Source organism: Sapajus apella, unplaced genomic scaffold, assembly GCF_009761245.1.
Source record: "Sapajus apella isolate SASKATOON/1434 unplaced genomic scaffold, GSC_monkey_1.0 scaffold81, whole genome shotgun sequence".
NCBI lineage: Eukaryota > Metazoa > Chordata > Mammalia > Primates > Cebidae > Sapajus > Sapajus apella.
In genome coordinates, this window is record NW_022437021.1 from 3,699,524 (window position 1) to 3,987,881 (window position 288,358).

At 36.4% G+C, this 288,358-nt stretch overlaps 3 protein-coding genes, 2 long non-coding RNA genes and 1 pseudogene across 17 annotated transcripts in view; 4 read left to right on the forward strand and 2 right to left on the reverse strand.

The window, feature by feature from the left end:
- Positions 1 to 11,888: 11,888 nt before the first annotated feature.
- LOC116533281 lies at positions 11,889 to 12,724 on the forward strand (annotated as a pseudogene).
- A 46,061-nt stretch (positions 12,725 to 58,785) lies between these two features.
- On the forward strand, positions 58,786 to 79,745 carry LOC116533283. The gene is made up of 3 exons (XR_004261186.1): positions 58,786 to 58,872; positions 77,823 to 77,827; positions 79,736 to 79,745. It is a non-coding gene; the product is annotated as an uncharacterized LOC116533283 (long non-coding RNA).
- On the reverse strand, positions 62,632 to 190,428 carry VPS50 (VPS50 subunit of EARP/GARPII complex). Of its 2 annotated transcripts, XM_032252955.1 has the most exons (28): positions 190,270 to 190,426; positions 183,135 to 183,203; positions 171,207 to 171,329; positions 170,039 to 170,110; positions 167,427 to 167,480; positions 166,511 to 166,581; positions 165,695 to 165,812; positions 165,577 to 165,612; positions 164,358 to 164,440; positions 149,645 to 149,687; positions 148,149 to 148,247; positions 144,763 to 144,903; positions 129,367 to 129,499; positions 126,565 to 126,656; positions 112,962 to 113,056; positions 112,523 to 112,621; positions 106,289 to 106,379; positions 105,314 to 105,490; positions 102,429 to 102,547; positions 100,128 to 100,234; positions 88,705 to 88,826; positions 80,199 to 80,279; positions 72,864 to 73,012; positions 71,712 to 71,808; positions 70,505 to 70,663; positions 68,071 to 68,192; positions 65,757 to 65,946; positions 62,632 to 63,496 (listed from the first exon to the last, which is right to left on the reverse strand). In XM_032252955.1, the coding sequence occupies exons 1-28, from the start codon at positions 190,300 to 190,302 to the stop codon at positions 63,377 to 63,379; spliced, it is 2,895 nt and encodes a 964-aa protein (XP_032108846.1). In that variant the 5' UTR covers positions 190,303 to 190,426; the 3' UTR covers positions 62,632 to 63,376. The 2 variants fall into 2 exon arrangements, with proteins under 2 accessions (XP_032108846.1, XP_032108847.1); XM_032252956.1 differs by lacking the exons at positions 62,632 to 63,496; positions 65,757 to 65,946; positions 68,071 to 68,192; ... (11 more) ...; positions 126,565 to 126,656; positions 129,367 to 129,499 and adding exons at positions 128,062 to 128,072; positions 132,403 to 132,416 and having other exon boundaries at positions 190,270 to 190,428.
- Positions 190,429 to 196,411: 5,983 nt separating this feature from the next.
- HEPACAM2 (HEPACAM family member 2) lies at positions 196,412 to 232,663 on the forward strand. 4 transcript variants are annotated; one of them, XM_032252958.1, is made up of 10 exons: positions 196,412 to 196,592; positions 201,895 to 202,245; positions 205,648 to 205,932; positions 212,148 to 212,444; positions 223,374 to 223,499; positions 223,592 to 223,616; positions 223,711 to 223,748; positions 225,401 to 225,474; positions 228,907 to 229,016; positions 231,982 to 232,663. In XM_032252958.1, exons 1-10 carry the CDS (start codon positions 196,514 to 196,516, stop codon positions 231,983 to 231,985), a joined length of 1,389 nt encoding a protein of 462 aa, XP_032108849.1. In that variant the 5' UTR covers positions 196,412 to 196,513; the 3' UTR covers positions 231,986 to 232,663. The 4 variants fall into 4 exon arrangements, with proteins under 4 accessions (XP_032108849.1, XP_032108848.1, XP_032108850.1 ...); XM_032252957.1 differs by lacking the exon at positions 231,982 to 232,663 and adding an exon at positions 229,707 to 230,051; XM_032252959.1 differs by lacking the exon at positions 231,982 to 232,663 and having other exon boundaries at positions 225,401 to 225,513; positions 228,907 to 228,996.
- A 28,352-nt stretch (positions 232,664 to 261,015) lies between these two features.
- Positions 261,016 to 288,358, forward strand: part of SAMD9L (sterile alpha motif domain containing 9 like) — a 131,128-nt gene continuing 103,785 nt past the window's right edge. Inside the window, exons 1-4 of one of the 9 annotated variants that reach the window (XM_032252964.1) lie at positions 261,359 to 261,577; positions 262,623 to 262,722; positions 264,923 to 265,026; positions 270,832 to 275,910. In XM_032252964.1, coding sequence (XP_032108855.1) covers positions 270,852 to 275,597 — 4,746 coding nt within the window. In that variant the 5' untranslated portion in view covers positions 261,359 to 261,577; positions 262,623 to 262,722; positions 264,923 to 265,026; positions 270,832 to 270,851 and the 3' untranslated portion in view covers positions 275,598 to 275,910. Of the gene's footprint in view, positions 261,578 to 262,622; positions 262,767 to 264,922; positions 265,027 to 268,438; positions 268,509 to 270,831; positions 275,911 to 280,733; positions 281,303 to 288,358 lie in introns of those variants that run through there. The other 8 variants (XM_032252965.1, XR_004261188.1, XM_032252966.1 and 5 more) reach the window with 8 other exon arrangements.
- LOC116533286 lies at positions 276,093 to 286,203 on the reverse strand. Its single transcript, XR_004261189.1, has 3 exons — positions 285,540 to 286,203; positions 280,158 to 280,161; positions 276,093 to 276,103 (listed from the first exon to the last, which is right to left on the reverse strand). It is a non-coding gene; the product is annotated as an uncharacterized LOC116533286 (long non-coding RNA).

Below are 288,358 nucleotides of genomic sequence, written 5' to 3' on the forward strand. Positions count from 1 at the left end.
TATTCTTTTTTATATATATACGTACTCTAAGTTCTGGGATACATGTGCAGAACATGCAGTTTGTTACATAGGTATACACATGCCATGGTGGTTTGCTGCACTCATCAACCTGTCATCTACATTAGATATTTCTCCTAATGCTGTCTTAAGAGACCTGGCTGTATTTCTCACAACAGAATTCTATAACGTTGCCCTACATTCTCACAATTAATCGTTTTTTGTCCTAAAATACTTTGAGTGGGTTTCTATCCTAACACCACAACTTGGCCTGGCTAGAATATTTACCTTCTTAGACCATATATCTAAGCCCTGAACAAAATCTTACAAAGGTTCATTACATACAACAGATATACTCTTCTTATTCCCATGAGAACATATAGCAATGTCAAAAATACATTTCCTTTCACAGACGTTATAGGTAAGAAGCTGAGAATCATGAAAGCACAAATAGTTTTCATCTCTACTTCCAAATGAAGATAGTAGCTTTGCCAGTAAAGAAAGATAAAATAAAAAGAATTCAATCTGAGAATATTCCTGAAAAATGGAATTTGATTTTCTGATTCTTATTGCAACAGTATGTTGAGTAACAGCTGAGGGCCTGTTTGCCCACCCTAAATGCTGAGAGGATTCCACTGGGCAGAAAACTTACTGGTAAAATAAAGATGTTTTCCAACTGAAACATGAGGCAGAAAGGGATAATGGTTTTCACATTTGCTCTACAATCTTTTCTGGAGGATCCCATCAGACAAATAAAATAGAACTACAGGAGAAGAATAGGATACATTTCATGGGAAATTATCTAGAAAAAAAGTCAGAAATAATTTATATGTCCTATAATCATTACATAACAGGGCAGCTTGGGAACACCACAGTGAATCAGAAATTCGAAAACAAATAGAAAAGTAATGTCACATGGATATTACAGAGTTACAGAGACAGCAGCAACAAAATATGTGATAGCTTTCATTTTTTTTAAAGACTCACCTATTGAAGGGGTGGAAGGCCAGAATAGTATTTTATGAATGTATCGAAAAATCACTGTTTTGCTTGTACAACCAAAAGTGGGCTTGAGGAGAGGGAGAAAGAGCATCTAAAGTAATCAATATGTTATTCAAAAAATTATCTAAGCAGCATGCAGCACTTTATTAAGAAAAATGCACAACTGAAACTCTTACTTCTACTAGTGGTTCATCAGGTAATTCAGATAATTTTGTCTTAGAAAACAACTAAAATTTTTGATTAAATATTAAAATCATTTTATTAAAAGCATAAAAGTGAAAAGAAGAAAGAAAAGCCTAAGATTAAAAAGCAAAGAGAAAAGAAGAAGAAGCCACTTGTACACTGAGGGTATTTGCCAATGTGAATCTTAATTTTGACCAAAAAGTAGAACAGGCAAATAACAGACAAAAAAACTTTCTCCCATGTTAAGCTGGCATCCTCAGAAGGCTATACCTCTAAGATAGGGATGAATTAAAAAGAAACAATTCTTACGGAGTTATAGTTCACCTCACTCCCTAGTGTAAGCTCTTGAATTTAAGTTCTCCAGAAATACTTATGAGGACAACTGAGGAAAAAAAGGTATAATAATATATCAACTATTGAAATTGCTATATACTGACTATAAAACAACTTTGCTGACTATGTTTAAACATATTAAAATGTTGAAGATACGTGCAAATGATAAAACAATTATACAGAGTACAATAAAATGGTAAAAGGATTGAATATAGTTTCTACAATACAAAAATATGATATTTGAGAGACAGTTGATGGGATAGTTTTATTGGAGATAAGGCAGAGATACAGAGGATTCATGAACTGAAAGAAGAGTGACAAGAAATTACCCAGAGTTTACATATTAATAGAAGGAACAGGAAAATATGGTCCAATCAAAAAATATAATAAGTAAACTGATTTCAAAGATACAGAGATATATGAATTACCTGATAAAAAAATCAAAACTGTCACAAAGATGGTCAATGAGCTCAGGAAAATAAGGCATGAACAAAATAAAAATATCAACAAAGATAAAATATTTTTAAAAAACAAACAGAAATGTTGGTGCTTAAAAATACAATAACTGAATTGACAATTTTACTAAAGGGATTCAACAGGAGAACTGATTAAGCAGAAAAAAGGAATTGGTTAATTCAGATACAGATTATTTGAAATTATCCAGTCAGGGAAACAAACAAACAAACAAAACAGAAAAGAAGGAAGAAAGCCTAAGGGACTTATGAGATACTACCAAGCAAACCAATATATGCATTGTGAGAGTTCCAAAAGAAGAAGAGAAAGAGAAAGAAAAGCACAGAAAGTTTAAAGAAAAAAGACTTATACAGTTTTTCAGGTAGTGCTGAGGTTCTTATACTGAGGGGATAAAATATAATTACTCTCCCAAATGGCATCAAAGATGAAATAAATAGATATATACTTTTTTACTGTGAGAATTAGCATTTATCAAGCGTCATTGTATATACATTACTTCATTTAACATTTATAACAACCTATTAGTAGTTGTACAGGTATGGAAAAGTGAAGTCACACAGGTTGTGAGTGGTGTAGCCAAAATTCAAAGCCTGACTCTATAACCCATGCTCTTTATATACCAGTGCTTCTCAGTGAGCACAGAGGACCATGAGCAACCCAGTAGCTGTTGTGCTTCTTAAACATGCAGATTCTCGGACCCCATTCCAAGTCTCTGGAATTAGAATATCTAGGAATGGCAATAAAAACATGGATTTTTGAGAACTAGTTTGAGAAGCCATGTGACCAATATATGCCATCATGATCTACTCTTTCTCTGAACTTGAGCATTTGACATTTTTTAGATGAAACGATTCATTGTGAGGATATATTATTTATGAAAGCAATGTGATCTTCCTGCCAGGAGATGATTTAGTTATTGGGAATATGGGGCTTGTTTTTTATTGGAAAACCCTCATTTGAAAAAAGACATAACACCTATTAACAAAATATCTCATCACAGGACTTTCTTTTACCATGTCAGCACTACAGACTGCTTTACCAGGTTGCCTTAATATGTGGCTGCAAAGTCTGTTTTGCAGAAATTTCTTAAGCAAGTATGAGCCTATATATGGTACACTAAAAGCTTTTAAAGAGATATTTTGGCTTGGCCATCCATCAGCAATCCTCATATGTGACCTTATAATTGACAGAGACTATTTCTGACTTTGGGTCTATAAATAAGAAAACAAAGGTTAAAGGGAGTTTTAATTTCTGCATGTGATAGCAGTTACTAGCCTTATTATATCCAGGTATTCTCTCTGTCATGAGCACATGGGAAGATTTCCTAGCTTTCTTGCATGTAATGGGACTATGTGCTTATTCTGACCAATGGCCTGAGTGTAGAAAATGATGTGTGTCACTTCTAGTTCCAGAGAGTGAAAAAAAAAATGTGCTTTATTCATTGCTCTCTCCACTGCAGCAACTATAGAAGTCACAGCAACATAAGATGGAAAAAGAGCCTCTGACAACCTGGCTTCCTATAGCAGAGCCCTCACCTAGCCAGCATCAGCCACGTGGGACATGCAAGAAAATAAGAGCTTTGTTTGTGTTAAATCCAAATTTTGTGGCTAATTTGTTACAACATTATAATCTAGCCTACTCATACTCGTAACTGGGTTTTTTGAAGTAGCTTACACTAGAATGGAGACCTAATAGGGGACCATGGCCTGAAAGAGAACATAATTGAGACTTCAATTATGTTCCTAACTTGTTATCCAACCTTAGTCAAGCCACTTCGCCTTTCTGAACATGACTTTCTTAATCTGTAAAACGAAGATTTTGGACTACATTCAATTCAACAAGTGTTGATGGAATGTTTGATATTGTAAGATGTGGGGCAGTGTGCTGGGCACTAGATATTGAATGATCATAAGGAATTCTTCCAAATCCACACCAAGAAACCTCAATCACCTGACCTCTAACATCACCTACAACCTATTGTGTGTGAATGAGGACCAGTGGCAAGTCCACACTTTGGATGATAATCATAAAGCTGATGTGTGAATGATCTCGCCTCTTGAGGGAGAAATCACAAGCACTTTCAGTCATTCTCATCATTTCATTTAAATTCATTTTGTAAACTGGTTCTTCCATACTGCGTGATAATGTCTGGGGAAGGCACCTTTGCGTTCACAAGAACAATCTCATATCTGGAATTAAAATGTTTAAGAGAGTGTAATAAGCACATAACTCCAAAATTCTTTCAGCCTAAAACCTTTTCCATCCTTAGGCTCCAGCAGAGAAAACTACAGTGGAGGTACGGGAGATAATGCCGATCAGCAGTACCCCCTGTCCCCTGCTATTCTAGCTGATGTTTCTGACTCCTCCAGATTTAGGCATAGGGATGGCAGGACTAGGAGGGAAAAAAAAGTAGTCTTATGTTGTAGTTATTTCTGTGATCTGTCTTTATGCATTCTGGATGTATAGGACCTATAGTTTCTGGCTGCTTCTAGTGCAGGGTCCTCAGACATGCTTGCCCAGAGGTTGCTACCCTCTGACCCTCTGACGGAGGCTTTATTTATGGGGTCAAAGGGTAAGGCAAGACACTACTCTCTTACTAGCTGACTTTGTCTCAGCCTGGGACTCTACCATATACCCCCTCTGGTAAGGTCACCTCTTCATTCCAGACTGGCTCCCCTTCACTAAGTTCACATTTGATCCCTGGAGAGCATTCATCTTTGCCCCACTGAATGCAGGCCCAGAAACCCTCTCTACCTGCCATTAAGCCAGGGCAGCTTCAACCTGTCTCAAAATTACAGGCTCTGTGGTGGACATCTGACTTCTGACTTCCCTCACACTTCTTTCAGCATATCAACTTCTCTCCTCTCAATGAGCCTCTTTTCAACTCTTCTACTCTAGTTTATGTTGGAGAGGAAGCCATCACCTGCCTTATGCCAATGGTGGAGAAAAGGAAGTTGGAGATCGCTGAATAATTACAACTCTCCAAAGAAATCCTTTCTCTTTAGGCCTCTTCATTCCTTTAAGTGCCTCAAAGTACATGATACAACAATATTGGAAAAACATATTTACAATCCCTTGGAACCTCCAGTGTGGGCTATACCTACATTCTGTAGGTATATAATACACCTAACATATTGTTCTTGGCCATTGTTGTCTTAGTTAAAAATGGGACACATTTTGATATTCTATTTATAATACTAACATCTATATATATAGCATAATACATACATAACATTTTGGCATTTTATTTATAATACATATATGTATATGAATTTCACAAACTTCCTATTTGTAAGCAGGTTGGTATAATGAAATGAACACAACTTCTATTATTGAATAGAATTTGGTTCAAATTTGCCTCTGCCATTAGTAACTGCATATCATATTCCCCATCTATTAAATGAAGCTAATGTCTAATTTTGCAGCATTTTGAGAATTAAATTAGTAATATGTAAATATAATAACATTACTGACTCATGATAAGAAATCAACAAATCAACTTTCTTTTTCCTTTCCAAGCTTCCAGCAGATATTCATTACCAATTTCCTAATGACATTAAGTCAGGAACTAAATGACAGAGGCTAGCCTCAAATACAGGCTTTCATACTCTAAATCTCCCTTCTTTTGCCAAATAGCTTGTCTTTATGTGCCAAAGCTTAGGGTATACATAGATGCTTCAGAAAAACATTTCTCTCTTTATTGGCTGTTTCTAGTTTGTAAAATTTAATAGAAGGGGTGGAAGACATTATTACTAAGCCCACTCAGACACTTCCCTGGTGGCTTAGATATGCATCATGTATCCCGAATAAGCCCATTTGTGTTCAGAATTTTATTAGTTAGCAAATTCACAATAAGTTGAAAATCAGTTAGGAATTAATTCACAGCTCTGAGGATGACTGTTGATGACTACATTTATAGAGATTGCTGTGCAGAGAGCATAATTGATTGTTTGCCAAGTTCCAAGCACCATCATTAAAATTTATAAATTATTTTTGCACCCAGGATATTCAAAGTTTTTGCAATGGCAGTGGTTTTCATCCAACAAAGTAAGTGAGACATTGGTCTCCTTGCTTTAGTTGTTTATACCGAGCATGTTTCCATAGGTTTACATATTTGAAGGAACACAGATTGGGGTTTTGACAGACATAGAGAGTGTCATTTGGTTAGCCCTTTCAGAAAGTACTGGCTATCCAGGTGTGTGATTAGCTGAAAACTGAGGGTGATTAACTCCTTCAGATCTCCTTCATTTTTTAAGCTGAGTGTACGCTCTTTTCAGGGTGGCACCAGACAATGAGTAAATGTTATTAAATTTCTTCAATGTAAAGTCTATAAGCAAAACATGCAAGAGAAGAACTTAAAGAGTAAAATCCGCATATATTTTTAGCATTTTCCAATCTTTACAGTTGTCTCATCCATCCTTAATTCAACAACAATTTTTGTAACTCACTCATCATTGTTGTTCCAAAGAATTTAATTTTCTCAGAAAAAAAAACTGTCTTTTCACACTCTTATTAGCTTCATGTGATATTTAGTTAAATTATGTAATTACAAAAGCAAAAGTAATTAGTATCAAATGATTTTGGAAGAAGTACTTGTTATGCAGGTATACTTATAATAGTGAGTCTTAAACTTTAGTGATTATGAATCATCTGGAGATTCTTAAAATGCAGACTCCTATTTAGCAGGTCTGAGGTTGGGGTGCTAACACCAGGTGATCATGGAGGTGATGCCAATGCTGTTGGTCTTTGACCACACCATCTTGAGCAGCTTCTAGTCATAAGCATTCAGCATGTCCTGGGCACCTACTAGTATGTTTTAAAAAGGGAAGAAACAACATGGCTTCATCTGACAAATCAGGAGAGTTTGTTCAATAAGGATAAATGAGGTTTTACTTTGGTTATAAGCCATGCTAAGCACTTTACTTACATCATATCATTTAATTTCCTGAAACATCGTATCCACAAAGGTAATATTCTCATTTTATGGATCACAAAACTAAGGCTTGGCCAGCTAAACTGCTCAATGCCACACAACCATTAAGTGACAAGAGACACTCTCATTAGGAGAGAACAGCTATACATTTTTCGAGTTAAGATTTTCAAAATCAACAAAATAGAGGAAATCTTAAGTACTGTAGTCTAAAAAGACCAGCCCACATCTCACTTTTTAAAAATTATAGTTCAGGGAATGTTTCCCAAAAAGAATGTGAAGAAAATGAAAGACTAAACAAAGTATTCAAATTCTTAGACTTCTGAACAGAACCTGGGTGAGGTAAGTTTATACCATACCTCATTTGCCGAAGGAAAATTTTTTATTCTTATCAATGAAAACACCTTTTATGATTGAAATTTTGATTGATTAATTCATAATGTTTATAGATTTTTGGGTGCTCATGAATCAAACCTTTATATCTTATTAGTCTTATAAGGGATACAGAATATTCTGGAGTGATGTCAACAAGATGGCCTACTAAAGGTGCCTAACATTCATCCCCCTACACGAAAAGGATCAAAACAATTAATAAACAACCACATTGACTACAGTATCTAAAGGAGAGGGTTGGAGTGCAACGGGAGTGGCAGACACTCTAGGGAGCAGAGACTCAGGATGCCCACACTAAAAGGGGAAAAAACCCACTCTGCCTTTGCCACTCTGTCTTCCTAGTTGGGATCAGCTTGGAACCAGGAGAGATCTCCCTGTGGGAAAGGGGTAAGCAGGAGACTTACAACTGTCCCCATTAAAGCTGCAGACACCTAACAACCTTTGCTGCTCAAAAACCCTGCAGTCCTTGTAGGCCCTGAGACCAGCCTAGTAAGCCATCTGGAGTTCACATGGATGCATTACTCTAAAAATTGTTCATGTTGTTCCCCTTCTCCTCTCTCCCATGATCCAAGCCACACTGTGAAACCAAAGCCATTTCTAAAGCAGCTTCTGCTCTAGGGGCCAGTAGCTATTAACACCTTTCCATCTCTGAGGCTCTTTTGCCACTACATGGCACACATACATGGTAACACTATTCCCCAGCTGAGTAGCTACAGCTTCATACACACTGGTAATAATCTACCTAGGAGGTACTCCATCTTCCCCATCCTAATGCTTGCAATACCCCAAACCCAGCTCCTCAGAGCCTAAGTCCAGCTGAACAGCTATAATTCTGGCACCCAAGCTCATGTAATGTCCTGCTCCCCAGAAAACTAATAGTTCTGCCCAGTATGGAGACTTTTGCCCAATCCAGCAAAGCAGCTCCCATGTACCCCTGACATGTGGAATCGCCTGGCACTCCTGTCCCCAGTGGGGAGCCCACTCCTGACCCAGCAGAGCATCCACTGCATACTCTCAGCACAAAGAATAGCCAGCATCCCTAATGCCAATGGAGAAGTCAGGCTTGACTCAGAAAAGCAGCTGCACAAACTCCTCCAGCCTAGGTCACTGAGGCACTCACAGGCATCATTGACATTTAATACTGCAAAAGAAACTGCACAGAGCCTACACTACTTGTACATTGGGAACCAAAGGCAATGCACCCTACCCAACCAACACCCTAGGACAAGGCTACAAGCAAAACATTTTCTCTATGAAAGCTACCGTATAAAATTGGAGAGGTGATTGTTCCACCAGATACACAGGTATTATCATGCAGGGATATAAGAAACATGAAGAAACAATGATACATGATTTCATCAAAGTAATATAGTAACTCTCCAGTAACTGAACCCGAATTGCCTTTAAAGGAATTCAAAATAGTGAACTTAAAAAAACTCAGCAAGATACAAAAGGATATAGACAATTCAACATATCAGAAAAACAATTTATTATCTGAATGAGACATTTAACAGAGATAAATATCACTTTAAAAAACAGAAATCTTGGGACTTAGGACCTCAACAAAAAAATTAAAAATACAGTTGGAAGCTTAAGCAGACTAGATCAAGCAGAACAAAGAATTTTTAACTTAAAACCAGCTTTTTGAAATAAGTCAGTGGAATAAAAAGAAAAGAGAATGAAATATGACAAAGACAGCCTACAAGACCTATGAGAAACTATTAAGCAAACAAAAATTTACATTATGAAATTTTCACAAAGCAAAGAGATAGAGAAAGGCACAGGAAGCTTATTTAAAAAATAATAGCTGGAAATGTCCCATGTCTTTAGAGAAATACGGATATCCAGATCTATGAACTAAAAAGATCCCAATTATATTCAACCCAAATAGGTTCCCTCTGAAGCATATTATAATCAGCTGTCAGAATCAAACACAACGAGAGTTTTCGAAGCATCAAAAGAAAGTGTCAACTCACAGGCAAGGGAATTCCCATTGGATTATTAGCAGGTTTCTCAGCAGAAACCTTGCAGGCCAAGAAAGAATGAATGAAATAATACATTAAAAGTGCTGAAGGAAAACAACTTCCATCCTAGAATACTATTCCCAGAAAAGCTATCATTTTGAAATGAAAGAGGAAAAAAGTTTTTCCCAGACAAGCCAAAGCTGAGAGAATTCATCACCACTATGATAGCCCTACAAGGAGTGCTTCACTTAGAAACAAAAAGATGTTAATTTCTTATATGAAACCACACAAAAATGTAAAACTCACTGGTAGAGGTAAACTCAGAATCAAATTCAGAATATGCTATTACTATAATGGTGGAATATAATCTTTCACATATCTAGTATGAAGGTAAAAGTCAAAATGGTCTACAATAACCATAGTTAAAATTAATTGTTAAGGATTACACAATATAAAAAGATGTAAATTAAAGCAAAAAAAATTACCAGTGTGTCCAGGAGAGTAAAAGTCTAGAATATTTACATGCAACCAAAATTAAGTTGTTATTAGCTTAAAATAGTCATCTATTACTATAATATTTATCAGTGTAAGCCTCAGAGAAATCATGAAAAAAATTGCAGCAGATACACAAATGAGAAAGGAATCACAGTTTATGACTACAAAAATCCACAAAATCACAAAAGTAAACAAGAGAGGGTGAAAAAGGAAAAGGAGAAAAAATGTCTACCAAATAACCAGAAAACAACTAACAAAATGGCAGAAGCTAATATCCTTGAATGAAAATGGATTAAACTATTCAATTAGAATATATAGAGTGGGTGAATTTAAAATTAAAAAACACCCAACTATATGCTGTCTATAAGAGATTTGGCTAACCTGCAAAAACACACATAGACTTAAAGAAAGAGAAAATGATATAACATGCAAATGGAAACCAAAACAGAACAGGACTAGCTATATGTATATCAGATAAAATAGACTTTAAATCAAAAACAGTAAAAAGAGACAAAGATAGTTATTATATAATGATAAAGAGGTCAATTTAGCAAGAGGATATAATTGTAAATATAAACGCACCCAAAACCAGAGCATCCAAATATATAAAGTGAATATTACTAGATATAAAGAGAGATACAGTAATAGTAGAGAATTTCAACACCCCACTTTTAGCAATTAACAGATCATCCTGACAGAAAACCAACAAAGAAACATCAGATTTAAACTACATTCTAAATCAAATGAAACTAACAGACATTTAGAGAACATTCCACCCAACAGCTACAATTCTTCTCATCAGCACATGGAACTTTCTCCAGGATAGATCATATATTAGGCCACAAAATAAGTCTCAACATGCTTTTTTAATGTAAATAATATTGGGCATTCTTTCTGACCACAATAGGATAAAACTAAAAATCAGTAACAAGAGGAACTTCTGAAACTGCATAAATACAAATAAATTAAAAAACATATTCCTGAGTGACCAATAGGTCAATAAAGAAATTAAGGAGGATATCAAAAATTTCTGGAAATACATGAAAATGCAAACACAACATACCAAAATCTATGGGATTCCGCAAAAGTACACGAAAGAGAATTTCATAGCAATAAATGCCTATATCAAAAAAGTAAAAAGATTCAGATAAACAGCCTAATGAAGCACCTCAGGATCTAGAAAAGCAAAATACAACCGACCCCTAAATTAGTAGAAGGAAAGAAATAATAAAGAATTAATTAGTTTGTAGAAGTAAAGAATTAATAATAAAGAACAGAGCAGAAATAAATGAAACAGACTAAAAATGCAGAAAATTAACAAAATGAAAAGTTGCTTTTTTTTTTTTTTTTTTTTTTTGAGACGGAGTCTTTCTCTGTCGCCAGGCGAAACGTTGCTTTTTAAAAACGATATACAAAATCAACAAACTTTTAGTTAAACTAAATTAACAAATGAAAAGTTGTTTTTTAAAAAAGATACACAAAATCAACAAACTTTTAAACTAACTTTAAAAAGAAAATATTCAAATAAATAAAATAAGAAACTTAAAAGCAGACATTACAACTGTTATCACTGAAATACAAAGGATCGTAAAAGACTTATAAACAACTAGACAGCAACATATTGGAAAACATAGAAATGAATAAACTTCTGGACATACACAACCTGCCACAATTAAATCATAAAGAATAGGAAAATCTGAACAGACCATTAACTAGTAACAAGATTGGATGGCTAATAAAGTCTCCCGTCAGAGAAAAGCTCAAGTCCTGATGGCTTCACTACTGAATTCTACCAAGCATTTAAAGAACTAGTACCAATCCTGTGCAAACTAATAGAAAAAATTAAGAGAGAATTCTTCCAAACCCATTCTATATGCTAGCATTATCATGATACCAAAACCCGATAAGAACCCAACAACAGCAAAAAACTATAGGTCGGAGGCTAAGGTGAGCCCGGGCGGCGGGCGGACAGGCAGGGGCTGGCGCGGGGCCAGGGGGCTCCGGGCGCGCCCACTCGGCCGCCCATGGACTAACGCAGCTAGCGCAGGTGTGGGACGCAGCCTCCCTCAAGCCGCTGCCTCCTCTGGCGGTGCTTCCTCAGGCGGCGGCCCCGGGCCATGGGCTCGCAGGGCAGCCTGGTGAAGAGCTACGACTTACCTTCTCAAGTTCCTGCTGGTGGGCAAGGGCGAGATCCTGGAGAGCTTGCAGGACTGCGCGGCCGAGTCCCCGTATGCCTACAGCAACAGGATCGACTACAAGACCACCACCATCCTGCTGGACGGCCAGCGCGTGAAGCTGGAGCTCTGGGACACGTCCGGCCAGGGCTGGTTTTGCACCATCTTGAGGTCCTACTCCAGGGGCGCTCAGGGGATCCTTCTGATGTATGACGTCACCAACCGCTGGACTTTTGACAGCATCGACTGCTGGATCAAGGAGATCAACGAGCATGCGCCCGGAGTCCCCGGATCTTGGTTGGAAACCGGCTGCACCTGCCCTTCAAGCGGCGGAGTCCTAACGGAGCAGGCCGGCGCATACGCAGAGAAGAACTGCATGACCTTTTTCCGAGGTCAGCACCCTGTGCAACTTCAACGTCATCGAGTCCTTCACGGAGCTGTCCCTCATCGCACTCAGGCGGCACGACATGGAGAAGATCTGGAGGCCCAACTGAGTGTTCAGCCTGCAGGGCCTCTGCTGCCGGGCCATCGTCTCCTGCACCCCGGCGCACCTCATCAACAAGCTTCCACTGCCCGTCACCATCAAGCCACCTCAAGTCCTTCTCTATGGCCAACGGCATGAACGCGGTCATGATGCTCGGCCGCTCCTACTCCCTGGCCAGCGGGGACGGGGCGGTGGCAGCAAGGGCAATAGCCTTAAGAGGTCCAAGTCCATCCGCCAGCCCCAGAGTCCCTCCCCTCCCCTCAACTGCTCACGGAGCAACTGTAGTATCTCCTAGCAAAGACGGGTGGGGCCGCGGTGCAGATGCTGGAGGGGCTTGAGGTGGACGCTCCCGGCCAGAGGAAGGGCCAGCGCCGTCTGCATGGAAGACTGGCCACACAGCTGCCTCGGAAGCGCTGGGCTTTCCTCACACCTGAGCCGGATGCGGGGAGGAGCATACACGGAGCACGCGCGGCAGGCGGAAGGAGGGTGCGCGCCTGCGCTGCTGGTGCTTCCGAGAATCTTGGTTTGCAGCAAGCCGGGCTTCCCCAGCTGCCTGGGCACCGCTGGCAGGTAGGCTGGCTCGCCTTTCTTATTTATATAGAGAACACTTCACCCTTTTTCTCAATTTTTAAGAGGCCTTCAGGGAAGCCTGGGTGTGGCCCCGTGGTAGACTGGTGACTTTATGGCCACACCAGCCAGGTGGACGCACTTGAGACGCCTCGGGAGGGGATTTGTGGCAGCGATGGGAAGGAGTTGTCCCGTGAATCCACGCGCGCGAATGGCGGGGCTGCTCAGAGGCCAGGGGAGCAGACGGGGCCGGTGCTTCCTCTGGAAGCTCAGGTGACCTCTGCCCTGGTTCCCATGGGCCGCTCTGACCTCAGTGGTCACCGTGCTGGCAATGGTTGGAGGGTGTGGCCCTGTGGACAGAGCCCAAGCAACACTCAGGAGAGGGGAGAAGTGAGGTGCGCCTGCGAGCCCACACTTGTTGCTCCCCAAATTCCTCCCGACATGGGGCTGAGAACCTGCTGTGATGTGACACCTTCAGGGACGTTTATCACTCAGAACTAAGAACAGCATCTCTCCCACCCTGAAGAGGGCAGAGCTATCTGTAGTCTTACGAATACTTGACGGGCCGCAGCTCACCTGCCTCCGGCGGCATCTGAACCCCCACACCTGCGTGCAGACTCCTGTTCTCAGCAGCTTCTGTCGCTGGTCCTGGTGTCCCCACAGCTGCTGCCCTCCTGTGAGGTCGCACAGCATCGGGACCATCCTGACCTGCTCCTGCTTCTTAGGGAGGCAACTGCCTTGTCCATGTCCACGTTAGGGCCTCGGGAGGCTAGGCCCCTCCTCAAAGCCCCAGCAGCTCGGCACTCGTGCTGAGCCCCAGGTACGCAAGGCAGGCCACCTCTCTCCTTCTGAAGCTATTGGCCGCTCCTCTGTCCAGTGCTTCTACTCACATCTGCACCCAGCAGCCGCAGCCCGCAGCACTTGTGCTCACCTCTACCTCCTAGCCTCAGGCCGCACGGCACAGCATGGCCAGCAGGCAGAAGGAGCCCTCCCAGGGCCAAGACCCCCCCCCACAGCAGGGACTCCATGGCACATGCTTCCCAAGGTGGCCCCACGGAGGGTGCCACCAGGCACCAGTGGACTTGAAGCCCCATGGCCGGTTCCCAGAGATAAGGGGCGGGGCCTCTGTGAGCTGCTAGGTAAGTAAGGGAACTTCGGCCAGGCAGCCCTGCCACGTCCCCCAAAGACCCTGGCTTCCTGATCCAGCTTCCCTGTCCTGGCCCTACCTGTCCTCTTGCTGCCAACAGGGCCCTTGTTTGGGATTATGAACAAACCACACAGGCTTTGAGGATCTAGACGGTCCTGTGTTCACTACCCTCACTGCTGTTAGACACTCATGCCATTTCTGGTTCTTTCCGAACGTTCTTTCTTCTTTGTACAGTAAAAGTAATTCTGCTGTGGGGGAACTGTAGGTCAACATTTCTGATGAATATAGATGAAAAATTTATCAACAAAATACCAACATACAAATTCAGTAGCTCATTAAAAAGCTCATTCACAATGATCAAGTGGGATTCATCCCAGGGATACAAGGATGTTTCAATAGTTTCAACATAAGCAAATCAATAAATATTATTTATCCCATTAACAGAATCAAAGACAAAACCCATATGATCATTTCAGTAAGCACAGAAAAATCATTTGAGAAAACATTCCTTCATTATTAAAAACTCAACAAATGGGGCATAAAAGAAACACACTTTTTCAACACAATAAAGGCTATATATAACAAACTCACAGCTAACAGAATGAAATGGGAAAGGTTCCAGATCTTTTCCTCTAAGATCTGGAAGAAGATAAGGATGCCCACTTTCAACATTTTTATTTAACGTAATTTTGAAAGTCCTAGGCAAAGCAGCTAGTTTAAATAAAAGAAAGAAATAAAGGGAATCTAAATTGGAAAGGAGGAAGTCAAATTTCTCCTCCTGCTGATTACATGATCTTATGTATAGAAAACCCTAAAGACTACACACACACACACACACACACACACACACACACCCCTGTTAGAACTAAAAAATTCAGTAAAGTTGCAGGATACAAAATCAGCTCACAAAATTCAATAGTGTTTCTATATGCTAATAGCAAACTATCCGGGAAAAAATTCAGACAAGCAATTCTGTTTACAATGCATATGAAAATAATAAAACACCTATGAATAAATTTAACCAAGGAGATGAAAGATCACTACAATTAAAATTATAAAACATTGGTGAACAAAGTTGAGGACACAAAGAAATGGAAAGATATTCTACTTTCATGGATTAGAAGAATGAATACTGTTAAAATTTCCACACTACCCAAGGCAATCTACAGATTTGATAGAAACCCTTTCAAAATACCGATGGCATTCTTCACAGAAACAGAATCCTAAAATTCTTTATAGAACCACAGAAGACCCCGAATAGCTAAAGTAATCTTGGGCAAAAAGAACAAACCTGAAGGCATCACTATCTGACTTCAAAATATACAACAAAGCTATGTAACCTAAACAGCATGGTAGTGGCATAAAAACAGACATACAGACCAATGGAACACAATAGAGAATACAGAAATAAAGCCACACACAGCCAACTGATTTTCAACAAAGACACCAAGAACATACACTGGGGAAATGGTGTATTCAATAAGTTGTGCTGGGAAAACTGAGTATACATATGCAGGAGAATGAAACTAGAACACCCTCACCTTATAAAAAAAAATCAACTCAAAATGGATTAAGACTTAAATATATGACCTAAAACTATAAAACTACTGGAAGACAACATAGAATAAATGCTTCATGATACTGGTCTGGGTCAGAGATATTGTCAAGGTAGGTGGAGCTCCGTAATGGAGTAGTGATCGTGATGGCATGGATTGATAAATTGATGATTTTTGTAAATGAAGAGTGATGCTCAGAGAAGGTCTGGTGGAAAAACATTTATGTGTTTGTAATTTAGTTGTACTTTTGGTCAGTGAGGAAAGTGTAATCCACGTGTAATTTTGCCTGTATTTTATTGCTGTGTGGATTACATTGGCTGCTTTTTGAAATATTTAAGTAGTGCATCCCTGGGATAAATGTCACTTAACCATTGTTTAGAATTCATTTTATGTATTACTAAATTATATTTTTAATATTTTAAATGATTTTGTATCTAAATTCATGAGGAATATTGGTCTGTAGTTTTCTTTTTTGAATGGTCTTTGTAGGGTTTTGGTATTAGAGTAATAATAGCTTTATAAAAGGAATTGGGATATGTTCCCTCTTTTGCTGTTTTATGGAAAAGATTGTTTAGAATTGGTGTTAATTCTTCCTTAACCATTTGATAAAATTCTTCAGTGAAACAATCTGGGCCAGGAGATTTCTTCTTTGGAAATTTTATATTACAATTATAGTTTCTTTAGTAGATACAGGGCTATTCAAATGTTTGTAATAATTTCTTATTATCCTTTTGGTGTCTGCAGTGTCTATAGTGACATCCCTGTTTCATTCCTGATATTGGTAATCTGTGTCTTTTCTTTTTTAGCATTTGTAAATCTTGCTAGAGGCTTGACAATCCTACTGTCCTTTGCAAAGAACCACCTTTTTTTGTTTGTTTCTTTTTAGTCAATACCAGCAGAGTGGGACAAGAACCACCTTTTGTTTCACTGACTTTTCTCTGTTGCTTTTCTGTTTCCAATTTTATTGACTTCTGTTCTTTTTAAAAAATTTTCTTTCTTTGGGTTCCTTTGTGTAATAAATTTTAATTTTATATTGCTTCAGCATTCATTTTGAATACAAGTTTAACTTTCTCAAGCCAGAAGCAGGGCTCAGTCACTCTTGACTTTGAGAATTTTACTTTCATAAACTTGAAAGTCACCTGTGACATAGTTTCCAGATCTGTACCACATCCAGATGGCTCAAGCTGGTGGCCAGAGATAAGAATTTAGAGGGATCTCTCCCCACTTTCTTTCCACTTCTTTTGGACAAACCATTCAAGCTCTTGCCTGGGAACTTAAAGTGACCCACACCCTAATCCATTACATGTACTGCCAGTTGCTCTGTGCTCTTCCCTCCCTACCTGACTCTGAATTCCTGCTTCACATGACCCAGGACAGAGGACTGCCCTCGCAACTCATTAAAGCCTCCTTACCCAAAAGGTGTAAATAGAAAATCTTTGAACTTGTTCACTATTGTGGTAGTACAATACATTGGCACCTTCCATCTGAAGAACTAAGTAAGGGCTGCCACAAGTTGAGTTTTCCCCAAATGCCAGGGAGAGCACAAGATGGGCTCACAGTGCCAGAGCAAAGATCAGGCAGATATAAAGAAGAGAACCATGAAGGCATCTACAACTATAAACAAGGATCCTGTGTAAGAGATACCCTGGTCAAACAAGTAGGTTTTATGCCATTTGCCTGGTTTAAAAAAAAAAAAAGAAAAGGAAAAAAAAAGAAGTATTCATGAAAGGCACACTCTAAACACTCAAACGCAGCTCCCCTTCAATTTCCATTAGGGCAAGGTTGCCAGCCACTCTGGTACTAAAACCCCAATTTACTTGGAGGCTCTCAAAACACTTTGATCTTCTTTTTGGTGAATACTTAGATTTTGATTTGAGATTTTTTTCTAATGTAAGCATTTGGAACCATGAGTTTCACTCTCAGTAGTGATTTAGCTTCTTCCCACAAGTTTTAATATGTTGTATTTACTTTCATTCAGTTCAGTTTACGTTTTGACTTCCTTGAGGCTTTCTCTTTGACCTATAGATTATTTAGAAGTGTGTTGCTTAGTTTCCAAGTGTTTGGAGATTTTTCTATTAGCTTTTTGCTATTGATTCCACTTTGGTTCCATTGGAGTAAATTCAATGGTGAAAGAATAGCACAGAAAAAGCAATTTAAAGAAAAATCAGCATCCATTCATAACAAAAACTCTCAGGGAAAGGCGTAAAGGGGAACCTACTCATCTTACTAAAGAGTACCTACAAAAACACTACAGCTAACATTGTAGTTAACAGTGACAAACTGAATTATTTCCCTTCAAGATTGGGAACAAAGCAAGGATGTCTGCTCTCAACACTCTTACTTGCTTTTACTCCAAGATTTATTATAAAGGTGTAGTAATCAAGATGGTTTGGTAGTACTGTCATGATGGACATATAGACAAATGGAACATAGTTGAAAGTCCAGAAATAGAGCCACACATGTGTCAATTGACTTTCAACAAAATACAAAGATAATTTACTCAAGAAAGAATGTCTTTTCCAAATGGTGCCAGAGCAACTGGATATCTGTATGAAAAAAGAAAAAGAAAAAAGCACTCTCAAAAACCCCCCAAAACAAAAGAATAGATTCATAGCTTGTATCAGATACAAAAATTAGCTCAAAATGAATCACAAACCTAAATATAAAACCTAAAATTATAAAACTTCTTGAAAGAAACAAATAATTCTTTCTGACTTGGATTAAAGATTTCTTAAACTCAACATCCAAAGCATGATCCATAAAAGCAACATTTATAAATGGAACTGCAAAAAAACTAAGAGCTTCTGTACTTTAACACAGGCATGCACTGCACTTTGAAAGGCATTATTGGCCGGGCGCGGTGGCTCACGCCTGTAATCCCAGCACTTTGGGAGGCCGAGGCGGGTGGATCATGAGGTCAAGAGATCGAGACCATCCTGGTCAACATGGTGAAACCCCGTCTCTACTAAAACTACAAAAAATTAGCTGGGCATGGTGGTGCGTGCCTGTAATCCCAGCTACTCAGGAGGCTGAGGCAGGAGAATTGCCTGAACCCAGGAGGCGGAGGTTGCGGTGAGCCGAGATCGCGCCACTGCACTCCAGCCTGGGTAACAAGAGCGAAACTCTGTCTCAAAAAAAAAAAAAAAAGAAAAAAAGAAAGACATTATTAAAAGAAAAAAGACAAGTAATAAACTGAGAGAAAATATTTGAAAATCACATATCTGATGAAGCAATTGCATATAAACAATTGCATCTAGACTACCTAAAAAACCTTTAAAACTCAAACATTAGAGAACAAAAACCCAATTAAAAATGAGGAAAATAGTGTAATAAAATATTAAATATATATATAAATACTATTAATTATGTGTCTGTTGGCACATCCATAAATAAACTACACTATTCTTTTTTTAAAAAGAATGAGCAAAATATACAATAGATAGTTCAGCATAAGAGATATATTGACTACAGTAAGACCATGGAAGGATAGTCAACATTGTTAGCTATTATTAAGGAATCTTAAATGCAGTTTATAGTACATCAGTTTTGCCTCAATAAAGCTGCTGACAAAATACACACGTATTATTTTACACTTGCTAAAATGTTAAGAAGTTCAATTTCAATCATGTGTTTAGGGGCCCTCCCCTCCACTAAGGCCATATAAGAATTACAAAGACTCCCAATGTTTCTGGAAAATGGGTGCAAGACCTGGTCTTCTCAATTCCCATTGACTTTTGCTGCTACTGATCTTGCTGCAGGGTCTGGTCCTACCTCTGCTCTTGGGTCATAATTCTTGGGTTTACTTCAGAGACAACCTACTCCCTGTTACCTACAAATCAAAGGCCCAGACCCAGAGGCCCCCATAGCATCTTAGGGCTCTGTAGCTATCCTTCACAACATTCCTTGCTTTCCTAGCCCTATTTGTAGTCCTGCACAGAAGTGAGTTATAAAGGGAAGCAGTACCCAGCAAACTCTATGTCGGTAATGAAGCACAAAATCTTGAAGAGTCTCCTTGGGAAAGGGGGCCCACACTAAGAACACATTTATGTTATTCCGGCAGTGAGAACAAAACACAAAGCCCCTACTGAAATGTGTTCTACTCCCATACATCATCACACTCAGTATCATTGAGGCCTGCCTGACTCAAAAACTCAAGCAGAATCTTCAAACCCTGTTGGGCCTAATATTTACTGATAGAATGTTTCTAAAATATCTCAGTCTGGTAAAGGCAACTATTGGTAAATAGCTGAGGGTTAATAGAGAAGTTTTTTGTTTTCTTTTTGTTTTGACAGTGATTAAAAACCTTATAGTAACTGAGAGTCATCAATCTCAGAATTATTTCTCAATATTCAAACATTTCAATATACATGAAAGAGATCAACTGTATCTGTCCTTTTTGGGGGGTTAGTATTTTCACTAAATCTTGTAATTTGTGCTTCTTTAACTGTTTTCTGTTTTTCACAGAAGGTACGCTATTGAATCAAAACTGCTATTGAATCAAAGCTTGTGGTGATTTGAGATTTTATCTTTATTCTGAAGCTGGCCAGTGGATATCTAGACAATTTGATCCTTCATGAAGGAAGTTCATGAGTTGTTTAATGGCAGGGACAATATAAAGAGAATCTGTAGCTTTAAATAACTTCAGTAAATCTTAATTGCAAAAAGTTTCATGAGGTGTAATTCAGATTGCACACAAAAAATATAGCATAAAAAGTCTAGTATTTCTCATTGACACCCTCAACCTGAAAATATTCTGAGTGGAGCATTAATTTTTGGATGAGAAAAGGCAAGTCTTTGGCTCTATAACCTTGATCAAAAAAAAAAAATTGTAATGTTTGGCTTAGGGTATACTTTTATTTGGAAGCGTAATGGTTAATTTTATGTGTCAACTTGACTGGGCCATAGAGTGCCCAGGTATTTGGTCAAACATTATTCTAGGTGTGTCTGTGAGGTTATTTTTGGATGAAACTATCATTGAAATCAGTAGACTGAGGAAGTAGATTGCCTTCCCTAATGTGAGTGGGTCTCATCCAATCAGTTAAAGGTCTAAATCACACACACACACACACACACACACACACACACACACACACACACCCTCCTTTGTTTTGTTTTTCTGGAGAATCGTAATACAATAAGTTTCCCTGGTTTGAATGCACCCTCCTGGGTCCTACAGAAATATGAGTATTGGCTAGTTTCTCTGGTCTCATTTCTCTTACTGAGTTCAACAGCTTTAATATGTATGAAATATACCATTTCAGAAAAGATGGGTGATTTCAGAAAATTCTTGCTTCGACCAGAGCCTCTCCTTCAGTGTCAGCTACAGAAAAATATTCCCATTGGGAGTAAAACCAAAAACTTCATGTGAGTGAACCTGTGTATGTCTGTTTAAACTGATAGCATCATCCATTTCTGCTTTTGGCAGTGAGCAGTCTTTTGTCTAATGAGTTTGTAAGTGAAAAATACAATCTTTAGCATTGTTTGGAGTTTCTGAATTGCCAAACCAAACAGGTGTAGTTATGCTGCACCAGATGTGGGACATATTTTAAAACAGGTTTGCAGGTTTTGGGAGAATGCTCTATGTTGCTTTCCTAACCATTCTAGGAGGATTCCTTTGTAGATTTGTGGTTAGTGGATGTCTTGAATGGGTGAGAAGAAAAGAAACTAAAGAGGGAAAGTAAAGGAAAAGAGAGAAAGCACAGCAGTGCCTGAAAGTAGGTTGTTTGTAAAGTCATCATTTGAGCATGAGAAGTTCATTGAAAGCTTAGAGTTAATGTATCATGTCCTTTTTCAGAGACGCTATTTAGGATTTCCTTTGTGTCTCTCAGATTGTGAAACCTTAAGTGTTCAGAAGAGTGCATATAAAGAAGTTCCATTATGGTAAATTCTAGGGCAGGGCTGTGATGAGGCTTTCTTCCCCCAACTTTAGTTTCTGTTTCAGTTAGTGCTCAGTTTACCCACATTATATAAGGCATGCATCTGAATTAAAGACCATACACTGCTAAGTAAGAGGTGCCTATTTCCCCTGTAGATCTCTCCTGGCAGACTTTTTTTTTTTTTTTCATAACTCAGGGCTCAGTACAAATCTAACTTGCTCAAAGATGACTGTTGTGATGGTTAATTTCATATGTCAACTTGACTGGGCCATGGGGTGTCCAGACATTTGGTCAGACATTATTCTGGGTGTTTCTATGAGGGTGTTTTTGGATGAGATTACCATTTAAATCAACAGACCGAGTAAAGCAGATTGTTCTCCCTAGTATGGGTGGGCCTCATTCAATCAGTTGAAGGCTTGAATAGGACAAATGGCTGAAAGTGAGAAAATTCTCCTATATGACAACATTTGAACTGGGACATCAGCTGTGCAGAATTTGGACTTTCCAGTTTCCATTACACCATGAGTCAAATCCTTATTTTATACACACACACACGCGCACACACACACACACACACACACACACACACACACACACAGACTCTTCTCTGGAAAACTTTGAGTTATTCAACTGCTAACTCTATCTAAAGTATCAGTCTCCCTGCAGTCACCTAGTTTCTCTATATTACATCACCTTGACTCATTTTATTTTTTCATTTTTTCATAGTATTTATCATTGCTGGTGAAATTTCATTTATTTTTATTCTTGTTTACTTTTTGGTTTACTGCACTTGAATAAAAGTTTCCTGAGACCAGGGATTCTGTTCTTCTCAGTCATTGCTGCATCCCCAGTACTTAGTATTCAATAAATATATTTTGGATTAATTACAGTGGACATTTAAAAATAAATGTTTAATGAATTGATGACTCCCAAGCACTGTGCTAGGAAATTAGAATACATAGACATGAGGAAGGTGTAAATTTGGCTCTCTATGAACACACACACACACACACACACACACACACATACATACACACTTTTCTAACTAGAAAAAAAGTTTTTCGTAGTGCTTCTTAACTAATAGCCACAGGTTAGGTTCTTCCAATTATCTTTTCCCCAGCAATGGATAAGGCTTTACATTTATTTAAGTACAAGTTCTCACCCACTTCTTTTTTGGGACAAATTTGCCATATTGCTAAGTGAGTCAATTATAGAAAGATCCACAGATGCTGGTTATACAGCATCATGGAAAGAGTTTTACTGTGTTTCCAACCATAGTGTGTTGCCATCACTGACCAACTAACTGAGCATGCCAGCCACTGAGGTTCTCATTAACAGCTAGGAAGTGAGGGAGTCTATCTGATACACTGATATGCTGAAGGTCATCCTGATGAACATTTCAAATGGTGTGCCTCTCAGCACATTGAGTCTCAGGATGTTAACTGATATCAAGTGAATAAAGTAATGTGTGGGTCCACACACTTTGGAAATGCTAGGTTAAAAGAAAACCAAACAAATTCATTTACTTCAAAACCAATACACATTTACAAAGAGAACTGTATAGTGTGCAATATTTCTTAACCTTATGTGACCAGTATATGTGTTGAATTGTATCCCCCCCCACCAAAAAAATATGTATCGAAGCCTAACTCCAAGTGCCTCAGAATGTAATCTTATTTGGAAATGGCATCACCATAGATGTAGTTTTGTTAAGATAAGGTCATATGGAGTAGGACAGGTTCTTAATTCAACCTGACTGGTGTCTTTGTAAGAAGAGACCTACACAGAGAGGACAGCCATGGGAAGAAGGAGGCAGAGATTGGAATGATATATCTCAAAGCAAAGGAGTATCAAAGATTGCTGGCTATCACTGGTAGATAGAAGAGGACAGGCATGAAACATATTGTCACTTAGAGCCCTCAGAAAGAACCACCACTGCCAATAACTTGATTTCAGACTTCTGGCCCCCAGAGCTGCGAGAGAATACATTTCTGTTGTTTTGTCACCCAGTTTGTGGTAATTTGTTACACAGCTGCCCTAGGAAACTAATAAAACCATGGGTATACTTTGCTCTGGGAATATCTTGAGAGAACAGTCTTGGAAAACACTTTTCTAGGTGAGTTTCTATATTGAAATGTGATTCTCCAATCCCCACTATACTTGAATAAATGGTAGAGAGAGGTTGAGGTGAAATAACCCTTTCTTGTGGCCTTTGTCAGAACCAACACTTTGAAAATTTTACTGTTGCAATAAATACTTGTGTTTACTTGGCAGAGGACTTTTAGCTTTAGAAAGAGTCATGATTCATGAGAATCTCTTCATTAAGATAACAACAAATCTCAGACAAAGAGCACAGTCTTCCCAGAGCACTGGGGCTGCCCCTCAGAATCTGTTGGAGGAATGCTGAGTGTGGTGATGGAAGGTCTGTCTCTGGAGTCAGACAGAGCATGGGTCCAAGACCAGGGTTTCTGGCCTAGATGAATCACTGGGCCTTACTACACCTTGGTTTTTGCAGGTGACAACAAGGGATAAAAATGGCAACAGCCCTGACATTAACAGCCTCACCAAGTTACTTTGCAAACTGTAAAGTTTAACTGTAAATTTAAGGCTCTCATTAGGTAAGAAATCACTTTTCCATTCTTCCTACCTTTTGTTGAACAGAGTTTGGTTGTACAGTTTTGTATATCAAAATTTGACACATATGTATTCTCGAGGTAAAATGGCTTATATTGAGCCATGGATCTATTTATTAAGCATCTTCGATTAATGATAATTAAGAATCCTTGGCATTTCTAGCTTTTCTTTCCCCTAGCTCCAATTAAAATTAAGAGTAGGTCTCATTAGCCATATCTGGATGATATGTCCATGCTTGCTGTCAGAAGAGGGTATTGAGAAGGGTCTGTGTGATCCAGTCTACCGGAATGAGGAGGGGTGGTTCACAAAAAGAAAATCAAAGTGCTGTCACTAAAAACAGAAGAAAAGGATGCTTGGCTAGCAAAACTTGCAAATACCTGTGGAAAGTAGTCAGGACCCTTTGACTACATGCAACACCACCACCAACTGTAACTTATACAATGAAAGGAAAATTTTGGTTCACAAAATCAAACCACTGGGAAGGCACAAGAGTGGCTGGGCTTCAGGAACTGAGACAGTGCCAAGACTGTCTCTCTGTCCAATTCTGTGCTAGTCCTATATGCCAGGCTCATTCTTTCAGCCAGGACTCTATCATTCTGGAAACATGAGTATCTACAGCTCCTCATATCTCTAGATTCGGCTTCACCCATGAAACGGCACTGAGCTTGTACTCTCTGGATTCAGTTCTTAAAGTCCTAGTAAGGGGTTATGATTGGCTCAGCTTGAAGTAGGTGCCATCCTTGAACTAATTTTTGTGGCCAGGGAGACGACGACTTTGGATAAAACCATGAGAGCTCTGTTATGGCTGCACTGGTGGAAAGAATGTTTCCCAGAAGATGAGAGATGCAATTCCCAAAAGAAGGCAAGGCAAACTGAACAGTATATGCCAAGAATAACTTGATTTGCATCACAGTACACTATATGGGTTTTTTCTATTTTAGTCCCTGTACATATACCAACTGTACCTCTGAAAGCAGATATAGGGTATGAGATGATAGATAGATAGATAGAATAAGCAGATAGGATGGATGGATGGATAGATAGATAGGATAAGCAGAGAGGATAGACAGATAATAGAAGATAGATGGATAGGTAGATAGGATAAACCGATAGATGATTGATTGATAGATAGATAGAAAGATAATAGATGATAGAACAGATAGATTAGATACATAGAAAGGCAGACAGGGTAAATAGATTAGACAGACAGACAGGCAGACAGAGAGACAGACAGATAGATGTCAATGTGACAACTATATTTTAATAAAGAATTCTTACAAGTTTTTCCAAGGCCTCTTGATTGTGTCCTGTCTACAAGGGGCATTATCCGCCAACACAAAGCTGTCTTGTAAAAAAAAAAAAGTTTCTTAAGAAGGTACAAACTTCAGTTCAATTCTGATCCCCATAAAGTACCTGGAATTGCCTTAAAGTAGACTTGATTTCTACATAACATGCCTTATTTTCTTTTTATCTCTAGCTGCCAGAAAGGTTAGACAAATGCTTTTGTAGTATATCAGTAATTGTCTGGTAAATGAAACCTGGTAGAGTTTTTCTTCCCTCCTCATGTATGTCTGATTTATTTTTTAAATATGTATGTATATTGTACTAAATATTGCTTCAAGTTACTTTTGGGAGTACAATATTAAGGTATTTTGTATATTTACAATATCAGTCCAGAAAATCTTCATTTTCTGGATCCTACATCTGATTTCTCATAGTCCCAGTCCTTTTACAACATAGGTTAGATCTTTCAGGATCAAGTAACATCCCTGGTTAATAACAATGTCTGAAGTCAGACTTACATTAAGTATTAGTTTACTGGGGAGGGACATTCCAAAGCATCTTTCCTCCATGTATAAATTTAGGAATTTTCTAATTCTGACTGAGTATGAAGTCAAGATGAGTCACTAAAAGGTGGAAAACCCCGTTTACATACACTGCAGTTAGCAACATGGAATATTTTTGTTTGATGTTTTCCCAGTAATACTTTCAAATGAGTGCCAACAATAACCACTCAAAGTCACATTTTCCTTTATACCATACATGGGGAGAATAAACTAATTGTCATATGTGTCTTTTGTGTGAAAGGCATAAGAATCTGTTACTTTCTACTCAAGTCTTTCCTAGGAGGATGCTTGGTGTTTATTTTTATTATACCTGATCTACCATTTAGTAATAAACATAGAATATTCTGAAAACTTTAAAGTGAAAAATAAGTCAATGTTTCAGTTACGTGAAATGAATCAGTGTTGCTCTTTGGCAGGGCTGGACCTATGATTTATCTTTTTAAAAAAAGGAAAACCTTTCCTGTCAGATACAACTAGACAACATTTGTTTAGTGTATTCTCTCTTTTATGGATATTTTTTGTCCTAATTCAAGGTTGGTAAATATCATGTTCAATATCCTAAAATGCACACTTTACAAATGTTTTAAGACCCTGCAATGTTTCATTGTTACATCACAGCTTCTTATTTGTTAACGGTTCCAAAGGATTATTTCCTTAAATTGATATCATGCAATATAATGCAAAAGGGAGACAATCACACAAAATTCATTTTAAAACAGACGAAGGATCCAGAACTATCCCATGGAGAACATACAACCAGGGGCAGCATTAGTGAGTCTGGGACAGATAGAATCTGCTCCAGACACACACACACACACACACACACACACACACACACACCCCACACACACACACACACGTAACATGGCATAATCCTCACCATGTTGTCCAAGCTGCTCTTTAACTCCTGAGCTCAAGCCATCCACCCTCCTTTGACAAAGTGCTAGGATTACAGACACACATGGCCATGACAGCTTCTTGTTTATTGTAGTTCTTTTTGTGGTTACAAGATTATTTTTTAATGAATGGTTCTTTACATTTGGTAAAACATTTGATCTTCAGTGAACTGACCTTACCTGCCTTCCTGCCTTCCTCAGCTGCCTGGATAGACAGGAAGAGTTTTGTTTTGATTGGGTTTTTTTGTTGTTGTTCTTTGACAAAACCAGTGAATTTTGTTTTGGTATTTACTACTCCACATAGAGTGATGTCTTATTTAAAAAATCGCTATTAATATATACATTTGAATTAATAATATTTGAAGATTATTTGTGTTGCTTACTTTACATTTCCTAAAGATTCTAAAATTATATGTACTTCTATAATTCAAATCATCAGGAATAATCATTCTTATGTAAGACATGCTTTGCTTGAGAACATTTTTTTCCCCTGACAAACTAGAAAGCTACGTAATTTGCAAAGTACTTTGTTATTTTGATGCTGTGTTAAAGAAAGCAAAAGGTTAATTATAATGCCTCTTAATCCTCCTTTTAAAAAGCAATTTGTAGGAATTTGCTATGCAAATAGATTAAGTTTGGCACTCTCTAAACAAGATTTCTAATGGGGTATCCTGAAAGAGTTTGCCTTTTAAAAAGTACTTTTAAATTTTCATTTATGCAACATTTTGGTCAGAAAGTAAAAATCAAAATGAGAATATTGATGCCGGGCATGGTGGCTCACACCTGTAATCCTAGCACTTTGGGAGGCCCAGGCAAGCGCAACGCTTGAGCTCAGGAGTTCAAGACCAGCCTGGGCAACGTGGCAAAACCCCATTTCTACTAAAAATACAAAAATTAGCCAGGTGTGATGGCAGGCACCTGTATTCCCAGCTACTTGGGAAACTGAGGTGGGTGAATGGCTTGAGCCTAAGAGACGGCGGCTGCAGTGAGTCAAGATCCAGTATGAGTGACAGAGTGAGACTCTGCCAAAAAAAATAATAAAAATAATAAAAAATTAAATGATTAAAATTAATTTTAATTAAATTTAAATTAATTTGATTAAAATTAAATAATATGATACTTTCTAAAAACCAAAGCTAATCCATTTGGTGAAATAACTTTTGAACTAGAAAGATAGATCCAGGGAGAAGAAATACAAGTGAAGTTGTTAGTAGACAGAAAATTATATTCAAATCTCAAATGGGAAATTAATTTCTTTAAATTACTAAAAAGCATACCCCAAGGAATTCCATCATAATCGTGGGGGGTTGTGGTTCCTTCTGTTATACTCTGGTGACCAGCTCACTACCTGAGAAGTGTAGGCAAAACGAAAGGAGTTCAGAGATAAGTGGCAGACATGACCAATGGCCTTGAAAATCTAACCCACAGGGAAAGATACAGAAAAGGCCAATAGTCTTCTTAGAAAGACTGGCCAAGCTGAGCATACAGTGAGGGGATCACATGAAGAAGTAGCACCACATGAAGAAGTAGCACCATAGTACGTGCAGTAGAACCATGGTAAGTGTGGCAGAACTATTTCGGAAGGGATGTGTGGTGGAAAGGACCAAAATGGGCATGTAAAAATGGATAGAGAAACTAACAAGGACATGTTCAGGATGCTGGTATGTGATGCTGGGTGAGCAACTTTATACCTGGACCAGAAGAATCTTTAAGGGTTTACCCTTTGTGACTTTCTTCACAAGAAGTAATGAAAGATTTGCTGCATCCTACCACTCACTCAGCCCTCGAAAATGGAAGATCTTCCTTTCCTCCAGAACCAACCCCTGCAAGTTGCGTTCAGCTCCAAGAGGCCATGCAGAGGAAGGGGCCTCTGTGTGTAATTTTTCCATCAGGATAGGCCATCTGTTCCTAGTTTGCATGAGTCTTGTATGTGTTGATGCACTCCTGGCAATTTGGACCAAATAAACTATGTTCCAAAAACCATGCTGTGCTTCAGATTTTTGTGTTCAATACCTTCAACCAAAAGCAAAGGTGAACAAAGCCATCATGATATTTTAGGGTGTATTTATTTCATATTGTGTTTAATTTACAAAAGTATTTAAAGTGAGTCCATTCTAAGCTCAAACTTTTTAAAGGCCTGAAGTGTTAAGATATGTAAATATATAAGAAAATATAAACAACTCTGTGATTTTATAGTACAGAGAAAAGCATTCTAATAATAAACACTATAGAAATTTTTGGAGATAAAATATTAGCCCTTTTATTTGATAATGCTGTTCAATTAGACTAGCCTCTCTGGCTTAGATATGGATCTTTAAAATGTCTAATGAGTTAAAAGAGAAGCATCAAGACCTATTGCTTGGAATTTGGGGATGAACAGGAGAGAGAGGAACATTAGCAGAGAATAAGAGAAATCTATAAATTGAATCATCATACCCAGGTGACCCATGTGACAAAAAAATTGTGGCATGCAAGATTACACCTAAAATATTTGTAGAAGAGAAAGTAAAATGGAGTTATTCCACAGATGGCCTGAGAGAACTTCAGATCGTTTTGAAAACAGCCAGTCATCTTCCAGCAGAGTTATTAAGTTACTTTTTCTACTAGTATTAGAGATAGCATGGAAGTATAGGATGTCTTGTCTGATGGTTATAACTATCTTTTCCCACCAGGTGAGTATGGTTTGTCTCCTAGTTTTTAAAACTTTACTTGCTTGAATGCAGACACACACACGCACACGCCTCCTTAAAATAAATCTCTCTCTATGTACACATCCTGTTGGCTTTATTTCTCTGAAAAACCCTGACTAATACAATGAGCATATGGCAAATGGCAATTGACCATAACCCAACCACCTTACCGTTCAAGTCAGGCTCAACTGTTAGTTCTACCAAGTCATAAAAAGGAAATCTTGTCTTGCTTCCTAGTTTCTTTTTGTTTCTAATTCCTTAGCCAGGATTGAGTGGGCTCTTGCTTTCTTATTTTCTGGGCCCCCACATAATTTCTCTAGTCCCCTTAAGCAGAGAAACAGCACACTTTTGTTTCAGTTTTTTAATTAAATGTTCTATTTTTAGATAATTGTGTATTAGTATGGAGTTGTAGGAAATAATACAGAGAGATCATCTTTAGCCTTTATCTAGTTTTCTGCAATGGCAACATCTTGCCAAACTATAGTACCACAGCCATGAGATTGATGTTGACGGTAAAGATACAGGACTTTTTCATCAGCACAAGGATTCCTCCTTGGTTGCTCTTTTACAGCCATACTCACTTCCACCTCCACCCTACCTCCTGGCAATCACGAATTTGTTCTCATGTCTATAATTTTGTCCTGTCAAAAATGTTATATAAATGGAATTATACAGATTATAACCTTGAAATTGGCTTTTTCACTTACCATAATTATCTAGAGATTTATTTAAGTTGTTGCATGTATCTTAATAGTTTTCCTTGGTATGAATATACCACAGTTTTTTAACCATTTATTTGTTGAAGGGTATCTGAATTGCTTCCAGTTTTGGCTGTCATGAATACAGCTGTTAGGAATGTTCATGTGTGGGTTTTCATATGAACATATATTTTTTATTTCTCTGGAATAAATGCTTAGGTGTGAAATTACTGGATCATATGGAAATCACATTTTTAGTTTTTTAAAAACTACAAAACTGTTTTCTAGAGTGATTGTACCACTTTACATTCCTGCCAGCAATTATTCAGTTTCTCTGTCTTTTCCAGAATTTTGTGTTGCCACTATTTTTTATTTTAGCCATTCTGATAGTTATGTTGCAAATTTAATTCTCTTAATGGCTAATGGTTTTGACCTCTTTTCATGTGCTTATTTGTATCTGTATATCCTTCCTGGTCAAATCGCTTATGTTTTTTGCCCAATTTTTAATGGATTTTTTTTTTACTATTGAGATTTGAGAAATCTTTACCTATTCTAGATATTAGTATTTTGCTAGATATATGGTTTGCAATTTTTCTTTTTTTTTTTTTTTTTTGAGACGGAGTTTCGCTCTTGTTACCCAGGCTGGAGTGCAATGGCGCGATCTCGGCTCACCGCCACCTCCGCCTCCTGGGTTCAGGCAATTCTCCTGCCTCAGCCTCCTGAGTAGCTGGGATTACAGGCACGCAGCACCGTGCCCAGCTGATTTTTTGTATTTTTAGTAGAGACGGGGTTTCACCATGTTGACCAGGATGGTCTCGATCTCTTGACCTCGTGATCCACCCGCCTCGGCCTCCCAAAGTGCTGGGATTACAGGCGTGAGCCACCGCGCCCGGCCTGCAATTTTTCTTTCAGCTTGAAGCTTGTTTTTTCATCATCTTAACTGAGTCTTTTGCAGAATAAAGTTTTTTCTTTTGATGAAGTACAGTTTATCATTTTTTTTATGGACCCTGCTTTTGGCGTTAAATCTAAACACTCTTTGCCTAGCCCTAGATCTCAAAGTTTTTCTCATATGTGTTTTCCTAGCATTTTTATAGTTTTACATTTAAGTCTGTGATTCATTGTGGGGTCTTTTGTATAAAGTCTGATTTTTATATTCCTGTCTTGTATCCTTGGACCATGCTGAACTCACTTTATTAGTTCTAAAAGTATTTTGTATATAGTCCTTAGAATTTTCATCCAGATATTCATGTTACCTGCAAATAGGGGCAGTTGGACTTCCTCCTTTCCTACATGTATGACTTTTGTTTCCACTTCGTTTATTTGTTCTTTCTTTTCTTGCTAGAAATTCCAGTGCTATACTGAGTAAAAAGAGAGTGGACATCTTTGCCTTGTTCCTGATTTTAGAATGAAAGCATTCATTATAATGTTAGCTGTAGGTTGTTTGAAGATACTCTTTATCAAGTTGAGAAAGTTCTCCTTTATTACAGTTTTTCTGGGTTTTTGTCAGGAATGTGTGCTGAATTTTGTTGAATGATTTTTCTGTATTTCTTGACACAAACGTGATTTCCTTCTTTAATCTGTGAAGATGGTGATTATTTTGATTTTCAACTAGTGAGCCAACCTTGCATTCCTGGAATAAACACCCTGGTCATGGTATATAATTTTCATTGTATATGGCTGAAATCTATTTGGTAATATTTTTCTAAGAATTTTTGCATCAATATTTATGAGGAATATTGGACTGTAGTTTTCTCTCTTCTTTAATGTTTTCATCTGATTTTGGTATAAGGGTAATACTAGCTTCATAAAATGAAATAGGAAGCATTCTCTTTGCTTCCCTTTTCTGGGAGAGATTACCTAGATTTGGTTTTATTTTTCCTTTTGACATTTTTTTTTTTTTGAGATGAAGTCTCACTCTGTTGCCCAGGCTAGAATGGCATAATCTCGGCTCACTGCAACATCTGCCTCTTGGGTTCAAGGAATTCTACTGCCTCAGTCTCCCGAGTAGCTGGGATTACAGGCACGTACCACCACACCCAGCTAATTTTTGTATTGTTAGTAGAGATGGGGTTTCACCATGATCGCCAGGCTAGTTGTAAGCTTCTGGCCTCAAATGATCTACCTGCCTTGGCCTCCCAAAAACCTGGGATTACTGGTGTGAGCCACCGCTCTTGGCCCCTCTGGAAAATTTTAACGTACAAATTTAAATTATTTAATAACCATAGGACTACTCAAATTATCTATATCTTGCTGGGTGAGATGTGATAGTTTCTGTTTTTTGAGGAATTATTCATTTTATCTAAGCTTTCAAGTGTATCTATAATCTTTCAAATGTATGTTTGTATGTATGTATGTATGAGTCATCTGTAGTATGCTCTTCTAACCCTTTTGTTGTCTTTAGGGTCTGTAGTGACATCCTCTGTTTCATTCATGATATTGGCAATTTGTGTCTGCTCTCTTTTTTCTTTGTAATGCTACTGAGAAGAGGTAGAAATTTAGGTTTCCCTGCTGGATACTGCTCCTCATCAGGAGGAAAGTAGAGAGAGTAGGGTGAGGTGGAGAGTGAGCAGGTATGATGATGAAGAATGAGCCATGGCACTGCCCTGTGGGGATAAAAGTTCTGCCTCCCTATCCAGCTCTCTCTGATAACACCTTGATAAAAGTCAGGGTAGGTTAGGATGCCTCCTTATAGCTTGATAGTGATAGAAGTCTAGGATCCTCATTTAGCCTTTGCTGGCCTGGATAAGGGTGGGTCCACCATTTTATTTGGGATGTTTTGTCCATGGGGTAATTTTTTCTAAAAGATTTTCTTTTTGCTAGGCTTCTGTATCAGTCAGGGTTCTCTTAGAAGAGCAGAACTAATAGGAGCTAGATAGATAGATAGATAGATAGATAGATAGATATAAAGAGAGAGAGAGAGATAATAACCCCCCATTTACACACACACACACACACATATAAGTATTAACTTACACAATCACAAGGTCCCACAATAGGCATCTGCAAGCTGAGGAGCAGGGAGAGCTCCTCAACACTACCACCACTTTGTGATAGGCAAGGCTACCTACTGCTTACTTTTCAGCGTATATGGGCTGAGTAGATGCCAGTTTTCTATCCTCTCAGCCAGCTTGGAGTCAACTCTGTACATTTCATTTGTGTTTGCAGTTAAACATGATTCTGACCTTCACATTCCTTTTGACAGTTCAGTAGCTATTTTTGATGCCTTTTCAATTATAAACAAAAACTGAAACCCAAGCTTTGCCTTTTGGCTTTTGCTCACTGGATTGGCTTCCTTCTAATTTAAGGAGATCTAAACTATCAAGTGTTTTCTGTTCCCTCCCTGGGAAATGGAAGACTTAACATGAGGAGAAATTATGAGTTGGTCCACTTCTCCCCCTTCTCTTGGGGGCTGTTCTATTCATCATCCACCTGTAGACACAACCCTGCCAAGAATCTAGCGTCTGTTGAGCCCCTATAGCTGTATTCCCATGGGAATCTGCCCTTCTATGGGATTTTGGTTCTTCTTGCTCCCCGCTGCCAAATATCTCTATTTAGAATCCCATTTCTTCATCTAGCCCATTACTGAGAAATAGATTAAGTAAATGTGTAAATATATGGATGGATGGTGGTTTATTCTTGTGTCAACTTTAATAGATAAAAAAATTTTCACCTGACAATGGTCTTCCTCAGGCAGAGTCTTAATATAAAATGACTTACAAAGTGGCATGTTACTAGGAATTATGTTTATAAGCAAGTACCTTTAGGGCCCTCTTAATCATAGCATTTGGTACCTTTATATTTTATTCAAGCATAGTTGTTAAAGAGATAGGTACTTAATTTATCCTTCAAGACTCACCTGAGGCTTAGCCTTTTTGAAGGGCTTCTCTGACCTTCTCCATTCTGGTATAAATTGTCCTCCATCCTCTTTGTTTCCACATCACCTGGTAAGTTATTCCATTATTGCTGTTATCATTCAGTATTTGCAATTGTTAGTTGACATGTCTACATCCCTTACTGAACTTTAAGAGAGGGCCTTTGTTAGTCAACTTTGTAACTGCAAAGTCTATCACAGTAATTGCACATGGAGATACTCAATAGATACTTGCTACATGAATAAATAAATGAATGATGGATTGATCTAGGTTGTGAAAAAAAACCGTCTCTCTTTTGGCTTTGAGTGCATAGCAATTTTTGCTTTTAAGCTTACAAGAAATTATTACCACTTGGACGAAGCAGAAAAACTAAAACTCAGAGAGCAGAAATCTTGCATAAAAGGTTAAATGAGTGTAACTTGTCATATAATTGAAATTTAAACATACCACACTAGTTTTATAGAGAAGGATCTTCCATAAACCTTTCATGAGAATTAAATGTGAAGCTTACTAAGAGGAGCACTTAAACTGTCAGTTTAGTTTATTAGAAAAATACTTGCTCACTTTATCCAAAAGCAAAATAATCATTATTGCTGCAAAAGTCTGAAACCGACTATGGCTTCATGTCACCAAAATATGCTGGATTATACTTTTAACATGTATATGATCTTGTAATGTTATATATTTTGAGTATAGCAAATAAGATTGTAAAGGAAATTTAAATATGAACATGATATAAGGAATATTCTCCAAGTGTATCTGCCCTAATCTTTTGGACATTTTGTTGTAATGAAAATGGTGAACATACTTATTCTAATGGTTTATCATTACAAGTTTATTTAATAACATGAAAAAATACACATATTTATTTGCTTAGAATTAGAGGCTATTAGAGAAATGTGAGTCTATAGCCTGCTTCAAAGAAGCAGTGATTTCTTTATGAACTATTCATAGTTACGAGCTATTTGATTACAGGTATCTTGATTCATGGTCATGATTTGTTGGTTGTTATTTCCTTCAGAGGGAAACAGAGTTTTAGAGAAAGTTTAATATATATTTAGTCATTAAACTCCCAATAAGAGCTGGGTTTTTCTAAGACTATAAATTTAAATTTATAAGCAAGAATAAGATTAAAGAATAAGATTAAAATTCAATCTTTAAGTTTCTTGACAAACTTGGACCATATTGTTCATTTGTTTATGCTTTTATTTATATTTGAAATATAAATCCAATCCAACATTTTCTCTACCTACAACATTCTTTCTTTACATCTTTTCCTTTCCTCCAATCTCCTCTCTTAGTTAATGGCATAAACATCCTTCTAGTCTCCTGGCTGGAAATCTTGAGGCCATTTCCAACTCCTCATTTTCCTTAACCTTCCCCAACCCATGAAATACTAATTCTAGTTGGTTCGGCCCACAAAGTTCCTCTCATACTTGCTATTTCCTTTTAATCAACACTACCATTGGCTGATTCCAAGTACTTAGTATCTCTTGCTTGAATTAATAAAATACTCTCTAACTCGAGTACATGTTTCTGATATTTACCACTTTTCATCCATTATGCCATTATCCTTCTTTAATGTTGTAAAAGTCTTTGCATTGCATTTGAGTCTCTTATATTGATCCTTCAGTATAACCACAGCAGCCCGTGGTTTCCCCAGTGTGCTATTTGTAGACGTGCTGTTTGGTGTATGCTAGAAATGGCAAAATGGATCTCAATGCTTAGGCCCAAATCAGAAGCAGCTTTTGACAGTTTCCATGCAATTCCTACCCTTCTGAACTATGTGGCAGGAAAGAGTATATGGTAAAAGAGAAGGAAGAATGTACTAGATACATGTTATACTCCTTTTCCCTTCATCAGCCTCCCCATACATCGAATACCGTTATTCTTTTTTCCAATACCCTCTAAATGTCCTTGCATGCCCTGTGTCCTGACCTGGGTCAGCATTGACTGGGAGGGTCTAGTTGAGAGCTGAAGAAAAGGAGAAAAGCTAAACTTCAGTATACATGCTACTTTTGAATGAACGCAGAGTCTGAAGCATTCCTTGAGGAACAGTAGAATCATGGGCTTGGTGTTGACCCAGCCCAATCATTCATTTGTTCAATCCAACTTTATACTCACCAGTTTCCCAAACTTAGGGACAATGTGTATAAAGCTATTTGCACCTTGGTTCTCTACTTTGTGAAAAGATGATGATAGATTTAAAACCACCCACTATTTTTCTGCTGATAGTACATTCCTTATCATATCAAAAAATAGAGCAGAAGAAGCACAAATGTGGAGAGAAGCTGTGCAAGTGTGATGTGGATATGCTTTTGAAGTACATTCCTGTTGCTCTCTTCTGCCCAAACTTTCTTTCTGGCTGTGAGAAGTAGAAGTAAGGGAAAGGTGGGAAGGTGGGTCAGGGATTTTCTCACTGCTATAATGCAGTTACTACTCACATGCTCTGCAATGGCAAATGTAAGGAGGAGACAGACACCTCTCGGTTGCTCCACATGCTTCTGTTTCATGCATTCTACACAGCATCGTTCAGACTGGAGCCCTGATAGGTGACAGCAGACAGAAACAGAACTCATTGAGAAGAGGTTGTGCACTGGACTCTAGACAGAAATGGAAGCATTTGGATCATAGAATTGGAGAGGTGAATAAGTTTCTCAGTTATTCAGAATTAGCACTGGAGTCTTATGCTGTAAAACATATGCTGAACCCAGAAAAAAAGCCAACTGGCAATGGTAAAGCCTATGGGTCATGGAGAGGCCCTATCCTACCAGGGCAGGTGATTGCTCACACCAGTAAAGTTGTTACTTGTTCAAAGGGAATTGTTAAAGAGGGAATATATTTTTCTAAAATGAGAAGCCATAGGCCATCAATATTAAGTGGCAAGTTGTGAGCCACTGAAAAGTCAATCTAGATTCATGTTAATTAGAGTAAGAGCCAGAGAAGTGGCTAAATAGATAACTGGGAAAGGAAATTTAGTATTGGCAGTACTTGATTGATCATAGTATGGATAAAGAGCTGTAAATCATGTGGTGGAATCTAGAACCATGTGACAATGGAAATGGGCCTATAAATTATGACAATTTAATTTTTCTTTTCATAAATGAGCAATAATGCAAACACAGGTCAGGAGTGTTTTCATCCTTTACATCCTAGCATCTTCTTTGGAAGGATAATGTTAGTCTACCTAAACATTCCTCTTCAGCTCTACTAAAATAATTCTATTTAATTTTAGTCTCTATGTGTTTATTTCTACAGTGTTTATCACTGGCAAACCTTCAAAATAATAACCATATTTAGATTAAATACAAAGTTGGTTTAAACTATGATAAAATTATTTCGAAATTACTCCAGATGCTTGCTAGAGTATAACTGTGTACATCTGAATAGGATGTTGGAAGGAGATAATCTCAAGCCATTGTCCTTGTCTACACCATCAATGATAATGGATTTAGCAACATGTTCTGAATTATTTTCTTCATCTTCAGTTATTTTGCACTTTTTCAGTTTCTCCAAAAATAGAATTGTGGGATTTTAGAATGCGCTATCTGGGACATGCATACTTTCAGAGAAGTGTTTTCACATTCATAGAAGATTATCATTAGAATGCTATAGTCAAGAGCAAGTAGAGCATAGACATAGGATTCCCTTTATGGGGAGCTAGAGTTGGGCTAGTCTGTGAGGGACTTTTAGGTGCCTGAAATGAGGGACTCAATTAGCTTGGAATGAAAATTCGTTAGCTCCTTAAGGATGAATTTTTTTCTCTGTAGCTATAGAGAATATAATGCCACTGTTGACTAAAACTTGTAGAATGTGAGAAACAGTGCTGTGAAGTTATTTCCTTAAAGAATAACAACATCTCTAACTGTGGTGTTCTATAAAGTTAGAGTGTAACTACAAATTGAAGTTACGAATCCAAATGACAGTAGGTAAAAGGGAGTATATTTGAGTTGAGACAATATTTGAATTAAAAATGAAAAATCACTGGCAATCCCAGTCATTTTATAATATGTATTTTATTTTCTAATTTTTGAGGGAAAAGTGTAGCCCATTATCAATCCAAAAAATACAAAACAGTGTTTCAGTTTTGGAAAGTGCTGACTGCTAATGTATGAGCAGTTCACAGTTCTTCCTTGCTCTTGACATAGAACATTCTGTAACATGAAATCTTCTACTGTTTGCTAGGCCCTGGAAATGTCAACAGTAGTAAAATGAGGATGATATTTGGTAAGCTTGAGAGTGGCTTGGCTAGAAAACTGGAGAAAGTATTCAGGGACACCATCATAGCTGACAGAGTGGTGTGTTTCCTGAATGGATGGGGTGGACATAGCTTGCTTTCTCTGGTGGTTGTCTAATGAGAGATTTGGGTTTTTTCTTACTGAGATGGCTCAGATGGCATCCTCTTTGGGTCAAGGATATAGTCCTTCTGTCTCTGAGGTTTGATGAATTTCCTTGCAGACCCCACGTACACATTCTTTCATCTGGAGTAATTTTAATACAGGATTGCATTTAAGTTACTTGTTCTTGGGTCTGCATTACTTACTTTACAATAGTGTCACCCTCACGTTCTCCCAGAGCCACATTCCCACTTTTCTGAATGCTGGAGGAAGTTTTGCACACCCAACAGGGAGAGTGAAGTCAATAGGTCAAGTAGAAATAAAGAAGATGGGATAGTCATTCTGGAAAGAGGTAGGATTAAGTTCCCTTCAAGAAGTTAAGGGAGGGTTCATCTGAGCACTTTCTTTTCTTGGTCATGGCAGAGGTCTGCCCTTAATCCACTATCAAAAACAGTTTCTCTTTCTCCTTCCCCAGACTACATATCAGCCATATCTGTTAGTGGAGAAAGAGTTGGTCCCTCAGTTCTGCTGAGCTTTTGAAGTTTTGCCAAAACATTTAATCATCTCCTATGGACAGCTGAAAACCAATTAGAACCAACTATACAATCACCTATTTATTTTGATTAATTAATTAAAATTACTAAAATTTAACTTGTCAATCTTTCCTCTGAAATTAGTGGGAAATATAAAGACACCTTGCTGAAAAATAAGATATGATTCTAAAGATAAATTTTAAAAACTGGTAGTGTCTCACAAACTCAGAGTTTCCATTATAATGGTCCAGCTGCTTGGCAGTAGACTACATTAGTGCAGGAGAGACACATTTTTAGATTTCATCTAAAAATGCCATCAAAATGCACACAGCAAAACCCAGCAAAAAAGCCCAATTGGAGTAAATGCACAATTCATCAAGATACAAAGTGCCAGAGATCTAAAATGTTTCTTTAGAGGTCTTTCTTCCTATATTTGTTTTTTTCTTTTAGTAAAGGTAGAATAGAAACTGTGGTTAACTGGAAGTTTCTATTCAAATATGCTTGCTTGTGATATAGAAAAATTTTTATTTTTAGTTTCAGACACATCCAGAACTGAAATGTGATGGTAAATAGGGTAATGATGTGGACAGAAAATCTAAGATGTTTGATTTTAGTCATTGCAAAAGATGATTGTTTTTATCTGGAATCTTAGTTTGGTGGCATCAGAAAACCACAAAGATAAGAAGACTGAATTAAAAACATTTTAACTAGATATCTCAAGAACAATGGTCTTGATGAAACAATGAAAACTATGACTTTTAGACTGAAAAATATTTTGCAAGTCAAATATTTGATAACTTCACTTTAGACATATGTGAGGTTTAACATATGATAGTAATATAAAGTTAAATATATAAATAAAGTGTAATCTGAAAATGTCCACTTTCAATCAGCCTGTGGGTATATATTTGGTAGCCTTCATGTGTCTAACTGGAAAGCACCAGCTCCCAGCACACTTGTCCCCCAGGAGTGACTCACACCCTAAGCAGGTGGTGTTCCTCTCCCAGCATGGGTCGTGTTGCCTTGTCCTCTGGTCATTTGCCAAGCTATGTGAACATCCCCTGTGTTTGGCCACATCCCCATGGTGGATCCTTCTGGATATTGTCTTCAGAAGCAACCCAAAGTATAATCACCTTCAATTGCTAAAATGGCAAAACCCTAAAGTTTTGCCAGAAAACAATGCTTTATCCCTTCAGTCCTCACTGTACCTGAGCTACACTGTGGTTTATGTCAAGGTGATTGTCTTCTCCCAAATCTGAGCATAATTTTGTACCTGGACATGAGCATTACCTCTTGTGCTCTAAGTCTCACCAAGTTTCTTGTGAAATTTTTTTTTTTCATTTTCTGCTTGAAAACTACCTCCTCTTAAAGACTTAAAACTTAGCTGGTTCAGGATCAGATTCCACCACAGTTTACTTTCACAGCCCTCCTTTAGTTTCCAGGTAGTAAATTTACTCCTGCAATTAGAATCCGATGTGTTGCCCCAGCAATAGCACCTCATCCTACACAGCCTGAAAGGACTGCATTTCCTTTAGGGCCAGCCAGGACCACTCATAGTGTGTCGAGAGAACTGTCTCTATTATAAAGACAGAAGAAGCATTAAGCTCTGCAGAATTTACACATCTAAAATTGTTTCCGACAGACTTCAAAGCTTTCAGACCATCCCCTTCTCCCTTGACTCCAAACAACTCCTCCCAGGAACCTCAAACAGTAGGAGAGAAAAGTAAGAAAAGGGACAAATCAATCCATCATACATTGATTGTATGACAAGGTAATCCTGAAACTTCTGTATGACAGAGAAGCTCAACACGTGAAACCGCTGGAGTGCGTGTAGTCAATATGGAAGTTAGAAAAACTCATTTTTGTTTCATCCAGGTACTCCTTCTGATTTAAAGTGATCAAAGTGGAAAAAGACACTGAAATTTTATGTTCTCTAAAATTGATCCGGAGAAGCATGAAACCCAGAGGACAATCGAGATCCAGTTATCCTCCTTCTACACACCTTAGAATTTAGGAAATTTCACAAAATAACTTCATCCATCAAAAGTCTATATTGACTAACATAGGTTGATGGGATTTCTTTTACTTGTTGATTATAGAATCTGTCAGGAAATGCTAGAACTATATTGCATTCTTTTTCTTACCTAGAGATATTATATATGTCATGTATATATCACATCAGTGACAATGTCTTGTCACAACTAAAAGTTGAATGTATGGACAAAAAGACTTAGTACTTTGAGCATTGCCTTGGAGGGAGTTCCTACTGACTGAAAACATTTTAAGGGATTCTCTAGGAAATTTTAAAGTAGAGGTCTTTTTTAAAGTAACAATTTGTATTACTATAGTTTATTTGCTTCCCCACCTCCAACCAAAAGCAAAAAAAAATGGAATGAAGGTATGAGGATTCAAAAGTGAGTGGTTTGCAGGAAAGATTAAAGTTTTATTGGGAGGAATCAGTTATTTGATTAACTGGAAATTTACCTGCTTAGGAAGTGGAACTTCCTGGGGTTAAATTGCCTTTACAGAGAATAAAGGAAGTTTCAGACTTTGATGCACTCTTTGCAGATGTGCAGATGTAGTCAGGTTTATTGACTGATCTCTTATTAACAGTTTTAAGAAATACGATAGATCTATGACATGGTAGACTTTAAAATGCACCATTTGGACAACTCATAAGCCAAAGGATCAAAAAAAGTGGTTTGCTGAGGCACAAATTTGATACAAAATCACTGCAAGGATAAATGAGGAAAGGAGTTCCTTAGCTATATGGTTAGACTAGTACGCATTCACACTGGGTAAAAGAAGGGCACAATTAAATTGTTAGAACCCAGGGGATCAAAGGAGAAACCCCTCCTCCATTTCCAGAGCTGATGCTTGGACTCCTGAGGTGAGGGTCTATCCCCATGGTGCTTTACTTTTTGAGGGAGAACATAGAGCAGGAGATTTGCAGTGTGGCTGATGCTGATACCTCTGGGGCCTACACTGTGGAGTGCTTGGATCAGTTGATGCAGAACATCTAGCTGCTCTTCTAACTTAGTGCAGCTAGGACTGAAAGTGCTGAGTGAAACTGGAAACTGAAGCTGGAGCTGGAGTTGTCATCTGCAACTAGGCAGATGCTGAGAGAATCTAGAACGCTGCCAATCACCAGCCAATAGTTCCCATTAATAAAAACATACTGGAATCCAGCTGGCAAGGAAACCTAGGATATGAAGTTTCCAGAGCTCCAGACTCACCACCCCAGAGTGGAATACAGAAGAGAGCATTGCCACTCTGTTCAAGAAACAGTTTGCCGGTAGTCTCATACATTAGCCCTACTCATCTCAGAAATGTTGGCCAGCTTGCCCAAAGTCACAGCTGGGAAGCAGAAGGGTTGGGACTCTCAGCTAGATATACAGGGATGGAATAATCCATTCTCTTCCTGTTATATCAAGATGCTTCAAAATGAAAAATAAGTTCCATTTTAAAATTATTCTTATTAAAAGAAACACCCATTCAACCACATTAAAAATGCAACATATCTCTGTGATGGCCCCAATGATGATTACTAGTATATGTACTTTATTGTTGGGTGTGAATGAGGAGGAAAATTTTCGTGGACACCATCTAACCTATGCTATTGAAAGAACTATGAATCACTTATTTTTTTTTCAACTGGAAAAAGAAATGCATTTTATGAATGTAAGAGTAATCTGTGCTTATTATGAAAATTCAGGACAAAACCAAGGATTTAAAGAAGAAAATTAAAATCCCCAAATAGTCTAGTCCGTCAATCAGGGTAATCTACCTCTGTTAACTTTTGTTAACTATAATTTCAGTTATAAAATGCTGTAAAATGAAAACAATCGTTTATATTTTTGGAAGTTTAATCATTACTGAGGAAATTTTTCTGTGGTCATAATTATAAAGCCAGAGAAAGCCTCATTTTAGATGTGGAAATCAACACATAGAATGTGACAGTATTAGGATGAGAACAGTGGTGTTTGGTCTTCGTATCCATGGTCCTTTCATCATACTGCAGCCCACTACACATTTACCTGTCATTGTTTCTTACAAAAAGAAAGCTTTGTTTTCAAGAAAATGGAAATGTTCTTTGTATGTTGTATTTTTAAAATAATACCTATTAAATTTTATTTTCCTTCTTTCACCAAGTGATTCTGTTTTTTAAAGACAGAAAACAAGAGAGTTGGTTGGTTATTGTAGACTCTAAATCAAATACACAGGACCCTTTAATTTCCCCAGCTTTAGAACAGATGAGGCTTTAGAGTGCAGTACCACTTTTGACCATTAGTAGGCACTCAAATATTTGCCAAGCTAAATAACATGTGTCATAAATATCTAACAGACTGAAATTACTGTTTGCAAAATGTTTTTCTGTTTGAGTGTATTATTAAGTTAAATGCATTCTTTAAAATCCTGTAAACTAGTAATTAATATAACTGAAGTCAAAAATTTTTGTGAAATCAAAAATTGCCTTTAGTTGTACCATTGTTCTGGAAGAACAATTTTCAAACATCTGAATTCTGTTTTCCTAGTTCATAGTCCTAGTTTATTATGTTGTTTTTTTCTCCTGCAGGTAAATAGCAATTCAAAGAATAAGATAAAATATAAATGTGACTTCCCTTCTTAGATTCTTACTAGTAAAGAAGGGAAACTATTCCAGATTTTTAAAAGGCTGAATCATTTGGCAACTTTGTAAATATTTAGGATTCAGTAAAACTCAATTTGAGTTTATATACTTACATTTGTAAGTTTTGACATTTGCACCCCCCTTTTTATTCTATTTTTGTAAGTTTATTTTCTTTTTAATTGACATACAATTGTTGTACATATTTGTGAGGTACAATGTGTTGTTGCCATGCATATATACACTGTATAATGACCAAATAAGGTTGTTTAGTACATCCATCACCTCATTTATCATCTCTTTGCTGTGAGAACTTTGAGAACCTCTCTTACAGTTATTTGTTCTAGTTATAACCATATTGTTAGCCCTACTGTGTGTGTTACAGAAGAGCAGAATTTATTTCTCCTATCTAACTCTAATTTTGTACCTATTACATAATCTCCTCCCATCCCCTTCCCACTACCCTCCCAAGCCTTTGGTAACTACTGTTCTATTTCTGTAATACTATCCTTTTAAGATTCCACAAAGGAATGACATCATGTGATATGGTTTGGCTCTGTGTCCCCACCCAAATCTCGTCTTCAATTGTACTCCCATAATTCCCACATATTGTCTAAGGTACCCAGTGGAAGAAAATTGAATCATGGGGGCCATTTCCCCCATACTGTTCTCATGGTAATAAATAAGTTTCACTAGATCTGATGGTTTCATCAGGGGTTTCCACTTTTGTGTCTTCCTTATTTTCTTTTTGCCTGCTGCCATTCATGTAAGACATGACTAACTCCTCCTTCCCTTCCACCATGATTGTGAGGCTTCCCCAGCCATGTGGAACTGTAAATCCATTATAAACCTCTTTCTTTTGTAAATTGCTCAGTCTCAGATATGTCTTTATCCACAGTGTGAAAATGGACTAATACAGTAAATTGGTACCAGTAGAGTGGAGTGTTGCTGAAAAGATACCTGAAAATGTGGAAGTGACTTTGTAACTGGGTAACAGGCAGAGATTGGAATAGTTTGGAGGGCTCAGAAGAATATAGGAAAATGTGGGAAAGTGTGGAACTCCCTAGAGGCTTGTCAAATGGCTTTGCCCAAAATGCTGATAATGATATGGACAATGAAATCCAGGCTGAGGTTGTCTCAGATGGAGATGGGGAACTTGTTGGGAACTGGAGCAAAGGTGAATCTTGTTATGTTTTAGCAAAGAGACTGGTGGCATTTTGCCCATGCCCTAGAGATTTGTGGAACTTTGAATCTGAGAGAGATGATTTAGGACATCTGGTGGAATAAATTTCTAAGCAGGAAAGCATTCAAGAGATGACTCGAGTGCTGTTAAAGGCATTCAGTTTTAAATGGGAAACAGCATTAAAGTTGAAAAAATTTGCAACCTGAAAATGCCATAGAAAAGAAAATCCCATTTTCTGAGGAGAAATTCAAGCCAGCTGCAGAAATTTGGATAAGTAATGAAGGGTCCAATGTTAATCCCCAAGACAGTGGGGAAAATGTTTCCAGGGCATGGTCAGAGGTCTTCATGGCAGCCCCTCCCATCATAGGCCTGGAGGCATAAAAGGAAGAAGTGGTTTCATGGGCCAGGCACAGGGTCCTCAAGCTGTGAGCAGCCTAAAGACTTGGTGCCCTGTGTCCCAGCTGCTCTAGCTGTGGCTAAAAAGGGCAAACATAGAGCTCAGACTATGGCTTCAGATGGTGCAAGCCCCAACCTTTGGCAGGTTCCACATGGTGTTGAGACTGTGGGTACACAGAAGTTAAGAATTGAGATTTGGGAACCTCTGCCTAGATTTCAGATGTATGGCAATGCCTGGATGCCCAGGCAGAAGTTTGCTGCAGGCATGGGGCTCTCATGGAGAGCCTCTGCTAGAGTAGTACATTGGGGAAATGTGGGCTCAGAGCCCCTACACAGGGTCCCTACCTAGTAGAGCTGTGAGAAGAGGGCCACAATCCCCCAGGTGCCAGAATGGTAGATCCACCAACAGCTCACATCATGCACCTGGAAAAGCTGCAGACACTCAACATCAGTTCATGAAAGCAGCTGGGAGGGAGGCTGTACTCTGTAGAACCACAGGGGTGGAGCTGCCCAAGATCATGGGAACCTATCTTGCATCAGCATGACCTGGAGTCAAAGAAGATCATCTTGGAGCTTTAAGATTTGACCATCCCACTGGATTTCAGACTTGCATGGGCCCTGTGACTCCTTTGTTTTGTCCAATGTCTCCCATTTGGAATGGTTGTATTTACCCAATGTCTGTATTCCCATTGTATCTAGGGAATAATTAGCTTGCTTTTGATTTCACAGGCTCATAGGTGAGAGGGACTTGCCTTGTCTCAGATGAGACTTCGGACTGTGGGCTTTTGAGTTAATGCTGAAATGAGTTATGACTTTTGGGGGACTGTTGGGAAGTCATGATTGGTTTTGAAATATGAGGACATGAGATTTGGCAGAGGCCAGGGGTGTAATGATATGGTTTGGCTCTGTGCCCCCACCCAAATCTCATCTTGAATTATACTCCCATAATTCCCACATGTTGTGGGAGGGACCTGATGGCAGATATCTGAATCATGGAGGCGGTTTCCTGCATACTTTTCTAGTGGTAGTGAGTAAGCCTCACAAGATCTGATTTTTTTTTTTTTAGGAGTTTCCACTTTTGTGTCTTCCTCATTCTCTTTTTGCCTGCTGCCATCCATAGAAGGCGTGCTTGCTCCTCTTTGCCTTCCGCCATGATTGTGAGACTTCCACAGCCATGTAGAACTGTAAGTCCATTATAAATCTTTCTTTTGTAAATTGCCCAGTCTCAGGTATGTCTTTATCAGCATCATGAAAATGGAAAAATGCATCATATAATATTTGTTTTTCTGTACCTGGCTTATTCAACCTAACATAATGTTCTCTAGGTTCATCTATGTTGCTGCAAATTATAGGATTTTATTCTTCTTAAATGGCTTAATAGTATTCCATTGTGTATATAAACCACATTTTATTTACTCATTCATCTGTTGATGGACACTTAGTTTGATTCTCTATGTTAGCTATTGTGAATAGTGCTGCAATCATAATGGGAGTGGAAATATCTTGTTGTCTTTGGATAAATATAGGCATAACTTGGAGATATTGTGGGTGTAATTCCAGACCACCAAAACAAGGCAAATATTGCAATAAAGTTAATCCCCCCAAAAAAGTTTTGGTTTCACAGTGCATATGAAAGTTATGTTTACACTGTACTTTATTAAATGTGTAATAGCATTATGTCTTTAAAAATGTACATACCTTAATTTAAAATACTTTATTACTGGAAAATACTAATGATCATCCAGGCCTTCAGCAAGTCATAATCTTTTTGCTGGTGAAGTGTCTTGCCTTGATGTTGATGGCTGCTGACTAATCAGAATAGTGATTGCTGAAGGTTGGGGTGGCTTTTATAGCATGTCCATTTTTATGCATGATTTCTTAAAATAAGACAATGAAAGTGTGCTACATCAAATGACTCTTTTCACTGAAGATTTTTCTGTAGAAATATGATGCTGTTTGATAGCATTTTATTACAGTAGAACTTCTTCCAAAATTGGTGTCAATCTTCTCAAATGCTGCTGATGCTTTATCAACTTAGTTGATGTAAGTCTCTTGCTGCCATTTTAACAATGTTCAAAGCATCTTCCCCAGCATTAGATTCCATCTCAAGAAACCACTTTCTTTGCTCATTCATAAGAAGCAACTTCTCATCTCTTCAAGTTTTATTGTGAGATTGCAGCAACTCAGTCACATTTTTAGTGACTTCATTTCTTCATGTCTAATTCTAGTTTTCTTGCTATTTTCACCATCTCTGCAGTGACTTCCTCCACTGAAGTCTTGAATACCTCAAAATCATCCTCATGTTTGAAATCAACTTCTTCTACACTTCTGTCAATGACATTTTAACCTTCTCTCATGATTCATGAGTGTTTTAATGCCACCTAGAAATGGTAGAAAAACCTTTAAAAGTTTTGAAAATAAAAAATAAACCTTTAAAAGGTTTACAATTTACTTTGCCTAGCCATGAGAGAAATCGTTATCTGTGGCAGCCATAGCCTTATGAATCTTTTTTTCATTTATAAGGAAAAAAGGTATATTTTGGCTAAAAGTTCTAAAAAACGTAAAAAAAAAAAAAAAAGGCATAGTACCAGCATCTGTTTCTGGTGAGAGCATCAATAAGCTTCCAGTCATAGCAGAAGGCAAAAAAAGGGAGCAGGTGTATCACATGGTGAGAAAGGGGCAAGAGAGAAAGGTGGGAGTGCCAGCCTTTTTTTAAAAAAAATAATTATATATGTATATATATATATATAATGTGAACTCATTACCACAGGAAGGGCACCAAGCCATTCATAGGAGATCTGCCGTCATTACCCAAAACTTCTCACCGTGCCCCATGTCCATCCAACATTGAGGATTAGATTTCAACATGAGATTTGGAGGGCACAAACATCCAAACTATATTATTCCACTGCTGGCTCCCCAAAACTCATGCTCTTCTCACGTTGCAAAATATTATTGGACCTTCCCAATAACCACCAGTCTTAAGTTGTTCCAGCATTAATTAAGAAGTCCAAAGTCTCATTTGAGACTCAAAGTAAGTTCCTTCCACCTATGAGCCTATAAAATCAAAAACGTTTTATTTACTTCTGAAATAAAATGGTGGTATAGGCATTGGGTAAGCGTTCTTATTCCAAAAAGGAGAAATCAGCCAAAAGAAAGTGGCAACAGGCCCCATGCAAGTCTGAAACCCAGCAGGGTAGGCATTAAATTTTAAAGCTCCAGAATAATCTCCTTTGACTCCATGTCCTGAGCCCAGGGCATACTGGTGCAAGAAGTAGGCTCCCAAGGCCTTGGGCACCTTTGCTCCTGTTTCTCTCACAGGTTGGAGTTGAGTGCTTGCAGCTTTTCCAGGTGCAGGGTGCTGGCAGTTTTACTATTCTGAAGTCTGTAGGGCAGTGGTCCAATTCATGCATCTCCACTAGGCAGTGCCTGGTGGGGACTCTGTGTAAGGTCTCCAACCCCACATTTCCCCTTGGTACTACTCGTAGAGTCTCTCTACAGGGCATCTTCCCCTGTGGCAGGCTTTTGTCTGGGTACCCAGGCTTTCCTATACATCCTCTGGGAATCTAGGTGGAAGCTATCAAACCTTCTTGACTCTTGCGTTCTGTGTGCCTGCATGCTTAACATCACAAGGAAATCATCAAAGCTTATGGTTTGAGCTCACTGAAATGGTGGCCTGAGCAGTATTTGGGGCCCTTTGAACTGAGGCTGGAGCTAGAGCTGCTGGGATGCAGGAAAGCAGCCTCCTAAGGTAGTGTACAGCAGTGGCACCCCAGGCCTGGTATCCAGAACTATTCTTTCCTATAGGTGCCTGAGCCTATGATGGGAAGGATGGCATGAAAGACTTCTGAAATGCCTTTGTGGCCTTCATCAACCTTGTATTGGATATGAGCACTTGGCTCCCTTTTTGTCATGCAAATCTCTATAGCAAGTAATTGCTCCACAGCACTCTTAGGTTCCTCTCCTGAAAATGCTCTTTCCTTCTCTACCACATGGATGGGCTGCAAATTGTCCAAACTTTTACACTTTTCTTCTCTTTTAAATACAAGTTTCAACTGTAATTTATTTCTTTCCTCTTGTATCTCATCATAGGTTGTTAGAAGCAGCTATACCATATCTTGCCCACTTTACTGAAATTTCTCAATTTCTTCTGCCAGATACCCTAGTTCATCACTCTCAGGTTTGATCTTCCACAAAGCCCCAGGGAATGGACACAATGCAGTCTAGTTCTTTGCTAAAGTATAACAGGGGACCTTTTCTCCAGTTTCCCCCAAATTTCTAATTATCATCTGAGACCTCATCAGCCTGGCCTTCACTGTCCATATCTCTATCTGCATTTTGGTCACAGCAATTTAACCAGTCTGTAACAAATTCCAAACTTTCCCTCATCTTCCTGTCTTCTTCTGAGCCCTCCAAACTCTTCCAGCCTCTGCATATTACCCAGTTCCAAAACTGCTTCCACATCTTTGGTATCTTTATAGCAATGTCCCATTCCTTAGTACAAGATTTCATTGTTAGTCTGTTAGCATTGCTGTAAAGGAATACCTGAGGCTGGGTAGCTTATAAAGAAAACAACTTTTAGTTGGCTCATGGTTCTTCAGACTGTACAAGAAATGTGGTGCCAGCATCCACTTTTGGTGATGGCATCAGGAAGCTTACTCTTCTGGCAGAAGGCAAAGGGGGTACAGGCGTGTCACATGGCAAGAGAGGGAGTAAGAGGATGAAATGTATTTCTTAAAGAGTAAGTCTTCAAAGTCAAAATTACTCCTTGATTCAATGGGCTGCAGGCATGAAAATGACATTGTTTTTCTTGTACGTCTCCATCAGAGCTCTTGGTTAACTAGGTGCATTGTCAACGTGCAGTAATGTTTTGGAAGGAATCGTTTTTTCTGAGTAGTAAGCCTCAACAATGGGCTTAAAATATTTAGTAAGCCAGGCTGTAAACAAATGTGCTATCACCCAGGCTTTGTCTTTCCATAAATAGAACACAGGCAGAGTAGAATTAGCATTACTCTTAAGGGCTCTAGTTTTTTGAAATGGTAAATGATCATTGGCTTTAACTCAAAGTCACCTAATATCAGCCCCTAAAAAGAGAGTCAGCTTGTCCTTTGATGCTTTGAAGCCAAGCATTGACTTCTCTTTAGCTATGAAAGTAAGGGATGGCTTCTTCTTCCATTATAAAGCTGTTTTGTCTACATTGAAAATCTGTTTAGTGTAGCCACCATCATCAATTACCTTAGCCAGACCTTCCAGTTCACTTGCTGTAGCTTCTACATCATCACTTGCTACTTCACCATGCACTTTTATATAATGGAGACAGCTTCTTTACTTGAACCTCAATTAATGAACCTTTGCTAGCTCCAGATTTTTCTTCTGTAGCTTTTCATCTCTCTCAGCCTTCATAAAATTGAAGAGAATTAGGGCCTTGCTCTGGATTAGGATTTGGCTTAACGGAATGTTGTGGCTGATTTGATAATCTATCCAAATCACAAACTTTCTCCATATCAGCAATAAAGTTATTTTAATTTCTTATCATTTGTGTGTTTATTAGATTAACATTTTTAATTTCCTTATAGAAATTTTCCTTTGCATTCATAACTTGGCTGCTTAGTACAAAAGGCCTAGCTTTTGGCCTACCTCTGCTGTCAGCATGCCTTCATCACTGTAGCTTTTGATTTAAAGTGACAGACATAGGACTCTTCCTTTCAGCTGAATACTTATAGGATTATTAATCGGCCTAATGTCAACATTTTTGTATCTCAGGGAATAGAAAGGCCCAAAGAGATGAAGAGAGGTTGGGGAACAGCCAGTTTGTGAAGCAGTCAGAACACGCAACATTTATCCATTAAATTTGTCTTTTTTGGGTGTAGTTTCTGGCACCCCAGAACAACTGCAATAGTAACATCACAGATCACAGATCACCATAATAAATATAATAATAATGAAAATGTTTGATATGAGAATTACCAAAATGTGACAGAGACATTAAGTAAGCACATGCTGTTGGAGAAATGGATAGACTTGCCTGATGCAGGGTTAACACAAACTTTCAATTTGTAAAAAAATGCAAATCTGTGAAGCACAATAAAGCAAAATGTAAAAAAGGAGGTATTTTTATATTGTATATGCCAGGCACTTTACTATGTATTTTTAAAATATATTTTGGCTAATTTAATCCTATGACATGTTATTCTATTATTCCAATTTTACAGATGAGAAAACAGAGGCACAAGGAGGTTAAATAACTTGCCCAAGTTCACTTAGCATGTTAGAATCTGGAACTGAGTTGCTTAAGCACTGTGCTTTATACAGTCTCCTCCAAGATGAAGCAGATTTTTTTTTTTAATGATCAGGAAAAGATATCACAGTACTGTGTCCAGAAACTAGAAGGGAATTTAGCTCTATGAGAAGAACACTTAAAAAACAAAAAGGACTAAAAACAAATAAATTCTAACTATGGAGTTCTAAGCAATCATTCTGAAGAAGAAGAAAGTCATCTAAATAAGCCAGGGTGCCTGAGTAAAGTATTTTCTGCTCACCCCACTGTAAATAGTTCAAAAGATAAGAAGAGAGGTGCATAACCAGAATCACATACAAAAAAGTAGCAGTGACCTTCCAGGAGGATAACGTGTAGCATGACCTGCAATATAAGGTGGCTTAGGACAACTCTAAGGATTTTTACATATGTGTTCTAAGAAGGAAAAAGGATGAAAATATGTTACTGCTTGAAGCACATAGAATAATATTAATTAGGTTTAAAGGGGAAAAAAAAGAATGTTATTTACAATTAGAAAGAAAAGAACAAATGCAGTTAAAATAAATGAAAGTCAGATATCAATGATACCTCACTGGGTAAAGAAACAACTAGAAATTTTACATGAATTCAAGCCTTTTTTGTGGTTATAAAGGAACTAGAAGTGAGAACTAGCAAAAATTTCTGCACGGTTATATGAATGGAGAAGTGTCTGAAGTTTGGAATTAGGAGAATAACATTCTCATTGAGAGGAATTAGCTCTCACAACTATCTGGTGAGCTTATCATGGAATACTTGGCAGACTTCAAAAATGGAATATTAAAAAGCAGGTTGTAAGTACTTAAAAAAAATCAGCACTAAAAGCCATTATGGTTTCAAGTGAGGACAAGAATATCAAAATATTTCCACTTTTCATTTTGAGGGTGTTGTTAGTATTTTGTTTTCAGCAAAGAATTTCACAAAATTTCATATTACCTTTCTGGTCAAACTGGAAAAGCATGGGGAAAATGATAAAAGGTGTATTATTCAAGGCATCATGGCTTGAATACATCTGTTCAAAGAGGTCTGATCACGGGAGTTGCTTTTTGCTGGGCCCAAGAGCTCTGCCATTGGTTCTATCCCACTTGCAAATATATCCACTTGGATGATTACCTGTAAGAAATACTTTATTACTTGAGCAGCAAAATGGGACATGCTGCAGATTCTGACAACAGAATATGGAACCAAAACATTTCAGACAGGCCACAACAAAGCCAAAAATAATAATATTTAGAAGAAAATTTATTAAAATCTTTAGTTTACATTTAAAACAACCCATCATACACATGTTGATGGGGAAGGATTTTAATAGCACTGAATGAACAAGAGTTTTAGCTGACTATGTGCCCAAAATGAATTAACATTCTATATATGATTTGGCTGTTGTCAGTAAATGCAGCTGCAGGCAGCATTAATGGAAGGGAGACAGACAGGTTTCTGTATTCTCCCTGGTCAGAGGGCAGAACCTGAGACAATGACTGTAGGCTCTATGAAGTGCAGTTTCAGATCTAGGAAGATCTCTGATGATCAAAGCTATCTTCATAAGGAAACAAATTTCCTATCACTGGAAATTCTTAGGAAGTAGCTAAGAATGCTGTAGGTATCCTACCCTCTGGATATATAGACCTGTGGATAATGGATATCCATAACCTTTCTAGTGGAAGCTGGTACTAGGTGAACTCTAAGCTTCCTACTAGCTTCAAAACTATTATATTTTACTCTGGAAGCTTCTCAGCCATGTTATCCCCTGCAGCTACATATTTTGAGACTCCTGCTGACAGGCCCCTGTGCTATGTCCCACACAGATTCTCTGGATCCTGGGTGAGCATTATGTTCCTAGACTTCAGGTTTACAAAAGACTGCTGACACCACCTGTCTATCCACCACTCCCCACCTCCCTGCTGCTCCACTATGGACCTCCTAAATCATGGCAGAGATAATTTCTTGTCTTTCTTCTGCATGATCAGTGTATCTGTTTTTACTATAATTATTTTTTTGCCTTCCTACACTATCTTACCAGGTGGACAGTTCTAGTGTGATACTGTCATTGCTAAATCTTCCTGTTTCAAATGCCACAATTATATCATTTATACATTGTTCCTGAAGCTCAAAGAAAAATAGCTCATAGCACTACCTGGTCAATCCCTGCCCACCCCATTCCTGCACAAAGTCTTCTATGCCATGATTAGTTTAATCAAATCATAATCTCTTCCCAAAGTTTCTCTTCAGATTCTCCTAAAGATGAAATCTGAGAGCTGAAAGAGGAAAAAAATAGCAAAATGAAAAAAAGATGTTTGACCTTTTGCCAAAAAAGACAAAGTTGATTTTAGCTAAAAACAAAGAAACCATCAGAATGGTTTAATTATCTTCACAAAAGCCAAGTTCCTATCGTCATGGTTAAATTCCAGCCAAACAAGATTTCAAATTGCCAATATATTGAAAACTCCTCTAATATGCTGAAAGTGATCAAGTGGCTTTTCTCTCCACAATGGCTTAAAAAGTATTTAAACCAGCTTCCAACAAGTGAGCTTTAAAAGCTAAAGTACTTACCAAGTATATCAAGCACTGCTAAATCTCAGTACCTGGATGTGCATTAATTATAATTTCACTTAGAATTTTATTATTGACACACACTTAACTCTCAGGGACAAAGCTGCAGTTAGTTTGCTTGCAACAAGCCTTGTCTCAAAGATTAATGACTCAGAAGAGGTAACTGATGGACCTCAGCTCAAATAGATTTTAAAATAACCATCCCATTATCTAAAGAAACAGACACCAGATAGTACATTTGTTTAGTCAGTGATGATGGAGCAGGAGAAAATATGTGTGTGTGTGTGTGTGTGTGTGTGTGTGTGTGTGTGTGTGTGTGTGTACATATGAGCTTGGAGAGAAAAATGTTAGGTTTTTGAATTTCTAAATTTACAAACTACAAATAATTCTTCTAAAAGAAATGAGAGTACTCTCCCAACAATCTTATTAATGAGATACTTATCAAGGCAGGGTTATTTCCCTATTAATGCCTCTGCTGGTTTTCTGTGTATTTCTGTTTTCTTTGCATCTCACTAGCATCCAAATGTCATTTTTGTTCTTTCAACCCTCAAACAAGCTGAAAAGGAGTCTAAGAAACTGCTGAGCTAAGTGTGAACTAAAACATGCCCACTTGCAGATCACTTCTTCTGTTACTCAAAATATAAGGTTGGAGCTCAAGAAAGGGGCTGCAGTGAGGGCGGCTGCAATAAGAGAAAGGAATTGAGGGTGCAAAGCAGAAAAGGATATTCCATTGTATGGGTAAAGGAGCGGAATAGAAGGGACTCAGTGCTGGGCTGCCCTAAGTATGGATGTTTCTAATGCCTTTGGACTCCCTACCTTTCAGCAACTCCAAACTTAAGCCCCATGAACACAGGATGGGAGATCTTTATACCTTGCATGGGGAGAAGGATAAAGGGAAAACTTTCCCCAGAACTGAAGTAGAAGTGAACATAGAATTTCCTTAGGAGCTTGTGTGGCAGCACAAACAGTACTATTATCACGTAAAATTCTTAGCAGAGGAGTGTGACTTAGGTGGTTTACCAAAAGAATGCATGAAGGAAGAGGCTTTTAAGCATTCACCTGTACATGGAGTAGCCATTGATTCTTACTTCTCCAAAGCAGATCACATTACTTACTACTAGCAACAGGCTCTGCTATGAAATCTGCAGGCACTAAAAATTGAAGGAGTCCCACTTAGGACCAGCATACATTCTGCAGTATGCTAATTAACCCTTTGGGAAGGAGTGAAATACACAGCCACGGAATTGATACTGGGATGTAATTCTGGAAGACTAGTAACCTGAAGAAATGTGATGAGGTCCATCAGTGGCCATACCTGCATCACATGGCTGCTGGAAGCAGTGATGGGAAGAGCCCTGGGCTCAAGATCTGGTTCTACCCCTTGCACTGCGATTTTGAGAAAATTGCCTAATGCTCTTGAGACCCAGTCACTTCCTCCACAAAATAAGGTTAATAATAATGACTACCATTTACCGAATTATATACAAAACACCGTTTTGAGAATGTTTTCATTCTTCTATTCTTACAGTAGCCCTAGGAAGTAGATACTATGATTATTCCCATCTTGGAGAAAGGAAATGCCCTTTAAGATGATGGCACAGAAGGGTAACTGGAGACTAGGCAAGGAAACGAACTCAGTAGAGCCCCAGCCATCAACTCATGTCAGGCTGACACGAAAACAAACAGGAGAGGAATGCTACATTAACTCTGTCTAGAAAAAGTCATATTTTCCTAAATCAGATAAAAATATTTGCTTCAGGTGACTTCTAGGGTAATAGATAGGCTATGGAATCATGGTTGATTGCTGGATGAGTCAAATCCACTTCCTGCACTTACTAACACTGAATTACACAGAAATTAAATGGATTCTATAATTTTCTTATTTGTAGGTGGTAGGGATAATAATGCTAGCTACCATACAGATTTGTTGGAATTAAATGTATAGAGGTAAATCATTTAAGGCATGCTTGGTGAATGTTATACACTAAGGTTATTGTGACTAATTGTTCAGTGCTGGCTTGAGTGTTGCTGGAGACACACAGATGCAATGGATAGCCCCTTGCTCAGGAGACAAGCCAAGGTAGTATATCCAAGATAACATAGCATGAAGAACTTGCAATGTGGTTTAAGTGGTAGACTGGGGAATTGATGCCGCTGGCCGGAAGCCATCACTGAGAAGATTCCTGGGTAAATGTGGATAGGGAAACGGGAGGCCATTAAAGAGGTGGTGACAGCTGAGGGCTGCTGAGAGGAGCCAGCAGATGGTGTCCATACAGAGGGGACAGGTTAGGGGAGCGGGTTTGCTTTGTAGGTTGTCTGCAAAACAAAAGTAAGTTGCACATATTCTTCTGAGAAAGGATAGATCTTTGACAGTTCTCAGAAAGTGTAGTTCTTAAAATTGCTTCATAAGAAACAAAAACAAACATGCTGTGACCTGTGCCTGTTTCAAAGTCACTTTTCCAACTGTCCCCTTCCCCAGTAATTCTGACTGATGAATTCAGTCATCCTGATGTATTCTATTAGGAAAAAAATTATAATAGCCTTTTTAGTGTGTGTTGAGCTTTGCGGAAATCCCAGAATAACTTCAGCTTAATAACTCAATTTTTTCATTTTAAAAGCTAAATGAGATGTTCCTGAATACCACCTGTACAGAGTTCAGCTGTGGCTTTGTAATAGAAACAGGTGCCTCAACAAATGCTTCTGTATTTGCAAAGGCAAAGTTGCACATTAACCAATTCTGTCAGATGTTTTAGCACTTCCTAGATTTGGGGGACTCTCAGCAAAGTAAAATTTTACAAGCTGATTCACATACACTAACCATCTGGATGGCTAGCTTCCCTTACTAAATCGTGAACTGGCTTCTCTCTCCACCTGATTCAATTAACTGCTGAGAAAATCAAAGACCAAATCGCTGTTAAGATACGATACATTACATTATTCTTGCAGTTCCACTTGTCTCACTGCTCATGACTCATGCATCAATTAAAAATCTCCTGGGAGAATCTTTATTAATCAACCCAAGTCAGTGTGAAGGAGGTACAACATGCTTGCTGGCCTGTTCAAACACCAGTCACTCAGAGGTTCGTACAGGAAAGGTAATATTGCTCTGCGTCTAAGATTTATCTTGAAGAATAGTAACAATTATTGAAGAGAACAAAAGGTAAATAATTTTCTAAAAACTGAAACAAGGCCTTCTCATCAGTCTATTTGGAATAGCTATACTGTAGTTTTTTTTAATTAGGGGAAAGTTATAGGTGAACTTCTCTGGATCACTTTCATTCTGTGTATATGTGAACAGGTAAGTGCAAGGCAATGGTTCCCAATCTTTAGTGTGCATCAGCACTTGTTGAAATCCCCATCACTGAGATCCATCCCAAGTTTCTGATTCTGCATGTCTGGGGGCAAGGTAGGGGGACCCAAGAATCTGCCTGACAAGTTCCCAGGTAATGAATGCTGAGGCTACTGAGAATCACATTTTGAGAACCAGGGGTCTAGGGCATTCTAATACAAGGCAAGTTTCAACTTATGCAGCTTGCAATTGTTATAAATAAATAAATAAATAAATAAAACAAAACACTTAAGGAATTGAGGTAAGTTGTGCTTCTTTTTAAACCACTAATATTTTAGCTTCAGATACCAATGTGTATCTCTCTTCAACAATCACTGAGAAATTCATCTTCTTTCAACAATACTGAAAAGTCAGTATTAAGTGTTTGATCCAGGAGAGAAAACTTTGGAGTGTAAGGAGTATACTTGTGACAGTGCTGCCCCAAAGGAATTCACCAACTGTTAAGGACAGTTTAGGCAAAACTCCTAGTTCAAAGGGCCTGAGTACTTGCATTTCATCCATCTTAGCTAACCAAGATTCTGTGCCAGGTGCTGTCAAGGATGCACAACAGAACACACAAATGAAGTTCAGGGTCTCTCTTCTCTGTAGACACCCTTCTTCCCCTCAACTAATGGGCCAGCAGAAGTGATTAGTTCATTTGGGTGCAGTTTAAAATTATAATTCGAGGGCCTGTATAGGTACAGCCCGGCCCACACTGTCCATTTCTCAAAATGCCTGTCACTCATTATCGAATAACATCTGCTGATTTACTTGCATGTTTCCTACTCATCCTGTCTCCACTTGAATGTCTTTCTCACAAGTCATTCCTAACCCCTACCCCAGCATTTTCCTTCGGAATAGTCACCAATATGTCATGAAATGTTTGTCTTACATGTATTTATCCTGCTAGATTTCAGCTCCCTGAGGGCACACAGATTCTGTCCTATCCAATAGAGCATTTTTACCGCCCAGCCAGTGTCCGATGCAGAAAGACACTCTGAGACAACATGACCCTGGAACTCACTAAGTCACCCGAATGACAAGCTGCACCAGAGTGTATCTTCCTGCAAGAGCGATGGCTTCTCCTCCCAGTCACAGGAGTTACAATGTCCAAAGGTCTCAGTAGATCCCTAGGTGGCAAGCTGTTCTCATGTTTGCTCTAGAAAACTGTCCCTACAGCACAATACCCTGGTCCTGTCTCACCTCTCATGGTAACAATGGCAAGGGGATGGAGAGAAGTGCCTTTAAAAAAAATTTTTACTGTCCCATGTTTGTAAGTTTTCTGCCTCCTAAAGAAATCTTGGTTTTACATTATATTCTGATGACTCCCACATTTACGTCTACAGCTCTGACCTCTTCTCTGAACTCCAGACTTGTGTGCAGCCATCTCTCCTACACCTCTACTTACTTTCCTGTCCAAAACTGTTTTCTTGATTTTGTTCACAAATCCAATCTTCCCAAAGACTTCTACTTCCTCCATAAAGTCTTTAAGCACACTCTTTTCTCAAATATCAATCATATTGATTCTACCTTCAAAATATGCCCAGCATCTGGCCACCTCTCACCATAGCCTACAGTGCTACTGCAATCCTAGCCACCATCATGCCTCGCACAGTTTACCAAATTTAGCTTCTACCTTGTTTCCTTGCTTTGCTTGTTGTCCCTCTATAGCCCTTTCTCAAACACACAGAGTGGTTTTGGTAAAACCTAAGTCACAAATCAGGTCATCACTTGATTCGCAGCCCTTCAAATGCTTCCATCTGAAAGTGAAATCCAAAGTCCTTCCCTGTATGTGTCCTCTCCTGCCACATCCTTTCTGTTACCCACTCCTGCTTACTATGCCATCCACACTGCCCTCCTTGCTGTTCTCTGAACGGCAGCCTCCACCCTGGGGCCTTTGCACTTACCATTCCCTCAGCCTGCAACACTCACTCAGATATCTGCATGGCAAGCCTCTTCCCTTCCTCCCAAGGGAAGCCTTCTGCCACCATCCTTGTTAAAGTTGTACTACCATCGTGACCACCACCATTCCCTATTGATTTTTCTCCACAGCATCTCTCCTTGAGAAGGTTAAGTTTCACAGAAAGGATATTATTTTGGTTGGGTGCTTAAAGGTGGGATTGTGATTAGGAAAGCAGGGATGACAGAAGTAAGGGAAGGCAGATAGCAGGTAGCCAGCAAAAATGGTCTCCCAGTGGTTACCTGATGGTGTCACTAAGCTTTAGTGTGGGTTCTTCCTAGTATTGAGCAGTGTCAAAATGGAAACCTTGACTATAACGTCCTTTCTTTTTGGGTAAAGATTAGCATGCTTGCTATTTGGTGTAGCTGACTTAAAATGCCCACATTATGGAAATGCCTTTTCTTTAAAGCAGAAATCCTTTTGGTACTGATAGCAGAATGAAGAGACCAAGCAAGGATTGGGAAGGAATGGAGTAAAACAAAAACTGCTGATCAAGAAAATCCCTTTCCTGGATGGAAAGACTCAGCTCAGTGTGAAAAAATACCTACAGGGCAAACCTGGAAATCCTGAGCAGGGCCAAGTCTTCTCAGTCTTGGAATCAAACAGTGATGTCTAAATTAACTTATAAAAATGTTTTTTTACTCAAAAACAGACCAAAAAGAGTTCTATATTAATCATATCAATAAATTACCAAAATTCCAAAGGGATCCTTCTAAGTAAAGGAAAATATTTAGTGGTGGTTTTGTTTACAAGTTGAAGAAAATGATCCAGGTATACTTAGCAATATTCAAAAAGGATGTGCCAATCAAGAAAAGCATATCAAAGAGAATGAATTATTTTTCTCCATTCATTCTGAAACAGCTAATAGTTCTCTTTTATATAAATCTGACACAGTTTTGTCCTTGTGAGAGCTGTGCAACTTAAACTTTTTCATGGCCTTTACAAATCTGTGGATGATAGGAATTGAACAAATATTTTCCACAATAAGAAAAAATCTATAGAAAGCTGCACCAGTCGTAACATTTACAAAGATTACACCAGAGTATTAATAATTCTTTTGTCATTAATCATTGTCAGAAGCTAAATATCATTTTGTTAATCACAAATCTGAATAACAATTACTCCAGGGAATATATATATATATATATATACACAAACACACACACACACACACACACACACACACACACACACACACACACGGAAATCCCCCCACCCTGTTCTACTATGTGCTTTGAGCACAACTTGTATTCATCAATTCATCTTCAGATCTAATTTTTTATTACAAAAGATAACTATGCTTACAAAGCAAATTGAATTACAAGCCTTTTACTACGTTTCACTGAGTAAAGAAAAAGCTATTTAACAAAGTTTCACTTTAGCACTCAACTAAATAGAAATTTCCAAAAAAATTCTATTTTAGGATATGATAAAATACCATATGGCCCTGGTTTCAAGAGAAATTCATTTCTTAAGTTGTGTAAATGAGTTTATTAGTTAAAGTGAACTTGCAACATCTCTGTTGGTTCTATAAACCAAAGCAAACTAGTTCATTTGAATGGCTTTGTATCTCCCTAGCATTTTTAAATGCAAGATAATGTATTTGTAGAATAGAATCATTCTTTCTCTGGAAATTCTAATTTACCATGCTCTCATCTCAACTTAAAATCTTGAATTCTAAAGGCCACTTTCCTATAAAATGTCAAAGTTAAGGAAAGTTTAGACCCAAAAAGAAGAAATTTTTGATAATATAGTTTTTGGAACATGTATAATTCCATTTGTATTCTTAGCTTTTCAATTCCATATATCTTAAAATTAGTTTCACAAAATGCTATATGGTTATCATTCAATATTGCTATATATTTGAGAAATGTCTGGTAACTCTTGTTTTTAGGTAATTTCATGACTCAAATCTGTCACTGTTTTGATGCTAGCTAGCACTTATTAAACTACTTTTTAATGCAAAAAAAAAAAGTCTTTTTTCAAAAAGCATTAAAAAGATTTACCATTTTATTTTGAATATGGGGAAAGCAAAGTAAGGGTAGGTTAAAAGGTCTGTCAAATTGCGTGGTCGGTCGAGTAATTATTTTGTATCAGTTCCTATTACCTTGGAAAACACTGGGCCCTACCAGGCAGGTAATTGCTGTTCATATTATCTAGGGCCAACTAAAGTAGAAAATAAAGGAAACCGACTATAAAATCCACGTAGAAAGGAAAAATAAGCAGCAATTATTGAACCAACACCACACAAGCTTAGATGTTTTCCACTCCCCAGTCATCAATTGAAAAATAAAAAAAAGATTGACTAGCTCTTTATGTGCCCAGCTAAATATGTCATTTAAACTCAAGGACCAAGCTTATCTCATGTTTTTTTCTTCAAGTGGCTGCATATAGATAATGGGTACAGGCAGAATCTACTTCACAAGTACATAATCTAGTGCCACAAGTAGATCATAATGGCACCAAACTCATACCTTTTTACAAGAGGAAAGTTTTAAATTGACAGTAAATGAACTGTGAAGTGAGAGGATGAAAAGAACACACTCAGCATACAAACACACATAAACATATTCTGAAAGTGCTTCACATTACACTGTGCCGTTACAGACATGCATAGGAAATGATGGGCATAGAGTAGCAGTTGTTTCCTTATCACCTCCATGCTTGATCACATGCCATCCTGTGCCATCTACTTTACCACCTTAGGTCTGAGAAGACTCACAAGACACAAGGCCTGTTTCTCATGTGATTCTTTAGGATTCTGTGAGCTGCTGCTCTTACAGGTCATGCATGGCAATTATTGAACCAACACCACACAAGCTTAGATGTTTTCCACTCCCCAGTCAGAAAGAATACATACAAAATTCCTTATCAGATAGTTAATTAGAGTACATGGAACATGGATTTTCATGTCACATATATTAGGAGAAGATCCCTGGCTTCAGGGCAAAGTTTAGAGGAACAGCACATACTCACTAAGTGGATTCTAGAGTTCATCATTGGCTAGACTGAAATTATTTTACATTTCTTTTACAAAAGCAGGTATTTAAGAAGAGTGAACATATGACTATACATTTATGCTTGACTAGCAGACAACTGTTTCCTGAGTCAGTCAACCTAGGTTTTGCTGTTCTAAGGCAAAATCTGAAATTAAAGACACCAAAACTTTCAACCAAAAAAATCCCATATTTTATAAAGAAAGATAAAAGAAAATCTCATAATTAAGATCCTTTATGCTACTCAGGCATTGAAAAGGTACACTCAGTGAAATTACTTTTCACCATTGGTTTCAGAATGCAATTAAAACACGCTAAAAACTGCACTATAGTTTTATGATATCTGCATGCCACACAAAAAATCAAAACGTAGTCTCACATAGGCTGATCATACTATATTTATTAAATTTCATCATTTATGATGACTTTGTTATAACTAAATTAACCCTGACATAAACTTTGACATTTTAAAAACAGAGAACATACTGATTTTTCAACTATTTTACTTACATGTACTTTTAAATTCTCATGCAGTCCTCATAATTAGGAGATACTACACATTCACCCTCATATGCTTATTAAGAACCAAGCTCAGTGGGTAGAAAAATGCCAACTTCATTCTCCATAAACTTCCCATAGATATATTAAGCCACTGTTCTTCTAATTATATACTTATGGTACATTCTTCTGTAAATGTCTATCTGTAGTCACATAACCATTGTTATAACAAGGCAACAGTATCATTTCAGATTACAACAAATGAGACCAAAAGTTGAAGAGACCACAGCATATAAAAGTCAAGAGAACATCACACACATTTCAATGTTTTCCACTTTCCAGTCGAATAAACCATGCACAAAGTCTTCTTAGCAGATAGTTATCAGAAGTGCATAAAAAACTGGCTTTCAGGTCGTATATTTTGAGAGAGGATCAATGCCATTGAGGAAAAAGAGCTGTGTTCATTATCTTTTAGGTCTGTCTATATCATCTATAGCTGCTAGAAGTTTTTGTCTTGCTTTCTTATTGATATGGGATCCCAGGCAAACATTCACCAGATTGGTCAGCTGCTTCGTTGAATATTCCTGCTCAAAGAAGAAAGATCCAAATTTAGTACCCTAAAAGGAATATATTTTATCAGGGCAACAAAAGAACAAGTGGATATTCAGGTGCAGTGGATAGTTAGCACTATAAACCAATAAAAGCAGTGGAAATTACAGTTGGGACCTGGAAAACAAATTGTTTACTGAGCTGTAATAGGAGAGAATAAGGATACTATAGCACACATTTGAAACAGTAAACACTAGAATCTGTTTCAATACAGCAAAGTTACTCTGACATGCATATGCTTATTACTTTGACGATCACAATTTATACTTGTTTCTGTGATAGTCTTCGTTATTGTGTTATCAAAATACACTGACATTTCAAATTTTTAAAATGCTACTGATGGAAGTATTTTTCTGGCACTGTACGTTTTATCAACACTTCAGTTAAAAAAAAAATCTTCAACAACAGAAGAACTCTTCTAAGATACAACAAATGAATAAGGTAACAAGGATCAGAAAGTGAGTTCTTTTAATTGTAATTGGGATCTGCAAATAACATTAAGAGTACGAGTATCTTTTGCTATCCAAATCTGTCTGTTCCTGAATTTCAGATACTGAATTGCTAGGATGAGAATAAACAGGGATTCATCATAAATTTCTGTCGATTGATTTGGTACTGGAGGTTGAACAGCAACAGTTCAGATAGGGAAAGACAGCTGTGTACTATTATCAAATAAGAAAGGAAAACCTGTCTTCATTGAAGGTAACCACTAAATAAAGATTGTACAATTTCAGAAAAGGAGAAATAACTGATTTTAAAAAATCTAGCAAACTGCTCAGTTTGTATACCTGATCTCTGAGAGCACCTGTCCCTACTTGGTAAAGTAATCTTATTTAACCATTCAGCACTCAGTAAGGATCCACCGTCAGTGATCACTGGACTCATCATTGTGGGGAGTTTCCTTCAAAGACAGGAAAGAGTCCCTGCTGCTGCTGGGAAAATGTCACTGAATTACAAATATCAATCAGTTAAAGCTCTTTCAAAGTATTAAGCTAAAAAAAAAATCATTCCACTGTATTAAAAGAGGAAATCCAAAAATGGGCATCATTTTTGCCTCAAATAATGTGTATTTAGAGCTGTGCCTTTTCTCCCCAGCTACTTTGTACTCTTTTCCCAAATCCTTTCCTCAGTACCAACCCAGAAGTGTTGACAGCTTACTTTACTAAATGGATTCTAGCAGCATTCAGCAGTCCATCTGCATCTAGGTTTAACATTTCAGTTCTCAAATGTCAGTGGGGCTAAACGTGGTGAAGGTTTTCTCAATCTGGTTTATTGGCCAAACTCATTTAAAATAACATGCACATTCCTGCTTTGCTTCTAAAGATCCAAAACTGACTAAGAGTGGGAACATTCACACAAAATTCAGGCCAACGTGAATGCTCTAGGCTAATGTTCACTTTATCTCTTTACAGTGTTGAAACCAGAAAGGATGAGCCTGAGCAGGTTTATACAAATACAAATAATTCTTTATTTTCTTAGCCAAATGAAATAAAAGTTGATTTGGCTTTTACTCATGATGTTCATAGGTTAAGTAAATGTGAACCCTAGGTTATTAAAGCAATGAGGATTTGGTGATGATTTTAACATGTGCCATAAACAGAAAAACTTCCCATACCAAGCACACTGAGTTGAACTGTGTCAAAAATTTGGCATCCTACATAACAATAGTATTTTTCTTTATCTATACAGTCATATAAAAGAAGAATCTATATTAAAGGTAAAATCTAATGTAAGATGCAAGTTAAATTTAGCCATTTAAATATTAATGTCTCCAATCATCACTAAAACATGTCAGTGTGTAGGATGTTACCACTTCACTGTTGAGAAGTACCAGAAGGTTTGTATGAGAAGTTTTAAGTTACATAATAGATTATGGCTTATGAATCATTTCATGGTTTCTGTATTTAATCTGTCTTAGTATTTATCAGCTTCAGCCTTTTCCTATAATACAGTTGCAGGAAAAATACAGGTAATGTTCTGACTTTGGCTGTATTTCTAGGTGATTACAGTAACAGTTCACAAAGGGCTGAAAAAGGTTTGATAAGTCAAAGGGCACTGCTTAGATACAGTGCCCTTAATCTGAATATCGTAAAGAATGACCTAAATAATTTGTATTAAAACAGCAAATATTTCTTTCTATTTTACTCTCATGATTTTGAATTAAATAACATACCTGACAAGAACAGCACAAAGAAAAAGGAATAAAAACTTAATTAACTGTTTTCCAGCTCTCACCCTGTGCTCTTTGATCCAGCGTTCCATGTCATTCTCAGTTAGGTAGTAGGCTTTAATATAAGTCTCCACAAATTCTTTATCAGGAATGGGTCTAATATCTGTTAGTTTTTCAAGTTTCATTAAAAACTGTTGAAAATCCAATTGCATCAAGGCACGACCCTCATTACTGCACTTCTTGACATTGGCATATCTAAGATGCAAAACAATAAAAAAATACATGATAGGATAATTAGAAACAAAAAACTGTCAGGTATTTGAAGTTTTCTCTAACCTATATTTGAATAGATTCCCCAGAAATAAGAGGATTACAGGAAATGGAGAAGATAAGCCTTGAGTCAGAAAGACCGGGTTGTGTTTGTGCCCTGTCATTTTACCTATGTGGGCCTCAGTTTTCTCATCTGCAAAGAGATCAAATGAGTTCAAGGCTCTTTGTTGTTCTACAGACGACAGGTTTCTATATTCAATTAACATAATTGTCTGCAAGAAAGTTAAGCTGGTATTCCAGTTGATCTGGCTGCCAACAGTTACTTTATAAAACTAAGCTTTGAATACTACAAAGTAATCTTAGTTTTATAAAACTGTTCAATATTGTAAGTATTCAATGCAAAAGAAACAAACAATTCTCCCATGAACACTTTGAAAACGTAATGTGTAAAAATCAAGCATAGAAAGTATATACGTATTTCACATGACAAAAAGTTTGTAGAGTTATCCTAACATTCTACACTACTGAAACACAGTGTGTTTCAAGGTAAACTAGTAATAAAAACAAATATACTAACCCTAACAGTATATCACTTTATTATTCTCTAAGTCAGTGTTTCATTCCTTTAATCAATCATACAGAACATAGAAAATTTAACCGTAGGGAATGAGGCACTTATCCTAAGGAAAATTCTTGCATTTCATTGCAAGAAAATGAAAGCTTATTTTATTTAAAGTGACCAAGCTTTTTTAAAAACAAAGAGCATTTTATACAGAAATATTACATATATTATTCATATTTCTACTTTATTAAACAAAATTTATTTAAAATACTCTTCATTCGTGATTGTTGACACAGAACTGTTTTATAATTCATAGCACTGTTGGTTTCAATACAGAGTGCCACGAATGTTGTCAACTTGTCACTGTTACCTTACCACTTACTAATTCATTCTTTTGTATAAAAAAATGAGAGCACAGGAAAAACCAGACAAATGATAGTGTCAAAATTCAGTTGATGTGCAATTCTAGTGCACCGTGCAGAGTCTTTGAAATAGCTGTTTGCTTTTCAGGGATATTTCAGATGTATTACTGATTCTTATTTGTATCCTTGATGTTATGGGCAGAGTAAGCATGGTCTCTGAGTAAGAGGGAAAATTACTATTACTAGACCTATAACTTCAATACATGAAAGATTTATACAATTTACAATGATATGATGGTGATTATTAATGATGATATAAGTGTTATGAGGGCTGATTTTGCCATCAGAAACCAGGAGTACAAATGGGCATGGTGGCTCACACCTGTAATCCCAGCACTTTGGGAGGCTGAGGTGGACAGATCAACTTGAGAGCAGGAGTTCAAGAACAGCTTGGCCAACATGATGGAATCCCATCTCTACTAAAAATACAAAAAATTAGCAGGCATGGTGGCGCACACCTGTATTCTCAGCTACTCAGGAGGCTGAGGCACAAGAATTGCTTAAGCCCAGAAGGCAGAGGCTGCAGTGAGCCCAGATCACACCACTGCACTCCAGTCTGGGCAACAGAGCAAGACTCCATCTCAAAAAAAAAGAAAAAGAAAGAGAAATCAGGAGTAAATATGTCTTTAAAAACTAGGTGAACTTAGATGAGTTACCTAACCTCTTTACCCTCAGTTTTCTGAGCCTAGGTTTTCTCACTGATGAAATAGAATCATATTACCTACCAAAGAAAAGTTATTTCAGGTTTGATGATATAATCCTGTGAAATGTCTGGTTCACTAAATAACACATAGTTAATGCTCAAAAAATGTTAGATATACCATCATCATCGTCATAATTTTATTATTAAGGAATAATAATTATTAGCTTAACTTTCAGATAACCATTAGATTCTGTATTCCTCACTCATCTACTAGCTGGTTCCATGCCACCAGCAAGAAAAGAAAGCAGAGACAGAAACAGAAACAGTGGGGTCTAAGATTTCTTCTCTAATTTTATCTCAAACTTGTCTGCTAGTTACCATTATTTCTATTTATTCTCTCCAATCATTAGTGATACCATATGTTATTCATGTATTACAATTTGTCATCTAAGAAACAAATAATGATTTCATGAAAAACTTACCCTTCTACAATAGTTCTATTAGCCAATCGTATACAGTGTTCCCAAAGTATATTAGACACAGGCAAGGGTATTCGAACTCTCTTAGAAACTTCATTTAGCCTCCTGTTAAACTGCTCAAATTCCTAAGAAGATAAATAGTAGCCATTTGTGAATATCATTAAAATGCCACAATGCTTGCCCATAAAAACAGTTTAAATAATAAAGATTTAGAAACTCAGAATAGTGTGAGGATCTTAAAAACATATATGCAATAGTTTGAGTAGGTTATATTATAATACAGAGTATACTGCATTTTATTGCAAAAGAAGTAAGTGTCATTAACTGATTAAACAATGATAACAATGTCGAAATGTCTCAAAAGTTTCCTATGGTTGTCAGTATAGATTAATAGGGCTGAATGACCTAATTTGGCTTTAAAAATATCTTCAAGAAACCCAGGTTTAAAAACATGGTTTGATATGCTTTCGGTTCAGAACTATTTGTAATTTGTAGCTATACACCCCAGAGTGCAATCTAATAAATAATCATATTTCCTAAACATTTTTTAAAAATAAATAATTATATGGGTTGAGAATTCCTTATCTAAAATGCTTGGGGCCAGAAGTATTTTTGGACTTTAGATTTTTTTCCTGTTTCGGAATATTTGCATTATACCTACTGGTTGAGCATCCCAAATCTGCAAATCCCAAATCAGAGTTCTGAAATGCTTCAATGAGCAATTCCTTTGAGTGTCATGCTGGAGCTCAAGAAGTCTTAGCTTCTGGAGTATTTCCAATATTGGATTTTCAAATTTGGGATGCTCAACCTGAATACCAAATGATTAAAAAATCATATTCTAACTGCAAATTTTTAGTACCAAAGAAAAAATGAAACATAAAATAGATTCTATTACCTACAGAAAAACTAAATATTTTTACTAACTTTTATGACATGATCGTACTAAACAGACAACTCGAATAATAAGATGGGAACAGCTGAAGGCTTAGCCTTCAGTGAATGTGTTTTTGGTCTCTTTGGACTATTACTATGTAAATATACTCATTTATGGAAGTAAATGCTGTTGACTCTTCCCTGGCAGTATATTTCAAATATAAGAAGCCTTAAAATGAGATTTTTTCTTTATAGTTACCTGAATAGAGAAGCTACACAATATTTAACAAGACTAACATGTGTTCACCTTTTCTAATACACACAGTATGAATACATACTTCTTGAGCTCCAGCATGACACTCAAAGGCATTGCTCATTGAAGCATTTCAGAACTCTGATTTGGGATTTGCAGATTTGGGATGCTCAACCAGTAGGTATAATGCAAATATTCCCAAACAGGAAAAAAATCTAGAGTCCAAAAATGCTTCTGGCCCCAAGCATTTTAGATAAGGAATTCTCAAACTAGGCCTCCCAGAAGAGGACCATAAATTGCAGGGAGTTGGGTGACTGAAGAACTCCATTACCATCTCCATGTTAAATCTATGACTCTGTTCACTGGTTCTCAGATGTCCTAAGCTCTTGTTTGTTGACTTGATCTAAGCAGGTAAGAAAAGGAGTTTATAAAGGGACAATTTTCTTTTCATTGACAAAAATGAAAACAAATTTTTTTCTTAAAGTTGCTTTCATTTTCTCAGATGCTCTTTCCACAGCTTATTTCCTTAATCCCTCAGGCCTCATCTCCAGTCTCACCTCATCAGGGTCCTTCTCTGAGCACCACAAATACATGGTATTCCTCTTCCACCCACATCCTGGCATTCTCTCTCACTCTTCACATGATCTTGGTTTTTTTCACAGCATTATTCATCATCTGACATTTTATCTCAATTTATCTGTTTACTGCTATCTCTGACCTGGAATGTAAATTCCTTGAGGGCACATAAGTTCCTGAATTTACAGCTATACTCCCAGGACTTCTATCAGTGTGTGACACATGTCAGGGGATCTACAGCTATCTATTCATGCATAAATGAAAAAAAAAAGAACCACAATTCTTTCCAGGAAACTTATGAACACAGGTCACTGGTTGCAAAGGGCTGTTTGTACCACACACTGCAAAAGTAGTGTGATTTCTACTCGGAATAATCAGAGGCATGGTCTCTTGCTAATGAATATTATGCTAAACTACAGAAATCATTTCTAATTAAACAGAACTATCTTCTTGTCATTATAGGGATGGCTACTGAGATTATATAATATGAAAGTCAGCCACAACATACAACTCAAAATGGGAAATTAGTGATCAAAGCCAAAAAATCTATGACGTATTCTTAGATCTAATAGAAGACAAATTCAGAAAGTAAGCCTATTTCAATTCAGGGGCTTTAATACCACAATGCTAGAAATGTGGTAATAACTATAATCTTATATTTTAGAGCCACTGCAATAAAAGAACACTTCTCTTAGTGGACTGATCTTTAGCAAAGGTATTTCCCAGAACACTTGCCTTTAACAGTGCATCTACATATACGTTGTGCTGTGACATAATTTCTTTTACATCCCATTTCACATTAGCCATTAGGAGCAGCATCTGTTCATAATCAATGGCTTTACCAGCTACAATCCAGTAAATTGGTTTGCGTAGTTCACTGGCAGTTGAGACTGTCTGAAATAAATTTCACAGAAATGAAAACAATTATTTTCTAAAAGTATCATATTGATAAAGAATATTTGCCCATTTCCAGTATACATATCTGAAAATAAAACACTATATATTTGGAGATTTAAATTATGAAAATATTTTAAATATTTGAGTGAGGGCAAAGGCCTTACTCAAAACATAATTTGGAGACATTCAATAAACTTGAGGCCATTGACATTGCAACTGTAAAAGAACTAGAGCTTTTCATGGAGCCTAGCAATTACTTCTCATATTCTTCCATTTCTCTCCATTTCCACTCCCACTATATGATGTCAGGATTCCATCATCTCTCCCCTGCAATACTGTAGCAGCCTTCAAATGAGTTTATCTGTCTCCAGGACTGCCATCTACAATCTTTTCTTTGCATTTCTAAAACACACACCTGACCATGCCACTCACCTGTTTCAAACCCTCCAGGAGCCTCCATGCCCTCCAAATAAAAGTCCAACTCCTGAAGCGGGGTGCTTTATATGGTAGTGGCCCCTGCGGATTGCCCCAGCCATCTTTTTCATCCCCAGCCCCCCTCCCTGCTCTAACAAGCTGAGCTTTCCTCAGCTGCTGGCACACACTATGCTCTTTCTCACCTTCAGGTCTTCACACATGCCATTCCCTGTCTGGGATCCATCCCTCATTCATCCTCTCTACCTTGCCGGTCCAGTTTAAACATTACTTCCTCTAGACAGCCTTTCTAGATGACCTTCTCCCACCCAGAGCCTCTCTCCTTCAGTCTGGGTTAAAAACATTGTCATGGCACTTTCCCCTTACCACAGCACTTATCATGCTTTATTTTAATAGTTTTAACTGGTGTTCTCTCTCTCATTAGTCTAAAAGTTACATGAGCTACTCAATATTATGTATGTAATGCAGGAACTCATGAGTGAATAAATGAATATTCTATCTGGCTCTCCTGGGCTTTGAAGACTAACTTATAGTTTAAAAACAAAAAATGTAAATAATCTGTGACAGTCCTATCTTGCTCACAGTTGAAATGACATACAAGACCATCTCTGACCTGAGAATAAAACTGCTGAAGAAAGGGCTTTTTGACTGCAGGCATCACAGCATCCAGATGTGGCTGAAGGAACTCAAACTGTTCAGCCAAGAATACCCTAAAGGAAATAAATAACCCACTGTGTAAACAAACTGTGTGGGATTTAGAGCCTGTCACGTTTTTGTATAAGTATTTTTTAACATTTCTGAGCAAAACTTTTAACAATTAAAATTACTTTTCACTTTAGTGAATGACTCCGTACTACCATTTGACATGTTCATTTACAATCTAAACAATAAATAATGCTGAGTTTATGACTAAATGGAAGTTGAGGTAAAAGAAGAGCAACTTCAAAGGAGCCAAGCAAGTTACGATGAGGTGTAGAGTCATGTACTTCAACTGTAAGATGTGAGCCCAGGTTGAAAAAGAATACAAGGGTATTTTTTAAAGGATTTAATTACAGACTCTTGAAAGCTCAGATTTAACATCTGACACTTTTCAGAAGTAACCTGAACATTCCTAACAGGCAACAAACTGTAACTTGGCTGAGTATTACAAATGAATGACAAGTACTGGAGGCTGGGTTCAGGAATGGGAGTCATTGGGCTGGTGAAGGAGCCTGAACTACTGCCTGCAGATGCACTGCAACTGGGCACTGTCTTTTTCTGTTTTTTTGTTATTAATGCAAAAACTCTTAGGTTATATTGGACTACATTTTATAGAATTGTAGAAGAAGTCATATGCATTAACTGTATTAATAACTTTGGGGATTTATAAAGGCCAGGAAACATTCTTATTGATATCAAGGGTCAACTACACTTAACACTAAACTGACACTGTAAATACAGCTTCTCTGGGATCATGAATCATTTTCTCTGGGAAAATATGAAGCATAGTATAATGCTTTTTAAAGTTGTACTTAAAGCAAGGATCATGTTGTTAAAGACTGAAAATTAAAAGGTTTCCTTCTCTCCATTTCTATAACTGAAAACCAACCATGCAGTTTAAAAAATCAACTGGTAATCTGTGTTAGAATATACTTCTCAGAAACATATAAGTGATATCTAGAAGTCGTAGATGTATGCAGCTAATTAGAAGTCTAATTAAACAATGCTTACTTTCATAAACTTTCTTAAATATTTAATGGCAGTGCAACTGTTCTGAACAACTTACAAGGATTCCGTGGCTACCACTCTTTCTGCCAACCCATACAGTGTATCCCCAGATGTCAAAACCACTAAGTGACTGAGGTGTGGACTTGGCACCTTCTCCTTTCTTTCTTCTGCTGCTGTGAGCGTGGCAGTAGGATCAGCTGAAACTTCCTGAAAATAGAATACACATACAACCTGGAATAGCAAATCTAACAGTAATAAACTACCTGATTTTGACAAAAATAGAACTACAATTAAAATACTCTTGGGGCATACATTAATTACATTTAGTTTCAGTTCTTTTTATCCTGCTTTCATGTTTTGTAACTATTGGAACCTCCTTTTTAATCCTAAGTGAGAATAAGCCTATATAATATCATCCAACTCTATATGCCACCATCTGTGCATGACCTAAAGTCTGCCAACACAAGGACTCTTTATGAATTGACAGATGTTTCATAGAGACAATACTGAGATGGGCCTCAAGAACTTGTTAATGAGAGAAATATGATTACCCCTTGAGAACCACACCGATAAAATCCAAAATTATGGTTTGATTAACCATCTCACACCCAAATTTTAATCAAGGTTACCTTGGTATATCATCTCAAAAAGGCAGAACTAGAATGAAGTTATAAACTGGAAAAGAGCCAACTGTACTGTATATGTCTGGGGACAGACTACTGATAAGAAGGAAGACAGTCAATGTGAACAAAGGAAAGGGATACCCGGGAAGCAGGGGGTGCTGGTCCCTTCAGCACCATCCAGGAGAGAACTATGGATTCAGGTACATAGCCATGTAGTCAACAGGAGTGACGCAGTCTAATTTGTGGTCAGGATAACTCATCAGACTTCAAATTTCTCAGTTTTACTTTCACCTGATGATATAGTCACTAGAAATCTTCTCATTACTAATTTACTTTTCTAGGTATTCTCATGCCAGGCCAGGAGCGCCTTGGATATGAGTTATGTACATTCTTGGACTTTATAAAAACATATCCTATAATATAAACAAACAGGTTGGCAAAGGAAGAGTTTCAAAGATACACTTACTCAACTTCTCAGTAGATAGCAAGGGACTCAATTGTTTCTAAGCTCTTAGCAAACAGTTAACAAAAAATTCAACTCACTGGCACACTGGCTACCTTTTTTCTTCCAGGAGGGTGGAAGTATATTGAGATTGTGGGTAAAGATGTGCTAGGCTGCCTACTTGGAGTGGCTGACAAAGTAGCAGAAGACTGCCAGTTCAAGAGTTACCAATAACTCCAAATATTTCAATAAAGATACATTTCGGCGAATAAGTTTCCCTTTGTACAGCAAACATAAAAGAAGGCTGTTTTGAATACTGACATCATCATAACAGTTATTTGAATAGTTGCTGCATTACACCTTAGAGAAAGAGAGAACTAATTGTTCTTTTCTGGGGCACAAAGGAGAGAGGTAGAGGTAGTGACACTGCAGGAATCTTAACATCGCTGATGACAGTATAATCTAGAGTCACTTCACTGTGAAGGCTATTAATAACTTTTATAACCAATATATTTCTAATAACAATGAGCTTGAATTACAAATGGACATTATACTTTTGGTTAAGTATAGAGTTTTGCAGTAATGACATGACCACAAACTACATTCATTACATTTTGAAAAAAGTTCCATAAGATAAATTTACAAAGAGAAAAAAATAGAATAAAAGCGATGTAAGTTAAGCAATAGCTCATAGTATAAAAGTGCTGTTATGTTTTTTAAAGTTAACCTGAATACAATTAACCCCTGCCCCCACTCAAAGTTTTTAAATGTTGATTGAATCATAGGATGACAGAGTTAGAAGAGATGCTAAACATTATATAATACAGCCCCAGCAGTATACGTACTACTTTCAGTATGGAAAACACTCCATGATTATCTCTATTATGGAGTTTAAAGGTGAGAACATGTAAGCAGGCAGATAGCACAACTAAATGTTTAAATTCAAATAAAACAGCTTTAAAAGACACTCAAAATTTAGCACAAAAGTTGGATGTAAACAAATCTAAAAGTGTACAAAATATAAAGCTACATTACTTTTTAAAGCAACTTTATAGTAACAAATCTCCAATTATTTTCCATATGAATAAATGAGACATCAAATGTATAAGTCTCTAGGAGTACAATTTAGTCCTATAAATTTAGCAAAATGCAAATAAAAATCACAAAATCTTTCAAGTTAGAAAATGGTTTAATTCTCTAGTTCTTTTTTTATTTCCCATCTTCTTCTAAAGACAGTATCTCTCTTCAATCTCTAATTACTCAATTAGCATTTAAAAGTTAGTTTGGGAATAATTGGGCTTCCTCTAGGGAGAAATAGGATCATGGAACCATGCAAGTTAATCAATGTCATATCTCCATTATTCATTTCCCTCTAAAAAGGAAATAACCCTACTCCATGGGGGGGAGCAAGGGAATATAAGAATTCACAAAATCAAATACTGTTTGGCATCAATAGGTTGCCTATGCTATTTAATTCTGGTAGTTACTGATAAGAACCAAGTAAGGAACCAAAGAGTCATTCATGACTCCCCTTCTTCCTCACCTTCCACATCTAATCAGTAAAACATGCCTAAACAGACATCTCTCTTGTTTGTTCCTTCCTGATGTTATTTAAACAGGTTGCAGGCTCCTTAGCAGTCTTGACTGGACTATTCTAAAGTCCACGAATAGAGCTGTCTTTAGCCTCTCCTATTTTTATGCCAGTTTCCACATAGTTAAGTGGCTCAATTTTTCTACAAAAGTGATGTGAACTTTCTCAGAGATGTGATCATAACACTCTATGGTTTTAAAACTTCAATCCATTCCTCCTAGGAAAAAACCTAAACCTGTTGCCATGATATTACCTGTTTATAACTGACTCTAGCCTAAAACACTTTTCCCCAAAATATCTTCCCCCACTAGAAAATAAACTCCGCATAAGTAGGGAGTTTTGTCTGGCTTCCCCACCTTCCCCTACAATTATATCTTTAATTCCTATAATAGTGCTTGGCACCATATATAGTGTTCAACAAACAGATAAGAAATAAACATTTGTTGAATAAGGGTGACCCACTCTCCTATTTCCTTTAGGGATCTGCTTCAGTGTTCCTTCCCAGAGGGATCTTCTCTAACTGCCCAAATAAAATTGCACCCTTTCTCTCTCTGTCCTCACCTAGTTCTTCATTGATCTCAACATAATCTGATGTTAAATTAGATCTTTATTCCTTAACTGCCTCCTCCACTCTGGGGACCATCAGTCTACCACAAAGTACCTAGGCATGCAATATGTTTTGTCGAATGAATTAGTAATAAAGATAGCTATCCAACTATCTTGTATCCCATCCTGCACCCTCATCACATAGCTCCTAGTTTTCTGTCTGCTTCCAATACCTGTTACAGTGCTCTCAATTTTCTTCTTGGTTCACATTGTAAACACCTATTTCAGAACAAGTCAAAGACTGGTGAGGAGACCTAAAACTCTGAAACATGTAAACCGAATAAAGCAACAGGGAGAAGAAATGACTCACTTGTGCAAAATGGCTAGGCCAGTCAAAGTGGTCCAAAAGGGGTAGAAATAGAAATAACAGAAAATAGTTCAAGAGAGAAGCATATTTGGCTACATCATAACAAAGCACTTTCTATCAGGCAGACTTAAGGCAAGAAGGGCTGCTTTGGGTGGTTGAGTTCCCAAAAAACAACACTGGAGATGTTCAAGCAGAAGCTGACAGTTACTAGGTATGCAGGAATGCTATACAGATTAAATAAGCACAGATAAGTTTCCTTCTATGAGTAAAAACTTGGAAGATTATGCTTCAATAGTATAACAAAACTCCTTCTAAGCATCAAACACTTCTCTTTATAAAATATTTTATAATTAAACTAAATCTAATATGAACTTTCTAACAATATTGTACAATCTCAAACTCAAAATAGCTCAAGGATCCCATGAATACCACACACTTAACCACAGCAGTTACTTTTGCATTTCATTCTTTCTGATTAGATATCACATACACAACATATTTATAAAACTGTAAGTTTCTCTGATTTTAGATACTAACTAGTTAATTAGGAATAGAACAGGGAGGTAACTCTAGAAAATAACGGAAAGCAAGGAGAGGGTATATCTACAGCCTGAGAGAATACAGTTCTCTCTCTATGACAAGAGGAGCCAAAAGTACTTACCTAACTACCTCCTTAGTGCCTCCAACACAAATGTGTTGAGGTCCCTTCTACTCAGGGAGCTCTTTCACAAAAGTGTTCTTTAGATCACTGGAATTGCTGCCCCCACTTCAAGAGGTTTTCATTAAAATATCTTCCTTTGTTCTCAGTTGTATGCATGGCATTTGAGGCATAAAATTTCTGATAATTATTTGCTGAAAAACTAAAGTTCTGTGTTTATGTTTAGAAAAACACACTTGAAGAGAACGAGACAGTCATGAAAATGTCAAGCTGACATAAATAAATGGTATGTGCTTACTGCATACTTAAAAAGCTCCTAAACTAGGTGTTTCAGTTTACATGAGTACAATAAGTAAAGGATATAACCCTTTAAAGACTGAGAAATGAAAACTTAACCACCTTTATTCTCATGGTGAAAGTCACATTTTTTAGCCTTTCCTGCCACCAAGGTACTACTCCAAAGAAGGTTCATATTTATGAATTTTTCTGGACAAATTTAAAGTACTTTTTATTGTCAAAGATTTAAAGTTGGCTAAAGGGCCAGGCACAATGGCTAATGCCTGTAACTCTAGCACTTTGGGAGGCTGAGGTGGGAGGATAATCTGAGGTCAGGAGTTTGAGACCAACCTGGCCAACAAGGCGAACCCATCTCTACTGAAAATACAAAAACCAGCCAGGCATGGTGGTGGGCACCTGTAATTCCAGTTACTCGGGAGGCTGAGGCAGGAGAATTGTTTGAACCTGGGAGATGGAAGTTGCAGTAAGCTGAGATCGTGCCACTGCACTCCAGCCTGGGTGAAAGAGCAAGACTCTGTCTCAAAAATAAATCAATAAATCAGTCAAAATAAAAAAGTTGGCTAAAGGTCTTAAAGTAAAGAATTTAGTTAGTATTACCAAATGGGTAACTAAAAATTCACATTTCTGCTGTCACTGTGACATATACCAGCTTCCTTTCTTACTTTTCCTGTTAGACAGCTTTTCTTAAACTTTTATTTGATGTGACAAACAAATTTTTTTAGTTTACACTGAATGTATATGATAAGTTATTTCAGGTGGCCATTTTAAGACCACAGTGATTCCATTTTGCCTTTTATAGCTTAAAGAGAAGTAAAACTTAGAATATCTATATGGAGAAAATAAAATTACCAAAAAGTATTTATTAAGATTTTAACTGACATGCAAGAGAAATATAAGGAAAAATATTACTTCAATCTAGTTGGTTTCAGATTGATTAAGCTATAAATTATTTTAATAGCCAAAGAATGTATTGAGCAGGAAGAAATTACTGTATTCTGTCAATGTAAATGATTAATTTACAATTAATGTACTCTGTCAATGTAAATGCAAATTAATGAATTGAAGAAAATTAATACATACCAGCTTAAAAAATCCTGAGATCAAGCAAAGTCTAGTAAATGACAAATATATTTTCTAAAATAACAAACCAATGTTTATCGGTATGAGTAATAATTCATTATACACCATGTGGCAAAACCTGAAGCAGAAATTCACATCTTAAGGGTCAACTCTAGAACTGGAGTTTGATGATCACAAGACAGTAGCTAGCAGGGATGACACAGAAATGCCAGAGTGAATGAGTCTAGTAGTAAAATTTGGCCCATCAATCTTGGGGCTTTCAGTCAGAAACAAGAAAAACTTTAGCTGTGGACTAAGATGTGGAGAGTAAGATCTCAAACTCAAGGTTATACTTAAGTATCAAATAAGAAGAATAAAAATGGAAACACAGAAAACTGCAAGTGGGGCTGAAAGCTGATGGATTTTACAAAACAAAGACTAAAAACAAACAAACAAACAAAAAAACAAAAACAAAAAGGCTGGGCCAAATAAGGAGCCTTGATTCTAAAATTGAAGATCAAGGATTAAACAAATATCAAAACCAAGAAAAATAAGTCCAGTTAAGCCAAGAAACAAGAAACTCAGATACTGGAGTATGTTCATCTACTCTATGAACATTTACTGAAGCAATGCTATGTGCCAAGGTAAGTGATATGACTATATTTTTTTTTAATGTGATGTTAAGAAAGAAGGATAGCAGTTATTTCCTCTGCCCAAGCAGCACTCACCTGAGATATCAGCACATGCCTCTCTCACTTTATTGACATCTCTGTTTAAAATCCCCATCCTATCACTCTGCTTCAGTTTCATCTGAGTACTCATATTATACATTTGTCTGTCTTTCTGCTCCAAAAAAATAAAATTTCCAAGACAGGAAATATCTCTTCTGTGCACTGATGAATTCCCAGCCCTATAACAATGCCTCTCATATAACAATTGTTGCAATAAGAATTTCTTAAAAGAATTAATAATCATGGTTTTATAAAAGCTTCAATAACAGAAGTATGCACATAATATAGAGCTTATGAAAAAGGAAGAAAATGATTGCTTGTTTGCGTTAGGTTGAAGGAATAAAGGAAAATTCAGAGAAGCCTGGGATTAAGGTAGATGCAGAGAAACATCTGAACAACATAAATTACTGGCTACAGTGACCAACCACAGGAAAAAAGTTTTTCTCATGTTAAATGCTTGCGTTAGTTGAAACACTATAGGCCAACCCTGTGTTGCTGTCTAACCTATCTTCTTAAAACATGCATTTTATCCTGTGACAACCATCAAGAACTAGGCTCCCTACTACACAGCAAATTAAACCCGAACTCTCCTTGAATTTCAAAGCCATTTATAAAGTATCTCAAACACTGTCTGCAACCTAACTCTGCAGCATAGACCAGTGTCCCAATCCTAAGATCTGTCAAACTTTGGGCTGTACCCACCTCAAGACCTTTGCTCATCCTGTATACCTTAATTCAAAGACTTTTCTCTTTCCCATTAATCCTATGCCTGATTTTTGAAGTCTAGCACAAGTGTCACTTCTTCCTTTAGTCCTCCTCTAATATTAGTTTTTCACATAAGCCTTTCTCCTCTTTGAACTTGTGTTTGATGTATGCCCAATATCACATTCTTTCATGTATACTAGTTTCTCTCTGATCAGACTATAAGCAACCTCTGTTTTACTTCCTATATGCACTCATTTAATTCTGAGGACTCAGCTACTCAGTACACATATAGATACACATTTATATGAAGTTAATTGAATAGCTAATTTCCATTTTATATACTCCAAAAGAATTGATTCCAATTTATTACTTACTAGATCAATAAGGCTTTCCTGTATTCTGTTTAGAGTTGTTCTTAGTCTACTACTACTAAGGCCGAGTCCTGTTGATTCCAACTGAAAAAGAAAAAGGCTTGTTACATTGTTCTAGAGATCATCTTGCAAATGTTACATCTTCAAATTAACCAAAGTATTTGATGAGTTTTCACTCAGATACTTAGCCTTCAGAGGGTTTCCATATTGCATTTACAAATTCTAGCACATCAAGTAAAGAACTCAAATCTCAAAGGAACCAAAGAAACATTTACCTGTGTGCATTTACAAGGCACACTAACATCTATCAATCTTAAGAATTATCAGGAGAGAGTTCTCCAGAATTTCTTTCTCACAAGTCATTATTTTTAGTTGCAAAACTTGAGATTTTAGATAAAGATATTACACTCTGTTGTATGTAAAGTATGCCGTGCTGTGTTCATGTAGCAGCAGAACAATGTAAAGTTATTTATATTTTTGCTCAACTTACTTTTCTTATACAAATTAGCAACAGCCTAAATCCTCATTCAAAAATCATACAATTTTCTATTAGGCTCGGTAAACATTTCACCGTATAGATAGTACTCTATTCATACAACAAAGCCAAAGCATTTATAAAAACCTTCACACAAGAGCATAAATGAGAAGGATAAGAATAAGATATGAAAAGCCAGTTAGTCAGCTTCTTGTGTGTGATGATTCCATTGATGAAAATAAATTTAATTTAGAGGTAATCATACATACTTATAGGCATTTGAAAAAATGTTACAATGTTTTCTATGAGCCAATAAATTAAAAACATTATTAATAGTAAGTTATAAAATATATTTCATTAGCAGTCATAGCAATTATGTATGAACATGACTATACATGCATGTAAGCATAAATGAACATTTATTATTCCTCTTCCTCTACCATTTGAGATATAAGAATGAGAAATTATTTACATGTGTCAGAGAGTCTTAAGTGAAAATAGTTGTAACACTGTGGAATAAAACATGAACTAATTTTATATGCCAATTTAATAATTAATACATTTTATTTTCTCTAGGTTTTACAAATAATCCATTTTTCTTCTATTTTCATTAGGTATTATTTATAGATAAATCACATTCACTCTTTTTAAGTACAGTTGGATGAATTTAGTAATTGCATACAATCTTGCATCCAGCACCATAATATAGAGAAGAGTTTCTTCCCCATTAAAAATGTCCTCATACCGTTTGCCCTTATCCCCTTCCCACACCCTTAACCCATTACTTGCTTTCTTCCACTATAGTTTTTGCCTTTTCTAAAATTTCATATAAATGGAATAACATAGTATATAATCTTTTGTGTTTGATGTGTTTTACTTAGAATGCTTTTGAGATTGATCCATGTTGAGTCTCGTGGTATTTTGTGATGTTTTATTGCTTCATTGTATTTAGTCGTATGAATGCAGTACAATCTCTTTACTTATTCAATTAACATTTGGATTCCAGTTTTGAGCTATTTGAACAACATCACTATGAACATTCATGTGAAGGTCCTTATCTAGACATATATTATTTTCACTTCTCTCGGGTAAATAACTAGACTTTCTAATTCATATATCAGATATGTTTTTAACCTTATAAGGTACTTCCACATTGTTTTCTAAAGTAGCTGTACTGTTTTCATTTCTACACATAATGCACATGAATTCTAGCTGTTCCATGTCATGGACTAAATATTTGTGTTTTCCCTTAAGTTGAAGCCCTAACCCCCAATGTGATCATATTTGGAGATGGGGCTTTTGGGAGATAAAATCAGCTTTAGATGAGGTCATGAAGGTGGGTCCCTGGTACAATGGCATTACTGCCATTTTAAGAAGAGACACTAGGGCCGGGCGTGGTGGCTCACGCCTGTAATCCCAGCTACTTGGGTGGCTAAGACAGGAGAATAGCTTGAACCCAGGAGGCGGAGGTTGCGGTGAGCCAAGATTGCACCATTTCACTCCAGCCTGGGCAGCAAAAGCAAAACTCCGTCTCAAAAAAAAAAACAAAGAAGAGACACTAGAGAGCTTACTGCTATCTCCTTCTACATGATCAAAGGAAAGGCCATGTGAAGACGCAGGCAGAAAACCACCACCTACAAGCCAGGAAGGGTGACCCTGCCAGAAAATGAATTGGCCACCACCTTGATCTGGGACTTTCTAGTCTCTAGAACTGTGAGAAATAAATTTCTGTTTTTCAGCAGCCCAGTCTACAATATTTTGCTATGGAAGGTGGAGCACACTAAAAGATTCCACAAACTTGCCAATTCTTAATACCATCAGTCCTTTTAACTAGCCATTCTAGTGGTTGCGCAGAAGTATTGCAATGTGCTCTTCAAGTGCACTTCCCTGATGACAGTGACGTCAAACATCTTCTCGTGCTAATTAGCCATTCTCATATCTTCTTTTACAATGCAGATATCTGATAAAAATCTCTTCCCATTTTTTAAGCGGGTTTCTTCTTGAGTTGTAAGAGTTGTTTACACTTTGTGTAAACATGCACTTTCTCAATCTGGTTTGCAAAAATTTCTCTTGGTCTGACATGCCTTTTCATTTTTCTTTTCCTTTAGCAAATGTTAACTACCAGGAAGCCCATTTTATCAATATTTTCTTTTATGCTTCATGTTTTTGTATCTTTTCAAAGACGCATATGCCTAACCCAAATGTCACACAGATTTTTTCCTAGTTTTTCCAAGAAGTTTCATAGTTTTAGAACTTCTTTAGGTCTTATAAACAATGTTTATTTATATTCTTGTGTATAGTATGAAGAAGGGGTTGAGGCTTTTTCTTTTCATACCCTTATCTAGCAGTATTTGTTAAAAATAACTATTTTTTTCTAATGAAGTGCCTTAGTGCCCTTTTCAAAAATCAGTTGTCCATGTAAGTGTGTCTATTTCTGTTGCACTGATCTATATATCTACTGTTAGGTCAGTACCATACTTTATGAATTACTGTAGCTTTAGAGTAAGTTTTTGTGAAATCAGGTATAAAAATCCTCTAAGTCTGTTTTTCAAAAATGTTTTGGCTATTATGAATATTTTGCTTTTTGTATCAATTTTAAAATAAACTTCTAAATAGCTTCAAAAAATATGTTGCTACAGTTTTGATTGGGATTATACTGAATCTACATATTTGGAGAAGACTGCCATCTTTACAATATTGAGTTTTCTAATATATGTACGTGGTATATCTCATTATTTATTTACATAGTCTTTAATTCCCTTTCTAGGCTTTAATATTTTCAGCGTACAAGTCTATAAATTATCTGTTAAATTTCTAAAAACAAATTGACGTTATTTTAAGTAAAGCTTTTTAAATTTTTTCATTTTCAAATTGTTCATTATTATTGATTTTTGTATACTGACTTTATATTCTAGGAGTTTGCTAAACATATTTATTACTTCTAGAAGCTTACTTGTGGAGTCCTTAGGATTTGCAGTATCATCTGCAATTAAGGACAACTTAACTTCTTTTCCAATCCATATGCTTTATATTTCTTAAGACAAATGCTAGGATCTCCAGCACAATTGTTGGGGGTTTTTTTGTTTTCTTTTTTTTTTTTGCGACAGGGTCTCGTTCTGTCGCCCAGGCTGCAGTGCAATGGTGCAATCACAGCTCACTGCAGCCTCAACCTTCAGGGTTCAAGCAGTCTTCCGCCCTCAGCATTCCGAGTAACTGGGACTACAGGTACAAGCCACCACATCTGGTTAATTTTTGTATTTTTAGTAGAGACAGGGTTTCGCCGTATTGCCCAGGCTTGAGTTCTTCTGGGTTCAAGCAATCCTCCCACCTCAGCCTCCCAAAGTGCTAGGATTACAAGTGTGAACCACCATGCCCAGTCGATTTTTTTATATTTAAAGTGTGTCTTTTTGTTTGTTTTTTAGTGTGGGCTTTATTTTTAATCCATTCTGACAGTCTCTGCCATTAGAGAGTTTAGTCCATTACCATCTAATGTAATGATTAACTGAGTTTCCACCTACTGTTATATTTTCTGTTTTCCCTCCTTGGTTCTCCCTTTACTGCCTTTTGTAATTATATGAATATATTTTTAGATTTCTAATTTAATATTCCTGTTGGCTAAAGAATTAAAGTCATTTGTATTATTTTTCATGGTCATTCTATGGATTACAATATTCATCACTGCTATACAGATACCTTGCTATACAGAAATCTTGCAACATTATACATCCATACCCTCCCCACATACTTTGTGACAGTTTTTATATATAATACATCTACATAAATTATGAACTCCAGGAAGACTATGCTATGATTTCAGTGTTAAACAGCTTTATGGTTTATAAAGAAAGTAAGTGGATAAAGAAAAATATTATCTTTTGAATTTCCACAGGTAGACTCCATTACCAGTGCTCTTCTCTCTTTTCTAAAGATGTAAGTTTTCTTGTGTAATCATTTCTCTTCAGTTTGAATAACTTCCTTTAGGAATTCTTGTATGTCCCTTGTGACAAATTCTTAGTTTTTTTGTTCTTTTTATCTAAAAGTATCTTAATTTCACTTTCATTCTCAAATGATGTTTTTACTGGATATAAAATTCTTCATAGACAGTATTTCTTTTTCTTTTGTACCTTCAAGGTATTGTTTAACTCTCTTTTAGCCACCATAGCTTTTTAATGGGACATCAGTTGTTAATCAGATTATTGGTCCCTTTTATACAATATGTCTATTATGGTTTTCAAAAAAATATTTGACTATAGCATAACCTGCTGGACATTTCTTTATGCTTCCTCTTCTTGCTATTCATTTAGCATCTTGTATCTGTAAAATTTTGGGACAATGTTTCTTCAAATATTTTTTCTGACCCATTTCTCTTCTTACCCATCTAATATTCCAAGTACATGTATGTTTGAACATGTGATATAATCTAACATGTTTGTGAGGCTTTTTTGCTTTTAAACGTTTTTATGTTCTTCACTTTGAATAATTTTGATTTATTTTTCTTTAAGTTTACATATTCTTTCTTTTCTCATGTCCATTTGGCTAGTAAGTATATTGAATAAATTTTTTTGTTGTTTCCTGAAATTGCATTTTTCAGTTTTAGGATTTCCCTTTGGTTTTTTATTATTGTCACTACTAGGACTTACTATTTCTCTGCCAAGATGTTCATGCATTTAAAATGTATTTTGTTTTACTTAACTGAAGATGATTATAATAGCTCATTTTAAATCCTTATCCCTTGGTTCCAATATCTTAAACTAGATTGATTTGGTGCTGTGTATGTTAGGTAAAGTTGGATTATATCACCGGCTTTATTCTGGAGATTCTGGATACTGTCATTTTTCTCCCATAAGTACTGTTTCCTTTGTTTTCAGTATATAAGTTTCTTGGCTGAGCTTTAACTATAGACTTTCTCTTGTGTAGCAGCTCTGGTCTCTGCTTATATTTTTTTGTTTCACTGGGGTGTGGTCAGTTTGATCATGGAATCACGTATCTCCCAGTCTGAGATACAGGTGGACTGAATTTGGAAATCCCCTCACTTGATTTTTTTCTTCTTGCACTTCCTCCATTCTCTTCAGTGTTCCAAGTTTTCTGGCTGCACTTTTCTGATTCTCCAGTTCATAAAGACTTCAGGTTTTCCCATGCTTGCCTCTCATGGGCCGCATGGACTGCACTTAGCCCTGAGCTAAAAGCCATGGGGATAAAATTTATTTTCATAGCTCCCCTTTCTCCCATCTGCAGACTAGCATGAACGTCCAACCAGATTCTGTTTGCTGCTTCTATTTACTCTCCAGTGTCTTCAAATAGTTGCCCTTTCCATAACATTCAGATTTTATAGTTTTTTTCTGCAGGAAATATTATCTAGAAAGGTCTTAGTCTGTCATACCTGGAATTAGAAGTTAATTCATGTCTTAAATATATAGATACCTATTTACAGACCTTCTACAAAGAAACAGTTTTCCTAATGAAAGGTAACCTTAAATGAGCCTCACAAACTGTTGTCCAGTAAGAACCTTCAAAAGATTTACTGGGATGGCAAATAATTAGAACAACATTCCATACACCGTGAGTGTCTACTATGCGTTTACTATTGTTTTAAGTAAATTATAGAATGGTCTTTACAAACAAGAGTGAACCAGAAAGATCAAAGAAAACGTAACTTCAGAGGTAAATAATGGAAAACTGGGGAAAAGGCAAGATAAAGCAATGCTATGAGTAACATACTATAATAGAATCCAATAGGTCAGATATAAAAATAGAGCATGAGGTGGTAGGTTATAAGCAGTTCAGTGAATACCAGTAGTTTCTGTAGGAATTAGTATCAATAGGAGCAATCCTTTGGACTAATGTACATACTGTGTCCCCAACCAATGATTTCTAGAAACCACAACCCCTTAGAAAAAGATGCTTATTTTTCTACAAGGAGCATCCATCTATATTCTCTCACACAAGTCCCTTTCTTCTGACAGAGAAGCAGATACAATCATATAACCTGTTTTTCCCATTCTACACATTACCTGATTCCCCCTCCCCTGGTAACACGAAGATTCAACAGCTAATGGGGCAATTTGGAATATTTATTTATGAGTATGAAAACTTCTATGATTTCCGTTGGGCCTCAAAAGCTTATTCTCTTAGGAAATTAAAAGCTACCACTTCAATATTATATACACGCATGTGCTTATTTGTGCTACTTATTTATTTATTTATAGATTTTTCTTTTGTTTCAGTATAAATAACTCTTAATAAGTCTTACAGAACTGAAAATGCTTTAAATATAAACTTTCAGATTTGCGTGTGCATAACAAACATTAAATCAAATATCCAATATATTTTACAATAAGCACCTAAATATACTTTGCTAAATTTCTGTGGTACTAATGAATGCCATTCTGAAAAAAAATCTCTGTCAGTGTATAATCAGCTGGGAAATCACGCCCAAAACCATTCGGTTCCCAAAAGTTTCAGAAAGATCTTATTTTAATATATTTTATCAATACTGTGGTCTGCAACTGTTCTGTCCCATAGGATACTAGTCACGTTACTATTTATACTTAAAGATAAACTAACGAAAATTAGATATAATTAAGAATTCAGTACCTAAGTCAATTAGTCATACATCTTTCAAGTGCTCAACAGCCATGTGTGGCTAGTGGTTAGCATACCGGACAGTGCTAATACAGAATGTTTCCACTATTGTGAATTTTCTTAGACAGCACTGGTTTAGTGGCATAGCCCAAAAGACAAAGTAAGACTCACCTACAAGACGAAAACATTCTGACAATTAGCTAAAACTCTATAATGTCTGCCTTTGTTAATATTTATTTAGTGAGTTTCTAAATTCAGAGTGGCGAATTAATACATAATTTATAGTACATAAATTCTGCAGCAACATTTTGTCACTGGTCATACTAGCATTCTTTCTAAGAAATATTTTTCAGAATTAAGAACCCAAGAAATTCAGGTCCTATATAAAATGATTATGTCTTTGACATACTTGTGATCACAGCAAGGATATAACTATTTACATAATGAATGTAGTTACGCATTGAAATTTGCTTTTTTTTTTTTTTTTTTTGAGACGGAGTTTCACTCATGTTACCCAGGCTGGAGTGCAATGGCGCGATCTCGGCTCACCGCAACCTCCGCCTCCTGGGTTCAGGCAATTCTCCTGCCTCAGCCTCCTGAGTAGCCGGGATTACAGGCACGCACCACCATGCCCAGCTAATTTTTTTTGTATTTTTGGTAGAGACGGGGTTTCACCATGTTGACCAGGATGGTCTCGATCTCTTGACCTCGTGATCCACCCGCCTCGGCCTCCCAAAGTGCTGGGATTACAGGCTTGAGCCACCGCGCCCAGCCGAAATTTGCATTTTTTAAAAGATATGAAATATAAGTAATATTATTATATATTCATAGGACTCAATGGAATGTTTTTACACAGAAAGCTGTCAAACGTCTATGAAAACCACATAATTAATTTTAAAGTACTAAATTAGTTACCTGCCTAATATTGTGTTATTTTCTGTGAGTAGTAGAAAAAGATATATTCAATAAGAGCTTTGGAAACACATAAAAGAGGTGCAGAAAACATTAATTCTGGGGAAGACAGATGGCTGGGTCAGTTCAGATTTTCAATTATTTTAATAAATATTTTTCATTATCTTTTAAATGTATTAGTGACTGCTAAAGCTGTTATCCAATATTTAAAATGTCTCATTTACTGTTTCGTATTTTACATGGGCAAGATTTAAATAAAGCAGCCTGTACATTTTTCATTGCCAAAATATCTCAAGGTTAAAAACAGATGTTGTACTTTTTCTGCCAAAAATTTGAATGTGTTCATCATACCAAAGCTTAAAATTAATATATAAATAAAGTAATAAGGCAAACAGAAAGCTGATATCAATAATTTTATATTCGATGCATAATCTGCAAAATAATGTTTCTGTGTATCTTCTACAGAGAGAATGAAAAACTTTAACACATATAAATTAAATTTTAAAACAAAGATTTTTTTCCCTCTAAAGGTGGACTTACTGAATCATTCCGACCAAAAAAGGTATATATTGCATACAAGTAATAATCAAATAGTTGAGACATGAAATGAATAACATCAAAGGCAATTGGCTTAAGAATGTTCATCATCTGCATATATTTCCCTGAAAAGAAAAAAGAATCAAAAATTAAGTAAAACAAAATTAAAATCTGTTAGTCTATAATTTTAAAAAGACAGTAAAATTACTAAAATGTTTTAATATAATGAAATATTGCACTCCTTCACACTAGCCAAGTCTCACGTACTCAGTAGTCACATGTCGCTAATGGCTACTGTACTGGACAGCATAGATAATGAACAGTTCTATCATCTTTGAAAGTTATATTAGAGAGTACTAACATAAATAATACAATAATATTTTCCTCTTACTACACTTTCCTGTTTCCCAAATTTTTATGGAACTCTTACACTCTTCTACAAATGACACTGTACAAACAAACAACACCAGTTCTCTTTTCTAGGAGTTTCCATTTCAAATAATTTCTTGGAAAATGTGTAAGTTTAATAGAGTAAAATACAATATATTTAAGAAAATATTTATTTTTCATAAGTTTATACACACATAGCACAAGCAGAAAAGCAAGAGGAGAAATGATACATGCAAGGGACTGCCCATTCCCCTGAATCATAGCCCTGTGAAATCTTGTGTCAGAGGCCAAGAACATTTCTTTATTACTGTATCATTCAAAAGCTCAATATCCACAAAATGCAAAAAACATATCTTTCTCATTCCTTTTTTTGGAAGATGCCAGTATTTCATTCCTTTTCCTCTACATATACAATCAGATATAGTCACAGAAAAAAAAAAAAAAACCATAAATCAAACTTCTGCATTTACAAACTTGCTAACGTATTTGAAGGATTCGTTAGAGACGAGATGAATCAAATAACTACAAGTCCACAATTCTGTTTCTTTTATATGGGAAACAATAGGAAAAGAAGCATATCTAGTAAAAATGCTCTATACCTTCTTCTGCAGAGGATCTTAAAACAGGCCATGTGCTTAGTTTCCAAATAAGCCAATAATTCAGGTGCTGTCTCTACTTCACATAACTGCTATAATTTTAAATTGGTACTATTAAAGACACCATGACTCAAGAGAAAACACATTTACTGCAGTACAAGAAATGACGAATGTACTCTAATGGAAATGTCTACTATCAAAATCATTTCTTTAAGAACTCAGTACATCTTTCTTAATCTATGTGGGAAATGATTTTAAATAACAGTCAGATGGTCAAGAAGAGAAACACAAACACAAATACACATCAAAACAAAGTAAAAACCACTCAACTCAGATTTTATTCTTATTCCTATTTAAAAATTCTTCTGTTTCAGAATCATCCTTTGCAATTATTTCACACAGTCAGACATATTTTTGAAAAATCCCATTTGAAAAATATTTGAAATATACTGCTCCTAAAACACTCTGGATCATTATGCAGATTATTTTCTCAGTTACAAAACAAGCTCCAGCTTGTTAACATATAAAATAATGCAACACTGTGAAGAAAAAATATTACATTACTCAGTTTAAAAAAAAGAAAAACAGAGATAAATAAGTAGAATGAGGTAGAATGCAAATAAGTAGGCTGACATGCATCTAGAATACAAGGTCCTCTCCATTCCCCACAATATTAACCACTGTTTAAATACCTAATATTGAGAAAGGATGTAAAAATGAATTATTCATAGGTAAAGACTCTTTTAAATGTGTATTCAGAAGAAAAAAATACCTGTTCCTTACCACTTTGAAAAGAAAATTAAAACATAAGGATATTAATTTATTCATTCAACAAACACTTTTTGAAGCCTCACTATATACTTTTGCCTTATATTAAGGAACAAGGAATTACATAGAATCCCGGCTGTTGCACCTTAAAAGGCCATACATAGAAGACAATAATCAATAAGCAGACTATCAGTATATTATAGAGTGAAGAGTGAGGACCCTGTCTTTCCAGTTCAAGAGAACAGAACAGGCAGACAGTAGACATTTGGAGGCTTGAGGAGGCATATATGCCTCCGCAGATCTGACTGAATTAAAAGAGAACCTTACAATGAATTAATTCCTTATCTATGAAAAGAAGAGGGTGAGAAGGCAAAGCTGGTAGGTTTGAGCCCAAGAAAATAAAAAATGTCAAAACATTTCTAGACTAGAGGTTGGTAAACTTTTCCCGTAAAGGAAGAGTCGATAGTTTAGGCTTTGCATATCACACAGTCTCTGTGGCAACTATTCAGCTCTGCTGTCTTCTGTTTCAACTGCTCAGCTATGCCACTGTAGCACAACAGCAGCTACAGACAGACAATATTCAAACAAATGAGCATGGGTGTGCCAATAGAACTTTATTTACAAAAACAGGCAGCCGGCAGCTCAAAACATCTGACATCTCTAGATGACAGACAGTAGATGGGAACAGGTTGATGGAAAAACAAAGAAGCCAATAAAACCATAAGAAGGGCATAAAGGAGGTAGAAGCTATTCAGTAGGACAATAACTACTTAGAATCAAGCTGGAACAGCAGGAGTGAGAAACAGGACTGAAAAAGGATCCAACTATAAGTTCACATATGGGATAAACTGTACCACTATTCCTCTCTCCTCGCCAGCAATTAGAGGTGTAGGATGCTAGAATTTACCCACAAAACAAAACAGAAAACTGAGGATTCCTCTCCAACAGAAATGATAAACAAACAAACAAACAAAAAAAAAAGATGGGGGGGCAAAGGAACTTAAAAAAAATAATAAATTGAAAAGCTAAGGCTTCTACCTCATTCTGGGATTTGGAGGATCTGTCCCCATAAAGGCTGCCAGTAAATCCACCCAAGTCTTTTCCTATTTTCACACAAAGTTCCCAGTCAGAATTTCTACTGAAGAGAAAGAGCCAGCTTGAACATAGTCCTAATTACTCCCAAGAAACCCACAATGGCTATGTAAGCCTTCTATTTTAAATCTAAATAGATAATCAAAAATACCAGGCACACAAAGAAAACTTAGAGTTTGAAAATAAAAAGGAAAGTTGATCCCAAAGGAAATAGAATAATTCAAGCTAAAAAAGAGAAATATAATAATTATGTAGAACTCAGTAAAAAAAAGAATATGCAAAAAAGTTTAAAGTTAAATTAAGTCTCTTAAAAGGTATGACAAAAGATAATGCTATGGGAAACATCTGAGAAAATAAAGGACCAATTTGAGTAATGGAGGAAATTGTTTTAAAAAGAAAGAACAGAGAAAATAGAGGTAAAAATTATCAAAGAAATACCAGTGTCAGTAATAGCTGAGGAAAACAGGTGCTTTCAGACCAAAAGAGTCACTAACTATCAAACACACTTAGAGAAAAAGAAATCAGGCACATCAACATAAAATTCTGGATCAAGAAAAAAACATAAAAAGCTTTCAAAGGCAGAGAGAGAAATTCATCTGAGACAGAAGAAAATGCTAGAAGTTCCAGTTCTATACAAAATAATTTTTAATTTACAACTCTGTTCACAGCTAAATTGTCATTCAAGTTAAAGAACAAAAAAAAAAAAAAAAAAAAAACATTTTCAGACTGACATGAATTCAAAACGTTTATTTCTCATCAGGCTTTTCTAGGAAATAACTAGAAGACAAACTGAAACAGACCAAGAAATTGCCTCCACACTGCTGGCAGTGCTTTCATCACAAGCGCTTCTTTACTGTTGAACGTGTTGCTGTGAGATGTACTACCTTGATAAAAACTTGAATGCATGGTTCTGAAGTGAGCCTGCCTAGTTTAAAAAATGTTATCAGTGGTTCAAGATGTAGTTCAGATGCACTCTATCCTTTACTCCCCCCTTTCAGAGTTCCTCACAGAGAGGGCAGAGTGAGAAGCAGACACAGCAGGCCTTGAAACACTGAAGAAGAAAGTTATCTAATGCAGAATGCATGCCCAGGAAAGGCATCTCTTCCCAAATTACCAATTTTAAGAGTTTACTGTTCCTGCCTCCAAGCTATGTTATATTATTTCTGATCTGTGACTAATTAACTTTGTTTAGGAGTGAGAGTTAATGTCCCTGATTTCTTCCACTTGCTGTGAAGCAGGAATGTTAAGAGCCTACTGGCTCCAGGGTAAGACAGCCTGGGTTTTACCACTTATCAGATGTGTTACTATTTATCTCTCTGAGCTTCAGTTACTTGGTATGTAAAATGGATATTGTGAAGAATTCATAAGACAATGCATGTGGAGTCTTAACAAAGCATATATGTGTTTACCTAGCATCCGATATACACCTAGAAAATCTTAGCCATTGCTAATAGTTATTAGCTATTGCTAATAATTAAGATAATTATGATTATGAATGCAATAGGAAGAGGTATAGGATGTTACATAAAGGGAACCTAACCTAATCTGGAGATGAGGACAAGTTTCACAGGGCAAGTACTGTTTTAAAGTCTCTAATCCCAAATCTAAACCACAGGGAAGAGACACACAGGGGGACTGGCAAAGAAACCAACCAAGTAGCAGAATGGACAAGAACTAGAAACAAGAGAATGAGCAGTGGTCCTGCCTTAGCCAACTCATCAGTGGGAGACACAGAGAGAAGTGTGGTTAAGACAAGAAAGATGGCCCAGAGGGATTCACAGTTTCAACAGTTAGCCAAGCCACACCTTCTGTGTAGAGGAAGGAATACACAAGTGCTGGAAACGTGGGGGAAAAATTTTTTCCATTATGGATATGACAAAAGAGAAAATGAGTGTCTCCCATATTGAAGAGTTTAAAAATTAAGGTTTGTCAGTTCAACATCTATTGGCTTCCTACAAAAAAGTGAAAAGGACTTGGCCAGGTGCCACATATAGATGCTACAAAAATGATTTAAGACTCTTTTCTCATCTGTAGGAGTTTATAATCTCATGGGACACAAGGAGGAATAGATTCTGAGTTGGAAGCATATTCATTATTCTTATTTCAGTACACTAATTCAAGAAATCATCAATGAATATAAATAGCATATAAAGCCATAACAGTATATAAGATAAACTAGAAAAGCTATATATGAGGCATAAAGGAAAGGAAAGTTGGCTTAGCTCAAGCAATTCAGGAAAAGGTATTGAATAATAACATGAAGACTAGAGTAAAAAATTAACAAATCCATTACCTAAGTGCCTGGCTACCAGTTTTTATTTTTTAAATATTATATCTCAGCCCCCCCAAATCTCCAACATTATTTTCTTATGACACATACTGAAGGATGGTGCTTTTAGGATTATGCTCTCAAAAGATCAGGCTATACATACAGCTAGCAACTCAGAAAATATTTTTAAATGTTAAAAATATCAATTCATGTAAATAATATCTTAATATAATATGCTGTCTTATAGTATTAAAATATAGAAAATTATAGTATTAATGCTTAGAAATATACATATATATTATAATGATATAGCATTATTAATAGTGAGTATAAACAGAAATACTAGAAAGTAGCTTAAAGAGAATGACAAATTTTTTTCCCTAAGCATTACATATGAAAATACTGTTTCTTAAAATACAGCTTTATCATAAAACAAGGTTTTAAAATTTTAAAACAAAAATGTATTGTGGTATTTCTGTAAGACTACACTTACGACTTCATTGAACTTTATCCACATATCTGAAATAAGGATACTTTAAAAACAATTTACATTCAAAAAAAAAAAAAACAAAAGAAGCTACCATTTTAATTATCTGTTATGTAATCAAGAATCTTCCTGTTAAATACACATTGTTTTATATTTTAATTAGGAAAATAACAGAAAGGAACCAATGGTTCTGAAAGTGAGGTCCCTAGACCAGCTGCATCAACATTACCTGGAAACTTGTTAAAGATGCCCATTCTCAGGTTACACCCTAGACCTATTGAATCAGGTACTCTGGGAGTGAGGGACAGCAATCTGTTTTGTTTGTTTGTTTGTTTGTTTGAGACAGAGTCTTGCCATGTCACCCAGGCTGGAGTGCAGTGGTGCAATCTCAGCTTGCTGCAACCTTGGCTTGCTGCAACCTCTGCCTCTTGGGTTCAAGCCATTATCATGCCTCAGCCTCCCAAGTAGCTGAGATTAAGGAGCACTCCACCATGTCTGGCTAATTTTTGTATTTTTAGTAGAGACAGGGTATTGCCATGTTGGCCAGGCTGCTCTTGAACTCCTTAACGTCCTCTCGTCTTCCCTTTTTCATTTCTAGCATTGTAACTGGTTAATCACACAAACCTAAAATTTGAGTGATCCCTCATCACTGATTCACCAATCCTGTCTGTTGTATTTCTAAAATCTATCAAATCTGTCGTCTTCTCTCTATTACAATGACCACTGCCATATACAGGCTTATGTCCTCAACATCCCTTGCCTGGGAGACTTCAACAGTCTGCCATCCAGTCTTTGACATTCTCCGGTTTCTCCTTGGCCAAAGTCAATCCTTTATTTACACTTTTTTAAAAACAACAAATCTGCTGGGGTCTCTCCCCTGTTAGAAATCCCTTACGGAGCTTATGTCCAAGCCGTACAGGACAGGCTATGAGGCCTTCTGATACCCGGTTCTTGCCCATTTTTCTTGTCACATCTCCTCTGCTTCTGCCTCCAGCCCCTATCATGTTTCTTACATGCTAGCAAAGTAGACTACTGGGGTCTCTGAATACACCATGTCTTGCACATGTTCTTTCTGTCTCAAATGCCTTTACCAATGTCTGTCTTCATCTATGAGAACCTATTCATCTTTCAAACTCAATTAGGATGTCAGCCCCCACAGTGAGTCAGTCCTTTTACTTGCTACCCAAAAACGAAAGTTAATCATCATTCTTTCGCTCTGCCTCTTTTCTATTTATGCTTACAACAATACACTGTAATTTTTTTTTTATTTTGTATGTTATTTCCCATGTTGCGCTCCTCAAGTACAAAGACTATGTTTTCTTCATGACTGTATCTCCAACAGCTAGCCTGAAATAAAGTAGTGACTCAAAAAAAAATCTGTTGGACTAAAAATGATGAATGCAATATACATGGCAAAAAAAAGAACTAATTTCCTTAATGTTGAAATTAAAACCTATGATTTCCTCATTATATAAAAATGAGCAGTGGATATGAATATATAGTTCACAAGCAAATAGAAATGTCTTTTAAGCATATGAAAAGATGCTTCAATTCATTCATAATTAAATACATTTTTGAAAGAGTTGCCATTTTTAAACTGTCAGACTGGCAAGCACCCAAAGCTGGAGGATACACAGTGTTGCTGAGACTAAGAAAAGAACTATCCCCAGATACCGCTGATGAATGGGTGAAGTAACAGAATTCTTTTTGTAAGCCTATTAGCAACCTCATTGATAAACTGGAAGTATCCATCAAAACTGGAAATGTATATATTCTTTGATCCAGCTGGAGGAAGTAGTTATAGGAATTTGTTCTATAGCTCTATCTGTATATGCACAAAGATATTTCTTCAAGGATACTTGCTGTGGCAGTTTGTAGTATGAAAGGACTCAACCTATATGTTTAAAAGTAGAACACGTGTCAATTGTGGCACTTATAATATTGCATCTACACAACAGGAAAAAAGAATGAAATAAATACATACTAAGATAAGTAATACCATAAGATATTTTAAGTGTAACCTTAAGATACTTGACTTAAAAAAGCCAGATTAAAAACAGTATAGATCATATAATCCAATTTTTTAAAACAAGCAAAAACAACAACAAAAATAGAGGAGAGGATATACATATTAAATATATTTGTACTAACACTAATATTTCCAGAAGAAAACAGTAGAAACTGATTCATTTTGTCTGAGGAAGGAGACTTGGGGCCCAAGGGCTCTGCTTATGCCTTGGGGTATTTTAATTTTTAACCATTTTCAGTCATTACTTTTCTATTTAAAATGCTCAATGATAAAGAGTATTCCAGCAAACTAAACTGCTGGGAAAATTCATCAGTCTGCCATCTAGTATTTGATCTTCCCCAATGAAATGAATGTGCCAATGAAGGAGTGGATCTCTCGCCTCCCATGTCTGTGTTCTCTCCACCACATAAGCTGATCTCAGGCACGTTATACCTAAGCATCCCTTAGATGCATATATCCTAGTTTCATTTTAAATACGGATGGATGTGCTAGTATATATATTTTTCTAGCTACTAAAGTAGTAATTCTGTTGTTGTCGGCAGTTATAAGCATGGACTTCGGTAACCTAGCTCCTGCTCCTCAGACCTGTCACACCTGCTCCAGTGAGAGCTGCTTCCAGGAGAGAGAACTGTCAATACCAAGGCTATTTTACACTGATGAGACACATTTCCTAAAACTTCTCTTTCTCTATCTGCAAGAAATTATCAGGCCGACAGAATTTTCTCTTTATCTAATACAAGCAAGTGTTCTGATCAGTCCTCTACACTAGTGCAAAGCCTCCCTAAGCCTTTCTAATAAATTTAGGTACCACCTGGGGTAACAAAGCCCCATTAACACTTTTTTGTTTACTCTCTGCTAATTATCTGTCAAGTAAATACTACTTGAAAAGGACATTTTAAATATGCCTTTAATATTCTAATTGTGTTTCCCAACTACTCAATAATTAGTTCCTTCATCTTCTCAGGCACCAAAAATTAATCTGTCTATTTACACAACCATACTTCTCCCTTTGTAAGAAGAGGCATTACCTTTGCCAGTTTATAATCTTCAGGCACTTCTATGTGATAACAACAGGGGATGGAACAGTGCATTTACTAGTCAGAGACCCCTGATACAGTGGCTTCCTTAAAGTTCTGTTTTGTATATATCTAAAAACTGAAAATAAAAACATCCCAGGGAGAGAGAAAGTGATAGGCATAAAAATCTATGGGGGGAAACTGGGGTGATAATGGCAGCACCTAATCCCAGTCCTAAATGAGAAGATACAAAGTTAAATTGTCATACTTGGCATTGTTTCCTAGTTGCAAGTCTAGCAAAAGACATGGTAATGGAGAAAATTGAAATTACAATAGTCAAATTCTCTTCACAGAGTAAGGCTTTATTCAGGACTGTGCCATACTTTAAAGGCTCCTCAATGTGGCTTTTGTCAGTTCCTATAAACGCACTGTTCAAAAGCAAGGCCCACTATGTTGATCAGTAATCCTCATATAAGAATTTGTTGATACTATCACCTGAATTCAGCACCAGGAGCATACTTCTACCATTATTATAAAGGCCTCTATCTTTTTCTCAGGTAATGAGGATAGTAGAACACATTGTTTCTTCAATTCCCTTATGCCTACCAAGAAGTTAAGCATTATATTAGATGTCTGCATTTAACATGATATGATAAAGCATGATGTGCTCCCTCCTCAACTTTGTTTCAGCCTTATATTTGATTTGATTATAATGAAAATATGCCTTCAGAGTAAACAGCAACATGACTATCTCCAGCCCCATTTGAACTAGGTAAGGTAAAAAATATAAACAACTGCTTAGATGTGTTTGATTACATTATTTTTCCCAATTCCCTGTAAGAGCATTTTACATCCCTGCCCATTTCCCTTGACTTGAAGTGCTTCCTGCAGCAGAAGCATACTTCTCCCTCCGTCAAGCCTGACTTGCTTTGGCCATGATGTCAGAGGAAGTGAAGGGTGCCACATGGAAGCAGAAGTTTCAGCAGATATCACATAGTTTGCTCTTGCTCTTTTCCCCATGTTCCAGATTGGCTGGTACTATTCTTTCAGCCTCTATCTTAGAATGAAGAGACACACAGAGCAGAGGTACAGATAATCAAAAGACAATGTGTATCATGAGTGGAAAATAAAACTTTATGGTTGAAAGTCATTGATGCATCAAGAGTTCCTTGTTACTTCAACATAATCTAGCAAAAGCTGACTACATCTCAAGTAGTGTGTTCAGACGCTGAAAACTGCTAAGTCTAGAAGGCTAAGGAGGATGACAAGGATTCTGAAAGGTCTGAATTTCTATCAGTGAGGACAAGATAAAGGAGTTGAGCCCATGAAGCCTGAAAAATTGATTGTGGGGTGGTCGGTATGAGAAAAGGAATGAAAGGATAACTACCACCACATATCTAAAAAGTGATCACATGGATGAATAGAAGAAAAAGAAAGCACAAACTTATTCTTTTTGCTTCTAAGGGAAGAACTCAGACCAAAAGCTAGAATCACAGAGAAACAGGTTTTGGTTTACCTTAGGGAAGAGATTTCTACTAATGACATCAGTCTAATAATACAATGAGTAGTCTTCCGAACCACTATGTTTCCAGTGACTGAAGTCATGAAACAGAAGCTATACAGCCACCACATATTAGAGACATTACAGAAAGACAACCAACTTCATGGGAACTTATACCAATGACCTCTCAGCACCCTTGCAATTCTGATTCTCTAAATTCTAGAGAGGTATTTCTTACGCTATGTTCAATCAGCTCTCTTGGAGGAAGAAGAAAAGCTAAGTCTCCTGGCAATAATTAGCTATGGAATAGCTTTTTAGAATGTATCCTTTTTTCTGAGCATCATGAAAATGTATACTTTACTTTTCTTCTCAATTCAGTAACATTTTTTGCTCTTTCTAAAGAAAGTGTGACTCCTGAAAAGCATTCTATACATTTTATCCTATTCATCAATTAAATTTCAGAATTATCTTAAAGAACACAGACCATTTCAACAGAGCTAATATAATCAAACTAGGCATTAGGTAAATACTATCTCCATAAATAGAATATAGAGATTTTTATGGAAAACCACTAACATTCCTGATTGGAATAATGAAAGTTAATATAAGAAGACATCTCTATAACTTATTTGTCAAATATATAGACTTATTTGTGAGATTGAAAGGCTAAAAGCATATAAGATGTGGAAATACTGATATTAAAAAAATCCACAGCATCCTCAAACCTGAATATTTAAAATGTCATTTCTTCATGTTTGCCTTCTAAAACATCATCAATAAAGTTCTTATCTATAATAAGAACAACATTTCCTATAATCTGAACATTTGGCCTGTAAATCCCTTATGTCTAAAAATGCCAGAGTCACTATTCACTCTGCTTGACAGAAGACTGTAAAGACCTATTAAACAACTAAGTAGAAAAATATTGTATAAATGTGAAACTGGTACTATCTTATCTTACATGTACCTCTAACCTACCTAAAGAATTTTTCATCACATTTCAATTAACTGAAATATTTTAGAAAAATTGGAAGATACAAAGAATAAATAGGTAACTGAGAAAGAGAAACTGGCAATACTATTAGTATTATTGTATTTGGAACATTTAAAATGAGAAGCATTGACATATGATTACCTTAAGTCCCTTACTGCAGAGTACTAGAGTATACCAGACAATGAAAACCACAAGTAAAAGTCATTCACTAATAAACTAATTTAACTGTTAAAATGTTTTTTTTTTTTCTTTTTTGGAAAAAAAAAAAAAGTGCAGCTACTTACCAACAAGTCTTATTACATTCAACGTTGTATTTGTTAAAATAGGTGCATTCACTTTATTTAGACTGTAATCTGATTTCTTCCTGCTTTTTAGAGTTTCTCGAGAAACACTTTATATGGAAAAACAAAACAGAGTTGCTAGGGTTATCAAGTATTAAACCAATAAGTTACGCAGATTAGGCTCTAACCTTCATAACTAATTATTTGATGAAAATCTTACTATGCATTAAGTAGAGAGATTAACTTCTTATCCTTATAAAATTTACATTCCATAAGACAAGCAAAAAACTAAAGTACCATAATGCATTTCTTCGATTCTAAAACATTATCTATCAACCACTAAAAAAGCTACATCACTTTAAAAAATAGATTTTCTAGGATAATTATAGATCTAAGTGTAAATGTACTATGTTTCTTCATTTCGGAAACTTATAAACATTAAAAAAAATACCATCCTAAGAATCTGAATTAAGTATAGAATATTGATGGCAGTATTTGGGGCTAAGGGGCAGCATTAGGTTCAATAGAAAAATTAAATTTATATGGTAAGCACAGAAAAAAGGGCCAGCATAAAATAGGGTCAGAGATAAGAAAGAACAGAGTGTGCTCAGAAAATTACAAGGAGTTTACCACATGCACATGTAGAACAAGTGGACAGAGGGGAAAATGACAAGAAAGGAGACAAGTAAAGGCCAGATCCTTGAAAGCAATCAAACCCGAGGGACATGAACCTTATCTTGAATACAGTGGTGAGTCACTAAAAAGTAACCAGTAACATGACATGACTTAATTTTTATCTATGAAAAAAAAAAAAAAAACCGTAAATTTAGATCTAAGAGTTGTTTGGAAGTGGGCAAGCCTAGAGACAAGTGCCAAAGTAAGGGAGTTGATTTAACAATCTGGCACAGAGATAATTTTGGCATAAACTAGAATGGTAGGGGTGAAATACAAGAAAAATTGTTCAAGAGACACAAATTAGAACTGAGAATAACTATTAATTTATTGGCTTCAGTTACCAATTTGGTCAATTCAAACTTCTTAGGGGTAAGAAGTTTAGGGGCTGCAATAACCCTACCAAAAATTGAGACATATATACATGTACTGGCAGACACTATCTTACTTGTACATTTCAATTCAAATGGACCTTTCCTTTTGGCCAAAATATGCCCAAAATAAATCTAATAAAGAATTCCAACAAAATAGTTCTATTCAGTTCACAGTAGATCATACCAACACTTAATATCATACATATGCAAAAACAAATAGGACAAATTTTTTCAATTAAAATACCTACAAATACGTGAATTGCTCACTTTTGAAAACAATTATTTCAGTCGGGATTTCAAGTTAAACAAGTATCAAATAGATAGCCTGGAGTTAAACAATAAGAGTATACTTAAATCTATCATTAAGAAAAAAGTACATCTATGGTCACTAAATGTTTGATAGTCATGAAATCAAGTCATTTCAACATCTAAGAATCAGGCTCATTTAACTGGCAAAAGGTAAGAAAATACTGTTATAATTATCATAGTTTTGAAGAGGTCAGTTTATCATAAAACACAACTCAACCACTAATGGGACACCTTGATAGAAGGTTCAAATAGTGAACACAAATGACATAGGGAAAATAAGTGGCAACTTTCTGTGTTTACAAGATTGAAGCAAGAACTCCACATACAAAACAAAAGACCATTTTCTCTTTGAGGTTTTTTTCTTTTATTAAATCTATGTAAAGAATAAATGGCCACCAGGCAGCATTGATTTTATAAATCTAAAGGTTTCTTCCTCCGCAAAAACTGATCTCTGATTATACCCAATATTTTCAACAAGATAATAAAGTAATTTTAACAGATTTTAAAAATAACTATCTAACTTTGTGATGACATAAAAAAAGGAATTAGAATCTTGTTACAAAAAACAATGTCAAACAAACCATATAACTCAAAGGAAAGCTACATTAAAAGTAGCCATTTAATAACTTATAAATGACTAAATCAGTTTCTTTCTTGACACAGTAACAATCCAGTTCACAGTTAAATGAACTGATTTGTGAGATGCCAGCAAAAGTTTTGTGAACTTTTCATATATCTATTTTATTTTTCCTGAAATTCAGTTATGAAATGTTAAGGGGAAAAACTTACATTTTTAGACTTCCAGGAATTATTTTTAAATGATTCTGTCAGGTGGCATTATAAGTACCAAAAAAAATTAATTTTGTTTTTTTCTTAACCTTAAAGGAAATCATATATGTTAAGATAACAAGATAAAATGCTAAATACCACACAATATATGAATAATCACCTTTTCACAGGAGCATCTCCTGTCTGCTCATCCACATAGTCTCGTTTGAGTTCCTCAGGAACATCACTGTCACTGTCATACTCTTGATAGGCACTCTTTTCCTGTTCATCAGATTCATACTGAAGAAAACACAGGATATTAAAAAGTGAGTATAAAGAGCCTCTTTTTGTGGGGTGTCTCAACACAGTGAAAGTACCCCATTTTATAAGCAACAGCTAAATACAAGAGAATTCTCAATTTAGCTTCAATATTGTTACCAAGAATCTCACTATTCTTCCATTATCTTCATCATTTCTACCTTAATCAGCACAAAATAAAAATATTACACCTATAAAAGCTTGAAAATGTGCAACAAGTTCAAATTGCCATAAACAAGAACCTAACAAACATTCCACTTGGCCTAAAAAGAGAAAAGTATATATTTTGCTTCTTTTTTTTTTTAACCTAAAATCTCTCAGAAGTTTCACCATACTTATTTCCAATTGCTAATAAAACTCTTGAAAAAGAGGTTCAGTATCCAATTCTGGCACCCTGGAAGTATTACTTCAGCTTAATAAATATGTGCAACACACATGCTGATGTTCTACCTAATTCACTATGATAAGATTTAATTCTAATGGTAACTTAGAAAATTAAGCTTAGAACACAAGGACCTACTGAGAATGTGGACAAAAATGGTAGATTTCCCCTTGAGAGGAAGGGTCTCTTCATAACATTTTCATCATCTTTATGGTACCATGGCCCAATGCCAGCATGGGAAGGACAGTGAAATTCAGGCACAATAAAGGAAGCAGTGACAGCACTTTCATTATGATCATCATCATCATCATCATCTATTAATGTTACAGATTTATATGCTTAAATAATGGCTAACATTAATACGATTAAATGATAGCTAACACTGAGTTTTTAACCAAGTATTATGCTAAGTGCTTTCATGAGTTATCTCATTTAATCCTACAGACACTTCTATGAGGAAGTTTTATCTCCACATGACAGTTGAGGAAACCAGTATGATAACAACATGGCAAGAAGTTAGTCCCGTAATTCAACAACCATATTTTGAGAGTCTATTAATAAAAAGCACTATGAAAGGTCATATTTAAATGTGGACCCTGATTCTCAAGACATAAATTGCACCTGGAAAGATGAGATCACACATTAATAACTGCAAACAAGTCTTACAGGTAATCCTCTATACCTATACACAATGTGATCCCGATGCTATGCAGAAAGGTATTCTACACAAGCTAGGATGTCCTGGTTACAACAACAGAGCTTTGTGACCACACTGTATCATATATACTCATTATTTGAGGATTTAATATTTGCAAATTTGCCTATTCACTAAAATTTATTTGTAACTCTAAAGTCAATACTCATGACATTTTGGGAGTTATTCATAAATATATGCAGAACAGTGAAAACTTTGAGTCATACAACATGCATGTTACCAGCTGAGGACAAACAAGGCATGCTCTGTCTTCCTGCTTAGGCTCTCATACTATAAACAAGTTTCCTTTTCATGACCAATTTAGTGCCAAATATTTTATATTTTTGTGCTTTTTGTTGGTGATATAACTGTTTTGAATGCCCCTGCAAGTGTAGCACTGAAGTGCTGTCTAATGTTTCAAAGTACAAGAAGACTGTGATGTGCCTTACAAACAAACGTGTGTCTGGTAAGTGATAAGCTTCATTTAGGCATGAGTTATGGCGTTGTTGACTGCGAGTTCAGATTATGTACTGATGAGCTGATAAACATGCTGCAACCAGAGGCTCACAGGAAAGTAATCCTATATTTGCTCTGGGAGTAATGGTTCAGTATTTGCTAATTCAGTATTCACGGCAACTTTATAGAACACACTGATGCAAACAATAAGATTCAAATGTTATGTCAGTTTTAAATAATGAATCACTTTTATAGAGAGATATATTATTTTAAAATAATTGGGATGACTTTAAATTCCTCTTGGTTTAGTCAACTTCACAGAGGCAAAATGTCACAAAGAATCACTGAATCATAAAATATGGCTTACTATGAAACAATTTAAATTTCATGAATTTTATCTTCATCAAATAAAGAAATTCTATAATAAAATATAAAGACAAATCCTTCAACGTATTTTTGTCATATCTGAATAGTTTTCACTTCAGCTTCATAAAATCGAAAATAAAAATCATATTGGGTCACTACTGAAATTAAGAAGAAACCATCAAACAAAATATTAAGTCAAGTAAAATACTGTGAAACCCCATGTAGGTAACTGTGAAGCAAGCATTCTTCTTACTGTAAATCTCAGGAAACTGAGGGTGACAGATTTTGCCAAGGGCCACACAGCTGATAAATAATAAAGATGATATTCATTATCTGCCTTCAAATCCTTTCCACTAACTCACACTATGTCTAGTTAATACTGTTTTTGAGGTCCTCAAAGTGTGGTTAAAACACTGTACTTCTAAATCTCAAAAAATATCCCTGCCTGCCAACTAAGCAAGACATTATCACTTTCTCTTAGTTAAAGGGACATGGAACAAAATAAACCAGTTACCCATAAAGGGTGTCAAGAAAAAGGAGAGATGATATCTATTCCCTCACTCATCTGTCTGTACAATAAATCATATAAGTATTCAGTGAAAAAACTATATTACTACTTGATTAGCAACATAAAAACATAATAAGAACATAAACAAACAAATTTACTATTTAAGAGGACAAGGTCAACAATGCAAATTATAGAGTCATTATCTATAAATGTAATATCATAGGTACATTAAGTATATAGGTAGGCAGAATGGTAGTAAATGGACACATAAATGTAGTGAATTGCCTTACTCATTGAGTAGAATGTTTTTAAATTAAGAAATCTCACTTATGTTTCACATACCCCATTAGAAGCCAAGACATCTTCTGTTTCTTCATCTTTGTGGTTAGCCTGAATTTCAAACGGATTCCCACCACTACAGTACTGCTCAAACAAGGTCACTGCTTTTGAAGAATTTGAGACTGGCTGCTTACTAGGTGAAACTGATGGGGAACGGGACTGTTCCATGAATTTAAATTCCTAGATGTTAAAAAAAGGAGCCAGATACCTTTTAGCAAAAATAAAATTCTAGTATATAAACAGAATCCATCAATATAAATGTAGAGTATCAGAAAAATAACATCTTGACCTTCAGGTTATTGACTTTTAAATCATGCAAGTTGCCTAAAAGCACACACTTGGAAATACGTGATTAAAGGTTTTCCTAAAGACAACTCGGTGAATGATACCACTTAAAACAGTATCATCTGCATCAAGCTACTTTTGACTTCCTTTAAGAAGCTGCACAGATCATTTTTTAAAATAGCTTAAGAAATCTGAACAATGTCTTTTAAAAATTTTAACACAACAGCAAAAATCCTAATCAATAAAGTCATTTATGAAAATAATTGTTAAAGTAAAACACCTTGCTTTTTCATATGCTTACATCACTTAAGATATTCTATACAAATACATCAGAAACAAAGTATAAAATATATATCTGTGTTACACTGATGTCCACAAAATACAGCAGTCGGCCCTTTCCTGAATTCAAAACAAACAAAAAATAGCATTTTAACTGTAACTCTTTTTAGGCAAAAGAGATTTCCTGAAGTATGTAAACTGAATTTTGTAAAAGAAGACAGATTTTTCATAACCATAAAAGGATCATTCCTATAAAAGATGCTGCCTACTAATGACTTCCAAGAAAGGAATAAAAGAAACTGTTTCTTAATTTATTTTATAAATGTTTTCATATATTTTCGGATAATTTTTTCAAAAAGAAAAGGTAAAAAGATGACTAAAAGACATATTTCTTTGTTCTTAAGAGATACTTACATGAAGTTGCAAGATGCTGAAATTTGACTTAACAGGACAAAGTTCCCAAGTCTCATTCTCTAGGAACATTCTCAGTTCATCAAGCCGTGTTCTTAAAAAAAGAAAATGAACACTCCAAAAAGTGAGAAGAAAAGTACACTGCACACAAGAATTGAGGAAATAACGTATGACACAAATAATTATAGGATTATCATCATGATCATAATCAACTTTGAGAACCCATTCGTATTAATGCAGTAAACTGAAATGTTTACTTTAGTTAATATCATCCTTGAGAGAAAAACTCTCTCAAATGTTTACTAAACTAAATGTTTGTACTATATTGCAAAAGTAATACATAGGAAATGACAATTTTATTAGAGGACTAAATTAAAAGCTTGTCACCAACTCACATACTTAAAATATCCTCAGCTGATTATATATCAATGCTAAAACATAAAGACAAAATTTACAGATTATACGAGATCATCAATACTAACACATTACATTAAACAGCACAGCTCTAGTAAAGTCACAGATCTAGTGAACCATATCTAGTAAAGCCACAATAGCAAGATAATTATCGCTTTCTGAAAATGTTTAGCTAAGTGCCTATCCCTACACAGCATTTACAAATTAAATTAGCAGGTAAGACACCTATATACTTGACATTCCACTAATCACTTATGCCATACTGATCTCTTGTTTCTTTAATGCTATTGTTCTTACTGTCTATCCTGAGTAATCAACACATTATATAGGCAATCCCAGAAAAACAAACCCTTTTTTCCAGTTGACAAAGGGCCAGTGCCTGCTCTATTCTTCCTCTTTCAACCACAAGTTGGTAGTACCGTGCTAAAAACAAAACCTAGATTTTTTTCAATCCACAGGTTCAAAATAGATAATAAATAAATGACTCTAAAAAACAGGAATTGCTCCAAATACTAGAGTTAACGGACAAGGACTTTAAGATAATTACTAAAAGTTAAATAAAACAGAAAAAAATATGTATAAAATGGATAGAAAAGAGAATTTCAAATAACTGCAATAAGAGAAACAAACAATAAGAGAATCAAATAGACATCTGAGAACTGAAAAATATACTTCCAATTAAAAACTGATTGGATTGTAAAACAGCAGTCTAGAGATGGCTGAAGATAACATTCATGAACTCAAAGACAGATCAACATAAAATATCTAAATTGAAGCAAAAGTTGGAAAAAAAGGGAAGAAACAGAAAAGATCATAAGAGATATGTGAGATAGTAAAAACATTTATTATGCAGGCAATTGGATGGAGAGGACAGAGAAGAGGCAAAAACAGTATTTGAAGACATAATGGCCAAGAATTCCCAAAAGTGATTGTGTGCATAGCTCACCACACATAAAAATTACCTCAATTGGATCGCAGACCTAAGTAAAAACTAAAACTACAAAACTTGACAACTCAATAATAAAAAAACAGTAACCCAATTCAAAATGGATGAAAACTTTGAACAGATATTTCTGCAAAGAAGATACACAAAGGCCAATAAGCACCTTAAAAGATGCTAAATATTATGAGTCATCAGGGAAATGCAAACCCAAAACATGATAAGATACCACTTCATACCTACTAGGCCAGCCATAATCAGAGACAAACAACAGGTGTTGACAAGGTTTTACAGAAATTGGAACCCTCATATAGTATTAGTAGAAATGTAAAAATGTATCATGACTTTGGAAAAAAGTGTGACAGTTCCTCAAAATGTTAAACAGGAAGAGTTACCATAGGACTCAGTAATTCTGGCTGCTGTAACAAATTACCACAAACAAGGTGACTTAAACAAGCGGAAATTTATTCTCTCACAGTTGTAGAGGCCACAGCCTGAAAATCAGTATCAATGGGTTGAAATCAAGATGTTAGCAGAGCTCCACTCTCTGGAGGCCCTAGGGGATAATGTGTTTCCTGTCTCTTACAGACTGGTTTGTGGTATTTATTACACTGTAATTTAAAACAAATACAGTGATAATAGGTATAACCCAGATTGAAGAAGCACAGTCAACGCTAGGCATAAAAAATGTATAGACAATAATATATAAAGCAAAAGTATATGACAAAACACCAAGAGGATAGGAGAAGTAAATGCAGTTAAAGTTGGTTCCTGCGTTATTCTGGAAGTATGCTACCTAGACTACAGTAGAACATAAATGCATATTGAAATGGTGGTGGTAACCATTACAAGAATGTATTTTTTAAAAGCTAACAGAAAAATTAATATAAAAAGTAAAAATATATATGATCGATCCAAAACAAGCAAAAAGAGAAAAATTTTTTAAAATATTTAACATTTTAGATATAAAACAGCAATATGATGGGTTTAAATCTATTAAGAATTATGCCAATAAATATATTAAATGTAAATGGAAAGACAGTTCTATCAAAACACAAAAATTGTCAGACTAGATTTAAAAAACATCAACAACAACAAAACAAGTCCAGACTTGATAAGTGGTTGAAAAAGGGCACATTTTAAATATAAGAACACAATTAGAAAGAAAGTTAAAATTACACAAAAACACAATTTCTCAAAATCATAAGCTGGGGTAGAATTATCAAAATTATTTTCTACATCTATTAAAATGATAATTATGATTTTTTCTTCTATTCTGTCAATTGATAAATTAAATTTCTTAATTTTTTTTTTTAATGTTTAGCCAACTCCAGTTCTCCTGAAATAAATCCTACCTGTTCATAGCATATTATCCTTTTCAGGTATCACTGAATTTAATTTGCCAATATTTTGTTTAGGATTTTGCATCTATGTTCTTTTTTTTTTTGAGATGGAGTCTCACTCTGTCACCCAGGCTGGAGTGCAGTGGCGCAATCTCGGCTCACTGCAACCTCTGCCCAGGTTCAAGCAATTCTCCTGCCTCAGCCTCCTGAGTAGCTGGGATTACAAGTGTCTGCCACTGCGCCGGCTAATTTTTGTATTTTTAGTACAGGCAGGGTTTCAACATCTTGGCCAGGCTGGTGTTGAACTTCTGACCTCTTGATCCACCCGCCTCAGCCTCCCAAAGTGCTGGGATTACAGGCATGTGCCACTGTGCTCGGTCTGCATCTATGTTCTTATGTGATACTACTATGTCATTTCCCTTTCTTATTATGTCCCCTTGTTCTGTTTTGGGATCAATGCTATGCTGGTCTCATAAAATAAATTATAAAACATTCCCTCTTTATTCCATAAAAGAGTTGTGTTGGTATTGTTTTCTCCTTAAATATTTGGTAGAATTTACCAGTAACATCAGCAGGCCTGAAGATTTATGCAAATGTTTTGAAGCCCAAATATAATTTCTTCAAAAGACCCAGGACTATTCATATTTTCTATATTTTGTTTTGTAAGGTTATTAAGTTTGGCTTTATAAGGAATTTGTTTATTTCATCTAATTTGTTGTATTTTCTTCTAAAAAGATAGGTGACTTCTCTCTTCTAACACCAGTCAATGCAACCTTAGGATCCTTGAAAATATTTTATAAGCTTTGATTACTAAAGTAACTACAAAATAAAACATACTTATTAAACAGAATATTTTGACAATTATACATTGCTCTGTAATTTTTATGTCACTATGGTTTTAATTAGAATATTTGTGCTTTTAGAAATTCTCCAACATGTGACAGAACAATGTTCTTTGGGTGTGTATAAACTTAGTATATGGATTTTTTTTTAATGGGGGAAAATAAAACTTATACTTTTGAGAGGTAGGAACAAACAATAATAGAGACTGTGTTCCCTCGCATGTTCATACGGTTTTATCCCAGAAAAAGATAGTGGAATGCAAACTTTCAAACAACTACCACAACTAACATTAATACATGTCATAAGTAGATGTGCTGCCAAAAATAAACTGCTCCTATTTTTACCTTTTTATTATGCCTATAACTTCAAACCAATAGCTTAAAAGGATTCAAAGTCAGAATAATTTGGTTCAAGAATGTCTTCATTCTCGAGAGCTCTATTTGGCAGGAGAGGACATTGAAACAAACTGTATGCACATTTAAACACTTCCATTAGCAAAATAAAAACACCTCATCTATATTTCACCATGTTTCATACAGTTTTTCAGTATTTATGTAGTATGATTTGGCAAAGGGGATATTAATTTGTGATTTTGCAGATTTAGATTCATCACTGACTAATGCAATGACTTTAGTCATTTCAATGTATGTACACTAGCATCATTTCTAAAGTTCCCGTCAAGTTTATTTTGTTTTGTAAAGAAACAAATATACCTTAGAACACATTGATGGTTTGCACCAACTTTACCAAATGACTTCCACTATAATTTTCCCAATGGCAACTGTCAGAGAGACAAATGACTTCAGACAGGATAGAAACTAAACTACCTTAAACTTTTTTTTAAATACTAGGGAAAAAGAATAATACCGTGTAATAATTAAATCCTTCCTGTTTAACCTGCCCCAATTTTTATAATATAAAATACTGCAAGAAAACGGGTCATGATGTGCAGAACTAATGGAGAGACCTTTTAATCTGGCCACTTCATTTTATAATTCATAGAATCACTGGCCAGAGAGGTTAAAAATTTGCCAATATCAGACAGTTCGTAAGCAGCAAAAAATGGGACAAGAACCTAAGTCTACTATTACTCAACGCAGGTTTCCTTTAAATAATATAGCACAGCCACATCAATGAGAAATAGGTTTTACAAATGTTTCTAAAAGAAGTTATTTAAAATGTTGAGTGTTTGTGGAAGATTTAAGTCATTCATTTCTGTATTCTCTAATTTCATTAATGTGAACTCTGTGAAGAATTTCCATCATGGTCAAAATCTCCATATCTAGTTGCTACAGATGACAGACACCTTTCGACAATAAGTAAAACAGAATGCAGAATGGAAGCCACTAAATAGATCAGTTTTTCTATATTGTACACACATCCTAGACACTAGGAACACCAAAAGCTCTCCCAGTTGTCATGTTGGATACAAAGCAATCTCTGGGAAGAGAGACATTTGGCATGATTCATACTACAGGGAAAATGAGGCTTCTTGCTCCTTTGTGCTTCCTTTTTATTCCCTATCCATGATTAACAGGCCCCTCCCACTTCTATACAGGAATGTTTAAGGAACCAGCCCTTTGTTTTAGTTAGGGTTTAAGTTTTCACAGAAAACAAAGTTATAAATAAAGGCAGTGTTAGGGCTTCCTGTTGGTCCCTTCCCACTGTTTCCATGAGGTTTATTCAATTAAATTTTTAAATTTTTAAACATTCTCAATTATGAAACTCAAAGGCTCTGCTTTAGTATAGTTCAATTTAAATCCTTTTCAAACAATTTACTTAATTGTTTGCAATTAACACAGACAACTCATAGTCAATATATTTAATAATTAATTAATCAATGGTTTGGTGTTCAGTCATCTTTCTTTTGACATGGCATATATGACTGTGAGCAGGTGTTGACTATGGACAAAAGAAGAAAAAGCAGAATTACAAATCATGACTCTCTCTGGCACCAAATAACATGGATATCAAAACTTAATTGTAAAAAGTAAAAGTTCAGAATAAAAAGTAAGATATAATTCAACTCAAAGGACAAAATATATCTAAGGGATACAACTTAGGATCTATCTTATAACAAGAGAAGTCTAATGTTAGCTTTCTCTTCCCTCAATTTACTGCTGCTCTAAGCATATAATCACACTGGCATTATGAACATTCTTTCCCACCTTCCTCCACTCCCCAAAAACCATTCGTAGTCACCCTTTTAAATATTAGCTGTGATTGTTTTGCAAGGCAATACCGTATACAAATTTGGCTTTGTAGCAAGATTCTGAATATCATATCCTCTCCTCTAGAAGACTTATTACTTCTAAAAGATAGATGCTCTCAAGCACCCCCTCACTGAGCACTGCCTCTACTGATTTAACTTCCTTATACACACACCCATATGTATGCAGGCATGGAACAGTGGCTAAATTCTTTCTGGGAACCTTGATCTAATAATCACGTTTTACTCATAAAGGAATCAGTAAGCCCCTCAAGACAAAGAATACATTAAAATTTACAATGAATACATAATGAGAACATTTCATTATATTTTGGTTTAAAAAAACCCTTAACCATCTTTAAAAATGTACAACACATTCAAATTCAAAAGTAATTGTTTAAAATCAATTAATGCTATAAGATTAAGGATTAGACAAAAGTATTATCATTACTTAAATAAGTCCATTCATATTTTATTAGAGTTCTTACCTATGGTAATTCTTGAAATAATTGACACTTTGTTTTCTAATAGACTCCTGTAAAACTTCAGACTTGCTACCACAAAATTCTTCTCCAACTTGCATCAACCTAGTTGGATAAAAAAAAGTTTAAGTAAATTTCAGCAACATCCTTATAGAGGAAAAAGAAGTGCAGGTTCTTTTCTTCAAAGATTAAAAAAAAAAATGCAAAAATTTGGATATGTGAAAAAATTCTAAAGATCACAAATCCATTAAGGTTTACAAACATCTAGAGGGCAGAAATATTTAAATACACTAACATAAAAACATAGCAGCCATCAAATTATGAATGTATGATTATCTTCATTTCCATAAAGAAGTTACAGATGATAACTCACCAGTTCATTATTTCTTGATTATCATGGTTGAATGACTCATACTAAAGAATAAGACAAGATCTTAAACACTACCTGCTGATTATATCCAAAACAAAGATGAAATCATCATATTTGAATATAGACAAATCAGTTCCAAGCAAGTAGGTTTTTACTTTTAGCTGAACATCCTGTAAGACAAAGAAAAAAAAATTCAAGCAGATCCAAAATATAGAAAATGAGGTATCAGAACCATTTACTCTATAGTTCCAGATTAAAATGAGACAGGAATTATTCTTAATTTGACAAAGAATATCTATTTAGGCCAACAGCCAAAATCCTTAAGGGAGATATAACAGAGACAAACCCATTAATATCAGATACAAAATAGTAATGGTCACAATCATCACTATAATTTAACAGTTATATAAATTTCTATCCAACATAAAAGACACAAACACACATACCCATAACATGTTAAGATAAAAATTATATCTTCATACTGGACATGATAAAAATCATTATTCATGGTTTGATTGGTTAGAACCCCCAAAATAAGCAATTCAAAAATAACTGAATAATATATGAAATGACTGTATATATGTATAAGATAATGCATAAAAGTTACATTTCATGTATACCTGCCATAGTACCTTAAAATCAAAAAAGACATGCCACTTTCAATAGAGATTAAAATATAATATTAGGAATAACCTTAATAAGAAATACGAAACCTATAAGAAAAAACTAGCAACTCTAATGAGATACAAAAATAAATTTGAAAAGAAATTGTAATAAATTGAGAGTCAGGGGACTGGATAAGTGACTAAATAGTATAAAGATGTCAACTTTTTCAAATTAATATACAGCTTCCATTAAATTATAACCAAAATCACAACAAAAACTTTCCTAATTCTAAAATTCACCTGGTATAAGAGGTAATTACCACTTTTTTAAAAAGCTTTGAAAAGAAGAAGTTATGAGTAATGTTGGAAAACTGGTACTACCTATATTAAAAACTATTTTTTAATGCTAGCAATATAACAATATAGAGAAATCAATAGACTAAAAACAGTGTGTGCATACATATGAAAATAAATAAATAATGGCCTAATAAACCCTGTAAAAACTGTTTTCTGAATATTCACTTTGTGTCACGTATTATGCCAAGAACTTTACAAATTACATATTATCTTTAATCTTACAACAGCCTGGTTGAGCAGGCATTTATTATCCCCCTAGAAGAAACTTTGAGGGAAGACAGACCTGGAATCAAGGCTTAGTTTTGTTGTTCACTGAGCATGTGAACTCCTAAGGAGTCAGGTAGTTGTCTATGTTCACATGCTCAGTGAATAACAAAACTAAGCCTTGATTCCAGGTCTATCTTCTCTCAAAGTTTCTTGTTTTCACTGCACCTTGCAACAAAGAGACATTATACATGAAGAGGAGGAGAAAGAATATCCAGTAAATGAAGAAAAGAAAAACCTGACTAGCCTGGGTGGAGGGAAGGGGTGGAAATCCTCTCTTTATATTATATATCAAAAGAAATATAAAATGTATTAAATAAGCATTTTTGTATATTTTCAAAAGATTAAAAGTTAGATATTAGCAATTAATTCAATAAAGCCAAAATATTTTCTGGGTCTCTTTTAAGTGTTCTAGGCAGTACTCTAGGTATTAGAGATAACAATCTAAAGTTTAGATGACAATTTAAAATTACCAGATAAATATTTAGCTAAGCTTTACCTGGGAAAGAATATATTAAGAATAAATATAGAAAAAAGAATTCACAAAAGAATAAAGATCAATAGTCTAACCTCATAAAAATGTGAATCATCTGCATATTAAAAATAAAATAAGTGAAAATGAAACAACAAATGATTACTAATTATCATATAAGTCATTTAGAATCTATGAAAGAAATGAACAAAAAATAAGAGCAATTAATTCACAAAACAAACTGCAATAATTAATCAATTTTTAAGTGTTCAGCTTATCTAATTAAAATATAACATCCCTCTCTCAAAAAAAAGCAACAAGCTTTTACATTGCAGGAGACACAAACGCGATCTAAAAACATTTAAAATGAAGGGATAGTCAAAGAATGACCAGGCAGATATGAACAAAATAAATACAGGAATGCAAATAATAATATCAAGCAAATGAATTCATAGCAAAATGCCTTACGGTAAAGTAAGTATTGTTTTAACTGATGTAGGAAATTAAGTGGAGAACAGAAAGTGGTTATTAGTATTTTCTAATCAATCAATATAGCATCCAAATATAAAAAGCAAAAGCAGTTAGAAATGAAAGAAAAACGTGACAAAACTACAATCCTTCTGGAAGATTAAAACTTCTCCTTCAGGAATGCACAGATCAAGAAAACAAAAACAAGTAAGGATACAGATTAGAGTAATACAATTAACAAATTTGACTTAATATACATAATTCCATGTGTATTAACAAAGAGGAAATACCTGGTTATTTTTCAAATGCTCCAGGAAGAATTTAAAAAGTTGGTAGCATGCCCTTACAGTACTTATAATCGAACAGCAAAGTCCATTTAATCAAGTCTATTTAAAAGCATCCAAAATAAGAATCCTAACCACAGAATTAACATTGCTCCTCAGCAAACAGTACTGTTACTGATAATAAAATGATCATAAATTCTTCCTTCATTCTGAATGATGTTCCTGGATTAAATACAGATTATGATGTCTCAGGTCAATAGTGTTTTGCTTTTGACCTAACCAAACTAAATATAAACTATCAAGAGTCAGAATGGATATTCTGTTGTTATTCTACCATCGTTGATTTCCTCAACATGATTATACTGTGTTGTGTCTTATTTGTCCCAATAGGGATCAAAGCCCAGAAAGAGGTGAGTTTTGGGGAGCAACCCATCAAAGCCAGAAGGAAGGCAACTGAGGAAGGGTCAGGAAACTGGTTACATACAAGGTTGAGCGAATAGGTAAATATATTGAGCCATGCTTCTTGCTGATGGAGAAGGAGATGAGCCCTACAATAGTGGACTGAAATTGGATATATCTATGTGAACTTACAGTTTAAATACACATAGAGAGAAATAAAAATAAATATAGATTTAATGGGGTATGTACATATGTGTGCACATATTTCCTAGCCTATCCACTGAAAGTGCCTGAAACCAGTGACACCCCAATAGCAATGATAGCTAACTAAAGCCAGACCCTGGTTTCTACTGGTAAAAAGAACCAGGGCTCAGGCAAAAAGGTACTAAATGAGTCTGGAATAATTTCTGTGAGGAAATAAGAAAATCCTCAAAGAATGATGAAAAAATGTCAGCAAGATACAAAAGCTAGCTTGAAGAGTGCTCTAAATAATCAATTTGGGGCAATATGCCTATAAAATAAATGATAGTAACAGACTATATAATGGATTACGCATGTGTGTGTGCATGTGTTATGTATGTGTGTGCATATACTCATATATGTTATATATTACTTCAACTTAATATAAATAAATGAAGAGTTTCCTAGATTGTGGTACCAACTAGTAAATGCTGAAGGAATAACTGTTAGAAAAATCATAATCTGACAATTATAAAAATAAAGAATAATCCAAGCAAGAAAAATAAATAAATGTTAAAACCAGTGAATGACAGTAGGATGCCAATAAATGTTAAGAAATGAGAATTTGAATTAGAAAATATGGTAACTTACTGGCAACCATCAGAACAAAACAATAAATCAAGTAAGAAACATTGGCTCAACAGAAGCTGAAGCTAATGAGCGAATGTTAGATAAGAAAGGGGATATTTATGGGAGTGCATCTTCCCCCAAATAATTTCTCATCACAAAAAGCAAAAGGATAACTTTACAGTAGAGGCATCTTACTCGAGTTAACATCACTAGTGATAAGACAAACTGGAAACAGGTACTACTGGATGGGCCTTACTTGTATGATATGTTTTTCAAAAATTTTTGACCTCAAACTAATTGTAAGAGCGCACGCACACGCGCACACACACACACACAACTCAAAGGAAGGGACATTCTGCCAAATAACTGTCCTGTAGTCTCCAAAAATGTCAAGGTTATAAAAGTCAAAGAAGGGCTGAGAAAGCCTTCTAAACTAAACATGGAAGGGGCATGACAGCTAAATCTAACATGTGACCTCAGATTGGGTCCTTCTGCTATAAATGCAAAAGATATTTCTGAGACAGAGAAACACAAGTTGGGTCTCTTGGTGAAAGTTATATATGGGCATTCTTTAGAATGTTCTTACAATTTTTTTGTATGTTTCAAGCAAACAAACAAAAAGATCTTATCTGACCTTTTTGGTGCTTTCACTTCTTCATACAAATCCAGGCTTTCACCTGTTACCAGTTCCTTCAACCTAAAAACATTAACATTTCGGGTCTGCTGGAGCCAAACACTTTTCTCAACATTTGCTTGTTTGAAAATGTCTGGCAGCATCATCATCATTTGGAAACTTAACAGAAAGCTCCAGCCCAGATCTACCAAGCCAGAAGCTCTGGGAGTCTGGACCAGCAATCCACATTTTATTAGTAACATGTCTACCAGGTGATTCTGATGCATGCTAAAGTTCACAAACCACTGCTTTAATATAGTTATTTTAAAGTCCTTGTCTAGTAGGACCCCATCTGAAATGTGCAGCCAGCTCAGAGGGTCCAGGGGGGACTTCACCCACTCAGTGCTGTGATTCAGATCCTGTGCTTACCTCATCCCTCCTGCAACCCATGGTCCACGAGAGCCCTGCCAGACTGAGGGGCACCATGGGTAGTCATGCAAATCTGAGTAGCGGCTCCCTCCAGGCAAGGCAAGTTGTCACAGGGACCTGGGCGGAAGTTTGGACTAACGCCAGCAGGATGGACCATCCCACAGAGGAGGCAGAGTTGAAAGCAGGGAAACAGACCATAAGGCCTGGCAGGCCCCACCTCCACAAAACTCAAACTGAAGCCCTCCCTAGAGAACTTGGCAGCAAATACACCAGTTTGACCCCAACCAGGAAGATGGAGCTCTGGGAGAGACACCATTGGGAAGGCGGGGCCAGTATCACCTGCAAACAAACTCCAGGAAGGACCACCCATCCAACAACCTGACCGAACCCAAGAGAGCCCAGCAACGCCCTCTAAAGGCCAAAAAAGATATATAGCTCCAACCTCAACAGAAAAAATGTCAACTCAAGAGACTGCTCCTGAAATCACCAACTTCAAAGATCAAAGGGAGATAAATCCATGAATATGGGAAAAAACAAACGCAAAAAGGATGAAACCATCAAAGAACACAACACCTCTTCTCCTCCCAGGGATCACAACTCCTCACCATCAAGGGAACAGAAAAGAGAATGAATTTGACAAATTGACAGAAGTAGGCTTCAGAAGGTGGGGAATAACAAACTTCTCAGAGCTAAAAGACCATGTTCTAACCCAATGCAAAGAAACTAAGAACCTTGAAAAAAGGTTAGATGAAATGCTAACTAGAATAACCAGCTTAGAGAAGAACATAAACAACTTGATGGAGCTGAAAAACACAGCACGAGAACTTCACGAGCCATACACAAGTTGCAACAGCCGAATCAATCAAGCAGAAGAAAGGATATCAGAGATAGAAGATCAAATCAATGAAACAAAATGAGAAGGCAAAATTAGAGAAAAAAGTGAAAAAAATGAACAAAGCCTCCAAGAGCTATGGGATTATGTGAAAAAACCTAATCTACGCTTGATCAACCTACCTGAATGTGATAGGGAGAATGAATCCAAGTTGGAAAACACTCCAAGTGTTTATCTCCAAGATATTATCCAAGAGAACTTTCCCAATCTAACAAGGCAGGCCAACATTCAAATCCAGGAAATAGAACACCACAAAGATATTCCTCAAGAACAGCAAGCCCAAGGCACATAACTGTCAGATTCACCAGGGTTGAAATGAAGGAAAAAATCCTAAGGGCGGACAGAGAGAAAGGTTGAGTCACCCAAAAAGGAAAGACCATCAAACTCATAGAGGATCTCTCAGGAGAAACCCTACAAGCTAGAAGGGAGTGGGGGCCAATATTCAATATCCTTAAAGAAAAGAACTTTCAACCCAGAATTTCATATCCGGCCAAACTAAGTTTCATAAGTGAAGGAGAAATAAAATCCTTTAAAGACAAGCAATTGCTGAGAGATTTCATCACTACAAGACCTGCCTTACAAGAGCTATTCAAAGTACTAAAAAGGGAATGGAACAACCAGTATCAGCCACTGCAAAAATGTACCAAATGGTAAAGAACAACGATGCAATGAAGAAACAATGTCAACTAACGGGCAAAACAACCAGCCAGTAACAAAATAGCAGGATCAAATTCAAACATAACAATATTAACGTTGAATGTAAATGGCCTAAATGCCCCAATCAAAAGACACAGACTGGCAATCTTGATAAAAAGTGAAGACCCATCAGTGTGCTGTATTCAGGAGACCCATCTCAAATCCAGAGACTCACACAAACTCAAAATAAAGGGATGAAAGAAGATTTACCAAGCAAATGGAGAGCAAAAAAAAGCAGGGATGGTAATCCTAGTCTCTGATAAATCGGACTTTAAACCAACAAAGATCAAAAGAGACAAGGAAGGGCATTACATAATGGTAAAAGGATAAATGCAACAAGAAGAGCTAACTATACTAAATATATATGCACCCAATGCAGGAGCACCCAGATATATAAAGCAAGTTCTTAATGACCTACAAAGAGACTTAGACTCCCACACAATAATAGTGGGAGACTTTAACACTCCACTGACAATATTAGACAGATCAACAAGACAGAAAGTCAACAAGGATATCCAGGAATTGAACACAGATTTGGACCAAGCAGACCTAATAAACATTTACAGGACACTCCACCCCAAATCCACAGACTATACATTCTTCTCAGCACCACACTGCACTTACTCCAAAATTGGCCAAACAACTGGAAGTAAATCACTACTTAGCAAATGCAAAAGAACGGAAATCATAACAAACCACAGTGCAATCAAATTAGAACTCAGGATTAAGAAAAGCACTCAAAACCGCACAGTCACATGGAAACTGAACAACTTGCTCCTGAATGACGAATGGATAAACAATGAAATGAAGGCAGAAATAAAAATGTTCTTGAAAACCAAAGAGAATGAAGACACAACGTACCAGAGCCTATGTGACACATTTAAAGCAGTGTCTACAGGGAAATTTATAGCAATAAATCCCACATGTGAAACAAGGAAAGATCTAAAATCGACACCCTATCATCAAAATTGAAAGAGTTAGAGGAGCAAGATCAAAAAAACTCAAAAGCAAGCGGAAAACAAGAAATAACTAGGATCAGAGCAGAACTGAAGGAGATAGAGACATGAAAAACCCTTCAAAAAAATCAATAAATCCAGGAGCTGGTTTTTTGAAAAGATCAACAAAGTAGACTGCTATCTAGACTAATAAAAAAAAAAAAAAAGAGTAATTGAATAGATGCAATAAAAAATGATAAAGGGGAGATCACCACTAATTCCTCAGAAATAGAAACTACCATCAGAGATTACAACAAACAACTCTATGCACATAAACCAGTACATCTGGAAGAAGACTAACCCAAGAAGAAGTTGAAACCTGGAATAGTCCAATAACAAGGTCTGAAGTTGAGGCAGCAATTAATGACCCACCAACCAAAAAAAGTCCAGGTCCAAATGGGTTCACAGCCAAATTCTACCAGATATACAAAGAGGAGCTGGTACCATTCCTGTTGGAACTATTCCAAACAATATAAAAAGAGAGAATCCTCCCTAACTCTTCTTATGAGACCAACATCATTCTGATACCAAAATCTGGCAGAGACACAACTAAAAAAGAAAATTACAGGCCAATATCCATGATGAACATTGATACAAAAATCTTCAATAAAATACTGGCAAACCAAATCCAATAGCACATCACAAAGTTTATCCACCACGATCAAGTAGGCTTCATCCCAGGGATGCAAGGCTGGTTTAACATATGCAAACCCTAGAAGAAAACCTGGGCAACACCATTCAGGACATAGGCATAGGCAAGGACTTCATGACTAAAACACCAAAAGCAATGGCAATAAAAGCCAAAATAGATAAATGGGATCTAATTAAACTTAAGAGTTTCTGCACAGCAAAAGAAACAATCATTAGAGTAAACCAGCAACCAACAGAATGGGAAAAATTTTTTGCAATCTACCCATCAGACAAAGGGCTAATATCCAGAATCTACAAAGAACTAAAGCAGATTTACAATAAAAAAACAAACAAACCCATTCAAAAGTGGGTGAAGGATATGAACAGACACTTTTCAAAAGAAGACAAATATGTGGCCAACAAACATATGAAAAAATGCTCATCATTGGTCATTAGAGAAATGCAAATCAAAAACCACATTGAGATACCTTCTCACGCCAGTTAGAATAGCAATCATTAAAAAATCTGGAGACAACAGATGCTGAAGAGGATATGGAGAAAGAGGAACACTTTTATGCTGTTAGTGGGAATGTAAATTAGTTCAACCATTGTAGAAGACAGTGTGATGATTCCTCAAGGACCTAGAAATAGAAATTCCATCTGACCCAGCAATCCCATTACTGGGTATATACCCAAAGGATTATAAATCATTCTATTATAAAGACACATGCACACATATGTTCATTGTGGCACTGTTTGCAATAGGAAAGACCTGAAACCAACCCAAATGCCCATTGATGATAGACTGGACAAAAAAAATGTGGCACATCTACACCATGGAATACTATGCAGCCATAAAAAACGACAAGTTCATGTCCTTTGTAGGGACATGGATGAATCTGGAAACCATCATTCTCAGCAAACTGACACAAGAACAGAAAACCAAATACCACATGGTTTCACCCACAGGCAGGTGATGAACAATGAGAACACTTGGGCATAGGGAAGGGAACAACACTCACAAGGCTAGGTGGGTGGGGTAGGGGAGGGGAAGGATAGCGAAGCGGGGCAGGGAGGATGGGGAGGGATAACACTGGAAGAAATGTCTGATGTAGGCAATGGGGCGGGGGCACAGGGATGGAGACAGGAAACCACCGTGGCATATATGTACCTATGTAACAATCCTACAGGATGTGCACATGGACCCCAGAGCCCAAGTACAATTAAAAAAAAAAAAAGTGGCTGTGGGTCTGTTCTCTCCTAGGAAGGGATCAGCACTTCCCTGATTTAGTTTATTTGGGTTTCCTTGCCTCTTCATCTCTAATAATTTTTTTTATATATGTAAAAGCATTACTTTATATATATCTTGATTAGTCCTGAGGTTAGAGTAGGAGAGATGGTCTCTTGCAACTTTCTACATACTAACCAAATGTAGAAATCATTAAATCAATTCAATTTTCAAGAATCAGCAGTATAACAGTACAGTTTATATACCTGTAAACAGTCTGCTACAAAAATTTATAATTAGTATATACATATCAAAGCACTGACTCTTCTGTGGCGTAGGAATAAATCCTGGAAGGAAAAAACTCCCCTTTGATTATGGGTAAATTTTCTGCCTTTATTCCAACTCTTACTTTTTGTATTGCTTTATATGAATCCATCCTTAGCCAACCATGCTTTGGAATTCAGGATTTCAGATGTTCAAAAGGTATACATATTACATATACATAACATCCCCATTGGGGTCTGGGCCAACATTCCAAAATCAGACACAATATTCCTGCAGTGTATGAATGTTCACCTTAACGGAGTAAATAAAAACTATCAACAGCCTAATGATAATACTGGCTAGGTTCTGCTGTCAAATGAATTCAATTCAGGTCAGCTTTTGCCTGCTAAATGTGTTACCAAAAGAACTTTTGTCTTTCAGGGCTTTTGCTTTCTTTACTGCAGTGAGCCTTGCAATTTCAATTTAATAACTATTCAGTGAGTTCCTAAAGTATGCAAAGTCTGTTCTAGACATAGTTGAGAACCGGGATTGTTAATGTAAAAGGGACTGGAGAGTAAAAGAGACTGAGGAGTGGTGGAAATTAAGATACTCTAAAGCAGGTGTGTCCAATCTTTTGGCTTCTCTAGGCCACAATGGAAGAAGAATTGCCTTCGGCCACACATAAAATATGCTAACATTAATAATTGCTAATGAGCTAAAAATAATAATAATAATAAATTTAAAAATCACAAGAAAAATCTCACAGTGTTTTAAGAAAGTTTACCAATTTGTGTTGGACCACATTCAAAGCTGTCCTGGGCTGCATGTGGCCCATGGGTCATGGGTTGGACAAGCTTGCTCTAAAGCTCAAAACCTAAAACACAAGAATCTATACTTAAAAATATGATGACTTCCATTAAACTGGTCAAATGCTTAAATAAGAACAGCTTTACTAAGCTTTATGTTTAACAGATTTTCCTATACCAGGAATGCCATCAGGTTGCCAAACTGAATGGAAACTAACTATATAAAGTGCCAAGTCAGTATTTCAAAGTACACTGAATTACTAGAAATTCTATCATAGGTTGTACAATTAAGGCCTATTGAGAGACTAAGTCAGAAACAAATCACATCTGATCCTGGCTGTGTATTCAATAACTATAAGATTTTCCCTTCTTTTACACATAATACTCAGAAAAAAGTCAGCCTAAATCCACAATTAATGATAAATTAATATGTATTTAATTTTAATGTTTAATATGGTTATATGAGTTTGAGTCATATGACAAAATATATGTCAAACCTCTTACAACCACCACATAAATTTTAAATACTAAAGTATGAAATCAAATAGCATATCCAATACATTATTAAAATTTAGAAGATGACTAAATTATAAATATTAACTGATTCATGAATAAATGTATGTTTCCAAAATACAATTTCCTATACCATTTTTTTCAAAACAAATCCTATATATAAAGACACATGCACACGTATATTTCTTGCAGCGCTGTTTACAATAGCAAAGACCTGGAACCAACCCAAATGCCCATCAATGATAGACAGGACAAAGAAAATGTGGCACATCTACACCATAGAATATTATGCAGCCATAAAAAATGACAAGTTCATGTCCTTTGTAGAGACATGGATGAATCTAGAAACCATCATTCTCAGCAAACTGACACAAGAACAGAAAAACAAACTGCATGTTTTCACTCATAGGTGGGTGATGAACAATGAGAACACTTGGGCACAGGGAAGGGAACAACACTTACAGGACTAGGTGGGGCAGGGAGGAGAGGAGAGGGAAGGGACAGCACAGGGGGAGGTGGCGAGGGATAACATTGGCAGAAATGCCTGATGTAGGTGACAGTGGAGTGGTGGTTGGGATGGAGACAGCAAACCACCATGGCATGTATGTACCTAGGCAACAATCCTGCAGGATGCAGGAAGTGCACATGTACCCCAGAGCCCAAAGTACAATAAAAAAAAAAAAAAAGTGGCAGTTTCCCCCGCATGTTCTTTCTCTCCTACTGCCATGAAAGAAAGTGCTTGCTTTTCCTTTGGCTTCCGCCATGATTGTCAATTTCCTGAGGCCTCCTCAGCCATGTGGAACTGCGAGTCAATTAAACCTCTTTCCTTTATAAATTACCCAGTCTTAGGTAGTACCTTTATAGCAGTGTGAAAACAACTAATATAGTGAGACTATGGAAAAATGGGAAAGCTTATATATTGTTGGTGGGAATGTAAACTAGTTCAGCCACTACGGAAAGCTGTTTGGAGATTTCTCAAGAAACTTAAAATAGAAGTACCATCTGACCCAGCAATCCCACTAGTGGGCATATATGCTAAGGAAAATAACTTATTCTGTCATAAAGACACATGCATCTGTATGTTCACTACAGCACTATGCACAATAGCAAGGACATGAAATCAACCTAAGTGCCCATCAACAGTGGATCAGATAAAGAACATGTAGTACATATATACCATAGAATACTGTGTAGCCATAAAAAAGAACAAAATTGTTCTTTCGGTCTTTTGTAGGAACATGGATGGAGCTGGAGGCCATTATCCTAAGCAACCTGACCTAACACAAGAACAGAAAACCAAATACCACATGTTCTAACAAGTGGAAGCTCAACATTGAATACACATGACTATAAAAATGGGAACAAGAGATACTAGGGATCACTAGATGGAGGAGGGAGGGGGGAGGCGTGGGCCAAAGAACCACCTATTGGGTACTATGCTTATTGCTTGGATGGCTGAAGCCTCAGTGTCATGCAGTTTACTCATGTAACAAACCTTCACAGATACTCTTTCTCCATAATAAAAGTTGAAATGTCAAAGAAAAAAAAAAAAAAAAAAAGATGGTCAAGCTGGGCATAGTGGCTCATACCTATAATCCCAGCACTTTGGGTGGCCAAGGCAGAAATATCACTTGAGCCCAGGAGTTCAAGACCAGTCTGGGCAACACAGCAAGACCCCATGTCCACAAATAATAATTGACGAAAATTAGGCATGGTGGTGCACATCTGTGGTCCCAGCCACTTGGGGCTGAGGAACAAGAATCACCTGAGCCCAAGAGGTCAAGGCTGCATTGAGCCATGACTCTACCACCACACTCTAGCCTGGGTGACAAAGTGAGACCCTGTCTGAAAAAATAAAGAGAAATAAAGAAAAAAAGATGGTCAAAATAAAGATCAGCTTCATTAGAAAAATCAAAAACACATTTTAAAAGACCATAACATGGCCAAAGGGTCTACAGTCTTCCAAGTTTCAAAGAAGTTCAAAAGAGTAAGTTATTTTCAAAGGAATTACACTGTGATCTAAGAAGTAACAAATTATCTGATTACAACAACTGAAAAACTTAATAAGCTACTGCTATGGTCTGAATGTTTGTATGTACCCAAAGTTCCTATACTGAAATTCTAACCTCCAAGGTGATAATATATTAGGAGGTGGGGCCTTTGTGAGGTGATTAAGTCATTAGGGTAGAGCCCTCATGAATGGTATTAGTGCCCCCTATAGAGGGGACCCCAGAGAGCTCCCCCATCCCATCTACTATGTGAGGACTGAGCAAGACAATGTCTATGAACAAGGAAGCAGGCCCTCCCAACAATGCTGGCACCCTGATCTCTGACTTCCAGCCTTTAAAATTCTGAGAAATAAACTTCTATTGTTTATAAACTATCCAGTTTGGAATATTTTGTTATAGGAGCCCAAATGTTGACTTTTAAAGCCAGATATATTCAGCCAATAAGCATCTAAGATTCCCTCAAGGCACAAAGATCATTGACTGAGAAAAAAAAAAAAAAAATCTTCATTCTAAACCATATTCTGACCTAAGTATGCCACCTGCTTAGTTACTCCTTTTTTAAAATTAACAGAATAAAAAAATTCAGAAAACACAGATAAATAAAAATAAACAAAACATCTCACTAAAAAAGCATACATTTATTTAGGATAGCAGAAATTCGCTAGGCCTCTAAAACAAAAGATATACTCAAGGCATATGTGACTATTTCCAATGGAGATTTTCAATTAAAAGACTTTTTTTTTTTACTGCTACTTACAGTTCAAATACAGTCACCAAATACATTACAGAAATTAAATTAAATGATAGCCTAATTCCAAACAGAAATATATGATTAAATCTGCGAAGAATACACAAATAAAAAATTTAAAACTGAATTTCTAAAACAACTTTGACCTGACATTTCTACTGCTTCTGTGAAAAAAATAATTTTAAAAAAACCAAACCTGCCATATTCGTGAAAGTCCATGTTCTAATTTCTTTTTTATGTAGCCACGATCAAAATTAGTTTCTTCAGTACCTATCATGTTACTCCCTTCTGAAAATAAAAGAAAACATATATTTTTAGATTTAATCCAATGTGTGTGTGTTTTCCAAATAATTTCTATTTGGCCTCTCATATATTATAAGTCTATGTTAAGATACATGAAATATGTTCAATATTTATACAATCAAAACAATGGCAAAAATAGGTATTAGAATTAAACACATTTGATAAGATAACATAAACTTAGACCAGGAAATGCTAAATATACCTAAGACCACTCAGATCACATGTGACTGAGGCTGAGACTCCACCTGAGTCAGTGTGGTCCCAGAGACCAGGTTCTCAGTGAGCATACTGCCTACTGCAAGACCATGTAAAAGGCTGTGAGAAGGGCATTACAGGACCAGTTAACTGAATTATCAATTAATATGCATACTAAGAGGACAGTCTACATCATGAACAGCTCAGGCAGTGAAGTGATAATGCACACGTTTTATATTTTTCATGATGAATCACAGTTTTATCCACTCCAGATAAACAATTTAACAATGTCTAGTTTAATAGGTAAGATCAATGATCTTCCTCCAAACAACTCTCCCCCTAAAGACAACTGAAAAATACAAACACACATTTATATTAAAAAGATGAAGCTTTGAGTGAATAACCTGTGCAGAACACCTAAGTGAGTATGTTACCATCTTGTCTCAGATTGGGAAGGTGTCCACTGATAACTAGTAAAAAGCCCTTGGAAATACCAGACCTCAGATACATAGATACATGACTACTTTGCCTCTGAGTACTCCTAGAACATAAGCCATATATGCATGGTATGGACTCAGCAGCCTAAGGCAGTACACCTGAACTATAGCTTTAGAGTTTTACCTTAGAACATTAATGTATTAGGTTACCAAACGGTATCAAATACTATCACTAAAGAGATACAGCAGATAAAATCTAGAGTCCTCTTCAGTTTTATGAAGTTCCATGGAGAGTAATGTTCAGTTTACTAATTTCTACAATTTTATTCCTGAATATGAAAGGATTAATTTCAGGTGAACAAATAACTTTTTACAGTCCTAGATACTATCAGCTGACTACTTCAGCACTTGAATATCCATAAAATATACAGATTAGGGTCAAGAAATTTTAGCAAAGAGGATTGAGTAATAAGGATCAAATAGAGTTTTAAGTTTGACTCAGTACTCCAGTGAATGTAAACTATTGGCCTAAAGCAAAAAGCTAGCTTCACCATGATGAATATATAGATAACTGTCACCTAAATTCTTCTATCTAAAATACGTGTTAATTCTATTCCAAACTTTACCTTTGGTCTCTCCTTAATGTACTGGAAAAACAAATACGGCTTAACAGTCTCCAGGTATTTCACTATTATTATATTATCTCTTGATCCATTTCCTTTCCTGATATTCACCACCAGCAGTATAAGTACTTTACATGTTCTCCAAGCTTTACAATGACCGTGCAGGGTAGATGCGTTACTTCTCTAAGGGTTTTGTTTTGTTTTGCTCTGCTTTGTAACTGGCCATTTTTAGGAGCAAACTGAAATGTGGAAAAACTAAGCAGGGTCTTCAAATTCTCACCTTTGGTAAATGGAAGTGAAAACTTGAAGCCAGGCCTCTCAGATTGTAGAGTCCATGGTCCGGGGGTAGTACAGGGGTAAGAGTGTAAGTTTGGGGTAAAAATAGTCTGAACGGGAGTCCTGGCTGTGTGCCCACCCTTCTCTCTGCCTTCTCCTCTTCTCTTTCTTCCTTTACTCTTCCCAACAATACTTCTAAATAGATAAAAATCCATACATGGAATTTTTCTCTTATTTTGTTTTCTAATTTTATGAGCTTCTTATAAGTCAAGAAAAAGATTAAACTTATGCCTTCTAAACCACCAAAATGTTTAATTAAACAGTGAAATTTGGGTGTGTTGTCCACTCACCAAAAAGCAAAAACCAAGCACCTCAGAAATTGTAAGTGACTAAAGTAACTTGATTAAATAGCAACAATAAATTGCATGTAATATTAAAAAAATGTACAGTATAATTTATTTTGTCTGTATTAAACAAAACGCTGATGAAATCACTTACTATTTTTATAAGTATTCTGAATATTCAATCTCAGCTACTGTTCAAGGATAATCACTTAAGGTCTATAACTATACAAATGAAGCAATTTAAACAGAATGACTAATAAATACAATAATTTTTTCAAAGACTTGTTCTTTATTGTTTAGCTGACTGTACCATAGTCATTTAAAGTTACATTTTCCATTAAAAGATGAATATTTTAAAACATGATTTTTAAAATGAAATTCTAATCATTTTCAGGAAGGAAAGTATCAATATAATTATTAATTCTTAGAACCTAGCTTTATTACTGTAACTTGAAAAGTGACCAAACAGATTAATATTGACCATCTAGCATTACTTTCACAGTAAATTTAGACAGACTAATGTCTTATCTAGTTTGCAACTAATAATATTAACAACAAAAATTTATAAATTCAGACCTAAAGCCATCACTTCTGGAAACTGGTACTACGTACCGCTTAAGAAGTCCCTTGGCCCAGTTACTCTCTAAAGGTAACAGAACATTTGAAGTAGCTGAATCACTTTCTTTGCTGAACATTTAGCCTCTGGTCATTTTAATCCTTGAAATCCAAAGGCATTCCTGCCCCTTTCCTTTCTTCTTACTCCAGTAATGTGGGATATTTATAGTTCAATTTTTTAAATAAAATAAAAATGTTTTCCTACCTGAAGCAGAAGCACTATCCTCATTGTCATGCTTTTCGTGCCATTCCATAGTCCTGTAATAGCTGAGCATAACTTCCCACAGTGCTTTGCACAGGTCTGCAAGGCATGGAATATAGCTGTCTGGTGTAACATGCTAAAGAAAATGAAAAGAGACAACTTTCAAATTATTATGTTAGTTACAACAAAATATGTAATTAAATATATTCAAAAATGAGAGATAACTAAGAAAATTTCTTCAACTGACATATCTAAAAAGAAAATTCAATGGTAAGAAAAAAAAAATTTAAGTAATTCCCATCTCAATATGGCTTTCTCCTACACATTAAGAACATCAGCCCATATGCTGTGAATTAAACTGTAGTCACGGAACCATAAAGGAATGACTGAATTAGCAATTGGTCTCATAAGTAGCAGTGTAAACATCCTCAAATACCTTTTTTGAAAGACATGATCCTAAACATGCAAAGACAGCTTTACATGGCCTGGACCTCAGTCACAACTTGCAAAAAGGAGGTTGGATTTACAGTTTTATCATTTCATTTGTGTAAATTAAGTACACATCTCTGACAATTTCTAAGTTTTTTAATCTCTGCCTTCTCCTCTTTCTTTCCCTTGGAATAGATATTCTATATTGGACAATAACATTTTAAAGTAACTTCTAACATAAACAAGGCTATGAAACAATATATTATCTCAAATCTTCTCCCTAATGGAAATGCATGGATTTTGTTTCCCTTTGTAAAAACAATTTGCCATTGTGCTTTTTTGTTCTATTCTATTTTGCAGGCTTCCCATTTATCATAATGCAGCAATTGCTCTATCATCTGGGATTTTCCAGCATTTCTTTAGTTCGTGATCAATCGACCACAACTTATGCTGATAAAATACTGAAAGGTGAAGACTGGTGTAAGTAGACTCCTCAAGATAAACAGCCAGTAGAAATAAGCTATGGCATGGTGTGGTTGATGATCCTGATGTCACAGTTAGTAGTGGTCCTTGCTCCTTCAAAAGGCTTTTTCTTCCCATAATGATCTCTCCCTCTAAACTCACTCACCAAAACATTTATTTGGCAATTAAGTTTATCAAATCTTTGAAACTAAACTAGGAATTACTAAAATAAAGAAGTTAAGCTCTGGAGTCAGACTGTGGGGTTTATGCCAAGAATGCTATAATGGCTTAATCTTACAAAATCCATTAATATAATTTGCTCTATTAATAGGCATAAGGAGGAAAATCAAATTATTATCTCAAAAGATGCTGATTTTTTAAAAATTTTTTTCTCAAAGTGGGCTTTAAGAAACCTCAAAACCCACTCCTAACAAAAACGTATGAGGAAATAAGAAGGAAAAGGTACGTACCTAATATGAGAAAACTCTAAGGCACAACCACTGAAGTCACAAACAAAACAATGATGCCCATTATCTCTACTACATGTAACTGTTTACACTGCTATTTATGGGAACACTTGTTAATTCAATAATGTCTTCCTGGTTCTGTGACTACAGTTTGATGCACAGCATATGGGCTGCTATTTAACAATGATTCAGAAGTATAAGCCAACACAATTAGATTACAGAAAACAGAGGCAAAAGAATTGGAAAAGAAATAAAACTATTTATATCTGCTAATGACATAAAAATACACCTGGAAATTCCTAGAAAACCAATAATAAAATGAATTCAAACAGTAAAAGAATTCAGCAAGGTAGCAATTTATAAAATGTACATGCCAAAACCAATAGCATTTGTATACAAATATCCATTTAGAAGATATACTGAATGAGAAACCCTCATTTATAATAAAAACAAGAGAGAATTTTTAGGAATTTAACAAGAAATGATAGAAAACTATGAAGAAAACCATGAAACACTCCCAAAAGACATAAAAATAGATTTGAACAAATAGAAAGAAACCCCTTATTCTTGGTTAGGATATCTCAACATGATAAGATGTCAATGTTCCTTAATATATAAATTTACTAAGATACCAATGAAAAAAGTCCAGAAAAAGATCTGGCCTCATATAAAAATATGGTATATGATAAAGACGGCATCTCACATCACTTAGATGAAGATAGTCTTTTCTTCACAAATAGTATTGGGAAAACTGTATAGTTAGCTGGAAAAAGATAAAATTAGACATATTCCTCAAGAATATGCAAGAATAAACTACAAATAAATAAGAGATTTAAATGTCAAAAAAAAACTATACCAGAAGAAAACATGAATCAATTTCTAACATTGATATAGAAAAAGACTTACTAATTACAACACAAAATTTACAAGTAATAAAAGTAAAATTTGATATTACTATATAAAAATAAAAACACAATTTGTATAGCAAAAAACACCATATGTGAAGTCAAAAGACACATGACAACTCTGTAAAATATTCACAACATAGATTCACACTAAAGACCTGATATCGCACATTTATATAGAATTCTTAAAAGTTTGGGGGGAATAAAAGACAAAAAATCCTATCAAAAAAATGAGAAAAAATGCACATGAACACATTTCATAAACAGAGATACAAAAATGGCCCTTCAACACAGCAAAGCATGTTCAACTTTACTTGTAATAGGACAAATGTAAATTAAAATTACAAGAAGATGCAGATTCTCACCAATCTCAATCTTAAAGTTGACCACTGACAAAGATTCTCTCCTTAATCAAACTCTAGTCAGGTTCCTCTGAGCTATCTTCTTAACAATGGCCTAAAAATACTGGAATAAAACACCTAACAGTTTCTTATGGCTCAAGCCACACCCCTAGGATGACTTCAGCCCCGCCTTAAAGTGCCTGCCTGAAAAAACTGAAGGCTATCAAAAAAACGTAGTGTTTGTCCCAACATCTGAGTATAGTTGGATCCAACATCTGTCCTCCAGTCTCTGTGAGAGGGTAGAAGCCTAACTTCCATTAACATCAGTTAGCAAACACAAATGGGTTTACAAGGACCAACTTCCTTCTCACTTTTTGTAAATGTTCACTTTTCCGATTCCATTAACCCCCTGCTCAACCCTCCACGTGAGCCCACTTCCCTCATTCTTCCTTTAAAAGCTGCCCAATCATCTTTGTATAAATCAAAGTTAAATCAGTTCACACTGGACTCTTCCCTATTACAATAGTATCTTACTGATTAAAACCTGTCCTCAACACTTTAACTAGTATTGTCAAAGATAACTTCATCTTTGACATCATATATGCTCTGCTGGAAAGGTTGTGATTAAACAGGCACTCTCATACTTTGCTAATGCAAAATAGTGCAATCCCAAGGAGGGAATTTGTCACGATCTAACAAAACCTACATGTGTATTTTCTCTTAAACCCAGCAATTCTACTTCTAGGAATTTAAACTGAAGGTATACCTCAAACATTGTGAAAATGCATATGCACAACGTTATTTATTAAAGGATTATTTGTAATTGAAAAACACTGAAATATATTTAAATGTCCAAACATAGGAGATTCATAGAACTTTATTCGTGCATACAAAAGAGAACTTTGCAGCTGTGAAAAACAATTTTGAGTAATTTCTCACATTTACTTTTATAATAGCTACCCTTACAATGAGCCAGTCTTACTGTTTTTCTTTGGTGATATGGTTTGGCTGTGTCTGTCCTCACCCAAATCTCACCTTGAATTGTAATAATCCCCATGTGTCAAGAGCAGGGCCAGGTAGAGATAACTGAATCATGGGAGTGGTTTTCCCCCATACTGTTCTTGTGAGAGTAAATAAGTCTCATGAGATCTGATGTTCTTATAAGTGGAGTTCCCTGACCAAGCCCTCTTGCCCGCCACCATGTAAGATGAGACTTTGCTCCTCATTTGCCTACTGCCATGATTGTAAAGCCTCACCAGACATGTGGAACTATGAGTCAATTAAACCTCTTTCCTTTATAAATGACCCAGTCTTGGGTATGATTTTATTAGCAGTGTCAGAACAGACTAATACACTTGGTTTCTTTTTAACACATAATTACACCTGACATAACTATTATACCATACATATATGACGAAAGCCAATACCAATACACAGGATCAGGAAAAGGCTAAAAGCATTTTCCAAGGACAAAGCAAAGCAAAAATCCCAAAAAGTTCTGGACTGTAACTCGGCAACCATAACCCCAAATAAAGGTACTCCTCTACATGTCAATTTTTCTAACTTTCATTAGCCCAACTTTGTATAAATTCATATATTATACAAATAAATTTAATCTAAGTATATCCCAGTATTCCTTCTGGTAGGTAAGAGAAAGGCAGTGTTAGTCATATTTTTTCCCAAAGAAAAATTATGACTGTACAAATAATTGTTATAGTCCTCTAATTAATTTCTATTATACTTCTCGCAGTTTAACAAACCAGAAAATTAAAACTGAGACCTACTATTTTCTATTCTCCAGCCAACCACTGTCCAGCTACACTATTTGCCTATTTATTTGAAAAAAACGAGGTCCTTCATTATGTTATCTCTTGAGGGTTTGCTGAAATTTAACAGGTTTGGATAAGATAATACACACAGAGATGTTAATGTGAATCTTTTTTTCAAAAAAAGTTAAAGTTACATAGTGAAGTTATAGCAAGCCTTTCTTCTCATTGAACTGATTCAAGGGTAAATAATCCAGAGATCTAGCTCAACCACTGCACATACCTAAACATCTCCCAAAAGAACCCAAATTGTATTATCTTCAAATACATTCACGTGTACAAACATAAGACTATGATATATGCAGCACCAGCAAAGAGATGATTCTTGCCTAAGTTTATATTCTAAAACAGAAACAAATTTAAACATTTTATTAAATACATAACAACAAATAGTTTAAGAAGAAAAGGTGAATTGGGATTGACTTTTTAAAAAACAATGTGTTTGATAAATTTAAGCCCAGCTATGTTAATCTCTGAAGGTTATACTGGCAATAAGTTAACAGTCATTTCATTTTAAAATTGGGCCTCTTTCCATTATGCCATGCAACCAACTGGTGTCAATTCTCACACTGACAAATGCTTCTCCTGCATTTAACATCACATAACTAAAATCATTTGCAACTAATATTTTCTAATTACTTTATAAAAATCACCTCCAAATTTCAGTTAGAGAATGTTATTACAAAGACATGAATGAATCATAATGAAAGAGATTCAAAGAAGCCAGAGAATAAGCAAATAATTACACAGGTAATTAAAAAATAAAAGATAGGCTAAGAGAGGAACCTGAGTGTTCCACCCTAACATCAATTCTTCACATATCCAGAGCACAATGGAAAGAGACCAAATAAAGAATTGGAATCCCTGGATTCCAGCTTGCATTAGTTCCACAAGTTACCAGTCACATGCCTTAGACAATAAACCACTCTGGTTCTCAGTTTCACCTGTCATAAACATGTTAGAGGTATCTGGATCTTCCTGTTTCATCAGTGATTGAAGTCATTCGTTTATTACTAAATACCTAATATTGAAACAGAGTTCAGGTTAAGGGGAGACTCATTTGGCATCATACTAGGAATATCATAACAGAGAAGCACCGTATCATAATCCCAGATCTATGTTCACATCACATATAGAAAATAGCAATGAAAGTCTTGATTGAATCAATTTAGAAAATATTCACAAAGTAAGACACCCCCAAGAGCTAAATAACATTATCTTGAAATTTTTTAAGAATAGATAAGAAATCGAAATTACCGAATATTTCTGTGTTTTAAAGCTATTTTCCAATGCTACTCTTCAACTGAAAAGCCAGTAGCATCAATTTACTTAGCAAAGGTTGTGAAGTGAGGGGAAAAGATAAAATAGGCATGTAATCTTTGGGAAATATCCCAAAAAACAAACACAAAAAGGAAATTTTAAGCATCCTGATTTTTAAAAAATCCATAAACTCTATAACAGAAACAACATACATATCTAATAAATTTGGTGATCAAAAAGGGTAAAAAATATCCTACGAGGAAGGATTTGGAGAAGATGAACAAATCTGCATGTCCCATGCAAGAAGCTCACATTTCCACTATGCTTCACAATTCAAACACCAAAATTCACTCCTTAATCCAATCTTGATTAAGACTTTCACAAAATCCACAAATCTGATTTCCCCGTCTCTTATCACTGTCAGTTCAGAGTGACACTTGGCACCTTTCATTTCTACTATTAACCATCTCAATCAACCTACTTGGTTAAAATAAAAATGATGGAACTAGCTTATCAAAACCAGCAACATCTCAGTCTTGATTATAAAATGTAAGTTTAGGCCATTTTCAAAGAACAGTATAAATCCAGAAATGCATATAAGCAGCCTTTATAAGTTTAAAGCACACAATGAAAGAATGTCATCTTATGAAAGTTATTTAAATTCGAAGTAAAGCAGTAAATACGGCGGCAGGCGGCGGGGAGGGAGCTGCTAGTTAGTCTTTTGCTTCTTATTCTATAATTTACTTTAATACCCATAAGAAATCTCTATCACCAAATCCCTAGAAAAATTTCAAAGTAATGCTTTTTATTTCAGAACATCAACATAAAAAATCTTAGGGATGGTTGTAATGAATTATTTTGTTCTTATTCCACGTTTTGATTTAGCACTCTAATCACATCCTAACAAACATAAAGGGAACAGATGTTTTGGCATCCTCACAGAGATCCAAAACTCCCAGTGCCTCCACCACCCAAAACACACACAGTGATAGACGGATTTCAAAAAACAACAAAGGGTTATCAATATCTTTAGATGAATGCTGTTAGCACTACAAGCTCATATCATCAGAAGCTGCTGGGGACAATCCTGCTGAGTGGCTTCTGAAAACATGCTGCTGGTCAAAACAGCACTAGGCCCACGGAGTTGAAAACATCTCTGGCCGGGGGTGGTGGCTCACGCCTGTAATCCCAGCACTTTGGGAAGCCGAGGTGGGCAGATCACAAGCTCAAGAGATCGAGACCATCCTGGCCAACATGGTGAAACCCGTCTCTACTAAAAATACAAAAAATAGCTGGGCATGGTGGTGTGTGCCTGTAGTCCCAGCTACTCGGGAGGCTGAGGTGGAAGAATCGCATGAATCCAGGAGGCGGAAGTTTCAGTGAGCTGAGTTTGCCCCACTGCACTCCAGCCTGGCAACAGAGCTAGACTCCATCTCAAAAAAAAAAAAAAGGAAAACATCTCTGGGGGTAACTCTGGACCTACGGAACTGTTTGGGCCAGCAGTTACAAGATCTCTCCAATATCTAAGTACTTCTGTGAGGGCCTACATGTATGAAATATGATTATCTTAAGATTCTAACCACTGGAAACCAGAGAGGTAGTACTGTATAATGAAAAGAGCACTGAACAAGATGAAATGTGTTTGGGCTTGGAGCCCAACTTTTTGACTTACTTGATCATGACTCCTGCATAGCAATTCATGTATCTAAATTCCAAGAGGTAAAGCAAATCTCCTAGAATCCCTCTGAAGCTTTAAAAACTATGAGTCTCCATAAACAAAAATATGCATATGCTTTTAGCAAAACTGGATTCATTCATGATTTAAAAAACAAATATAAATGGGCAGAAAAACATTCAATCTCATCTACCAGACATTTTATCATTAATGCTAAATATGTACATACACATAAGACATGTAGTAGGTAGGATATTAATAATCCCAACCTGGAATTAAGTAACTAGCACCAATTAAATTGTGAAATAAAAAGTTCTTCTTTAGTTTGCAGGTTATTCTAATTGCTGTTAAATGGCTTTAATCAAATAGATAGCTCACTATTATAAAACAAGCAAAGCATGTATAATCAGAACATGTAATTATCTTCAAAGTTTCAGGTGATAAGATGCTACTAGTAACCTCCATGCTGTCTGAGATAACAAAAAAAGGAACTATTTAAATATAAAAACACTAGCAAATAAAGAATCAGGTTTTTGGCAGGTTTCAAAAATGGTTTCCTTTCAGGCAAGGTGCCCTAAAAATGGCTTCCTACTAGTAAATTTATTTTTTTCTTTCTTCTGGCAGCTGTGTGCCACCATATAAAGATGGGTTGGCTTTTTTTAATCTCCAATCCAATCCCCCTCCCGAAAAATATCACCCAGCAGTCTAAATGTAATAACATTTGATCATGTTAAGGGTTCTTAGATACGAAAATATAGAGGCCTTGCCAGACCTGGACCAGTGTCAAGTGAACAGAATACCCCTCCACTTCCAGTCAAGAGAGTAACACTGGTTACCCAGATAAATGGTTCCCCAAAGCATGTGCTCCATAGGCACTCATTATTCCCTGGGTGCATTAGAAACAACCAAACCACGATACTGAAAAATCCGCTTAAACCAAGCCAGACAATCTACTGTTCCTTCCACTTGCCCTGTGCTTTCTTACTTTCATGCCATTGCTCATGATATTTCCTTTCCATTCCTGGACACACACTGTTCTTGTGCACATTGAAATCTGAGACCCAATTTTTACCTCCCTTACAAATCTCAAAGAGATATTTTGACCCCTTGGATACTTTATGCCATTTGGCCTTTTCTTACTCTACCTCTGAACATAATTAATGTGGCCTTAACTAGATTATAAACTCTTTAAAGTCTTATTTGTTCTTGCTGATCTGAACTCACGACTGAGTAAGAAAACCTCAGTAATGACAAGGGAACAGGTTTACACTTAGCAGGTTATAGTGCTAAGAATATGAAGTCTGTGTCTTCTACCAGAAACCATGAAATAGTAACAGGCTAGCTTATTAGTTTGCAAGTAGAATAAAATTTCAGACTCTTCACAGTTTTTGATGATCCAGAGAGAAAATGGCAGGGAAAAAAAGGAAGAAATGAATAAACTTTCCTTACCTATCTTTTGGTCATTAAGTTTTAATTTTAAAAATTATCAAAACCTACTTAAATCTAGAAATCAGTACATAAAATTATATGCTACAGAATTAGCTAGGCACTCCATATATGCGATAAGAATAAATCTGACAGCTGAATTCTCAGTTCATTCTGAAACTGACCTGAGCAAACCAAGTAAATTATAATATTCTTAGAAGTGAAAAGGTTTCTCTCTTCAACCAAATATTCAAATTTGTAGCATTCAGCAAGAAAGGTCTACTCACCTATCCAACCACATCAAGCAAATTAACCTCAACAATCAATGTAATGTTTAATTTCCTTGTCATCACAAATATGCCTGAGTGATATGCAACACAAATTACTTTTGATATGCTACCTTCTGGCATCTGACAATTTTGGTATAAAATAAAAGATAATCAGCTTTCATGTGCTTAGGGAAAGGGATAAAAGCAGACGCTGCTGATCAAGAATGTAAGTTGAAATACCATTTTTATAGAGCAATTTAGGAAACAAAAACCAAAAGCCTTTAAAATGTAAAGCCTTTGAAAGGCAATGCAAAGTCATTTCTAGTGATTTATCCTAAAGAAACAATTAAAGAAGTACGCAAAGATTTAGCTTTAAGAATATTTGGACACAGGGAGGGGAGCACTACACACTGGGGTCAGTTGGGGGGAAATAGGGGAGGGATGGTGGGGGGTGGGGAGCTGGGGAGAGATAGCAAGGGGAGAAATGCTAGATGTAGGTGATGGGGAGGAAGGCAGCAAATCACACTGCCGCGTGTGTTCCTATGCAACAATTTTGCATGTTCTTCACATGTACCCCAAAACCTAAAATGCAATAAAATAAATAAATGGGAAAAAAAAAAAAGAATATTTACTACAGTGTTGTTCATAATGACAAAAGTTGGAAATAACATAAATATCCAAGAACAGGAAACCAGTTATTAATCCACAGAATCTCTTACACTGAAATACCATTTAGTCATTAAAAATTATACAAGTAGCATATTTACTGAAATGGAAAAATTGTTTATAATGTAACAAGTGGGAAAAAAGTTATAAAAGTTTGTGCAGCCACTTTTAAAAGCTGTAAGGCTTATATACAAATTAAAAGAACCAGCTTTGCATGCAAACATATACAATTTCTACTTTCTTCTTTTTGCTAGTGTCTTTTCCTACAATTAATGTTTTAGTTGCATAAAATATGCATATTTTTAAGAGAATGTATATTAATGATTGCTTAATTTTAGCCACTATTTACATAACTTACATTATGTCTAACCCTATAAAGACTGTGAGTAACATAAAGACATATAAATAACATACCAGTTTAAGAAGCTGGAAAACAGAAAAGAAGATAAGGAGGCAGCAGTTAATCCTTAGAGAACTCAAAACAAAATGGGTTCTAAACATGAACATTAACTTTATCATTAACTTCCTGCAGCTTATCATCCATAGTAAAGAGAATCAATACACTCTCACAGTATCCCATGAGAGAAAATATTAATTCCTCACAAAAGAAAGTATTCTGAGAATTTAGGAACAGAAACATGTTTTCACTCAAAAGAAGAATTTCTCTTTGGGGTTTTATACTAATAACAAAATAAACTATATCTTCTACAGGGATCTTACTAAAGATATTTAAGAATGAAACTTTAAAAGCCTATAAGAATGGAACATTAGATCAGTATTATATTTTGTCTTTCTATGATGTACTATTATAAAGCACCTGTGCTAATATAAAGTACATGGCTCAGAGAAGGTGCTCAATGTTAATTTTCTTTCCCTCTCACTTAACCTAAACAGACTATAATTGTGTTAACACCACACCAGTTGGAGACAAATATGGCAATCTAATTACTCAGGAAATACTTCCAATGTGCCAGACACTATGAAAACACATAATGAAATGACTTCAAAAGATTTTCTAACAGAAACATTTTATTTTCCCCCAAATAATGTATATGTGTGTATGTATACGTGTGTGTGTGTGTGTGTGTGTGTGTGTGTGTATAGAAAAAAAAAATATATATATATACACAGAGAGAGAGAGAGAGAGAGAGAGAGAGAGAGTTTTTCCATGGTGTATATTTTTACTACATTATGAAATTCATCATAAAAACAGAACTCAAAGCTCATTAAGATCATTTGGAAAGGAACACTTTTAAAAACAGTTGAGAAAACTTCAGGCAGCCTAGCCAACTCTATTATCCTAAAATTAATCAATAACACCCTAATTAGCATCTTGAAATAAGCTCCCCAGGAAAATCCATCAGTCTGCCAAAGAAATGTTATTTTTAAAAAGGAAAAAAAAAATGCTTATGAATACTTCACAAACTTTCAAATAAACCACAAAGGTTTCTCTACAAAAGTGCTATATTAAAAGTTTCCAAATGTTGTCTATAAATCTCTCCGCAAATTGATGTAAACATGTAGAATACATCAAAATGTAAATGCAATCACAAACAAGGCTTAATTTTTTAAGTAAATAAAAGTACTAGTATGAGCCCTTTATACTGTCCCTTCCAGAAATGAAGTATATTGAATTTTCATTTGAAAATCTTTGGGTTTCAAAATAATGTACCCATTAAAAAAAAAAAAAAAAAAAAAAAAGAACTGAAACAGCTGGTGTAAAAACAGTAAATCAATACATTTAAGAAAACCAGGAAAAACTGACTGAAAGATAACCTATAAAAACTATGCATGTAATTAAACCATTCAAAAAACATGGTTTAGTGAAGAAAAAAAGTACATTCAACTGCAAAATGATTTCAAAAAGCTCAAAACCAACTAAATTTTTAAACTCAGAGCAATGGTGAATGGAAACAAACGGCAGAAATTTCATTGGGAAAGGATGCTGCTGGCTTGTAGAACTTTGAGGTTCTCTATACCAGAGTAAATAAAAATGGAACACTAATTTTCTACCAGATTTCTTTATAAAGAGATTTTTTAAAAAATATCTAGTTTAATTTCACTGTTGCTCATTTAGGCTGATATCTAAGAATTGTTTAAAATGATACTATGAATAAAGCAAGCAGATGATTATCTCTTTTCATTTCTACTCTCTTTCCATTTAAAGGAAGCACAATTATTCCCTGTTCACAGGAACTCAATCTCCCTTTTACTCTGTACCATTCATCTTGATTTTCAATGTTATTTTTAAACTCTATTTGCGATTAAAGACTTCGTTCAAAATATTGCTGTGGACAGAGAAAACAAACTGCCAAAATGCCTAGACTCTTTCTTCTCATTTCATGGCACAGTCAACACCCTGCACATCTTCTGAGGACTCTCTCGCTTCTTGCTTACCTGATGCTCCTCTGTCACATTTGCTCTCCCATGAATACATCTTCAATAATTATTATCAGTTACTTTTAATGAGAGGCTAAAATGATCACCCACTGCCACATATTGAAAAATAAGAAGCTTACATTCTAATATAAGGTTCTTTCACGAACTATCTCTCTTGCCTGAGTTATGCCAGAGCCTTGATATTTTTTCTCACCAGGAAAATATATTTAGATTTCCTTTCATCAGCTTCTTTATTCAGCTCCTAAGGGTTCCCTCTATCTTTCCTCTCCTTAGGTAATCACTATATTTTACAGAACTCAGTTACTAAAAGTTAACATCTTTTCATCAAACTAAGTAAAAAAAAAAAAAACAGAACTGGTAAGAAATAATTTCCTCCTAATCTTACCTGATTTAAACATCAAATATGATTCAATATTATGAAATAAATTAACAGGTTACAGAGAGGTTTCTGCACTCACATCTGCCAGTAGCAGCACTGACTATGAGTCTTGAGGTTAACTTCTAGGAGGCCTGAGATGATTTCTAAACTTCTTTAATTTTTTTATTGCGAACAGCCAAAGAAAATGAGTTACCTTAATATGCATCGTCATCTTCACCTTATTACATTAACTCCTTTCTTAAAAATAAATTCTTCCATGAAGCCATCACTAATATTTGATATTATTCTCACCACTTCAAAACTACTTCAACTAATGTTTTAGCACAGCTTGAATAAAAACCAAACATGTAAAACTGTTAGATGAATAATAATTTATGTGCCTGCTGTTGTGTTTTCTATGACTTTGCTTCAGAATATTGATAACTGGCTTCCTTAACTTAATTTTACATACATGTATCTCACCTACTATCATACATACACAGATAATTTTATAATACAGTACCATAAGTTTCTTGAGGATAATTTTAACAATTATTTACCAAAGATGAAATTAAGGATAAGCTATTTGTTATATGATAATTTAAATATACACAGCTACTTCAAAAGATTATTTTACAGTCAGCTTTTTTATTTTTTTCTTTTTTGAGATAGTCTCACTCGGTCACCCAGGCTGGAGTGCAGTGGTGTGACCTCAGCTCACTGAAACCTCCACTTCCCAGTTCAAGTGATTCTCCTGCCTCAGCCTCCCCAGTAGCCGGGATTACAGGCATGTGCCACTATATCTATTTTTTTTTTTTTTTTTTTTTTTTTGTATTTTTAGTAGAGGCTGGGTTTTGCCATGCTGCCCAGGCTGGTCTTAAATCCCTGGCCTCCTCATGCTGGGATTACATGCATGAGCCACTATGCCTGGCCTACAGTCAGCTTTTTTTTTAAGTGAAAGAAACTAAGAAAAAACATAATGATATAGTAAACACCTTGAGCACAAATTTTTGTTCATAAAAATATGTAAGCCAAGTATTACATTTCAGCTTTTTATTATGTAAATGTGCAAAGGGGCTTTCTCAAGAAGCATGAGCACAATATATGTCTCTGACTTTTAAAAAAGCATATAAAGTGGTCAATAAATGAAAGTACAAAATATACACATACAAACACAACAGATTTAACCATATTTAAAAAGATGAAAGGACAGAAATCTAATTTGTTTAAAATGTTTGGTTTAAGAGTTATTTTCTGCTTTAACAGAAAAAAATTGCTAACATAATAAATTGCTTTACCACCTATTAGTGATAGCAATATTTGAATTTAAAAATAAAAATTATTAGAATAAAAAAGGTGATTACGTAATTTAAAATATATACTATCGAAGTAAGAACATATATAAGAAAAATAATAAACAACACAATTCAAAATTATTTACCAAATGATAACTATACTTAAAACTGAACATTTAAAGACATATTAAGCAATTACATCACACTTAAAGTTTATAATCATAAAATCTGTAAAACGTCTTCATGATTTATACAATCAGTTTAAAAATATATTTTTTGCCATATTAACATACATACACTGTCGTTATTAACTTAATCTTTAATACATCATATATAATCACACCCTTCCAGAATACTTATTGTAGCTCAGGTATGAAAATCTCTCTAGTACCCAATAGACATGTAATCAGCACTTCCGACAAAGAAATTCATTAAAGGATGAAGATTACTTAAATTTACACTAGTTCCTGAACACAATTACAAAACGGAATAGATATCTACTTAACTAGAAGTGTTATAATTTCCTGAGTTGACATTAGAGAAAACTCAAGGATGTCTCCAGTCAGAGACAGTGCATTCTTAGGCTAAAATGGAAGAGATCATGGTAAACAATGACCTCCACATCATTAAATCAAGTGGTCAATCCTGTAATGTCACCATATTCAGACCCAGCAGCATCTGACATAGGTTCCATTCTTCTTGAAACACTTCCTTCTTCATGCTGTAGTGACACTACCATCTCCTAGTTTTCCTCCTTACACAGCTAGTTGCTCTTTTTAAGATTCTTCTAGTCTCACCCCTCTATCTACTCCCTGAATGTCATGAGGCCCAGGACCCTCATGTCTTCTTTATTTACACCCTTTCACCTTAATCTTCTTACCTGGTATCAGGGCTTTAAATACAAGTAGATGCTGATGACTCCTACATTTACAAACTCAGCCGTGATCACTCTAGGTGCTTCTATGCAAATGCCTCCTCAGCAAGTCCACTTGAATGTTTAATAGATATCAAAACAGACACATGATTTTTCACCAAGTCCTGTTCCTTCCCACTCTTCCCCATAAAAGCAAATGGCACTACCATTCTCCCAATTATTCATCATTCTCTTTTCCTCACACTCTACATCAGCAGGACCTACTTCAAAAACAGAACCCAAGTCAGTCCACTTCTCACCTGTTGGGTTATATTACCTAAAGACCTAAATTTCTCTAAGAAGAAAAAGAAAAAAACCAGTTACAGATGCTGACAAAGACAGCATTTATACACATGAAAAGACTGGTTGAAAATCTGTACAGAAAACCAGCAATGATGGTTGCGTAGAAGCCTACTAGATGCAATCATAGAAGATAATTTGGAGCCTGAGAGAGAAGGGTAAAAGAACCTATGAGATGGTAAAGAGTTGATTGAGAAGCAATCACACTCCAATCTCAGTAACCTTTACCATTTGTGTGACTCAATCCTCCAATTTCTCTATAAGGAAAAGAACAACTTGGGAGAAAAAAAATTTTGGCAAAGATTTATTTTTATTTTAGTAGCATTTTCAACTAGCAGGTGCCAAGATAAAATATGAATTTAAAATCTAAAAGAGAGATATATGAACAGTAATTAAGTCACTACATACTGTACAGAGATCCTTATATTGCAGCTTTTGGAATTTTGTGTCTGTGTTTCCTGCACACAGTTCCACATATCCAAGAACAACTTGAAACACGGTGTTGTGAATGGCTTGGGTGAAGTGCATATGAAGTTGATCCATTGCTGTCTGTGGAAAGAAAAAACATACAACATAATTTCACATTAATAAAATAAATAAATTTCAACAGACTGAAAACACCCAGGGAAACATCTTTTCAAATAATAGTTACAACACAAAGATTCCTATTATTCTCAGATGTATAACTAGGTGTTATAATTTGCAAATAACCCTTAATATAACCACATTATCAGAGCACTCAAAATAAATGTGACTTGTGATCACTGCTCTGTTGTTCTGTATTTATAACTGGTACTTATCTTACTCTTTCTTAAATATGTTGTACATAACCATATTTCTAATTACCCGCTGCATCGTTCTGCATGCATTGGTTCTTTTATGTCATTCAGTGCACTTCTCAACGGTAATCTTCTCAGGGAACCTTCCATGACTAGCCTATATAAATCAGTACTTTCTATCACTGCATCCACATACCCTGATTTATATTTCTTTGTAGCACTTGTTACTACCTGACGCCATATTCATTTACAGGTGCACCTCGCAAAGCAAATTTTTTGGTTTCCCAGTGCATATAAAAGTTACATTTATACTGTACTGTAGTCTATTTAAAGTGTGTAATGGCATTATGTCTTCAAAATCAACATATAAACCTTAATTTGAAAAAACTGCTAAAAATGCTAATAATCATCTGGGCCTTTAGCCAGTCAATCTTTCTGCTGGTCAAGGCTCTTGCCTCAATGTTGATGGTTACTGACTCATGAGGGTGTTGGTTGCTAAAGGCTGAAGTGGCTATGGCAATTTCTGCAAAGACAATGATGAAGCTTGCTGCATTAGTTGACTCTTCTTTTCACAAACAATTTCTCTGTAGCACGCAATGCTGTTTTTGATAGCATTTTATCCGAAGGAGAACTTCTTTCAAAACTAGACTCAATCCTCTCAGACCCTGCTACTGCTTTATCAGCTAAGCTTATGTAATATCCCAAATTATTTCTTGTTACTTCATCAATGTTCATGGCATCTTCATTAGTAGGTTCCATCTCAAGAAACCACTGTCTTTGCTTATCCATAGAAGCAACTCTTAAATCCATTCGAATTTTATCTTAAGACTGTAGCAATTCAATCACATCTTCAGGCTCCACTTATAATTCTACTTCTGTTGCTGTTTCTACCACATCTGCAGTGATTTCTTCCACTGAAGTTTTGAACCTCTCAAAGCCATCATGAAGGCTGGAATCAGCTTCTTCCAAACTCCTGCTAATGTTGGTATTTTGACCTCCTCTCATGAATCACGAATGTTCTTAATGGCATCTAGAATGGTGAATCCTTTATGGGAGGTTTTCAGTTGACTTTCCTGAGATCCCAGCAGAGGAATCGCAAATTTTCTTAATGGCATCTGGTAAATCCGGAAGGTTTTCAATTTACTCTCCCCAGATCCATCAGAATAATCACTATCTATGGTACCTATAGGCTTAAAAAAATGTATTTCTGAAATAGTATGACTCAGAATTACTCCTTGATCCGTGTGCTACAGAATAACTGTTATATTAGCAGGCATGAAAACAACATTCATCTTCTTGTACATCTCCATCAAAGTCATGGGAGGCTAGGTACATTGTCAATGGACAGTAATATTTTGAAAGGAACATTTTTTTCTGAGCAGGAGGTCTCAACAGTGGGCTTAACATGTTTAGTAAACCATGCTGTAATAGATGTGCTGTCATCCAGGCTTTGTTACTACACTTATAGAGCACAGGCAGAGTAGATTTAGTAATTCTAAAGTGCCCTAGGATTTTCAGAATGATAAATGAGCAATGGCTTCAACTTAAAGTCCCCACATGCATTAGCCCCTAACAAGAGAGTCAACCTGTGCTTTCAAGCTTTGAAGCCAGGCACTGACTTATCCTCTGTACCTCTGAAAATCCTAGGTGGCATCTTCTTCCAATAGAAGGCTGTTTCGTGTACAATGAAAATCTGTCCCTTAGTGTAGCCATCTTCACTAAGCTTAATCATTTCTAGGTTTTGATTTAAACTGAGAGATCTGAAGCTACTGTAGGTTTTAATTGGCCTAATTTCAATACTGTTGTTTCAAAGAATAGAAAGGTTCAAAAAGAGGGAGAGAGAAGGAGGAATGGCCAGTTGGTGCAGTGGTCAGAACACATACAACATTTGTCAATTAAGCTCACCATTTTATATGAGCATGGCCCATGGACTACAAAACAATTACGACAGTAACCTCAAGTGTAAATAACGCAGTATCTAACAAGCACAATAAAGTGAAGTGAAATAAAAAGAAGTATGTCAGTATCCCTCGCTAAAAGGTAAGATACATAAAACCCTATATCCAGACACCTGGAGCAATGCACGTAGGAGGTACAAAAAATATTTATGGAATGTAAGACTTAATGTTATGGGGGAAATGAGAAGTTATAATCCTATTTTCAAAGGTGTTTAAACATATCCCTCAAAATTGCTAAGTTCTTTCTTCTTGGATTTTTTTTCTTGGGTATAGCTTAAGACATGAAAATCAACGTACAATAAACAGTAAAATTTATTTATTCAGGTTTCAAAATGTAGAGTTTAAATTGTTTAGTAAATTCTTAAACTTCCTTCTGAAAGAGGGGACCATTTAAGGAAAGAAAACATTTACATCTATAATATTAAATGTTGTCTAGGTAAACATATAATCCTATACAAACAAAAAATTCAATTAACTTTCAAAACCATGGCACCTGTTTCAAGTTTTTCAAGGAAGCCCTTGAACGTTAAAAGTATGCAAAGCCATACCTTATGAGAGAAGTTATGACATTTCAGGGATAATGGGAGCCTCTGAAATATCTGATAAATAAAATCAACCTGTGTTACAGATAAATGTACAAAATGTACAATGTTTACATATCATTTTGAGGGAGTCATGCTGGCCTACCTAACAACCCATGAAGCTGCAAATTAGGAAGTCTTGTTTCAGAACCAAGAGCTGAGATAAAAGGAACTACATATTGTCTCCTACTGAATTATCTTACAATATACTTTTTGGAAAATCTACATAAAATTGTGAAAATACTAACCCTGACAAGTACTTCATAGTTGAAAATAAACTACTGTAATGTTTTAATCACATTATATACATTCTGAATCTAAGAGAACAACCATTTTATCATTGTTAATTCAGCATAAAAATGTACTCCATTAAATAAAACTTTCTAAGGACATGAGATTAGTAACATTCAGACTTAATCAAGAAGGACAACAAATTCCTGATTAAAGAAAAATGCAAACATCCTTTTGAAACAAACCTGTGTTTTCCCAAGAAGTCGATAAGCTTGTTGAACCTTGGTATAATGGTTAATGTCAAAATTCTTGCAGATTTTGGAAAGAGCTACATCCAACTGTTCCTATGAAATTAAAAGAAGCAGCAAAAAATGGTTAAGGAATTACGTTTTCCAGGAAATGATAAGAAAACATTAACACTAATCTCTCACTTTTAGTTAATATTTAAATACATTTACTATCATACCAGATTTCAAAGTCAAAAACAAATTTAAATAAAGTTATAAATTGTAATCGTAAATTTATTAGCAACTATAATCAAGTTTACCAACATATTAACATGTGAGTTTCTATGTCTTAAAACCCATGCCTAGTGTTTTACAGGAAACAAAATAATAGTTTTGTAATGAATCTTATTCTTATTACTACTTAATGTTTCCTCAATCATCTGCTAAAATATCATATAAACTGAATTGGAGGGACTACTGGAAAACAATAGAACAATCTTTCTGTAATCAATGAAAAGGAATTCTCAACAAAACTATATTGAATTGAAAAGTATATGCCTCAAGGTTTAAGCTTTAATATCTAAATTACTACACTTTATAGATTTCTATCTCAATGATTTCACTTTTAAATAAGAGCTTTTAACATAAATACAGAATGATACTATTAAAAGTGAAGAAATACTGAGCTCTCAAAAGAAAGCTTTCATTAAAATGTTCAGGGAAATGTTAACTTAAGCCACTCAAAGCAGTTGCTTTTGTAACTATCAAATAAACTGTCATTCTCACAATTATTTAATAGGAAATAATTGCATTTGTGGTCAAAAATCATTTTCACAAAAGGTAATTAGAAAGTCTAATCTCAACTTTTATAAATACTCTTATCAGGAAAACAGTAAAATACTAGGAGAAACAAAATATATTTATTAAAATGAATACCCTCCTTTGCAAAGACTGACAAGGAAAGAGATGAACTCTGAATATATGTAAGAGGCAAAACATGCTTCATACTCACAATTACATATCTCTGTCTTCCTAGTTTCTACATTTTTGATGAACTATATGAGTATCACTATGAGGTTTAGGAATTTACGGGGATTTTCATCAGCCAATAATCACTTATAAGTAAATTAACCCACTACACCAAATAATAAAGTAACTGATAATTGAAATATAATAGAAAGTATTTAAAAATAATAAAGTAACTGATAACTAAAATATAATAGAAAGTATTTTGACTATTATATCATTTATATGAGAGCATACCTATGACAAATAATTTGGGAATTTTTCTGGAAACGGTAATATTGTCAAATGCTGTTTTGGGATCCCATAATTTACAAGTAAATGTTTACACTAACTTGACCATGGATAGATATTCCAAATGAAAATCAAGAAATACAGAAAACTAGAGACATTGGTAATAACATGAAAGCCAAAACACAATGTTGGGTCTATGCTATTCAAAACCTTCTGAAAAGAAAAAGCCATTTAACTTAGGATATAATCCTTCTTACCTCAATCTGTTCCAAGGTATCTTGCAGCTTTGAATTCAGTTCACTATTTAAAAAAACAGAGTTAGATGTGTCTATCTCTAAAAGAGACAAATTGAGTGCTAATTAGATACATACTAACTGAATAATAAATCAACAAAATCAAAGATTAAGAGTATGAATAGTAAGACATGCTGCTGATTCTATATATAGACAATGCAATAAGAAAAAGAACTAGAAGGGAAAAAGAGTCACTGCCACCAGCAACAGGATTTTGTGAGTAGAATATCTTCAAGAATCTACAGATCAAACTGAAAAAACTGAAGAATTGAAAATTGACAACTTTTATGAGACTGGTGTGCTGCCTGCTACACTGAGGAGACAGGTTGACAGCAATTTTTAAAGAGAAAAAGGATAGCCAGGTGTGGTGGCTCATGCCTGTAACCCCAACACTTTGGGAGGCTGAGGCAGGCAGGTCACTTTGAGCTCATGAGTTCGAGACCAGCCTGGATTACAGGGCAAAACCCAGTTTCCACAAAAAATACAAAGAAGAAAAAAATTAGCCAGGCATTGGTGGCTCATGCCTGTAGTCCCAACTACTCAGGAGGCTGCGGCTGGAGGATTACCTAAGCTCAGGAAGTAGAGGCTGCAGTGAGCTGAGATCACATCATTGCACTGCAGCCTGAGTGACAGAGTGAGACTCTGTCTCAAAAAATTTTTTAAAATAATAATAAAGAGAAAAATATAATTTCAAAGTAAAATTTCCAAAATAAAAATAATTTCTATATTATTAGGAATAAAGATTTAGAAAACAGTATTTATTTACTATTTTTAAAACCAAATACCTGGAAATAAGTCTAACAAAAAATATGCAATAAAATACTGAGATAAAGTAGCCTTAAATACATGGAAGTATATGCTATGTTAACACATTTTTGTTGTTGTTGTTGTTCAGAAATGGTTTCACTCTGCTACCCAGGCTGGAGTGCAGTGACATGAACATAGCTCACTGCAAGCCTTGATCTCCTATGCTAAACAGATCTACCCATCTCAACCTCCAGTAGCTGGGACTACAGGCATGTGCCATCACATTTGGCTAGTTTTTTGTTTGTTTGTTTTAATTTTTGTAGAGATAGAGTCTTGTCACATTGCCCAGTCCCGTCTTGAGTTCCTGGGCTCAGGTGATCCTCCTACCTTAGCCACGCAAAGTGCTGAAATTACAAGTGTGAGCCTATTCATCTGGCCAGTGTTAATATACTAAAATCTTCAATGTAATTCTCACCAAAATGATCTATTACATTAACAGAAATTCTAACCACAATCACAGGTAGCTTTCTGTGTATGTGTGAAAATTAACAAGCTGCTTATAAAATTTAAGTAAAAATGTAAAGGGCTAAGAATAGTCAAGAAAATCTTGAAGAACAATGTGGAAGGACGTATACTAAAATAGGTTAGACTTACTAAGTTACTGTAATAAGATAGCAGTGCTGACATGAGGATACATAAGCAGATCAACAGAACAGAATAAAAATAAAGGAAAAAAGTCTTCAGATCTATGACAAAGAGGATATCCAATTGGCTGATAAACACCTAAATAGTGTGTCTACATAAACAATGTTTGTGTGTTTAATAGCCAATTGGATATCTTCTTTCTCAGTGATCTGAAGACTTTTACCCTTTATTTTTATTCTGTCTGAAACCTACTGGCCATTCAGGAAATACAAATTAATACTATAAATACACCGTAAAAAATGAATGAGAAGAATGGCTAAAATACTTTAAAAACGAAAAATGACACCACCAAATGTTGACAAGGATGTTGAGCAAACGGAACTACTCCTTTGATGCTAGAGGAAAAGGAAACTGACATAACCTCTTGGAAAACCCTAGTATCTAGTGAAACAACACACACTTTACCTCCCAGCAGGTCTAGTCCTGGATATATACTGAACAGAAAAGCACATAGAATGCTTGCAGCATTTTTTTTTTTTTTTTTTTTTTTTGAGACACAGTCACTCTGTCACCCAGGCTGGATGCAGTGGCACAATCTTGACTCACTGCAACCTCCACCTCCGAGGTTCAAGCGATTCTCCTGACTCAGCCTCCTGAGCAGCTGGGATTACAGGTGTGCATAATCACACACGGCTAATGTATTATATATTTGGTAGAGAGGTGATTTCACTGTGTTAGCCAGGATGGTCTCCATCTCCTGGCCTTGTGATTCGCCAGCGTTGGCCTCCCAAAGTGCTGGAATTCGCCCACCTTGGCCTCCCAAAATGCCCCAAATGCTTGGCCTCCCAAAGGCGTGAGCTATCATGTCTGGGCTCAGCATTATTTTTAATAGGCAAAAACCTGAGACAAAACAATTGCCTAGAATAATCAGATAAGTAAAGTGTGATATATTCACACAATGAAATCCTATAGCAATTAAAATGTATGTGAACCCCAAAAATGTGTTTGGCAAAAGAAGTTAGTAAAAATAGTTATATACTGTATGCTTCCATTTATTTAAAGTTCTAAACAAGCAAAACTAATTTCGGTGACAGAAGCCAAAACAGTGCTTACCTTTAGAAGAATGACCAGGATGAGACATGAGAGAAGTTTCTGGGCTGTTAGAAATACTCTGTTTCTACTTCTGGGTGGTAATTACATATCTATGTTTACTTTATAAAAATTTACTGAGTTATACACTTAGGACACGTGATTGAATCTAGATTTTTTTCCCCCTTTAATTCTTACTAGGTCAGTAAAAAACAATTAACAGAACTAACATTGTTTGAATTACTATATCTCATTACTAAAAAGGATGTGATATCTAAAAAAATAAATGCAAGCAGAGAGAACATATTTTAACAAGAAAGAATAAAACTTTATTGCTTTTAAAATAGTACAAACAAGTGAAAGACATTTAGCACACCAAAATCAGACAAACATTTTAAAAACTGCTATCTACTGGTTATAAACTTGACTCTCAAATTCCTAGCAGCCAAAGCAAAAGGGAGGGCCACAGTACATAATTCAGTGTCTATAACATAAGAACATATCAGTAGCTCAAAGGGGAAAAAGAAATCAAAACAAGGCCGAGTGCGGTGGCTCACGCCTGTAATCCCAGCACTTTGGGAGGCCAAGGCGGGCAAATCACAAGGTGAAAGATTGAGACCATCCTGGTTAACATGGTGAAACCCAATCTCTACTAAAAATACAAAAATTAGCTGGGCGTGGTGGTGCGCACCTTAGACCCAGCTACTCAGGAGGCTGAGGCAGGAAAATCACTTGAATCCAAGAGGTGGAGGTTGCAGTTAGCCGAGATCATGCCACTGCACTCCAGCCTGCAGACAGAGCAAGACTCGGTCTCAGAAAACAAAAAAAGAAATCAAAACAAAAATATAAAAATCACTTTTGTTGGCATCAAGTTCTGAGAAAAAATTTTGCCAGGTCATGATCTCCAAAGGCAAAACACCCCTGACAATATCCTTATAATACATACAATAATGGGTTCCTTACATTTGCTTCTTATAGAGCCTTTCAATGCAAGATGAAGAGATAATACCAGAATGAGATAGATGTATAGACAGATATACATAGCAATCTGTCAAAAAAGTAAAACCAATATAATACAAGTATACAGTTTTTGATGCTCTTAAGAATAAATGTCCAAACATCTAGAGGAAGTAGATCATGTTCTGCAAATAGGATAAGCCTACTTTGAACTGAAGTTGAGGACTGGAGAGTATATTCTCCAGCAAAAACTGAAAGTGAGCAAAACTATATCCTTTGACAATTAAGAGTGTAGAGCTGATACCTTATTAGAAAAATTAAGATCTCTAACCAGAATTTGTGCCTGAAATATAGCCAAATCCTCAGACATAGATTAAGGGAATACTTGTAGGTAGGACTGAAATTTCCTTAAAAAAATTATTCTAGGATAATTCCTGCCCATAAAGTAATGAATGGATAAATAAGTGAAGAATGAAAACTATTGTCCCCAAAATAATTCCCCCAAAAGGATAGCTATGATAGTGCCTTAACACTTTCAAAGAACTGAATAAATCCTCATCCAACCCCAAGAAAACCAAAACAAACAAATCAGTATCTTCTCTCCGTCAGAGCTGTTCCTTCTCCTGTGTTCTCTGTCTCAATTCACAGCATCACCACCTACTCAAACAAAGCTGAAAATCTCAGAGTCATCTTGCATTCTTCTCTCTATATATGTAATTTGTAATCAAATCCTGATGCTGCTACCATTTCATTTCGGTATTTCCCATATCTACCTGTGCTTATCTTTACTTAATTCTGTGTCCTAAATCAAGCAATTATCACCCTTTACTTAGGGAATATAAATCATTCTATTATAAAGATACATGCATGTGTATGTTCATTGCAGCACTATTCACAATAACAAAGACATGTGAATAGCAAGAAATGGAGTCAACCCAAACGCCCATCAATGATAGACTGGATAAAGACGACGTGGTACATATACACCATAGAATACTATGCAGCCATAAAAAGAAATGAGATCATGTCCTTTGCAGGGACATGGATGATGCTGGAAGCCATTATCCTCAGCAAACTAACACAAGAATAGAAAACCAAATACTGCATGTTCTAACTCATAAGTGGGAGCTGCACAATGAGAACACAGAGACACAGGGAGGGGAACAATATATGCTGGGGTCTATCAGGGGATGGGTGGGGAGAAGAGCATCAGGAAAAATAGCTAATGCATGCCAGACTTAATACCTAGGTGATGGGTTGATAGGTGCAGCAAACCAGCATGGCACACATTTACCTATGTAACAGACCTGCACATCCTGCACATGTACCCCAGAACTTAAAATAAAATAATGAAATAAATAGCCTCCTAACAAATCTGCACATGCAACACACTTACTTTAAATCAATTCATCCATTTATTTGACAAATACCATCAACCAAACTTTGTATAACATCCTTCAAAAAGCCGTCAGAAATAGCTCTGAGCAGGGGTCTAACTTCACATTGGATTTGGTCAATATTCTACATGATCTGGCAGACGCAGTGTTGTCAAAATGGTTTGTATGTGAGAGACTTTAGGCAAGGCAAGTGCTCTCTAGTCCTGTGGGCCCTACCATCTACTGTTGTCTTACATTTGGCAGCCTCACGTTTATGTTACTTGCCTGGTCCCTAAATACATCTGAGTGCAGCTCTTCGTGTTTTGTTTTGTTTTGTTTTTTTTGAGACGGAATCTCGCTATGTCACCTAGGCTAGAGTGCGGCGGCCCGATCTCAACTCACTGCAATCTCTGCCTCCCACTGCAATCTCTTGAACCTCCCAGGTTCAAGCAATTCTCCTACCTCAACCTCCTGAGTAGCTGGGATTACAGATGCTCACCACCACACCCAGCTAATTTTGCATTCTTAGTAGAGATGGGATTTCACCATGTTGGCCAGGCTGGTCTGGAACTCCTGACCTCAGGCCATCTGCCCGCCTCACCCTCCCAGGGATTATAGGCGTTAGCCACCGTGAGTGCAGCTCTTAATTAGAGCAAAACAAAACAAAAACAACAACAACAAAAACCACACATTTATCTCCTGCTTTAAATCTTTTGGCATCTCCCTATTAAACTAGGGAGAAAAGCCCCAAATTAGTATAGCATGTAGATCTTTAACAATCTGACATGAAAAATTAACTTCCCATTCGCTTTGCAATGCCTATATTTGAGACATATGTACTGTGCACAGCACCTGAAACAAACTCCAGACTTTCACACCCTCAGTTCTTGTACATAGTGTTCACAATAACTAGAATATCCCTTCTTCCTTTCTCACTCACAAACAACCATCTATCTTTCCAGGCTTAATTCAAATGCCATCTTCTCTGGGAAATCCTTTCCTGTTAAGTAACTACCTCCATAACCGTCATAAAACTCTGTTTATAGCATCCTGTATTATAATAAGGAATACCTGTGGCTATGTCTCCAAGGCACATGCCTTTAAGGCACTGTAGCTTATTCACCAGTGACTCCCCAGAACTAAATTTACTACCTAACACAGACAAGGTAATGAATATTCTGAGTCAAATTTGCAATTCAAAGAAAAATGGCAAAATTTTGCCATCATTCCATCAGCCCCTATTCTCTACCTTAATAAATGAAACTACAGAGATAGAAGGAAAGGGAAGAGAATGTTTTAGAAGAAAAAGAACCACACTGAACTCTGGGTCTGCAGGTGCCTTAGCAAGAAAAGAGACAAGTAAGAGTTAAAGACAATTCCAATATCACATGGAGTTCAAAATTTCACCCAAGGCTGATCCTAGAGTAACAGATACAGAGAGGCAAGGATAAATGGAATAATGAGTAATTCAGAACTGGTAAACATATTCCTTTAGGGAATATTTTAAGTTTGGGGGAAAAAGAAATATATCTGAATTCATTCACAGGTGAGAGCAATGGTTTGTTCAGCTTCTTGATCAAAACAAATGGGGTTTAGTGTTAGTTTATGAAATTATAATAAACCTAGATGTTTTTATGGTTGTTATTAAAGGTAAATGATTCTATATTCTATTTATTAAGATTTAATGCAAATGTGGTAAGGTAAATAGTATGTAGAAAATTATAAACATAAAAATCTATAAATCAAAAATTTAGTTTTATTAAAAATACTTTCAAAATGTACAACTGCAATTTGACAACAATTTCTTACTAATTAATAATATATATATAAAAGTTACATGATTAAATAATGGACATTAACTGTACAGCTTTTAAAGAAGCTCTTAGCTATCATTTAGAAACATGAATTCAAGCCATTTTGATCAATTAATCAAAGTATGTTAAAAGGATCCATTCATAAACATTTTGATAAATAAATGCAACATTATGGTCAAAAAAATTAGCAATTTTAAGATGGAAGGCTAAAAGCCTTTAAAAGCTATCTGCAAGCTGAATGGAATGAATCAAACAATTCTACAAAGCATTTTTACCATCACTACAGGAAATATTAAAAATAACTTAGCCATACAGAACGAATTAATAGTGTTCTTTAAACAGCTGATTTAGGACACACATACACTTGCAAGAATGAGTCCTAGAAAGGTTGCATACAAATCAAGATTTTGAAAAAATCTGACTGTACAAAAAGACAAGATGGCACAGCAATAATATCTTAATAATCTTTCCCCAGTCTGTTATTAACAAACCATATGATTTAAGTCACGTCCTTTAATATCTCCAGGCATCAGTTTCCTATATAAAGGTGGGCTAGAGAGAAAGGGCTGCTTTCAGTGCTAGCGTTTCATGATTCTTTTACTTGCTGAAAACATGTTACTCAATTGCCCAATTTGTACATGGTTCAGTAAAGTTCTAAAACTTTTAGAATTAGCTTAAGTAAATGTTCTTCCAAGTTTATACTGTATATCCATGGCCCAAAGACGTTGACATTCCAGTCTGTTTAATCAGAGCCTATTCCAGTGGTTTTCAATCTACTTACAGGAAGCAGAGAATTTATCAGGACATCTCAGAGAAAACCTGATTTTTAAACTCTCTGAAGCTAAACCAACAACTTTTAAGTACCATGAAGTGCCTATATGATCCTTCAAATCATACATGGGCTATAATAGAACTCCTAAGATCACTTTGGATCTAACTAGATCTCTGTCTTTACTTAACTTTACTTAACTCTGTCCCTAACCTTGGCTGGGTGAGGTGACTCAGGCTTGTAATCCCAATACTTTGGGAGGCCGAAGCGGGAGGATCGTCTGAGATCAGGAGTTCGAGAACAGCCTGGCCAACATGATGAAACCCCATCTCTACTAAAAATAGAAAAAATTAGCTGGGCATGGTGGCACACACCTGTGGTCTCAGCTACTCAGGAGGCTGAGGCAACAGAATCGCTTGAACCAGGGAGGTGGAGGTTACAGCGAGCCATGATCGTATCACTGCACTCCTGCCTGGGTGACAGAGCAAGACTCCGTCTCAAAAAAAAAAAAAAAAAATCCCTGACCTTATCTATTACCACAAAGCTCAGAGTCCATTACTAATATGCTAATATGTTCAAAACATCTCACTTTATTAACTATAATTCTAGATCAGAGATCGGAACCTGAAGGCAAAATCCAGCTGGAAGCCTATGTTTCTAAATAAAGTTTTACTAGAACAGAACCACATCCCTTTGTTTACATTTAGTCTACAACTACTTTCAGACTAAAAAGGCAGAGTTGAATAGTTGCAACGGAAACATTATGGTATGTAAAATCTAAAATATTTACTATCAGGCCCTTTAAAGACAGTCTGCCAAGCCCATGCTAGAGTTCAGCAGAAGACCTTTTAGTTGGTCAACTGATAAAAGTTAAAACACCGTATATGTGTATATGTATACAGTGTACATGTATATATATACTGTATATGTATATAGTATACAGTATATGTATACAGTATACAGTATATGTATACTGTATATGTATACAGTATACAGTATATGTATACTGTATACATACAAATTATGTGTGTGTGTGTGTGTGTGTATTACTTTTTTAAAATTAGTAAACGGTAAAAGTGGTTTACTCCAGGGATTAGGAAAGGGAAAGTTGAATGGGGCAGAAAGAAAACCCTTTGCATTTTGTTTAAAACCCTCTTGTTTATTATGATTTTTGCCACATGCAACTATTATTTTACATTATTTAAAACAACACAACATGGAAGAAGGAGGCAGAGAAAAATAAGTTAAAATAAAAGATAAAGGAGTGCAGGTGGTAGCATCATAGCATGGCATCAAAAACTTGGTCCAAGCTGACCAAGCAACAAAGACTCAGGATCTAGACAGTGGATCAAGCTGAGGCCTGGCAACCCAGAAGAAACAATCAATGTTCAAATATTACTCAAGGCAGGGCTCCTTAAGGTCTCTGACCTTAGAGGAAGAAAGTAGGCACATCTTGCTATAAATAAATTAAATGCAATAGCGGAAGAAAAGTTCCCAGTATTGCTAAATTTGTAAGCTGCATTCATTTGCCATAGGATGTAAAGACTTTCTACAACCTACAAGTTTCACTAAACTACCAAGATCATATTCTGAGAAAAAATGAAGGGATTCTTGAAAGATTATTAGACATTTAATACATCTGTTTATGTTAAAGTACAGTACTCAACAAACTAGTTCAGTAGTATGCAAACTTCTCAGTGCATAATGCTATCAGGCTTCCTCAAGTAGTTTCTTTCAAATGAAATCTAGTAATAAACCAGTTTTGACTTTTAAAAATTACTTTTTTTGAAACAAATTTAGACAAATTCCAAGTGAAAAAGAAATTAAGTACTTTATTCACAGATACGCTTTAGCATAAACACATTCTGATTCTTATTCTCAATAAATCCCACTAAATGACTCTCTCAATCAACTCAGGAAATGTCAAATAATGTAAAAATGTTCTCGGTCAGTTATAAAAGTGGACAAAACTGGGATTACTGTATCTTTTATTAAAAATGCTGAAACATGGCACATCTCAAGGAAGATACAAGGTGCAGAGGAAGTGCCAGTTCTTTCATTTTTTCAACCAACTGGCTGCATCATTATGTGACAGTCATTCCTTAGTCTACGTGGAGATTGTTCTGAGACCCTCTGTAGACATCAAAATCCATGGATGCTCAAGTCTTTTATATAAAATGGCACAGCACTTGCATATAACCTATCCACATCCTCCTCTGTACTTTAAATCATCTTGATTACTTATAATGTTTAATACAATGTAAATGCATGTAAAAAGTTACGTTGTATTAATTTTTATTTGTATATTGCATTGTTATTTTTTGTGTTGTACTGTTATTTTTGTTGCTGCTTTTTTCTTTCCAAATACTTTCCATTTCTGGCTGGTTGAATCCAGAGATACAGAAAACATGGATACAGAAGGCTGATTATACTTGGCATTTCATGTATTAAACTACCTAGTCATATAACGTGAGACTTAACAAGATATAGAGTCAGTATCTGTTTATGCAGAAGCAAATATGTAAATTCTGTTTTTCCTACTTTCAGAATCGGAAGAGTCAGCCCTAAGTTTTTCCATGTTAGCTACTCCAAGTAACTCTCCTTAGACCACAGGGTCTCTGCTCTCTACCAAAAACAAAAACCTTATTTCCAATAAAGGAGTGATGTGACTAGGAAAGAAAAGAGGAACACACAATCTGCCAAGGAAAAATTAAGAGGTAGACAATCAGGTACACTGTGCATATAAACTTGCTTAAAAAAAAAAAAAAAAAAAAGAGTCACACCAGAATTCAGAAATGTTCTACATCATGGGGTGATTCTCTTAAAAACCATTTCTAAAGGGAAAATATTTATGATTCTCTAGTCATCAACAAGAATTGGAATATATATATAAATGTTTAAAAAAATGAGAATATATAAATTCAGTTGGAAGTTAATTACTGTTCTTATGATTACTAGAATGCAAAATGCTTGTTCACTCTAATTCACTCAGGTCCAAGCAAAGATTAAATCTTGCCTTTGGCTAAGTTCCACAAGCCCAAGTCAATTAAATACATTTTTAAAACGTGGATGAATCCTGTATGAGTAGGCCCAACTAGAGAGCAACAGTGTACTAGGAAGACCAGAGGAAAAAGAGCAAAAGAAAGAAAAACACACAGAAAATAAGAGGTGTATCTAATTTATAAAGACAAAAATAAAAGAATGTTACAATAATAATGTCTTTTATCTTTCGGACTCAACACGACCCACATATCAATTAACTCTACCCCTATATCCCACATCGTATCATCTACAAAAGAAGTGAATAAACTTATTATGCTTTAGCATATAAACAAGGAGGACCTTTTGTTGTATCCTAGTTAGGAGGACATGGGTGTACAGAAGAGAAGAGCTGGGCTAACAGAAGCCGGGCTATCGCTGTCCACTTTTGGCTTCACCTTTAACCTCCTGAGCACATCGCTATTAAGACCCCTCTGGCCCATCTCACTGCGTCTTTGAAACAGAGAAAATAAAATCAACACTCTTCCTTCCCTGACCAAAAAAGAGTAAAACAACAGGTGAAGGGAAAGAGGGAATGGCGTTAGGCAGGTGAATGGTGGCTGGCAAATGACGCTGTGCTGGTATGGGGTGGAGAAGAAACACTAGCAGAGGGGCTATCATCATCCACCAGACAGCTCCAACTAATCTCTGCTCTCTGAGTCACCCTGACACTGTCACTAAATCACCAAGTTAAAAACACAACTTTATCTAACAGTTTTCCTAAGATATCTAAAGTAAAACCCCATTACAAAGAATTCCTTGGTATGTTTGAATGTATGTGTAATGTATTTTTACCTATTTGCAGAGAATAAGACCAATTTTTCTTATTATCACATGCATGACTCACTTATCTAAAAACAGTATGCTGCTTATACACTGCATTACTGAAAATAAAATAACTATTAATTTAAATATTTTCAGTTTCAACCTTTTTATTTCATCCGATAACTGTAGCCACGCCTCCTCCACATATCACTATGTCCATTAATTTAAAAAGTGCTCAGAAGCACTTTTATATCAATTTTAGAAAGCTCAAATAAGAATTTCTTTCAGAGAGATTTTTTACAGTTAACACTCATCATGTAAGACATTTACTTTAGCAAAGCTAAAATAGATTTTTAATTATATGAAAGTTTCAACACATCACCTGCTCCCTCAATTTCCTGCCAACAAATTCCATGCTCGTTCTTTCCCATTATAATAGATAGTGACCTTTTCAAAGTCAATCTCTGCTATAATCCCTGCAAAGCCTTAGTATATTATTATGCCATTTTATTTTCAGCTTCTCTTTCCCACCAATTTTCAAATATTGATGTTTCTCCTTCATAATTCCACATCTGTCCTCGTCATAAGATTTCCCCACCTTACACTTGATAGTTCAACCAACTCCCACCATATCTGTCCCCAAAAGGTCAACTATGACCTCTCTGTTGCTATAAATCCAATATATACATATTTTCAGTCTTCATTTTGCTTGGTATCTCTGTGACAAAGATTTCATTCCTGGTGTAGACAGTTTCCTATACACAACCCTCATATCCTGGCCTACGTTAAGTCCTCCTGCTCTTCCTTCAGGTCCTCCTTTAGTCTTGATCCCCAAAGGAGAGTTAGATCCAAATGGTTCCACTGTATGCACAACTTCCTTCTCTTTAAAACCTAAATCTACTGGTGCCTACTTTATGTTAAATCCTTGATAGATTATGCTTCTTATGAAACCAGGGATTATACTGATTATACTGTATGTGGCTTATCACCATACTGCCAATTTCAAAGCAAAGTACCTGTCATAAACACTCTGTAAATACATAACCATCTGAATTATTTTCACCCAGTAATCAAGCTGTTATCATATAACAGATTTATCACTGCAAAATGAACTAAATGGATGCTTTGGTTAAAATGGATTTGTTTTTTTCAGGACCTAGAATGGCTTGTTAGAAATTTCTGAATACATTCAACATACTAAAACTAATTCTCTATTTACTTAACCTAGTAAGTGTAAATGACATCATCAAGTTTCTAATAATGACAGTCACTCTTAAAATGGACAAAACTAAAGTATCACTGGTACTACTCAATTAATATCCTAACCAAATAAAAAACATGTAACTTCAAGCTGGGTGTATTGGCTCATGCCTGTAATACCAGTACTTTGGGAGACGGAGGCTGGCAGATCACTTCAGGTCAGGAGTTAAGTGGACATGGTGAAGCCCCGTCTCTACTAAAAATACAAAAACTAGCCAGACATGGTGGTGGGCACCTGTAATCCCAGCCACTTGGGAGACTGAGGCAGGAGAAGCGCTTGAATTCAGGAATCAGAACCCAGTGAGCCAAGTTCATGCCACTGCACTCCAACCTGGGCGACAGAGTAAGACTCCATCACAAACAAACAAATGTACAACTTCAATCTGCATGTTTTAAAGAAAAAAACAACATAGGGACTTAAATAGCATCTCTGAGAGCAAACAATCCAGCCCTTAGCCTATAACCAGCAAAGATCTATGATATGAGAGAATTTTTTTAAATTAATTCAAACCTATATTAATGTTTTGCTCTACTATAATATGTTTACTTTTCAGGTACTAGCAAACAACATCTATAACAACAGTGAGTCATGCTCACTGAATGCCAAAATCTCCATTCAGGAGAGACAAACGGAACACAATCTGGGATAGGTATAAATTTAACTTGAAACTGGATTTACTTGGCACGTACACTATTTTACTTAGATTGTACATTTATTTGTGATGGCTTTAGAGGAATATTGGAAACTACACCTAGGGATCAGAGCTTCTCCAAGGTACTATCACAAGTAATGCAAATTCTTCATTTTAAGCAAACCAAAATGCTATTAATAAAGTTAGAAATAATACCAAAATATGCAGTAGCTATTTTTCTATTGTACATTTAACAATAAACAAAAGACGTAACACATTAAATACAAAATCACTTAAATATTACAAACATGATTATTATATAAATTAAAATTATACTTAAATTTTCCAAAAGACTTCTTATCATGAGGACCCAAATGCTTGAACCATCTGGATCTTAAAAACAAGCTGCAATAATATCCTTAATATTTATAAGCTGGGCAAAATTAAGGAAGAATTCCCAAGAGATGCAATGGAAATATGAACAGATCATTTATTCTTGTCTACAACTCTATAAATATAGAATCATAAAAAAAGCTCATCATCACTGGTCCTTAGAGAAATGCAAATCAAACCACAATGAGATACCATCTCACACCAGTTAGAATGGCAATCATCAAAAAGTCAGGAAAGAACAGATGCTGAAGAGGATGTGAAGAAATAGGAACGCTTTTACACTGTTGATGGGGGTGTAAATTACTTCAATCATTGTGGAAGACAGTGTGGTGATTCCTCAAGGATCTAGAACCAGAAATACCATTTTGACCCAGCAATCTCATTACAGGGTATATACCCAAAGGATTAGAAATCATTCTACTATAAAGACACATGCACATGTATGTTTATTACAGCACTATTCACAATAGCAAAGGGTTGGAACCAACCCAAATGCCCATCAATCATAGGCTGGATAAAGAAAATGTGGCACATATACACCATGGAATATTATGCAGCCATAGAAAAGGATGAGTTCGTGTCCTTTGCAGGGACATTGATGAAGCTGGAAACCATCAATCTCAGCAAACTAACACAAGAACAGAAAACCAAACACTGCATTTTCTCACTCATAAGTGGGTTTTGAACACTGAGAACACATGGACACAGGGAGGGGAACATCACACACCAGGGTCTTACAGGGAGTAGGGGGATAGGGGAGGGATAGCATTAGGAGAAATACCTAATGCAGATGACGGGTTGATGAATGCAGCAAACCACCATGGCACATGTACACCTATGTAACAAACCTGCACATTCTGAACGTGTATCCCAGAACTTAAAATGTAATAATAAATAAATAGTGTTAAAAATAAATAAATAAACAAGAAAAATAGAAGCAATTCGATTGGAAAAAATACGAAAAATAAGTTTCAGTGAGGTGACCAAAAAAAGCAGGAATGATAACTATCTAATCTTTCACACCTTAAAACCTATTATTTTTCATTTTATTGTACTACCCATATATAAACATGAATGTTAAACTAGAACTAGTACTTTATACTAGCTTTCAATGTTTATTAACATTGTTACACAACTGCTACATAAAAAACTGACAATAGAATCTGCTTTAAAACTTTTATATGACCTTACCTTATACAACTGTAATGTTTAAAAGTGCTGGCAGCTTTCTGACATTCAAGGCACAATTGAATAGCTCCTGGATAGTCTTCTTCCTTCAAGATGACAACAACAGGAGTCATTAGACTAGAAACATTTTTTCTTAAAGCCCTTGACAAAAACACATCTCTGTTCATATTCTAACCAAAAGTTACAGAATCAAAAAAAAATTAATTCCTCTTAGATTATCAATGATAGATAAATGACAAAATATAAGAGGCAACTATTTCCAGGCCTAAAATATATATATAGAAGAAATATTTAAAATATTCTATTCCCTCAAAGTAACAGCCTTCTGAGACCATGACTTATGGATAAATCTTAAAGCCTTAGCTGCTTTGCAAGAAAGGTTTTCTTTAACTGTTAACATATCTTCTTAGAGTAATGCCTATATAAAATGCTCCAGAATAGTTTGCATTCTGTTTGTAATTGATATTCAACAATTTACCACCAAAAAAATAAATAGTTCTAAAGAAGTAAATTTGGAAAAAAACAACATATTAATAACCTCAGAGTATTTTTATCACCTAACAGTAACTTAATGCCAAATGAATTTTTCATATGAGTTTCTGAAACCCTAGTTCGCGGTAATAGTCGAGAAGTAATAAAATAATTATATGGAAAACCACAAAAACTTTTCCCTATGCTCAATTCTAAATTGAGCAGATGCAATTCAAACCACTGGTGATACTGATAAGGACAAAGTACCTACCCCAAGGAGCTCAGGTATTATGAGGAAACATACATATTACATTATGCTTTGGTGAACCTTATGACAGAAGTAAACAGAAAATGCTAAGAATGCATCAAAGAGAAAACAGATGGCTCTCTCAGAAAAGCAATTAATACATGATACTGAACATAACTACAGTATCGCACTTTCCTTTAATTACTACTATTTGTTAGATTAAAAAGATGTTAATTTTTATTGTTGTTTGGATGCAATACAATCAAATTGTTAACATTCCAGTGTTATTATAAGATAAATGTTTCCCTAAATACATTTGCTTTTCTAAATGAAGTATATACCATGTCAATAGAAAAAGGCTCCAGAGCAAGTATCTTTATGTGTCTAAAAATACTCTTTATATCATATACCAATTTGAGAAAAATGCACTTCTGAATTTTGTCTGCTTTAATGTTTCCATACAATATCACTACAACTTTAAATTTCCAAAACTTGTTAACTTACCTCCAGCATTTCACTTAAGCGTACATCTGTTCTTTGCTGAAAAAACAAAAATCAAAAGTAAAATCTGTTTCAACCACAAAATTCAGTTTTAATATTTTTTAAAATGACCCATATATACCAATGTTTTTATAGTTCTCAGAGATTTCAGAAGTCCAATCAGCAACTGACGTTTCCTTTGATTTGCAAGAAGGCCTAAACTAGCTTGAGTAAAACCTTCTTTTGCAATATTCAAGTGTCTGCAAAAGTGAACAATAAATAGTTAAATGTTTTTTATTATAATAATAATACTATCTGCACAGAACAATTAGGTAACTAATGAAGCAGTGAAATGGATTACATTAAAACCAAGGATTTAAACTACTATTTGACAAATATACTCAATGGCCAGTCTAAACCAACATTACTCAGAACACCGTGAGAAGATTGGTGCCAATTCACAACCTGCTAGTGGTCTATAACAAAAAAGTACAGAAACTGAGAATAACCACTTAAAACACTTTGTGTAAAAGCTGACAGAATAATTATTCTTTGTGACTCTAATAATTTTTAAAAAATCAACACTGTATTATATGTCTTTCCTTCTTTATTTCATTTTATTACTAATTTGTTTTTATTGCATTACTTAAAAATAACAGCCTGTAACAGATTGGAAATTTTAGGAAGAAAAAAATAGGTCCTTCGCCACAAATAGTTTGAGAAGCACTAGTCTAAATAATACAAAAACAGTAATTTTTTTAAACCCATAGGTAGATTTAGAGATATTTCCCACAAACCCTCTTAGCGTAGTCTTTAGATCATAATACATATTTGCTTAATGAATGATATTCTAGAAACCACAGCCATAATTTAAAAAATCAATTATTAATTATAGATTCTATAGTTATTCTTGAAATATTATCCAGCTTAAAGAACAAAATATCATCAAAAGAAATACCTTCTCCCATTTGTACAGATAACAGCAGCTAATTGAAGACCTGTCTGCAATGAGGTAACTCTTTCAAGTTCCTATGGAAAGATTAGGTACAGGTTATTATCAGAGGTATTTTATTTTTCTTTCTTATTTATATAGTACTCTTAAAAACTCTAGTCAGTTTCAAAGAAAACCTACTTGAAAAACAAAGTAGCATCGAAAATACCTGAACTTGAAAACTGTTAGTATATTTTTCACAAAATTTTTAAAGTGACTACTTGCAAATGATTTTCACAATGACAGATGACAAAATATTTAGTCAGTATTGCTTGTAAGGAAATCTAGACCCAACTTGTTACGGACAGGAAGAAACAAATACCAGTAACATATCTATTTAAATGTTTCTACCCAAGAGAACGTCACAAGGTAATTAAAGGATATGGACAAATATGATTTCTGTTTACTAAGATGCTTTGACAATGAAAGTCTTCATTTGAACATTGGTAGACATTTCAATGGATTTTGAACGCTCTGATCTCCTAATGAAAACACAGATTCAGTTATACGGTTCCAATTTCATCATATTTTAAAGCCAGATTGTTATATTGCCAATGAGTGGTCAATACTGCTGAATCTGTTTGTCTGTTAATGGGAGTAATTTTCACCGGCTCTTCCAAAGTTTGAAAAACCCAAGAGATCACTTTAGAATCATATATAAAAACCCTTCACTTCTTCAGTTTGATAAATTACCCCAAATGAAAAAGAAAAATATACATACATAGATACACACACGTGCACACACACACACACACACACAGAGTCAATATATTGCTATAGAATTATAGACCAAAAAAATAATTATAATATTTTGACAGTTCCAAATGTAAATCACTCAACCATTTTAAAATTCTGCTATAAAAAATAACAAATATTATCCTACCTTTACATAAGCAGGCTGTTTTTCAAGGATTAAATCTGCTACTTTTTTAGATACCTATAAGAAGATGTAATCAAACAAAGGAAGTAAAAGAACAAGCCTCATGCTTCCTATGACATTTTATATTTGAATTTTTAAAAGAATATTCCATAGATCTCCCCAATAACTTCTAGAGCAGCTACTGGCATACTATGGCCATATACATTTCCCTGGGCTATGAAATTAGTAAAAGAGGTAATATAATAAAGCACATTGCACGGGTTCTGTCCTTAACAGAAACTCGATAAATGATCATTATTGTTGTTAATAATATGAGTCTCATTATCTGATTTACCTAACATTAATCAAAAAATGTAACCATCTTTAAGGGAATAGGACTTTATTGAAAAAGATGAAACTGCTAAGCAGATTTTTAATCAACTGAATTTATGGAGACAATATCTGGAAATAAAACTTGCTTGTACCCTTTAGATCCTTTATGCTGCATAAGAAGACAAGCAAGTAGTTTGGTCCTCTACTTCTGAAAAGCTGAAAACATGTTTTTTGGAATGCTATGAAGATATCTAAGGTTGTGTATAGTATTCTGTGAATAATACTAATATATGCAAGTTAGAAGTATAATGATTTTGAACATGAGGCTCTAATTCCACCATTTCAGGGTACCTGCCATCTTCACTAACAGATACAGCACATGCAGCATGAAGCAGGACACACAGAAGGTATTTAGGGAGTGTATACTCCAGAAACACAATTGGCTCCCCTTCCGCCTTCCCCAGGCCAACTGAGAACAAAACATTGCATGTCCACTATACTAATGCATTAACCCTTTCACATTTTCTTAATCTGCCTCAAGCATCTTTGAAATTATGTAAATTAATTTTTAGATACACTCATAGTTTCTGTCTAGAAAGAGAGATTCCACTAAAGTTAAGAAAATCAAATGTTAAATGGCTTTTAGACTTCAATTAATGAAGAAATATCAATGTTATTCCTAAATATCGTTTTAATAATTCCAAACGTTCCCCAGGATTGTCTAGTAATAGAGTACTGATCCATGGCCTGTGAGGAACCAGGATACACAGCAGGAATTGAGTGGCAGGTGAGCAAGTGAAGCTTTATCTGTATTTACGGCCACTCCCAGTCACTTGCATTACAGCCTGAGTTGCTCAACCCATCAGATCAGCGATGGCATTAGATTCTCACAGGAGCACTAACCCTATCCCTACTGTAAACTGCGCATACGAGGAATCGAGGTTGTGCACTCCTTATGAGAATCTAATGCCTGATAATCTGTCACTGTCTCCCATCAGATGGGACTATCTAGTTGCAGGAAAACAAGCTAAGGGATCCCACTGATTCTACATTACGCTGAGTTGAATAATTATTTCATTATATATTATAATGGAATAATAATAGAAATAAAGTATACAATAAATGAAATGCACTTGAATCACTCTGAAACCATCCCCATTCAACCCCCCACCAGTCCATGGAAAAATTGTCTTCCACAAGGCTGGTCCCTGGTGCCAAAAGAATTGGTAACTGCTGCTCTAGAGCTCAAATCCCTTCTCCTGCCCAAGACTGCCCTACCACGCCACTAAGACTTCTGAGTGTAACAGAAAAGTATACCTTCCTTTGTTTGCCAGTTGTATTATTAAAAATCATATCTTAAATTCAAACAGATAAACTTATTCCTACTGGTCCTTTGGTTGAAAAAAATATCACGTGCTACCATTAATTAAGCCCCCTACAGTAGAATCTGAATTTCATAAAGTGGGTTTGGCCTAACATGAAGAAATTATACAATCACAGAAATTTTACAGCATTAAAGAAAATGCAAGCCTAACCTATCACTTCATTGATAAACAAAAGGGAATAACTGAGGTTAAATGATTTATACAACTTCATAGTTAAATAGTGACTACAACTCAGATTTTCTGAATCTCACGGGGACCTTTATTCTGAGAAAAGGATACTCCATTACAGGACCAGGCATAGTGGCTCTCGCCTGTAATCCCAGTGTTTGGGAAGCTGAGACAGGAGAACTGCTTGAGTCCCAGAGTTCGAGACCAGCCTGGGCAACATAGTGAGACGCCTTCTCTACAAAATATTTAAAAAATAGCCAGATACAGTGGCACATGCCTGTAGTCCCAACTACTCAGGAGGCTAAGATGGGAGAATTATCTGAGTCCAGGAGAGAGAGGCTGCAGTGAGCCCTAGCAGTGCCACTGCACTCTAACCCGGGCAACACAAGACCCTGTCTCAAAAGCCAAAAAAGAATACTCAGTTACAAAACTATGGGTAGGGAAATCATGTATGTATGACAAGGAGCCTAAAGGTACCTACTAATCTAAAACGAAGTTCAAAGTTCTTTGATCACATTTAGGATTACAGAGAGAAAATGCCAAGTTCTAGAAGCAAATCTATCAAAGTAACATAAGGAAAACCACAGGCATTAAATTTTAATACAAATGCATCATTTGAATCAGTCATGTTAAACAAGATTTGTTTCTATGTTAATTATTAGTTAAAACCATAAATCTGCAAACATTATCCCTCTCTGTTATGTTTCATCTGCAGTTTTGTCAGTAGAAAACATGGTTTTTTTTACTTACTGCAGCTTGCTGTTGTTTCAATTTGTCTCTGTACTCTTCTAATTCTTGCAAATTGAGAACAGGTGGAAGCTTCTACAGAAAAAAAAAAATCATGAATGAAGAAGAAAAAATAAATTGTTTAATTTGGTTTCATTTACCTGGACCCTTCTGACTAGTGAACTACAATCTATGCAAACAAAACAGCATCACATCCCACTGCCCTCCATGCTGCCTGTCCTCCCAACCTCCCTCCTAGACTCCAACCACAAAAGTCTACACATCTTTAGCACACAGCCCTCTGGTTCCATCCTTCATCCAGCCTTGTTACTTTCACTGCTGCTGCTCTACCTTCTGGGGACCCGGGGGACTTTGGGGGACCATTGGGGACGCTGGACCCTAAGCTGGCAGACACTGCTGCCATGACCTCTGACAGGAGGATGTGAGAAAGTCCTTAACCCTAACCCCAACTCTACCATCCACAGATACATCCCTATTTGTTTATAATAGAGCTCAAAACAGATTTCTCCTCTGGAATATTACAAACCATAAGTACTACTGTGTGACAGTTGGACAACATTCTGGATTACATCAGCTTTCAGAGAACAGTATCGGAAACGAACCAAAATATGCATACCATTGTGAATACAGGGAAACATTCTCAGTCAATTGACTGATGAAACATCAAACTGAGTTGGGAACTGACTAGCTGTATGTAATGCATATAGCATTTGGTTGTATCTAAAACTAAATTTCACTCTTCTGGCTTTTGTTAAAGTTCCCATAAATTTAAAATGTCAGTATTATAAACATTATGGCATAAGAATCTTTATTATGACTAAACAATTATGTAAATACACATTTCATAATTAAAAGTCTGAGCTTCCCTACACATAAACAATATATAAAATAGGATAGAAACAGCATACTAATGCATTGGTGCTAAAAATTAAAAACCAAAAATACAGAAATGTTTCCCTGACCAATATTCTACAGTTGTACTTAAAGTTACATTAAAAAAAATAATTTCATCGTTAAACAATGCTGACAGTTGATTTAATCACAATGTGGTAATCACAGACCTATTTTGGCACCAAAAATATATAAATGCCTCAAAAAAGCACTCAAATCTCACAAATTCAATCACTGAACAAAATAGGCCTTAGATACATTTTAATGAAATTCTTTTTACCTCCAGCTCATATTTAACAATATCAAATGAATCCGCAGAAAAATACACTTGTTCAATACTATTAATAAGCTCTTGTTCAGCTTGAGGGTCACTCGGCTGTTCTCGAAGTTCCCTGAATTCTTCCTTTAAGGAAAAAAAAAATACAATTATAGTACTTGTAGCTTTTAAAATTCCATCTGCATGGAAATAAATGATCATTTGTCTTAACAGTCACATATGTACCTGGAACAATTCTGACCAAGGATGCAAACCAACAGAAACCAGAAAAGTTCACAGGAAATTAGGAAATAGCCAAACACTAACACTAACAATAAGAGAAAAAAACTAGCCAGTTTGAATATCCAGATTTTATTCTCAATTCCTTGTCTGTCAACAAGGTTGATAAAAATTTAAATATTCAGCAATGAAAAAGTGACTACCTAAACCTATCATACATACATATCACAGATATACACTTACTATTTAACAATATTCTAAAATCTGTCTCACCCACCAGATAATAAGGGAAGAACACCTCAATAACTTCTGGGTCACAATCAACTTTAGAGCCCTAAGCAGAAGACATAAACTATGCTAAAAAATCTCAGTACTCGGCTCTCCAGAAAAGGTTCACAAATTTAGTTCTGTAACTCTCTGAGGCTTCCTTCAAAGTGGATTGCTGCTAAAATTAATGATCTGATAATGAACATAAACTTCTGTATTTGATAAAATGCTATATTTCTAATGATACAGAACAGAGCTTCTGTGGATTTGAAAAAGAGCTTGACAGACAAACCCCTATTCCCAGCGTCAGCATCCTTATCCTATGCAATTTCACTGCATAACGAGATAAAGCTTCAGTTAACTAGTAAATTTTACAATTCAGATACCCACTCCCCTGCCACATTAATCAAGACATTATTATAGGCATACAACAAGTTAGCCATTTGGTTTATAAATTAAAATTAACCTCAAATACATTTATATACACAAAAGGAACTATTATTTTAAATCATTTTACAGTAATTAAAAGAACACAATAAAAATATTAAGGAAATACACAAAAATTATCTGGTCAATTAAAGAACAGTATATTTTTCAAACAGACACATTCTAGATTATTTTATTGCAGGGCATATCTTTTATTTGCCAAAAAAAAAAAAAATCTTTGCTCAGTTATCTTTTAGAGGTTACCTTATATTTTGTATTTGTAAAATTAACTATAAAAGTATTCCCTATTAGTAAGTTCAAGGTAAAGAAAATTAGAACAAATCTAAAATTCAAGAAAATCGTTGGCTGTTTAAATTTAAAATTCCAATAAACTTAGAAGGCAAACTCATAAATATCAAACCTGAATAATCAAAAATGCTGGAAAGGAAAATCCTTCTTCTGTATTAACTCATAAAATACACAGAAAAAAAGGTCAAAGATATAGCCATCACTGAGTCAGCCTGCAATTAGCTACTATGAGTGCAGTAAGAAATCCAAGGTCCCAACAGTGGGAGCTACCTCCCTGAAGGGGTTTATCTACAACACATGAATCCATTTAGCACCCTGAACAGTGGTGCTGCCACACAGACTTTGTTAAAACTCACACTCGTGCAAGGGAAGGTTCCCAACTAGCCTATCAACAGGCAACCTCTATGTATCCAGCGGAAATATGAAATAAGAGTAAGAAATGAGATGGAAGAGGAGGTCTGAACTTCCTGGCAATCTCTTTCCCTAAATGTCCACAGGCTTTTGAAATACCAGCTTCAAATGCTGCAAGTTGAGGGAGGGGAGGAAATGAGGCCCAAGTGACAACATGGCAACATTGCCTCCCGAGGAATTCTGCAGTAACATGAACAAATAAATGCAGTTGATACTGTTCAAGAAAAAATGTTTGAAGATTATAAAAACTGCTAAGATTTTTTTTAATCAGATAGAGAGCCAAGCCAGAAATTCAAATAGACTGCAATGATTAAGTACTTTCATCTTAAAAGCATAAAGGTCAGTGACGTATAACACCATGCTGAGGTTCTCAATACAGTACCTAATTGATTGATAAGAAGTTAAAGATACTTGGATTTTAGCTGCAATTCCACTATTAACCCTCGGCAACTTAGTCTCTTCATGCCTAGTTTTTTTCACCCGTAAAGGACAAACATACATGCTTGCGCTCTCTCACTCTCTCGCTCTCACTCTCGCTCTTGCTCGCTCTCTCTCTCACCCCCCGCTTTCCTTTCGAAATGACAGTAAAACAAATATACAAAGTTATTAAGAATGCCAAAGAAAAAACATAATTTAAAGTATCTCACAAGTGTATATTTCCAAAACATGATGAATCTGTAAAAAGAATACAATGTGTATATGTATATCAAATGCTATTCTTTCCTAAAAAACTGAGCAATTAATATCACAGAGAGCATACAACCCCATATAATTTCAAAGAACTGACAGTGGAACACTTGACACTCTAAAGTGTACTAAACCTGGCCTAAGGAAAGGAATAAAACCTAGAAAAGCAGGAAAAAAAAAATGTAGCATACAAAATAGAATTAAACCCAAAACAAATGTCCCCATGTAACATTATTTCCCCATAAAATATCCTCTCCTTTAAAACAATTACATAGCTTCTATGTGAAAATATACATATGAACTGGAACTTATTCAAATCCCCTTCTGCAATCCCGATTCCTGTGTTCTTTTCAATCCCATTGCACCAGCAGCTTGTAAAGCTCTGCTTCTACCTAATCATTCTCTAAATGTTTCGTTGCTCTTAAGACTGCCTGCTCAATCAGACTGTACGCTTCTTGAAAACTCAGACTTCTCTTCATTCCCCATCATGCTGCTCCACAGTGCCAAGGGACACTGCAGATAATAATTACTATTACTGATCAAACTAAAATTAATTTACAATTAATTCCCAAAAAAATGAATATGAGACAAAAGGAAAGGAAAAGACCATAAGTTCTTGTTTTGATAGTCAAAATTTTCCACAAACTCTTGGTAAAACATTTCTTTCTTTTAATTAGAGATAACAATAAATGTGAACTGATTTAGGAATATTTTATACACATAAATTAGAGAAATAAACAGAAGCAACCAGATTGCATATTCTTAACACAATTACTCAATAATTTAATAGAAACTGATTCCCTAGGGTGGGAGATACAAAAATACATAATTCTTCACCTAAAACAGAACCAAAGTGGCAAGCCAATACAGAAGTATGAGGCCAAATTTTACACAACCAAAATGAACAAGAGGTTTCCTATAAAAAAAATTACAAGGCAAAATTGGGGGAAATGAATACCAAATGAAACTTCTTATACCATATTTAAACACATGATTTAAGAAAAAAGTTATAATAATATTAGATATTCAAGCTAAATCTGGGATAAAATATTTCAACCTTAAAATGCTTAAAATAATTTATTTTTACAATAAAATTTGTGTCACATAGTAAGTAACAAATACATAGTAACATTAACAGTGACATTAAATGCTCTCTAAAACTTGAAAATACAAAAATAATTTGTCAGCAACTAGTCTACCAAATGTGCCACACAACTTACTGTCAATGGTAGTCAACTAAGGAAAAAGTATATCAGCGTCACCCCAGAATTAAAGCTGGAGAAAAAAACTACAATTAAAGTAATAAACTGGAGTAACAGAGAAGAGGAAACAAAAGCATAAAAGGCAAAAATGAACAAATCAAATCTCTCTCCCATACTATCCTTACAAACTAACCTGCCTACTTTCAAAGCTCTGTAACCTTATCTTTCCCAAAAAATAATTCCATTTAAGAAATAGTTTTTAAAATTCCCACTATGTAAAAATTTCCCATACTAGGTCATACAGGTAACAAAAATGAATAAAATATAGCTTTTCCCTCAAACAGGTGTTAAAGTAATAGGAGAGGTCAGATAAATAAGTAAGCAATAACAATGCATGGCAGAGCATAAGGGTGATGCAAACAGAATGAAGGCATTAGATGGTGAGTTCACATCTGATGGAAGAGGTGGCATTTGGCAAATAAGAGAGAATAGGTAAAATTTCAAATTTAGAAATTTGGGGAACAGGGTTACAAATATAAAGCAAAGCAAAAGTAAAAATATTGTATCGGGAAAGTGTACAACAGGTTAAAGCAATAAAGGGTGGCTTAGAAAAATGTCACAAGGGAGAGGCTGCATGTATGCCAAGAGACAATAAGATGCAACAACTGAGATTTGTTTGAATTCATTTTTTAAAATATATTAGAACCATATTTTCTTCACTAAAAATAAAGCATCTTAACACATATCACTGTCCCAGGTGCTATATCGAAAACAGGCATAAATATTCAATATTTTCTTAATGTAATAAACCAAGCAGGATTCAATGTTTTAGAGGCATTTTTCCAGCAGTTACAACACGCTATAAGGTTGCATATAATATCACCTAGCCTGTTTTTCTATTTTGATCATGTCTGAGATAAAGCTACATGAGCATGCACATAAATGTACATCATGAATGTATGAAAAATGAAGAAAAAAATCATATTAGAGATTTAAGTCAACATCTTTGATTTAGCCAAGCTACTTTTCCTTTCACAATAACAAAAAAAGGTTTTATGAGAATTTGGGATTCAGGTCTATAAAATAATTTGAGCCCTCAAATGTAAGGTATTATAATACATTTCCAGTATGTTTACGGTTTGTAAGGAACTATACTATAACTTTACCGGCAATTTCCCATTTAAGAGTTCATCACTCAAGGGAATTTATTCAAATTTAGTAGGGAAATTTTTGTATTTAACTACTAATTTTGTATTTAACTACTACTTTTAAATTATTCAAAATACCACACTAATTAAAAATACTAACCCAAATTCAGGGCTCTTAATTCTACTCACTTTTATTAAAAAGTTAGTTATGACAGCTTAACAGTTTTCTTTACCATTATTAAACTTAACTCTGCAATTTTTGAAAAGTAATTTAACCTAATTTTTAAACCTATATAACCTATATATGAGTTTGGAATCTCATAATCTTCAGTACTAGGTTTTTATTCAAACAAAAGTATGAATGCAAATCTTCATTTCATAGGTCACATTTCAAAACTCTGCAAAAAAATGTATATAATAAAAAATGAAATGCATACCAACTACCCTTTCTGTACTTAACTCATTAGACCTGATTATAGCTCGATGGCAGAATGCAATGTACGTAAGTGTGTGTTGGGAAGGGAGAGAAATTTTACAAGCAAGATTTGGGGTTTGCCACAATTAATCTTATCAAAGACATTTTTTTTTTTTACTGTTTGCATTTCTTCATTCATCAACATAAAAAAGCTATTCTGTTATAAGAAAAGAAAAACAGAAGCCATAATCTTACCAAAGTTAACATCGCTTTAGAGTTCGAATTGAAACCAAAAACAAAATAAAACCCAAAAACAATTAGTCACCAAAATCTAAAAAGTGCTAAAAGGAAGAACAAAACATGAAGTTCCCAATATTCAGTCAGTATTACAAAAGTCATAAATCACTGAACAGAAATAGATTTTATCTCTTTCCAAATGAAACAAGATTCAAAACTTATTTCAAGAACACAGATAGCCTAAAACCATATACCACGTTAGTTTATAATGAATTGCCAGATGTCTGATTACGTGAGGAAATGGCACATTCTCCTAAAATCCCACAAGAACAACAATAATAATTCATCAAAGATAGCCGGTTCATCAGTTTCTGTGTGTTTTAAATAATCTTATCTTTTAAAGCCTACCGTTTTTCTTCAGGCCTTTCGTGCCATCTAGTGGAATACTGTTGGAGTTACAATTTAAAAAGAGGTTTTGGCAAAATGATTTACATAACACTTTTATAAAAGGTTATTGTATCACATTTTAATCCAGCTTTATAACCCAATCAAGTGATTAAGATGATGTATTTTAAAGTGTGCCACATGCCTGTCCTTTCTGGGGCTAACACTGAAGAAAAGACATATCAAAAATCGTGATACAGAGAGAAAAATCCAGCGTGTACATCTTCATTGTTTTTCTTTTGTTTTCAAACATCTCACCAGACACCTTCTCTAACAGAAAAAAATACTGTCTATTCTGAAAAAAGACAACATGACAGCACCTTCAATCCCAGTGCCTTTCACAGGTTCTTCCAACTTCCAAATCCAATAAAATCATCAGTCCTATTTAAATGTCCCTCCAATGTAACCCTTCTCCATTTCCTATACCTTATGTTCCTTTTTTCTTCTTAATCAGCATTCTGGTCCCCAGCCTCCACTCAACAGCTCACCCCATAAAACTGTAATCTTTCTTTAAAAAATTAATCATCAACTGTAAAAGATCTGAATACATTTCTATCTAGTCTACATCCTCTCCTAGCTTTGATACCATTGCGCATACCTTCACACAAACTTTATTGTGCCTCCACTCCTCTGCAATTATCTATTTTTGCTTGTCTCCATTACTCAGATTGAGTTAGGAACAGAGTCTTGTACCTCTTTGCAACTTCAAAGATTAGTAACTGCCTGGTTCCATAAATGTTTGCCAAATAGACTGTATGAATGAACTTACCTGATTTGTTATGAAAGAAGTGAAAAGAATGTCAAAGCATCTGAAGCCATGAGAAGCACAATTTTATTAATGGTTAAAAATAACACAACTAAATACTGTTAGCCATGAGCACCTAAGAAAAACTCATAAATGATTTTGCAGATCCATAGTCTCCCTTAGTATCACCTGCAGAAGACACCTGTCCTAAATGATATATAATCCTAAACTGAAAGTCTCCTAGCCATATACCTCAATACTAATCTTCTCTGATAGACACCAATATGTTAATCTTCTAAAAAAAACACTGCTCAGAAAATTCTTTGGAATGCATATTTCTTGTATCATATTTCTCCTATAAAAATTATAACATAGAAAGTATAAAACATTAGAGCTAAAAGGACTCTAAAAATCATCTAGTTCAATAGTATCTTTTCACAAATGAGGCACAAATCATTAAAATGACTTTCTTTCAATGAGCTGAATGTTTAAGTCAATACTTAAACTTACATCTCTTGACTTATCACTGTCCACATATTTTGGTAATACTATAAACCAAGCTCTGCAGTTAGCATGTGGTTTTAGGATTCTTTTAATGGATGTTAAGAAGTCAAGTCAAATTGGTTTATCTGATTTCACAGAAGTGCCAGAAACTCTAGAAAACATTCTGCTCAAATTCCTAGAATTTATATAAGTGGAAATGGTACAGAGTGGGCAGGTACTCAATAAATACTGTTGAATGGACAAAGTATAAAATAATTATTTCTTATATTTAAATAATTATATTCTCAAACGTTGACTGCAACAGACATTTATTTTGTCACCTCATCCTATGTTTTTCTTTCATGAAAAAAAAAGGTAAACCAAGCCTGTAATAGTAAACACAGCTGAATCCCATTACTATTTATGAGTTAATTAAATCGAGGCCAAGGAAACCCTGATCATTAAAGAATACTATCAGGAGGCAATACTTTAGTAAAAATTCATAAAACAATATTAGTATCAATACTCTTTTCCAGATTCATATTGTGCCATTGTGGAAGTACAATGGACAGTATTAATAAAGGTTGGATGCAGATTTATAAGGTTCTGAATACTGGTATTTTTATTTTTAATCAGGGTTCAACAAATACCCTCAAACGCAGTCCTAGTAAGTTCTATAACTAATAACTTGTGGCTCTGATTATTATCATATATTATAATAAATACTGGTTTTATTCTTAAATCTTGTAACCAAGTAAAACTCCTTTCATGTTTAAATGGATAACAAACTTAGTAAATACTACCTAATTTCTTATATCTTTACATGAAAATCTCACAAATTTGAAGTATAACAGAATCCATTTCAAAGAATGAAATTTTAGGTTTCATTCAGCCTTATCCTACAAAAATTCTCAGTAAAACTTTAAAACGATTTTCTAGAACGGTTCCTCTATTTCCTGTTGCTCCATTCTTGAGATGATATTCTCATCTTGGCCAATGGTTCCCAAACCTGGCTCCACAATGGAATCACCGGGCAATCTCTAAATATTACTGACATTTGTCTCCACCCAAAAATGGTGATTTAATTGGAATTGGCCATGGCCTGGGAACCGCTGATTCTAAACGTGCAGCAAAATTTGGGTACCACTGATCTTGGCACTGAGCCATTTAAGCTAAGATTCCTGAAATCTGTCTCAAAGTTTTCTATGCTCTAGCAAGTTCTGAAAAGAACCTTAAATGTTTTCTACTTTTCTAGACTATTTTATCTGCCCAAATTCCAAATTTCCAGTATACAGATTACCAGTTGAATTGCATTTGCTCTTAAAATGGGGCGCAAGGTCAGTTTGTTTATAAAATGCAGAAATTCTACCAGATGGCTTCTTACCACTTTGAATACATATAGTTCTCAAAAATAAATAAATGAATAAACGATACCATCTGGCTTATCAAGTACACCTAGTGCCCTTCAATTATCCCTCACTACCCTCCTTTTTCTAGCAAGTTGAAGCACATAAAATTTGCCAATATTTGACCATTTTAAACTTAAACAGCCACAATTCATCCTAATATTTTTCTCCTACTTATCCTTTATACTAAAACCTTTTCATGTAACAGAACCCCAACTAACCTATTTCTTTCTTGAAAATGCCACTGAAATCCTAATTCTCTGTCCCAACCCAGAAAGACATTACGAAAAGAAAAGGAAAAAGAAAGGAGCCCATTCCTGAAGACCAGGGATATGTTTTTTAAAAATTGTACCTACACTTATGAGTGAGGCAGAGCTATTAAATGAAGTTAATAAGTTTTCCATATAAGAATTTACAGGTTGGGTGCAGTGACTCATGCCTGTAATCCCAGCACTTTGGGAAGCCAAGGTGGGCAGATCATGAGGTCAAGAGATTGAGACCATCCTGGCCAACATGGTGAAACCCCCATCTCTACTAAAAAAGTACAAAAATTAGGTGGGCAAGGTAGTGTGCACCTGTAGTCCTAGCTACTTGAGAGGCTGAGGCAGGAGAATCACTTGAACCTGGCAGGCAGAGGTTGCAGTGAGCCAAGATTGGGCCACTGCACTCTAGCCCAGCAACAGAGTGAGACTCCGTCTCAAAAAAAAAAAAAGAATTTACAGTGACTACTTAAATAGCATAAATTGCTATGTGTAAAGGGTACCTCCCTAAGCAAAAGTAATGGGTACCTTGTTTTTTAAACCTAGTAATATAACGGGAGAATTTTCTATGTTTTATATATATATACACACACACACACACACACACACACACACACACACACATACATATACACATACATACAGACATACATATATATATATACACACACACATATATATAGACATATATGTTAAAAACCCAAGCTTCCAAATAATTTCTAGAGTATAATAACATTTTTAAGAGGTCAGGGAGGGAGGGTAGAAAATCTATACTGACTACTTCATGCAAAATAACTGCCAATTTCAAAGAGTTTATCACCCTATTTCCTTCTCCTTGAATGTAAGTAAGCTCTCTGACAACAGGGAATTTTTGTCTTTTCACTGCTACTGCCAGTCCCTAGAAAGTTTTTAAAAAATGGTACCTACACTTATGTTTTTTAGAAGTAGTACCTACACTTATGAGTGAGGCAGAGCACTAAATGAAGTTAATAGGTTTTCCATATAAGAATTTATAGGCTGGGCACATAGAAACTCAGTAAATTTGTTGAATATACATAAGGAAAAGATCAGAAGGCAATGTTAACCTTTACAGTGTTGGTGATCTTGGTGATTTTTTTTTTTAGATACCTTTTTAGTTTATCGTGTTTTTGGTTTACAGTATACATTAATTTTATAATAAAAGCGAAGATTATTTTAAAATAATCATTTCAATTAACATTTTGCATTTTGTTAAAATACTTTTAATCTTAATTTTAAAAAGATCTTAAGTGAAGATCTTTTTCAATGACATCAAATTTCAGGTCATCAAGAACTACCTACAACATTAATTTCAAAGCAATTTTATAAAAATAAGTCAATAAAATATAGGCATAAAGTCATATCTAAATTGTGAAAAATATTCAACATTAAAGTTACATCAAGCTATGCTGTGTAGGGAATTTCTGAATGAGTCTTCTTAACTCTTAATCTCAGTACTGACTTCAAATCTCAACCATATCAAACTCAGTTTACTGACTGGAGCTTTGACAGTCTATGGACCCAGCAACTCTCACGTTCTCAGAACCACCCAGAAAGAAGGCAGCAGCTCTGCTCACCCCATCTTTTGTTTTGCTATAGAAGAACACAGAAAGAACAAACAGGCAGATGAAGCTTATAGGGATTTCTTAGTGTAAGGTTAAATGTAAGCTTACAGCATTAATACCTTTTTTACTATTAACTGCTTTATCATTTAACTAACTTGGCTTCTTAGCATGTGCTAAAGAGACCAGTGCTCTAGGCTTACTCTTCACCTGAACCATTTATATTTGCTGACCTTGTGATCCCAGACTGGCCTCCCAGCCCAAGACCAGTTACGCTAAAAGTACAGACAGCACTGGTCACTGATGGAGCTAGGGTGGAGAGTCAATAAGAAGACTATGTAATGAGATCACCATAAATTCACTACCAACCACTACTGGGGAAACATCAAGGCTCACGGTTGAAACCCAACAGAAAGTTCTTATTAAGACAGTCGGTATTTTTTAAAGAGGCTCACTCATCAATTTGACATTGATTCTGCAATATGTAATACAATCTAATTCAAGGCATGTTCATAATGCATAATAATCTTTTTCTTAAGTCAAAGAAATAAAGAGAATTATTGTCAATTAGGATTTATGGTTATCTCTTATTTCCCAACCTTTTCATAGTCAATAATCTTTAATAACATTGTATAAAACTATATGATACACTTTTTATAAAGTTTTTTATCTGAACCATTTCATGCAAAAGAGTTGGTTACAATATGCAAAAGGGTTGGTTACAATTTTATTGCATTTGGAGAATATGTTTGGGTCTGACCCAAAATAAAAGCAATGCAGTAAATACAAAATTCACTTTAACAGATCAGGCACCTGAAAGAGATGAGAAATCATCCTCCTAAGGAGCTGACACTGAGGTGTAAGGAGAGGCCTTAAACTGCTGATCAAGAGAAGCAAGCTGTGTGTATTCAAACGCCAGATGCAGAAAACAAACAAACAGTATTTTCACATATGACCCTCAAATTAAAAAATACAAAAACAGACATTCAGAAGTGCCAGGTTAATCTGTGATATACTGGCTATTCACATGAGCAGCTTCAAGCAGCAACACTCCAGAGAAGCAGCAGGGATTTAATAATACTTAATAATTCCGAGGAGAATCCAGCTAGCTTTCAAATAACCTATACAAAATTTGTAAACTGAGAAGTTCACATGAATGTCAGAGGATTAAAATCTAAAATATCTACGATTTAGGAGATAATTTATACAATTCAATATAAACACTATGGTTTAGCTGCTTATTCAAAAACCTCCACTCAACAACAACTATATAATCATGATTTTTGGCACAGAGTGTTAAGAGTATAAAAAGTCAGTAGTCAATTATTTCATTTTTATTTCTACAAATTACAGCACATAAATCAATAAAAGTGTGTGTGTGTGTGTGTGTGTGTGTGTGTGTGTGTGTATACACATACATATATAACTGCTTTCAGGCTAATAATTTAATATAATAAATTCCCAATTTATCAAGTTTGCATTTTCTGCTTTACTATAATGAATCATACATACTACATCCCAGTGTGTAATGAAACAAGCCCTACACCCACTGTACTGTAAAAATGTACCTAGCTTATCATAACAACCATCTGCCTGTGGGAAAGAAAAGCTTCTGTGAATCAATTACTATCCAGAGACAATCATATTTTCTTAAGGAGGTAAAACATCACGTTCACACGTGTAGATCAATACCTTTCCAGGGACCCGGAGACTCTCTATGGCACCAAGATCACTGAGGCTTTCTTGAGGGCTTTTCAGACCCTTAAAAAAATAATAAAGAGAATTTTAATCGTGCTGAAGAATTTTAAGAGGATAGAATATACCTACTGAAATAGAAATGACCACTTTAAAAATAGAAATTTTCCTGCCTCAAAATATGGAAGATACATTCTAAAAGCAATTATCACTTAATACAATAGCACTATTATTAAATCAGCGAAGGATGTACTTTTGGTATTTTATAATAAAAGAGTATTATACAGCACCTTTACAACTAATGGTAGAAGTCTAACCTATCTATGGTTTAAAAACAGCTAAAAGAAACTTACATAACAAAAAGTGTTCTATAAAAGCACTTGCATATACAATAATAATTACTAAATTCACCTGGAAAAAAGTCCAAGCAATAGTATTATGATTCACGGATACAATATACTAACCAACTAAGCTAATCAAATATTTTTGAATAACCAAATTGCTTAGTTAACATATAAGTAGTACCTTCATTTTACCTGAATCTTTCCCACCAACATATCCAATTCATGCTGCATAAATTAAGACTGAAGTCTCATATCTCAGTCTCCTACCTCCTTTAGTTCTTTGGTGCCCTGCGCTTCTATATTCACATCAACTGGGGATTATGAAAGCTTTATTTGTACCAGGGGAAATTATTAAAATAGAAATCAGCAATTTAAATTTTCTTTAAAAGCCTCTCTTTAAAAATAGGCTATTCAAAGAAGACACTTAATGTCCCTGCAATATTAGTTTTTAGGCAAAATTAGCTGTTATTAATTTGAAGAGAGATTTATGATACAAGTTGCTCTTTAGTTGCACTATACTGGGGTCCTTAGTAACCAAAATACATGGTATGCTTATGCTGACTATTTGTGAGTTAGAGCAGAACTTGCTTATCTTTAAACTATGGAGATATGTATTCTCTCTTCCCTGTTGTAAAATGCCGTAAGTCATATCTACAATTTTTTTTATTACAAAGTGCTTTGCCTCAACCCCAAGTCTTCCATTACCCCAGAATATCTAACCTACCCACCCTTTCTCCCCTCTGCCTCTCTCAGGCACACTTACCACTCTAAGAAATGAGAAAGCAATATACCACTTTCAGAATTATCTCCTCTACAAAGTCTTACTAAATCCTTATGCTTCAAAGAACACAGTATTTCTCAGTATAACCCTTTGTTCGTGTCCATCAACATCACCCAGGGAACTTGCTAAAAGTAAGATTCTTAGGCCCTAAAATAAACCTAATAAATAGGTTTTTCTGGATTTGGACCATGAATGTGCATTTTCCAAGACAATACCTCAGCCAAAGTGGTAAAGTTTTAAATTTTAAATATATCTTTCTCTTCCAAACTTTAAGTCCTAAGGAAAGGAAAAAACAAAGTCCTATTTGCCTCTATAGCCCAGTGGCTAACAAAGTTCCAGAAACAAAGTAAACAATAAAGAAATGAGTAAATTATTAGATAGAAGTCATTGGTCAGGCTCCAATGTCCAGCAAATTAGCGCATTGTTCCCACAAGAACATGCAATTGACTGCAAAAAAAAAAAAAAAAAAATGTATAGGGAAGCCTTGCGGGGGAAAAAAAAAAAAAAAAAAAAAAGGACTAATGAGGTTTAATATACCTTTCAGTGAGTAAGGAAGAAAACCAGTATGTTACTAGTCTTGGGTGATTTTTTCTTCCTTGTCTTGAATTCTCACAATAGTCATGAGGGAACAGCATCAAAAGCGGTAAAGAAAGCAAGATTGAATTATCAAACTAAACTTCTATATACATTATATATACACTCATGTGAAAGTAAAACTTCCCAATTTGATTCAAAATCATGACCACCCCTAAAATATATTTTTAAAGTATAATTGCCATGTCTTTTAAACATATTTAAACAAACATTTTTCAAAGTACACATGCTCTTTGACTTGCAATTGGGTTATGTTCTAATAAATTCATCATATGAGAACACATAGAAATATACAGAAGAAAACAGACACTGAGACTGCCTGGGGGTGGAGGGTGGGAGAAGGGAGAGGATCAGGAAAATAACTAACGGATACTAGGCTTAATACTTGGGTGACAAAATAATCTGTACAATAAACCCCTATGACACGACTTTACCTATGTAACAAACCTGCATATGTACCCTTGAACTTAAAATTAAAAAAATTTTTAAACCCATTGTAAGTGGAAAATGCATTTAATAATCTCAATAAAACTATAATAAACTCAAAAATTCATTAAGTGAAACCATAATAAATCAGGGACCATCTGTATAGATTTGCTTAACTAAACTAACAGAAATCCCCGAAGGAATATATCATGTTTAATTTCTCTTTCCCCAGAACAACTCTGCAAAGAAACCAATGCCTGAAATGTAAATGTGATATATACCAACATCTAGAAAAAGGTCTTACCTCCATAATAGTCACCACGCAACAATTCAATACCAACACACAGCAAATTTCTGCCAAATGTACAAAATAAAAGCAATACAAATTGAAAACCCCATGTACGTGTTAGGAGGATGTAGAGTGAAGTGATTATCGGAATGCACTCTGGAGCAGACCACTTGAATTTGTATCCTGACTTTCTCACTGTGATTCTGAACAACCTATCTATCTTTTCTGTGCATTATATTCTAAGATGATCATTCACAGGCTATTATAAGAAGTAAAAGAAGTAAGTATGTGAAAAGCCAAAAATACTGTCTCATATATCTCAAGCATTCTGTGTTCATTAACTGTAATTCTAAATATTTTTATTATGACAGAAATGTTTTCCTTTTATCAAAACAGAAATGAAGAATTACATAAATGTCTCAAAACACAACATATGACATTCAACTGTACTTTAGAATTATAGATCTTTAACACTTTATCAATTTTATAAATTTCTAACAAAGTCATTCTTACTTTATCTCTCTAAACCATGAAGTTAGTTATAAGTGTAGTAGTTCTCTGCCTTTATTAAAACTTTGATGCTAATCATTAACCACTATTTGATTTTCTTTCATATGTGATTTTTGTTTTGATAATTCCCCAGTTTAGACATATAGAAAATTCAGCATAAATTAACACTTGCTGTTGCATTTTATTTGCCCAAATCAGATTAACACTTCAGACTACTTCGGTTATGTCTACATTAATCCTCATTTTCCATTTATGAAACCAGCAACTGTATCTTATCCATCCAAAAAAGCATCTGTGATGATTTGTGTTTCCTTCTCTTTTTGGCAAAACTCAAAAGTGTTTACACCCAGTCCCTAATTTCTCTCCTCTTATTCTCTCCTGAACCCACTCTATTCAGGCTTTCCACCCCACAACTTCATGAAAATTGCTGTATTCAGGGCACCAAGGACCTCCATGCGGCTCAATCCAAAAGCACATTTCTCATTCTCACTCTCACCTTACTTGGCCAATCTGCAGCATTTAACACAGCTAATCACTCCTTACTCCTTAAAATTCTTTACTTGGCTTCAAGGCACTCTTCTTGGTTGTTCTCTTTATCCCATATTCATGCAACAAATATTTATTGAGCATCTGCTATATTCCAGGTGCCATTTGGGAAGCTAAAGACTTCTTACCTCATATGCTGCTTGTTCTCATTCTGCTTTCCTGGATCCACTGCTTCCCCCTGACTTTTTAACACTGAATTCTCAAAACCTCCAACCTCAGATTCTTCGTGTATCTACACTCATTCCACTGGTGACCTTAACCAGTTTACATACAATCTACATGTTTGTATCTCCCAGAGTTTTAGCTATACCCTGGATTCACCCCATCAATTCAGATTCATCTGGCCAACTGCCTACTTTATTTCTCCACTAGAATATTTAAGAGGGTTTCAAATTAACAAGTCTAAAAACCATGTACCTTCCCCCAATCTGTTCCTCCCTCAGTTTTATCCATCTGAGGAAATGGCAATTCCGTTCTTCCAATTCCTGGGGCCAAATTATTTTGAGTCATCTTGATGCTTCTTTTTCCCTCACATCCCAAACCCAATCTGTCAGGAAATTCTGTCACCTCTACATTTACAGCACATTGATCTCTTTCAACGCTTCTGCCACTAGGGCGGAAGGCCTACGCCCACCCTCTCGCCTGGATTACCACACTAGCCTCATTATTGGTCTCCCCATTTTTGCTCTTTTCGCTTCTTCAATCTATTCTTAAAACATGGGTCAGAATGATCTGTCTGAAGTGTTATATTAGATTATATCATTCCTTTATTTGCCATTTCATTCAGAATAAACACCAAGGCCTTGCTATTACCTATAAGGTGCTATATGATCTAGCTTCCTGCCCTCAGAAATCTAACCTTATCCTGACCTCATCTCCCACTACTCTTCTTCTCACTCACCTCACCCACACTGGCCACTTGTTTGAGAAATTGCTCAGACAATTGCTCAATTGTCTGAGCAATTTCTCAAACAAGCTCCTGCCTCAGGACTTCTGCATTTGCCTTTCCTTCCACTGGAAATGTTCCTTCCCAAATATCCACATCAGAGTTCACTTCCTCACCCCCTTAAGGTATTTTTTTATTGCCTTCTCTGAGAGGCCTTCCGTGACCATCCTATCTAAAATTATAAGTCACCTCAAATCACCAATAATTCCCAGGACTTCCTAACCTCTTTTCCTCTGAAGTGTTTATCACCATTCTGCCTTAACACTTGTCTATTTTTTTTACTTAGAATAGTGCCTGGCACATAGTGCTCAATAAACATTTGTTGAATGGACTGAAAGAACAGAGGCCAGCATAATGGAGAAAGATGAACAGATCTCATCTAAATAAAGAGAGCTAACAAAGCCTTCCTTCCCTCCCATTATTTTGCAAACAAAGATCCCAGGACTGCTGAAATGTCCCAAAACTTAAATTTCACAGACCTTAATTTCCTATCTCTCTATATTAACTCAATATATATTATTAGCATATTCTATAGATTCAAAAAAAGAAATACTTTCTTATATACTTATTTTAATCCTATTAAGTTTAACTCAATAATAACCCGTACTAATTCAAACCCTCAATGTAAATAGGCAGCATGCTATTTTCATACCTCATAGATTCAGGAACTGTACATCAGTATCAAATATGTGAAAGGCAAGCCATAAACATATATAATTAGGATAACTTTAAATATGTGTGCAAAACTCCTAATTTTACCTCACTTTGTACCAGTATAGTTTCAGCCTTGTGTATATGTTCTTTGATGTATTTTTTCCACTCCAATTAAACACAGGTTTGACCTGCTAAAATTCAATAAGCAACGAACTAAGCCTTCAGTGTTACCATTTTCAGCACAATTGCATCACATTCAGGAGACATACACTTTCCATCATTGCTAGTGGAAATTTTTTTCTCTCCTCCTCATTTTTACAAAATGAGATCAAAAAACTAAACCAACCACAGCTACTGTACAATTATGACAATGTTAACTACACTGAACTTGAGAAAGCATCAAACTTAGCTGATGCACAAAAGTCCAAATTCAGCATTCCAAAGGTAGTTTAGAGGTATTAGTGGCATCATGTACAAAAGTGTATATTGATTTAAAAATCCAACAAACAGGTACCGAAGTCAGCATGACTTATCTACTGCTTGAATTACTGCAACAGCCTGCTTCCAGTTTTCCTACTTTCCCACCATCAACGCAGCCAATGTAGTGGTCTCTATATTCAAGCACTTCCTTGATAATGCCCAGGAACTGCGTTAACGCCTTTACCTCTTTAACTTCATCATATCATATAAACACCACTATCAGGCTAACTCCATAAGATACACATTATTCCTATTTTAAAGATGTCAAAACGGATGCTTAAAACTGTATGTAACTTGCCGAAAGTCATACAGCTACCACAAGATACAGCAGAACCCAAACTCATTGTCAAGCAAGAAGTAGTAGGATGCATAACACCAGTACCCAACACGTGTGAGGAATTGCCAAACGTTACTAGCCACTTACTTAAATATTTTTATTATTCACAGAACATTTTGATTATCTTTTCATAACATTAACAAAATCATCTTACATAAGTAAAATAATTATGTAAACATCATTTGTGTATTTTGCAAGAGAAATAAACAATTTGTAACCTGTTTCATATATCCCTCAAAATCTGAATTATCAAATAAGAATGTGGAATTTGAGTTCTTTTTGTAATAAACAAGAAAAATACTCACAAACCTTGCACTAAACGATTATCTTCCACATTCTCCAAACTTCTAAAAGCCATGAAGATTTAAAACTATAATCTTAATCATCTTTCATATTAAAATAATAAAACAATGGCCAATTGTAGTGAAATATTAAAGTTGAAATAAACAAAGGGAGCTAAAACAAAGTCATAATCGATACGTACATAAAAGAAAATTTCTGCACTTCTTAAAGGAAGCCGAGGCATTATTACGAAGTCCCTAACATTTATGAGACAGGTTACAAAACAGCCAAAGTTCTTATTCATGACTTTTCACTCTGGCAAAAAAAGAAAAGATCAGCATTTTGCCATCACAAAAATAAATTTTTTAAGTAGAATTTCACAAAGAGTTTTCACATATATTAGCTTATTGATGAATCCTCATAACAGAACTGTGAAATAGAATGAACAAAAATAATTATTTTCACATCCAGAAATGTAACCTACAAAGTTTGGGGACTTGCCCAAAATCCAAAAGCTACCAATTCTGTCTTGAAATTATCCGTTTTCACTCTTTCCAGATCACCTCTACTGCACAGACCACACCACCCTACCCAGGCTATCAGCTCGCATATGACAGCCTGGATGCGGAAGACCTTGCAAAGCAGCTGGGGCTGTTCTGGAAAGATGGCAAAAAGAGGAGGAGGGGGAGACAAAGATATACTGATTCCTTCAGTGACCTCTTTTAAAGGAATGTTTCTGGGAGACGGGTACCCGCTGGAGCAGGGCTCCAACCCAGGCGGCCCAGGTGAGTTTTGCAGGGTGTGCCCCGGCTTCCCAGTCCCCCTTGACACCTGCCACCACCCATAACTTAGGTCTCCGCCCGCCACTGGTCGGGGACAGAACATCTCAGCTCCTCTCACAGACGAAATGAAGGAAGCCTTTGCTTCAGCCGCTGCGACTTACCTGTCGGGTCATGAGCGATTTGATTTTTTGCATGTCGAAATCCTTAGAAGGGTACCCTGCCTCAAAGAGCTAACAAATCACACCGAGCCACTCCACAGCTGGCCCTGACACAGGGAAGCCATAGTGGGTGGTCACGTGGAGGCGCCCACCCGGGTCATCCTTTCTTTCCCTGAGCATGCTGGGAATTGTAGTCTTCTGGCCCCCGGCGGCAAGCAACAATGAACAAAGAGGCCAGGCCAGGGACTACAACTCCCAGCAAGCAAAAGAGCGGGTGCTTCAGTAGAGCCGGTAAATCTTATTGCTCAGAGTGGCCACAGCGATCGCCGGTGTTACGAAGGTGCCTGCACTAGGTAGTTCCTCTTCAGGGAGACGGAAACCTAAGTCACAGGTGACTAGGCGTTGAGCGAAAGACCAAACCCAGAAGAGACAATGTATAAGCCAGACTGGCGCGATGTCCCTTAGCAGTGTGATGGAGGAAACCCCACCTGGTCTAGAGGGGCGGGGTGGGAGAACGAGAAACTGACACGAAAGAAAAAACTCAAGAAAGCGTTGTCACTGAGAGGTGACCTGAGAATGCTAGACTACCCCGGGCTCGCTGGGTTTGGCCTGAGGAAAGGTGTGCTCTAGGTTGCCCAATAGGAAGCCCGCCAGGATTAGGACAGTCTTGGCATCCCCTGCAAGCTCCAAAATAAAAGGATTTTTACGCCCGCCTACTGGGGGGAGGGGGACGGAGTTTCGCTCTTGTTGCCCAGGCTGCAGTGCAATGGCGCGATCTCGGCTCGCCGAAACCTCTGCCTCCCGGGTTGAATCGATTATTCTGCCTCAGCCTCCCGAGTAGCTGGGATTACAGGCATGCGCCACCACGCCCGGTTAATATTGTATTTTTAGTAGAGACAGGGTTTCACTGTGTTGGTCAGGCTGGTCTCGAACTCTCAGCCTCAGGTGGTCAGCCTGCCTCGGCTTTCCAAAGGGCTGGGATTACACTGCTCCCGGCTCCTCCCCCCTATTATTTTACCTCCGTACTCTAAGACAAATGAAGACGGGAAATAGGACAATACATTATTGTTGTGCACGTGTCACTTTAAAGTCCTCTTTTCAACTTTAGGCGGTTTAGTGAAATCGGGGAATGGAATAGGAGTGTCTTTGGGGGCACAATTTTAAAAGGACTTTACAATTATGAGAATATTAGAAGAAAAAAAAAGTGGCCGTAAAGCTAACAATAATAGCTAACACTTATCGAAAGCTAAGTACCTGTCTGCAACTGCTAATAGCTTTAGATGTATGATTTCATTTATCCACACAAGAATCCTGTGAGTTCCCATTTTAAAGATGACGAAGCAGGTATGGCGAAATTAAGAAACTTGCCTAAGATTACTGCAGATGTGCAAGCAGAAACTGAAGGATTGGTTATCAGATGTGTTACGGGTTTCACGTATTGTGTTGAAGAATGAGTTATAAAGCATGGTACCATTTTTTAAAGTTTATTTTCTTATATTGTTAACTTTTAAAAATACGACACAGACCCATAATTTCAAAAATATTTCTTAGAATTAAAAAATGTTCAAGTATGTCAACTTAATAGAAAGTGTTAGGTAGTCAGATATGGCAAAACTAATAAAGGTGATTTGCAAATGACTGAAGTTTGGGGCACACTAACAGAGGTTATTTCTGATTCTGAAATTCTATTTTCTCACCCCTCAGAGCCTCGTTTTATTTTTATAAATGAGGTAATATTTTATATAGGGTTTTGTAAGGATAAATGAGACGACGTAGGTGAATGAAATGTATAAATTGTAAAGCACTGTACAATTATGAGGTATTATTAGTTTTTATTCTGCCCAGTTCTCTACTCCAACAGAACCACCTTGTGCATACTTGTATCACTGCGTTCAGCAATTTCTTTGAAATTATATGTTTACCTATATGCTTCTCTGACTGTTATTTCTAACCCCTTAAAGAAATTCTGGTCACATTTAGGGCAAGTCTAGTTTAGTTTATTTTTTACTTGTTCTAATTTTCCGACTTCTTTGTATGTGAAAATCTTCAATATTTAGAAGTGCGTGGAAGCATCAAAAGAAAAACTGCCAGCCATGCATATAAAATAAACTCAAATGAGTAAACATTTCTTGATTGTTGAGCTCAAAGCAGCACTATAGTAAGCACTTTAGATTAATAATGTATGGTTGTGGTCACAAGCAGTTTACAATTTCGTTTAAAAGCGTGCATTAGGGGTGATCCAAGTTCAGTGATTCTCAAACCTGACTTCAGATTCATCTGAGGCGTGTGCTGTTATTGTTGTTTTCTTTGGGGATGTTTGTTTGTTTTTTTGTTTAAGATCTTCAGTGATTCTCATAAGCCATCCAGCTGTAGCATGTCAAATCCATTCTGTAAAGATGGGGAAAATTATCTATATAAAGGTTCGAGGCCACACATTTCATGAGAGCTTGATCTAGAACTGGAACTCAGATTCAGCCCCAGAATTTTCTCCCTCACACTCAAATACACAAAGTTAAAGATGATCCCCCAAAAAAGTTTTTTTAATCGAATGTGTTTATTTCTGTTGTCCAAATTCAGAAAAAATGAGTGTTATTTGACACTGAAAAAGCAAGAAAGCGTTTGAACTTTGTTTTACTCCAATACTCGAATATTTTAGTTTATATTCTATAAACTGGAGAAAAAGTCTGTAACTATAATATTGAAAGCATGTAAAGTAAATCAGCACTGGTATCTAAATAAACTATATTTTCTAATTCAGCATAACTTAACACTATATAAAATAATTGAGCCTTATGTGATTCATTTTTACCTGTCTACACTCAAAAAACAAAAAACTTAGCACCCTAAAAAACACTTTTTAAAAGTAGGTCATGCTATTTCCTTTCCAATTTTCAAAAAGATATTTATATATAAGATTTATTCAGGACTTTCATATTTGCCCGAGAGCTGTTGTTAGTGATAGGTCAAAGTAATGGAAAGTTTAGATGGTCTGCCAGCAAATCTTGAGGAAGGCTTGCTGGATACTAATTCCTTGGAAAGGAGTGCTAACCCCTTTTTTGCAGATTGGAACATCAGAGCCGAGAGTTAAATAAATTGATATGATTCAGGGCAACAGGATTAGCAGTAAAGTAGGATAAGGAAGTATTTCTAATGGCCCAAACAGGAGGAACTTCTGGAAGCTTAAATAAAGGCTGAGATCCTGATTTGATTAGAAAAATAAAATGTCTTACCACTCCGTGAATACCAAAGCAGTGGAGAGATGTAGCCCCTCCAAGATTACATGGCTACACTTCTTGAACAGGCCATAACAGAAAACAAAACACTTGCTGAAGGTAAGGTGGTGACCTAGAGAGGTACCCAGGAAGAAAGACATTACTCCATAGTCATTTAGCAGCCATATAAGATAGATCAAGGCTTCTGGGGGGCAGCTTTGTGGACTTTATAGAAGTGAACACTAGTACAGGCATAGGCCTATGTGATAGGTTCCTCTGGCAGCTTACTCATCCTGTAAACTGGAGAGAATCTACTAATTACAACAATAAGAAACACTTTCTTTCCCCAGTTCTTCTTATTCCCCACTGTTCTACGTCTACATTAACCTTGGCATTTCACCACCTGTCCTTCTTAATTGTTTCTGCCACTGCAAAACATACGTATGCTACTTGTGATTTAAAATGCGGGTGTTTGAAATTCATGCAGCAGACATTAACTGTATGAAGCAATACCAGTCTACAATTTAAATAGACTATAAACTACATAGTGTGATTTGAGAGGTAATAAAAAGCCCTGCCCCCAACACACACACACACACACACACACACACACACACACACACACACCCCTGCACAAGAGTGTGTGTCCATATGCCATTGCAAATGCATGTGTACACACATACACACACACTCTATCCCAGTGGCTCCTTGCATTGCTTGCAGTTTAATCACCATGAATATAGATTGTTTTAGGTTAATCAGCTTTCTCATTTTAAATGCAAATATGACTAAGATTGGTAAATAGTAACACTACAGGCCCTTTTTTTCTGGCTGGAATGGTACAGCAGAACCTCCCAGTGGGCTACAGGTGTGATGTGATATGGATGGTAGGAAAATTCTTATAATGATAAAACACTTCAAACTATTTTTAAGAATCATGTAAAAATTAACAAGAGTTGAAGTTAAGCTGGGGCACTCTTTTTCTTTCTGCATAAACGTGGTGTAATCAGAAGTTACTCCGGCAGGTAAGAGTTTATATCAATAGTTTACCACTAGAGGGCGCTTTGTCATGATTATCCCAGTAGCCCTTTCCCTAGATGTGCCATATTATATTTTAATGTGTGCCATGAAATAAAAAGATTACAAGTAAGATTCATTTTGGCATTTATTTTTTAATGTAGCATCTACTATCACCTTATGTCATAGAAGAGGGAATATTTTCAAATACAACAAAGAAATAAAAGTCTCAGAATAAAAAACTTTGAGTATATTTAACACTAAGGGAAAAACACAGTACGTTGTCTTTATTTCTCTTTTTGCCAGGGACCCAACAAACTTCATCATAATGCAGCACTAGATTGAAAAACACTGGAGAGAGCTAATTTAATAAAGGCAATTGGAGATTAATATCAATCTAAAAGATGTTGAGGGAGTCTACATGATATCTGCAGAGCTTCCATATTGCTTTCCAAATTGTATTTTCTACAATCCAATCTTAAAATTTATTTGTATTTATTACACATCAACTGAGAATCATAAGGCAGAAGCCAAGGAGCATTTGGAGTTTTGTTTTCTGGGGGAACAACTTAACAAAAATACTAATTAAGCATTATGCTACATCCTCAAGATCCATGAATGAATAAGATTATTCTCTGAATTCGAGGAGCTCAAAGAGAAAATAAACATCCAATAAAATAAGTTAAGATTATGGAGATAAGTACTGCAATAGATGTATGTACAAGATTTAGAGATAGCACAGAGAAAGTTGTAGTATTGTTACTATTTTGCAGGGAGGGGCGGGGAGCGTGAGGAGCTCTTGCCATTTTTCGGAAGCATGGAGGGATCTTAAAGTGACTGATCTCTGAAGAGGACTTAGTTTTCCCAATAGTCACTTACTTTCTTTGCTTATACAAGTCCTTCTAGAAGAGTTCAGAGCCTTAATGCGAAGGGTGTTTTCAAACTTGGATTCCAAAATACTCATTCCTTTTTGACTTTAATTATGCTTGAAGTATATTCTGCCTTCCTCTCTTGTCATTGAACTTCTTCAGTGGGCCTTTACCGTTAAACTGGTGTATGCAAGGTTTTTACTTGATTTGATAATTTAATGCAGATTTGGTATATCCTTAACATTTTATATAACAAAAGGCTAGGACCAGAGCCTTCTTGGAAATAGGGGTTAACTAATAACTTAATAAATTAAGCAGACATGCCCACACTATCTGCTGCCATGACAATGAAGTGGCCAGGTTGGAAAACTGTAGCCTGGACACTGCAGTAGAGGTAAGATCATTTCTAGATCATTGGTTCACTTGCTCTGTGCATCAGCTGTGAAATATGGCCTCAGATGTTACCCGTTGGCCTGAGCTTTTCATTATAATTATGCATGGTCCATGCTTCAGCCCCACTTGGAAACACACCTGTGATTTGCTTTTAAAAATAAGTTGAATTCAAAGATTAAATGAAATCAGTCATTGTAATAGGAAACACTACATAGAAAAATACATTTTAAAAGATATTCTGGAGCTCGCTTTTGATTCTTTGGTATAATTTTTACATGTTAGTTACTTCCTGAAGATTTATAACTGTTTAGCAGATCCATGAACTACTTCAATTTTTATATTTTTTAAATTTTAAAATAATAATGGCACAGTTTTGTATGATAGAAAACCAGCCTTTGTTTTTAAGGAAATTTTACAATATTCCTTTTTTATGAAAGCATGCTGTTTTTCAGTAAAGTCACTCAAAAGGATGTTTTCCTTCAGGTGACTTTTAATAACTAAGTATAGTTTATGAAATATATAGACAATTGCTGATAGTTGCTAAGAAACTCTTCTGAAAGTCATAAGCCCGTATTCTTGCAAAACATATAACAGGTGTTCCCACTCCCTGTGTGTCCTTTGTATACACATTCATTCTGTATTCAAATCACAGAAGCAAGAGGCAAGATAGGGTCTGTTACCTCACTGCGAATTTCCCTAGCAAATAAACCAGCAGCTGCTGGTCCAAGTTACCACCAAGAACAGGGAACTGCATGCATGGGACAGGATGCTTTCATGGAGCCCTTCAATGACACACTTGGGGTCTTTCAGTGCAAATTATACCTTCTTCTCTTCGGTAAGGCCCTGTGTGAATTGTGTTTTAGCTGTTTGTTAACTTTGTTTTTTTAATTGTGGACATAAGGTAAATATTTGCTTTAAGCTGTAGATGCATTCAGATAATTGAAGAGCAGGTCAGAACTTTTTAACAATAACACTGTTTCAGCAAAGAAGCCGGAACATTTAAGAGAAATGAGTTTCAATAAATAGATTGTTATTGTTTTCTTGGAATGACAAGTATTGTCATAGAACTCATGAAAGGAGTTAAGATATTCTAAAAATCTAATGAATTTCTTTTTTTTAGAGTTGACATATAGGTTCAATAGTTTTTAATGCATTTACTTCAGCAAATATTCTAATAGGTCATGAAATTGTGACTACTTAAACTCTAATTTATGAAAATGGTTTTCTTTTTAATTAAAGATATTGTTGCAAACTGTTTACTGCTTCAAGTTATTGGTCTCATCTTATGAAATAAGGAAGAAGTGAGATTCCAAACTAACAAATTTCCTACACAAAAGGGAGAATGTGTTTAAAAAAATTATTACTCCAAAATGCCTTTAGCTTTTCTCTTTGCCCAATGGCTAGTCCTATTAAAAATTTTCTTCTTTACCTTAATATTTTTCCCTCATTCTCCTCTTTATCTTTAGAGTTTAAAGGAGTCTCTTTCCAACATTCCCACTGCTCGTCCGTCAACATGATTTTCACCAGATGTTCCCTTTTCCATTCTTCCTGTTTATCAGTTTTAAAAGTCAAATCAGTTTCTTGTTTATATTCAACAGAGAGGAGCTTTAAAAAGGCTATATTTTTTAAAATTTAAGAACAGCTTAGCGAAATAAGCAATTTAACTTTTAGGCTTCTTCAGTAATTTAGAGCCTCACTTTCCCTCCTATTTTTTGTTAAAGTTTGCATTGTAAATGTTATTATTCAAATTTATACCTAATGTTGTGCCTATCCCACACATTTGAAATGTACAGTTTGTAAATGTTTTTAAGTCTTTGAGTTTCCCAGAGTTGGTTGTTCCAGTTATTACAGTATTTATGTTATCAAATTTGTCTATAATAGATTTTTATTTTCTAAAATTTTTTGAAACAATAAATAATTATTATAACTGTCTCTATCTTTGTGCATTTTTCTTGGATTTAAAAGTATCCTGGGTCATCATACCACTTATTTTTATATTTAAAACAGTAGGACTGATGTCATTTTATAAGTGTTGTTTTTGAAACTGCTTTAAGAAGAACTTAGAGACAATTTAGTTAAGGAATCAACTAAAATAAAACAAGTGTACTTTAGGAAAATAGCATGTTCATAAATAGCTAAAGCAGTTTTTATACCTTAAGACCTTCTCTCTTCTACAAATTTGCTTTTCTTCATAGGTAGCATGTTGTAAAGGTCACAGGTGATTTGGCAATCTTGTCGCTTTTAGCAATATTGAATTTTTGTTTCTTTCTTCTTTTTAAAAAATTTAAAAATTTGAAGCCTAAAATGTGTAGTTTGTGCAGTTTATTCAAAATACATCATAATTTCTATTTTCTCTAAAGATGCAAGAGTTTATTTTCAGTCAACCATACTTGTGTTATGCTTGTTAATATCACGCATGATAATGGGGAAGTAAATGCCAGCTATTTTGAGCTACAGCAGAGGTCACTTTGTGAAATCTTATGTTTATATTCAATACAATGAAACTGGTCTAGGGAGTCCTTTGTTGCTGAAATGTTGATAAATTCTACAGTAGGACTTCAAGTGTACCTTGACACTGGATACTCCTTTATAATGCTATTGTTATAGGGTGTAAGAGGGTCTGTAAAGGAGAGATCATTGCTGTAATTTTGTATGTCAGATTATGATTAGTATTGTAAATGTTTCTCCAGATTTGTGTAATGCCTTATATGCAAAAAGTCAAGATATTTTCTTTTTTTTTATTTAACAGAACTATAGTTTACAAGAGTTTTTGTTACTTATACCCAGTAAATATTAGTGGATTTAATAATAAAATTGAATTTGAATTTCCACTTAAGTCCAAATATTTGGAATATTAAAAATACATTTAAATTTCATCAATTTTTATATTATTTATTATTTTTGTGTTTGTATTTTTTCAAATAAAATAGAGACAGGGATCTCGCCATGTTGCCCAAAGTGGTCTTGAACTCCTGGGCTCAAGCAATCCATGCACCTCGGTCTCCCAAACTGCTGGGATTACATGAATGAGCTATTGCAACTGGACTTTGTATATTATTTATTTTCTTGAAGTTCATCTGTTTATGCAGAGGATGATTTTCCAAAATAATAGTTTTACTCCTTTGGGTTTTGTCATACAACTAGAAAAGAGCACTTGAAAATTTCTCAGAATGAAGCTAATTTTTCTGAAATTAGTAAACTGCTGTTTTTGACAGCATGAATTTATCACATCTGTAGTAGGAGACACATCAATAGCAAGAGGGTATGTGTTCCTAGAATGCGGAGGAAGTATTCAATTATCTGTTTACTCCCAAATTTCACTGCAAGTAAAGATTGCATCACATTGATAGGTTAATGTCTTTCCTACAAAAGAAGAGATTTTAGACAGCTGAGAAAAGACACTGTATGAAGAAAATTTCATTCCCTGCTGACACTTTTATAGCTTGCTACCTATCATTTATCTGATAAAAAATGGTAAAGGCAATCTCTAAGCAAATAGTTACTGTAACAACTGTGCTATTTCTCACTGTCATACAAACATTTGAAAAGGCATACATATTTTAAAAAAAACTTTTTATTTAATAAGAAAGCACTGAACCTATTCAAAGATATTGATGGCAATATATTATTTAAGGTCTTATTACGTGATGTAGTCTAAAGTAGCCCCCAAAACTAATTTTCCCCCCTAAATAATGATCATAAATACTATAAAAAATTTCTTCTTCTACTAAGGTAGTTTTATTTTTCTCAGAGCTTCAATATTTGTATTGTATTTAATATTTTATTAAATAAAAATTTTCTCCCATAATTTTAGTCATGGACTCTCTAACCAATCTTTTCATATTTAAGATTCAACATTTGAGTCAAGATACAGAAGTCACCAACATTTCTATTCCAGCGATACTGTCACCCATAGTAATATAGTGCCTCCCAACCATTTCCAGAATAGTAAATAAATCTCAATCAATCTTTCAACTATAACTACAAAAGAAGTCTATTACAAAAAAAGCCAAGAAGGACTTTTGCAATGGCTTTCCCAAATGACAAGCAAAAATTGGTCAGAATCCATTCAGACCTTCTCAGCCTAGTGTTGGTTTCTAGGCTGAGCTGTGAAATGCTCTACTGTTGGTAGAACTGGATTCCTCATAGGAGCAGGCCTACATCTTTGAGTTTTTCCAAGAAAGTCAAAAGGCAAACAGACCTTTCGACCTTTCCCTTTTTAATATTGATGGCCTTTCATGACATGACTTGGATGAAGCTTAAAGACTCCCTGATAGCAATGAAAAAGGGGAAGTGATCAAAGAGGATAAACATTTTGTATTTAAGAAATTTAAAATTGTAAAATACTTCTATTTATATCTAACCTCCATCTCTTCTCACCTGCTTAAGGATTTTATTCCACTTTCACCCATCTCTATTCTGCCTTATCAACATTTCCCATTGCAGTGGAATATTCCCAATAGCCAAGAAACTCTCTTGATTTCACATTTTTGATCCTTCTTTCTGCTCCTCTTCACAGCAAAACTCCCCAAAAGTGTTGTCTATACTCATCGTCTGCAGCTTCTTTTTTATTCTGTGTTTTTTTCTCTCACTCTTCAAAATATTCTACATTTAAATGTCTCTCACTCTCTCCCCTGATACGTCAAATGTTCCTGTGAAATAGGTATCATGTTGCCCCTTTCAATATGAGGATTTTGAAGGAAAGAGCTTCCAGCAACATGGTAACCTGAGCTAAGGAAGACTCTCTTCCCCCTGCAAATATACAGAAATGCCAAATAAAATAGTATCTCATGGCTTAAGGTAACATGGGGAAATCTCCAGTTGCCAGAAACTAGGAAGAAACCTGAAGACACTGCAGTGAGTGAATGAATGGGCTGCAAAATCCCCAGCACTGCCCAGGGCTATCCACTGGGCAGAGCTCCACACCCCAAGGCCCTCCAGGCCCCTCATTCTCTCTTAAGTTCACATTAATCAGGAATTTACAGCATTGTCTCTTGGATATCTAATGGGCATCTCAAAATGAGTATGCCCAAAACTGATCTTCATCTTCCCCACAAGAAACTATTCTCCCTAGAGTCTTCCCCATGATTAATTTATTTGCTGCAATTCCATTCTTCCAGTTGGTCCAAGTAAAGAAGCTGGGTATCCTCTTTGTTTCTGACACCCTCAAAGTGTCAGCAAATCCTTTTGTCACCATCAGCCTTTTCTCACATCTTTTGCTAACACACTAGTCTCCAGCACAGTTGTCTCTTGCCCATCATATTACAGTCACCTCCTCTCCCTGTTCCTCCTCTAGCACCTATTCCAGTGTATTGTCACAGCAGCTAGACTAGGTCTAATAAAACATGAGAAAAATCATAGCCCGTTTCTGTTCATGAAGCTCCTATTGCATCCCCATCTTAGAGTAAAATTGCCAGAATCTTCCCCATGATCTTAAGGTCCTGCTAGTCTGTCCTAGCCACCTCACTGACCTCATATCTTATCACGCTCCTCCTCCTCCACTGTGCTCCATCTGTACCTGCCTCTTGCTGTTCCTCAAATACACCAACCAGATGCCTGTTCACGGTGGAAATAACTGGTCATGACTGATAATGATTTAATGCCACTCTCCTTGGGATATTTGCATTTGGCAAGCATTGGGCTAAAGGGAAGAACTTCCAATAATGGAATATTCAGTCATTTCAGAAGGTTTTAACGGAAAATCTTAGGTGGAAATAACCCCTAGTATTTCATAAATCACATAGTTTGATTAGTTTATGATATGACTGACATTAATATAGTCATAATTCCAAATGTTTTAATGGTTTCATTGGACTTTAGAAGCAGTAAACTTTCTTAGTTCTCCTTTTCCCATTATTCTGTAACAGCCATAGAAAATAACTTCTGCTTTTCCTTTTTAATCTTGCCTTTAGAGAAGTCGTGCAATCAGCACAGTCTTTGGGTGGAGTTTTTTAAATGCAGAAGGTTTGAGAGACAAATATTTACCTCTGTATGTAACCAGTACTAGAATAGTCAGTACCTAGAAGCCACTCTTCTTTGAAAAGGATTATCACCTGATCGGGTTCTCTCTGTAGTTGCCCCTTTAGATTGTGAAATGTGGCTCAAGATCTTCACAACTTTTCTTTCCTTTGCAACAGGTGCTTGCTCGGGACTGAAGGTGACAGTGCCATCACACACTGTCCATGGCATCAGAGGTCAGGCCCTCTACCTCCCCGTGCACTATGGCTTCCACACTCCAGCATCAGACATCCAGATCATATGGCTATTTGAGAGACCGCACACGATGCCCAAATACTTATTGGGCTCTGTGAATAAGTCTGTGGTTCCTGATTTGGAATATCAACACAAGTTCACCATGATGCCACCCAATGCATCTCTGCTTATCAACCCACTGCAGTTCCCTGATGAAGGCAATTACATTGTGAAGGTCAACATTCAGGGAAATGGAACTCTATCTGCCAGTCAGAAGATACAAGTCACTGTTGATGGTGAGTCCCCTGTGAGTGTACGTGGGCAGCAGTCTAGTATGGTAGTTAGCAAAAGCTTAGAAAACTAAACTTCCTGGGCTTTAGATCCTGGCTCCACAATTTTGCACAAATCAATTGATCCTCAAAGCCTCAATGTCTCATGTCACTAATGACATTATCTACCTCCCAAGGCTTTCAGAAGATAAAAGAAGGCATCCATGTCCTATTTAAGAGATACACCTAGTGCCCAGCAATAGGAAATCAAGCACTCAGTATAACTTATTGTTTGTTTGCCTGGGAACTATCAAGTATAATGTTGCTAATTTGGTAAGATGGAGAAAATCTTATTTTCTTAACAGTAGAATGCACCCTGGGAAGATCTCTATTTTGTCATGAAGATTTTTGCTTCAGAACACTGTTTAGGAGAGGATGAGACTTGAGCAAGGATGATACGTAAGGACAGTAGACATGCCTGGGAATGTCCTCTGAGGAGGAGTGGGATCAGCTAACGTTCAGACACTTATTTTCCTTATTGAATTATGTAAGTGACATATGTAAAATGTACTATGTCCAAAACCCAACTTCTGATTTTTTTCTCTCTACACCTGTTTATTTGACAGTATTCCCCATTTAAATAAATACAAATTCCATTCTATCAATTGCTCCAGCCAAAACCTTGCAGTCACTGTTGACCTCATCTTTTTCTCACATCCCACATCCAGTCCACAAGAAAGCTTATTGGCTTTACCTTGAAAATATAGACAAAATCCAACCATTTACCACCCACAGTACTGCCCCACTCAATACCACAATCAGCCATGGCCTGAACTCTCCTAATAGCTTTGCTACCAACTCTCCCTGCTTCTATTCCTGCCTCCTGCAGCTTAAAATCCTCCCATTGCTTCTATCTCACTCAGAGTAAAAGCCAAGGTATTAACAATCTGCAATGCCCCACATACACAGCACCTATCTGAGCCCATTTTCCTATCTGTATCCCCCTCACTCACTTGTTTCTGGCCATGCTGGCCTCCGTGCTCTTCCTAGAACCGGCCAAAACACGCTCACTCCTTTGTACTTGCTGTTTATTCTACCTAGACAGATTTTCTCCAAGATACTAGCATGTACCCCTCCCTTATTTCCTTTAGGTCTCACCCCAAATGTCACTTTATCTGTGAAGCATTTACTGACCACCCTGTATAAAATACATTCTCACTTCCTCAAGCACAGAGAGAGAGAGACAGAGAGACAGAGAGAGAGACAGAGAGAGACAAAGAGAGAGAGTCACTCCCTATCTCCAATTCTGCTTCTCTCTTTTACATAGCATTTATTACTACCGGGCATATTATAGATTTTTATTTGTTTATTGTGTCTCTTCCCCAACTAGAATATGAGGTTCCTGGAAGCAAGGACTTTGTATTATTTGCTGCTTTGTCCTCAGTGCTTAAAACCTTTGCTGACCATTAGTACATTGAACAAGTATCTGTGGAGTAAATGAGTGGCCACAGAGGAGACTGGGGAGGCTTCAGGGGAGTAAAGACGCAGAATGTAGAAGTAGATGCCTAGAGAGCAACCATGGGGAAAGAAAAAAGCTATCTAAAGGGAATGTCCATGAAGTTTTCCTATAAGGTGTCCTGTCTCCCTCCAAACTTCTCATACAATATCCTTTCTTGTTAATTGGTAGGAAAGTTGAATCTGCTCAGGAGAATGCAACAAAAAACTTAGTAAAGGCTCAATAGGGTTTTAGTGACTGTGCCAAAATCCTTCTCAGAAGAAAAACTTCTACATCTCAGTTACACTGTTTTAAGCAAATGTATGGTCACAATACCAGTGACTATTCTAATGATTGGTTCTTCTCATACAAGACTTTTGATGAGTTACCTATTTATCTCAGACCACCTACAATTAATTCCACACGCAGGTACATTTGAAATATAAGCTTTTTCTGCATATGAAATGTCCACAATTTATTTTTGTTTTTAACTCATAATATCATAAACATAAGGCCTTTCCAAATCTTTTGTTCTTGCCAGGGAAGATGAAGGATTAAATTAAATAGATGAGCCAGTTGATTACACCCTTCTTGAATGTGCTGGAGACTTCAGAACTACTCAGCTCCTGTATAAGTTACCTTTCAACCTCCTTTCTCTTACCTTTCACTTTCTTCTGTCTTCTCTGGGATGAAGAATTTTGTCAGTTTGTGCCCTAATGCACATTTTCCAGTGTACAAAAATATGAGCACAAGTCAAAATAAATTTACCTGAGGAAGATGCATCGACCCTAATTAAAAGCTTGACAGGAAATTGAAGTCTGAACATTGGACACAATCATATCTCACTTATGTATCATCCTACTCTCTCTGTGTCCTGTAGTCATACATAGAATGAGATTACTAACTACATCTCTCTCCAAAATGCAGGAGAGAAACATTGCCAGATGTGAAGCCCTCTTCATTTTGCCACTGACTGCTGTGTAACTCTGGGCAAGCCACTGTTTTTATCAATTAAGTCAAGAACTTCAAAGATTAATGAAAATTGCCAGAAATAGTTGCAGATGCTTATATAATTCTACCATGCTTATATAATCCATCAACTTTACAGTTAAAATTCAGAGAGAAAATATTTGCTCATTTTTGGAAATTTGTTTTGACAAATATTAAGAGCCAACTGGGTGGCAGACCATGAAGTAAGACTATTTCTCTATGACTTGACTTTCCAACAGGAATTTCTACTGGATTTTTTTTTCTCTCTCTTTAATTTGATATAAGCCCAAGAATATATTATTATCCTATTTTCAGATTGAGTCACTGTTGAAATGTAGCCTTTGGTTTGTTAAAGTGACTAACATAATGTTACAACACAAATGCAAAGCAATTAAAGTGTATAATTACTTCATGACATACATAGAATAGTTGTACATATGTGATTTGCTAAAACTATCCCTCAGTTTCCCAAAAGTATAGTATATATTAGCTGTATATTTTGCAGATGATAGAAATTTGAGTTCACTACATCCATCCCAACCAGCTGCTGTTGGGACATTAGGACAAGTCAATAGAGGAGAATAACGACATACATTTATATGTAAAAGTGTACCTTTATGGTGTTGGTGAAAGCCCAATGAACAGCAAATAAGGGAGCTGGCATTCTCAGCCACATATAAAGTAAAGGCTTCATTAGACCATCCTTGAAGAGTAAATTCCGGAATTTGATTATCTCTGACTGTAAATGATATTCTTATATTTTGTCATCTTGTATTTTCACTGGCTTTTTATTCTCTTCTTTAATTATTACCTGAGCTGTCTACATTTATATTGTAAAATGCTGGAATCGTTTCTCCAGGAGTTCATATTTGAAAGACCTCATAAGATTTTATTATAGTTCCATGAGTAGAAAAAAATCACTTCTATCTCTCTTAATGTTGCAGATCCCGTCACAAAGCCAGTGGTGCAGATTCATCCTCCCTCTGGGGCTGTGGAGTATGTGGGGAACATGACCCTGATGTGCCAGGTAGAAGGGGGCACTCGGCTAGCTTACCAATGGCTAAAACATGGGAGACCTATCCACACCAGCTCCACTTACTTCTTTTCTCCCCAAAACAATACCCTTCATATTGCTCCAGTGACGAAGGAAGACATTGGGAATTACAGCTGCCTGGCGAAGAATCCTGTCAGTGAGATGGAAAGTGATATCATTATGCCCATCATATATTGTAAGTTTATTTTTCTTAACTCATGAGTTGTTTTTTGTTTTCTGAGAATATATCCCACGATAGTCACAGAGAATATAAGTACCAGATGTCATTTGGCTTTTACCATTATTGCAGTTCAGTAGTTCTAATCACACCTCCCAGGCACTGTCTTGCATGAAATATGTCTATTAGAACAACCCTATTTCCTGAAGATCAAGTTGAGATACTGGCCAGGGGCCATTCCGGTTGTATTTCGTGATTCAGTCCATTGTGTGACCTCATTTAGTGGAAAGCAAGAATCTTAATTTCAAGAACCCAGAACAATGCAGAGGCTGCAAAGAAAAAAACTGAAAGAATATCTTGAGAAGAACTTTCTTCCTATCTAAATATTGCCATTCCTAAATTTAACATACTTTATTTTTTTATAGTAAAATATTTTCTTTACATCAATTCTTTCTTCTAGCTATTTATCTTTATGTCTTTCCATCCCTACCTGCCTATCTTTAAACGCTAGCCATAGATTTAAATGAAAAACTCCTGGGGAAAATTGCATAAGCAATTACAGTACATGCAAATATTATTTTTGAAATATACTTTTGTTTTGCTATATAGTTCATCTTAATCTAGCAAAATAAAAATAAGATCTTTCTTTCAACATGTGCAAGTCTATGCACCAATCTCATTATTATCACAGAATATGCTGTGATACATAGAGTGGAAAACATAAAAATAGGAGAGAACATCATAATCAAAACTGCAAATGTTAAATATTATGCTTTAGGCTCCTAAACCTTCTTTTCTTCACGATGTTATTTGAAATAATGAGAATACCCCAATTTGAGTAAGTTTATGCTTCACAGAATCTTTTGCTTACAGATTGAATTTTCTTCTTTATATTATTTTAAACATTATCTATGAAAATCTCACAGAGAAACATCTATCACATGCAAAACTAATGACAGACAGTAGAAAGAAGAACATTTAGAAAATTTACAAATGTGGGTTCTGTTTACACATTGTAAAGGTGAATTATCTACATGGCTTAAGAAAGATTTTGACTCATTAATTGGTAATTGTGAACATTGCATTATTAATTTTTGTCTTCACTATTTTTACACTCAAATGCAGAATCCTTCACTTGGTCAACAACTCATCTTATTAATATTTATTCATTTGCTTATTTATTCATTTATGGACTCCTTCATTTATAGATTATTTGATTTAAAAAATCAAACATCAGGGTCTTGTTTGTGCTAAGCAATTACTGCCTACCACGTAACATTTACAAACACAACCCAGTCTCATTAATTTAAAATTTTTTCTTACTATCACTACTTTAGCTCTGTTTTTGTTTTGTTTGGTTGGTTTTGTTGATTAAGAACTCAATAAAGTTTCTTGAGCTTGACTAAAATGGAACAGATTATCTTTCTTCATATCCCTTTTAGATTCCTATGTTACTTGATGATGTTGTAAAAAGGCTAAATTCTCATTATAAGATGACAGCTTCCTCATTATAGTGCTTTGGCACTTTTTTTCTGACTGTTAGCAAAATCAACTGTTCTGTTTTCTAAAAGCACTATTGAAGGATTTCCACTGAAGGATTTTTTTCAAGAAAGTAGGAACTATTTTTTATTTTGGCAGAAAAAAGTATAATAAAATCTATTAAGACTGACTATATACTTATGAGGTTGTGATGTCATAATCTGGTATTGGCCTTGGTGGAATGCAATGTCAAGCCAGTAACTCAGACAAATATGTACTTGCAGTTCATGATAGGCCTTGAAGCTCCAGTTGTAAATGATAACCCAGTAACCACTGCATTTTGTGTGCAACATATGGCAATGCTGCAGGGGAGAACTCTAAGTGATAAAAATTAAAGGGGAAAAAAAGGTCATTCACAGTAAATACTTACCATCTGCTCCCAAGCAGGGCGGCAAACAGCATCATGATGTAAATTTAGGTACCGTTCCCACCCAGCCATAAATTGTTAAAGAGAACAGATGATGTGTGATTTTACAAGTCATTTGGTAAACAGCCATCCCTGAGGCAAAGGGTTCATTTCTATTGAGAGTTCTCTGCCAAAGGCAAGAAAGTAAACCATAATCCAAAGTCAAAATGGAATTATCCTTCTACTTTCATCTTCAGTATCAGAGGTTACTCTAGTTGAATCACTCCAAATATCTCCAATTGGATTGCCCATTCACTTGAATAATGTACTAGCCTGCCCCTCCAAGTAGAGGGATGGTCAGCCTGGAGTGCTAATGATAAAGAAAACAACATCATAGTAGAGTCAGAAGAAAGTATGCTGTAAGCAATGTGTAGGGTGTGAGATGTAGTTAGATTTCTGTTCATGTGTAATAAAGAGAGAGAGAGAAAAAAGTTGCATAGAAGAAAGACTTGAAAATCATCCACTGAAATGCAGATACTGGTTCTCTGATCTAGAAAATTACAAATGACTTTCTTTTCATCTTTGTGCTTCTTGAGTTTTAGGATTTTCTGCAAAAAAAAAAATGCATTTCTTAAATAAACAGATAAACTATGTTACTTTTTAAGAAACATATCAGAAGGAAGGAACTGAAATGCTTCAAAGTGTTAGGCTCCCAGAGTTGGAAGAGATGCTTGAGGTGGGGGCAAGGAAGTTTGAGGGATTTGAAGCTGATTCTGAAGAGCCAGATATAGCATATAAATAAAATAGAAGAGAAAAAGTTATGCCAATCATGAAACCCAATAAATGAGGAAGTAACAAAATCAAACATAATTAAGGAAGATTAAGGAAGATAAGCTAAGATAATCAGATTACTTACTTTAAAGGTATTTTTATTTTGAACTAGAATGATCTTATTAAATTAGATAATTGACCTTATTTACCAGCCTTGGCTCTAAATGACCATGGGTTTCCTCTACAAATTAAACCCACCCTCTGAAATTGAAATTGAAGAGTCACTGCTTGTGAGAATACTCCATTATGCTGCAGGGTCCTGAGGCAACTCCAAATGAGGAGTTCCCAAAAAAGTTTTGAATAATGTCAGCAAACTTTAAAGGGAGTACTGCTCATTTTTATGTGTGTTTAATTACTAGACAATTTGTTTTTGTAGCCACATTCGCTATACCCCAAAAACCAGGGGGGATGATGAAGACCTAAACTGAGTGGATGTATTTTTATGACCACATTTTTCTTCTTTATCAAGTCTGCCTTGCTCTACTCTCAGAAAGACTCTCAGACTTTAGTTGTTGTACGTAGACTCAGGTCTCTTGCTCTCCTAAACTATAGTAAATTCCTCCTGCTTGTTTCCTTTGATGTGAGCCATAACTGTGCCCACTGCTTGGTGAGCTTTCCTTCCCTCTAATGTTCTATCAATGCTGTTAAGGTCCCTGCTGAACCACAGGGCCTGAGATAATAGCCATATACAGTATGTGGTCAACATACCAGATTTCCTCACTATGCCTGGAATCATACCATGTACAGACTAAAATCTCAATATTAATTTTGGTTGAGTGAGCAAAAAACAAATTTTTGTTCCCATTATACTACTTACTATTTAGTGGAATGCAGAATAAAAGAGTTGCATTTTACAGCACACTGTTCTAAATCTTTTATCACAGTGGTTTCACCTGAGACTGTGTCATAGCCTGAAATATAAGAATGGGCTTCTTATACAGTAAGAGGAAAGGGAGAGATAGTTCTCCTTATTTTAATCCTGTACCTTCAGTTCCTTATTACTTTAAATTGAAAGTACTAACTTCTATGTTTGCTTCTGAAAGCTGGCTTACCTCATACAGTATGTTAATAAAGACCCGTAAGGTTCCTTCACATTTCTCCATGTTTTTACTCTAGAAAGAAAACATAGATAAGTTTATGTTATTTAGCTAAAGATAATCTATTATTTTGTATATTCGTTTTCTGTTATAGCTTATAAAATTTGTCTCCTCAATGGCAGATTAGTCAGAAAATGCTGACATGATAGAGAATTTGCAAACTTTAGATTGGTTGGCTAATATCCAAAATGGTTTTACTAAGATGGTGGAAAAGTAATTGCAGTTTTTGCCATTACTTTTAATGGCATGGCATGAATCATGGTGTTTCAAAGGGTTTAGAGACAATCTTGACAATCAGTCCTCTAATCCATCTTTTTATATTAAAAGGTGAGGAAAATGAGACCCAAAAACTTCAAATGACTTCTAAAGAATGCTTAGCTAATGATTGAAAAAATTAGTTACCCTAATGTCCAGTTACTACATTATATTATTCTACATGTTGAGAGATAAATACTTTATACTTTAAAAACAATCAGGACCTTTAAGATTAGGTCATTACTGAACAAACCATCCATAGCCATATTTTGTAATATGTTTGTAAATTTTTTAAATATGTTTGTAATATGTTCGTAAATGTTTATAATACAGGTTGTAAATTCCCTGAGAATATGAATTATGTCTTACAGTTCTTTGTCTCCCATATACTAAATAAATTATCTCATACTTAGCATCTCTCAAATAAATATTTGATTCATTACTTGATTGGATGATTACAAAATTAATACTAATAAATAATTAGACAGTGATTGATTGTAGAACTAGTGCTATAGTTAGACAACAATAAACTGTTATGATATAGAAAGTTATACCAATTATAGTTTATTGCTTTTTAGAGAAGTAATATGAATGATTAAGTGCAAATATTTTAAAGTCACAGCTCTGCTATTTAATAGCTATATGACCATGGGCAAATAAATTGTTTAAATATCTTTTTCCTCAACCTAAAATTAAAATAATAACATCTACCTCACGGTGGTTGCTAAAAACATTAAATGTTGTTATCTGCATAAGCACTTAAAGTTCCTTCTCGTGGCAAATATTCAATAAATGTTGGTAATGATCAGCTGAAAGAAGAGCATAAGCACACCTAAAATTCAAAGATTTTTAGACTGTAAACCAAGATTTACACTGAATGATAAAACCTATCTAGGTGAAGAGTATTTTTTAAATTTTCTTTATTCTCTGAAGAAAGCAATGGGAAATGTGTCTTCACCTGCTGGTAACCTGACACAATAGAAATGATAAAATGCTACAGGAGTACTGCAATGTGGAAAGAAACACCAGGAAATATTCATGATGAAGTAGTTTATTGATGATCAATGCATATTAGTTAGTGATAAAGAAGATGTAATTTATTTTCCAAATGGAATCCTAAGCTTAGCTGGGGTGGTGGTGGGAGGATTTTTAAAATTCTTTAACTGTTAAAATGCTGTGAATATACCAAACACTCCTATGTCTGTTTCCATAGTGTTCCATGTGAAACAATGTCTTTTATAAACATTTACATGGCCTACCCTACACTGAGACGAAAAATAGATAATACCAAAAGTATGGCTGTTAAAGAGAAAACCATGGTCATAATCAGTTGTAAAAGTATTTTCAAGTACAATGACTATTTTAGAAATATTGAGTTTAAATGTGTAGAAGCTAAAAAAGTTGATCTAATAGACACAGAGAGTAGAATAGTAGTTACTGGAGATGGGGAAGGGTGGGACGATGGAGGGGTAGCCAAAAGTTGGTTAACAGACACAAAAATAGTTAATGGACAGCTAGATACAGGGAATAAGTTCTTGTGTCCTATAGCACTACAGGGTGACTGTAATTAATGGCAATTTATGGAGTATTTTCAAACAGCAACAACAGTAGACTTTGAATATTCCCCACAAAAAGAAATAATAAATGTTTGAGGTGATGAATGTACTAATTAGTCTGATTTAATCATCACACCCTATATACATTTATGGGCTACAGTGTGATACTTTGATCACATGTTTTGATACATCAAAACATCACACTATACCCCATAATTATGTACAGTTATCATGTGTCAATTAAAAATAATAATAAAACAAAATAAAGCGGCATATAAAAAATAAGCTAGTCACAGAAAAAAGAAAGATTGAGTTTGTCTACAAGATTGCAGATTTATCAGTACATTACTCAAAAGCTTGGTACTATTTCATATTAGTTCAAATCACTGTTTCAAATCAAATCTCAGATAATTTTCACTTTCATGGATATCAAAAGAAAACATATTTAGGTCTTTATCATTTATTAGGAGTCTATGCAAGGACCTGCTTGTCCAACTCTAAGATGAAGACTTTCAAAAACAGTAAAATATGACTAAGCTCTCCCAAACTCAAAACCTATGTTTTGATTACTTATGTTACTCATCTACTTCTTTTTTTATATTGGTGCAGATGGACCTTATGGACTTCAAGTGAATTCTGATAAAGGGCTAAAAGTAGGGGAAGTGTTTACTGTTGACCTTGGAGAGGCCATCCTATTTGATTGTTCTGCTGATTCTTATCCCCCCAACACTTACTCCTGGATTCGGAGGACTGACAATACAACATATATTATTAAGCATGGGCCTCGCTTAGAAGTTGCATCTGAGAAAGTAGCCCAGAAGACAACTGACTATGTGTGCTGTGCTTACAACAACATAACCGGCAGGCAAGACGAAACTCGTTTTACAGTTATCATCACTTCTGTAGGTACGTGTGACATACAAGGAAGAGATTCTAATAAAACATAAATGCATGCTGGCCTTTCCCTTCTCCTATCTTATACCTATGTGGGAAAGAAAATCATTGTGGGATTATCCATATACTCTAAAAATCTCTATTTCCAAAGTTAACTAAGCCGTGGTTTCTATGAGGCAAAGAAAGAAATCTCAAAACAAAATGGGGAAGAAATTCAATTCAATTGTGAAGGGCTATGAAGAAAAAGGGAATTTAGTAAATTACTTCTAGATGTGCACTCTTGCTTTCCTAGTTTTACAAACAGGAATATAAGAGAAACTAGCCTGTTTCAAACTTTCAAACTAGGCACTTTGAAAGGCCCAGTTTTACAAACGGAAATATAAGAGAAGTCCTCATTTAGAGGGTTTATCTCCACCATTGCATTAGGTCAGATGAGAATAAATCTCCATGAGTTGGGAATATAGTTTTCCTACTTCTATTTGACTCTCTTTCTCACTGTCTTTCATGGACTCCCCTTCCCCTTTCACCATTTAAACACCTGAAATCTATAGAAGTTCACAATGGGAGTCTCGACATCTTGGAAATTACAACATTCTGTAAGTCTGTGAAATTTGGCTTTCTCTAGAAATCTCTAGAAATCTGATTTTCAGAAATGTAATCAACCCACAAAACGTTAAGAATTACTTATCCCTCTACACCTTCTCTTCTCTCTCTACAGAATGATTGTAAATCTCCAGAATGATTTTCTGTGTGATTTCATTCATTCCCATGGCTTCATGTAACACTGGTATATCCCAAATCTATGTCTTTAAAGCTCTAAAGCCATACACCGAGCTGCCTCTAGATGCCTCTGCTTGGAAGTACCAGATTAAGCATACGGGTCCAATATATCAAAACTGAACCATCTTCTTTCCCCCAAAATTGCTATTCTGTCTGTGTTGCCTGTTAAGTGAATGGCCCTACTAACTACCAACGTAAGACAGGAAGCTAAATGCCATCTCAGACTCATTCCTGTTGCCTATTGCCTGGTCCCACATTCAGTCACCAAGTTGTATCCATTGTCTTCCTTCCTATTTCTCAGATACATTTTCTTCTCTCCTTCTTCCTTCTTTTGTAGTTCTTTGCTTATTTCTTTGTATTCTCTTCTCTTTCTCTCTCTCCCCTTCCCTTTCCCTCCCCACTCCTCCTTCTCCTTTTTCTTTTTCTTCTTCCTCTTCTATGACTTTTTCTACTACTACTAACAAGTCCTTCTCAGACTCTCCTTTGCACACAGAAAAAAACAGTCAAATGCCACTTGGGCAAAATCTGGGGGCAGGTTTGGACAGGACATGGTGGTTAAGGTATGTATGACTGGTGGAAAAACAAATTCCTAAAAGCTACTACTCATTAATATCTTTTCCATTGATGCCTTCTCTTTCTTCATCTCTTTAGAACTGGTACCTAGAATAAGACCCATAACACAGAGAAACTCAATATGTTTTGTTGAATAAGTGATGCGACAGTATTATTTCTTGTAATCCTTAGGCTGAATTTTTCAGTATGTTGCACCTGGACCACCTGCATCAATATTACCTAGGGAGGTCGCTAAAAATGTAGCTTCATTAAGACACCTCAGATCTATTGGATCAGGATCTTTCAGGTAGTGCCTGGGAATCTGAATATTCAGAACACACAAGTATGATAACCATTTATTTAGTATGTTTTATCTCCAGAGGGTTTTGAATTTGAATTAAAAAGTGCTTAAAAAGCCACGAAGAATTATAAGACTATCATAAACCTACAGGTTGATGAAGAAATGTATAGTGAATGGGTTCCTCCTAGGGACTCCTTAAGGTCTTAAGAGGAAAAATCACCTGGGTGTGTTGGAATGTATATACTGTCATGGTGGGGTTTCTTCATATGAAGAAAATGGACTGTTTATTATGATAGCCACTAACCTCATTTGGCTTTTGAGCACTTAACACATTGTTATGCACCTGAGAAACTGAATTTTTTATTTTATTTCATCTTTATTAATTTTAATTTGAATGTAAATAACCACGTATCTGGTGGTTACCATGTCAGACAATGCAGCTCTAGAATTTTTACCTGAATTGCTTCATTTGGGCAGTAGATAATAATATATATTTCTTGTAGACCCAAAAACCATATGTGCTTTAGTTTGTTATAAATTAGGTACCCATTCATTCATTTTTTTTAGCACATATTATGGACCAAATATTGGAGTAAGCACTAAGAATATCATATGAGAAAAATAATTCCTCCTAACAAGAATTCCTGCTCACAATCTAATATGAGTGGCACACATAAACAGCTGAGGTACATCCTTTGCTTTCTATTTTATTAATTTTTATAGGCTTAACCAGCTTTTTACCTCAGTAGCAAACCAAAACATAATTGTACAGTAAGCCACAGTAAGTACATAAAATAGTTTAGTAGCAATCCAGGTGTCATCTTCATCTTGTTTTTCATTCTCACTGCAAGTGAAAACATGGCTGTAATATATAGAAGTATACTACAGTAAGGCTTTCCCACTGCCTAAACTTTCTACATTAATATTTATCCAAGTTATTCTCATAATATCAGAAGCCCCCAATATTTGATTAAGATCTTATTACCAAGGTCTAAAGACAGCTACAGTCTTAACGTCAGATAATTGCCTTTTGCAAAATCTAAAAAACCTGTTTGACCTGTACAAAGACCAAGCATTTGTTATTATAGTAAATAAGAAGAGCAGGTGCTTATTTTTCAGAGGGATTCAGAGCTGTCAATATTAGTGACCTCTTTGTGGTTTTTAGAGCGATTTTCCAACCCCCAAATGTCCACAGAGCTTTAACTCAAACAGCAACAAAATGGCAAAGAAAATGAATAGTATTGATGTGCTTTGTTAAACATTTGTGTTTTAGTTTCCAAGTCAGTGAACGTCTGCAGTACAGATTAGGTATACACCAACCTATAGTTATAAATGACCATCACGTGCAACTATCAATTGAGCCTACTGACCATTCACTCTGATGAATAAACTCTTGAGATCCATGAAGAATTTGAAATCATTTAGAAAGTTAAAATTCCTGCTTTTGAAATGTTTCCAGAACCAAACTGGTATTTGATGCAGCCAGTGAAGTTGTAAGAAATAGATTAATCTCTTCTTAGTGAGGCAAAACATTTGGCTAAACCTTTTGTTTTAGCAATAAAACATGGAAGCCAAAAGGAAAAGGAGTCAAAGATGACTCCAGGGTCACAGATATGGAAGGAAAATGACAAGGTCAGGAAGTAATCAAGTTTTATTGGGGATTTTCAGTGGGGAGAGGAAGGCTGGAGAGAACAATTAGTTCTGTGTTATTTTGCTTTTCTAAGACTACAGCAAACGGTAACTTCCACCTCTGTTCACTATGATTCACATCTAATCTGAGATATTAATTGACCTTTTTATATCTCCATGGAAATATCCTAAAGAAAACAGAGACAATGGGCAAGTTCACACAGCTAGTAAGTGATTAAATAATATCTGAATTCAAAGCCCTTTTTTTTCTGAGACGGAGTTTCATTCTTGTTGCTCAGGCTGAAGTGCAGTGGCACAATCTCGGCTCACTACAACCTCTGCCTCCTGGGTTCAAGCAATTTTCTTGCCTCAGCTTCCTGAGTAGCTGAGATTACAGCGGCACACTACCACACCTGGTTAATTTTCTGTATTTTTAGTAGAGATGAGTTTTCACCATGTTGGCTAGGCTGGTCTCAAACTGCTAACTTCAGGTGATCCGCCCACTTCGGCCTCTCAAGGAGCTGGGATTTACAGGCATGAGCTACCGTGCCTGGCCCAAAGCCCTTGTTTTTAACCACTATACAAACTGTCTCCTTTGATATAACTGGGAATGTCGATGAAACCGTATAGTCTTTTTAAAAGATATGTATAGGGTCACACGTAGAATATAGCATGTACTTTCTCATCACATATCTAATTTAATGCTATGTACATAGAGATACCCTGGTTTGTATATATGTATAATTTCATATTAATATAAAGTTAGGAAGTATCTGTAACTGAAAATAATGTTTTTGATATGTTTCAAGAAAAGAATAGCTATTAAAATAATAAATGAGCATTTGTGTTTTGAAAAACAAGACTTTATTACCTTAATTAAGGACTTCCTTGAATGCAGATGTCCCTATTTTAAAGTTTTAACTGAAACAAAATTGCTATTGTGACATGCAATAGATAGATGATAGATAGATAGATAGATAGATAGATAATGTTTATGGAAATGTAATCATCTGATCAGAATTCAAATGTTCACATTTCATGAAGGCATTCAATTGTATAAATAGAATTCCTTAAGGCCATGTGGGCATAGTTTGAGATTTAGCCATAATAGAAATGTTTTCAATTTGTGTATGATAAAGCTTCCATTTTTTACATTTATTTGTATCCCCCATATTAAAGAAGAGAACAGAAAAAAGATTCAAGGCAGGAAAATGAATTTACTAATTTTTCTATCTAGAAATTTCTCAAGTCAAGGCCTCTAGGAAATGTATTTCACTTTGGGCCATTGGAAATGACAATTAAGATAGAACTACAAATCTAACACTCAGAACTGAGACCTAAGGTGATGTTTCCATGAGCATCCAGCATTGAATAACCATGTCTGTCAGGTGGGCCTATGATGGAGTGTGGAAATGGCACACTCCTCCGTGTGGCACCTTCGTCTCCGGAGGGAGGTGATTCAGCTGCCATGACCAGTGAACAGATTGGATAAGAGAGATCTCAAGACTTCATTTTGATCTAGAAATAGTACACAGACTGGAGCATATGGCTGTCCTGCTTTGAGTGCAGTCTCAAACAGCAGGGTTGCGATACCATGGATACCACGCCTCTTGCCCATATTTGCACTTAACATGTTATTCCATTTTATTTGTTTGCCTAAGGAGGAGGCAAATAGTATTTGCACTATGGCTTTGGCACATGAGTCCATCATGTTTAAATAATGGGGAGAATGGCATGCTATGTGCTAAAGAATAGTATAAACTCTCTGAAAGGAAAAAGAAGGAAGCTCCTGCAAGTATCCAGAACTGCAGAAGCAATCTCTATACACTCTCTATGTCAATACAGTCAGAATTTCCTTGCTGTCTTATTTTCAAGTACAGGTTCTGGAAGTTCATCTTTGCAAAAACACTTGCTTAAGGCTGAGACCACAGCAACTGTGCCCCTTGATTTGATCCTTGACATATCTGGCACTTATTGTATGTGTGAAAGGGAACAAATTTCAAATGCTCGACCTAGTAAATCTTGTGTGTTCTGGGACAGAAGAGCAGTGTTGAGAGCAGAGAGCCAGGATGCTCTAGAGAAGAAGCCTAACAGGAAAGATCATTTCTTCCAAGAAAAGGATTGTCCCTATTCCTCATTCTCCATGGGGAAGACTTTTGGCCACTGCCACAGCCAAGGTTTTGGGCTGACAGACGCTGGTCACTACAGGAAAGCTCTCTGATGTAGGGCAAACACAGGCCAAGGGAAGAGGCAAGAAAGCAAGAAGGAAGGAGCCTAAAGAAATAAGGAAGTAATGGAGGAGGGGAAGAGTGGGATCCTCTGTAGGAGAAAATGTGTGCAAATTAGGTCATTTTGGTAAATACATATCAAAAGGGACAAAGTTAAAAATGAAGGGGAAGGGAAAAGATGTGTCTTATCTAGTCTAAGACATCTTATCATTGTATATTAAGCCTACTGCCCAACTGCAGAATCACAGAAGTGTCTGGCAAAGAACTGATGCAGGCCAGAGTGAAGCTTCACTATTAGAATGAGAACTGCTTGGAAATAGTAATTATTAGCATATGCTCAAGTTTAAGAGGGAAAAAAACAGCTGAGATTACTCAAGTGATTTTCTGCAGTTTTGCTCATAGTAAAGCACATTGCAAAAAACTTAAATAGAATAAATTAGCATTGAATTCTTTTTTAAGGAGTCTTCAGGGGTTATAGAATTTTGGTCAAGGCAGTCTGGCTATTAAGAAATGAAAGATTTGAAGCACATGAAGTTTGATGTCAGAAAAAGTTAGAGGAAAAGCTTATATGTAAGAGCCTACCTGCTTATTGCAAAAACCAATCTTTGACCAGAGTAACAGAAAAAAAGTTGAACTTGCAGTCAGAAGAAAACCTGTCTACTCTCAATTATAGGACTTACTGACTATGGCAAATATTTTAGTTTCTCTTGAGACTCTTTCTTTATCTGTACCTGTAAATGGTGTCATGAATTTTCTTTTGTAAATGGAAAACAAATGTACATTTTATTTTATGTGTATATACTTAATATATATTTAATTGTGCATTATCTGAAAATTCCCTTAGCTACTTTTGATTTTATTGTGAGATCTAAAATGAAGAAATAGAGAATTCACTTGCTAAAAATGGTGCCTAAATCATACGATATGTATTAAATCTTGCCACTCTATTATTTGGTATTTTTTAATCAATTTTTTAATTATTATTTATTTATTATCAATTTTTCTCTTTTTTTTACTTTTTTATCACTGTCATTGTCTCAGAGAGCATTCTATTTGCCTTTAGCTTATTGACAACCACAGTGAAGTATGGGTCATTCTAAATTTATATTTTAGAAATGAAATTGACTAAATTTTGTTGGGCTTCCAAAAGTACACCTCTAGGATGGCAGAGAAGCTGGAAACCAATCATATACAGAACAACAAAATGATCTATGAGTGCTGAATCTGAAGAAGAGGATTCTCAGAGGGAGATGTGAGAGTTTCATCAAACAATTAAGATGGCATCATATATAGAAAGGATTTAATTTATTTGTTGTTGCTTCAATTGATAGAACTGAGTAGATTTGGGCTTAATTTGGGGGATTGATTTCTGTTTCTTGTATAATGATTAGGCAAGAGTGGTGGAAAGAGCACAGAATTGTTGTTAGACATTGCTAAATTCAAATTTGAGTCCTGGAGCCTTAGATTTCCCAACTGTAATATGAAACTAATTGTTGCATCATAGAAGCAGTAAGTGGTAAAACTATTAATTTTGATTAGAATTGTTTACTCCCTAAAGTCTAAAAGACAAATAAAAATATATAACAAGGAAATAGAGAAGAAAAGAGAAATAAAATTCTGATTAATCTAAATTAAGACAAGAAATGAGAGAAAAAATAAATAAGAAGGTAGGAAATATAGAAAAAATAGTAAGATTGTAGATCTAAATGGAAATATATTACTAATCATACTAGGTCTTAGTGCACTAAGTATTCCAACTAAAAAACAAATGTCAAACTGGATACATACCTTATGTATGAAGATACTGAAAGGTTGAAGTTAAATAGAAGAACAAATGAAACATACAAAAAAGAAAGCTAGTATAGCTATATAGCAGGACGTCTAATAATGTTATTTCATTTCAACATCATTTCGTTATAATATCGATGAGAGAAAAATATCAATTCCCACAGGGGCCACTGTGTGTGTGCAGTTTGCACTTTCTCCCCATACTTACATAAGTTTTCTCCAGGTTTTCCAGCTTCCTCCCACATCCCAAAGATGTGCACATTTGGCGAATTGTCCTATCTACATGGTCGCCGTCTGAGTTAGTGTGGGCATGTGTGTGACTGTGCCCTGCAATGGGATGGTACCTGGAACAGGGCTAGTTCTGGCCTGTGTCCTGGGCTTCCAGGATAGGCTTCTAGCCAGCTGCAGGTCTGAACTAGAATAAGCAGGTTGGGGAATGAATGAATGAATGAATGCATACAATGATTGTCAAATAAAAATTTATAAAGTTTAGGATAATCATATAAGTGCATGACAATAAATGATGTGGTATGAAAGTGCTCAAGAAGACTGGCAGATTTGTGATGTTAGTGTTTGAACTGCATGATGCTAGAGGTGCTTTTTACAATTTTCACTTTGCAAACATTTATTCCTTGATTTCACCCATTACCACTACCACTGCCATCATTCATGGATTCACCAAAAATTGGGTAAATAACAATCTTGTTTTTATTAATCTTTATTAAATGTATGTATAGTTCACATTTATTTGATATTAGCGTTTGATATTTGAAGTGTTTGGGATCTTTATGTAGAACTCTGATAATTTTCTGGCCAGAAATATGTTGTAGAGATGCAGCTCTTGTTTGTATCAATTAGCCAGTGGTAAAATTGGTTTCACTATATGTTGTTTCGCTCAAAGTCACAGTTTCCAAGAATCATTCAATGATGTTAAGTGAGAACTTACTGTACTGGTATAAGATAACTTATATAAAAATTAGATAATTTCTTTAAGACAGGAAGCATTAGGAAGTAAGCTAATAAATAGCAAAAATTGGCAGAAAAATTCAGAAAGTGGGAGACTTTAACGTATTTATTTCAGTAGCTAACAAAACAGACAAAAACTCAGTAGAAATAGAGAAAACCCACCTCACGTAGTTGAAATAACATAAATACTACATGCAGCCACTGCACAGTACACCCTTTCATATGAGTACTTTTATAGTCATTAAAAAAATCAACAAACTTCAAAGGATTGCCCTATACCAAGAATGAAATTAAACTAAAAATCGGTAACAGAAACAACACTAGAAAACTCCCAAACTTAAGAAAATTAAGCAACAGACTTTTAAATAACCCATAGGTCAAATAACAAATTGCAGTGAAAATTAGGAAATGTTTTGGACTTAATGATAATGAAATTACTATGTTTTAAAACTCAGAAAAGTGTTGCTCTATAATTACATTGCATACGCTTGAGAAAATGAGGGGAAAAAATAATGGAAATTAAACTTAAAAGTGTATTGTGTGTGTTAAGTTGTGTTAAAATAACGTATATGTGTGTGAGTGTGCAATATTTTGGAGACTGAGTTGCTAGCATGCCACACATATAGTGTCCTATTTACATAACTCAATGTAAACCTCTCTGGCTCCCCTAAGTCATAGAGTATCAAAGCAAGAAGAGAACTTAAAGGCAAGTCACTCTTGCCTCCTCCTTATATTAATGGGAAAATAAAAACCCTGAGAGTCAAGGGGCTCACCTAAAGTTACACAGCTCTTTAGAGAGAACAATCCCACAAGAGCATAATATCTGAGAAAAGGCTGAGATCTCACAAAGAGACTACCCAAGTGCTAAGTGATTCCAAACTAAAAGGTCAACCTTCCAACAGTGCAAGAACATAATTATTCTACAACTTATTATGAGGCAAAAACAATCTAATAAGCTTCGTGATGTTCTAATCTATATATAGGATCAATAAATTGTGATTCTAGTTCATTTTAAGCTGCCTTGCAAAAATTTCTTCTAGCCAAGGTTTGCAAGAGTTTAATTTAAAATCTGTTAAAAGACAGTAAGTCGGACACAGCTATTATAATCCCATAGAAGAACATTTTAAGAATGCAATTCTCTGAATGCATATCAGAAATATATAAACTTCTCATCAGAAATGGTGAAGATTTTTGATAATTAAAAACAACCTTGATTAACTCTTTAGGACTTAAGGGGAATATGTGAATGGTGGTGTATGCGGAAATTAGAAGAGATAACCTGATTTCCATGATGTGTTTACTAGATTTTGGCAACTATAATCTACACTACATTATTAAAAGACTCCTGTAAGATTAAGAAATGAATGTATTCTGGGTGGAAAACCCAAGAGAGTTAACATAGGCTCATACTGAGAGAAAGAAAAGATTAAGTGTTCTCCCCATTGGAAACCTCAGCAGAGACTTTATGGTGAAAGATGACACAGTGTGGGCTGGATATTTATTGCAGAGCTGTGTAGTCACCATCGTCTTCACCACATCCAGATCTTCCAGGCTGTTCACCACTGCTGAGCGGAAGTGGCATCACATGACTTTCAATCCCACATTAATCTAGACAGACAGGCAACTGCCATGATTTATTTCTACATCCATATCTGATTTACATGGTAATATAGAAGACATCTGTTACTCTCATTTGTTGGAGGTTAAAACTATTCCTATTATATCGATTAACTATATGACTAAACATATTATAGCCTGAAGCTGGTGTTAACATAGCCACAGTTAATAAGTTGTGTTAAAATTCTATTAAAGGGAGGCATCATTAAGTGTTAAGAGTCTGGGGTAACATCTGGACTCTACCACTTATAACCCGAGTGACCTTGGGCAAAATTCAGCTTCTTCATCTATTGGAAGGGATGATAAAATAATCTCTCCTTTATAGAATTGTTGTAAAGATTCAGTGAGTTAATATGTATCATGCACCCATAGAACAGAGCCTGACATATTGTAAGCTCTCAGCAGATGTTATTAGCACCATATTTTATATAGTGATATTAATAAAGGGAATGGCTTACAAAACAAAGTGAATTCTAGTCAAAAGGTGGGACTTTAAATACTTTTTGAAAAATCACACATACATCCTATTTTAAGAATTGATGTTTCTTTTTTATTTTTAATTTTTTTCATCATTTACGGTAAGAGACATTTCTTTATTGGCCAAAAATTAGTAAAGCGTGTTTGAAATGAACACCTCCCTTCTCACACCTTTAATCACTTACCATCTCCCTATAATATTCACATACTTAAATTATGCTAGAAAAGCAAAATGGAAGAAAAATGAGAGAGCAACTTAGCATTTAGGGATGTAGAGACAATGAGATGAAACATGTAACTTAAGGTGGCAAATATAACTGAGAAGTATGACATGAGATATTTGCTACACCTAGTATAACATAATCAGTTTTAACCTGGGCAGTGCGCCACGTTTCCAATCACAGATATCCCTAGGGAGTTTAGTGTGTGTTTTAAAGTAAGTGCATTCCTTCCATTGGTCCCTCTCTCTCTCTGTCTCTCTCTCTAATAATACATGTTTATATGTTTTTTTCAATAGCATCTCCTTTAAAATAAGGCATTGAAAAAGTCAAGTTATATACTGTAGTAATTTATTGCTAAAAATATATTTATCTTTTTATTTAGGACTGGAGAAGCTTGCACAAAAAGGAAAATCATTGTCACCTTTAGCAAGCATAACTGGAATATCACTATTTTTGATTGTATCCATGTGTCTTACCTTCTTATGGAAAAAATATCAGCCCTACAAAGGTAGGTTAAAATTTCCAAAATAAAATTTTTTTGAAGCTGTATATATGTGTACTAAGAAGTACCTTACCATTTTTCTTCTCTCTTGATTTTAGTTTTAAAACAGAAACTAGAAGGCAGGTAATGCATCTGTTTCTATGAAAACAGTTTTTTTCCTTACATGCTTTTTCCTCAATTATTATCCCTGACAAAAATACCTATTTTGTCTTTTCAGGCCAGAAACAGAATACAGGAAAGCCCAAACATTTTCAGGTAATGGCCAGGCTGGAAAGGGCTATTATCAGTTTTAACGCATATTAATTAATATTGTTAATATTATTATATATTATTAATGTAATAGAATTAATATAAGCTAAAATTAATATAACATTAGCAGTCCGTTACCTTTGGATTCGTGCCTTCACTTTACAAAATGTTATCCTGGCCGGGCGCGGTGGCTCACGCCTGTAATCCCAGCACTTTGGGAGGCCGAGGCGGGTGGATCACGAGGTCAAGAGATCGAGACCATCCTGGTCAACATGGTGAAACCCCGTCTCTACTAAAAATACAAAAAATTAGCTGGGCATGGTGGCGTGTGCCTGTAATCCCAGCTACTCAGGAGGCTGAGGCAGGAGAATTGCCTGAACCCAGGAGGCGGAGGTTGCGGTGAGCTGAGATCGCGCCATTGCACTCCAGCCTGGGTAACAAGAGCGAAAACTCCGTCTCAAAAAAAAAAAAAAAATGTTATCCTTTGCATTGGTTTTATGTAAGTCACACAAGTCTGTAATATCAGCCTGGAAGGCACTCTTAACTCCATTTTACAGGCAAGAGGACTAATGATCAAGGAGATGAAGTCACTTGCCCACAGTCAGTAAGATCAATAAAGTTAGTTCTGCTAATCCATTGATCCTATTATTATTATTATTTTGAAAATTCCAAAGAGTTGTATCACTTTGTTAATTCCTAAGGTAGGTTTCATGCTGGCAGCTCCATCCCAAAGAGAAGAGGAAAGGAAGGTCTGGCAGAGGCCAGGGTAGCTTCTTTGTCCCCATTGTGACCCTCATTATGATCAATATTGACTGTACTGAGTTAACAAGAGAGTTTTTGCTCAGGCCAGAGAGTCACAGGGAGCCAAGTTTCAGTTTTATATGTGCCACTTTCCCCTTATATCACCTTATGAAAATTATTTTTCTTGACCACAACTTCCTCTTCTCTATAATAGAGATAAAAACTTCCCACTAAAGGTTGCTATGAGAATTAAATAAAATGATATAGGTGGAGTGCTTGATATGAAGCCTGAATGTTTGATAAATGTGGGCCTTCTTCCTCTTTTCTAGCCCTTCCTGACTTATAAATGACAGAACATCAGAGCTGGCAAGGGCCCCAGAGACCATCTAGTTCCTTCTAATCACCTCCACCCCCATCATTCTACAGATGATAGTTTATGTGGATTGATATTACAATGTATTGTACTTTTTCTGTATGGAAAGCTACAGTTAGCTATTTATTCTTTTTAGTTCTGGTGGTCTCTGTTAGATCTAACAGGGTGCAGTTGTTACTATGGGTGGATCAACAGTGGCTGTGACCTCTAGGCTGAATGAAGCCCTAGTGACCATGAGTCTCTGGTAACTGAGAGTTACAAAGGCCAAGCTTGCCCACATGTGTGTATTTAAAGATATAACAGGCTATTCTCATGTCTGGCTTTAAGAATAATTGTTCCAATTCAATTTCAATTCTCAGCTTCAGAAAGAGTGATTTCCAACACTGCTTAATGGTGATATGGCTACAGAGATTAGGAAATGTTAAATTCATTTTGTACCTATATACCATTTAAAGCAGGCAATAAAGATAAGTTTTACAAAGGTTTTTAAAAACAACAACAGCAAATCAAGGCATTTGATTTTTAAATTTGTTTTACATTTCAGGCCATGAAGATGCTCTGGATGACTTCGGAGTATATGAATTTGTTGCTTTTCCAGATGCTTCTGGTGTTTCCAGGGTTGGTTTTCCTAGTGGCTGATTCTGCTTCACCAGAGGTGTAAGCAGCATTCGTTTAAGCACTGGGCAGTGTGGTCAAGTGGCTACATTATTCATTACTGCATTGAGCAGTGCTGACTTACTCCATAATGTATGGCATTGCCAGATCTGGGGAGCTAAAGCATCTTTCTTTGCCTTTATAAGTAAAGCTAACACAAATAAGGAAGTTATGCTAATTCATAAATAGTCTTTACCTGGTAATCTCAGTGAAGAGAGAACTAACTATGTTGAAAGTCAGGAGAACTGAATAAATAGGCTAGGTGTTGGTGGCTCACATCTGTAATCCTAGGGCTTTGAGAGGCTAAGATGGAAGGATTGCTTGAGCCCAGGGGTTTGAGATCAGCCTGAGCAGAGACCACATCCCAACAAATATTTAAAAATTAGCCAAGCGTGGTTGTGTATGCCTCTGGTCCCAGCTTTTTGGGAGACTGAGGCAGGAGGATTACCTGAACCCAGGAGTTCAAAGCTACAGTGAGCTGTGATCACTACCATACACCAGCCTGGGCAATAGAGCGAGACCCTGTCTCAAATAAATAAATTAATTAATTAAAGATAACTGAATAAACAGAGGATCAGGAGACCCTGATTTAAGTCACTCTGCATCACTTGGGTGACTGTAATCCATCACTTTACTGAACTCTCTCTGTTCCTCAGTTTCCCCTTTATTGCCCCCCATATCTTTTGACAACATTGCAAAGACAATTGATCACATCCTTGAAGATACCTCATGCTCTTCAGAAGGAAGTTGCCATATAGACCCAAAATATTCAGGTATATATCTTTATGATTGCCTTGAAGGTACATGAGATGTCAAGGGAGTTTTCATATAGTTGAAGTCATTTCAGTCCGGAAAACAAAAAAACCCCGTCTTTTAAAACAATCAGTTTTGTTTAACAGACATGCAGAATGTTTCTCTGAGCTAATCAGCTTATTAACCCTTTTATAGATTTGTATAGAACCAAGTTTCCTCTGCTTCCTTATTCAGCTATGAGTCCATTTAAGGAAGGGCACCATAAAACAGATTACTTGCTTCCAGGCATTCTCATTCCATTTGTTAAAAGGACTATTTGCCATTAGGGAATGGTGACTTCTCTTGTTCAGAGGATTCTATCTCTGTATAAGGTTCATCCAGCAAGTTGCCTGGCCACAGACTTTATTTGAGAAATGTCATGTGAGTAATGGAGAGGGACTGATTGGATTTCATCCTCCCTAAGGGTGAGTCAGTAGCAGTCACAGATGAAGAGGAGAACTGGCCTGCAAAGGCTTTGCAATACCCTATTCAATCTCAGGCAGGATTAGCTCACCCTTCATTTCCACAACCAAAAGACAACAACAAATATTTGATGGATCAGTTATTTCAAAGAGCTTCTCACGATGGCAAAAAACACACTTCTAAGGTGTGGCTTCAAATTGGAGAGGAGGAAACTGAAGAGCTAAGTCTTATAACTGAACTTTTGAATAAGGAGTTTTAGTTTCTTTATTTAAAACAATGCACACTTTTTATTCCTAGGAATTCAATGGAAAGGAGTGAGGTTTATGTAAGAAATTTTAAATCTTACCATGTGATTAATCACTACTCAGTTTTGGAGTTTTACCGGAAGGACCTCAATTGGCTAAAAATACTATAGTCCTGAAGAACTCGAAGCAGAGAAATAGGGGTATTAATTATATAACAGAAGCCCTGCTTATTTCTGTTGGAAACAGAATAACTTGATTTGGAGCCACGCCCATCTTCAAAGCTGAAAGCTCCTAAGGAAATCTGTTGAGGTTCTTAATTGGCCATGGCAGGTGCTTTGAGCCAGAAGTGAGAAATCAAGACCAACAACCAAAGGAGGAGGATTAGGGACAAGAGGAGGAAGACCTGCATGAGAAGCCAGAATGGCAGATATGTGGGAAGGTAGAACCAAATGCGATGGCCTTTAAAAGAAAAGGAAAGGTGATCATAAAACCAAGATCTCAAAACTGAAGTTAAGAAGGGAAATAAATTAAATTATTAACTTTTTGAGTTTTCAAAAATCAAAATAAGCTAGGTGCCATGGTGTGCACCTGTAGTCCCAGCTGTTCAGGAAGCTGAGATGGGAGGATCACTTGAATCCAGGAGTTCAAGACCAACCTGAGTAACACGGCAAGACCCTGTCACAAAAAAAGAGAAGCGAAATAATCTCTTGGCATATTGTGTGGTATGTGCACAAATGGATTACTTTTCTCTCTACCCATTGCACATTTCATTGTACATTTACCACCTCTTTCAGGAGTTAGACAGAAAGCAATGCATTAAATGAGCAAGTTTATTATTTAACAGCTCTATATTAGATTAGGTGAGTACATTGGTGATCATTGATAGATTGCTTTTACCATAGCCCCTGAATACCTTCAAACCAAAAAATATCAAGAGCTGATCTCAAGGATTGGCTCTAAACCAAAATTTATTTGACACAAAAATGACAGGGCAAATCACATCTCCTAAGGAAGGCTTCATATGAGAGCTTTAGCAAGCGGAATGGAAATTAGTGATTTCTAGAAAAACAAAAAGCTAAGATGTTCCAAGCAGGTCAAATTAGCCTGAGACAGTGAACTCTTCAGAGTTATCAAGAGCAAAGAGCCCTCGAGATGGAGCTGTATAAATATAAAGGACTGAAAGTAGACAGAAATAGGATTAAAATAGGAAGCATTTGGGATGGGGAGGAAAACTAGACTTTGGCTAAATAATTGGGAAGGAGTGTTTACAGAAAGAAGGAAGTTCTGAAGCATAAGGAATGGGAATTAATAAAACACAAATACCAGTTTCAATAAAAATATCTGTTGATTTTTACCAGCCATAAATACACTATTCTTTCCACATTCATCCAAGCATTTAGTTTTTTCAGTCCATTACTACATTTAAACCAAAGCATTTTCCTTTGAGTGTTCCATATTCCTTGGTACTGTCTTTACTTATTTGCAATATGATGTGTGATTTGGGCTGTATATTGTTCTTTCCCTTAAGCCACCCTTGCGCACATAATTGGCAAAGAGTGTCAAAAAGGTAATTGAGGTATAGAAAAGATGATAATATATGCTCTCTGATTCTAAGATGTCCTCATATCTTCTTTTGCTATTTTTTTCTTTCTATGATATTTCCTTTACAGTACTGCCAGCTTTCTTCTTAAATGAAGAAAAAAGCCATAGCTTTGTCAAGCTATCCTTCTTCTGACCTTATAGCTATGCTGCTGCACAAACTGCCATAGGGTAAGTGCAGAAAAGTGTAGCAAGGAAGAAGTCAACCTTCTAGGGAAGAAAAATAGTTCTAATTCTCTAATCATCACTACTGCCAGTTGTTTTCCACTATGCAGCATAGTGGAAAAACTATTTACTAGTCTTGACCTAATTTTTTTTAATGTGTCACATTTTCTAGATGCCAAGTAGGTCTGTTCCAGCCTCTGATGGTGTATCGGGGCAAGATTTGCACAGTACAATTTATGAAGTTATTCAGCACATCCCTGCCCAGCAGCAAGACCATCCAGAGTAAGTATACCTCTTCATTTAATGGTGCTATGGAGAGGCTAAGCATTTAGCCTCTGCTTTCCCCAGAATTGATTGAAAAGCACAGAAGAAAAATACAAAACAAGATATAATGCTTCTGTGTATTTGAACATATTTCCCCACCTGAAAATAATTTTGAGAAACAAAACAGGGAAACATACAAATATCTTCTAGGGCCATGCACTTGGGCTAGTGGACTAGATTCAGAACGCTAGAATCAACTGTCTCTTGTGTACATTTGTTTCTCACAATATTTCCCCAAGGAATCCACATCTGGGTATGAAAGGAATGTTCAGGCCAATTTTGTAGCCATCTTAATAATTACTTAATGATTTTCCAGAAGCTATGGTAGTTTTAGAGCCATGATGATCTGTCACTAGAAATAGGACCAGTAAAATATAAGCCTGCAGAAGGTCCACAGCACTGTCAGTATCCAATGTCCAGCCTCTTATTCAAAGTAGCCTATTCCCAAGTGAGTGGAACCCCAGTGAGGACTGGCCTCTTATCCAGAGAGGACAAACCCTGTGCTAAGGACAAAGCTGAGAACCTATTTATCCAGTTAAGCTCAAGGCTGCCACTAAGAAGTCTCCCTCTCCTTCCTGCCATGGAGAAACTAAGCCTACAATCTTTTGAAATAATAAAATGAACTTCTCTTTTTTATTCGGGCTGTAGCTGCCTGAAGGCATAACTGCCACAGATCATCTTCCATCATTTCTTTGTCATTTATTGACTTTGAAAAGAACATCAATAACCACTTACAGAAACTTCCCCTCTGGCAAAAGAAACAGTTCCAGCAAAGTAATTCATGCACACTTCTGGGTAAATATCAAAAATAACAGCAAGGAGTACAAATGCATGGGAAATCATCTTACGGGGAAGAAACCTAGTCCTGGAGGGGGGAGGATGTAAGGACTAAATAAGTGGCAAGATATTTCAGAGAACCTCATCAGATAAAATTTACCTAGAGTCACATAAATTAGGAACAGACTCTGTTGGAGGTAGGAACTTACAGTTTGGGGAAAAAAAAGTAAAGCATTGTATTATCAGTCTAGTAGAACACAAGAATAGGATATTATTACATAATATTTTAAGAATAAAAGCACTCTAAAATGATACCTAATTCTCTTTACTGTCTATAATAGAAAGCTAGGGGAAATTTGTTTGTTGTTAAATATAAGGCATTGAAAGAATTTTGAGATTAAGTCTGCTTTCTAAGATTTAATCTAATTAAAATTTGTATCCTATTTAAATTCATTTCTCTATATATCCTTTCTTCTAACTATCAATTTTTCACATTAGAATGCAAACAGACCAAATGACAACTTGGAGTTTCTCTTTTAAGTTTCTCAAGAATGAAATAAGTTTTAAGTCAAAATTGTGAATATGACAGCTACAATTTCAGAACACAAAATAAAGTGATTGGGTTTTCATGTCAAAAAATTGATTTTCAAAAAAACACCCTTTGAAACTAGATGACTTTTAGCACTAGCAAAATCTTTTGACTTTCTTAAGGATATAAAAGTTCATTTCATAAATAAGATTTCAGAATTGAAAACAAAGCAGAAATGCTCTTTATCAAGCATATGAAAAAAGTATTCAAAACTACTGCTGTTAGCACATGCTCCTCCAAAAGGCAGTCACCCTCAAGACCCTGGCTCATGCTACCAGCACAATCTGAGTAACATCTCCAACTCCCACAGCCTCTCTCTTCTCACCTTCTTCTTTCCCATTTTCTCAGTCATTTTTTGTGTTTGTTAGTTTCTCTATGTAGGTCTTTGTCTTCCAATGGCTCTCTCTTCCTTTACCTTCATTCTTTGAATCCCTCCTTTATCGAGTCTAACGTCCTCTTTTCTTCTCTTTCTCTATAATTGCCTCCCTTATCCATAATATTCTTCCTAAAATTTTCCTCCTCTGTCTGTCTTCCACCTTTATCTAAATGGGGAGTCGATATTTTTAAAATTATTATTTTATTTGAATTCAGATTTATGTTACCTATTCTAAATTATTTAAATAAATAAGTGCAATGCTTCCTTTTTCTTTATCAGAAACTATTTTGTACTGATTTTACTTATAGTTAATTCACAAGCATTTCCAGGATATTTAATATGTGGTAGGGCAAGAGATTAAATAAGACTCGATCTTTTCAAGATTTCATAGTTCAGTGGGCTGCTGTTTACTTTTTTTAACTAAAGATTAGTGATTCTGGGTAAAATAAATATTTCTCAGTAGAATAAATGCCACCTATAGATGCAGAGAACATTTTTCTTTCCTGATTACCTATGGTTTTATTCTCCTCTAGGTCCAATTAAATTCAAAGATCAACTTCATGAATAATGCATTATTATAGGTGGTCAGTGAATCTCTCGCATCTCTATTTCCCGACATGAATGTGCCAGCTCTGTGGAAAGAATTCTAATTTCACTGCTTTCTTTTATTTGGCAGTTACTTCTGAGTAAGAAAGACAGCCAAACAATTTTATTCTTTGGCTCTTAGACTGTTCTAACAGTGTTATTTTCTTTACTACATATGTCTGTTACCTAACTGGACTGCTGTTTAACCAATTGGTAAATTGGTCTGTGTTCATATTCTAGCACTCAGACCAATTATTTATTTATTGAACTTAAGGCTGGGTGTGTTTCAATGTTGTCTATTGACCTTATTAAATGCTCTTGGTAGGGTTTATATTGAACACAAGACTTACATTAGTATATTGAAAACAGGACATTCAAATTAAGTAAACCTTTAGTTTCAAAAGGAAATTATCTATAAAATTTAATAATTGCTTACTCTCACATTTATTTGTTGATAAATGTAATTTTCTTGAGCTAGCTCAAGACATTCATCTAATTTGTAGCCTTGGAAAGGAATAAAATAAGTTAAGGTTTGTTTACCTGTAGACCTGAAAAATCTATAGAACTGTTTACGTAGTTTGTTATCTCTTTACTAGGTGAACTTTCATGGGCTAACCAGTACATTGGAGGGAAATTCTAAAGAAACATTTTCAGGAAAAGCAGTGGGAAAGTATTCATCCAGAATCGGTGAAGAAACCAAGACCAACACCTCTTACTCATTATTTCCTTACATGCAGAATAGAGACACTTATGCAAATTGAACTGCAGGTTTTTCAGCATATTCACAATGTCTTGTATAGCAGAAAAACATGTTGGGAAAATATTCCTCAGCAGACAGTCTTTCTCATGCTGATGAAATTAAGACAGTGACTGGGGTTTCCTCATTCCTTTTATATGAAATATCTCTACAAAGCTCAGTTAGTTTACTTTATACTTTCACTATCATCAACACGGAGACTAACCTGCCTCTCCTACAAATGTGGAAATTTTACATTGGTAAATTTTTCAACAGACTTTGTTTTGTTACATTTTCATTAATGTTAAGAATGCTAAATTTATGGTTGAATTTTATGTCCAAATTTCTATCTTGTTATATGTGCTACAGAATAATAAGGATGGTTGTCACAAAAACATAACTATGCCTTCTCTTTTTTTTCCAATCACCAGTGGTATTTTGGAGAAGACTTGTAAACGCTTAAGGAAATGACTATTGAAGTCTTATTTTTATTTTTGTTCAAGGAAAGATGGACTCAAATAAATTATTCTGCTTTTGCTTTTTGTGCTTAATTATTTGTCACATAGAGTAAAAATATCACATAAAAATCAGATTGTAGACTTTGGTTTTTTCATCCTTATTTCCCAATGTGCAATAAAATCTAGATTATAGGGAATTATTAAAATAAAGATCTTGCTCTCTTGTGATCTACTATTTTAAATAGAAGAAAAGGAATCTTAAAAATAGAATTTCTTTTTTAAAAGTTTCAAGCAAGCCACTGTAGGTACATTGCCCCTCCTGTATTTTCACAGAAGCACATGGTGAAAAGAAAATTAAGACTTTAGTCCCATGACTCCTTTCTGGTCTTCTCTCTTTACTACCCTTATATATTTTCCTGTTGGAAAAGTTCATCTGTTCTACCAAAAGTCTTTTCTTCTAGATTTAGTAAAAAAACAAAAACAGAAACAAAAAAACCCCTACTGTATCTGATTAGAAAAGAAATTCATGCCCCTTGTAAAAATATATGTGTACTTGAAAATGCATAAGACTCACCATAAAACAATTAAAATCAGTTGTAATCCTACCCCTCCGAAATAACCTGTTAGCATTTCCCCAGATTAATTATGTATGTATTTATTCATACCCCTTCCATTTCCAGAAAAGATTCATGGTACCTCATATAAATGCATAAAATCACAAGATAAAATATACCCAAAAAATAAAGTTGAAAAGGAAAACAGGATGAAGGAACAATGAGAGGCAAAGCAAAAGCAGAAAGAGATTAAGAACCAGTGTGATGAAGTCGCCTTCATCAGTGGGTATTGTTTCACACCGCCAAGATCATGTGCCATATACAGGTATATATCTAAGGAAGGGTTTCTAAGCTGAACGCAATTTGTAAGTAGCAGGGCCAGAAGAAAGTAAGTCAGCCATCCACCACAGCTCCATTCATCTCTCCCCTCCTTTCTCAGTCTTGTGCCCCCTCCTTCTTTGGGGGTGTTCTCTTTGCTGATACATCTCTTATTTGGAGGGCAGACACTAACTGCAATGAACTGAAGCTACATTACTGTCTTCCCCTTCCTAAACCCAACCCTGAAACACTTTAATCCACAAACAACCGTCAACAGCTGTGTCCTGGAAAGGTAATAATACATTCACATGATTCACAAATCAAAGCTCTATTTTTAAAAAAACCCATGCACTTAAGTAACTGTGTTTCATAGTTTTGGGTTTTGGTTTGGCTATTTTGTGTATACCTCCAGAGTTTCTCACCCCAAACTGAAGAAAATACAAATATATATTCTTATTTTTTCAAGCTCACTTTTCAATTACTTGTAATTCCTCTCATTTCTCTCTCTCTCACACACACACAAAAATACAGACTCCCTTAGCGCATGGTTCCACTCAAAGCAGCAAGGAATTGCTGTAAGCAGAAATGTGAAAGGATCTAGAATCCAATTAACTTTTGCTGTCATTGGCGTGTAACACCGGATGACTCACTGCTCTTTTAGTAAATGAAGATGAAAGTTTCATAAATTAATCAAGGTTTCCAAGGGAAGTGATGAACCATAACCCAGATGTTCACCTAATTAACAAATTAATCTTTAAAAACCAGCCTCAAGTTTTTTCTTCATTACTAAACAGATTGTAGCTAGTGTTAGTTTTTAACTTTATATTACCACTTCTAACTTGGAATAGAATCAAATTTTTGACGCTTATTATGTTTAAAGAGTATATTCTACTGATAGAATTTTATGCAAAAAATTTAAAAACCTACTACTAAAATATAGTTTTCCTTGGATTTCTGATGTGTGCTTCCATGTTAACAAGAGAGTTTCAGTTAAACTGCAATATAGTCTCAGACATCAAGGTCCATATGATCCTTCAGTTCCACTAGAGCATGTACATGAAAAGGTGTTCTTGGAATAATAACTTAAGATAGGTGGTTATTTCCCTATATTTTACTTAAAATTTATTTTTTAAAAGTTCTTATTTGCTGCTTCTACATTGTTATATATAACCATGTTTAATCCTAAATCATTCTTATATAGTCCTCTGAAGTTTGTGTTCACATATACATTAATATAGATGTTTTCATTTCACAAAGAATTGGAAAACAAAACTATCTTTCTCACTGACACAGAAATCAGACACAGCACTTGAATTTAAATGTTACTCTCCTTCCTTCTCATCTCCTAGATACACTGTTTATTGTGATTACCATATTAAGCTTGAAGTTTATTAAACTTTCACATCCCTGACTTATTTTGATCTTCACAAGAACTCTATGAGAAGGAACCAGTATGCCCACTTTACAAATGGAGAAACCAAGACTCTGGGAGTTGAACTTCCTAAAGTCACCAGACCAATGAATGGTAGAGCTGGTTCTTGAACTACACTTTTGGCTCCAAGTCCAAGGACTATTCCAATGCACCAATGATTTCTCTGGGCATAGCATCCTGGAATGGAACAAACACAAATGTTTCTTGTCAGCTTTACCTTGGGAACTTCATTAATTTCAAGTATTATTGAGCCCCCAGCAGAGTTTATTTACTTTTTTGTTGATTCTTGACCAAGAATTTTCTCATTTGAATATGTTCCTAGGGAAGATGAAGCTCAGTTGCTTGCCATTAATAGGGCATAAACTTGGCGATTGTTTTTACACTTGTGAAAATCCCCAGTAGAATCCCACCTTAGGTTTATGACAGAGGATTTCTGAGCTTCTGAGTCATTGGGGATCAGTCAATGAGCCTCATCCCATTCATACCAGCACACACACTTTAGAACACAGACAATACACAATTTTTGAATTGTACTGAGGTGAACTGCCTGCCCTCTTTCTATTTAATAAAAACACCACCTATGGGAGGCAAATAAATTACTGTATTTTCAATAACCAAGTTTCTTTGAATTTGTCTCCCAGAGGCACTTAAACAACTTTGGGAGTTATTTTTCCTTTGCAATTCACTGAGACTCTATCAAAATGCTTTGTCCTTCAGAAAGTAGAGAGTCACAAGAGTGGGATTATATAAAACTTGATTCTCATTATGTATAAATTAATAGTTTCTGACTCACAGATCACAGATAACTAGATATTTTACAGAGGAGGAAACTGACTCAGACATTGAGGGCCTCAGTTTCCCCATCAAAACATGAAGATGCTGAACTAGGCAACCTCCACCCTGCTTTGATTTTCCCAACAGTGACATTCTCCAAATGGATTAGGACCTCTGTGATGCTCTCATTACACCTCTATCAAAACTTTTACTATGCTACTATATTTATACTGTGGACCAAGCACATAAAGAGCTAATTATAATACTGTGTTCTAAATGCAACAGTAGAAGCATGTAAAAATGCAGAGATACCACAGAAGAAGGAGTGATTAATTCCTTTTGGCACCACCCAATAAGCTTTCTTACAGCATATTCAGTTTTGGTGGGCAAAAGGAGCTCAACAACTACAGAAGAAAGGGTATTCCAGCAGGTAACATTAAGTAAGATGTGTAATATATGAGGAACAGGTATGAAAGGTATAGTCATGCAAAACAAGAAACATGTAAATGACCCAGGAGGGTATACTTAGTAAAATTATAAAACATACCTAATCCTTGGGAAATTTAAATCTGGTTAGAAATTTCAGTTATAAAAATCTCTTTGTAACTATATTTCATGTGCCATAAAATAGAGAAGAACTAACTATGACTCAGTCTTTATCTTCTAAGAGCTTGTAATCTAGTCAAAGAAAGAGATACAATAAATTTAACAATAATACTAGTAGATAGTAAGTGCAACATGGTACACTTGTTAAGAAAGAATAACACAAAGCATATTATGGAAGTTTAGATGACGACATCAAATTGAGTCTAGGGAATTCAAAGAAAGCTTCCTGGAGGAAGCTGAGCTGAACCTCGAAGGACAAGGAGAAGTTAGCCAAGTGAAGAAATGTGAGGAAAGCATTTCAGGCAGAGAGAACTACTTCCTGGGCAAAGGCATAGAGGCAAGAAACAGCCTGGTCTATGTGAAGAACTGTAAGCAGTGTAGTAATAATAAGAGAATAAGAGAGGGGGCCAGGTGCGGTGGCTCACGCTTGTAATCCCAGCATTTCGGGCAGCAGCATAAGGTCAGGAGTTCAAGGCCAGCCTGGTCAATATGGTGAAACCGGTCTCTACTAAAAATACAAAAATTAGTTGGGCATAGTGGCGGACACCTGTAATCCCCAGCTACTCAGGAGGCTGAGGCAGGAGAATTGCTTGAACCCAGGAGGCAGAGTTTGTAGTGAGCCGAGATCAGGCCACTATACTCCAGCTTGGGTGACAGAGACTCTGTTCCAAAAAAAAAAAAAAGAGAGAGACAGAGGGAATGGTCAGGCAAGTACTGATGAGAGAAGAAGCTAGCATACTGTACTTTCCCATTACACTCATCATGAGGGTAATCATTTGCTTAGTGAGTATCTTCCTCGTTAGACTGTAAGCTCCCAAAGCTAGGGAAGACAGGGAAGAACATCTGCCTATATTTCCAATGACTATCATATCTCAGCAATCAATAAATGTTTGAGGATAAAATGAATGAACAAGCGTACATGGATAAGGGTCAGATTATGCATGAATGTGAGTGTTCAGTTCAGAAACTTGGATGTATTCTCTAAGTAATGAGACATTGGAGCAGATAAATAATCAGATTTCTGTTTTGGATGGATCACTCTACAGCAACTTAGAAATGGATTTTATAGGACAAGGATGAAACTAGATAAAAAAATTAGGGAAGATATTACTATTACAAGATGAGGATGAAGTGCTGGATGGACTATAGGGTGGAAGTTATATATATGTGTGTATATATATATATATATATATATATATATATAAAGAAGTCAATATATATATTAGAAGTCAATATATATATATATGAAGTCAAATATATATATACATATATATATATTTGAGATAAAACCCAGTTATTGGATGTGGGACATCAAATACAGGGGGGAATCATAAATAGTGCCTGTATTTCTGTCCTGAGAGCTTGATGATGCCATTACAACAAGATGGGAAGTGCATGTGAAACAGGTTTAAAAGTGGGGAAATGATGAGTTCAGAACTAGGTAAGGTTATGATTAGTTTAGGATTCCAGATAGAAATGTCCTATGGTCAGTTATATATCCAAGAGGGACATTCAAGGAGAAGTCTGGGTTTAAGAAATAAATTTGGACCATATATCATAATGCCTTTCACAGAGAATAATGAAAAACTTGGATTAAAACAGACCTAAAGAATAATTTATTTCAACTGACAGGAAGTCCAAAGGCCAGGTAAATTACCAGGATTAATTTAATGATTCAACAATGTCATTAAGAACCCAAATTCTTTTCCATATTCCACTCTGCCCTCATGGTTACAGGATGGATATAGCAATTCCAGAAGTTACATAAACATACCAAACCATCCAGAAAATGGAAAAAGCCACTTTTCTTGTGTTACTTCCTTGGGTGTGAGGAAACCTTCCCCAGCAGCCCCTACTAGAATTCCAGTAGAGTTTCCTTGGCAATACATGTTACATGACCTTTTCTTAAGGAATCATTGGCAAGAGGAGTGGGATTACCTTGATTGAAACAATACCCAGAATTTACTTCCCTGGATATGGTAGGAAAGAGAACACCTTCAGAAGCATGTGACTAGGTGGCAAAACAATGACTATCTGAATAAAACTGAGTTTTGTATGGAAATGAGAAACAGGTGAAAATGGATGCCAGAAGATGAGACACAAAGCAAATAAAGGGGGAAACGCCCTTGGAAACAGCAACTTCAGAAGATGCCATCACCATTACGGAGATGCCGGGAAAGGTTAAGCAACAGCAGTTAAGGAAGCAAAAGTAGAACTTGGAAACAACTTTAAAAGGAAAGAATGAACATGAATTTTATCGTTCTATGTTAATAAATATCTATTTAAAAAAAGGGTGGGTGGCCCTACATATTCTGGTTTTAGATCAGGAAGACTCTTGTGTTTACAATGACCACCTAAAACCATTTTTGTAGATAGTTCTATTTTAGTGAAATTTTAGTTTAATTAACATATATTTACTATATAATTCAATGAAATTTAATTTTTAACTTTATGATTTTGCATATTAAGAAATCTACCAACTGCAAATCCTGATTTTTAATTTTAAACAAACGCTTAGTATTAGAGGCTGACCTGCCAGGCAGTCATAATTAGACACTAGAAGACAAATACATTTGCTTGATTTCATTTGTGTCTAACAACTTCTGACCTTGACCTAGTTTCCCATGCCATGAAAGAAATTGCCCAACGTCTTCCCACTGTTCCAACACACACACTTAAAATACATCTATTTCAAACCTTCTGCTTTCAAAAGTGTCCCAGTTTAAACAATAGATTATATTATGACCGTACATAGAAAGCTCTCATTTGCCTCCTTGCCCATCTGGAATATTCCTGTTTATTCTTCAAGATTGTCCGTGTGAGGGAAGGTGTTCTCTTTCTGGGTCCATGAGGGGGCACAGTTTTAAGGGCAAGAAATTCCCAGCACCATGCCCCCTCCCATCTCTCTCCATCCGGGAGATTTAACAGGTTTATGTTTGAATTTCGACCGCACAGGAAGAAACTAAGAGTCACTTACCCCAGCGGAAGTTTAAAGGAACTCCTTTCACTGGCCAGAGGAACTTGGGAAGGTAGGAATGTCTCCCAGGATAAATTCCCCTGCTCATTCATCCACACTGGATTTCCAGCTCTCTGGAATCCCTCCCACATGGTGGGAGCTCCCTTTCCCCTCAGGGATTTCCCCTTTGGAATCCCCTTTCATACTTTTGGTGGAAGTCTTTCTCTTCTTCTCTTTTCTCTACCTAAATAAAATCACCTTTCTACAACACTTCTTGGGTGCGATATTTACTTTTACGAGTATATGGCGCGCCTGCAGTGGTCCCATTGCTTATTCTTTAAAAGGTTGGAGACAAAGAACCCACAGCATTATCTAGGGGGAGCTGTGCCTCACCAGCACCCAAGAAAAAACCCGGTTACACATGCTGATGTCATATACACTGTGCAGCCTCCCCAGAAGTGCCCAAGACTCTTTCGTGATCCTGTAATGCTGCCTACAAAACCCTGCTGGAGCCCTGGTCACACATCTACTTTCCCCTATTAGGTGGAAGGTAAAACAATTTTAAATAAATGAGACATCATTTAGTAACTAGGCTACAAATATAGAAATGATATTAGCAAAGTAGTCCTGTGTATGTAGTGTTGACGTGGTAGTGTTGAGGTAAAACCAAACACTATCTGTGCCCAGTCCCAGTTGTCTAATCCGTAATATGAGAAGGGAATACCAAATAAACTCTAGGATTCCTTTCAGTTTTGTGGCCTATGCTTTTATTAATTTACTATAAATAGCTATATCTTCTTGGCAGACAGATACTATAAAGTCCAAATCTTTTCACCAAGCTGTTGCCTTTGCTTAAATAACTGAACAGAGAAGTAGACATAAAAGAAAGTTTGTTTCCTCCTTTGAGAACTCAGTATGGCATCTCACTTGTACTCAGCATTCTTATGCAGCACCACTTAGTGTAAGCACTGTCAAGTAATTACACACAGTGTAATGGTTGCTAAATACCTATAATGTCAATAAAATGCCCAAACTTTTTCCAGTAGTGTTTTTAGGTTTTCTTGTTTTCAGATGATCTGTTTAAAGAAAAGAAACAAGAAATCTAAATACCTATCAGCTAGGGGCCAGTTAAATACTAGTAAAACTAATAGAGTGAGGACACTGTAGTATTAAAAAAGAATGAGATAAATCTAAATGTGAAAACATGGGGAAAAGTTCTGCATATCTTATTGGTCAAAAACCAATATGTCACAGGTCATTGGTATGCTTAATGTGTGATACAATTATATGAATCAATACTAATTTTATCTATTAGTGTATATATAGAAAATATTTAGTAACAATCTCTGGGAAGAAGAAAGAAGTAGAGGGTATAGAGGCTTAATTTTTTTACTTTATAGATATTTCTGCTGCTTCATAGATTTTTTTACAACAATAAAATAAAGCACAAAAAACAACATAAGGAGAACTTAACATTCTAATCACACATCTTAATTGAAATTAAATTCATGAAAAATTGTTCTGCAATTACTTAGGTATGTACTTATCTCTTCCCTTTCATTTACTCTTATTTTCTGTCTTTCAATTTTCCTTGGCTCTTTCTTCCTGGTTTTCCTTTTTATATTCGGATTTCATTTCTCCTTGTTGTATTCCATATTTTCCTCCCTTTAATTTCCTTTTCTCCTTTCTCCTAAACTGAATCCCTGAGAGATGAAAATCTGGAAGTATAAACCGATGATTTTTGTGTTGGGTGGTGACTCTGATATGGTCCAGGGCTCTCCAAATACAGGAATCTGAACTGTGTAGTCTCACTACCTAAGAGGAACTGTGGCCAGGACGGAAGGACACCAAGATTCAGAGACCGACTATAGAAATTTAAAACAAAATTCTATCACTAAAATACAGAATTTACTTTTTCATAAAAATGTATAACAATTTGGTTTTAATGCTATGGCCATTTCACCTGCTGGACTGTAGAAGAAGGAAAAAGAGTGAATCCTGGAATAAAGGAGCCTCCATAACTAAGAGAGGACTGGGCTAATGTTACCATGGCAACTGCCAGGTTAGTCAGAAGGGTTAGTGAAAGATATAAAGTATTTGGGGTGTCTTGCTTCTTATAGCTAAAAGTCTACGTTATTGGAGTGAATTGAAATTGAATTGAATTGAAACACATTGAATTGGAAAGCAAAAGACTAACCTGAGGCAGAGTTTTTTCAATGATTCACTTAATTAATTTATTGTTGCAATTTGGTGTGCAATATATGTCAAGCTCTGCCAGATGCTTAAAATATATTCTTCCTTAACCTTCAGAATAATGTTATGATGCATTATCCCTACTGTATAAATGAAGAAACTGATGTTCAGAAACATTAGGAAACACCTCCAATGTCATCAACTGATAAGTAAATGTCTGCATCACTCTCCACTCTCCCCCAGACAACTGCAGCAAAGGCTGCTTTGTGGAATCATACTGGAGGCTTCGTGAAGCTGTGTGTTTACATATAAAGTTCCTACCTAAAGCCTGCAAGCTCTCTGGAGTTAAATAGTTGCAGAACATGATTAGTTAATCAATTTGTTTAACTAATTTGATTAACTAATTTAACAGATTAATCAATTTGTTCAGTGTTCAGGTGGCTTCCACTTTGCATAAGAATGCTAGGAAAATAATTGTTTTTTCAGAATTAATAAGCTAGAATCAAAATGAATATGTCTTTCTCAATACATATTTAATGTATATACATATACGTTTATGTCTAGAAACATCTGCATATATATTTATATATTATCAGGTAATGTTTCCATTGCAGTAAGACCAACTGCAAACTTCATCTGCATAGAGAGAGAGATGAGGTGATATTCTTTACATTTCTAGAATGGGGTACCTAGAATTTCAATTCCTATCTCTGATACTATGCTGCTCCAAAGCAGTGAGACATTTATTTATACAGAAACAAAAAGGCCCAGATCAAGGAGGGGTGTGTGTGTGTGTGTGTGTGTGTGTGTGTGTGTATTTTGGCTCTGAAAGGGTGTGTGTGTGTATATTGTGGTTCTGAAAGGTTTCTGAAGTAATGGCTACTTGTTTTAACTAGAGTAAACCAGTTTTAAAAGGTAGACTCAGTTCTCATGTCTTCTGAATCTAATGCATTTTTACTGTGAGTGGCAAGCTGTAAACATTAGCATTTTAAATCTATCTTTGAAAAGGCACAAACATGAATGCTCCCATTGCTTCCCTCCCCTTCCTGTCTCCCTTCCATAAATAGATAATGACTGAACACATGTTCTACTGTCATAGCTAAAGGAGGTTACAGAGGGAAAGCTAAGTTAAGACAGGTAGTCCTAATGTAAGTTTCATCTATACCAGCAGGGGCCATTCGGTCTTCCAAGAAAAGTTGGCTCACTGCAAGCCTGCTTGCGTCTCAGTCATTGGACTCTTGAAATCTAGAAATGCTGGGTAAGAAGTCACCAAAGCAACTCCTAAGGACGGATGGTAAGAACAGTAGACAGTTGTGACATTCAAAACCATCCCTACCAGGACATATCAGCTTGATGTTAAAGTCACCGTACAACTTAGCAAGTTAAGTATGTCACATAAATTCATATCTGCAGTTTTACAGTACTAAGTTTTATGATCAGATCATGAGAGTTCTTTGCCTTTCTGACTTATGACCTATGTTTCCTTTTTGGAAAAAAGAAAAGGAAGTTTTAGAAGCAGAAGAATGAAAGGTGGCAAGGTTTAGTGTAAGACAACTGGTATTGTAAGGAATTTGCAAATGACATGGTAAAGTACACTCCACAGCCTAGAACAGGGGTTCCCAAACCCTGGGCCATGGACCAGCATGTTAGGGACTGGGCTGCACAGCAGGACGTGCACAGCAGGACGTGAGCAGCAGGCCAGTGAGTAAAGCTTCATCTGTATTTACAGCTGTTCCCCATCATTCGTATTACCACCTGAGCTCTTCCTCCTGTCAGACCAGTGGCAGCATTAGCTTCTCATATGAGCAGGAACCCTATTGTGAACTGCGCATGCGAGGGCTCTAGCTTGCACACTCCTTATGAGAATCTAATGCCTAATGATCTGTCACGGTCTCTCACCACTCCCAGATGGACCATGTAATTCCAGGAAAACAAGCTCAGGGCTCCCACTGATTCTACATTATGAGTTGTATAATAATTTCATTATACATTACAATATAATAATAATAGAAATAAAGTGCAGAATAAATGTAATGCACTTGAATCATCCTGAAATTACTCCCTCTCTCTGGTTTGTGGAAAAATTGTCTTCCATGAAACTGGTCCCTGGTGCCAAAAAGGTTGGGGACCACTGGCCTAGAGGACAAGATAATTCCAATAGGCTTACGTTGTTACAGAATCACAAGTACAACAGACCATTAAGACTAAAAGTGTAAGTTTAGAATGGGTGACCAAAGTGATTTACATATAATGTTAAAGACAGAAAGGACTGTTTTTCTACAACTGTTTATTGTTTATCTGCTATGAAAGAGTGTGGCTGGGATGTCCATTCAAGATCCCTTCCAACAGAGAATTACAAACATGGTTATATTCCTTAATCCTTTAGTGCCATCTATGGTCCCAATTTAGAAAGTGTCAGTTTAAAACAGATTCTACATATTGTGACATCTCCTAGTTTAAAATTAGCGTATTTATCTCTCAGTTATATTCTGTCTTTTGGGTTTGACTAAATAAACTGGATATCTTTCTGAAGGGCAATTTGGCAATATGTATTATGAGATTTTAAAATGTTCAAACTCCTTGACTCAGTGATTCCCTGGCTAGGAAATATTAAGAGAAAAAGATACATGTATAAGTATATTCATTACAGTATTATTTAAAAGTTCTTAATGTACAAATAATTATAATACATCTATATGATGGCATATGATGCATCCATTTTAAAAAATGTGTCAAAAGAAAGAAAATCACCTTCAGCTGCAATCTCTACAATTTTTCTCCTTATAGAAACATCACAAGTCTTTCATAAACTATCAAAACTCTGAAGAGATCTATTATGCTACAGCATGCAATATCACATCAAAAATAATACAACCCATAACCCACAAAACCAAACAGCTATGTGCCTAGCAAATAGAATCTACAAATATGCTAGAAGAGAGTGATAAATTTTGCATATACACCAATCAAGATAAATGATATAAAATCTTTACTTTGCAGAGAAAACAGAAGTTACCAGATTGAAACTCCTTCATCTTTTTGAAATAAAACATGCTTACCTCCCTGTGTTTCCATCCCGGTCTGCATCTCTCTGAGTACCAGAGAGGGGAATACTCTCTCCACCTCTGCTCTGGATTTTACCCTATTACCCACTTCAAGAACTTTACACCATTCACTCTCTCTTTTCTTCTCCATGTGTGTTCAACCTTTTCTCTCAATTGAATGTTTTATACCAGCTTTAAAACATGCTCAAGTGAATGTTATTTAAAGCAAAAAATGAAAAGAATTTCTCACTCAAATCCATGTCCTCCACCTCCTCACTTCTAGCAACTGCAGTACTATTTCTATCACTTAATTCACAGTCATTCTTAATTTGTTTTTTGTGCTGTTGCAATTTTCACACCTACTGCTCAATCCTCAATACACTTCAGTCTGGCATACGACCCATCACTCTAGCAAAACAGCCCTCTGTAAAGTCACTAATGACTTCCCTGTTGCTAAATTCATGGATTTTTTTTCAGTATTCATTGTACTGTCTCAACAGTAGTCAACATTCTTGACCAATTCCTCCTTCCTGAAACACTATCTACCTTTAGTCTTCCCCTTTTCTACAGCTACTTCTCAGTTTCCTTTGTTGTTCATTCTCCTCTTCTTGGCCATTAAATGCCTTGGCTCAGTTTTTGGCATCCCAAGACTATGGGAACCTATATGTTTAAGTGGTTTGACCTGTTCCCATTGAGGGACTATGTTAACTTCTTTTCCCTGGTCCACACGGGGTATGGTTTCAGAGGCATGAACTTTCGAGCGCCATGCCTCCATCCACCTCCCTATCCGGAAACCTAGAGTTCTTTGTCTAACTTTCGCGGGAGCAGGCTGGGTAAAATTTCAGGTAAGCTTCCTTTGTTTAGAAAGCCCGCTTAAACCTCCAAGGGAGGAGGCTTCAATTGCAGGCCAGGCAACCACGCCAATGTCGGAGTTGAAGATCACTCCAAAGGAAGTTTGGAAAAGTTCTCTCACTGGACGAGAACTTAAAAGGGGCAGGAGTAACTCTGGGGTTAAATTCCCGCTACTCCCTTTCCTATACGGATTTCTCTCCCTGGGATCCTGTCCGAAGGCAGCGGCAGCCTGAGAGCCTTCTGTCTCTCTCTCTCTCTCTCTCTCTCTCTCTCTCTCTCTCTCTCTCTCTCTCCCTCTCTCCCTCTCTCTCTCTCTCTCTCTCTTCATCTGTGCAGACTCCATCTCTGAATCCCCTCCCATGACAGCGTGGGAGTTCTCTCTCTTTCTCTTTCTCTCTCTCCTTCTCTTTCTCTCTCTCTCTCAGCCTAATAAATCACTTTCTGCAAAGCTGTTTGGGTCCGGTATTTACTTGAATGATAACACCGCACTGCTAGGGTCCTCCTCCCCATTCTTGGGTGAGTGAGAGCCCAGGAACCTCAGGGCACATCCCATCGGGGCCCAGCCAAGCCTCCCCCACGTCCCACGACCTCGGTTACATCGTCTCATTGCAGATTTCTCAGTGGTCTGCACTCTTGTTCTTCATCAAGATCTGTCACAGGAAAATTAAGCCTCTTTGAATATTGAAGCTAAAGTAAGCTATATATTCTGATTGCCAAGTCCTGATAACCACACTGATCCCCAACATTTGCCCCAGGGAAAATGGTGACCATGGATTTCCTTTGCTCCACAGATCATGATTTGGCTGGGATGATGCAAGGAAGAAAAATAAAACAGACCATTTAATTTTCTAGTCATTTGTTTCTGCATATCTGTTCTCTCCCATATAAATGAAACACGCACAGATGCTTACATGAGAAAAAAAAAAGTTTAATACATGCCTAACCATGTACCTTTCTGCTCAACATGTTCAGGATAATTCAGGAAGAATGAGGTAAGGTATAAATACTTAAAGCACTGAGGGGTGTGGTTCTTCAGGAGCCTCTGATGGTCACAGATTATTTTCTTTGGAAGACATGAGTCAGATCTCCCAGGGGTCCCACTGAGCAGTGTACCCTGAATGAGGCAGAGCGTCAATATGAACATGGATTATTACAGGCTCCTGACTTAGCCAGTCAACTTCAAGCCCCAAAATGCTTTGATTTATGAGGAAGTTTGTATTTATAACAGAAAGAGAAATCATTCCCAAGAAAGTTCTTTTACAGGAAACTGGACACAATCCAGTTACTCAGAGAAAACAAAAGGGGCACGCCAACTTTGAATGATTACTACACATGTTAGTTACCTGAGAAATGAAAGCAAAAAGCTTCCTCCAGCTAAAATCTGCTCCCAGACACTGGAAGAAATTCACAGGTCTCAGGGTTATAGGAGATGTGATAGCTGTATTCCCCTCCCTGATCAGATGTGAACTCCTGTCACACGTAATGCCTCTTTGCTCATAAGATATGCCTGCAAACCACAGCTCTACATACCAAATTCATTCCTGACATTATGCCTGGTGTTTTCTAAGGGACTTTTTTACACATGACTTTGTCTTATGTGATCTTAATAGGATCCCTATCATCCTCATCTGAATAGATGGAGACACTGAGAAAAAGAGATTAAATGACTTGGCCAACATCACAAAGCTAGTATTTACATTGATAAGTAAGGACTTTCCAGTATTTTTCATAGGGAGAGGAGGCAGAGAAATTTGGGGCAGAAGAGGGTGGGTTTCTGGCAAGGGCCCCGCCCTCAAACCTGGAACCGTGGTTCAAAGTGAGAACTTGCATTCCTGTTTTCCCACTTAAATGTTGCCTTTTCCAAAACTACTCATGGCCTGTTCTGCTCCCATCCTATGCCCATAAAATGCCCAGTCTCAGCCAGCAGGAGGAACAGAAGCAGTTGGACATCAGAGACTATGGTGGGATGTCAGAGAGAAGTGGCTTGACTTCAGAGGGACAGCTTGATGGTGTAAGTTCAGAGAGGAGTCTGGCTGGGGATGGCCGGATTTCAGGGGAAGATCACCTTTCCACCCTGTCCACTTTTCAGCTCCCCTTCCCTCTAAGAGCCATTTTCATTGGCAATAAAATCCCCTGAATGTACCATCTTCAAGTCATTCCTGCTACCTCATCCCTCCTGGATGCCAGACAAGAACTCAGATGTGGATGCAAAAGTCTGTCACACTGGCCCTCTACTGAGCTATTAACACTTATGCCATCTGTGGATGCAGAACTAAAAGGGCACTGTAACCCTTCCTCTGGGACTTCAGGGGTTTCAGACACCCCCACCTAGATGCCACTGTGGGGCCAGTATGGAGTTCACTCTTGCTGGTGCCCAAAAGTCCTCACCATCCTTTCCAAGGTCCTTTGTCCAGACACGGTAGTGGCTGAAGAGAGAAGCTGTTAACATCTGTGTGATGAGTTTCTCTCTGTGGTTGTTTAGTGTCTTCTCTTCAGTTGATGCTCTCTGGTGTACATAAGGCAAAAGAATCCACAAAGTGTGTAATCACTTCCAAAGGTCCATCCATACACCTCTACCTCAAACTTACTTGTTTCCAATATTACATTTTGCTCCCTCTATGCCTTCTCTGCTTAAGCTTTTATTTATATTCATGCTTCAGATTATTTCCCCCTCCATAAAAAACAATAGCCAACTACACTGCGTGTAACTCTGCTGGCTGGAAGGCTTTCTCTTCACCATTTGTTGTCAGGGTAATTGATGAGTGTGACTGTGATATGATAACTGTCCATTATTACTTAGCACCAACATGTCAAACTGACCTATCTGGGAACCAAATTTTACTTTCTACTTCTTCTCTCAGTTAGTTATGAGGAATTCCTATTACACCATAAGTATAATTTGAAGGAGAGGCAATAGCACAACTAAGACAGGTGATGTGGAGTTCTATGTCACCTCTATGTATTCACCTGCTGAGATATGAGCTGAATGTGCCATTCCAGCATTTGACAGATGGCTGTTGCACTTGCTTGACATCATGACTCCTGAGATCTGATAATATCCAACTTGTGTTGGAAAACTCTAATCACATAATTACTTGTATTAGTTTGTTCTCACACTGCTAATAAAGATAAACCAGAGACTGGCTAATTGATAAAGGAAAGAGGCTTAATTGACTCAAAGCTCAGCATGGCTGGGGAGACCTCAGAAAACTTACCATCATGGTGGGAAAAGGAGAAAACAGGACCTTCTTCACCTGGTGGCAGGAAGAAGAAATGCTGAGTAAAAGTGGAGAAAGCCCCTCATAAAACCATCAGCTCCCATGAGAACTCACTCACTGTTACAAGAGCAACATGAGGGTAAGTAACTGCCCTCATGATTAAATTACCTCCCGCCTCCCATGAGGATTATGGGAACTACAATTCAAGATGAGATTTGGGTGGGGACACAGCCAAACCATACCACTTGTTGTCTCATGGTCAGGCACTCAGCCTCTTCTACCGCTCTTTCAAACATCAACTTGTTCTCTGCACAAAAGTCCTGCCATTACTCCAGAATACTGGAAAATCTGCAATGTGTTTCATATTAGGCCTTCGTAGGGACACTAAACAGCATTTTAATCCACAGTAAATACTTTCAGCATCATGGGATCTGCTGGGCCACATGGCCTGAATAGCAGAGCAGCTTACATCATGTTTTGAATCTTTTACAAAGCTCTTTATTTTTCTGGGCTCCACAGACCATAAGATCCCTAAAAAACCTCATCTATGTGATAAACTCGCAGACTTGTGTGGTATATCTTCTAAACTTTTTGCATGTGTTTATCTTACTACAGAATTAGGAGTACTTGCCACTTCCTGCCCTCTAGTCCAATTAGAGTGACGTCATCAACATAGAGTACAGATAGGATGTTCAGTGGAACATCAGCATGATCAAGGTCCTTGCAGACTATATTAACAGGCTTAATGTAGCCATGAAGTGCATGTATGAATATATACTGTTCTCCTTCCCATGTAGATGCAAACTGATTTTGATTGTCATTACTGATAGAGATTAAAGTAAGTCCATTAACTACATCAGTAGGTACATATTAAGTGATTGTGTTGATCTATTGCAATGAAGACACCAAATCTGGCTGAGTATCTGTGATTGGGATTACCACTTAATTAAGTTTATGGTATTCCACTGCCAATGTGCTTAATTCATCTACTTTTGTTGGGGCAATACAGGTGATTTGAATGGAGATTTATTACAAGAACCATTACTTTTTCCTTCTTTTTTATGGTAATTCTCATTTCTGAAATTCTCAGGATGAAGAATTGCATCCGATTTACAGTCTTGACAGGAGGATATGGGAGCAATTCACGAACTTCTACATGGCCCTTTCTACGGCAATGGCTCTCATTCTGTAAGTCGTGGAATCAATGTGAGAGTTGGCAAGCTGATAAGAATATCACAATTATGTACTTGAGGACTACAGCAATAACCATTGTGAGTTAGCAAATGCATTGGACCCACTTGCAAGATAGACTCGTGCTAGAACTCTATTTATCTTCTTTCTGTAAACACTCCACTACTCTAACCAGAGGACTACAGTGGCATTTTAGATCCTAGGCATCAGGGTCAGCTTGTAACCTATATATAACAGCCCTCAAAAGGTATAGGTAATCCTATACTTTTGCACACTGAGGCAAATGAGTGCATGTCCCTGTGGGGAAGGATTGGGAAACTATTTATCATATTTACTTGCTGTGACATTGCAGAGGCTTTCCTTAAGAGAAAGCTCTCTTTAATCAATGGACTCTAGGTCTATAAACTGGCTGTGATCTTCAAAATAACTGCAGTATCATAATTTTCTAATATGGTGGCTAACATCTGCTCTCCAGCTCTTTGTCTTTTTGATTATGCAAGTTTGGCTATACTTGTCATACTGTTTTGGCTGCCTGTGCATCTTATTCCTAGAAGTGAAGTGTGACCTCATGCAGATAACCACAGACCCCTGATCACTATTCTGGCATTGCTGCTTACTATTATTGTTTCCATCTTGCTTCTTTATTTAAGTGCTTCCCTTGGGACATTGTATTTCCAGAATGCACTCTCTAATGCAGGTCTCCATTTGTATGGAGCCCAGTTCTTGAGTGTATCTCCTACTCTCTTTTTTAATTCATTAATTTTTGTTTTTTTAGAGATGTGGTCTTGCTACATTGTCTGGGCTTATCTCAAACTCTTGGCCTCAAGCAATCCTCCTGCCTCAGCCTCCCAAAGTGCTAGGATTGCAGGCATGAGCTACTGCATCCAGCTGTACCTCCTACTCTCAAGCCTGGCCCTCATCAGATAGCCATTCCTGAGCTTGTCAAAGAACCCAGGACCCTCTGCATCAGTACATTCCATACAGCCTTAAAGAAAGGAGTGCTCTCTGCTCCTTAAAATAAGGAGTGTCTTATTTCTGGGAAAAACATGGAAATAGTGAGTTATCTGGGATCATATAATAAATATATTCTACATTACTCTCTTTTCTGAGCTCTGTGACATTCTGCCAAGGCAGTTTCGGCATTTCTTATTTTATTGTAAGATATTATATCTGGGCCAGAATATTAAATCCAGAGTCATGAAAAAGTGTTCACTCAGCAATAAATTTCCCTATTCATATATTCTGCCCATTTTTACACCACCATCCACCGTCCCTAAAATCTATTACATATGTTACCCTGGTTTCTGATGGTAAATATAAAACAGGTCTTGAACTTTGTGGGGTATGTTTTCTCAGGCTCTATTTTCCTGCTGAATCTATACTGAAACCTGGTCCCAGTTATTTGTCTGAAAGCAATGAGAAAAGATTGAAGTAAATCTCACAAAAAAATAAGTATTGTCTTGTTCCAAGTGAAATCTCTACCAGTTCTCTTTGCAAGGAGAAGCCACTATCCTCTAATATGGAAAGAAGCTTATTCTATCAGCCCATAGGATTCAGGGGAATACAGGTATTCAAGATTTAGACCTTTCTACTCATATCTCTCCATCCCAGGTTCTAGGGTTCCACTGTATTCCTATCAGAGCTCTGATTGATATCAAATACTTATGGAGGAGGTGCACTCATAGAAAGTTGACTTTGTAGCCCTTCTACCATTAAAATTAGATTCTGCATCTGATTTTCAGTACAGTCTTGTCTAGGATCTTTAGGAAAAAAAAATTATTTTAAAATACTTCCATGTAGGCTTTCTGATTTCAGAGACAGTCATGAGTTTACAGTTAGCTAATTTGAACCTGCCATTTGCTTTTTCAAGGCTCCTAGGATCCAGTCCACTTTAGAATTCTTATACTGCTTCTTCAATACCATCTAAATGCCGAAACTACAGCATAAGCCAATGTTTCACTTTCCTTCTGTGCCTCATCCTGATTGCATGTCAGGAATTTTCACCACCGAACTTAGCACCACCGATGGAGTCCTCACCACTGCCTGACCAGTTCCAGAATCCCATGCTGTGAATCTTCCTGGCCCATTTTGGTGCCAACTGTATTAGCCTCAGTTTCCTCCCTACCCCATCTCTACACCCCAGGAAACAGCTTGTATGCGGATAGTTTATTTTGGATTTAATTAAGCCCAAGGAAAAGTAGTGGGGCGCTGGGGAAAGTGAAGCCGGGAAGGGTGGAAAACCAATATAACATATGTGTTATTGACCTGGGCTCAATCTTGCCAGGACCTACTGAGGAGGTGGACAAAATGCAACCAAGAATTTTTCTGAGCTGTGAAAAGGAGGAAAATTTTCCACCAGCTTCTGTCCTCTGCTAGTCAACCATTGGTTGCCCCTGTGACTTTTTATGCTCCTCACGTTTCCAAACTGCTCAGACATGAATTCCACAGCGTTCCAGCAGTTGCCACCTATCGTTTCTGGTGTTCAAGAAGCCTGAAACGTAAAGTGAGATGTACGCAGTCACTGAAGTAAGGTACTGTCAGGTCACATCTGCACAAAACTGGTTGTCATAGCAATGTCTATGATAAAAGATAGACCTAAAGAAGGTAAAGTGGGGCATACAATGCCTCTGATTCATATAACATGTATATTGAGAAATGTTTTTCTATACCTGATCCTTCATCTGAATATTCAACGTCTTTCTGACTGTGATTTATATTATAGCTGCTGATTTCTGCCACCCACAACCCATATTGCCAACATGTCCCCAAGATAATAAATTGGACGCTTGCATTGGAAGCTCTAGGTACTATATATTTTGTTTACTCAGCTAGCTAATGACATATTTTTAAAATTTCTGGCAGGGTGCAGTGGCTCATGCCTGCAATCCCAGCACTTTGGGAGGCCGAGGCAGGTGGATCACCTGAGGTCAGGAGTCCAAGACCAGCCTGGCCAACATGGTGAAACCCTGTCTCTCTAGAAATGCAAAAATTAGCCTGATGTGGTGGCACACACCTGTAATCTCAGCTACTCAGGAGGCTGAGGCAGGAGAATTGCTTGAACCTGGAAGATGGAGGTTGCAGTGAGCCAAGATTGCACCATTGCACTCCAGCCTGGGCAACAGAGCGAGACTCTGTCTCAGAATAATAATAATAATAATTTAAAAATAAAATTTCCTAGTGTTACTATATAATTTAATTTGATCTGAGTTTGGCCCATGACAATATCAAACTTAAAGGTATTCTGTCTAAACTTCCCTCTTCCTAGAAGTCATCAGCGTATTTATTCTCCTACATTTTCCCATATTTTAAGAGGTTTCATTTTACAAACCTCAATTTCTTCTGTCACTTTTTCCTTCTTTATCTTCTTGCTTTTACTATGCCAGAAAAGCATATTGAGCCAGAAAACTTTAAGACATTAAGATGTTAATTTTCCAATTTCACTTAAGGGAATCTATGCTTTTTGGAGTCCTTGAATTGCAAATAAACATCTGTAGAAGAAATGGCTAATTGTCTCCCGATTTCTGTTCTCTTATGATATATAGCCATAAAATATTTAGCTGTACTGCTACATGTGACTCTGTGTGACTCTCAAATTTTTTGTGTCAATTTGAGTGGGCCATACAGTGTCCACATTGAACATTGTTTCTAGGTGTGTCTGTTATGGTGTTTTAGCATCCAGAATCGGTGGACTAAATAAAGTAGATTGCCCTCCCCAAAAGGGGTGGGTATCATCCAGCCTGTTGAGATAATAAACAGAACAAAACGGAGCAGAAAGAGGAATTCACACCTTTTTTCCTTCCTCACTGTGGACCTCTGGTTCTCAGGCCTTCCGACTTGCACTGAATTACACCACTGGCTTTCCTGGGTCTCCAGTTTACCCATAGCAGACTGTAGGATTTCTCATTCTTCATAATCACATGAGCCAATTCTTTATAATAAATCTCCTTTTAGATAGATAGAAACAATATATATCTAAGATTTCATATATACATATATACAATATAGTTAGATATGGATATAGATACATCCTATTGGTTCTGTTTCTCTGGAGATCCTGAAGTCATATAGATTTTGGTATTAAGAGCAGGTCTAGAGGAATAGAATTTTAAGGATAAATTTTCTAAATTGCTTCTAGGGTTTTAGGACTGAATCGTATGAAAATGGAAGAGAAGGTAAAAGAAAGAGAAAAATTCATTCATTTTATTCCAGACGTTCTTGCCCTGGCTGTAAACTAGAACTACTTGAGGAGCTTTTAAAGATTATTGATGCTTGGTCCTATTCCTACAGGCAATTTATTGTCCAATAGATGTCCTGATCATCTGCTTTTTCACAATGTTGTTTAAGAATCACTGCTCTATTGTGGGGAAAAATGAGATTATAGAAGTACAGATTAAGAATCACTGCTTTATTGTAGGAAAAAATGGGTATGAGGACCTTGAAAATGGAGCATGTGAGGAAACCCATCTGATGGCTTCAATTTTGTCCATTATACAGGAAGACATGTCATCAGTTAGAGTGATGAAGGTCAAAATTGACAGGGGAGGGGCAGTTGAGAATCTCTAAAATACGCTTATCTAAAATAAAACCTAGATTACTAATCATTGTACATTACCTATTTGAAATTATATGCTTTTGGGACTGGTAAAATTTCTCAAATATTAAATGTATGTACTTTTAAATACATATAGAAAAAAAGGCAGTAAACAATAGAAAATATATATTGTATTTGGATCACATTGGTTTTCTCCCTCCTTCATATATTCTATATTTTTAAGTTTGAAAATAAACTTTTATTATATTCACAATTGAATAATGATATTTAGCTTTACCAAAGTATAATTGATATAGAAAAAAATTGTACACATTTAATGTATACATCCTGACATAACCTCCAAAAAAAAGTTTCGGTTTAAAAAAAAAAAAAATGAAATCAATGGCGAATCAGCAAGCAGAAATGTAATGGCACTGTGTTAGCTTGCCAGGGCTGCCATAACAAAGTACCACAGACTGAGTAGCTTAAGCCACAGAAATTTGTTATCTTACAATTCTGGATGCTGGAAGTCCAAGATCAAAGTGTCATTGTTACAGGACAGTGATCCTGATCCAGACCCCAAGAGAGGGTTCTTGGATCTCATGCAAGAAAGAATTCAGGGTGAGTCCACTATGCAAAGTAAAAGCAAGTTTAATAAGAAAATGCAATGGTGAAAGGACAGCAACTCCATAGACAAGAGTAGAAGGTTCCCAAAAGTAAGAGGAGAAATGTATCCACCCTAGGTACAATGCTTGTATATGTGGAGAGAGATGTTTTGCTGCAAGAGTTTGTGATAAAGAATTAATTTTCTTAATTAGTATATTTTGCAAGAATGGATATCATTATATTTAAAGCAAAATTAGGAATGCCTTTGTTCTCCAGATATTGGGATATTTGGATGCTCCCAAGTCTGGATCTGCTTACTAAACATTAATTTGTTCCCTTAACAGTAAAATCCAGAGGCTAGGAACACCTACCTTTCTGAGAATGCAGCCCAGCAAGTCTCAGCCTCATTTTCCTAGCCCTCACTCAAAGTGGAGTCTCTCTGATTCCAATGCCTCTGACATATTCCCCCCTCCACGCTTTACAAGGGGACCCTTAAGCCTAAGGGTTTCAGAGGCATGAAGATCTGTCTTCTGTAACTTCTTCAGGCTGAATGGGAGGAATGACATTCCTGCCTCACTATTAGGGTCTCTTGCATTCAGGGTAGAGAGAAACTCACTCAGAGAGTGTTGGTATGGTGAAGGTTGTTCATACCTCCAAGTTCTGACAAAAGGTGATAATCTGGAAGATTAGTAAGTGCTCAATTTAAGAAACATTGAGTGACCTTGTCTTGCATTCCTACACAAAAAGTACTACTACAATATATTCCACAACAGCAAAGCAAAATAAGTAAAATCATTACAAGGAAACTAAACAGGAAGGCTTTCCAAGAACTGGGAAGTTGTTGGAACAGAGTGAGTATAGGGTCAATGGACAGTGTATCAATGGCAGTGTATCAATGGCAGAGATAGGAATGGCTAACGCTTTCATAAACTGGAAAATAGTCCGAGACATAATGAAATACCCCACAAACTTAGGTTGGTTGGTTAAATATGCCAGAGCCACCCAGAAGTGGAGGAAAGTGGCAATTCTCCACATATCCAACAGTTTGTCTGATTATGTACAGGCTAAAGTCTGTGTCCACTCAGTCAATAAGTTACTCTCTGCATGGGTCCAACTTATACCCAAAAGTAAATTGTCAATCTATATTTTTATATTACCCATCCCTTTTATTTCTTCCAAACTGGAGTCAGAGGTCACTTATTTGGTCACAGGAATAAATAGGATCAGTGTCTTATGTTCCATCTGCCTGTGGGAACTCAGAAGAGATTTAATTTGAGATAAGTGGACCCAGCTATTTATTCTCAGGAGTTTAACTAAGGAATTGATAGGGCTGAAGATATGTTTTGGGTAATTGTTTTTGTGAAAGACGGGCCATAATCACTCTGTAAGCTCATAGGCAGCCCAAATCTAGGAATTATTTCCTTTAGCAGAGTTTAGAAACCTCAATTGCCTTTTCAGAGCTGGTAGGAAAAGCCTCAATCCAACCAGTAAAGGTGTCAAGGAATACGAATAAATATTTAAACCATTTACACGGGAGCATCTGAGTACAGTGTATTTGCCAATCTTCACCTTCCTCTATGCTGAACAGGCCTTATTAGAGGAGGAGGTAAAGGTGGGTTATTTGGGTTATTCCAGACACATAGTTCACAGGCCTCAGTTACCTGCTTTGCTGTTTTAAGTAAGCCTTTTTCTACAAAAAGCTGCGACATGAATTGAAACAGGGAATCTCTTCCCAAATAAGTAGAGTCATGCAAATGCTTAACTATTTTCCACTGATAACATCTAGTATCAACAGTTTGTTGTCATTGATACGCCAGCCAGAGGATCTTCAATTGAACCCCGAATTTCAACCCATTCTTATTCCTCTTTAGTATATCTTGGTTCTGTTATTGTCATGGCTGAGGGCTCCTTTAACACTGCTGCCTTAGCAGCTGCATCTGCAAAGAAGTTTCCCTTAATCACACTAAGGGAAGAGCCTTTTTTCTTGGCTCACAGCAACTTCCACCTTCCAAGCTTAAGCAATTCTCCTTCCTCAGATTCCTTAGCAGCTGGGACTACTAATTTTTTTTGTATTATTAGTAGAGACAGGGTTTCACCATGTTGGCCAAGCTGGTATCAAACTGTGACCTCAAGTAATCCACCCGCCTCGGCCTCCCAAAGTGCTGTGATTACAGGTGTGAATTACAGCGCCAGACCCAGAATTTCTAAGTGATGTTTTATAGGGGAACCCTTAGCACTTTGGAGTCCCTATTCCTTCCAGATAGCAGCATGAGCATGAAGTACCAGAAAGGCAGACTTAGAATCAGTGTAAATGTAAATTCTTAAGTCCTTTCCCAATTGCAGGGCTCTAGTAAGAGCTATTCTGTAATATTTAGGTTCAGGGGTTCAGGGTGCCCTCAGCTCCCCTGAGAGGACGTTTCTCCAAGTTCTTGGTCTCCTGCTCCCTCAAGAATGAGAGAGGGGACCACGGCACAGTGCGCAGTAAATGCCGTACTCAGAAGTGTTTGTAGAAAGTGATTTATTTAGAGAGAGAAACAGGAGAAGGAGAGAGGTAGAAACAGTTAACTCTCACACTGAGTGAGAGAATCCAGAAAGATGGAATCCAGGAGAGGAAAGCAGCTTCCACCTTGAGTGGAAGGAAATAGAGAGAGAGATGGAGTTTAGGAGAGGAAAACAGGCTTCCACGAGAGAGCGTGGAAGGGGACTCCAGAAGGGAAATCCAGGAGAGAGAAAGACGGCTTCCATGAAGGGAGTGTTCGTGGAAGGGGACCCAAAGGTGGAGTCCGAAGGATGTGGAAAAAGGGGACTTTTAGCCTGGGAGGAACCCCCACCTAAGATCCCAGACCTATGAAAGGAGTTCCTTAGAACTTCCACTGGAGTGATTGACTCTTAGTTTCTTCCCGCGCCCTCTAAATTTAAACTGTTAAATCTCCCATCTGTAAACCATTCACCTCAGGATTATCTAGAGGCTCATCCTTTAAATCCGGACAGCTGGAGTAAACTTGCTCCATAACTTGTATACTGGAATGATCTCGGGTGCCTGTGGGTTCAGGCAAATAGGTAGCTGGATTCAACGTATGGCATACTTTAAGTGTTATATCAGGATGTTTAGCAACAAAGCCTGATATATATTCACAGGAGAGGAGAAGGAGCATTGCGATCTGCCTTGTGATTTCCAAAAGATACTACTCTTTGCAGCTGAGTTAACAAATTCCTTCCCAACAAGTGGTGGGGCATTCGGTAGAAAACAAAAGTCCCTGAAGAGAAGCTTAAACGATAAGTAAAATGGCATCTGTGGGCTTGTCCATCTATTCCCATGACCATACAGTTTGGGTGCAACAGAGACCCATTATAATGGGTCAAAACAGCATGAGCAGTCCAGAAGGAAGTTAATGTTCTTACCTGCCACATCGAGGGTTACCGAAGGCTTCTCCAGAGGTAATGGCTAGTTGTCTGATGGGAGCTGTGGTGGAAAGTCTCGGGCTCATCGTTCTTGGGCTTGCCTGGCTACTTCGGCCATCATTGGTTTGGGTGCCGATGGCTCCCTTCAGAGCCCTGGGCAATCCCTCTTCCAATGGCCAGTTTTCTTACAAGATGCACATAGATTCATGCCCAAGGCACAGTGACTCTGACACCCAGCTTTCGGCTTCCCACCTTTGAGCTCCCCTTTTTCAGGCCAAGAGCTGGGAGGACAACCCTCTGTGGTGAGGTAAGATTAAGGCTGCAGCCAAGAGCTGCCTGTGGGAGGTTCTTCTTGCTCTTTCTGCTTCCTCTGCTTTGTCCCTGTTATTAAAAACTAAAACTACCATACCCAAAAGCTGTTATGTAGGAGTTTGAGGACCCACAGCTGCTTTTTATAGTTTCCTATGAATATCAGAGGCAGACTGGATTATAAAATGTACTCCCAAAAGGGTTCGTCCTTCCCTTGAGGCAGGGTCAGTGTTAGTATATTTCCTAATTGCCTCAATTAAATGCCCTTGAAACAAAGCTGGATAGTCATCCTTGTCCTGAGAAACTTCCTTAATATTTTCCTACTTAATAGGCTTTTTCAGACATTTCTTCATCCCTTCCAACAAATAAGTGACCATATGATCTCTCCTCCCCAAGGAGTCACTGCCCCTTGATAGTTCCACTCTGGATCTTCATCTGGAACTGCTCTACCTCCTGCCTGATATATACTATGGTTTGGGTTGTGAGCCAATGCCTCATCTGCATGGGCCCCAGCTGTCCCCTAAATGTGTTCTCTTCCACTGTATAACACAGAGACAACAAAACATGCAGATCCTGTCAAGTTAATTATACATCAGAATTAATTTCTCAAACTCATCTATGAATCTTCCTAGGTCTTCAGAGAAATAACGACACTTCTCTTTACATAGAGTCAAATCAGACATAAAGAAGGGAACATATACTCTCACAGTGCCTTCTTCCCCATTTGTCACCTCTCTAAGTGGACAAAGGTTTCCCTTTGGAGGTTGATAGGAAGCTCCACTATGAGTAGTACTCACCAAGCTAAGCTCCTCAGGACCAAGGGGGCTTGCATTAAAGGATCATCTAGCATGTCTATCTCTTTTTCTTCTTTTCCTCATGATTGACATTATCCAAATAACATAAGTGAGCCAAGCCATGGATCTCAGATAAACTACAACATGGACTTTGACAAAAATGCTGAATAAGGCAAAGGAAATGAAGAGGATGTAGATGGAAATGACCAGAGCAAGCAGGTTCCGGGCAATAGTGGCAGTGTGGATTGGTCGAGCAAAGCCGGTTTGCCTGAATGCACGAAAGGAAAGAAGTGTTTTTAGTGTGCAAAATGAAATGAAACAGCAAGGAGAAAAGTCCCCTGATTTCCGTCCTAGTGCTTCTCAATCATATCTAGTTGGCATAGCAGCAACAAAACATAACCACATCTACCTAATCTTCTTGCTCATAGCTGTTGAATACCAAATCTCAATCAGCAATTTTAAAGAGAGCCTTCAATGCTTTTTGTTCCCAACGTTTCACAAGCAGACACATGGAAATCGGGAGACACATAAGAAAAGAGTAAGCTAAAATCCCTAAGAGCAGTCAGATAAAGTCTCCTGAAAATGACAGTGAAACACAGACAGCAACCAAGAAATTGATTCATGCAGCAAGGAGGACAAGGCAGACTAATACAAAGAGCAGGTGCCAAACCCGTTTTTAGCAGAGAGGGACTTTACTGAGACAAACCTCTAACCTCTTAGATCTTAGAAGGGACTCTAACCCTCCTAAGTCGGGCCTCTAACCCAAGGTCAGACAAGGGTCTTTGCCTTCTCTTAAGAGGGGCCTCTAACCCACCCTGTCTTCAGAGGGACTCTAACCCAATCCCATCCTTTACCCAGGTAACCCACCACTCACCCAAAGTCATCCAATCAGTGCTGCAGGCGGTTTCCCTTGGCTTGCGGTGGGTGGGGTTTCTTCAGTATGGGTCCTTCATGGTTGCGAGAAATATGTTACAGAACAGGGGTCCCAATCCAGACCCAAAGAGAGGGTTCTTGGATCTCGTGCAAGAAAGAATTCAGGGCAAGTCCACAGTGCAAAGTAAAAGCAAGTTTATTAAGAAAGTACAGTGGCAAAAGGACAGCAAATCCATAGACAGAGTAGGACGTTCCCGAAAGAGGAGGAGCTCATCCACCCTCTAGGTACAATGCTTGTATTTATGGGGAGATGTGTTTTGCTACAAGGGTTTGTGATAAAGAATTAATTTTCTTAATTAGTATATTTTGCAGGAATTAATATGATTATCTTTAAAGCAAAATTAGAAATGCCTTTGTTCTCCAGATATTGGGTTATCTGGACATTCCCAAGTCTGGGTCTGCTTAGTAAACATTATTAAATTTGTGCCCCTAACCATAAACATCTAGAGGCTAGGAATGCCCACCTTTCTGAGAATGCAGGCTAGTAAGTCTCAGCCTCAAATTCCTAGTCCTCACTCAAAATGGAGTCGCTCTGGTCCAAACACCTCTGACATCATCAGGGTTGGTTTCTTCTGATGTCTCTCCCCTTGGCTTGTAGATGGCCATCTTTTCTTTGTGTCTTCACATGGTCATCCCTCTGTGTCCTAATCTCCTCTTCTTATAAGGACACGGTCAGGTTAAATTAGGATCACTCTAAGGACCTCATTTAACTTAATTACCTCCTGAAAGACCTTATCTCCAAATACAGTTACATTGGGAAGTACTGAGAATTAGGACTTTAACATATGTAAAAGGAACTTAGATTGCACTGAGACATTTATGTTCTTTCTTCCTACTATTTCCATTCTCTTTGTCCTGTAGGTAGGTTTTTGGGTCATTGGTTCTTTTTGTTTGTTATTTGTTTCCTTATTTCTTAAGTCTTATGACTTAAAAATCTGTCTGGTAAGCAGTTTCTCAGCAGTGATTCAAATTTATTGACATTTTTGGTAATGTTACTGATTTAAAAGTATTTTAGATCCTTCTAAACCCAAGAAAAAAGAATGTTCTAAAACGAAACTGAAACTCTCTACCCTTCAACTTCCTCCTGCTTTTCTGTACTGACACTCTGACACGCCCACAGAAAGTCAGAGCACCAGGAGAACAGAAAACTTCACAATTTCATGCCTTAGTTTTTTTAAAAAAAAGATCGTAACAGTTCTGTGTCACCCAGCCATCAGAAGAGGAATGAGACAGCAAAAGCTCAAATGACTGTTTCAAGCTTGATGAAGTTTTCAGGAAAATCCTGGTAAGTAAACTGAATTATTAAACCTTTATTTGTTATGCCTTTGAGGGGACAGCTATATTTTTAAAACTTCAGCTGTACTTTTTAAATAAATATATGTTTGTACATAAACCATTACTTATAAAACTACTAAAGTAATTAGAAACATCAATGGATTAAATACATGTCAGTATATTTAACTGATAATAACTTTATAAGTCCTCTTCTAAAAAGAAACATACCATTAAGTGTAATTAGGATGGAGGGAGGGTTTCTGATTGTGACAGGCAGGCTTTGCAAAAGAGAATGGAGTAATGATGCAAACAGGGTCAGGAATTTAAGCACAGAAAATTCTAAAGGAACCTGTGATCTTGTAAAATTATGCAAAATTTTTTCTTCATAATGTAAGATGTTATTAAAAGCTTTACATTTCATCGAGGGTAATACTCTGCAGAGGCTATATACTCTTCTATTAAAGTATTTCATCTACATACATTTTATACAGCAACCTGGTTGAAAACAAACAAACAAAAAATACAAAGTGTTCTCAGGAAAAGGAAACTAACTTCCTTGTGTGGCCTCCCTTTGCCAGACTATGGGAGGAGGCTGTGGGTGGCTCTCCTGGGCTACAGCCAAGATTCTGAAGTGTTTTTCCACTACTTCAGTTCTAAGAATCCTGCAGAGCTTCCCAAGGCATGGATATCTGGGGTGTTGCTGAGGGCCTCTAAAAGATGGGGTGGGCACCTGTGCTTGTCCCTGAGAGTTTGCTGATTTAGTACCTCTTGCTGAACAGCAAAGAGAAAACTGGAGTGTTGAGGATGGCAACCTGCAGCCCCTTTGTCAGTAATCAATGTATCTAAACAATATTTGTGTTTACGATTGTTTCAAAACAGGACACTGAGGGTCTCTAAAAAGGCAAGTGTTATACCCAGGCAATCACAAAATTAGTCCACACTAATCAGGATAATTTTGATTGTTACTTAGTTCCAACAGCATATATCCAGATGCTCTTAAATTGCACTAGCTAAAATGAAATAAAAAATCTGGACTCTGTTTTTTCCATCTTTAGGATTTCAAGAGAGAGAGTGGCTGGTTAAATTACTGAAAGAGGACTCTGGCTTAAAGGAGGTATTGCACCTCACCTGAGTGGATTGTGTCAGTGGAAAGCGGTAAGCCCCTTGCCAGAAGATCAGCTTCCCAGCACAGGCTGCAGGTGAAAACAGCAGAGGTCTTAAGACACTGGGGACTTGGAGTCAAAAGGGACCTCACCTCCTCCAGGGAATAATGCTTTGTGAGAAATGGCCTCACTCAGCCACTGTGAGTGACACAGCAGAAAGTTGGCAAGGTGTCTTATGAAAGTAGGGTACCTACAAAAACTGCAGGAGAAAACATATTTATTGATTTTCTTTTCCTTTTGAAAAAAAACTTCCTTTTCATTCTTTGTGACCAGACGATAGAAGCTGGAGTTAGCTCTGGCCTAAGGGTAGCTCAGTAAAGAGATTTCCCCAGATTTCTATCTGGGCTTCCAGCCAAGTGAAGTAATTACCCTAAAAAAGTGAGGAAGTCCTTTGACTCACAGATGTTGCTAGCTTGAGGGCTTTCAAATATTCATTACTTTTAACTACTCTAAGGAAATATGTTATTCATTTAACAGATTTTTGTTAAGAATCTATTTTGTGCTAGGCAATGCAGGATAATGAAGAAAATGTAAAGAAATTTGTCCTCATTGGAAGGCATAGATTAATGGGTGGGACAGAAAAGCAAAGTAAGTAGGTTAAAATATATAAAATATTTGCTTGTTGTAAGTCCTAAGTAGAGAAAGCCAGAAGAGAGAAGTGTTGGGAGGTAGTATAAAGTTTTCAGTAGGCTGGCCAAACAGTGCCTGGCTGAGAAGGTGACATTTGACAAAAGATCTCAAGAAAGTGAGTGAGCCCTGCTGGTATCCAAGAACATTCCAGGAAGAGAATGCAAGTGTAGTGGCTGCAAACAGGGACAGGGGCCTCCTACAGGAAGCAATGAGGAGGTCAGGTGGCTGGGCCAGATTGGGAGGGAAAAATAAAAGACGTAATGTCAGAGGGTTAACGGGTTACCAGATTGTGTGAGGCCTTGTCAGATGGAAAGCTACAAGCAGGGGTGGACACAATATTGTCATGATGTTATTTACATTTTAACAGGGTCACTCTGGCTGCCTTTTTTGAGAGGTCCCTGAAGGGATCAATAACAGCAAGAGGGAACCTGATGAGGGAGCTATTCCTATAATCCAGGAGAGAGATGAGGATGGCTTGGACTAGGTGGTAGTGGTGACAGGTGGTCAAATACTGGGCATATTGTGAAGATATAGCCCATAGGATTGGCTCTACATTGAACACGGAATGCTGGAACAGAGATAAAGTATACCTGCCACATATTGTTGGAGGTTTATTATTTTCTTAGAAGGATTTAAGTATACAAAGAGATACTACCTAGGAGAAGGGTATTCTTTTCACTATTCTTTCTGGTTTTCTGTATGTTTGAACAGTTTCATAGTAGAAAGTTAGAAGGAGAATCTGTTCCATAAACATTTCCTAAGCAGAAATCTGGTCTATTGCATTTTAATTGGTTGTGATATCATTGTTTTATGCAATATGTTCTCAACAAGTATATCCTTTGGTAAACTGAACAAGGAACAAGTCTGTTCTACCTACAACTCTGCTTCCTCATAGCTGCTTTCCGGAATGTGACTCTTGCAAATTCTCAAGAAAGGGGAACTAATCTAAGGGATCCACATCAAACAGGCTCATGAAGACTTATTTCATGTTTCTAGTATAAAGATAGAAGTTTTCAGAAAAGTCCTAGTAAGTTACTAATCATTAAAGTCTTGTTTAGTCAACTCTGTTTAAAAGCTATCTTTAAAAATTAATTCTAAAAAGTAAAACAAAACTTTGAAAATGAATATACTTACAAGTGTGCATAAGCTGTTTCTTATGAGACCATTTTAAAAGGAATAAGAAATATCACTGCTTTTATATAAGTATCACTAGATGTAACTTGTGCTGACTGCAGAATTTTTAAAAAAGAAACCTTCCAGCAAGCATGGCAAGGGTGCAGCATATTTCTAGAGTTGGAAGGCTCTGGGAGTGAGGCTAGAAAACCTGGGTAAGGTGTAGACCAGAAGATCAGGAATCCAAGCATATAAAGCTGTGTAGAAAATTGTAGCTGTGTGCAGCTATGCCATCCTCTGTCCTATAAGTTAGAATAAAGCCCTCCAAGGTTTAGCCTTCATTTCATGAAAAATTTTTGTTCACCACTAGCTTGTATAGAAACTGGGTAAAAATACCTAATTTGAACATGCTCTTCAAGAAAATGAAACTATTAACTTTGTGGTTTCAGTTACACAGAGCGTTATAGAGCAGAAGTGGGCCTGCTTGTCGGCTGCTGAAATTCTGAGCATCCTTTCCTAGAGGCACAGAAAGTGAATGAGTGAGCCCAGTGAGGTGAGTGAGCCCAGTGAGGCCCAGCCTCCTAAAAAAGGGGGTGAGCACCAGAGCTTGCAAAGACCAGGACAGTTTGATTCTTCCTACTTAGTCTTTACAGAGAAAAATAATAGTCTTTAGGCAGTAGATCCTGAAATTTAGTGTCTGCAGGGAATTCATTCCCAGACCTGTGCAGATACCAAACCCCAGACATACTCAAATCCCTAATATAAAATGGCAAAGTATTTGCCTATAACCTATACACATCCTCCCATGTACTTTGAGTCATCTCTAGATTGCTTATAATACCTAGTACAGTGTAATATTACACAGTTGTTATACTGTATTGTTTAGAGAATAGTGACAATGAAAACAAGTCTGTACATGTTCAGTACAGATGCAATTTTTTTTCAAATATTTTCAATCTGAAGTTGGTTGAATCCACGGATGTGGTATCCACTGATAGGGAGGGCCTAGTGTACAAATAAAGAGAACTCTGGGTTTCAAAATTATCTCAGAACAGAATGAAGATAAGTTACAGGTCTTCTCCCCAGCTCCAACCAGAGCAGCTACACCCATGTTAAATACAGCAGTTTCAGGTGTGTTTCTTTTGGAAAAACAGGACAAAAACAAGGAACAAATAGGACAACACTAGTTCTGGTCTGATTTTCCCATATTATAAGTGGGAAAACAGGCTCACTGAGAGGAGACAAAATTAATCATGACATCATTTTTCTGATCACAGTTCCTCCCCTTTCATACACAATATGTAGCTTCTTGCTAAACATGAATGTCATGTTTAAAACTATGCCAACAGCCTAAGATGTATGTTGAAGTCACAGAAAGAGCCCAAAAGTTATGTCAAAGCATTATTAAAACGTTTTTGCCCAAATCATTGTCACCTGAATTAAATAACAGCTCCAACTAAATATGGATTATAAATCATATAAGATGCTTATAATTGACAGATGGCAAAATTAACATGAAAATAATATTAAATATATAATAGCATCAAATTGTTACATCTCTTCTCAGTTACCATCATAGGGGTGGGAAATGGTGGAATTCTTGCTAGAAAATATTTTGACCTTTTTTTTTTGAAATGAAGTCTTTTTCTTGTCCCCCAGGCTGGAGTGCAGTGGCATGATCTCGGCTCACTGTAACCTCCACCTGCTGGGTTCAAACCATTCTTTTGCCTCAGCCTCCCAGGGAGCTGGGATTAAAAGCACCTGTTACCACGCCCAGCTAATTTTTGCATTTTTAGTAGAAACAGCGTTTCACCTCAAACTCCTGACCTCAAGTGATCTGCCCGCCTCAGCCTCCTGAAGTGCTGGGATTACAGGCATGAGCCACCGCACTCAGCCAATATTTTGATGTTATGTGTTATCATACTAACATATGATGTAGTAACACAAGAAAAGTGAAGAAAGCAGGTCGGTCGGTAGATGTGGTTTCAGGAGTTTGGAGAAATTCTCTTTGGATTGCTTCATATCTGATGGCTTAAACAGGAAGCAAGGTAATCATGGTGAGGAAGTGTTTTAGGTTTGATGAGAGAGGAGAGACAGTGAAATGCTCATTTAGGAGAATAAGAGTCACTAAAGCAGAGAAATAGAGCATGGTAGCTGAGAGCATTAATGTGAGATCAGTTAGGGTATAGAGTGCCATTGTCCAGCCATGTTCCAATCAGGGTGTGGAGGACCATTGTCCAGCCATGTTCCAGTCAAGGTGTGAAAGGTCATCATCCAGCACGCTGCAGTCAGGGTATGGAGGACCATTGTCCAGCCATGCTCTGACAAGCTGTTAGGGACTCAGTGGTGGATATAAGTAGCATTGTGGTTTACGAGTTGTACCACAGAGGAGAAAATAAGTGATGATGATGAATATTCAGAACAATATTAAGCCAGTAAAAGAGGGAAAGTGAAACATGAATAAAGTGAGGAAAAGTGAGACAGTAGTAGAATCCATGGATCGAAGGTGTTGGTTTTAAAGAAATATTTACTAGTGTTTGAGCACTAAAGGCAGTGAGCCTGAGGGGCAGGAGATGGTGGGGACAGGGAAGTGTTTCAAACAGAGAGGATAGAGGGCTTGTAGTTCTCAGTAACTGCATTTGTTGGCTAGGGCTGCCATAATAAAGTAGCAAAGAGTCACTTCAACGACAGAAATGTGTTATCTCAGAATCCTGGAGACTAGAAGTCCAAGATCAAGGTGTTGGCAGGGTGGCTTCCTTCTGAGGGTTACAAGGGAGAATTTCTTCCATGCCTTTCACAGTAGCATGCTGGCAATCTTTGGTGATTCTTGGCTTATAGAAACATCACACTGATATCTGCTTTTGTCTTCATACTGTTCTCCCTGTGTGTAAGAAAGCCTCTGTGCCCAAATGTCCCCTTTTTACAAAAACATCATTCATATTGGATTAGGGCCCCCTCTAATAATTTCACATCTACTAATTACATCTACAACAATCCTGTCTCCAAATAAAGTCACATTGTGAGGTTAGGAATTCAAAGCATGAATTTTGGGGTGATAGAATTCAACCCATAATAGTAATGATAATGTCAAGGATGTGACCATGGGAATAGAAATGTGTTGATATCAAGATAAAAGTCAATCGAGTGAGAGGCCAATGTATTGGAAGGATAAATGATGTATCTATTGAGCTAGCAATAATTACAACAGAAATAGTATCTGAGGACATGAGTGTTGTCTTCCCTTCAGCTTCCCACATTTTAATACAAAATATTAAAATGACTAAAAATGTATAAAAAGTAAGTATTCAGCAAATTTTCAAAGTATGAAATATCTTAAGACTAAGGTTTAAAATTCTATGGTAGTTATCTCATATGTAATGACTTCAAAAAAGTTTTTATTAGAAATATGTTTATTAATTACTGCTTATACTATTGGTTTTACATAACGCTTATAAACAGGTGAGGCAGGGCCCCTCCCTTGGTCTTACCTGAGATGACACTTAGGGCCTCTTCGGGGGAGATGGAAAGATCAGGGATGACCCTACCAGACTCTCAGGCTCCCTCTGCCCAGAGTACTCCATGGGAGGCCCAGTGAGTGACCTGGCTCTGGGTACAGGAGTAGGAACTACCCGTGGCTGGAACAGCACCTTGTTATACCCCTTGGACCCACTAGAGGAGCCTTTGGCAGGTCCACCAAAAGGTGGAGCAATAGGTAGACCAATAGGTAAACCATTTCTTACTCCCTAATCTGTCACCCAGGCTTTCTCCCTCACTTGCTTCCCACATGACTCCAGCAGTTCCCATAACTTCACCTGCCCAATGTTCTCACTCTCTTCCCTCTCACATATCCCAGGCCTAGACCCCTTCTTGTGTCTAACAAAAAGCACTACCACACTTTGTCAGCATAAACTTTTTTGAGTGTGTATGTGTGTGTGACTTATTTTATTTTTTTATCTTCTTTAATGGATGATAAGTATCATGAAAGAACTTCACATCTGTTTTGATTATCACTGTTTTTCCTGAGCATGATGCCTGGTGCATAATAGGTACTCATTAAATACGTGCGGAATGAATGAACAGCTGACACTATTTAAGATAAATAACACTTATCTCTAGTTACAAGATATGGGCTAATTCTTGTGGGACCCCTAAGACCTACAAGTGACTTCTGTATACACTACAGATGAACAGACTCGATCATCTAAAATATATTTATAGCATTCATTGTGCCAGTTGCTCATAGTTCTGCTAATTGGCTCAGGGCTAGTTGTGACCCACAGGCTGAAGCCAGAGTAAGAGAATTCAAGGCACTAAGGCAACCAGGAACAGTTTTATCAAGGCAAGTGGAAGCTGCTGTACTCAGTGGTTGCATGCCTATGGATGGGGTAAATCATTCTGGTGCAAATACGGTATTCACACCATAAGTGGGTAGTTCAGGTTTTCTCTGTGGCCAATCACAGGGCTGCAAGCTGAAGCCCCAGTTTAGCTTATTCTTTATGCATAACTATTAGGTGAACTTTTCCAAGAAGTTCCAAGCACAGATGTTTAAAATTTGCAGTTTGGCTAGACTTTGTGATTGGCTGTGCATTACTTTTTTTTTAAACTTATAGCATTCATTAGGTTTAAGGAACTTAAAAATTACAAATCATTTAAAACAGTGGTCCCCAATCTTTTTAGAACTAGGATGGTTTCATGGAAGACAATTTTTCCACAGAGTAGTGGGGAATGGTTTTGAGTTGAGGCAGGGGCATTACATTTTGTGTGCACTTTATTTCTATTATTACTATATTATAACACATAATGAAATTATTATACAACTCCCCATAATGTAGACTAGTAGAAGCCCTGAGATTGTTTTCCTGCAACTAGATGGTCCCATCTAGGGTTATGGGACATGGTGACTGATCATCAGGAATTAGATTCTGATAAGGAGTGTGCAGCCTAGATCCCTCAAATGCACAGTTCACAACAGGGTTTGCACTCCTATGAGAAACTAATGCCGCCACTGATCTGACAGGATGTGGTGCTCAGGCAGTAATGCAAGCTATGGGGAGTGACTGTAAATGCAGATGAAGGAAACTTTGCCAGCTCACCCACCATTCACCTCCTGCTGTGCAGCCCAGTTTCTAATAGGCTAGGGACTGGCACTGGTCCATGTCATGGGGTTTGGGGACCCCTGGTTTAAAATGCTTGTATTTTCTCCCTTTATAGCTTATTCTAGTGTTTTTGTATTTGATCCTTCATGTTTTTTGTCTGTCCTTAAAAGGTTTTCACTTTCTGGTTTTTCTGCTTACTTAGACCAATTAATTTATTTATCTTTTAAATTCTGATTCAGTTGGTCTAAGTGGGGCCTGAGAATTTACATTTCTAGCCAGCTTCTAAGTGATGCTGCTGGTCTAGAGACCACACCATGGGAACCACTGCTGTTGGTCTTGTCTGCACAATATATTCAGCAAGGCAAACTTTAAAACTAATGCCCGAAAACACCACCCTCACTCCCTCAACAACTAACACAGTCTCATATGTGGAACACCAAGTGATTCTAATGTATAACTGAGGTTGAAAACCCCTGTCCTAGGAGTTGAAAATAGGCAGCTCTTGCCATTCATCAAAGTACATAATTGTAGGATCATCTTTATTAGCCTCATATCAATAATTTAGGTGAAAAAGTCTCTAACAAAATTAAAAACTCATACTATTTTCCCTATCTAGTTTCAGCGGGCCCAGCTTGAACTACAGGTAGTCTCTTTGGGTACCTTCTGAAAGCACAAGAATTAGCCAACCAAATCAATTATCTTGACATTTTGCTACCAGGTTCCCCCACCCCTAGCCTTGTGGCCTAACAGCTTGAGTTCCGAAAGAAAACAGATGATTATTTAATCAACTGCTTTGTTACTATGCAACAAAGATAGACATCTGTGGATCCCTGTTCCTCAACCCACCTCTACCTCTTCAGTTTCATTATTTTAAAGTTTGTTTGCAATATTCCTGTATGCTGTGGGAACCAGTTTCTATGTTACTTATGATTCTGGTTTTAAGTTACAAAAACCCAACTTTCCCCATGTTAAGCTAAAAGGGAGAATTATCATAAGGATAAAAGTTGTTTCACCTAGTTAGCAGCTACAGCTTATTTCGTAATTACAATTAGAGTCATCTAAGAAACAAGGATATGAATTAGGACGGTAAAACAGCTAAAGTAAGTATCAAGCAGTTTTAAGTCAGCCCTGGGCAATGTTATACATATCTATATCTATATCTATATACGTATGTATCTTCTGTATGAGAATGTATACACAGTTTATATGATTTCAATAATAAAGTATAATTCTAAAATACTTATTATATTACTTTTTCTAAGGAAGAAGTTGAAGCTTTGATATGAGTAAACAAGTAACTCTACCTGAAATGATTAAAGACTGGACCAAAGAGCATGTGAAAAAGTGGGTAACTGAAGACCTTAAGATTGATGAGAAATATGGGCAAATTCTGCTCAATGAAGAAGTGACAGGATTAGTCCTGCAGGAATTAACTGAGAAGGACCTTACAGAGATGGGGCTACCACGCGGTCCAGCACTTTTGATAAAACGTTCATATAACAAATTGAATAATACGTCCCCTGAAAGTGACAATCATGATCCTGGACAATTAAATCATTCAAAATCTTCTATAACAGAACACCATAAAAAGCCAAAACAGACCAAAAGGAAAGAAAAAAATTCAGTGTCATCCAGTATTGATTATGATCCCAGGGAGGTCAGAGATATCAAAGAACAAGAATCAATTCTTATGAAAGAAAATGTGTTAGATGAAGTAGTAAATGCCAAAGACAAGAAAAAGGATAAGCTAAAACCTGAACAATTGACTTGCATGCCATATCCTTTTGATCAGTTCCATGACAGCCAGCGCTACATAGAACATTACATCCTACAACCTGAAACAGGACCACTCAATCTCATCGACCCAATACATGAGTTCAAAGCTCTCACCGACACAGAAAGAGCCACAGAAGAGGACATTAAGATGAAATTTAGCAATGAAGTCTTCCGATTTGCATCAGCTTGTATGAATTCACGCACCAATGGCACCATCCATTTTGGAGTCAAGGACAAACCCCATGGCAAAATTGTTGGTGTGAACATCACCAGTAAGGATGTCTTCATTGACCACTTCAATCTAATGATCAAAAAGTATTTTGAAGAAAGTGAGATCAATGAAGCCAAGAAGTGTATTCGGGAGCCAAGGTTTGTGGAAGTCCTCCTGCAGAACAATACACCATCTGACAGGTTTGTCATTGAAGTCGATATTATTCCAAAACACTCTGTATGTAAAGATAAGTATTTCTACATTCAGATGCAAAGTTGTACAGATAAAATATGGAAACAAAACCAAAATTCTTCACTGTTTGTAAGAGAAGGGGCTAGCTCTAGGGATATCCTGGCCAATCCCAACAAACGGGATGTAGATTTCAAAGCATTTTCACAAAAATTAAAGTCACTGGTAGCATCTAGGAAAGAGGCTGAAGAAGAATACAGAATGAAGGCAATGAAGAAGGAGAGTGAAGGACTAAAGCTGGTTAAACTTCTCATAGGAAACCGAGACTCACTAGATAATTCATACTATGACTGGTACATTCTTGTAATAAATAAATGCCATCCAAACCAAATCAAGCACTTAGATTTTTTAAAGGAAATTAAATGGTTTGCTGTGTTGGAGTTTGATCCTGAATCTCAGATCAAGGGAGTGGTCAAAGCTTACAAAGAAAGCCGAGTGGCAAACCTTCACTTTCCAAATCAGTATGAAGACAAGAAAACAAACATGAGGGAGAAGACTTCTGCTCTCAATCTTTACCAGCAGCCCAGCTGGATTTTCTGCAATGGCAGATCAGATTTGAAAAGCGAGACATATAAACCTCTAGAACCACATTTATGGCAGAGAGAAAGAGCTTCAGAAGTCAGGAAACTGATTTTGTTTCTCACAGATGAAAATATAATGACAAGAGGAAAATTTTTGGTAGTGTTTCTATTACTCTCTGCAGTGGAAAGCCCAGTAGATCCACTCATTGAAACTTTCTGGGCTTTCTATCAAGCTCTCAAAGGAATGGAAAATATGTTGTGTATCTCTGTAAGCTCACATACCTACCAACGATGGAAGGATCTACTACAAACAAGAATGAATATAGAAGATGAATTAACAAACCACAGTATTTCTACTTTAAATATAGAATTGGTAAATAGCACGATCCTTAAACTAAAATCGGTAACTCAGTCATCAAGAAGGTTTTTGCCTGCCCATGGATCTTCTTCCATTATCCTAGAGAAAAAGGAAGAGGATGTCTTGACTGCACTGGAAATCCTCTGTGAAAATGAGTGTAGAGACACAGACATCGAGAAAGATGAATCTAAATTCCTGGAATTTAGGAAATCTAAAGAAGAACACTTTTATCGAGGTGGCAAAGTATCATGGTGGAACTTCTATTTTTCTTCTGAAAACTATTCTTCAGATTTTGTGAAAAGGGACAGTTACGAAAAGCTTAAAGATTTAATACAATGCCTGGCAGAGTCTCCTAAACCAATATTTGCAAAAATCATTAATCTTTATCATCATCCAGGCTGTGGGGGTACTACACTGGCTATGCATGTTCTCTGGGACTTAAAGAAAAAGTTCAGATGTGCTGTGTTAAAAAACAAAACAACTGATTTTGTAGAAATTGGCGAGCAAGTGACCAATCTGGTCACCTATAAGGCAAAGAGCCATCCTGTGCTCCTCCTTGTGGATGATTTTGAAGAACAAGAAAATGTCTACATTCTACAAAATGTGATCCATTCAAATTTAGCAGAAAAGGATTTGCGATATGAAAATACATTGGTAATTATTTTAAACTGCATGAGATCCCGGAATCCAGATGAAAGTGCAAAATCGGCAGACAGTATTGCACTAAATTACCAACTTTCTTCCAAGGAACAAAGAGCTTTTGGGGCCAAACTGAAGGAAATTGAAAAGCAGCACAAGAATTGTGAAAACTTTTATTCCTTCATGATCATGAAAAGCAATTTTGATGAAACATATATAGAAAATGTAGTCAGGAATATCCTAAAAGGACAGGATGTTGACAGCAAGGAAGTACAACTCATTTCCTTCCTAGCTTTACTCAACTCTTATGTTACTGATTCTACAATTTCAGTTTCACAGTGTGAAATATTTTTGGGAATCATATACACTAGTACACCCTGGGAACCTGAAAGCCTGGAAGACAAGATGGGAACTTATTCTACACTTCTAATAAAAACAGAAGTATCAGAATATGGGAGATACACAGGTGTGCGTATCATTCACCCTCTGATTGCCGTGTACTGTCTGAAAGAACTGGAAAGAAGCTATCACTTGGATAAATGTCAAATTGCATTGAAGATATTAGGAGAGAGTTTATTTTATGATTCTGGAATAGGAAGAGACAAATTTCAACATGATGTTCAAACTCTTCTGGTTACAAGACAGCGCAGGGAGTATGGAGATGAAACAGACACTTTGTTTTCCCCATTAATGGAAGCTTTACAGAATAAAGACATTGAAAAGGTCTTGAGTGCAGGAAGTAGACGATTCCCACAAAATGCATTCATTTGTCAAGCCTTAGCAAGACATTTCTACATTAAAGAGAAGGACTTTAACACTGCTCTGGACTGGGCATGTCAGGCCAAAATGAAAGCACCTAAAAATTCCTATATTTCAGATACACTTGGTCAAGTCTACAAAAGTGAAATCAAATGGTGGTTGGATGAGAACAAAAACTGTAGGGACATTACTGTTAATGACCTAACACATCTCCTAGAAGCTGCCGAAAAAGCCTCAAGAGCTTTCAAAGAATCCCAACGGCAAACTGATAGTAAAAACTGTGAAACTGAGACCTGGTCACCACAGAAGTCCCAGAGACGATATGGCATGTACAATACCGCTGGTTTCTTGGGTGAAATAGAAGTTGGTCTTTACACTATCCAGATTCTTCAGCTCACTCCCTTTTTCCACAAAGAAAATGAATTATCTGAAAACCACATGGTGCAATTTTTATCAGGAAAGTGGACCATTCCTCCTGATCCCAAAAATGAATATTATTTGGCTCTTAGCAAGTTCACATCTCACCTAGAACATTTACAATCAGATCTGAAACGGTGCTTTGACTTTTTTATTGATTATATGGTTCTTCTGAAAATGAGGTATGCCCAAAAAGAAATTGTGGAAGTCATGTTAAGCAAGAAAGTCAGTCGTTGTTTCAGGAAATACACAGAACTTTTCTGCCATTTGGATTCAGATCTATTACAAAATAAAGGGAGTCAATTACTCCAGGAGGAAAATTGCAGGAAAAAGCTAGAAGCTCTGAGAGCAGATAGGTTTGCTGGACTCTTGGAATATCTTAATCCAAAATACAAAGATGCTGCAACTATCATGGAAATTATAGTGAATGAATATGCCTTCCTACTGCATCAAAACTCAAAAAAGTGCATGACAAATGAGAAACAAAATTCTATTTTGGCCAACATTATTCTCAGTTGTCTAAAGCCCAACTCCAAGGCCGTTCAACCACTTAACATACTAAAAAAACAACTCCGAGAGGTCTTGCAATTTGTAGGACTAAGTCATCAATATCCAGACCCTTATTTCTTGGCCTGCCTCCTGTTCTGGCCAGAAAATCAAGAGCTAGATCAGGATTCCAAACTAATAGAAAAGTACGTTTCATCCTTAAATAGATCCTTCAGGGGACAGTACAAGCGCATGTGCAGATCCAAGCAGGCAAGCACACTTTTCTATCTGGGCAATAGCAAGGGTCTCTACAGTATTGTTCACAAGGCTGAAATAGAGCAGTACTTTGATAAGGTACAGAATACAAATTCCCTCTGGCAGAGTGGGGATGTGTGGAAAAAAAATGAAGTCAAAGGCCTCCTGCGTCGTCTAATTGGTCAGGCTGAAGGCAAGCTAGTCTCTATAGAATATGGAACAGAGGAAAAAATTAAAATACCAGTAACATCTGTTTATTCAGGTCCACTCAGAAGTGGTAGGAACATAGAAAGAGTGTCTTTCTACCTAGGATTTTCCATTGAAGGCCCTCTGGCATATGATATACAAGTAATTTAAGAAGATACATCACCTATACTTCAAATATGTTTATTTATATCTTTATGATTTTATTTCTTTCTCTATTCTCATGGCACTTTCATGACATTATTGGCTTACCTCTAATCACAGATTTTGCTTTTGCCTCCCTGAATGAATTCTAAGCCTTTTTAAGATATGAAACGGGCCTACACACAAAACTTGGCATACAGGAGAGTCAATTATTTAATGTTTAAATATGCATTTTCAGACTCAAATAATTAATATGTTCCTTTGGTATCTACCAGTCACATTATAACTGATTATAGGTCAATAAAATCTGTGTTAAATTCAATTGCTTTTATATGTTTTCTGAATTATTTCTTCACTGTGACAGCAAAGATTTAAATAAGATGAATGTAAACGAGAAAGCTTATTGAACTCAAACCCACAGATCCACACCAGAGTTTCAATTAACTTGGTATCAATAAAAACATATGTGGAAGGTAAATATGTTGTTCTTCATCCTCCATATAACCCCCTGCCAACTCTCTCTCTCACACACACACACACGCACACAAACACACACACACACACTCCTTGTACCCCTTGCCCTTCTCCCAACTCATTGCTTCAGCAGAGAGAAGAGTTCAAAAATAATCATAAATTTGAACTCTCTCCATTCTCTTCTTCCCATTCACAGATGAATGTCTTCCTTTAGCCATTCTTGTCGCCTGTCAATACAGCCTTATCTCCACCTGTTCCTTAGATCTCATCTCCCCTGGGCTTTTTTTCCCACTCATTACCCTCTTTGTTCCCTTTACTTCTCAACCTGTGTTATAAACATGCTGTTCTCTCTGCTGAGATTGCCCTATGTCTATGTAACATTCTCTTTCCTTCTATTCTGATTTGTCATTCACAACTGAGTTCAAGAGTCATCTCCACTGGGAAGTCTTCCATGACCACCATCATCTCTGCCTGATTAGATGGCTTCCTCAACTTTTCAGTGCCAAGGAATGCCATCCCAGAAGCTCATTTCCAGACTCACAACAGAAAAGTCTCAAGCACCATTCCAGAGCTTGGAATTTAAGAGCTACCCATTGCCTATAAAGTGAAACATAGCCTAATATAGATCAAATTGAATATTGAAATAAGAAATATGTTTATTTATCCACATCTTTATATCTCTTTGTAATGTAACTTAGATGTTCCAAACTCCAAACCCAATTCTTCTTGTCATCAAGAAGCCTATGCTCTATCGGGGTTCTTTTGGCCTGTATTTCTCTGCATCTGGGCAATCCTCACATGGTCCAGAACATGTCCCTGTTTCTGAAAGCTGTGTCTGCAGCTGCTCCTCCTACAAACAGCTGCCTCCCTCTTCTGCAGTCCACTAGTCCATACAGTAACAGGATCTCCCAAATGGTTGTATTCTCCAAAGTGTTCATAGGCCTGTGGACATAGGCCTGATCCTTATTTCTTTTAAACTTCCTTAAAAGTGGACTATAACATTTAGTGAGACATAGCTAAAGGCTTGACATAGAGGAAAAAAATTATAATGAAAGGAGGAAAAACTACTAAATATTCCTGCTAACCATAACTATCTTCCGAGTTAATAATTCTGGCCCCACTGTAACCAAGGGAGTGTACTTAGCTACCAGAGGTTGTAAGTTCTTGGCCTCTCTAACCCTGAAGAATGGGGAAAGTGGCCCCAGAGGTGTGATGGGTTTACCACTTGAATAAAATAATGGACCCAAATAGTTTTGCAGAAGAGTAATTTATTAGACAGAGAGAGAGAGAGAGAGAGAGAGAAGATGGCTCCTACGCTGTTGCAGGTGGGGAACCCAGAGTGGGAAATCCATTTAGATAGGAGCAACTGAAGTTTTTAACCCTTGAGTTATTCCCTCCCCATTCATGTTCTCATCCAATGAGAGGAGTTCTTTCAAACTTCCTCTGGAGTGATTGATCTTTGACTCTAATACCAGATTGGCTACTTGGTCTACAACCCTGAATTACAGAGCCCTCTCCTCCCAGAGCTTTCCGCAGGAATTTGGGACATAAGAGCCCCACTTAACTTTCCCTACCTTGCCCGCACGTGGGAAACTAGACAAAGAATTTTACATTTGAAACCCCTCTGGTCTCCGAATGGAGGTGTGGAGACAGGAAATTTCTGCATTTGAAACCCCTCCTCTAGCGGACCTGGGAAGAAATGTTTCTTTAATAACACAGTCCCTCACCACTACCAGGTATCTTGGAGGGCTTCTTTCTACCTAGCCCTTATTTCAATAGCCATGCTATAAAGTGATCTTTGCTCATTCTCCTGAATGAAACTACCCCGAAACATGAATGCTTGACTCAGAGAGTAGGATGCAAACACTTTGTGGTCCCCAGAAAGAATTACATTCTTCCTATTAAGAAATATAATGTAATATGCAGAATGTCACCCCACCCTCAATGAGGACAAGGTCTTACATTACCATGCAGAGAAGCGTATGACCCCCACAAATCTGAGACAGGTCTCACTTAATTTAGAAAGTTTATTTTACCAAGGTAGAAGATGCTCACCTATGACACAGCCTCGGGAGGTCCTGATGACAAGCACAGCTTGGTTTTATATATTTTAAGGAGACCTGAGACATCAATCAATATATGTAAGAGGTACATTGGTTCCTTCCAGAAAGGAGGGAGGGACAACTCAAGCAGGGAGGAGGTTTCCAGGTCACAGGTAGGTAAGAGACAAACAGTTGCATTCTTTTGAGTTTCTGATTAACCTTTCCAAAGAAGGCAATCAGATATTCATTTTGCTCAGTGAGCAGAGGCTTGACTTTGAATAGAATGGGAACCAGGTTTGCACTAAACAGCTCCCAGCTTGACTTTTCCCTTTAGTTTAGTGATTTTGAGAGCCCAGAGATTTATGTTCCTTTTACATTTTCCTCCTTTTCTTTTTAAAAATCCTTTGGAAAAAGTATTTATGAAGAAAATGAGTCTCTGGTCTCAGGTTTCATCTGGTCTCTCATGGCTAAGATGGTTTATTCCTAGATAGTTAGGTCCTGAATTAGTAGGAAAGCTTACTTTGAAAAAGTTGAGAACTCTCATGTCCTATGCAGAGAAAACAGAGGGAGGGAGAAAAACAAAATGAACAAACAAAAAAAAACAGTTCTGGTAAATTGATATAGGCCACATTACTCTGAAGCCCACATATCAGAAGGCAGGTGTGAGAGTGACTTATGCATGTAAATAGGTTGCTGTATTTTCTTCTGAAGTTTAGATTATCTAGCTTCAGTTCACAGGGCCTTACAAGAAAAGCACAGCTTAGTTTTCAGTTACTCCAAATGAGAAAAAATGGTGGGAAAAAGAAAGAGAAAAACATGAAAACATTATTTTGAAGACTTACAGTCAAGAAAAAATAGAATTTAGTTCAAATTATATAAAATAATAAAAATTGAAAAACACCAGGCTAGAATCCAACAACAGATGAACTATAATCTTTGAAACTACATTTTTTAGTACTGCAGATGGCAAAGGGGAAAGAAGATAGAGGATGGAAGAAAAGTAAATGAGAGAACATTTGTTGTCTGTGTGTGTTTTGTTGTTGTGGCTGTTGTTTTTAAGATGGGACACACACACAGAAACTAAGCACATGGATTTTGGGGAGTTTTTCCTCTTTTGCTGCTGTTGTAGCAGGAGCGGCCACGGGAAACGGATTTCTTGAACACCAAATACAGGAGGAAGAAGGGTTTATTATTATTATTCTACGGCTGGGAGCCTGGGTGGTAATTTGTCCAAAACCCAGCTCATCTAACAAAGGGAGGTTCTGCCTTTATATAGGCTTATACTTTAGATATTACAGGTGAAAGAATCTTAGGTTCATAGCTTTAGAAATCACATATGAGAAGGGTCTCGGTTTACAGCTTCAGGAATTACATATGAAAAGGTTAAGTTCATAGTTTTAGGGCTCACATGTGAAAAGGTTTTTGTTTACAGTTTCAGGAATCACATATGAAAGGGTTCCGGTTTTCAGTTTTAGGACACATATGTGAAAAGGTTTCTGGTTTGATCTTGTTTTAAGTAAAAATAGTGCCTTCCGGAGAGTTTCTCCAAGGCCCAGCCTGCCACCTACAGAAAGGTGAAAACGGAGGCGCCAGTCGGTCAACCTTTTCTTCTATTGAAATGCAGTGTGATAGTCAAAGGGAAAGTTGATCTGAGATGCCTGGGTCTCCCTCGTCACTATGAGGAATTTTGGCCAAATTAAAGAGGCTTTGTGACCCATAATTTGAAATTTTCACTTGGATTTGACCAAGTAAGGTAGAGTTGATCACTGAGCACTCTAATGGTAAGGAGAAATTAAGAACAGCTGGCTGGCCGGGTGCAGTGGCTCAGGCCTATAATCCCAGCACTTTGGGAGGCCAAGGTGGGCATATCACCTGAGGTCAGGAGTTTGAGAACAGCTTGGTCAACATGGTAAAACCCCATCTCTACTAAAAATATAAAAATTAGCTGGACTTGGTGGTGTGTGCCTATAGTTCTAGCTACTTGGGAGTCTGAAGCAGAACAATAGCATGAACCTGGGAAGCAGAGGTTGCAGGGAGCCTGAGATCACACCACTGCACTCCAGCCTGGGCAACAGAGCAAGACTCAGTCTTGTTAAACTTAAGCCAAGGCTGCTTTCTACTATCATAGGAGTAGGAAAAACAAAAACAAAAACAAAAAATCCTGGAACTCATCTTTTCTGCTGGAGCGACCTCAAAAGCCATAAAGGAGTTCTGTCTTCCATCATCATGGAAACAGAAAATCTTGCCTTCCTTGTTGGAAGCAAGTAAAACTACAAAAAAGGGAATTGTACAGCAAAATAAACTTTAGATCTTGACCAAATTTGGGGAGATCAGGGATTCTCTGGAGTGTGGACTCCCAGACCTCAGCAAATTGTCCTATTGGCTTGAGCCATAAAGTTAGCTCATGCTGGTACCAAGCACTGACAGATTTGTCAAGTCAGGGCATCTCCACTCAGAATCTCTCCATGGTTGCCAAAATGTGAGTTCCAAATATCTGAGACAGGTCTCAGTTAATTTAGAAAGTTTATTTTGCCAAGGTAGAAGATGCTCACCTATGACACAGCCTCAGGAGGTCCTAATGACATGTGCCCAAGGTGGTTAGCGCATAGCTTGGTTTTATATATTCTAGGGAGACATGAGACATCAATCAATATATGTAAGACATACATTGCTACTGTCCAGAAAGGAGAAGCAAATCAAGCAGGGAGGGGGGCTTCCAGGTCACAGGTAAGTAAGAGACAGTTGCATTCTTCTGAGTTTCTGATCATCCTTTCCAAAGAAGGCAATCGAATATGCATTTATCTCAGTGAGGATAGGGATGATTTTGAATAGAATGAGAAGCAGGTTTTCCCTAAGCCATTCCTAGCTTGACTTTTCCTTTTAACGTAGTGATTTCCAAGATTTATTTTTCTTTCACAAGATCAACTCCTCATTTCAGAATAAAGTATTTGCTCTATTCCTGTAGACGCAAATAACCCATTAAAATGCTTTACCAAATAAATGCAGTCTTACTTCAAAGGTAAATTCATGTTCTACCTAAAGAAACACCTATAGTAGCATAAAATTCCAGTTTCTTCCATTTCATACCATCTGTCTTTCAAAATACTGGAATCTAATTTCTACTCATAGGAGTCCATTACAAAGTAAAAATAAAAACTAGAATCTTCACACTACTCAACTTCAAACGATACTACAGGGCTACAGTAATTAAAACAGCATGGTACTGGTACAAGAACAGACAAGCAAGCCCAGAAATAAGACCACAAACCTACAACCATCAACAAATCTGACAAAAATAAGCACTGGGGAAAGGATTCCCTATTTAATAAATAGTGCAGAGAGAACTGGTTTGCCATATGCAGAAAATTGAAACTTGACTCCTTCTTTATACCATATACAAAAATCAACTCAAGACAGATTAAAGACTTAAATGTAAAACCTAAAGCTATAAAAACCCCAGAAGAAAACTGAGGCAATATCATGTAATACATAGGTATCGGCAAAGATTTCATGACGAAGATGCCAAAAGCAATTGCAACAAAAGCAAAAGTTGACAAATGAGATCTGCTTAATCTAAAGAGCTTGTGTAGAGCAAAAGAGATTATCATCAGAGTAAACAGACAACCTACAGAATGGGAGAAAATTTTTGCAATCTATGCATTTGAGAAAGGTCTAAAATCCAGCATCTATAAGAAACTTAAACAAATTTACAAGAAAAAAAATAACTCCATTAAAAATTGAACAGAGGATATGAACAGACATTTCTCAAAAGAACACATACATGCAGCCAAAAAACATATGAAAAAAGCTCATCATTAATGACCATTAGAGAAATGCTAATTAAAATCACAATGAGATGCCATCTAACACCAGTCAGAATGGCTATTATTAAAAAGTCAAAAGTAACAGAGGCTGGTGAGGTTGTGGAGAAAAAGAAACATTTTTACACTGTTGGTTGCAGTGTAAATGAATTCAACCATTGTGGAGGACAGTGTGGTGATTCCTCAAAGACTTACAGACAGAAATACCATTCGACTCAGCAATGGGTATATACCAAAAGGAATAGAAATAGTTTTGTTATAAAGACACATTGATGTATAAGTTCATTGCAGCACTATTCACAATAGCAAAGACATGGAATCAGCCTAAATACCCACCAACGACAGACTGGATAAAAAAAAAAAAATGTGGCACATATACACCATGGAATACTAGGCAGCCATAAAAAAAGAACGAGTTCATATCCTTCGCAGGGACATGGATGAAGCTGGAAACAATCATTCTTAGCAAACTGATGCAAGAACAAAAACCAAACACTGCATATTCTCAGTCATAGTGAGTGTTGAACACTAAGAACACATAAACACAGAGAGGGAAACCTCACACTCCACGGGGGAGCTAGGGGAGGGATAGCAAGGGGTTGGGGGGATTGGGGAGGGATAGCATTAGGAGAAATACCTAAAGTAGGTGACAGGGAATGGATGCAGCAAACCACCATGGCATGTGTATACCTATGTAACACTCCTGCATGATCTGTGCATGTACTCCAGAAATTAAATTATATATATAAAAAAAAACATAGTTGTGGCTGAATAATTAAAGAAAATAGGTTTCTTTGGCTCACAGTTCTGCAAGCTGTAGAGGAAGCATGGTACCAAAATATGCTTCTGGTGAGAGCCTCAGAAAACTTCCACTCATGGCAGAAGGTGAAGGGAAGCAGCAAGGCATGGCAGGAGATGAAGCAAGAGTGACAGGAGGGAGGTGCCAGACCATTTTCCACAATCAGTTTTCACAGAAACTAAGAGTGAGAACTCATGCTCATGAGAATGGCTCCAAGCCATTCATGAGGGATCAGCCTACATGACTCGAACACCTCCCACCAGGCCTCACCTCCAAAACGGGTTGGGGGGGATCATTGAGCATGAGATTTGGTGGAGATAAACTATATCCATACCATAGCCAGTACTCCGGTTTGTCAAACCATTTTGCCAGAATTTTACATTTTATGTATATGCACTCCAATGTTACCTCAGAGGAGGTACAGCTAAAATAAGAGTATCAGAATGTGAAAAAGAAGAGAATAGCAGAATGTTAATAACTTTGAAACTGGATGATAAATGGAAAAGGGTTCATTATGCTACTATTTGTTTACCTTTGAAATTTTCCAAATAAATCATTTTATAAATTATCTCATAAATGTCTATTTAAGATATGGAAAAAAAAGAGTCTATGTTTTACTAACTGGAAAAACAAAATATTACCTAGCACATGCTTTTATTGTTGGGTAATATTTGCGTGTTTGTAAAAGACTTGAACAAAAATGTTAATGGACAATTGTGAAGGTGGGATCCAGGTGTCTTATGTTCTTTTTGTTGTTGTTGTTGTTGTTGTTTTCTAGTTGTTTCTGATTTTTAAACTGAATACATATTAATTTTTTAATTAGAAAAATGCATCACAAATGTTACCTTTCTAAAAATAACCAAAACAACAACAAAAAAGAGAGAGTAATGATCCAAATTACTCTGAGACTCAGGAAAGTTGATATGTTCAGGACCTTTGGAAAAATCCTGCCTCACAGGCTAAAAGACTTCTTGGCATTACCATACATCAACACTTCCTTCCTCTGGGAGAAAGAAGAACATGATAAAACGTAAAACTTTTGATGGTTCTCCTCCCTAGAGAAAATCTATATAAAAACAAGGGAAAGGAATAAAAACACAAGCCTTACTGGGTCATGACGATGTATTTTATGCTTGCTGCTTTAATAAATGTTTTCTTAGAGAATAAAGGAAACAATCCTTTCTTCCCCCCAAAGACTTCAAATTAGTTTAAAAGGGAAACTTGATCAGATGATATCTAAAGAACTTGATTCTGTACAGTCTTTTGCCAAAAAAGGCATCCTTACTGCTTGAATTGTTCAAATAATTAAAAGAAAACCACCTCACTCCAACAAAGGGCTTAAAAAAAGGACTGGAAAGGAAAGGAACTCTCCCCTGATCCTTAGCAGAGAAACCCTGTCAAACATACAGCATGTTCTCTAGTGAGACGAGCCACATCCCAGGATTGGTCTGAGGGGCTTACTTACAGCAGGAGAAGGATGATGGGTAGACCAGGCTGAAGTCTAGGCCCGCATGGGAAAACGGGTGATAGACAACATCAGAATTCACCAGCGCAATCTCCTCAGGCAGCAAGGCATAATTGGTTTCCATACCCTACAGGAACGTCTCAGGAAACGACTGGCCCACGAAGCTGATATTATTGCAGTAGCAGAACTGAGCAATGGGGTGGTGAAGTAATGAGAAATCCAGGTTGAAAATAAATGTGAGTCTAGATTACATATTCACAACTGAGGCTCTATAACCAACAGGGTGAAAATTGGTTCTTGGGAACAACAAAAAAAATAATCATACCTTCTTAAAATATATTTATGTTTTAGAGAAGTTTTAGGTTCTCAGCAAAATTGATCAGAAGGTACAGATACTTCCCATATACTCCCTGACACCCCCCACCTCCCCCAACACACACGCTTACAACATTTCCCATTATCAAAATCCCCTACAGAGTGGTACATTTGTTACAATTGATGAACCTACATTGGCCTGTCATTATTACCCAGAGTCCATAGTTTGCATTAGTATTCACTCTTGGTGATGTGCATTCTGTGGTTCTAGACAAATGTAAAATGACATGTATCCACCATTATAGTAACATGCAGAGTAGTTTCACTGCCCTAAAAATCCTCTGGGTCCCATCTATTCAACCTTTTTTCCTCTCTATTCCCTGGCAACCACTCATCTTTTCACTTTCTCCATAGTTTTGCTTACTTTTTCAGAATGTCATATAGTCAGAGTCATACAATATGTAGCCTTTTCAGATTGTTTCTTTCACTTAGTGAAATGCATTTGATGTTCCTCCATGTCTTTTCACTGTTTGATAGCTCATTTCTTTTCAATACTGAATAATATTCCATTGTCTGAATGTACCACAATTCATGTATCCTTTCACCTACTAAAGCGTATCTTGGCTGCTATCAAGTTTTAGCAATTATAAATAACAGTGCTACAAACATCTATGTGCAGGCTTTTGTGTAGATACAAGGCCAGTATTGATTACTAATGATTGAAAAGTGTTCTTCCCCTGAGTTACCTTGTTCTCTACTATTGGGGCATTCCCTCTTCATATGACCTGGCTCTCCACGTAGGAAACAATTAGTGTTTCTCTCCCTTCTCACGTTAGGAGGTCTTAACGCCATAGTCAATATTCTGGCTTTGCGTGTCTCAGTCCCTACAAGTTGACATGCTCATATTCATTCCCTGACTGTGGCTGCCTTTCCTCCGCCTGCATTGCTTGTTGGCAATCCACATCAGCGTTCTCATAAGCCAATTGCAAAAATAAAATATCAGCATATCTTATGGCTGTACACGTTAATGTACACCAACTTGATTTTGATCCCCAGGCCTATGCACAAGTGTTTTTGTGTACTCTCAGGGCTTGGGACTGAATTCCCAAAAGTGGAACTCAGCAGGTATCTTTTCTACATATTCAACAAAGAGCCATTTGTTGAGTTTATCAATCTGTTAACCTAGGCAATTAAACAACAAATTAGTCACATCCAAGTTACTGATATCTTATTGTTGCAATTGGCTTATGAGAAACATTGGTCGAGTCAATGCAAGTCCAGATTTTATAAAAATGGCAAACTTCTAAGTAATCAGATAGGAAACTTCATGAGGGGCCCATCTCAGGCCCCGCTCCCAAGTGGGGCAATGCCAGTGGCTTTCCTTGGACAGATGTAAAACCCATGGACCTCTCTCTCAGAGCATCCACCACTGGTAGTGCAGGACTGGACTTACTGTGCCCCAGAGTTGCAAAACCTCTTTTTTATCTTAAAAGGCAATGCTGACCTGGATTCTCCCAAATATCTAACCCCTGCAGCAAAAAGGGAAATTGTGGAAAAAGAACAAGCCATTTCTCACAGCCAACTAGTTCACATAGACCTGCACTATTCCGTTCAATTGTTTATCTTTCCCACCAAACACTACCCTACAGGGTTAATAGGACAGATGACCCCAGGGCTACACTTTTTTTTTTTTTTTTTGAGATGGAGTTTTGCTCCTGTTACCCAGACTGGAGTGCAATGGCGCGATCTCGGCTCACTGCAACCTCCGCCTCCTGGGTTCAGGCAATTCTCCTGCCTCAGCCTCCTGAGTAGCTGGGATTACAGGCATGCACCACCATGCCCAGCTAATTTTTTGTAGTTTTAGTAGAGACGGGGTTTCACCATGTTGACCAGGATGGTCTTGATCTCTTGACCTCGTGATCCACCTGCCTCGGCCTCCCAAAGTTCTGGGATTACAGGCGTGAGCCACCGCGCCCGGCCTACACTTTCTATAATGGGTTTTTTGCTCACATATTGGGACTAAAACACTGTCTCCCTATATGCAGTTAGTCAGTAAAGTTATCTATTCGCTGCAGATGATGCAATCAGTTACTAGGTTATGACCCTGATATCATCAGGATTCCTTTAAGTAAAAAGCAAATCAAAGCGGTATTGCTCCTCTCTTTAGATCTTCAGATAGCACTCTGATTTCACTAGCCATACAGAGCATGTCCTTCCTGTTGACAAGCTTCTTCAGTTCTTTTCTTGTACTTCCGTGGTTTTGCCTACCAAAATAGTTCAATCCCTGTACCTAATGCTTTACCACTGTTTACTGATGACTCAGGTAAACATGAAAAAGCAGTTGTTTGGTGGAAAGCACATAATTTTCTCACTCATTTTGGATATACTATCACTCAGAGAGCTGAGGTTGGAGCTTTAATACTGGCCCCGGAAACTTTTCCTGCTCAGCCCCTCAATCTTGCCAGTGACTCCGCTTACTCTATTTATTGCAGAACCATGAAACAGCCCTCATTAAGTCTACTCTTGAACCCACTTTGTGTGCCCTTTTTCTCCGACTTCAGCAATTGCTAGATCAATGCATACATCCTATTTTGATTACACACATTCAGGCCCACGGCTCACTGCCTGGCCCACTGGCTTATGGCAATGATCAAGCAGACCTACAGGTTATGACATCACTGCTTGACCAAACCACCCAATCACATCAATTTTTTCCACAAAAATTGGAGAAACTTATCTAAACAATTTCAACTTACCAAGAGACCAGCTCAACAAATCCTGCAGTGCCCAGATTGCCAGCTAGCAGGCATATCCCCTCCTTCAACAGGTGTTAACCCTAGAGGACTAAAACCTAATTAGTTATGGCAAACAGATGCTATACACACCCCTGAATTTGAAAAACTATGTACGTGTATCTGTTGATACCAATTCTCATTTATTGCTTATGCTTTTCCTGGAGAGTCCAACCCAATATGTTATTAAACATCTTCTCTTAAATTTTCCATTTATGGGGTGGCCCACAAAAATAAACCTGATAATGGTCCAGCTTATGCCAGCTCACAATTTCAACACTTCTGTCACACATGGAACAACCGACATTTTAGATGCATCCCATATAAGCCCTAAGGACAGGCCAGAGTAGAACGCACCCACTCCACCCTTAAAAATATGCTCAGAAAACAAAAAAGGGGGAATATGAATAACACCACTAGCACAAGTCTTATTTACTCTTAATTTTTTAAATTTAGATGACAAATTTCAATCAGCTATAGAAAAGTACTTTGCTAAAACCTCTCAAGACAAAACCTGCAGTTTTAGGGAAAGCTGTGAATAGTAATAAATGATGTGGTCCAAATGATTTGCTAATATGGGGAAGAGGATATGCTTGTATTCACTCCCCCAAGGTCTTTGGATTCCAGCAAGACACATCAAACCTTACCATGGCATGGCTAGGACCCAACCCAATACCAGAAATGAAGGAGATGACCTTGCAGGACCTGCATCCCTGGATGACGTGGCTTCCTTGGACAAAACAGGCCCAGACATCACATGGGAAATGCTGAAGAAGACAACTCAGAAGGCTGAACAACAACTCCTGCTCTGGACACAGACACCATTCACTCCAGATAATTTATTCCTTACTATGATCTCTATTGTATATTGCAACTCACGTAGGATATTGATCTTTTTTGTGCCCTCGCTTTGTCTGCAACCTGTACCTGCTCCACTCTATTGGGCTCATCTCTTGGATCCACCTTTCTTTTGCCCTGTTACCTGGGCAGACACCCCCTTCCCAGCCTCTAATAACATAAGTGCCTGGATGAGGGGAATAGATTTCCCCCCAGTGGGGTCCC

Coding starts and splice junctions, on each gene's coding strand:
- VPS50 (XM_032252955.1), bottom strand. CDS start 190,302: ATGCAAAAAATCAAATCGCTCATGACCCGACAG. Junction 167,481..170,038: donor TGAAACAACAGCAAGCTGCA/GTAAGTAAAAAA, acceptor ATCTTCTTATAG/GTATCTAAAAAAGTAGCAGA. Junction 112,622..112,961: donor GTTTTGGATATAATCAGCAG/GTAGTGTTTAAG, acceptor TTATCCAACTAG/GTTGATGCAAGTTGGAGAAG.
- HEPACAM2 (XM_032252957.1), top strand. CDS start 196,514: ATGGGACAGGATGCTTTCATGGAGCCCTTCAATGACACACTTGGGGTC. Junction 205,933..212,147: donor CATTATGCCCATCATATATT/GTAAGTTTATTT, acceptor ATATTGGTGCAG/ATGGACCTTATGGACTTCAA. Junction 223,617..223,710: donor AAACAGAAACTAGAAGGCAG/GTAATGCATCTG, acceptor TTGTCTTTTCAG/GCCAGAAACAGAATACAGGA.